At 33.9% G+C, this 288,358-nt stretch overlaps 1 non-coding gene across 1 annotated transcript; it reads right to left on the bottom strand.

The window, feature by feature from the left end:
* Positions 1-239,496: 239,496 nt before the first annotated feature.
* LOC139860807 (small nucleolar RNA R71) lies at positions 239,497-239,603 on the bottom strand. Its single transcript, XR_011763423.1, has one exon. It is a non-coding gene; the product is annotated as a small nucleolar RNA R71 (small nucleolar RNA).
* Between the last annotated feature and the right edge of the window lie 48,755 nt (positions 239,604-288,358).

The following is a 288,358-nucleotide window of genomic DNA, read 5'->3' on the forward strand; positions in this document are numbered from 1 at the left end:
CCTTAGCGATATCAAATAGCTCATCAAAAGTCTTCGCCGAATTTCTACTAATCCTTTCTTGATAGTTATCGTTCAAGGTTCGGTAGAAATCTTCTTTCAACATGTGATCGTTCCCGTCATACTTCGGGCAAAATTGGGTCTTTGATAAGAAAGTGGACTTGAGAGTGTTCAAATCCATTGACCCTTGCCTTAAAGTATGTAACTCGTCCTTAAGCTTTGAAAGATCGGCCGAAGTTCGGTACTCCTTGAAAAATTCCTCTTTAAACTCGTCCCACGTCAAACTCATACTTTGTTCTTCGCCATAAAGTCGGATTTTCGCATCCCACCACAACTTGGCATCACCCCTCATCATGCTACTACCAAACCTCGTCTTTTTATCGAGAGGGCACTCACTAGTACGGAAAGCCCCTTCCATATCAGAGATCCATCGATCACTCTTTAGTGGGTCTCGTTCACCTTCAAAGGTGGGAGGTTGAGCATCTTTGAAGTTTTTATAGTGGAAGTCTCGTCTTCCCGCGTTATCCTCTTTAAAAACAATCTTAACTTGTTCCTTGACTAGATTGACTACTTGCTCGTCAATAAAATCCAAGAACATCTTCTTAACATCCTCTAAGAAGGCCTCATGACACCTTTGCATAATGGCCTCAACCTTGGCCGTAAACTCAACATCCTCGCTCGAACCCCCTTCATTGATCTCGGGTCCGTTTCTCGTCTTCATACTATAAAACGAAAATGGTTAAGCAACGAATGAGAAAACCTAACACATATGAATGTACATATATACCACACTACCCCATCTTGATCAACAATCGTCGTACATCGCTTGTTTGACACGATTTGAACCCATAACAATGGTAGCTAATCATTGTTACGCGAGCAGGTCGCATTAACTTGCTAGTACAACGTCTATCTTGCTTGATGATTGCTAACACAACACAAAACAATTAGCGCAAGGTTAGTTCACATAAACCTAAGCACTAATCAACTCCCGGTCCGACCCGTCTCCTACAAGTCTCGCATAAAGCGCATACACAAATAAATCTAAGTCTAGGCACCTATCTCAAGTCGCCTAAATCCCTTAGACCATGCTCTGATACCACTTGTAACAACCCAACCCAATATACAATCGAACACGTGTAATAATTTTTTTTTATTTTACAGTAGAGTGAGCCACGCGCACACCTCAGGGTGCACGGCGCGCACAGGCCCACATTCAGTTCTGTCCGTTTTCGTCAATTTTCAATTAAAGATCTCCCACTTCCCGACATATTTAGACGAAACAATTTTCACAATATGTTATAATTGTTAAAACTCACACGATTCAATAATAAAATGAGTTTTACAAAACGGGGCCCACATCGGCCGTTTTACGAGTTTCATACAAAAGTTCGAGTTTCGACTGCACTAGTTTAAATTCCAAACGACACTATGAGCATTGTAGTGACCCGAACTTTTCCATGTTTATGTATATATTAAATGAAATTGTTATTTACATGATTAAGTGTTTCCAACATGTTAAGCAATCAAACTTGTTAAGACTTGATTAATTGAAATAGGTTTCATATAGACAATTGACCACCCAAGTTGACCGGTGATTCACGAACGTTAAAACTTGTAAAAACTATACGATGACATATATATGGTTATATATATAGTTAACATGATTTTATTATAAGTATGTATCTCATTAGATATTTCAACAATGAGTTATATACATAAAAATGAGACTATTAATTTAAGAAACTCGAAAACGATATATATAACGATTATCGTTATAACAACGTCTTACTAGGTACATATGAATAATATTAAGATATTGATACACCTGGTTAATTATGTTAAATGATAAGTAAATATATTATTAAGTGTATTAACAATGAAATACATATGTAAAAATAAGACTACTAACTTAATGATTTCGAAACGAGACATATATGTAATGATTATCATTGTAACGACATTTAACTGTATATATATCATACTAAGATATATTATATTATATATCATAATATCATGATAATATAACAATTTAACATCTCATTTGTTATAATAAACAATGGGTTAACAACATTCAACAAGATCGTTAACCTAAAGGTTTCAAAACAACATTTACATGTAACGACTAACGATGACTTAACGACTCAGTTAAAATGTATATACATGTAGTGTTTTAATATGTATTCATACACTTTTGAAAGACTTCAAGACACTTATCAAAATACTTCTACTTAACAAAAATGCTTACAATTACATCCTCGTTCAGTTTCATCAACAATTCTACTCGTATGCACCCGTATTCGTACTCGTACAATACACAGCTTTTAGATGTATGTATTATTGGTATATACACTCCAATGATCAGCTCTTAGCAGCCCATGTGAGTCACCTAACACATTTGGGAACCATCATTTGGCAACTAGCATGAAATATCTCATAAAATTACAAAAATATGAGTAATCATTCATGACTTATTTACATGAAAACAAAATTACATATCCTTTATATCTAATCCATACACCAACGACCAAAAACACCTACAAACACTTTCATTCTTCAATTTTCTTCATCTAATTGATCTCTCTCAAGTTCTATCTTCAAGTTCTAAGTGTTGTTCATAAATTCCAAAAGTTCTAGTTTCATAAAATCAAGAATACTTCCAAGATTGCAAGTTTACTTCCAAGTTTTCTAAATCCATTCCAAGTAATCATCGAAGATCAAGAAACCTTTGTTACTTACAGTAGGTTATCTTTCTAATACAAGGTAATAATCATATACAAACTTTAATTCAATTTCTATAACTATAACAATCTTATTTCGAGTGGAAATCTTACTTGAAATTGTTTTCGTGTCATGATTCTGCTTCAAGAACTTTCAAGCCATCCAAGGATCCTTTGAAGCTAGATCTATTTTTCTCATTTCCAGTAGGTTTATCCAAGGAACTTGAGGTAGTAATGATGTTCATAACATCATTCTATTTATACATATAAAGCTATCTTATTCGAAGGTTTAAACTTGTAATCACTAGAACATAGTTTAGTTAATTCTAAACTTGTTCGCAAATAAAAGTTAATCCTTCTAACTTGACTTTTAAAATCAACTAAACACATGTTCTATATCTATATGATATGCTAACTTAATAATTTAAAGCCTGGAAACACGAAAAACACCGTAAAATCGGATTTACGCCGTCGTAGTAACACCGCGGGCTGTTTTGGGTTAGTTAATTAAAAACTATGATAAACTTTGATTTAAAAGTTGTTATTCTGGGAAAATTATTTTTATTATGAACATGAAACTATATCCAAAAATTATGGTTAAACTCAAAGTGGAAGTATGTTTTCTAAAATGGTCATCTAGACGTCGTTCTTTCGACTGAAATGACTACCTTTACAAAAACGACTTGTAACTTATTTTTCCGACTACAAACCTATACTTTTTCTGTTTAGACTCATAAAATAGAGTTCAATATGAAACCATAGAAATTTGATTCACTCAAAACGCATTTAAAATGAAGAAGTTATGGGTAAAACAAGATTGGATAATTTTTCTCATTTTAGCTACGTGAAAATTGGTAACAAATCTATTCCAACCATAACTTAATCACCTTGTATTGTATATTATGTAATCTTGAGATACCATAGACATGTATAAAATGTTTTTGACCTATCATGCTGACACATCTATATATATTTCGGAACAACCATAGACACTATATATGTGAATGTCGGAGTTAGCTATACAGGGTTGAGGTTGATTCCAAAATATATATAGTTTGAGTTGTGATCAATACTGAGATACGTATACACTGGGTCGTGGATTGATTCAAGATAATATTTATCGATTTATTTCTGTACATCTAACTGTGGACAACTAGTTGTAGGTTACTAACGAGGACAGCTGACTTAATAAACTTAAAACATCAAAATATATTAAAAGTGTTGTAAATATATTTTGAACATACTTTGATATATATGTATATATTGTTATAGGTTCGTGAATCAACCAGTGGCCAAGTCTTACTTCCCGAAGAAGTAAAAATCTGTGAAAGTGAGTTATAGTCCCACTTTTAAAATCTAATATTTTTGGGATGAGAATACATGCAGGTTTTATAAATGATTTACAAAATAGACACAAGTATGTGAAACTACATTCTATGGTTGAATTATCGAAATCGAATATGCCCCTTTTTAATATCATATCCGAAGGGTGTCCCGGAATGATGGGGATATTCTTATATATGCATCTTGTTAATGTCGGTTACCAGGTGTTCACCATATGAATGATTTTTATCTCTATGTATGGGATGTGTATTGAAATATGAAATCTTGTGGTCTATTGTTACGATTTGATATATATAGGTTAAACCTATAACTCACCAACACTTTTGTTGACGTTTAAAGCATGTTTATTCTCAGGTGAATACTAAGAGCTTCCGCTGTTGCATACTAAAATAAGGACAAGATTTGGAGTCCATGTTTGTATGATATTGTGTAAAACCTGCATTCAAGAAACTAATTTCGATGTAACATATTTGTATTGTAAACCATTATGTAATGGTCGTGTGTAAACAGGATATTTTAGATTATCATTATTTGATAATCTACGTAAAGCTTTTTAAACCTTTATTTATGAAATAAAGGTTATGGTTTGTTTTAAAAATGAATGCAGTCTTTGAAAAACGTCTCATATAGAGGTCAAAACCTCGCAACGAAATCAATTAATATGGAACGTTTTTAATCAATAAGAACGGGACATTTCAGTTGATATCCGAGTGTTGGTCTTAGAGAACCAGAAAATTTGCATAAGTGTGTCTTATCGAGTTTGTTAGGATGCATTAGTGAGTCTGGACCTCGACCGTGTTTTCTTTAAAAATGATTGCTTAACATTTTTGTTGGAAACTATATATTATTAACATGTATATATTATGTGATATATTAATCTCTTAACATGTTTGATATTGTGTGATAGATGTCTACCTCTAGCACAAATCCCATTGACTCACCTAATAATAACGAAGAGTCGAATATATATTGGACTGATTCACAAGTTCCCAAAGAAGAACCGGAAGAAGAATCAGAACCGGAAGAAGAATCAGAACCGGAAGTGGAGGAACCGGAGGAGGAAATAGAACCGGTGGGGGAAATAATAAAATGGTTAAGTAAAAGAAAATCCTCAACCAACCGACCAAGGTTAATTATGGTCAATGGTGTTTCCGCCAAGGCAGCAAAATATTGGGAGGATTACCAATTCTCCGATGAATCGGATTCCGACGAGAATTCCGATGATGTTATAGAAATTACCCCAACTGAATTTAAAAAGGCAAAAGAAAATAATAAGGAAAAGGGCATAAAAATAGAGAAATCTAATTCCAACCCCGATGAACTTTATATGTATCGTCAACCCCAGAAGCCCTTAAGTTGTAACAATGACTCAGGAACCTCTAAACCACCAGGTTTTTCTAAATCGTTGTGGAAAACGATAGCTCGTATTAGGGGAACATCATATATCCCTAGAAACTTGGCAAAACGAACCAAAACCGAAGAAGAAGAAACGAGCGAGTCAGAATAAGATAGTTGTATTCGTGTGGTGTAATATATGTAATATAGTGTGCTTATGCTTTATGATATATGTAAAAATTGCTTGTATTAATAAGTATTTTTTTTATGAATCTAACTCTTGTCTATTTTACAGTATAAAAACACAAAATGGATAGACAACACAATATTTTAAGAGACCTACCCGGAGACATGATTGATGAAATCTTGTCCAGAGTCGGTCAGAATTTTTCGGCACAACTATTTACGGCGAAATCAGTTTGTAAGACATTCGAAGAACGTTCCAAGAATGTCTTGGTTTATAAGAGACTTTCGTTTGAAAGATGGGGGATATCACATTGGGAAACCCATAAGTTACGATGTGTTTACTTTGACGCATATATTGCGGGGAACCCAAATGATATTTTACGCAACGGGTTAAGAAATTATTTTGACTCAATGTATCCGAATATAGGACTTCATGATTTAGAAAAAGCGGCTAACATGCAACATAAAGAAGCATGCTATGCTTACGGGTTAGTAATGTTCGCTTCTCACCAAAGTGAAAAAAAGAACATCGGGCTACAACTATTAAACAAAACGTTCCCACAAGTGACGGAGTCGGTGATTGGGGTAAGAAATGAGGTTTTTAGGTTATTACGAAACTGTTGGTCATTACGTAACCCTCGTCCCTTTGACGACGTTACAACACGCTGTCTTATCAACGGCCATAACGGTTATGTTCCACAAGACCAAGGATGGGAAGTAGTCATAGTAAAACCAGAATGCATGACTTGTTTCTGGACGTATGAATTACGTGTCTTTATTGCCTTTGCTGAACGACTTGTGTACTAGCTAGAATTATCTTCACAACTATCTTGTATCAAAGTTATTATGTGTTATATTTCATGCTTTATGTAAAATAAGCGGTGTTGTAAGTTTGTAAAATATTGTATAAAAGTTTGAACGCGAAATATTATTATAATCAGTTTTTCATATAGAATTGTAGTAGTTGAATTGTATATTAGCTACTAAGTATGAACTTAACGGGTAGGTACTACCCGAATTTAAACTTATAAAATGCTAATATGAAGAAAAAGCTTTTATAAATGAGTTCATATTATGCTACAAAATACTATTAACTACTCTTAATATTCTGTATGATTAACTTGTTCCATTTGACTATTTTGAAGGAAATGGCACCGACTACTCGACACACCGTGAATATGAATGAAGAGGAATTCCGTACTTTTCTAGCTTCAAACATAGCTGCAGTACAGCCTGCGCTACATACCAACAATAACCTTGGATCTAGCAGTACAGGAAATCGTGTAGGATGCACCTACAAAGAATTCACTGCCTGCAAACCTTTGGAATTTGATGGAACCGAAGGACCGATCGGATTGAAATGGTGGACCGAGAAGGTCGAATCGGTGTTTGCCATAAGTAAGTGCACTGAAGAGGACAAGTGAAGTACGCTACACATACCTTCACAGGTTCTGCGTTAACATGGTGGAATACCTATCTAGAGCAAGTGGGACAAGATGATGCGTACGCACTACCGTGGTCAGCATTCAAGCACTTGATGAACGATAAGTACCATCCCAGAAACGAGGTTAATAATCTCAAGACAGAACTTAGAGGGTTACGAACCCAAGGATTTAATATTACCACGTACGAAAGACGATTCAAAGAATTGTGCCTATTGTGTCCGGGAGCGTACGAAGATGAGGAAGAGAAGATCGACGCGTTTCTGAAAGGATTACCGGAAAGAATCCAAGAAGATATAAGTTCACACGAGCCCGCCTCCATACAACAGGCATGTAGAATGGCTCACAAACTAGTGAACCAGATTGAGGAAATAATTAAAGAACAGACGGCTGAAGAGGCCAATGTGAAGCAAGTGAAAAGAAAGTGGGAGGAAAACAGTGATAAGAATCACCAATACAACAACAACAGCAATTACAATAATAATCGCAACAATTATCCCAACAATCGCAACATTAATCGCAACTACAACAAACGGCCCAACAATAACAACAACAACAACAACAACAACAGCAACTACAACAATCATCTCAACAACAATAACAACCGCAACAACAACAACAATCAGAAGCAGCTATGCCAAAGGTGTGAAAAATATCACTCGGGGTTCTGCACCAAATTTTGCAACAACTGTAAAAGAAATGGTCATAGCGCGGCGAAGTGTGAGGTCTACGGACCAGGGGTTAACAAAACGAAAGGAACAAATGGTGTCGGAACGAGTAATGGCGGAGCAAGTAGTGTCGGAGCAAGTTATGCCAATGTAGTTTGTTATAAATGTGGAAAAACGAGCCACATTATTAGAAATTGCCCGAACCAGGAGAACACGAATGGACAAGGCTGCGGAAGAATTTTCAATATTAATGCGGTAGAGGCACAGGAAGACCCGGAGCTTGTTACGGGTACGTTTCTTATTGACAATAAATTTGCTTACATTTTATTTGATTCGGCTGCGGATAGAAGCTATATGAGTAGAGATTTTTGTGCTAAATTAAGTTTTCCATTGACGCCATTGGATTGTAAATTTTTACTCGAATTAGCAAACGGTAAATTAATTTTAGCAGATAATATATGCCGGAATCGAGAAATTAAACTGGGTAGCGAAATATTTAAGATTGATTTGATACCAGTAGAGTTAGGGAGTTTTGATGTAATAGTTGGCATGGACTGGCTGAAGAAGGTGAAAGCAGAGATCGTATGTTATAAAAATACAATTCGCATTGTACGAGAAGAAGGAGAACCCTTAATGGTGTACGGAGAAAAGGGCAACATGAAGCTACATCTTATTAGTAATTTGAAGGCACAAAAACTAATAAGAAAAGGTTGCTATGCTGTTCTAGCACACGTCGAGAAAGTACAAACTGAAGAAAAGAGCATCAATGATGTTCCCGTCGCAAAAGAATTTCCCGATGTATTTCCGAAAGAATTACCAGGACTACCTCCACATCGATCTGTTGAATTTCAAATAGATCTTGTACCAGGAGCTGCACCAATAGCTCGTGCTCCTTATAGACTCGCACCCAGTGAGATGAAAGAACTACAAAGCCAACTGCAAGAACTATTAGAACGTGGTTTCATTTGACCAAGCACATCACCATGGGGAGCTCCTGTTTTGTTTGTCAAGAAGAAGGATGGTACATTTAGGTTGTGTATTGACTACAGAGAGTTAAACAAACTTACCATCAAAAACCGTTATCTACTGCCGAGAATTGACGACTTATTTGATCAACTACAAGGCTCATCGGTTTATTCGAAAATCGTTTACGTTCTGGATATCATCAAATGCGAGTAAAGGAGGATGATATTCCAAAAACTGCTTTTAAGACGCGTTATGGTCATTACGAGTTTATGGTTATGCCGTTTGGATTGACTAACGCACCAGCTGTGTTCATGGACCTTATGAACCGAGTGTGTGGGCCATATCTTGACAAGTTTGTCATGGTTTTCATCGATGACATACTTATTTACTAAAAGAATGATCAAGAGCACGAAGAATCTTTGAGAAAAGTGCTAGAAGTATTGAGGAAAGAAAAACTGTACGCTAAGTTTTCAAAGTGTGCATTTTGGTTGGAAGAAGTTCAATTCCTCGGTCACATAGTGAACAAAGAAGGTATCCAGGTGGACCCGGCAAAGATCGAAACCGTTGAAAAGTGGGAAACCCCAAAAACTCCGAAGCATATACGTCAATTTTTAGGATTGGCTAGTTACTACAGAAGATTCATCCAAGATTTCTCCAAAATATCAAAACTCTTGACTGCATTAACGCATAAAGGGAAGAAATTTGAATGGAAGGATGAACAAGAGAAGGCGTTTCAATTATTGAAGAAAAAGCTAACTACGGCACCTATATTGTCATTGCCTGAAGGGAATGATGATTTTGTGATTTATTGTGACGTATCAAAGCAAGGTCTCGGTTGTGTATTAATGCAACGGACGAAGGTGATTGCTTATGCGTCTAGACAATTGAAGATTCATGAGCAAAATCATACGACGCATGATTTGGAATTAAGAGCGGTTGTTTTTGCATTAAAGACTTGGAGGCACTACTTATATGGGGTCAAAAGTATTATATATACCGACCACAAAAGTCTTCAACACATATTTAATCAGAAACAACTGAATATGAGGCAGCGTAGGTGGATTGAATTGTTGAATGATTACGACTTTGAGATTCGTTACCACCCGAGGAAGGCAAATGTGGTAGCTGACGCCTTGAGCAGAAAGGACAGAGAACCCATTCGAGTAAAATCTATGAATATAATGATTCACACTAACCTTACTACTCAAATAAAGGAGGCGCAACAAGGAGTTTTAAAAGAGGGAAATTTAAAGGATGAAATACCCAAAGGATTGGAGAAGCATCTTAATATTCGGGAAGACGGAACCCGGTATAGGGCTGAAAGAATTTGGGTACCAAAATTTGGAGATATGAGAGAAATGGTACTTAGAGAAGCTCATAAAACCAGATACTCAATACATCCTGGAACGGGGAAGATGTACAAGGATCTTAAGAAACATTTTTGGTGGCCAGGTATGAAAGCCGATATTGCTAAATATGTAGGAGAATGTTTGACGTGTTCTAAGGTTAAAGCTGAACATCAGAAACCATCAGGTCTACTACAACGACCTGAAATCCCGGAATGGAAATGGGAAAACATTACCATGGATTTCATTACTAAATTGCCAAGGACTGCAAGTGGTTATGATACTATTTGGGTAATAGTTGATCGTCTCACCAAGTCAGCACACTTCCTGCCAATAAGAGAAGATGACAAGATGGAGAAGTTAGCACGAATGTATTTGAAGGAAGTCGTCTCCAGACATGGAATACCAATCTCTATTATCTCTGATAGGGATGGCAGATTTATTTCAAGATTCTGGCAGACATTACAAACGCTTGAAGGACGATACATCCACAAACTGAGTACTGCCTATCATCCACAAACTGATGGGCAGAGCGAAAGGACGATACAAACGCTTGAAGACATGCTACGAGCTTGTGTTATTGATTTCGGAAACAGTTGGGATCGACATCTACCGTTAGCAGAATTTTCCTACAACAACAGCTACCATTCAAGCATTGAGATGGCGCTGTTTGAAGCACTTTATGGTAGAAAGTGCAGGTCTCTGATTTGTTGGAGTGAAGTGGGGGATAGACAGATTACGGGTCCGGAGATAATACAAGAAACTACCGAGAAAATCATCCAAATTCAACAAAGATTGAAAACCGCACATAGTCGACAAAAGCGCTACGCGGACAGTAAAAGAAAAGATATAGAGTTTGAAATTGGAGAAATGGTCATGCTTAAGGTTTCACCTTGGAAAGGCGTTGTTCGATTTGGTAAACGGGGGAAACTAAATCCAAGGTACATTGGACAATTCAAGATTATAGATCGTGTCGGACCAGTAGCTTAACAACTGGAGCTACCTCAACAACTCACGACTGTACATAACACTTTCCACGTCTCAAATTTGAAGAAATGTTTTGCTAAAGAAGATCTCACTATTCCGTTGGACGAAATCCAAATCAATGAAAAACTTCAACTCATTGAAGAACCCGTCGAAATAATGGATCGTGAGGTTAAGAGACTTAAACAAAACAAGATACTGATTGTTAAGGTTCGATGGAATGCTCGTAGAGGACCCGAGTTCACCTGGGAGCATGAAGATCAATTGAAGAAGAAATACCCGCATTTATTTCCAGAAGATACGTCAACACCTCCAACTGCTTAAAATTTCGGGACGAAATTTATTTAACGGGTAGGTACTGTAGTGACCCGAACTTTTTCATGTTTATATATATATTAAATGAAATTGTTATTTATATGATTAAGTGTTTCCAACATGTTAAGTAATCAAACTTGTTAATACTTGATTAATTGAAATAGGTTTCATATAGACAATTGACCACCAAAGTTGACCGGTGATTCACGAACGTTAAAACTTGTAAAAACTATACGATGACATATATATGGTTATATATATAGTTAACATGATTTTATTATAAGTATGTATCTCATTAGGTATTTTAACAATGAGTTATATACATAAAAATGAGACTATTTATTTAAGAAACTCGAAAACGATATATATAACGATTATCGTTATAACAACGTCTTAATAGGTACATATGAATCATATTAAGATATTGATACACTTGGTTAATTATGTTAAATGATAAGTAAATATATTATTAAGTGTATTAACAATGAAATACATATGTAAAAATAAGACTACTAACTTAATGATTTCGAAACGAGACATATATGTTATGATTATCGTTGTAACGACATTTAACTGTATATATATCATACTAAGATATATTATATATCATAATATCATGATAATATAACAATTTAACATCTCATTTGTTATAATAAACAAATGGGTTAACAACATTCAACAAGATCGTTAACCTAAAGGTTTCAAAACAACATTTACATGTAACGACTGACGATGACTTAACGACTCAGTTAAAATGTATATACATGTAGTGTTTTAATATGTATTCATACACTTTTGAAAGACTTAAAGACACTTATCAAAATACTTCTACTTAACAAAAATGCTTACAATTACATCCTCGTTCAGTTTCATCAACAATTCTACTCGTATGCACCCGTATTCGTACTCGTACAATACACAGGTTTTAGATGTATGTACTATTGGTATATACACTCCAATGATCAGCTCTTAGCAGCCCATGTGAGTCACCTAACACATGTTGGAACCATCATTTGGCAACTAGCATGAAATATCTCATAAAATTACAAAAATATGAGTAATCATTCATGACTTATTTACATGAAAACAAAATTACATATCCTTTATATCTAATTCATACACCAACGACCAAAAAAACCTACAAACACTTTCATTCTTCAATTTTCTTCATCTAATTGATCTCTCTCAAGTTCTATCTTCAAGTTCTAAGTGTTCTTCATAAATTCCAAAAGTTCTAGTTTCATAAAATCAAGAATACTTCCAAGATTGCAAGTTTACTTCCAAGTTTTCTAAATCCATTCCAAGTAATCATCCAAGATCAAGAAACCTTTGTTACTTATAGTAGGTTATCTTTCTAATACAAGGTAATAATCATATTCAAACTTTAATTCAATTTCTATAACTATAACAATCTTATTTTGAGTGGAAATCTTACTTGAAATTGTTTTCGTGTCATGATTCTGCTTCAAGAACTTTCAAGCCATCCAAGGATCCTTTGAAGCTAGATCTATTTTTCTCATTTCCAGTAGGTTTATCCAAGGAACTTGAGGTAGTAATGATGTTCATAACATCATTCGATTCATACATATAAAGCTATCTTATTCGAATGTTTAAACTTGTAATCACTAGAACATAGTTTAGTTAATTCTAAACTTGTTCACAAATAAAAGTTAATCCTTCTAACTTGACTTTTAAAATCAACTAAACACATGTTCTATATCTATATGATATGCTAACTTAATAATTTAAAACCTGGAAACACGAAAAACCCCGTAAAATCGGATTTAGGCCGTCGTAGTAACATCGCGGGCTGTTTTGGGTTAGTTAATTAAAAACTATGATAAACTTTGATTTAAAAGTTTTTATTTTGGGAAAATGATTTTTATTATGAACATGAAACTATATCCAAAAATTATGGTTAAACTCAAAGTGGAAGTATGTTTTCTAAAATGGTCATCTAGACGTCGTTCTTTCGACTGAAATGACTACCTTTACAAAAATGACTTGTAACTTATTTTTCCGACTATAAACCTATACTTTTTCAGTTTAGATTCATAAAATAGAGTTCAATATGAAACCATAGCAATTTAATTCACTCAAAACGGATTTAAAATGAAGAAGTTATGGGTAAAACAAGATTGGATAATTTTTCTCATTTTAGCTACGTGAAAATTGGTAACAAATCTATTCCAACCATAACTTAATCAACTTGTATTGTATATTATGTAATCTTGAGATACCATAGACACGTATACAATGTTTCGACCTATCATGTCGACACATCTATATATATTTCGGAACAACCATAGACACTCTATATGTGAATGTCGGAGTTAGCTATACAGGGTTGAGGTTGATTCCAAAATATATATAGTTTGAGTTGTGATCAATACTGAGATACGTATACACTGGGTCGTGGATTGATTCAAGATAATATTTATCGATTTATTTCTGTACATCTAACTGTGGACAACTAGTTGTAGGTTACTAACGAGGACAGCTGACTTAATAAACTTAAAACATCAAAATATATTAAAAGTGTTGTAAATATATTTTGAACATACTTTGATATATATGTATATATTGTTATAGGTTCGTGAATCAACCAGTGGCCAAGTCTTACTTCCCGACGAAGTAAAAATCTGTGAAAGTGAGTTATAGTCCCACTTTTAAAATCTAATATTTTTGGGATGAGAATACATGCAGGTTTTATAAATGATTTACAAAATAGACACAAGTATGTGAAACTACATTCTATGGTTGAATTATCGAAATCGAATATGCCCCTTTTTAATATCATATCCGAAGGGTGTCCCGGAATGATGGGGATATTCTTATATATGCATCTTGTTAATGTCGGTTACCAGGTGTTCACCATATGAATGATTTTTATCTCTATGTATGGGATGTGTATTGAAATATGAAATCTTGTGGTCTATTGTTACGATTTGATATATATAGGTTAAACCTATAACTCACCAACATTTTTGTTGACATTTAAAGCATGTTTATTCTCAAACGCTGTTGCATACTAAAATAAGGACAAGATTTGGAGTCCATGCTTGTATGATATTATGTAAAACTGCATTCAAGAAACTTATTTTTGATGTAATATATTCTTATTGTAAACCATTATGTAATGGTCGTGTGTAAACGGTATATTTTAGATTATCATTATTTGATAATCTACGTAATGCTTTTTAAACCTTTATAGATAAAATAAAGGTTATGGTTGTTTTAAAAATGAATGCAGTCTTTGAAAAACGTCTCATATAGAGGTCAAAACCTCGCAACGAAATCAATTAATATAGAACGTTTATAATCAATATGAACGGGACATTTCAGTTACCAGTAAGGATTCAAGAAGATGTGAGTTCACACGAGCCTGCTTCCATACAAAAGGCAAGTCAAATGGCTCATAAACTCATAAATCAGATTGAGGGAAGAATTAAAGAACAGGCGGCCGAAGAAGCCAACACGAAACAACTCAAGAGGAAGTGGGAGGAAAACAGTGACAAGAATCACTAGTACAACAACAATAACAATCGCAACAACTATCCCAACAATCGCAACAACAATCGCAATAATATCCGTAATCCTAACAATAACTACAACAAATGTCCCAACAACAACAACAATTACAACAACCGTTCCAACAACAATAACAATCCAACAACAACCAAATCAATAACAACAATGGCAACAACAATCAGAACAACAAATGTCTAAGGTGTGGAGGGTTTCATCCAGATAAGTTCTGTGTAGTAGTGTGTACCAAGTGTAATAGAATCGGACATAGTGTAACAAAGTGTGATGTCTATGGACCAAAGGCATATAAAAATAACAGAACAAATAATTCCATTATTTGTTACGGATGTGGAAAGCCGGGCCATTTCAGCAAAGCATGCCCTAATCAAGGGAATACTAATGGGCAAGGCCGTGGATGATTCTTCAATATTAATTCGGCAGAAGCACAGGAAGACCAGGAGCTTGTTACGGGTACGTTTATTATTGACGATAAATCTGCTTATGTTTTATTTGATTCGGGTGTGGATAGAAGCTATATGAGTAGAGATTTTGGTGCTAAATTAAGTTGCCCATTGACGCCTTTAGATAGTAAATTTTTACTCGAATTAGCAAACGGTAAACTAATTACAGCAGATAAAGTATGTCGGGAAAGAGAAATTAAACTGGTTGATGAAACATATAAAATTGATTTAATACCAGTCGAGCTAGGGAGTTTTGATGTAATAATTGGCATAGACTGGTTGAAAAAGGTGAGAGCAGAAGTCGTTTGTTACAAAAATGCGATTCACATTGTGCGTGAAAAAGGAAAACCTTTAATGGTGTACGGAGAAAAGAATAACGCGAAATTAATATGAAGGCGCAAAAACTAATAAGAAAAGGTTGTTACTTCATTCTAGCACACATCGAGGAAGTTAAACCTGGAGAAAAGAACATCAGTGATGTTCCCGTCGCAAAGGAATTTCCCGATGTATTTCCGAAAGAATTACCGGGATTACCCCCACATCGATCCGTTGAATTTCAAATAGACCTTGTACCAGGAGCTGCACCAATAGCTCGTGATCCATAAAGACTCGCACCCAGCAAAATGAAAGAATTACAAAGTCAGTTACAGGAACTTTTAGAGTGTGGTTTCATTCGACCAAGCACATCACCGTGGGGAGCTCCTGTTTTGTTTGTCAAGAAGAAGGATGGTACATTTAGGTTGTGTATCGACTACCGAGAGTTGAACAAACTTACCATCAAGAACCGCTACCCAGTACCGAGAATCGACGATTTATTTGATCAACTACAAGGCTTGTCAGTTTTTTCAAAGATTGATTTACGTTCTGGGTATCATCAAATGCGGGTGAAGGAGGATGATATTCCAAAGACTGCTTTTAGGACGCGTTACGGTCATTACGAGTTTATGGTTATGCCGTTTGGGTTGACTAATGCACCAGATGTGTTCATGTACCTCATGAACCGAGTGTGTGGACCATACCTTGACAAGTTTGTCATTGTTTTCATTGATGACATACTTATTTTCTCAAAGAATGATCAAGAGCACGAAGAACATTTGAGAAAAGTGCTAGAGTTGTTGAGAAAAGAAAAACTGTACGCTAAAATTTCAAAGTGTTGTTTTGGTTGGAAGAAGTTCAATTCCTCGGTCACATAGTGAACAAAGAAGGTATTCAGGTGGATCAGGCAAAGATTAAAACCGTTGAAAAGTGGGAAACCCCGAAAACTACGAAGCATATACGTCAATTTTTAGGATTGGCTGGTTACTACAGAAGATTCATCCAAGATTTTTCTAAAATAGCAAAACCATTGACTGCATTAACGCATAAAGGGAAGAAATTTGAATGGAAGGATGAGCAGGAGAAAGCGTTTCAATTGTTGAAGAAAAAGTTAACTACGGCACCTATATTGTCATTACCTGAAGGGAATGATGATTTTATGATATATTGTGACGCCTCAAAACAAGGTCTCGGTTATGTATTAATGCAACGAACGAAGGTAATTGATTATGCGTCTAGACAATTGAAGATTCACGAGCAGAATTATACGACGCATGATTTGGAATTAGGCGCGGTTGTTTTTGCATTAAAGACTTGGAGGCACTACTTATATGGGGTCAAAAGTATTATATATACCGACCACAAAAGTCTTTAACACATATTTAATCAGAAACAACTGAACATGCGGCAGCGTAGGTGGATTGAATTGTTAAATGATTATGATTTTGAGATTCGTTACCACCTGAGGAAGGCAAATGTGGTAGCCGACGCCTTAAGCAGAAAGGACAGAGAACCCATTCGAGTAAAAGCTATGAATATAATGATTCACAATAACCTTACTACTCAAATAAAGGAGGCGCAATAAGGAGTTTTAAAAGAAGGAAATTTAAAGGATGAAATACTCAAAAGATCGGAGAAGCATCTTAATATTTAGGAAGACGGAACCCGGTATAAGGCTGAAAGAATTTGGGTACCAAAATTTGGAGATATGAGAGAAATGGTACTTAGAGAAGCTCATAAAACCAGATACTCAATACATCTTGGAACGGGGAAGATGTACAAGGATCTCAAGAAACATTTTTGGTGGCCGGCTATGAAAGCTGATGTTGCTAAATATGTAGGAGAATATTTGACGTGTTCCAAGGTCAAAGATGAGCATCAGAAACCATCAGGTCTACTTCAACAACCCAAGATCCCGAAATGGAAATGGAAAAACATTACCATGGATTTCATCACTAAATTGCCAAGGACTGCAAGTGGTTTTGATACTATTTGGGTAATAGTTGATCGTCTCACCAAATCAGCACACTTCCTGCCAATAAGAGAAGATGACAAGATGGAGAAGTTAGCACAACTGTATTTGAAGGAAGTCATCTCCAGACATGGAATACCAATCTCTATTATCTCTGATAGAGATGGCAGATTTATTTCAAGATTCTGGCAGACATTACAGAAGGCATTAGGAACTCGTCTAGACATGAGTACTGCTTATCATGCACAAACTGATGGGCAGAGTGAAAGGACGATACAAACGCTTGAAGACATGCTAAGAGCATGAGCATGTGTTATTTATTTCGAAAACAGTTGGGATCGACACCTTCCATTAGAAGAATTTCCATACAACAACAGCTACCATTCAAACATTGAGATGGCACCGTTTGAAACACTTTATGGTAGAAAGTGCAGGTCTCCGATTTGTTGGAGTGAAGTGGGGGATAGACAGATTACGGGTCCAGAGATAATACAAGGAACTACCGAGAAGATCATCCAAATTCAGCAACGGTTGAAAACCGCCCAAAGTCGACAAAAGAGCTACGCTGACATTAAAAGAAAAGATATAGAATTTGAAATTGGAGAGATGGTCATGCTTAAAGTTGCACCTTGGAAAGGTGTTGTTCGATTTGATAAACGAGGAAAATTAAATCCAAGGTATATTGGACCATTCAAGATTATTAATCGTGTTGGACCAGTAGCTTACCGACTTGAGTTACCTCAACAATTCGCGGCTGTACATAACACTTTGGAAATCTCGAATTTGAAGAAATGTTTTGCTAAAGAAGATCTCACTATTCCGTTAGACGAAACCCAAATCAACGAAAAACTTTAATTCATCGAAGAACCCGTCGAAATAATGGATCGTGAGGTTAAAAGACTTAAGCAAAACAAGATACCAATTGCTAAGGTTCGATGGAATGCTGGTAGAGGACCTGAGTTCACCTGGGAATGAGAAGATCAGATGAAGAAGAAATACCCGCACTTATTTCCATAAGATACGTCAGCACCTCCAACTGCTTAAAATTTCGGCACGAAATTTATTTAACGGGTAGGTACTGTAGTGACCCGAACTTTTCCATGTTTTTATATATTTAATGAATTTGATATTTACATGATTAAATGTTTTCGACATGTTAAGCAATCAAACTAGTTAAGACTTGATTAATTGAAATAGGTTTTATATAGACAATTGACCACCCAAGTTGACCGGTGATTCACGAACGTTAAAACCTGTAAAAACTAATTGATGGTATATATATGGTTATATATATAGTTAACATGATATTTTGATAAGTAAGTATCTCATTAGGTATTTTAACAATTAGTTATATACATAATAATGAGACTATTGAATTAAGAAATTCGAAAACGATATATATAATGATTATCGTTATAACAAAGTCTTACTAAATATATATGAATCATATTAAGATATTGATACACTATGTTTAATCATGATAAATGATAAGTAATCATGTTATTAAGTGTATTAACAATGAACTATATATGTAAAAACAAGACTACTTACTTAATGATTTCGAAACGAGACATATATGTAACGATTATCGTTGTAACGACATTTAATGTATATATATCATATTAAGATATATTAATACATCATGATATCATGATAATGTAATAATTTAACATCTCATTTGATATAATAAACAATGGGTTAACAACATTTAACAAGATCGTTAACCTAAAGGTTTCAAAACAACACTTACATGTAACGACTAACGATGACTTAACGACTCAGTTAAAATGTATTTACATGTAGTATTTTAATATGTATTCATACAATTTTGAAAGACTTCAAGACACTTATCAAAGTACTTCTACTTAACAAAAATGCTTGCAATTACATCCTCATTCATTTTCATCAACAATTCTACTCATATGCGCTCGTATTTGTACTCGTACAATACACAGCTTCTAAATGTATTTACAATTGGTATATACAATCCAATGATTAGATATTATTAGCCTATGTGAGTGACCTAACCATGTGGGAACCATCATTTAACATCTAGCATGAAATATCTCACAAAATTACAAACTAATGGAGCCTATATGGAGAGCCTTAGTTCACGTGAATGTTGGTACTCACAAACACATTCACTTTGCAATTTTCTTGAATCAAACTACTCTCTCTCAAGTGTTCTTCCTTTTTTCTAAGTGTTCTACATCATCTTCAACAAAATCTAGCTCAATCTAGTTCATAAATCCATACATAAACCAAGTTATAAAACAACTACTCAAGAACACACCAACAACACTTCCAAGTTTGCTAGCTTACTTTCAATCTTGCAAATCCACTTTGAGTGATCATCCAATCTCAAGAAATCTTTATTATTTATAGTAATATATTTTTCTAATATAAGGTAATACTCATATTCAAACTTTGATTCAATTTCTATAACTATAACAATCTTATTTCGAGTGGAAATCTTACTTGAACTTGTTTTCGTGTCATGATTTTGCTTCAAGAACTCTCAAGCCATCCAAGGATCCTTTGAAACTAGATCTATTTTTCTCATTTCTAGTAGGTTTATCCACAAAACTTGAGGTAGTAATGATGTTCATAACATCATTCGATTCATATATATAAAACTACCTTATTCGAAGGTTTAAACTTGTAATCACTAGAACATAGTTTAGTTAATTCTAAACTTGTTCGCAAACAAAAGTTAATACTTCTAACTTGACTTTTAAAATCAACTAGACACATGTTATATATCTATATGATATTCTAACTTAATGATTTAAAACCTGAAAACACGAAAAACACCGTAAAACCGGATATACGCCGTCGTAGTAACACCGCGGGCTGTTTTGGGTTAGTTAATTAAAAACTATGATAAACTTTGATTTAAAAGTTGTTCTTCTGGGAAAATGATTTTTCTTATGAACATGAAACTATATCCAAAAATCATGGTTAAACTCAAAGCGGAAGTATGTTTTCCAAAATGGTCATCTAGACATCGTTCTTTCGACTGAAATGACTACCTTTACAAAAATGACTTGTAACCTGTATTTCCGACTATAAAATTATACTTTTTTCTGTTTAGATTCATAAACTTAAGATCAATATTAAACCATAGCAACTTGAATCACTCAAAACAGATTTAAAACGAAGAAGTTATGGGTAAAACAAGATTGGATAATTTTTGTTATTGTAGCTACGTGAAAATTGGTAATAAATCTATATTAATCATATACTAGCTAACTCATATTGTATTATACATGTATTCTAATATATTATGTAATCTTAGGATACCATAGACACGAATACAATGTTTTGACATATCATATATGTAGTGACCCGAACTTTTCCATGTTTATATATATTAATTGAGATTGATATTTACATGATTAAATGTTTCCAACATCTTAAGCAATCAAACTTGTTAAGACTTGATTAATTGAAATATGTTTCATATAGACAATTGACCACCCAAGTTGACCGGTGATTCACGAACGTTAAAACTTGTAAAAACTATACGATGACATATATATGGTTATATATATAGTTAACATGTTTTTATTATAAGTATGTATTTCATTAGGTATTTTAACAATGAGTTATATAAATAAAAATGAGACTATTAATTTAAGAAACTCGAAAACGATATATATAACGATTATCGTTATAACAACGTCTTACTAGGTACATATGAATCATATTAAGATATTGATACACTTGGTTAATTATGTTAAATGATAAGTAAATATATTATTAAGTGTATTAACAATGAAATACATATGTAAAAATAAGACTACTAACTTAATGATTTCGAAACGAGACATATATGTAACGATTATCGTTGTAACGACATTTAACTGTATATACATCATACTGAGATATATTATATATCATAATATCATGATAATATAACAATTTAACATCTCATTTGTTATAATAAACAATGGGTTAACAACATTCAAAAAGATCATTAACCTAAATGTTTCAAAACAACATTTACATGTAACGACTAACGATGACTTAACGACTCAGTTAAAATGTATATACATGTAGTGTTTTAATATGTATTCATACACTTTTGAAAGACTTCAAGACACTTATCAAAATACTTCTACTTAACAAAAATGCTTACAATTACATCCTCGTTCAGTTTCATCAACAATTCTACTCGTATGCACCCGTATTCGTACTCGTACAATACACAGCTTTTAGATGTATGTACTATTGGTATATACACTCCAATGATCAGCTCTTAGCAGCCCATGTGAGTCACCTAACACATGTGGGAACCATCATTTGGCAACTAGCATGAAATATCTCATAAAATTACAAAAATATGAGTAATCATTCATGACTTATTTACATGAAAACAAAATTACATATCCTTTATATCTAATCCATACACCAACGACTAAAAACACCTACAAACACTTTCATTCTTCAATTTTCTTCATCTAATTGATCTCTCTCAAGTTCTATCTTCAAGTTCTAAGTGTTCTTCATATATTTTACAAGTTCTAGTTACATAAAATCAAGAATACTTTCAAGTTTGCTAGCTCACTTCCAATCTTGTAAGGTGATCATCCAACCTCAAGAAATCTTTGTTTCTTACAGTAGGTTATCATTCTAATACAAGGTAATAATCATATTCAAACTTTGGTTCAATTTCTATAACTATAACAATCTTATTTCAAGTGATGATCTTACTTGAACTTGTTTTCGTGTCATGATTCTGCTTCAAGAACTTCGAGCCATCCAAGGATCCGTTGAAGCTAGATCCATTTTTCTCTTTTCCAGTAGGTTTATCCAAGGAACTTAAGGTAGTAATGATGTTCATAACATCATTCGATTCATACATATAAAGCTTTCTTATTCGAAGGTTTAAACTCGTAATCACTAGAACATAGTTTAGTTAATTCTAAACTTGTTCGCAAACAAAAGTTAATCCTTCTAACTTGACTTTTAAAAATAACTACACACATGTTCTATATCTATATGATATGCTAACTTAATGATTTAAAACCTGGAAACACGAAAAACACCGTAAAACCGGATTTACGCCGTCGTAGTAACACCGCGGGCTGTTTTGGGTTAGTTAATTAAAAACTATGATAAACTTTGATTTTAAAGTTGTTATTCTGAGAAAATGATTTTTATTATGAACATGAAACTATATCCAAAAATTATGATTAAACTCAAAGTGGAAGTATTTTTTCTAAAATGGTCATCTAGACGTCGTTCTTTCGACTGAAATAACTACCTTTATAAAAACGACTTGTAACTTATTTTTCCGACTATAAACCTATACTTTTCTGTTTAGATTCATAAAATAGAGTTCAATATGAAACCATAGCAATTTTATTCACTCAAAACGGATTTAAAATGAAGAAGTTATGTGTAAAACAAGATTGGATAATTTTTCTCATTTTAGCTACGTGAAAATTGGTAACAAATCTATTCCAACCATAACTTAATCAACTTGTATTGTATATTATGTAATCTTGAGATACCATAGACGCGTAAACAATGTTTCGACCTATCATGTCGACACATCTATATATATTTCGGAACAACCATAGACACTCTATATGTGAATGTTGGAGTTAGCTATACAGGGTTGAGGTTGATTCCAAAATATATATAGTTTGAGTTGTGATCAATACTGAGATACGTATACACTGGGTCGTGGATTGATTCAAGATAATATTTATCGATTTATTTCTGTACATCTAACTGTGGACAACTAGTTGTAGGTTACTAACGAGGACAGCTGACTTAATAAACTTAAAACATTAAAATATATTAAAAGTGTTGTAAATATATTTTGAACATACTTTGATATATATGTATATATTGTTATAGGTTCGTGAATCAACCAGTGGCCAAGTCTTACTTCCCGACGAAGTAAAAATCTGTGAAAGTGAGTTATAGTCCCACTTTTAAAATCTAATATTTTTGGGATGAGAATACATGCAGGTTTTATAAATGATTTACAAAATAGACACAAGTACGTGAAACTACATTCTATGGTTGAATTATCGAAATCGAATATGCCCCTTTTTATTAAGTCTGGTAATCTAAGAATTAGGGAACAGACACCCTAATTGACGCGAAACCTAAAGATAGATCTATCGGGCCCAACAAGCCCCATCCAAAGTACCGGATGCTTTAGTACTTCGAAATTTATATCATATCCGAAGGGTGTCCCGGATATCTTGTGGTCTATTATTATGATTTGATATATATAGGTTAAACCTATAACTCACCAACATTTTTGTTGACGTTTTAAGCATGTTTATTCTCAGGTGATTATTAAGAGCTTCCGCTGTCGCATACTTAAATAAGGACGAGATTTGAGTTCATGTTTGTATGATATTGTGTAAAAACTGCATTCAAGAAACTTATTTTGTTGTAACATATTTGTATTGTAAACCATTATGTAATGGTCGTGTGTAAACAGGATATTTTAGATTATCATTATTTGATAATCTACGTAAAGCTTTTTAAACCTTTATTGATGAAATAAAGGTTATGGTTTGTTTTAAAATGAATGCAGTCTTTGAAAAACGTCTCATATAGAGGTAAAAACCTCGCAACGAAATCAATTAATATGGAACGTTTTTAATCAATAAGAACGGGACATTTCAGTTGGTATCCGAGCGTTGGTCTTAGAGAACTAGAAAATTTGCATTAGTGTGTCTTATCGAGTTTGTTAGGATGCATTAGTGATTCTGGACTTCGACCGTGTTTTCTTTAAAAATGATTGCTTAACATTTTTGTTGGAAACTATATATTTTTAACATATGAATATTATGTGATATATTAATCTCTTAACGCGTTTGATATTATGTGATAGATGTCTACCTCTAGAACAAGTCCCATTGACTCACCTAATAATAATGAAGAGTCAAATGTAAATTGGAATGATTCGTGGACTGATTCACAAGTTCCCGAAGAGGAACCGGAAGAAGAGTCAGAACCGGAAGAAGAATCGGAACCGGAAGAAGGAATAGAACCGGTGGGGGAAATAATAAAACGGTTAAGTAAAAGAAAATCCTCAACCAACCGACCAAGGTTAATTATGGTCAATGGTGTTTCCGCCAAGGAAGCAAAATATTGGGAGGATTACCAATTCTCCGATGAATCGGATTCCGACGAGAATTCCGATGATGTTATAGAAATTACCCCAACTGAATTTAAAAAGGCAAAAGAAAATAATAAGGGAAAGGGCATAAAAATAGAGAAATCTAATTCCAACCCCGATGAACTTTATATGTATCGTCAACCCCCGAATTCCTTAAGTTGTAACAATGACCCAGGAACCTCTAAACCACCAGGTTTTTCTAAACCGTTGTGGAAAATCACAGCTAGTATTAGGGGAACATCATATATCCCTAGAAACTTGGCAAAACGAACCAAAACCGAAGAAGAAGAAGAAACAAGCGAGTCGGAATAAGATAGTTGTATTCGTGTGGTGTAATATATGTAATATAGTGTGCTTATGCTTTATGATATATGTAATAATTGCTTGTATTAATAAGTATTTTTTTTTTATGAATCTAACTCTTGTCTATTTTACAGTATAAAAACACAAAATGGATAGACAACCCAATATTTTAAGAGACCTACCCGAAGACATGATTGATGAAATCTTGTCTAGAGTCGGTCAGAATTCTTCGGCACAACTATTTAAGGCGAGATCAGTTTGTAAGACATTCGAAGAACGTTTCAAGAATGCCTTGGTTTATAAAAGGCTTTCGTTCGAAAGATGGGGGATATCACATTGGGAAATCCATAAGTTACGATGTGTTTACTTTGACACATATATTGCGGGGAACCCAAATGCTATTTTACGCAATGGGTTAAGAAATTATTTTGACTCAATATATCCGAATATTGGACTTCGTGATTTAGAAAAAGCGGCTAACATGCAACATAAAGAAGCATGTTATGCTTACGGATTAGTAATGTTCGCTTCTCACCAAAGTGAGAACAAGAACATCGGGCTACAACTATTAAACAAAACGTTCCCACAAGTGACGGAGTCGGTAATTGGGGTAAGAAATGAGGTTTTTAGATTGTTACGGGACTGTTGGACATTACGTAACCCTCGTCCCTTTGACGACGTTACAACACACTGTCTTATCAACGGCCATAACGGTTATGTTCCACAAGACCAAGGATGGGAAGTAGTCCTAGTAAAACCAGAATGCATGACTTGTTTCTGGACGTATGAATTACGTGTCTTTATTGCCTTTGTTGAACGACTTGTGTACTAGCTAGAATTATCTTCACAACCATCTTGTATCAAATTTATTGTGTGCTATATTTCATGCTATATGTAAAATAAGCGGTATTGTAAGTTTGTAAAATATTGTGTAAAAGTTTGAACGCGAAATATTATTATAATCAGTTTTTCATATAGAATTGTAGTAGTTGAATTGTATATTAGCTACTAAGTATGAACTTAACGGGTAGGTACTACCCGAATTTAAACTTATAAAACGCTAATATGAAGAAAAAGCTTTTATAAATGAGTTCATATTATGCTACGAAATACTATTAACTACGCTTAATATTCTGTATGATTAACTTGTTCCATTTAACTATTTTGAAGGAAATGGCACCGACTACTCGACACACCGTGAATATGAATGAAGAGGAATTCCGTACTTTTCTAGCTTCAAACATAGCCGCAGTACAGGCTGCGCTACATACCAACAATAACCTTGGATCTAGCAGTACATGAAATCGTGTAGGATGCACCTACAAAGAATTCACTGCCTGCAAACCTTTAGAATTTGATGGAACCGAAGGACCGATCGGATTGAAACGGTGGACCGAGAAGGTCGAATCGGTGTTTGCCATAAGTAAGTGTACTGAAGAGGACAAAGTAAAGTACGCTACGCATACCTTCACAGGTTCTGCGTTAACATGGTGGAATACCTATCTAGAGCAAGTGGGACAAGGCGATGCGTACGCACTACCGTGGTCAGCATTCAAGCACTTGATGAACGAGAAGTACCGTCCCAGAACCAAGGTCAATAAGCTCAAGACAGAACTTAGAGGGTTACGAACCCAAGGATTTGATATTACCACGTACGAAAGACAATTCACAGAATTGTGCCTATTGTGTCCGGGAGCATTCGAAGATGAGGAAGAGAAGATCGACGCGTTTGTGAAAGGATTACCGGAAAGAATCCAAGAAGATATAAGTTCACACGAGCCCGCCTCCATACAACAGGCATGTAGAATGGCTCACAAACTCGTGAACCAGATTGAAGAAAGAATTAAAGAACAGACTGCTGAAGAGGCCAATGTGAAGCAAGTCAAAAGAAAGTGGGAGGAAAACGGTGATAAGAATCACCAATACAACAACAACACAACAACAACAACAACAACAACAACAACAACAACAACAGCAACTACAACAATCATCCCAACAACAATAATAACCGCAACAACAACAACAACAATCAGAAGCAGCTATGCCAAAGGTGTGAAAAGAATCACTCGGGGTTATGCACTAAATTTTGCAACAAGTGTAAAAGAAATGGTCATAGCACGGCGAAGTGTGAGGTCTACGGACCAGGGGTTAATAGAACGAAAGGAACAAATGGTGTCGGAACAAGTAATGGCGGAGCAAGTAGTGTCGGAGCAAGTTATGCCAATGTAGTTTGTTATAAATGTGGAAAACCGGGCTACATTATTAGAAATTGCCCGAACCAGGAGAACACGAATGGACAAGGCCGCGGAAGAGTTTTCAATATTAATGCGGCAGAGGCACAGGAAGACCCGGAGCTTGTTACGGGTACGTTTCTTATTGACAATAAATCTGCTTACGTTTTATTTGATTCGGGTGCGGATAGAAGCTATATGAGTAGAGATTTTTGTGCTAAATTAAGTTGTCCATTGACGCCTTTGGATAGTAAATTTTTACTCGAATTAGCAAATGGTAAATTAATTTCAGCAGATAATATATGTCGGAATCGAGAAATTAAACTGGTTAGCGAAACATTTAAGATTGATTTGATACCAGTAGAGTTAGGGAGTTTTGATGTGATAATCGGTATGGACTGGTTGAAAGAAGTGAAAGCAGAGATCGTCTGTTACAAAAATGCAATTCGCATTATACGAGAAAAAGGAAAACCCTTAATGGTGTACGGAGAAAAGGGCAACACGAAGCTACATCTTATTAGTAATTTGAAGGCACAAAAACTAATAAGAAAAGGTTGCTATGCTGTTCTAGCACACGTCGAGAAAGTACAAATTGAAGAAAAGAGCATCAATGATGTTCCCATTGCAAAAGAATTTCCCGATGTATTTCCGAAAGAATTACCGGGATTACCCCCACATCGATCTGTTGAATTTCAAATAGATCTTGTACCAGGAGCTGCACCAATAGCTCGTGCTCCTTACAGACTCGCACCCAGCGAGATGAAAGAACTGCAAAGCCAATTACAAGAACTTTTAGAGCGTGGTTTCATTCGACCAAGCACATCACCGTGGGGAGCTCCTGTTTTGTTTGTCAAGAAGAAAGATGGTACATTCAGGTTGTGTATCGACTACCGAGAGTTGAACAAACTTACCATCAAGAACTGCTACCCACTACCGAGAATCGACGACTTATTTGATCAACTACAAGGCTCGTCTGTTTATTCAAAGATTGACTTACGTTCCGGGTATCATCAAATGCGGGTGAAAGAAGATGATATTCCAAAGACTGCTTTCAGAACACGTTACGATCATTACGAGTTTATGGTCATGCCGTTTGGTTTAACTAATGCACCAGCTGTGTTCATGGACCTTATGAACCGAGTGTGTGGACCATCCCTTGACAAGTTTGTCATTGTTTTCATTGATGACATACTTATTTACTCAAAGAATGACCAAGAACACGGTGAACATTTGAGAAAGGTGTTAGAAGTATTGAGGAAGGAAGAATTGGACGCTAAGTTTTCAAAGTGTTCATTTTGGTTGGAAGAAGTTCAATTCCTCGGTCACATAGTGAACAAAGAAGGTATTAAGGTGGATCCGGCAAAGATAGAAACTGTTGAAAAGTGGGAAACCCCGAAAACTCCTAAACACATACGCCAGTTTTTAGGACTAGCTGGTTACTACAGAAGGTTCATCCAAGACTTTTCCAGAATAGCAAAACCCTTGACTGCATTAACGCATAAAGGGAAGAAATTTGAATGGAATGATGAACAAGAGAAAGCGTTTCAGTTATTGAAGAAAAAGCTAACTACGGCACCTATATTGTCATTGCCTGAAGGGAATGATGATTTTGTGATTTATTGTGACGCATCAAAGCAAGGTCTCGGTTGTGTATTAATGTAACGAACAAAGGTGATTGCTTATGCGTCTAGACAATTGAAGATTCACGAACAAAATTATACGACGCATGATTTAGAATTAGGCGCGGTTGTTTTTGCATTAAAGACTTGGAGGCACTACTTATATGGGGTCAAAAGTATTATATATACCGACCACAAAAGTCTTCAACACATATTTAATCAGAAACAACTGAATATGAGGTAGCGTAGGTGGATTGAATTATTGAATGATTACGACTTTGAGATTCGTTACCACCCGGGAAAGGCAAATGTGGTAGCCGATGCCTTGAGCAGGAAGGATAGAGAACCCATTCGAGTAAAATCTATGAATATAATGATTCATAATAACCTTACTACTCAAATAAAGGAGGCACAACAAGGAGTTTTAAAAAAGGGAAATTTAAAGGATGAAATACCCAAAGGATCGGAGAAGCATCTTAATATTCAGGAAGACGGAACCCGGTATAGGGCTGAAAGGATTTGGGTACCAAAATTTGGAGATATGAGAGAAATGGTACTTAGAGAAGCTCATAAAACTAGATACTCAATACATCCTGGAACGGGGAAGATGTACAAGGATCTCAAGAAACATTTTTGGTGGCCGGGTATGAAAGCCGATGTTGCTAAATACGTAGGAGAATGTTTGACATGTTCTAAGGTCAAAGCTGAGCATCAGAAACCATCAGGTCTACTTCAACAACCCGAAATTATGGAATGGAAATGGGAAAACATTACCATGGATTTCATCACTAAATTGCCAAGGACTGCGAGTGGTTTTGATACTATTTGGGTAATAGTTGATCGTCTCACCAAATTAGCACACTTCCTGCCAATAAGAGAAGATGACAAGATGGAGAAGTTAGCACGACTGTATTTGAAGGAAGTCGTCTCCAGACATGGAATACCAATCTCTATTATCTCTGATAGGGATGGCAGATTTATTTCAAGATTCTGGCAGACATTACAGCAAGCATTAGGAACTCGTCTAGACATGAGTACTGCCTATCATCCACAAACTGATGGGCAGAGTGAAAGGACGATACAAACGCTTGAAGACATGCTACGAGCATGTGTTATTGATTTCGGAAACAGTTGGGATCGACATCTACCGTTAGCAGAATTTTCCTACAACAACAGCTACCATTCAAGCATTGAGATGGCGCCGTTTGAAGCACTTTATGGTAGAAAGTGCAGGTCTCCGATTTGTTGGAGTGAAGTGGGGGATAGACAGATTACGGGTCCGGAGATTATACAAGAAACTACCGAGAAGATCATCCAAATTCAACAACGGTTGAAAACCGCCCAAAGTCGACAAAAGAGCTACGCTGACATTGAAAGAAAAGATATAGAATTTGAAATTGGAGAGATGGTCATGCTTAAAGTTGCACCTTGGAAAGGCGTTGTTCGATTTGGTAAACGAGGGAAATTAAATCCAAGGTATATTGGACCATTCAAGATTATTGATCGTGTCGGACCAGTAGCTTACCGACTTGAGTTACCTCAACAACTCGCGGCTGTACATAACACTTTCCACGTCTCGAATTTGAAGAAATGTTTTGCTAAAGAAGATCTCACTATTCCGTTAGATGAAATCCAAATCAACGAAAAACTTCAATTCATCGAAGAACCCGTCGAAATAATGGATCGTGAGGTTAAAAGACTTAAGCAAAACAAGATACCAATTGTTAAGGTTCGATGGAATGCTCGTAGAGGACCTGAGTTCACCTGGGAGTGTGAAGATCAGATGAAGAAGAAATACCCGCATCTATTTCCAGAAGATTCGTCAACACCTTCAACAGCTTAAAATTTCGGGACGAAATTTATTTAACGGGTAGGTACTGTAGTGACCCGAACTTTTCCATGTTTATATATATTAATTGAGATTGATATTTACATGATTAAATGTTTCCAACATCTTAAGCAATCAAACTTGTTAAGACTTGATTAATTGAAATATGTTTCATATAGACAATTGACCACCCAAGTTGACCGGTGATTCACGAACGTTAAAACTTGTAAAAACTATACGATGACATATATATGGTTATATATATAGTTAACATGTTTTTATTATAAGTATGTATTTCATTAGGTATTTTAACAATGAGTTATATAAATAAAAATGAGACTATTAATTTAAGAAACTCGAAAACGATATATATAACGATTATCGTTATAACAACGTCTTACTAGGTACATATGAATCATATTAAGATATTGATACACTTGGTTAATTATGTTAAATGATAAGTAAATATATTATTAAGTGTATTAACAATGAAATACATATGTAAAAATAAGACTACTAACTTAATGATTTCGAAACGAGACATATATGTAACGATTATCGTTGTAACGACATTTAACTGTATATACATCATACTGAGATATATTATATATCATAATATCATGATAATATAACAATTTAACATCTCATTTGTTATAATAAACAATGGGTTAACAACATTCAACAAGATCATTAACCTAAAGGTTTCAAAACAACATTTACATGTAACGACTAACGATGACTTAACGACTCAGTTAAAATGTATATACATGTAGTGTTTTAATATGTATTCATACACTTTTGAAAGACTTCAAGACACTTATCAAAATACTTCTACTTAACAAAAATGCTTACAATTACATCCTCGTTCAGTTTCATCAACAATTCTACTCGTATGCACCCGTATTCGTACTCGTACAATACATAGCTTTTAGATGTATGTACTATTGGTATATACACTCCAATGATCAGCTCTTAGCAGCCCATGTGAGTCACCTAACACATGTGGGAACCATCATTTGGCAACTAGCATGAAATATCTCATAAAATTACAAAAATATGAGTAATCATTCATGACTTATTTACATGAAAACAAAATTACATATCCTTTATATCTAATCCATACACCAACGACCAAAAACACCTACAAACACTTTCATTCTTCAATTTTCTTTATCTAATTGATCTCTCTCAAGTTCTATCTTCAAGTTCTAAGTGTTCTTCATATATTTTACAAGTTCTAGTTACATAAAATCAAGAATACTTTCAAGTTTGCTAGCTCACTTCCAATCTTGTTAGGTGATCATCCAACCTCAAGAAATCTTTGTTTCTTACAGTAGGTTATCATTCTAATACAAGGTAATAATCATATTCAAACTTTGGTTCAATTTCTATAACTATAACAATCTTATTTCAAGTGATGATCTTACTTGTACTTGTTTTCGTGTTATGATTCTGCTTCAAGAACTTCGAGCCATCCAAGGATCCGTTGAAGCTAGATCCATTTTTATCTTTTCCAGTAGGTTTATCCAAGGAACTTAAGGTAGTAATGATGTTCATAACATCATTCGATTCATACATATAAAGCTATCTTATTCGAAGGTTTAAACTCGTAATCACTAGAACATAGTTTAGTTAATTCTAAACTTGTTCGCAAACAAAAGTTAATCCTTCTAACTTGACTTTTAAAAATAACTACACACATGTTCTATATCTATATGATATGCTAACTTAATGATTTAAAACCTGGAAACACGAAAAACACCGTAAAACCGGATTTACGCCGTCGTAGTAACACCGCGGGCTGTTTTGGGTTAGTTAATTAAAAACTATGATAAACTTTGATTTTAAAGTTGTTATTCTGAGAAAATGATTTTTATTATGAACATGAAACTATATCCAAAAATTATGATTAAACTCAAAGTGGAAGTATGTTTTCTAAAATGGTCATCTAGACGTCGTTCTTTCGACTAAAATGACTACCTTTACAAAAACGACTTGTAACTTATTTTTCCGACTATAAACCTATACTTTTCTGTTTAGATTCATAAAATAGAGTTCAATATGAAACCATAGCAATTTGATTCACTCAAAACGGATTTAAAATGAAGAAGTTATGGGTAAAACAAGATTGGATAATTTTTCTCATTTTAGCTACGTGAAAATTGGTAACAAATCTATTCCAACCATAACTTAATCAACTTGTATTGTATATTATGTAATCTTGAGATACCCTAGACACGTATACAATGTTTTGACCTATCATGTCGACACATCTATATATATTTCGGAACAACCATAGACACTCTATATGTGAATGTTGGAGTTAGCTATACAGGGTTGAGGTTGATTCCAAAATATATATAGTTTGAGTTGTGATCAATACTGAGATACGTATACACTGGGTCGTGGATTGATTCAAGATAATATTTATCGATTTATTTCTGTACATCTAACTGTGGACAACTAGTTGTAGGTTACTAACGAGGACAGCTGACTTAATAAACTTAAAACATCAAAATATATTAAAAGTGTTGTAAATATATTTTGAACATACTTTGATATATATGTATATATTGTTATAGGTTCGTGAATCAACCAGTGGCCAAGTCTTACTTCCCGACGAAGTAAAAATATGTGAAAGTGAGTTATAGTCCCACTTTTAAAATCTAATATTTTTGGGATGAGAATACATGCAGGTTTTATAAATGATTTACAAAATAGACACAAGTACGTGAAACTACATTCTATGGTTGAATTATCGAAATCGAATATGCCCCTTTTTATTAAGTCTGGTAATCTAAGAATTAGGGAACAGACACCCTAATTGACGCGAAACCTAAAGATAGATCTATCGGACCCAACAAGCCCCATCCAAAGTACCGGATGCTTTAGTACTTCGAAATTTATATCATATCCGAAGGGTGTCCCGGAATGATGGGGATATTCTTATATATGCATCTTGTTAATGTCGGTTACCAGGTGTTCACCATATGAATGATTTTTATCTCTATGTATGGGATGTGTATTGAAATATGAAATCTTGTGGTCTATTATTATGATTTGATATATATAGGTTAAACCTATAACTCACCAACATTTTTGTTGACGTTTTAAGCATGTTTATTCTCAGGTGATTATTAAGAGCTTCCGCTGTCGCATACTTAAATAAGGACGAGATTTAGAGTCCATGTTTGTATGATATTGTGTAAAAACTGCATTCAAGAAACTTATTTTGTTGTAACATATTTGTATTGTAAACCATTATGTAATGGTCGTGTGTAAACATGATATTTTAGATTATCATTATTTGATAATCTACGTAAAGCTTTTTAAACCTTTATTGATGAAATAAAGGTTATGGTTTGTTTTAAAATGAATGCAGTCTTTGAAAAACGTCTCATATAGAGGTCAAAACCTCGCAACGAAATCAATTAATATGGAACGTTTTTAATCAATAAGAACGGGACATTTCAATATATATATATATATATATATATATATATATATATATATATATATATATATATATATATATATATTCGGAACAACCATAGACACTCTATATGCAGTAATGTTGGAGTTAGCTATACAGGGTTGAGGTTGATTCCAAAATATTATATATACTTTGAGTTGTGATCTAGCCTGAGGCTTGTATACACGAGGTCGTGGATTGATTCGAGATAATATATATTGCTTTATTTTTCTGTACATCTAACTGTAGACAACTAGTTGTAGGTTACTAATGAGGACAGCTGACTTAATAAACTTAAAACATCAAAATGTATTAAAAATGTTGTAAATATATTTTGAACATACTTTGATATATATGTACATATTTGTTATAGGTTCGTGAATCGACCAGTGGCCAAGTCTTACTTCCCGATGAAGTAAAAATATGTGAAAGTGAGTTATAGTCCCACTTTTAAAATCTAATATTTTGGGATGAGAATACACGCAGTTTTGAAAATGATTTACGAAATAGATACAAGTATTGAAACTACATTCTATGTTGAATCGTTATACCGGATATCGCCCTTGTTGAACTTGGTAACCTAAGAATTGGTGTCTATTATAATTGCCACCAATTGATGCGAATCCTAAAGATAGATCTATGGGCCATTGACAAGCCCTAGTCAGAGAATTTGAACTGCTTTAGTACTTCGATATTTATGTATGGGGATATTCTAGATGCATTTGTTAATGTCAGTTACCAAGTGTTCAACCATACAAATGATTTTTTTATGCAGATTGCATGTTATTGAAAGATGAAATCTTGTGGTCTATTATTAGGATTTGATAAATATATAGGTTAAACCTATAACTCACCAACATTTTTGTTGACGTTTAAAGCATGTTTATTCTCAGGTGATTATTAAGAGCTTTCGCTGTTGCATGATATTATATGGACAAGATTTGGTGTCAGCATGCTTGTATAATATTGTTTAAAACTGCATTCGAGATTTATTTTGTTGTAACATATTAATATTTGTAAACCAATATGTATTGGTAGTGTGTATGTGTGATATTTGTTAGATTACCACTTTTGGATAATCTAAATGGTGACTTTTTAACCTTGTCGATAAAATAAAGGTTATGGTTTGTTTTAAAAATGAATGCAGTCTTTGAAAAACGTCTCATATAGAGGTCAAAACCTCGCAACGAAATCAATTACTATGGAACGTTTATAATCAATATGAACGGGACATTTCAACAACCTTATTTGGGGCCTTCTGATCAGCGACCGCTATCGGAGGTGGACTTAATCACTTGGCCACCCCGCCGACATCATCATATCGGCCAGGGTTATTCACGGTAGCCAGACCGGAGAGCCTTGTTCTAAGATCCTTAAACCCCCTTTACGTATTGAACAGGCATATTAACCCTATGGTGAAAATATGCATGATCAAGTGGTGCTTTCATTGAGAGTCGAACTAGTTTAGGACTGTTTAATTGTTTTTTCTTTTAAAAGTTTTGAATTATATGGCTTATTATTCACAAAATTTTTTGAATTTTTTCTTTAACAGTATCATGACTTCCGGGGACTCATTGGAACGTACTCAAACAGATAATCAAAATACATCGTCTGGTAATCAGCAGACGCAAGCTATGACTACGGGGGCGGGATACACGCCATATCCTCCACCTGTATCCAGCGAGCCTTTGAGCATTTTCAGAGGTATAAGCCGATATATCCAGATGGGATTACACCGCCAAGGGCAAACTCACCAGTCACAACTACGCGGCTGGATTTTTCCTCGGTGGATCCGAGGGTTATCTTGGTAGTCACTAGCAGCGAAACAGTAGGCCCGTATGTGGTATGCTGCAGTCAGGTACCTATTTATAGTATCACGGTTTCAATCCCTTTGCAGACGCAAAGTGTTCAGCAGAATTCGTCGTTTACGCCATTACAACCTTGGCAACCACCGCGTCTAGTTTTGCAATTTCTGACAACTGCGGATGCGCAGACATTACTTAATAGTTGGGGGTTTGGTGTCATTCCAGACGCAAACTCTCATTGGACGCTGATAACTACGCAACAGCAAAGTACTGCGCATACGGTTGGGCTCTTAACAGCGTATCCTCAAGTTTCGCAGATATCTGCGCCACAGATTTTGGTCCCTTTACAACCACCTGTATACTCTGCACCTTTAAGTCTTCCTTCTTTTCCAACGCAGCAGCCTTGGTTATATCCACAGATGCAGGTTCAACCTTCACAAAATATTCAGGGGCAGGCATATCTTGCAGGTCAATTTATGCAGGGCGCACCTCCTGATATGGTTCACTTATTTTCGTTGCCTGACTTTCTTCAGGACATGATGAAGCGTTTCTTTGCTGGATTGAAAGGGGACCCTGTTAAACCACCATTTGAGCTACCAACCACTTTTGATAAGTTTCCTCCGCATATAACTGCATATCCGTTTCCATCAGCGCCAAAGATACCTCACACGTTGGGTACTTACAATGGCTTAACTGATCCAGATGACTTCTTACAGCGTTTCAAAGGCGCAATGCGAACTCAAGGTTGGGTGGATTTGGTTGCGTGTCAGATATTTCCTATGAAACTGCAGGGTATTGCTCGTGAATGGTTTAATAAACTTCCGGCGGGTAGTATAGCCGGGTTCATGGATCTGCGGACGAAGTTTTTGCTGCAGTATCAGAATCAGAGACCACGCAAACGCACTCATATTGAATGTCATGATATCGTGCAGAAGTCCAAAGAATCTTTGGGTGAATTTCTCACAAGATATACTAATGAGTGCCTGCGCATACCAGATCTTAAGCCAGAGCAGCAGATTTTCGGGCTCATACATGGTATAAATTCAGAGGGTCACTTGACACTGGTCAAGCGTTTGCGCCATACGGTGCCAACAACTTATGCTGAAGCACTTAAAGAATGCCATGATTATATGCGGAGTAGCGAAGATAACGATATTCCCACCGCCAGCTCGCTCAATGAAAGGAAAGACGATGATGATCGATCGCGTGATCAAAACCGCGAAAGTAACTCTCACAAAAGGTATCCTAGCGGTGGTCCTATCAAAAATGATAAAGGAAAATCAAGTGGCAATTATTGAAACAGTAACCAGCGCGGCATCAATAATCAGAACTATGCGCTGCTGAAAAGTTTGTCTAAAACACCAAAGGAAATTTTAGCAACCGAACCAGTGTGCGCGACCTTCGCGGTTCCAACTCTGCTTACAGAATTTGGTAAGTGGGATAAAAACAAATTATTGCGAATTCCATGACGATTACGGTCATGACACTAATCGATGCAAAAACTTGATGGAACGAGTACTTAAAGCACTGCGCGCAGGTAAATTGGATCACCTAAAACCACCTAAGAAGGATAAGGGAAAAGCTGCAGAGGAGGGGTCGAAGACTAAAACTTTCGCATGGAAAAAAGTTGACAAAACAAAAAAGGCCGATTTAACAATTAATATGGTCGACGCAGAGAAAGTTAGCCAGCGGAGAAAGTACAATGATCACCAGGAATGGGAACTTCTCCCAATCACTTTTCCTCCTGTAATGTCAATCGACATAGTTAACGAGCCCATTATCATCAAGTGTCGCATCCCTACTTGCGGAGAACAAATTAAACGCATGCATGTTGACACCGGGAGTAGTGTTGACATTATGTACGAGAATTGCTATCGTTTCCTCCCTGTAGAAGTTAAAACGTATTTACGCCAGTCTGATATTACGCTATCTGGGTTCTCCGGAGAAAGCTCATGGGTGCTAGGCCGGATAGAGCTACTAATAGAGCTCGCAGATGATAAGAATCCGCAGTTGGTCAGACATGAGTTAGTTGACTTTTATGTGGTTCGTTCAACTTCGCGCTACAATGCGCTGCTTGGGAGAAATTTCATGCAACGTTTTAACATTATACCATCGGTGGTGCATGGCTTGATTAAGTTTCCTACGAAGGGAGGGGTTGCCACAATTGCGTCACATCAAACAACCGAGTTATGTGGTTCAGTTGTGTCTGTAAACATTCCCAGCATGGGAGAACAATTTTCAAGCAGTGCAGTCATAGCTAATCGATTGCATCCGGACAAGCGTATCAAAATCGGCGCAGGCTTGTCAGCTGAAACCAAGGCTAAGTTACATGGAATATTATCTGCAAACTCAAATGTTTTCGCATGGCAAGAATCAGACATGACTGGGGTCCGTGCAATATTGCGGAACATAAGTTGAATGTTAATCCATCACTCACACCCGTTAGACAAAAGAAGCGACATATGGCTCTTGAGCGCAGTGATTAGTTATGCGAAGAAGTAGATAACCTTGTCAAAACGAACATTCTGTGGGAAGTGCGGTATCATACATGGGTTGCTAATCCTGTGTTGGTGAAAAAGGCCGACGGTAATTGGTGGATGAGTGTTGATGACATTAATAAAGGGTGTCCCAAGGACAACTACCCTGTCCCGGAGATAGACTGGAAGGTGGAATCGTTGTCAGGTTTCCGGTACAAGTGTTTTCTAGATGCATACAAGGGTTATCACCAAATCTTAATGGCTGCGGAAGATGAGGACAAAACTGCTTTTCATACGCCGCAAGGTATTTACTGTTATACGAAGATGCCCTTCGGATGAAAGAACGCAGGCGCAACCTATCAGCGCGTAATTGACGCAGCCTTCAAGCACCAAATTGGCAGAAATCTTGAAGCATACTTCGATGACTTGGTAATTAAAAGTAACACCAAAGAATAAATGCTCGCAGACGTCCTAGAAACGTTTGCGTCTCTGCGTAGGATTAACATGAAGCTCAACCCGCTCAAATGCAGTTTTGGGGAAGAGGAAGGCAAGTTTCTAGGTCATGTGGTGACGGCGCGGGGGATCAATGCGAATCCAAAAAATGATTGAGGCCATTGATAGTCTGCCATCTCCAAAGACAAAGAAGGACGTGCAGAGTCTAACCGGGGAGCTTGCGGCGATCACGCGGTTCTTGTCGAAAGCCGCAGAGCGACAGCTGCCATTCTTCAATACTTTGAAGAATTGCTTGAAGAAAAAGGACTTCGTATGGACTCAGGAAGCAGAAACGGCCTTCCAGGATATGAAGAAGGTGCTCGCTGAATTACCAACACTCACCATGCTAGTGACAGGAGAAACGCTTACGCTGTACCTTGCGGCATCGAAAGAGGCTATCAGCTCAGTTCTTATCGCTGATCGCGGAAAGGTAATCTACTTTTATTTACATACATCATTTATTTCGCAGAAATTTAATATTGAGGTTTTCTTAGATGCAAATGCCGATCTACTTCGTAAGCAAGACGCTGACATCAAGCGAAGTAAACTATTCACCAATAGAAAAGCTAGTATATGCGCTAGTCCACACAGCGAGGCGTTTGTGCCGATACTTTCAAGCACATCCAATTGTGGTTCTAACTGATCAACCGATCAAGCAGGTTGGTACATGCCTAATTTGCGGCAATGTCCGGGGTTACCGCATTGACTAACGCAATCATTTTTCTTTAAGGTGTTATACAAGCCTGAGATTTCTGGCCGACTAGCTAAATGGGCAGTTGAGTTAGGAGAACATGAAATAAATTTTTCCTCGCGAAGCGTGGTTAAGGGTCAAATACTTGAGGATTACCTTGCAGATTTAAATGCGGATATTGAAGCATCTGCAGATCATCAGGATACGCCCGTGCCACCTTTGTCACCATGGGAGTTATACACCGATGATGCTTGCAGTGCAGCCGGCGCGGGTGCAGGTGTAATTCTAACTGGCCCAGATGGCGAAGAGCATACATATGCGCTGCGATTTAATTTTTCTATTACGAACAACGAAGCAGAATATGAGGCTTTGTTAGCAGGTATGAGTATTGCGCATAAGTTAAATGTTAAAAGTCTGCACGCTTATGTGGATTCAAGGCTGGCATGCAGTCAAGTCAGCGAAGACTTTGAAGCGCATGACATAGCCATGCAGCAATATTTATCGCTTGTTAATAACCTCGCTGACCAGTTTGAGGATTTTCAAATCTCCCACGTCATGCAGGGGCAAAATAAAGAGGCAGATGCGCTTAGCAAATTGGCTGCTTTGGCCTTTGATCATCTGGGGAAGAAAGTTCTTATAGAAGAATTGCATGCGAAATCCATTATTATGATGCCTTTAGTAGCACCGGTTGAGGAATCCAGCTCAACGTGGATGACGCCTATTATTGCTTTTCTGCGGGACGGCACCTCTCCTGCGGACTCCTTGGATGCAAAGAAAGTCCGCACTAAGGCACCACTTTATGCCATTGAGGGTGACGTCCTATATCGAAAAAAATTATTTGGGGCCGCATTTAAGGTGCATCGGACCGAAAGAAGCAGAGGAAGTTACACGCGAGGTGCATGAGGGTGCATGCGCTCTTCATTCGGGGCACATGTCTATTGTGTCAAAGATTATGCGACCAGGTTATTATTAGCCCACCATGTACGCACATACAACGCGCATAGTTAAATAATGCGAATCTTGCTAAATACATGCACCTATCAGCAGAGCACCTGCGCATCCAATAATACCAGTCTCCTTACCTTGGCCATTCTGTAAATGGGCAATTGACATAGTCGAACCATTTCCAAAAGGCCGAGGAAACATCAAATTCTTGATTGTTGCAATTGACTATTTCACGAAGTAGGTTGAAGCACGACCGCTGGCAGCAATATCAGGAAAAAGGTTGCGTAATTTTGTATAGGAAGACATTGTCTGTCGATTCGGCATACCAAATGAAATCGTTAGTGATAACGGTACGCAGTTTGCGGGGGGATACTTTTCGTAGTCGGTGCGCGAAGCTTAAGATTAAGTAAACTTTTACTTCCGTTGTGCATCCGCAGGCGAATAGCCAGTGCGAAGTCACCAACCGGGATATAGTAGCTGGAATCAAAGCTAGATTGGGTCATGGTCGCATTGGTTGGGTGGACGAACTACCAAAAGTTTTGTGGGCGCATAGAACAACACCCAAAGCAAGCACTGGTGAGACTTCGTTCAGTTTGGTCTATGGATCAGAAGTTGTTGTACCCGCAGAAATTGGGGTGTCAAAGTTCCGCATACAGAATTTTGACGAGCAAAATAACTCAGAAGCTTTGCGGGAAAATCTTAATCTGCTTTTGAATGCAGACTCTCTGCGGCAGTAAATGAAGCCAATAATAAGCAGAAAATTGCAAAGTACTACAATCAGCACGTGCGCTCGCGCTCTTAAAAGTGAGGGGACTTAGTTTGGCGTCAGAACGACGCAAGTCATGCGGATTATACTGGGAAATTGGTCCCTCGTTGGGAAGGTCCATACAAGGTAGCAAAAGCAAGAAACACCGGGGCATACCATCTCGAGACATTAGATGGAAAACCTGTGAAATGCACTTGGCACGCGACGTTGTTGAAAAAGTGTTATATGTAGCTGGATGGACCTGATCACTCCATTTTATTTTAGCACATTATTTTTTCTATGTATTTTCCGTTCGTTTAGATGTGTTGCGGTTGTAATCATGATTAACGCCAATTAAAATATTTACTCGCGCATACTTTTGATGGGTATTTCTCTGTTTTTTGTATGTGTTTCCTGCCTACTTAAGGGGTGTCCTCTAGCCCCCGCTGCGGCAGAAGCCTGTTTGGTTACAAGGCTAGATATTAACGGCATGCGAAGGGAATTGGCTTTCCCCTAGCCAAGCGCCACGCAGACTAGATGGCTGCCAAGTCGACTTAAAAATACAAGCATTAGTTTGCTTGTGCGTAATTACTCTCACATTGGTTTGCTTGAGGAACTCTTAAGCATAAAAGCATTGGTTTGTTTTTAGTTGCGTTGCTTACCATACAGCTAAAGTGCACCTCTAGTACATGACAAAGCAATAACGCGGAAGCTTTTTAGTCTAAATTGTTAAAGGTAAAATTTCTAAAGTATTGGTTTATTTTACGCAGTACCTGCGCATACGCATGAGTTTTGGTTAACTATGCGCATGGGCGTACGGTTCATCCTTTGTTTTGATTCGCGATATATAAACAAACTAATACACTACGTATGCATAACATGATAATATATACGTAAAATTAAGTTATTATATATGACAATTGTTTCAAACGCCGGCCCGACACGGGACTTAGGGCCTAAAAAATTGTTTCTACAAATTGCCTGCCTGCACATAGGACTTACGGCGCAAACGGTTACAAGCTAACACTAATAATCCTCCTTGAGGAACCCATCAATCGACATGTTCGGGTCCGCAGCAAATGCATTGATTAGGGGGATAGGGATGGCTGTGATGGCTTCTTCCACCTCCATTAGCACCGCAGCCGTACCCTCATTTAACTTCTTTTATACGATGTCAGGGTACGGTGGTGTTAGACCGCAAGCTTGGATCACCTCCAGCACTGCCTTGTTGATTTCGTGGTCTTTAACTGCATCAACGTAGGCGTTGAACTTGTCGGATACGGGCCCGAAATCTATCACCTTCTGTGCAATGGTAGGAAGGGCGGTGCGAAGCTTTGTTAAGTCCGCCTCTGCCAGCTCGCGGCCGGTTACCGCGTCATCCTTCTCCCTAGTAACCCTTTCCAGCTCCATTCGCAGGCGCTCCGCCTCCCCCTTGGACTGGTCAACCGCCCCAACCAACTCGCAGTTTTTCTTTCCTCAATCAGTTCAGTTTTGGTTTCAGCCGCAGTCAACTCTACCACCTTGCGCGCTTCTTCCGCGGCATCCCTGTTTTTCTTAACCTGATCAACTCCCGCTTGCAGCAATCCTAGTTCTGTTTCTATGCGCAGGGCCACTTGGTATAAATTAGTGGAGTGGCGGGCATGATCCGCAAACATACCGAAGAACACAAGGCCGTTTTGGACGAAGGCGTTGTGCAATTGGTTGAAGGGCAATGCGGCTAGTTGCTCGCGGAACTCTGCAGGAAATATTTGTTGCAGAAAGGTAGACTGCTCCACGGCATTTTCGGTGGAGGATTGAGTGAGTTGATTGAGGTTGGAAAGGCGGAAACTACTGCGGGGAGGAGTTGGTGTAGAGTCAGAATCCAGATGTATCGTCTTATCTCTTGATGTGGCGGTGGCTTCGAGCTCCAGATTGACCTGCGGTGGAGTCTGATGCATCACCTCGACATGCTCTGCGTATTAGTAAATGGTTAAATACATGTAAACTTAAGTGTGCGGTATACACGCAGGGGAGGAACGCTTACCAGAAGGCGGGGGAGGTAGGTCCCCAGAACGTGGCTCGATGGAAACGAAGTTGTCATTCTGCATGTGCTCCCTCTGTTTGGGAGTGAGTTTCTTCTTCTTCTGCTAGGTTTGGGGGGCTTCGGCGGCCTTACGCTTGTTACCCGAGGTGGCAGGTGCTGGCTCCACGTTCTCGCCAGTCTTCTCCTGCTCCAACTGCTGGTTCACATCTTGCTTGGGAAATTAGATGCCCGCAATCTCCTCCACAGTCAGTACTCTCTTCATCATCATCTCTGCAAACATACACGCATGTGTTAGAACATATAAATATATAGCAAAATGTTATGTTAGTACGTGATTATACTATTCCTACCCTTTCCATTCGGTCCGATTATGGCTGGACGCACGTCCTCCCATGGCCAGTGTGCGGATATCTTTCCTAACCGCAGCATCATGTTCCCATATGACCGGTGCACCAGCTGTGCATTAGCGCACTCCGCTAATAGCTTTGTTTCCTCATCATCAAGGACCGGGGTTTTGTTCACGTCCTTCTCCACATTTTCACACCAGACAAGCGTTTGCGAAAAATTGGCACCAACTACAGATTGGTCAATGAAAAAGAAAGTTTCTTTCCAGTGACCCGCATTCGATTTTGGGGTTTTGGTGAAGTTTTGACGGGCGAAGAATGTGAACCAGGATTTGTGGTGGTTGGCTAAGCGGTATAGATGGCATAATACCTTAACCAAGGGTACCTTGTTGAGTGCAACGCACCACATCTCAAACAGTACTATCTTACCTATAACGTAAGGGTGTAGTTGCCCTAATCTTACTCTGAAATGATCTAAAACGCCTAGGAAGAAGTCAAAGGGAGGAACCCTAAAGTTACCATGCTTAAACGCATGTTCGTAAATGGCCACCTTCTTCTCCGGTGTTTCGTGGGTGCGTTGATTGGACAGGGGTGGCACCGGATTGTACTTTGCTAATGGTGGATATTGTTTAACTAAGGAATCAATATGTTTCTACTCTATGATCAATCTAACACTATCTACATAAGTCTCGTTAGCCTTAGTCATTTTCTATGAGTAATCGGAGGAGTACTAACCTTTAAATGTTGGCCGGAATGTTTGGATTTTTATCGAAATTCAAATTGGCAGCGTATCGGTGAAGCTAGTGGCAGAAAAACATAAATGTGTGTGAATTGGGTCTATTTATAGTGAAGATAGGGAGTCATGGGGTGGAATGGAGTGATCGTGGCTGTACATGTGTAACGCAATCAACGGGTGGCATTTTATGTACGCGCGTGGATGTTAGTTGGGTATGGTTAACTAGGAGCGCGTGGCTGACACACGCCTGGCAACTGCCACTTTACGTCTTGTCAGCCAAATGGGCTTCTGCGACAGTGACAGGCATTTAATGACCTCAAAACGCACGCGGAAAATTAAATGCTAGCCGTTTTCTTGTTTTTTCTTTTTCGCTTAATAGTTTGATGTCATATGTCTTGCGTCATATAACATCAAACTGGGGGGACATAATGATACCGCAACCTACGTGCGCATCCTATACGTATGCGGGAAACCCGCTAGCATGCGTATGCATGCATTGGTATGCGCAATGCGGTATGCGGATTTGTATTGAATGCCTTTGTTCCCGGTACAGCGATTACTTAGTTATCAAGTAAATATCTTTTCCATAATTACATCCGTGATTCGGGGGAGTTTGTTATGGAAAGGATTACCATTATCTCGAATGGTTCTAGAATTAGGGTTTTCCTATATATACAAACCCTAATTATCATTCTAAACACAATAACATTACGTAACAATCATCAACCACATATCTTATGTAACCAGCATCATCTCTCATCTTCTCAAGGTTAACAGGTTAGTTCTTTATTAAGCTAGCACCTACAACCTTATTTGGGGCCTTCTGATCAGCGACCGCTATCGGAGGTGGACTTAATCACTTGGCCACCCTCGCCGATATCATCATATCGGCCAGAGTTATTCACGGTAGCCAGACCGGAGAGCCTTGTTCTAAGATCCTTAAACCCCCCTTTACGTATTGAACAGACATATTAACCCTATGGCGAAAATATGCATGATCATGTGGCATTTGAACACTACATTGATTAGAATCATATTAGTTATATATGATTATGATATCAAGTTGCAAGATATGTGGGGGAAGCTTTAAAAGGATGAGCAGTAACCCTTGTTAGTTGTGTAAAATGAACACAATAACTTTAAAATGTGGGGGTGTCTTGTATTTGATATCAAGAACATGATACATGATAAGGCGTTCTAATGTATTTAATGAGTTTGTACTAGATCTGACTTAGCATATGTTGTAAGCAAGCTAAGTAGATACAAGAGTAGTCCAAGTACATCTCAATAGAGTTAAGTCAGTAACAGATATCCGGCAGTGATCAAGGGACGATGTGATGCAAACTAGATATCTGATACGAATGATTCCAGAGCGACAAGTGGGTATGTATTCACACTTGGGGGTGCGACTATATTGTGAAAATCGTTTAAACAAGCGGTTATTGCTAGATCCACGATGGAATCAGAATTCATCGCTTTAGATAAAGCTGGTGAAGAGGTAGAATGGCTACATCAATCCGTTAAAGATATACCAGATAGCCTGAGCTGGTGTTGGCTATATGTATACATTCTGATAGCCAATCTATGATTGGTAGAGCTCATATTACAATGTGTAATGGTATGAATAAATATATGAGACGTAGACATAATAAAGTAAGATCATAATTCAAAGAGATAAATGTTATTAGACTGGGTACTTTTCAAAATTCAGCTTTTTCAAAATTCAGTTGGGTACTTGATTCATAGAATGGGTACTTTTCAGAATTTCAGGATGGAAGATCATAATTCAAAGAGATAAATGTTATACATATAACTGTTGATGTAGAAACACTGCGAAATTTGAAATAGTGATTGCTGATTTATGGTAATTGGTTTGAAAATTCTTGTTACAAGATGCGAATGAGTATAAGATAGGGTTTTAAATGAACAAATATAACGATTTTTCGGAATGACTTAAGCCAATGAATAATGAAGTTGCTGGTAAGTTTACTGCTAACGTGGTGAAATATAAACGGTTTCCCGGTAATAATAACAATGGCAAACGTATATATCAAGGTTATAATAATGTTGATTCAAATGAAAAGTCGAAGTTGACTTGCTGGAGCTGTGACAAAATTGGCTAATTTGGAAAGAGATTGCAAAGTTATTTTCGGTAATAACAACGCCAAGGAATTATAAATTCATTTTAAACTTCTACTTAGGTTCCAAGAGTTTTCAGGTGCATAACTATATGCATAAATCTTTTCTTTCGTAGATGAAGTGCGGTTGGTTCATCCTCTTGATTGAGGCGTTTTCAAGAATCATGATAGGTTTGAATGCAGATTGGAATTGTCAAGATACAAAATGAGGTTTAAGATAAAATCAAGTGGCAAACTTAAAGAAATGTTTAGTTTCATATGTTATAATCAATATTTTAATTCATTTTAATTGTCTAATGTTAGTAGTCCACAGTTAGTAATTCAATAATTCATATATATAGTTTAATATATAATATTCGAATTAATAAATACGTGTCGTGACCCATTGTATACATGTCTCAGACTCGATCACAACTCAAGGTATATATATTATTTTAGAATCAACCTCAACCATGTATAGCTAACTCGAGCATTACCGCATATAGAGTGTCTATGGTTATTCCAAATAATATATATACATGACGTCGATATGATATGTCAAAACATTGTATACGTGTCCCGATTTATCCGACGATATTTAAAGTGCGTAAAGTAAATAACAGAAATTAAATGATGATAAATAAAATTGCTAGAATTAAAATTGCGATAATTAAATTGCGATAAATAAATGTAATAAGGAATTAACAGTTAGCTAGGAACAGTTAGCTAGGATTTTTTTAACGTGGATTCTTAACAAAATTTCTCATAGTTAATTTGTTTGTTTCTAACAAATTTTATTTTGTCAAATGTTTTCTTCATTATGCCATTTGTTGGATTCTAATAAGTCAAAATCCAAATATGATATTGAATGAAAATGGTTATTCTGCGGTGAACGGATACATATATCTGTGGATGTAAGTAGGATAGTAATTAACTGTCGAATCAGGTTTGAATAATGTTAAATATTCCTCGGGTATTACCTACCCATTAAAATATTTTCACCATTAACAGTTTGTACGAAAGAATTTTTAATTACAATTCTTATGAAAATATATATACATATATATTTTCTTCAAATGTAATCATGGATTTAATGAGTTAATATGATATTAATCTCATTTGCTTTCCGGTTTGAGCTAGAATAAATAATCTCTAAGACTTTAGAGATTACATAATCACCATATTCAGTGAAGATAAATGATAAAGAATGATTATGTAGAACAAAGATAATCGATGTAGAACATATATGTAGAATACATAATCTCTAAGACTTTAGAGATTACATAATTGCCTCCTAATAGTTCTCTAATGAAGTTATGAATCAATACTCCATCGGTTACTGTTTTTGGTATTCCTTGGTATCTATGGTGTGTATGACATTGATGTTCGAGGTACAGATTGTGATGTTGAGGTGTGGGATGCGGATGTTGCTGAAGCTGGTAATTTTTGCACCATATTCTCCAAATTGATTACTCGAGCGCTAAGTTCGTTGACTTCTTCTATTATTCCGGGATGATTGTCGGTCGGAACGAGCGAATGAATAAGGTTTAGAATGTGAGATAGTATATAATTGTGACGAGATACTTTGGAAATGATAGAGAAAATGGTATTACGAACAGGTTCGCCGGTAAGAGCTTCAGGTTCTTTGCCAAGAGAGGAATGTGGTGGATGGAAGGGATCGCCTTCTTCACATCTCCAATGATTAAGTCGACTATGAACCCATTCCCAATTCATACAGAATAAATGATGGCTTATTGGTTGATCCATTCCGGTCACACTGCTTTCGGAGCTCGAGTGAAACTCCATATCGGAATCCGAGGGAGTTGAACTAGTGGCGAGTTCCATTTCGTACGATTGAGTAAAGGGTTTTTCGGTATGAAATGATTTTCAGATATTGGATGGTATTCTATTTACATAGAATATCTATATATATAGAACAAAAGATTTCGTAGATTACGAAGGAATTTACGAAATATATCAGGCAAAGTTTATAGTAACAGATACGCTAAGATATGGATTAGCAGATACGCTAAGATATGAATTTTGTCTATACACTATTCATGCAATCAATGCAGTAAGACGTGTCTAGACTAAAGATGATAAGCAGGTAATTTTTGACAAGAAATGATAAGCAAAACTTTTGACATGCAGACACGGTCGAAGTCCAGACTTACTAATGCATCTTAACAACTATCTGTTAGACACACTAATGCAAGACCAGGTTCGCAAAGACCACCGCTCTGATACCAACTGAAAGGACCTGTTCATACCGATTATAAACGATTCATAATAGTTGATTACATCGCGTGATATTTGACCTCTATATGATACATTTTACACACATTACATTCATTTTTAAAAGACAAACTTTCATTTCATCGAAAGTTGACGGTATGCCTACCATTTTATAATATATCCAACTATAAATAACTTAATAATATTCTTGATGACCTCAACGACTCAAATGCAACGTCTTTTGAAATGTGCCATGAATGATTCCAAGTAATATCGTTAAAATGAGCAAATGCACAGCGGAAGATTTCTTTCATACCTGAGAATAAACATGCTTTAAAGTGTCAACCAAAAGGTTGGTGAGTTCATTAGCTTATCATAATTAATCATTTCGAATTATATAATAGACCACAAGATACTCATATTTCGAAAACAATCCGTGCAGGTCTACTCACTGCTGAAGAACACCAGAGTCTCACCAACGGTAGCTAATGCATCGTGCAATGCAAAAATTTCTCACAGAGGGTAACTAATGCTAAACAATCGGTAGCTAATGCATCGTGCAATGCAAAAATTTCTCACCGAGGGTAGCTAATACTAAACAATCTCATCAATGGTAGCTAATGCATCGTGCAATGCAAAAATTTCTCACCGACGGTAGCTAATACTACATAATTTCATCAACGGTAGCTAATGCATCGTGCAATGCAAAAATTTCTCACCGAGGGTAGCTAAAACGGTAGCTAATGCATCGTTCAATGCAAAAATTTCTCACCGATAGTATCTACTAAATCGAACCATTTTGGTAGCTAATACATCGTGCAATGCAAAAATTTCTCACCGATGGTCGATAATACAATCTTTATAGTAATCGAACCTCTGAATCCAAATAATTCTATCATAGAATGTAGTTTTGAATACTTGTGTCTATTTCGTCAAACATTTATAAAAGCAGTTCATGTATTCTCAGTTCAAAAATATATCTTAAAAGCATTTAATAAAACTGTTATAAAAACAGCGCATGTATTCTCAGTCCCAAAAATGTAAAGAGTAAAAGGGAGCAAATGAACTCACAATACTATATTTCATAGTAATTAAGCATATGACGGCATTGAACAAGTGCAAGGTTGGCCTCGGATTAACGAACCTTTGAAAAAAAGCTTAAAAAAAATATGCCACTGCCGGGACTCGAACCCGCGACCTCTCGGTTAAACATTTTCCTCCCAAACCACTGAAGCACTCATGAATTCTTGTTTTAATACGCATGTTTAAGTATTTAATATACACAAACAGTTATCATCATCCCCTTCATCATACACCCATGATCATCATCATCATTTCATTATCTCATCACCCTCACGATCATTATTTCATCATGTTATCATCACAGTTAGTTACCACCATGATCACGATCACGTCCACCACCATAACCAGCATATCATTATCGTTTGTTGTTTCACATCATTCTAAAAAAAATGAATACAGCAGCTACACGAGTGGTTATTGGGCTGATCTAGAGTTAATGAAGTGGCTCGTTAACTAGCTCCATCATTCACGGCCCAAATAACAAATACGGCCCAAAAGAGAATATAGGACATGAGGTTCCAACAACAAAAGGCCCAAGATTTGAGTCCATCGGAAATCTAATTGGCCCAAGGGAGTTTTGAGTTCGTAAATATAAAAAAAAACCGAAACAAAAGCTGGAAATGTAAAGACCCGTCCTATTCCATAGGAACGAATACAATAACATATGATTACATTGCACGGTATTTGACCTCTATATGATACATTTTACAAACATTACATTCTTTTTGAAAGACAAACTTTCATTACATCGAAAATTGACAAGCATGCATACCATTTCATATTATCCATCTATAAATGATTTAATCTGTCATTTACTTAATCATAATCTTTACTGAATTCAACGATTTGAATGCAACGTCTTTTGAAATATGCCATGAATGACTCCAAGTAATATCTTTAAATTGAGCAAATGTACAGTGGAAGATTTCTTTCAATCCTGAGAATAAACATGCTTTCAAGTGTCAACCAAAAGGTTGGTGAGTTCATTAGTTTATCATAATCATTCATTTCCATTAATAAACCACAAGATTTTTATTAAACACAATTCCAATAGCAGAATCCTCTCGTCTGCATAATGGTAAAATCATTTCCAATAATATAATAGACCACAAGATTTTCATTTTTTATAAACATAATCCTCAAGCAGAATCCTCTCGTCTGCATTAAGGTAAAATCATTCATATGGTGAACACCTGGTAACCGACATTAACAAAATGCATGTAGAATATCCCCAAAACAGAATCCTGTCGTCTGTATCACAGAATTCTCTCATCTGTATAAAAATTGAAGTACTAAGGCATCCGTACCTTGGATGGTGTTTGTTAGGCCCATAGATCTATCTTTAGGATTTGCGTCAATTAGGGGTACTGTTCCCTAATTCTTAGGTTACCAAGCTAAAGGGTGATATTCGTTTTAAATAATCTAGCCATAGAATGTAGTTTTAAGTACTTGTGTCTATTTCGTCAAACATTTATAAAATCAGCGCATGTATTCTCAGTCCCAAAAATATATATTGCAAAAGCATTTAAAAAGGGAGCAAATGAAACTCACAAAACTGTATTTCGTAGCAATAATGCATATGACTGCACTGAACAAGTGCTAGGTTGGCCTCGGATTCACGAACCAAAATTAAGTATATATATTTATATGTTGGTCAATATTTGTCTTAACAAATTAGGTTAAGTCATAGTGTACCACAATCCTAATGCTCGAGACTAATATGCGAAAGTCAACAAAAGTCAATTTGACTCAAAATAATTTCCAAAATTTACACATGATCATTATATAGTTTAAATATTATCTTTTTATATTTTTAAATGTTTTTAAAAGAATTATTAGAGTAGATAATATTATTCATTTATTAATAAATAAAACTTTATATAAAAATATAGTTTTATATATTTTAAGTAATAAAATTTATAAAGTTCATTTAATATCATAAAAATATTATGATAGGTTTTATTAAGGTAAATATATTATTTGTATTATATATTTATTTGATAAAAAAACATTGATAATAATAATAAGTAAAAGTTGTATTATTTTGTAATAATAATTATTATTATTCTATTAATAAAAATATCAACATTTATATTTACTAAAAATGATATTATGATAAAATGGTAATTCTTATTAATAAAAATAATGAAATTTTATATTAACAATGATATTCCTATTAAAATAATAATTTTGTAAAAATGATAGTTTTAATATTAATAATACTTTTTAATAATAATAGTGATAAAAATAATGAAAAGAGATAATTTTATCTAAATCAATATCTTACAATAATTTAAATTTCATAATGATACTCATACTCATTATTTCCTAATCGGTTTGTTTAATAGCTTTTAATCGTTTTTTATATCGCGTTCATATTACTGATAATAATAGTAATCATAATAATTAGGTGTTACTAATATTAGTTCTTAATTATAATAATACTAATGATAATAATTATTATAATAATATTAATGATAATACTAATTATAACTTTAACGATAATAACGATAGTAATAATAATAAAAATAACAAATTTTAATGATAATACCTTTTACTTGTAATGATGATGATGATAATAATAATAATAATAATAATAAAAATAATAATAATAATAATAATAATAATAATAATAATAATAATAATAACAACAATAATAATAATAATAATAATTAGATAAAAACTAGAATAACGATAATACCGACGATAATAATAATCATTTTTAATAATAATACAAAAATTCAATTGACTATAACTTCTAATCCGTTCATCGAAACCATTCGATATCTAAATGAAAAGTTCTTAATTTTTCGCTAGCTTTCCAACGACATGCATATCTTATACCTTATCTCAACCACATATATAACTAATTCAGGATTCAACATAACCTAACTAAAGGCAATATCAAAAGTACAAGCATGCATAATCCTATATTCTCGAGCACTAGTCAGGGATACACTATTAATATAAAAAACAATTTAAATTATGAGTGCTTACATATCAATATTGAGATTCAATATTGCAGGAAAGATACGTAGACGCAACAGAGATGATAAACACTAGACTGACCTCACGAGCATACCCATGAACATTACCCATCACCTCCATAGCTATAACCCATAATTTCCTTAGCCCTATCCCGCTCACAAAACGTGTTTTGAAATAACTAGCGCGTACCTCTTGTCGTAGTATTTTATGTATAATACTAATACTAATAATAATAATACTACTAATATTAATCTCATAATAATCTTTAATAATAAAATTAATAAATAAATAAAATAAATAAGTAAGTGATACGGAGTAATATAAGAGATAGATTGTTGAAATGAATTATGAAACGAAAAGTTCGAGCATTTAAAGAAGTCACCTATACTTTTCCCCCATGCGATCGCAAGGGGGCTCTTTGATAAAGTCATGCAACCACATGACCAATTATCCCAGCTGGTATCCATTTTGTGACTCTGCCGACACCTTTTTAATTTATTTAATATATTAATTATAAATTATTATTTCATCTATATAATTAATTATATATTATATTATATTTACGTGTATGGTAAAAATGTAATTTTTACCCAATTGACACGGACGTTGTCACTCGACTCATGTCCCGCTTTCGGTTTTTCGAACGACATTTCGTACGCTGAGAAAACTGGCCTTTTACGTTACGCGACGTGTACCCTTATTAATAATTTAACTTATTCATCAATAAATTACCTTATAAAAAATGTAACTTATAAAATTGAGCCTTGTGGTCATTTGATTTTATAAATCAGTGACTCGTTGTTTATCAAAATATATTATTTTAAATCGGGACGTTTTATGACTAAGTTAAAATATATATATATTTTTATTTAGAATTGTAAATTTGTACATAATAAATATGTTTGAAATATTTAACTAATGATATAATATTTAGTCTTTCAAAACCAATTACATTTCAGAGTTTGTTTTATATAATTTGACTCGCTTTGAATAATAGTAGTTATTTTACCAAATATTGTTTTTAATATGAAAACTAAATAGTTGATTTATCAAGGGACACAAGTTAATCAAAGTAAGGTACACTTTTGAAATTTAAACGAAAATGATCACTAACTTTTGACTAACTCTCTTTAATGACACTTTTGTAAATCACTTTTACTAAATATTCTGGATACCGTTAAAAAGGAAAGGTTTTCTAATTCAAAGTGGACCTCTTAACAGAGACTCGTAATCATAATTCAATGTATCTAATATTTCAATCTTTTTATATTGTCTTTTAATTCCATTGATAATTATTCTAAATATATTTTGAAACAAATACGTTTATGTAAAGTATTATTCGTCTAATACTTTGTTAATATTTTCAAATTATAATATATACACATATATATCTATAATCATATCTGTTCATCTAATGGTTCGTGAATCATTGGAATTTGGTCGAGGTTAAATGAATGTTTAAACACAGTTTAAAATTCTAGAGATTCAACTTAACAAACTTTGCTTATCGTATCGGAACATATAGATATTCAAGTTTAAATTTGGTCGTAAATTTCTGGGTCATCACAATACCTACCCGTTAAAGAAATTTCGTCCCCGAACTTTGATAGAGGTCGTCACGGCTAACAATGAGAATGTTATTATGACGATTATAGAGTTTTATCATGGTTAATAAGTATGGGTAAAATAATTCGATTACTCGAAGCGTATGAGTGAAGTTATTGTAAATGAATGAAATACAATAATAGTGATTCATCATATCTTTTGACGTAGATAGGTTTGATTTTCAATTTTAAGAGATTTGGAGAATATCTTCGTAATAAGATTTGATTCTCCGGTAACCAAGGGAATTAGGATCCGCTTTAAATGTGACCATCCTTTTTCATTGCTTTGTCAGATGTTTTGCTATAAATTCCACCCTCTTCATTTTCTTACAACTCACACCTTCTATTCTTTTTCCTTTAATTCATACTTTGAGTCATTTGTCAATATGCTCCATCCAGTTCTACTTCTTGATATATTCCTCACTTTCATATCTGTCATTCTTCTTTTTCACCTACTGCCGGAAGAATCTATTTACTTTTACTATACTCTGGGGTTTATAGTGTTTCTAGTTCTTCCTTGTCTTTACATTGCCATATGCATCGATATATACGGTTTATAGTTTCTGGGTTTTTGTTAGGTTTTATATTTTCCCTTATATTTCAATGTCCCTGCTTCTGTTTTCTATAATCATTATCATCCACAGTTAATAGTCTCTTTTATTTGCTGCGATTTATACTCCAATTTCTATTTCGGAGCTTTGTCCTTTCGTTTCTTCTTCTTGCGATTAAGCACCGCTTGTAATGGTCCAGAATTCGCAGATATAAATTTTGGAATGAACATTGTTAATGTTCTAAGAAGGAAATGGTAATGGTACGATCTTGATTTGTTACATTACCAGAATACCCTGGAAAAGACCGAATCATTAAGAAATATTTTTTTGATATTTTAGAGATTAAATAGAATACAAGAGTCGTGTAACATTATATGTTGACGTTATAATCTGTGAATCATCACGTTCAATTTTAGAAACTCAGCATGAATTACTGTAATATAATCACGTTGATCAAGTGTCATTATATTATGATAACTCATGCTTCAGCTCCCAACACTACTTCAAAAATATTCTTATTTTAAACTCGAAGGTTTCCGAATTTAGAAACTAAAATAGTTTCTTTTATGATGTAACACAGATAATGCGAGGAGATAAATGATTTCAGATAAGAATAGCTATGAAAATATTTTCAGAAATATAGATGATATTTATAATGAAAGATACGATGATATCTTATAATTTCTAATATCAGAGGATGATGAAAAATATTGTCCGCAGGGGTTTAGAGTCAGGAGCAAGGTATTCGTTAATGACTTCAGCAGATACAGATTCATTTAGATTTTTTTTAAAGGCAGGTTTAGTCTTTGTGATGTGTCCCCAGCCTCCTTCATACTTTGCTCAATCCGTTTTCTAGTTCTAAATCTTCTCTTTTTCTGAGCTTTACCAACACAATATTCTTTATCATCAAACTTTTTACTGTTAAGGTCGTTTATAGTTTTTGCTGCTTCATCAGCATTTCGAGAATTATTCCGCAGTTCGGGGTGTTTTTCAAAAACTTCACATTCGAAATATGTAAGTCCGTTATATGTACACATATAACTATTGGCGTAGACATGCAACGAGATTTCAAAATACTGATTACTAATTTCCGATGATTCGTATGGCAATTCTCGTTACAAGATGCAGATGAATAAATGAGTAAATATAATGACTTTTCGGAGAGGCTAAAGTCAAAGCAGTAATGGAGTTGTTGGTACATCTACTGATAATGTGGTGGAATATAAAAGGTTCAACGGTAACAAAAGGGTAATTGTATATGTCTGGGTTATAATAAGACTACTACTCCGGATAAAAATCGAAGTTGACTTGTTGGAGCTGTGACAAAACTGACTAATTTGAAAGGAATAGCAAAGTTATTTTTTTTGCTAAGAAATGCCAAAGGGTCTGACACGGATACGTGTTTAATTATGACTTTGGTTTCGAGGGTTTTTCAGGTACATAATTGTGGGTAGATCATCATCTCGATTGTTCATTATTTGAAGTGTCTTCAGAAATTTTGGAGGGTTTGAACACAGATTGTAATCGTTAATATACATATGATGTTCTAACACAGTCTTAAAGTCAAAGTATAGCTTTGAAAGATGTAAGGATCTAAGAGTGATGATTTTGGTTATATCTCGAATTGAATTCTGATATTTCAAGATCAGAATATGTAATTAGATTTGAACGAGTGTGGTTGTTTGATTCCTATAAAAGAATGTATATTGTTGAGAAAATATTGAGTATAGTTGATGATTGCTGAATCAGATTCGAAGAATGTAACATATTAATTGTGAATTTATATTCTCTCGGGTATTACCTACCCGTTAAAAAAATCACGATTAATATTTTGTACAACAGAATTTTATTACAGTCTTTATGAAAATATATATGTGCATATTTTCTTCAGATGTAACATAGATTTAATGAGTTAATATTAAATTAAACTCATTTGATTTACGGTTGAAACTATAATTGAATAATCCCTAAAACTTTAGAAATTACATAAGTATTTCTTCAATGATATTGAAATTATGAATTAATACTTTGTTATTTGTTGATGCATGATGTTGGTGTTTGTGGAATTCTTGTGAACTTCGCAAAGTACGAATGATGTTGTTTGAAAAGTTTCGAGTACATCGATGATGAAGATGTAAAATCAAACATATATTTGAATAATACACTTGATTTATTATGAAATGGAATTCATTGAATTGAAACAGAGATTGTAGTTAACGATGGTTAAGTTGCGGACGAAGGATGTACATCATAGCATATTAGTAATATGAATTAACCGAGTAGTATCTACCCTTATTCAATTCATACATAATAGCTTAGTACGAAAAGATACATTGAAGTTTTAAAAATTCATATATATAAAATATACATATAAATTCTTCAGAGGAAATGAGTTAATACTTCATAAGTTGTTGATACAATATATCCGTTGATGATTGTGGTGTCGATGTCTGAGGTGGTTATAGAGTTTATGGAATTTATGGTGTAGTAGGCGTTGCTGATGCCGGTAATGCTGTTAGTGATATCGACGGTACTGCTAATGCTGGTGGTGTTGACGGTACTGCTGATGTTGATGATGCCGACGGTACTACTATTAATGCTTGTGTAACTTGTGTCGTTTGTAAATCACACACTATTCCGGTCAGGGTTTCTACTCTATCTAATTTATGGTTAAGGCTTGAATAGATAATCTCTAAACTTTAGAAATTACATAATTGTCGTAGAATGTTTCTTCGATGAAGTTATGAATCATCACTTCATCATGTGTTGCTGTTGGTATTCCTTGGTATCTGACGTCGATGCTCGTGGGACAGATTGTAAAGTTGAGGTTTACGATGCGGTTGTAGTTGGGGTGGTATTGGTACTGTTGGCGTTGATGATGGTGGTACTGGTTATGCTGCTGGTGCTACTGCTGGTGTTTGTAACCTTTGCGTCATATTCTCCAAAGCCACTACCCGAGCGCGAAGCTCGTTGACTTCCTCTATTACACCGGGGTGATTGTCGGTTCGGACGAGCGGATAAATAAAATATAAAATTTTATGTAGTATATAATCGTGGCGAGATACTCTGGAAATGAGAGAGAAAATGGTGTTTTGGACAGGTTCGCCGGTAAGTGCTCCATGTTCATCGTCAAGAGGATAATGTGGTGGATGGAAGGGATCACCTTCTTCTTGTCTCCAATGATTGAGGAGGCTACGAACCCATCCCCAATTCATCCAGAATAGATGATGACCGATTGGTTGATCCATTCTGGTCACACTGCTTTCAGAGCTTGAGTGGGATTCTATATCGGAATTCGAGGGACTTGAACTAATGACGAATTCCATTTCGTTCGATTGAATAAAGGATTTTTCGATATGAAATAATTTTCCGGCTATCGGGTGGTATTTTAATTACATAGAATATCTATATATATAGAGCAAAAGATTTCCTAGATTACGGAGGAATTTACGGAATATATCAGGCAAAGTTTACAGTAATAGATACGATAAGATATGATTTAGCAAATACGCTAAGATATGAATTTTGTCTATACACTATTCATGCAATCAATGTAGCAAGACGTGTCGAGACTAAGAATGATAAGCGTGTAATTTTTCCTAAAGATGATAAGTAGATGATTTTCGACACAATAATGATAAGCCAAGCTTTTGACATGCAGACAAGGTCGAAGTCCAGACTCACTAATGCATCCTAATGACTTGTCAGTTAGACACACTAATGCAGACCTGGTTCGCTAATACCACCGCTCTGATACCACATGTAAAGACCCGTCCAAATCCATAAGAACGAATACAATAACATATGATTACATTGCGAGGTATTTTACCTCTATATGATACATTTTACAAACATTGCATTCTTTTTGAAAGACAAACTTTCATTACATCGAAAATTGACAAGCATGCATACCATTTCATATTATCCATCTATAAATGATTTAATCTGTCATTTACTTAATCATAATCTTTACTGAATTCAACGATTTGAATGCAACGTCTTTTGAAATATGCCATGAATGACTCCAAGTAATATCTTTAAATTGAGTAAATGCACAGTGGAAGATTTCTTTTAATCCTGAGAATAAACATGCTTTCAAGTGTCAACTAAAAGGTTGGTGAGTTCATTAGTTTATCATAATCATTCATTTCCATTAATAAACCACAAGATTTTTATTAAACATAATTCCAATAGCAGAATCCTCTCATCTGCATAAAGGTAAAATCATTTTTAATAATATAATAGACCACAAGATTTTCATTTTTTATAAACATAATCCTCAAGCAGAATCCTCTCGTATGCATTAAGGTAAAATCATTCATATGGTGAACACCTGGTAACCGACATTAACAAAATGCATATAGAATATCCCCAAAACAGAATCCTCTCGTCTGTATCACATAATTCTCTCGTCTGTATGAAAATCGAAGTACTAAAGCATCCGTACCTCGTATGGGGTTTGTTAGTCCATAGATTTATCTTTAGGATTCGCGTCAATTAGGGGTACTGTTCCCTAATTCTTAGGTTACCAAGCTAAAGGGGTGATATTCGGTTTAAATAATCCAGCCATAGAATGTAGTTTTAAGTACTTGTGTCTATTTCGTCAAACATTTATAAAATCAGCGCATGTATTCTAAGTCCCAAAAATATATATTGCAAAAGCATTTAAAAAGGGAGCAAATGAAACTCATAAAACTGTATTTCGTAGCAATAATGCATATGACGGCACTGGACAAGTGCTAGGTTGGCCTCGGATTCACGAACCAAAAGTAAGTATATATATTTATATGTTGGTCAATATTTGTCTTAATAAATTAGGTCAAGTCATAGTGTAGCACAATCCTAATGCTCGAGACTAATATGCGAAAGTCAACAAAAGTCAATTTGACTCAAAATAATTTCCAAAATTTATACATGATTATTATATAGTTTAAATATTGTCTTTTTATATTTTTAAATGTTTTTAAAAGATTTATTAGAGTAGATAATATTATTCATTTATTAATAAATAAAACTTTATATAAAAATATAGTTTTATATATTTTAAGTAATAAAATTTATAAAGTTCATTTAATATCATAAAAATATTATGATAGGTTTTATTAAGGTAAATATATTATTTGTATTATATATATTAATTTGATAAAATAACATTGATAATAATAATAAGTAAAAGTTGTATTATTTTGTAATAATAATTATTATTATTCTATTAATAAAAATATCAATATTTATATTTACTAGAAATGATATTATGATAAAATGGTAATTCTTATTAATAAAAATAATGAAATTTTATATTAACAATGATATTCCTATTAAAATAATAATTTTGTAAAAATGATAGTTTTAATATTAATAATACTTTTTAATAATAATAGTGATAAAAATAATGAAAAGCTTTTAATAATAATTTTATCTAAATCAATATCTTACAATAATTTAAATTTCATCATAATACTCATACTCATTATTTTCTAATCAGTTTGTTTAATAGCTTTTAATCATTTTTTATATCACGTTCATATTACTGATAATAATAGTAATCATAATAATTAGGTGTTACTAATATTAGTTCTTAATTATAATAATACTAATGATAATAATTATTATAATAATATTAATGATAATACTAATTATAACTTTAACGATAATAACGATAGTAACAATAATAAAAATAACAAATTTTAATGATAATACCTTTTACTTGTAATGATGATGATGATAATAATAATAATAATAATAATAATAATAATAATAATAATAATAATAATAATAATAATAACAACAATAATAATAATAATAATAATAATAATAATTAGATAAAAACTAGAATGACGATAATAACGACGATAATAATAATCATTTTTAATAATAATACAAAAATTCAATTGACTATATAACTTCTAATCCGTTTATCGAAACCATTCGATATCTAAATGAAAAGTTCTTAATTTTTCGCTAGCTTTCCAACGACATGCATATCTTATACCTTATCTAAACCGCATATATAACTAATTCAGGATTCAACATAACCTAACTAAAGGTAATATCAAAAGTACAAGCATGCATAATCCTATATTCTCGAGCACTAGTCAGGGATACACTATTAATATAAAAAAAAATTAATTATGAGTGCTTACGTATCAATATTGAGATTCAATATTGCAGGAAAGGTACGTAGATGCAACGGAGATGATAAACACTAGACTGACCTCACGAGCATACCCATGAACATTACCCATCACCTCCATAGCTATAACCCATAATTTCCTTAGCTCTATCCCGCTCACAAAACGTGTTTTGAAATAACTTGTGCGTACCTCTTGTCGTAGTATTTTATGTATAATGCTAATACTAATAATAATAATACTACTAATATTAATTTCATAATAATCTTTAATAATAAAATTAATAAATAAATAAAATAAATTAGTGAGTGATACGGAGTAATATAAGTGATAGATTGATGAAATGAATTATGAAACAAAAAGTTCGAGCATTTAAAGAAGTCACCCATACTTTCCCCCCATGCGATCGCATGGGGGGCTCTTTGATAAAGTCATGTGACCGCATGACCAATTATCCCAGCTGGTATCCATTTTGTGACTCTGCCGACACCTTTTTAATTTATTTAATATGTTAATTATAAATTATTATTTAATCTATATAATTAATTATATATTATATTATATTTACGTGTATGGTAAAAATGTAATTTTAACCCAATTTACACGGACATTGTCACTCGACTCATGTCCCGCTTTCAGTTTTTCGAACGATGTTTCGTACGCTGAGAAAACTAGCCTTTTACGTTACGCGACGTGTACCCTTATTAATAATTTGACTTATTCATCAATAAATTACCTTATAAAAAATGTAACTTATAAAATTGAGCGTTGTGGTCATTTGCTTCTATAAATCAGTGACTCATTGTTTATCAAAATATATTATTTTAAATCAGGACGTTTTATGACTAAGTTAATATATATATATATATATATATATATATATATATATATATATATATATATATATATATATATATATATATATATATATATATATATATATATATATATATTTATTTAGAATTGTAAATTTCTACATAATAAATATGTTTGCAATATTTAACTAATGATATAATATTTAGTCTTTCAAAACCAATTACATTTCAAAGTTCGTTTTATATAATTTAACTCGTTTTGAATAATAGTAGTTATTTTACCAAATATTGTTTTTAATATGAAAACTAAATATTTGATTTATCAAGGGACACGAGTTAATCAAAGTAAGGTACATTTTTGAAATTTAAACAGAAATGATCACTAACTTTTGACTAACTCTCGTTAATGACACTTTTGTAAATCACTTTTACCAAATATTCCGGATACCGTTAAAAAGGAAAGATTTTCTAATTCAAAGTGGACCTCTTAACAGAGACTCGTAATCATAATTCAATGTATCTAATATTTCAATATTTTTATATTATACTTTGTTAATATTTTCAAATTATAATATATACACATATATATCTATAATCATATATGTTCATCTAATGGTTCTTGAATCATTAGAATTTGGTCGAGGTTAAATGAATGTATAAACACAGTTTAAAATTCTAGAGATTCAACTTAACAAACTTTGCTTATTGTGTCGGAACATATATAGATTAAAGTTTAAATTTGGTCCGAAATTTCTGGGTCGTCACAGGAGACAGGAACAAAAGCAACCGTAATATTAAATTAACAAGTTGCACAAGTGGGGTTTAAAGAGGTTCGTTGAAAATAAAAAAATAACTTACAGCAATATCACAATGGTGTTTGGTTTGGTTTAAGCTGAAACAGAATTGAAAACAGCGTAGCAGCTGCATTAAGAAAGACCCTGGTTCACGAGGGTTTGCAGGTGTCGGTTTAGAGCAAAACAAAACACAACAGCAGCGGTAACAGAACTGTAGTAGTAGAGAGCATGTACCTCGAACAGGAAGAGAAGTAAAGAAGAGAAAAAGAAAATAAAAGATGGCAGTGGGTTGGTTTGGGTAGTGACCCGAACTTTTCCATGTTTATATATATTAAATGAAATTGTTATTTACATGATTAAGTGTTTCCAACATTTTAAGCAATCAAACTTGTTAAGACTTGATTAATTGAAATAGGTTTCATATAGACAATTGACCACCCAAGTTGACCGGTGATTCACGAACGTTAAAACTTGTAAAAACTATATGATGACATATATATGATTATATATATAGTTAACATGATATTATGATAAGTAAGTATCTCATTAGGTATTTTAACAATGAGTTATATACATAAAATTGAATTTATTGAATTAAGAAACTCGAAACGATATATATAACGATTATCGTTATAACAACGTCTTACTAAATACATATGAATCATATTAAGATATTTTTACACCATGTTTAATCATGATAAATGATAAGTAAACATGTCATTATGTATATTAACAATGAACTACATATGTAAAACAAGACTACTAACTTAAGAATTTCGAAACGAGACATATATGTAACGATTATCGTTGTAACAATATTTAACTGTATATATATCATACTAAGATATATTAATATATCATAATATCATGATAATGTAATAATTTAACATCTCTTTAGATATAATAAACATTGGGTTAACAACATTTAACATGATCGTTAACTTAAAGGTTTCAAATCAACATTTACATGTAACGACTAACGATGACTTAACGACTCAGTTAAAATCTATATACATGTAGTGTTTTAATATGTATTCATACACTTTTGAAAGACTTCAAGACACTTATCAAAATACTTCTACTTAACAAAAATGCTTACAATTACATCCTCGTTCAGTTTCATCAACAATTCTACTCGTATGCACCCGTATTCGTACTCGTACAATACACAGCTTCTAAATGTATGTACTATTGGTATATACACTCCAATGATCAGCTCTTAACAGCCCATGTGAGTTACCTAACACATATGGAAACCATCATTTGGCAACTAGCATGAAATATCTCATAAAATTACAACAATATTAGTAATCATTCATGACTTATTTACATGAAAACAAAATTACATATTCTTTATATCTAATCCATATACCAATGACCAAAAACACCTACAAACACTTTCATTCTTAAATTTTCTTCATCTAATTGATCTCTCTCAAGTTCCATCTTCAAGTTCTAAGTGTTCTTCATAAATTCTACAAGTTCTAGTTTCATAAAATCAAGAATACTTCCAAGTTTACTGGCTCACTTCCAATCTTGTAAAGTGATCATCCAACCTCAAGAAATTCTTGTTGTTTACAGTAAGATATCATTCTAAATCAAGGTAATACTTATATACAAACTTTGATTCAATTCCTATAACTATAACTATCTTAATTCGAGTGATAATCTTACTTGAACTTGTTTTCGTGCCATGATTCTACTTCAAGAACTTTCAAGCCATCCAAGATCCTTTGAAGCTAGATCATTTCTTGTCACTTCCAGTAGGTTTACCTACTAAACTTGAGGTAGTAATGATGTTCGTAACATCATTCGATTCATACATATAAAACTATCTTATTTGAAGATTTGAACATGTAATCACTAGAACATAGTTTAGTTAATTCTAAACTTGTTCGCAAACAAAAGTTAATCCTTCTAACTTGACTTTTAAAATAAAATAAACACATGTTCTATATCTTTATGATATGCTAACTTAATGATTTAAACACGAAAAACACGAAAAACACCGTAAAACCGGATACGCCGTCGTAGTAACCCCGCGGGCTGTTTTGGATTAGTTAATTAAAAACTATGATAAACTTTGATTTAAAAGTTTTTCTTCTGGGAAAATGATTTTTCTTATGAACATGAAACTATATCCAAAAATCATGGTTAAACTCAAAGTGGAAGTATGTTTTCCAAAATGGTCATCTAGACGTCGTTCTTTCGACTGAAATGACTACCTTTACAAAAATGCCTTGTAACTTATATCTATGACTATTAACGTACACTTTTTATGTTTAGATTCATAAAATAGAGTTCAATATGAAACCATAGCAATTTAATTCACTCAAATTGGATTTAAAACGAAGAAGTTATGGGTAAAACAAGATTGGATATTTTTTGATTATTGTAGCTACGGGAAATATTGTAACAATTCTATACAAATCATATCCTAGCTAACTTATATTGTATTATACATGTATTCTAATATATTATGTAATCTTGGGATACCATAGACATGTATGCAAATGTTTTGACATATCATATCGACCCCCGTATATATATTATTTGGAACAACCATAGACACTCTATATGCAGTAATGTTGGAGTTAGCTATACAGGGTTGAGGTTGATTCCAAAAATATACATACTTTTAGTTGTGATCTAGCCTGAGATGTGTATACACTGGGTCGTGGATTGATTCAAGATAATATATATCGATTTATTTCTGTACATCTAAATGTGGACAACTGGTTGTAGGTTACTAACGAGGACAGCTGACTTAATAAATTTAAAACATTAAAAAGTATTAAAAATGGTGTAAATATATTTTGAACATACTTTGATATATATGTACATATTTGTTATAGGTTCGTGAATCGACCAGTGGCCAAGTCTTACTTCCCGACGAAGTAAAAATCTGTGAAAGTGAGTTATAACCCCACTTTTAAAATCTAATATTTTGGGATGAGAATACATGTAGTTTTATAAATGTTTTACGAAATAGACACAAGTAATTGAAACTACATTATATGGGTGAATGATCGAAGCCGAATATGCCCCTTTTACTTGGTAACCTAAGAATTAGTAAACTGATCTACTAATTGACGCGAATCCTAAAGATAGATCTATTGGGCCTAACGAACCCCATCCAAAGTACCGGATGCTTTTGTACTTCGAATTCGATTATATCATGTCCGAAGGATTTCCCGAAATGATAGGAGATATTCTTATATGCATCTTGTTAATGTCGGTTACCAGGTGTTCACCATATGATTGAATTTTATCTCTATGTATGGGATGTATATTGAAATATGAAATCTTGTGGTCTATTATTATGATTTGATAATATATAGGTTAAACCTATAACTCTCCAACATTTTTGTTGACGTTTTAAGCATGTTTATTCTCAGGTGATTATTAAGAGCTTCCGCTATTGCATACTAAAATAAGGACAAGATTTGGAGTCCATGCTTGTATGATATTATGTAAAAACTGCATTTAAGAAACTTATTTTTGATATAATATATTCTTATTGTAAACTATTATGTAATGCTTTTTAAACCTTTATCGATAAAATAAAGGTTATGGTTGTTTTAAAAATGAATGCAGTCTTTGAAAAACGTCTCATATAGAGGTCAAAATCTCGCGACGAAATCAATTAATATGGAACGTTTATAATCAATATGAACGGGACATTTCAGTTGGTATCCGAGCGTTGGTCTTAGAGAACTAGAAATTTGCATTAGTGTGTCTTATCGAGTTTGTTAGGATACATTAGTAAATCTGGACTTTGACCGTGTTTTCTTTAAAAACTATTGCTTAACACTTTTGTTAGAAACTATATATTATTAACATGTAAATATTATGTGATATATTAACCTCTTAATGTGTTTGATATTGTGTGATAGATGTCTACCACTAGTACAAATCCCATCGATTCACCTAACAATAATGAAGAGTCGAATATATTTTGGGAAGATTCACAAATTCCCGAAGAAGAACCGGAAGAGGAGGAATCGGAAGAGGAGGAACCGGAAGAAGAAGAACCGGAAGAGGAGGAACCGGAAGATGAGGAACCGGAAGAAGAAGAGGTTTCGGAGGAAGAAATATCGATACCTACAGTAATTCGATTAAATAAAAGAAAATCCTCAACCAACAGATCAAAGTTAATAATGGTCAATGGTGTTTCCCCCGAGGAAGCAAAATATTGGGAAGATTACCAATTTTCCGATGAATCGGATCCCGATAAGGATTCCGATGATGTTATAGAAATTACCTCGACCCAATTTAATAAAGCGAAAGAAAATAATAAGGGAAAAGGTATAAAAATAGAGAAACCCGATTCTAACCCCGATGAACTTTATATGTATCGTCAACATCCGTATTTCCTAAAATGTAACAATGACCCGGGAACCTCTAAACCACCAGGTTTTTCTAAACCATTGTGGAAAACGACGGCTCGTATTAGCGGAACACCATATATTCCTAGAAAATTAGGAAACGAACCAAGTCCGAAGAAGAAGAAACCAGTGATTCAGATTAGAGGGTTGTAATCATGTTGTGTATTATATGTATTGTAGTATGCTTGTACTTTTATGTTCTATGTAAAAATTGCTTGTATTGTTTGTTAATTATCTTTTACGAATCTAATCCTTGTCTATTTTACAGTATAAAAACAAAATGGACGTTAAGGGTAGACAACCGAATATTTTAGAAGACCTACCAAAGGATATGATTGAGGAAATCTTGTCTAGATTCGGTCAGAATTCATCAGCACATTTAGTTATGGTGAAATTAACTTGTCAAACATTTGAAAGACTTTCCAGAAATGCCTTAGTTTATAAAAGGCTTTCCTTTGATAGGTGGGGTATATTACATTGGGGAGACCGTAAGTTACGCCGTGTTTTCTTTAAAGCATTAAATGCGGGGAACCCAAATGCAATTTTACGCTACGGGTTAAGAACCTATTTTGACTCAACATATCCCAACATAGGATTTCATGAATTAGAAAGAGCTTATAACATGCAACATAAAGAAGCATGTTATGCTTACGGGTTAGTGATGTTCGCTTCTTACCAAAGTGAGAAAAAGAACATCGGGTTACAACTTTTAAATAAAACCTTCCCACAAGTGACGGATTCAGTAGTTGGGGTGAGAAACAAGGTTTTTAGATTATTACGGGGCTGTTGGACATTACGAAACCCTCGTCCTTTTGATGACATTACAACATGCTGCCTAACCAATGGTCATAACGGTTACTTTCCACAAGACCAAGGATGGGAAGTCGTCTTAGTAAAACCGGAATGCATGACTTGTTTCTGGACTTATGAATTACGTGTTTTTATTTCCTTTGCTGAACAACTTGCGTATTAACTAGATTTATCTTCAAAACTGTCCTGTATCATAGTGTAATATATTTCATGTTATATGTAATATAGCGAAGTTGTAAGTTTGAAGAATATTTGTATGTGATATATTATTATAATCAGTTTTTCATATGGAATTGTAGTAGTTGAATTGTATATTAGCTACTAAGTATGAACTTAACGGGTAGGTAGTACCCGAATTTAAACTTATAAAACACTAATATGAAGAAAAAGCTTTTATAAATGAGTTCATATTATGCTACGAAATACTATTGACTACTCTTAATATTCTGTATGATTAACTCGATTCAGTTGGCTATTTTGAAGGAAATGGCACCGACTACTCGACACACCATGAATATGAGCGTAGAGAAATTTCGTACCTTTCTTGCTGCAAATATAGCCGCAGTACAGGCTGCGCTACATACCAACAATAACTCTGAATCTAGCAATACAGCTAACAGCGCAAGAAATCGTGTAGGATGCTCCTACAAAGAATTCACTGCCTGCAAACCTTTGGAATTTAATGGAACCGAAGGACCAATTGGATTGAAACGGTGGACCGAGAAAGTCGAATCGGTATTTGCCAAAATTAAGTGTACTGAAGAGGATAAAGTTAAGTACGTTACATATACCTTCACAGGTACTGCGTTAACGTGGTGGAATACCTATCTTGAACAGGTAGGACAAAATGCTGCTTACACATTACCGTGGTCGGCATTTAAGCAATTGATGAATGAGCAGTACCGTCCTAGAAACGAAGTCAATAAACTCAAGGCAGAACTTAGAGAGTTACGAACACAAGGGTTCGACGTTACCACATATGAACGACGATTCACAGAGTTGTGCCTATTGTGTCCGGGAGTATTCGAAGATGAAGAAGAGAAGATCGACGCGTTTGTAAAAGGGTTACCAGTAAGGATTCAAGAAGATGTGAGTTCACACGAGCCCGATTCTATACAGAAGTCAAGTCGAATGGCTCATAAACTCATAAATCAGATTAAGGGAAGAATTAAAGAGCAGGCGGCCGAAGAAGCCAACACGAAACAACTCAAGAGGAAGTGGGAGTGGGAGGAAAATGGTGACAAGAGTCACCAGTACAACAACAACAACAACAACAACAACAACAACAACAACAACAACAACAACAACAACAACTACAACCACAATCGCAACAACTATCCCAACAACCGCAACAACAATCGCAACGATAACCGCAATCCTAACAATAACTACAACAAACATCCCAACAACTACAACAACCGTTTCAACAACAATAACAATCCCAACAACAACCTCAATAACAACAACGGCAACAAAAATAAAAAATAGCCATGTCATAGGTGTGAAGAAAATCATCAGGGGTTTTGCACAACATTTTGCAACAGGTGTAAAAGAAATGGTCATAGCGCGACAAAGTTTGAGGTCTACGGACCAAAGTTTAATGGAACTAAAGGAACAAATAATGTTGGAACAAGTAATGCCAAAACTAATAGTGTCGGAGCAAGTAATACCAACGCTGTTTGTTATAAATGTGGAAAACCAGGCCACATTATTAGAAATTACCCGAATCAGGGGAATACTAATGGGCAGGGCCGTGGAAGAGATATCAATATTAATGTGGCAGAAGCACAGGAAGACCCGGAGCTTGTTACGGGTACGTTTCTTATTGATGATAAATCTGCTTATGTTTTATTTGATTCAGGTGCGAATAGAAGCTATATGAGTAGAGAATTTTGTGCTAAATTAAGTTACCCATTGACACCTTTGGATAGTAAATTTTTACTCTAATTAGCAAACGATAAATTAATTTCAGCAGATAATATATGTCGGGATAAAGAAATTAAACTAGGGGAAGAAACGTTTAAAATTGATTTAATACCAGTCGATTTAGGGAGTTTTGATGTAATAATTGGCATGGACTGGTTGAAAAAGGTAAGAGCATAGGTCGTTTGTTACAAAAATGCGATTCGCATTATGCATGAAAAAGGAAAACCTTTAATGGTGTACGTGAAGGTATTTCGTATGCCCGATAGACATATTAAATTAATGTGGCTAATATGTTTTGATCCAAGTCGGGTCATACCCAATAACAAGCTTACCGACACCTTATTCGTATTTGATCTTAACGACTGGATCATTGATTAAATACGCGACACTTGAATTTTAAGGAAAAGGTTTCTTAAATAATATTACTTGATATGTTTATATAAGTTATGGAACAACTTATATAACAAGGATTTAATTATTTATAGGTTAAATAATTAATTAAGTTATGACGCATTTTATAAAATTGGTTTTATAAAATATACATAACAAATAATATACAAGTTTATAAAATGTATTTTATGAAATCAAGTTTTATAAAAACTGATTTTGTAAAATCAGTTTTTTTTTATAAAAGTATATTATATCATAGCAATGTGAGTGGCATGGGAGTTAGAATAAGCATGCATTTGTTTAATACTTGCTACCCAAGCTTAACTAAGACCAAGAGACTTAGTATTCCACACACACATGCATTCAAACATATCAAAAGATAGCTAAAAAACTGCACAGAATCTGCTCAAAATTAAGCTGAATGTGAAATGTCCCGTTCTTATTGATTAAAAACGTTCCATATTAATTGATTTCGTTGCGAGGTTTTGACCTCTATATGAGACGTTTTTCAAAGACTGCATTCATTTTAAAACAAACCATAACCTTTATTTCATCAATAAAGGTTTAAAAAGCTTTACGTAGATTATCAAATAATGATAATCTAAAATATCATGTCTACACACGACCATTACATAATGGTTTACAATACAAATATGTTACAACAAAATAAGTTTCTTGAATGCAGTTTTTACACAATATCATACAAGCATGGACTCCAAATCTCATCCTTATTTAAGTATGCGACAGCGGAAGCTCTTAATAATCACCTGAGAATAAACATGCTTAAAACGTCAACAAAAATGTTGGTGAGTTATAGGTTTAGCCTATATATATCAAATCATAATAATAGACCACAAGATTTCATATTTCAATACACATCCCATACATAGAGATAAAAATCATTCATATGGTGAACACCTGGTAACCGACAATAACAAGATGCATATATAAGAATATCCCCATCATTCCGGGACACCCTTCGGATATGATATAAATTTCGAAGTACTAAAGCATCCGGTACTTTGGATGGGGTTTGTTAGGCCCAATAGATCTATCTTTAGGATTCGCGTCAATTAGGGTGTCTGTTCCCTAATTCTTAGATTACCAGACTTAATAAAAAGGGGCATATTCGATTTCGATAATTCAACCATAGAATGTAGTTTCACGTACTTGTGTCTATTTTGTAAATCATTTATAAAACCTGCATGTATTCTCATCCCAAAAATATTAGATTTTAAAAGTGGGACTATAACTCACATTCACAGATTTTTACTTCGTCGGGAAGTAAGACTTGGCCACTGGTTGATTCACGAACCTATAACAATATATACATATATATCAAAGTATGTTCAAAATATATTTACAACACTTTTAATATATTTTGATGTTTTAAGTTTATTAAGTCAGCTGTCCTCGTTAGTAACCTACAACTAGTTGTCCACAGTTAGATGTACAGAAATAAATCGATAAATATTATCTTGAATCAATCCACGACCCAGTGTATACGTATCTCAGTATTGATCACAACTCAAACTATATATATTTTGGAATCAACCTCAACCCTGTATAGCTAACTCCAACATTCACATATAGAGTGTCTATGGTTGTTCCGAAATATATATAGATGTGTCGACATGATAGGTCGAAACATTGTATACGTGTCTATGGTATCTCAAGATTACATAATATATAATACAAGTTGATTAAGTTATGGTTGGAATAGATTTGTTACCAATTTTCACGTAGCTAAAATGAGAAAAATTATCCAATCTTGTTTTACCCATAACTTCTTCATTTTAAATCCGTTTTGAGTGAATCAAATTGCTATGGTTTCATATTGAACTCTATTTTATGAATCTAAACAAAAAAAGTATAGGTTTCTAGTCGGAAAAATAAGTTACAAGTCGTTTTTGTAAAGGTAGTCATTTCAGTCGAAAGAACGACGTCTAGATGACCATTTTAGAAAACATACTTCCACTTTGAGTTTAACCATAATTTTTGGATATAGTTTCATGTTCATAATAAAAATCATTTTCTCAGAATAACAACTTTTAAATCAAAGTTTATCATAGTTTTTAATTAACTAACCCAAAACAGCCCGCGGTGTTACTACGACGGCGTAAATCCGGTTTTACGGTGTTTTTCGTGTTTCCAGGTTTTAAATCATTAAGTTAGCATATCATATAGATATAGAACATGTGTTTAGTTGATTTTAAAAGTCAAGTTAGAAGGATTAACTTTTGTTTGCGAACAAGTTTAGAATTAACTAAACTATGTTCTAGTGATTACAAGTTTAAACCTTCGAATAAGATAGCTTTATATGTATGAATCGAATGATGTTATGAACATCATTACTACCTTAAGTTCCTTGGATGAACCTACTGAAAAAGAGAAAAATGGATCTAGCTTCAATGGATCCTTGGATGGCTCAAAGTTCTTGAAGCAAAATCATGACACGAAAACAAGTTCAAGTAAGATCATCACTTGAAATAAGATTGTTATAGTTATAGAAATTGAACCAAAGTTTGAATATGATTATTACCTTGTATTAGAATGATAACCTACTGTAAGAAACAAAGATTTCTTGAGGTTGGATGATCACCTTACAAGATTGGAAGTGAGCTAGCAAACTTGAAAGTATTCTTGATTTTATGAAACTAGAACTTTTGGAATTTATGAAGAACACTTAGAACTTGAAGATAGAACTTGAGAGAGTTCAATTAGATGAAGAAAATTGAAGAATGAAAGTGTTTGTAGGTGTTTTTGGTCGTTGGTGTATGGATTGGATATAAAGGATATGTAATTTTGTTTTCATGTAAATAAGTCATGAATGATTACTCATATTTTTGTAATCTTATGAGATATTTCATGCTAGTTGCCAAATGATGGTTCCCACATGTGTTAGGTGACTCACATGGGCTGCTAAGAGCTGATCATTGGAGTGTATATACCAATAGTACATACATCTAAAAGCTGTGTATTGTACGAGTACGAATACGGGTGCATACGAGTAGAATTGTTGATGAAACTGAACGAGGATGTAATTGTAAGCATTTTTGTTAAGTAGAAGTATTTTGATAAGTGTATTGAAGTCTTTCAAAAGTGTATAAATACATATTAAAACACTACATGTATATACATTTTAACTGAGTCGTTAAGTCATCGTTAGTCGTTACATGTAAGTGTTGTTTTGAAACCTTTAGGTTAACGATCTTGTTAAATGTTGTTAACCCAATGTTTATAATATCAAAAGAGATTTTAAATTATTATATTATCATGATATTATGATGTACGAATATCTCTTAATATGATATATATACATTAAATGTCGTTACAACGATAAACGTTACATATATGTCTCGTTTCAAAATCATTAAGTTAGTAGTCTTGTTTTTACATATGTAGTTCATTGTTAATATAATTAATGATATGTTTACTTATCATAATATCATGTTAACTATATATATAACCATATATATGTCATCATATAGTTTTTTTACAAGTTTTAACGTTCGTGAATCACCGGTCAACTTGGGTGGTCAATTGTCTATATGAAACCTATTTCAATTAATCAAGTCTTAACAAGTTTGATTGCTTAACATGTTGGAAACATTTAATCATGTAAACATCAATCTCAATTAATATATATAAACATGGAAAAGTTCGGGTCACTACAGTACCTACCCGTTAAATAAATTTCGTCCCGAAATTTTAAGCTGTTGAAGGTGTTGACGAATCTTCTGGAAATAGATGCGGGTATTTCTTCTTCATCTGATCTTCACGCTCCCAGGTGAACTCGGGTCCTCTACGAGCATTCCATCGAACCTTAACAATTGGTATCTTGTTTTGCTTAAGTCTTTTAACCTCACGATCCATTATTTCGACGGGTTCTTCGATGAATTGGAGTTTTTCGTTGATTTGGATTTCATCTAACGGAATAGTGAGATCTTCTTTAGCAAAACATTTCTTCAAATTCGAGACGTGGAAAGTGTTATGTACAGCCGCGAGTTGTTGAGGTAACTCAAGTCGATAAGCTACTGGTCCGACACGATCAATAATCTTGAATGGTCCAATATACCTTGGATTTAATTTCCCTCGTTTACCAAATCGAACAACACCTTTCCAAGGTGAAACTTTAAGCATGACCATCTCTCCAATTTCAAATTCTATATCTTTTCTTTTAATGTCAGCGTAGCTCTTTTGTCGACTTTGGGCGGTTTTCAACCGTTGTTGAATTTGGATGATCTTCTCGGTAGTTTCTTGTATAATCTCCGGACCCGTAATCTGTCTATCCCCCACCTCACTCCAACAAATCGGAGACCTGCACTTTCTACCATAAAGTGCTTCAAACGGCGCCATCTCAATGCTTGAATGGTAGCTGTTGTTGTAGGAAAATTCTGCTAACGGTAGATGTCGATCCCAACTGTTTCCGAAATCAATAACACATGCTCGTAGCATGTCTTCAAGCGTTTGTATCGTCCTTTCGCTCTGCCCATCAGTTTGTGGATGATAGGCAGTACTCATGTCTAGACGAGTTCCTAATGCTTGCTGTAATGTCTGCCAGAATCTTGAAATAAATCTGCCATCCCTATCAGAGATAATAGAGATTGGTATTCCATGTCTGGAGACGACTTCCTTCAAATACAGTCGTGCTAACTTCTCCATCTTGTCATCTTCTCTTATTGGTAGGAAGTGTGCTGATTTGGTGAGACGATCAACTATTACCCAAATAGTATCAAAACCACTTGCAGTCCTTGGCAATTTAGTGATGAAATCCATGGTAATGTTTTCCCATTTCCATTCCGGGATTTCGGGTTGTTGAAGTAGACCTGATGGTTTCTGATGCTCAGCTTTGACCTTAGAACACGTCAAACATTCTCCTACGTATTTAGCAACATCGGCTTTCATACCCGGCCACCAAAAATGTTTCTTGAGATCCTTGTACATCTTCCCCGTTCCAGGATGTATTGAGTATCTGGTTTTATGAGCTTCTCTAAGTACCATTTCTCTCATATCTCCAAATTTTGGTACCCAAATCCTTTCAGCCCTATACCGGGTTCCGTCTTCCCGAATATTAAGATGCTTCTCCGATCCTTTGGGTATTTCATCCTTTAAATTTCCCTCTTTTAAAACTCCTTGTTGCGCCTCCTTTATTTGAGTAGTAATGTTATTATGAATCATTATATTCATAGATTTTACTCGAATGGGTTCTCTATCCTTCCTGCTCAAGGCATCGGCTACCACATTTGCCTTCCCCGGGTGGTAACGAATCTCAAAATCGTAATCATTCAATAATTCAATCCACCTACGCTGCCTCATATTCAGTTGTTTCTGATTAAATATGTGTTGAAGACTTTTGTGGTCGGTATATATAATACTTTTGACCCCATATAAGTAGTGCCTCCAAGTCTTTAATGCAAAAACAACCGCGCCTAATTCCAAATCATGCGTCGTATAATTTTGTTCGTGAATCTTCAATTGTCTAGACGCATAAGCAATCACCTTCGTTCGTTGCATTAATACACAACCGAGACCTTGCTTTGATGCGTCACAATAAATCACAAAATCATCATTCCCTTCAGGCAATGACAATATAGGTGCCGTAGTTAGCTTTTTCTTCAATAACTGAAACGCTTTCTCTTGTTCATCATTCCATTCAAATTTCTTCCCTTTATGCGTTAATGCAGTCAAGGGTTTTGCTATTCTGGAAAAGTCTTGGATGAACCTTCTGTAGTAACCAGCTAGTCCTAAAAACTGGCGTATGTGTTTCGGAGTTTTCGGGGTTTCCCACTTTTCAACAGTTTCTATCTTTGCCGGATCCACCTTAATACCTTCTTTGTTCACTATGTGACCGAGGAATTGAACTTCTTCCAACCAAAATGCACACTTTGAAAACTTAGCGTACAATTCTTCCTTCCTCAATACTTCTAACACCTTTCTCAAATGTTCACCGTGTTCTTGGTCATTCTTTGAGTAAATAAGTATGTCATCAATGAAAACAATGACAAACTTGTCAAGGTATGGTCTACACACTCGGTTCATAAGGTCCATGAACACAGCTGGTGCATTAGTTAAACCAAACGGCATGACCATAAACTCGTAATGACCGTAACGTGTTCTGAAAGCAGTCTTTGGAATATCATCTTCTTTCACCCGCATTTGATGATACCCGGAACGTAAGTCAATCTTTGAATAAACAGACGAGCCTTGTAGTTGATCAAATAAGTCGTCGATTCTCGGTAGTGGGTAGCGGTTCTTGATGGTAAGTTTGTTCAACTCTCGGTAGTCGATACACAACCTGAATGTACCATCTTTCTTCTTGACAAACAAAACAGGAGCTCCCCACGGTGACGTGCTTGGTCGAATGAAACCACGCTCTAAAAGTTCTTGTAATTGGCTTTGCAGTTCTTTCATCTCGCTGGGTGCGAGTCTGTAAGGAGCACGAGCTATTGGTGCAGCTCCTGGTACAAGATCTATTTGAAATTCAACGGATCGATGTGGGGGTAATCCCGGTAATTCTTTCGGAAATACATCGGGAAATTCTTTTGCAATGGGAACATCATTGATGCTCTTTTCTTCAGTTTGTACTTTCTCGACGTGTGCTAGAACAGCATAGCAACCTTTTCTTATTAGTTTTTGTGCCTTCAAATTACTAATAAGATGTAGCTTCGTGTTGCCCTTTTCTCCGTACACCATTAAGGGTTTTCCTTTTTCTCGTATAATGCGAATTGCATTTTTGTAACAAACGATCTCCGCTTTCACTTCTTTCAACCAGTCCATACCGATTATCACATCAAAACTCCCTAACTCTACTGGTATCAAATCAATCTTAAATGTTTCGCTAACCAGTTTAATTTCTCGATTCCGACATATATTATCTGCTGAAATTAATTTACCATTTGCTAATTCGAGTAAAAATTTACTACCCAAAGGCGTCAATGGACAACTTAATTTAGCACAAAAATCTCTACTCATATAGCTTCTATCCGCACCCGAATCAAATAAAACGTAAGCAGATTTATTGTCAATAAGAAACGTACCCGTAACAAGCTCCGGGTCTTCCTGTGCCTCTACCGCATTAATATTGAAAACTCTTCCACGGCCTTGTCCATTCGTGTTCTCCTGGTTCGGGCAATTTCTAATAATGTGGCCTGGTTTTCCACATTTATAACAAACTACATTGGCATAACTTGCTCCGACACTACTTGCTCCGCCATTACTCGTTCCGACACCATTTGTTCCTTTCGTTCTATTAACCCCTGGTCCGTAGACCTCACACTTCGCCGCGCTATGACCATTTCTTTTACACTTGTTGCAAAATTTGGTGCAGAACCCCGAGTGATTCTTTTCACACCTTTGGCATAGCTGCTTCTGATTGTTGTTGTTGTTGCGGTTATTATTGTTGTTGGGATGATTGTTGTAGTTGCTGTTGTTGTTGTTGTTGTTGTTGTTGTTGGGCCGTTTGTTGTAGTTGCGATTGATGTTGCGATTGTTGGGATAATTGTTGCGATTATTGTTGTAATTGCTGTTGTTGTTGTATTGGTGATTCTTATCACCGTTTTCCTCCCACTTTCTTTTAACTTGCTTCACATTGGCCTCTTCAGCAGTCTGTTCTTTAATTCTTTCTTCAATCTGGTTCACTAGTTTGTGAGCCATTCTACTTGCCTGTTGTATGGAGGCGGGCTCGTGTGAACTTATATCTTCTTGGATTCTTTCCGGTAATCCTTTCACAAACGCGTCGATCTTCTCTTCCTCATCTTCGAATGCTCCCGGACACAATAGGCACAATTCTGTGAATCGTCTTTCGTACGTGGTAATATCAAATCCTTGGGTTCGTAACCCTCTAAGTTCTGTCTTGAGCTTATTGACCTCGGTTCTGGGACGGTACTTCTCGTTCATCAAGTGCTTGAATGCTGACCACGGTAGTGCGTACGCATCATCTTGTCCCACTTGCTCTAGATAAGTATTCCACCATGTTAACGCAGAACCTGTGAAGGTATGCGTAGCGTACTTCACTTTGTCCTCTTCAGTACACTTACTTATGGCAAACACCGATTCAACCTTCTCGGTCCACCGTTTCAATCCGATCGGTCCTTCGGTTCCATCAAATTCTAAAGGTTTGCAGGCAGTGAATTCTTTGTAGGTGCATCCTACACGATTTCCTGTACTGCTAGATCCAAGGTTATTGTTGGTATGTAGCGCAGCCTGTACTGCGGCTATGTTTGAAGCTAGAAAAGTACGGAATTCCTCTTCATTCATATTCACGGTGTGTCGAGTAGTCGGTGCCATTTCCTTCAAAATAGTTAAATGGAACAAGTTAATCATACAGAATATTAAGAGTAGTTAATAGTATTTCGTAGCATAATATGAACTCATTTATAAAAGCTTTTTCTTCATATTAGCGTTTTATAAGTTTAAATTCGGGTAGTACCTACCCGTTAAGTTCATACTTAGTAGCTAATATACAATTCAACTACTACAATTCTATATGAAAAACTGATTATAATAATATTTCGCGTTCAAACTTTTATACAATATTTTACAAACTTACAATACCGCTTATTTTACATAAAGCATGAAATATAGCACACAATAACTTTGATACAAGATAGTTGTGAAGACAATTCTAGCTAGTACACAAGTCGTTCAGCAAAGGCAATAAAGACACGTAATTCATACGTCCAGAAACAAGTCATGCATTCTGGTTTTACTAGGACTACTTCCCATCCTTGGTCTTGTGCAACATAACCGTTATGGCCGTTGATAAGACAGCGTGTTGTAACGTCATCAAAGGGACGAGGGTTACGTAATGTCCAACAGTCCCGTAATAATCTAAAAACCTCATTTCTTACCCCAATTACCGACTCCGTCACTTGTGGAAACGTTTTGTTTAATAGTTGTAGCCCGATGTTCTTGTTCTCACTTTGGTGAGAAGCGAACATTACTAATCCGTAAGCATAACATGCTTCTTTATGTTGCATGTTAGCCGCTTTTTCTAAATCACGAAGTCCAATATTCGGATATATTGAGTCAAAATAATTTCTTAACCCGTTGCGTAAAATAGCATTTGGGTTCCCCGCAATATATGCGTCAAAGTAAACACATCGTAACTTATGGGTTTCCCAATGTGATATCCCCCATCTTTCAAACGAAAGTCTCTTATAAACCAAGACATTCTTGGAACGTTCTTCGAATGTCTTACAAACTGATCTCGCCTTAAATAGTTGTGCCGAAGAATTCTGGCCGACTCTAGACAAGATTTCATCAATCATGTCTCCGGGTAGGTCTCTTAAAATATTGGGTTGTCTATCCATTTTGTGTTTTTAAACTGTAAAATAGACAAGAGTTAGATTCATAAAAAAAATACTTATTAATACAAGCAATTTTTACATATATCATAAAGCATAAGAACACTATATTCCATATATTACACCACACGAATACAACTATCTTATTCCGACTCGCTCGTTTCTTCTTCTTCGGTTTTGGTTCGTTTTGCCAAGTTTCTAGGGATATATGATGTTCCCCTAATACGAGCCGTCGTTGTCCACATTGGTTTAGAAAAACCTGGTGGTTTAGAGGTTCCCGGGTCATTGTTACAACTTAAGGACTTCGGGGGTTGACGATACATATAAAGTTCATCGGGGTTGGAATTAGATTTCTCTATTTTTATGCCCTTTCCCTTATTATTTTCTTTTGCCTTTTTAAATTCAGTTGGGGTAATTTCTATAACATCATCGGAATTCTCGTCGGAATCCGATTCATCGGAGAATTGGTAATCCTCCCAATATTTTGCTTCCTTGGCGGAAACACCATTGACCATAATTAACTTTGGTCGGTTGGTTGAGGATTTGCTTTTACTTAACCGTTTTATTATTTCCCCCACCGGTTCTATTTCTTCATCCGGTTCCGATTCTTCTTCCGGTTCCGATTCTTCTTCCGGTTCCGACTCTTCTTCCGGTTCCTCTTCGGGAACTTGTGAATCAGTCCACAAATCATTCCAATTTACATTTGACTCTTCATTATTATTAGGTGAGTCAATGGGACTTGTTCTAGAGGTAGACATCTATCACATAATATCAAACACGTTAAGAGATTAATATATCACATAATATTCATATGTTAAAAATATATAGTTTCCAACAAAAATGTTAAGCAATCATTTTTAAAGAAAACACGGTCGAAGTCCAGACTCACTAATGCATCCTAACAAACTCGATAAGACACACTAATGCAAATTTTCTGGTTCTCTAAGACCAACGCTCGGATACCAACTGAAATGTCCCGTTCTTATTGATTAAAAACGTTCCATATTAATTGATTTCGTTGCGAGGTTTTGACCTCTATATGAGACGTTTTTCAAAGACTGCATTCATTTTAAAACAAACCATAACCTTTATTTCATCAATAAAGGTTTAAAAAGCTTTACGTAGATTATCAAATAATGATAATCTAAAATATCATGTCTACACACGACCATTACATAATGGTTTACAATACAAATATGTTACAACAAAATAAGTTTCTTGAATGCAGTTTTTACACAATATCATACAAGCATGGACTCCAAATCTCATCCTTATTTAAGTATGCGACAGCGGAAGCTCTTAATAATCACCTGAGAATAAACATGCTTAAAACGTCAACAAAAATGTTGGTGAGTTATAGGTTTAGCCTATATATATCAAATCATAATAATAGACCACAAGATTTCATATTTCAATACACATCCCATACATAGAGATAAAAATCATTCATATGGTGAACACCTGGTAACCGACAATAACAAGATGCATATATAAGAATATCCCCATCATTCCGGGACACCCTTCGGATATGATATAAATTTCGAAGTACTAAAGCATCCGGTACTTTGGATGGGGTTTGTTAGGCCCAATAGATCTATCTTTAGGATTCGCGTCAATTAGGGTGTCTGTTCCCTAATTCTTAGATTACCAGACTTAATAAAAAGGGGCATATTCGATTTCGATAATTCAACCATAGAATGTAGTTTCACGTACTTGTGTCTATTTTGTAAATCATTTATAAAACCTGCATGTATTCTCATCCCAAAAATATTAGATTTTAAAAGTGGGACTATAACTCACATTCACAGATTTTTACTTCGTCGGGAAGTAAGACTTGGCCACTGGTTGATTCACGAACCTATAACAATATATACATATATATCAAAGTATGTTCAAAATATATTTACAACACTTTTAATATATTTTGATGTTTTAAGTTTATTAAGTCAGCTGTCCTCGTTAGTAACCTACAACTAGTTGTCCACAGTTAGATGTACAGAAATAAATCGATAAATATTATCTTGAATCAATCCACGACCCAGTGTATACGTATCTCAGTATTGATCACAACTCAAACTATATATATTTTGGAATCAACCTCAACCCTGTATAGCTAACTCCAACATTCACATATAGAGTGTCTATGGTTGTTCCGAAATATATATAGATGTGTCGACATGATAGGTCGAAACATTGTATACGTGTCTATGGTATCTCAAGATTACATAATATATAATACAAGTTGATTAAGTTATGGTTGGAATAGATTTGTTACCAATTTTCACGTAGCTAAAATGAGAAAAATTATCCAATCTTGTTTTACCCATAACTTCTTCATTTTAAATCCGTTTTGAGTGAATCAAATTGCTATGGTTTCATATTGAACTCTATTTTATGAATCTAAACAAAAAAAGTATAGGTTTCTAGTCGGAAAAATAAGTTACAAGTCGTTTTTGTAAAGGTAGTCATTTCAGTCGAAAGAACGACGTCTAGATGACCATTTTAGAAAACATACTTCCACTTTGAGTTTAACCATAATTTTTGGATATAGTTTCATGTTCATAATAAAAATCATTTTCTCAGAATAACAACTTTTAAATCAAAGTTTATCATAGTTTTTAATTAACTAACCCAAAACAGCCCGCGGTGTTACTACGACGGCGTAAATCCGGTTTTACGGTGTTTTTCGTGTTTCCAGGTTTTAAATCATTAAGTTAGCATATCATATAGATATAGAACATGTGTTTAGTTGATTTTAAAAGTCAAGTTAGAAGGATTAACTTTTGTTTGCGAACAAGTTTAGAATTAACTAAACTATGTTCTAGTGATTACAAGTTTAAACCTTCGAATAAGATAGCTTTATATGTATGAATCGAATGATGTTATGAACATCATTACTACCTTAAGTTCCTTGGATGAACCTACTGAAAAAGAGAAAAATGGATCTAGCTTCAATGGATCCTTGGATGGCTCAAAGTTCTTGAAGCAAAATCATGACACGAAAACAAGTTCAAGTAAGATCATCACTTGAAATAAGATTGTTATAGTTATAGAAATTGAACCAAAGTTTGAATATGATTATTACCTTGTATTAGAATGATAACCTACTGTAAGAAACAAAGATTTCTTGAGGTTGGATGATCACCTTACAAGATTGGAAGTGAGCTAGCAAACTTGAAAGTATTCTTGATTTTATGAAACTAGAACTTTTGGAATTTATGAAGAACACTTAGAACTTGAAGATAGAACTTGAGAGAGTTCAATTAGATGAAGAAAATTGAAGAATGAAAGTGTTTGTAGGTGTTTTTGGTCGTTGGTGTATGGATTGGATATAAAGGATATGTAATTTTGTTTTCATGTAAATAAGTCATGAATGATTACTCATATTTTTGTAATCTTATGAGATATTTCATGCTAGTTGCCAAATGATGGTTCCCACATGTGTTAGGTGACTCACATGGGCTGCTAAGAGCTGATCATTGGAGTGTATATACCAATAGTACATACATCTAAAAGCTGTGTATTGTACGAGTACGAATACGGGTGCATACGAGTAGAATTGTTGATGAAACTGAACGAGGATGTAATTGTAAGCATTTTTGTTAAGTAGAAGTATTTTGATAAGTGTATTGAAGTCTTTCAAAAGTGTATAAATACATATTAAAACACTACATGTATATACATTTTAACTGAGTCGTTAAGTCATCGTTAGTCGTTACATGTAAGTGTTGTTTTGAAACCTTTAGGTTAACGATCTTGTTAAATGTTGTTAACCCAATGTTTATAATATCAAAAGAGATTTTAAATTATTATATTATCATGATATTATGATGTACGAATATCTCTTAATATGATATATATACATTAAATGTCGTTACAACGATAAACGTTACATATATGTCTCGTTTCAAAATCATTAAGTTAGTAGTCTTGTTTTTACATATGTAGTTCATTGTTAATATAATTAATGATATGTTTACTTATCATAATATCATGTTAACTATATATATAACCATATATATGTCATCATATAGTTTTTTTACAAGTTTTAACGTTCGTGAATCACCGGTCAACTTGGGTGGTCAATTGTCTATATGAAACCTATTTCAATTAATCAAGTCTTAACAAGTTTGATTGCTTAACATGTTGGAAACATTTAATCATGTAAACATCAATCTCAATTAATATATATAAACATGGAAAAGTTCGGGTCACTACAGAATGCCGTGGCCTTTTTTGGTCAAAAGGGTGTTCTAAATTTTGTTTTTACAAGCTCATATCTAGTTTCAATTAAATCCTAACTAATTACAAAGGTGTTGGGGTTATTGCTTGTGGGTATTACTTGCTTGAGGCTTCAAGTTAGAAGCTCTATAGTTCATCATCTTCATCATCATCTTGCAATTTGGAAACAACCCTCAACTAGCTTGAGGAGGTATATATATCTTCTCCTCTTGTTCTTATATGTAAGTATATATTCTAGACTTGATATTAACATGGAATTTAACTTAATGGCTAAACATATAACATGAACTTATCATTTTGCTTTCGCTTGCTTTAACACTACTACAAATTGGTTTTGAAATTATGTTAACTATAAGAACATGTTTTATGAACTTGTTAAATTCCATCAATGGTATCTAGAGCCGAAGTCTATGGATTATGCTTCTTATATTGTCTTTAAACCCATTAAATTTTCATTCCATACATATGCATGAATATGGAATACAAAAAGTTTCGGGTTTGGGAGGGTTTATTAGTTTGGCCGAATTCTTAAGAGGTTCCAAGAGGGTTTAGAACTTGAAAATTGGTCATATTTGTTGTATGTAGTTGTTCACAATCAATGCCTTGACCTTATGATTGAATGCATGTGTGTTTGAATGATTTGTTTTATTCATTTGGTATGTAATAATTAATTCATTCATTTTGTTGTAATATTCATTTATTTGGTTATGTAATTTATTTTATATTTGGTATGTAAAATAGATTAGGTTGTATTTTCATTTTCTAGAAAAATGTATTAGGATATATTTTTTGTAAAAATGAAGATACAAGATGAAGACTTGGAAGATGCATTTGGATGTAAGATTAAGTGGGAGATTTTTAAATCTCCTACTTAGTGTTATAACCCTTAACCGGTGACATTTGTTTTCGGCTAAACAAATGTCTACCAAATTGGCTTGATTGTGAACACATTTGTTTGCATGCGTGGTTGTTTTATTTCATGTATGATTGTGGATTGTGTATGTTACTACAACAAGTTATCACACAAGTTAACAACAAGCATAACTACAATTTAATTGGTTAAATTATTAACGACATGCAAAACGTCAATTTAAATGGCTAAATTAAAAACGGCTAAAATGACATTAATAAACGGTTATTAAGAACATGATAAGGATCATATATATAAAATGGTTTATATCAAGTAATTGGCTAAAATTACAAGACTTGAAAATGGATTTCAAATGAACCATACACTAAATGCATGTTGGTGTATGGCATAAAAGTTTTCTTAAACTAGAAATAATGAAAACTTAAAATCCCTTATTAACAAGGCAAACAAGTTAAACGTCATCCTTTTGTGCGACACTTGAAAATATTAGGGAACTCATAATGGGATAAAGGTCTCCTAACCGTTATGAGCAAACTAATATGATTGAGGTAAATTTCGCACACTTGTAGGATAAAGGTCACCTAACCACTTGGATGTTAAATTTACACGTTTACACAAGTAGGACGACTTGATTTGGGAATCATGAACTTAGGGTCACCGAAGCATGAGGAACAAATAGGCGTTAATGGGATGAATATGCCATGCAAAAGGATTGCATGATCCCATAACTTAGTAGTTGCAAAAGGATTGCAATTATCATGTAATGACTACCTAGCTAAATCAAATGAAGGGATAAAGGTCACCTATCCGAAATTTGATTTACCGTTGGATTCTAAAATTTAATAAATATCAATTGGATTTAAAGGGTATTGATTGTTAAATTAAAATTGATACTTAAACAACTTTGTTAAATTTTGTAGATGGCCGCCAATAACAACAACAACATTCCAAACTCACCTATCAACTTTAACAACCTATCGTTGAGGTCAATCCTCGAAAAAGAAAAACTCAACCATACGAACTTCATGGATTGGTTCCGCAATCTAAGAATTTTCCTCAAACTTGAGGATAGGGCGTATGTATTGGAAGACCCCATTCCCGATCAACCGGACGAGGATGATACGGAAGGCATGGCTTATTGGGAGAAATATTGCACCAGTTCGTTGCAAGTTTCTTGCCTCATGCTTGGGACTATGATACCCAAACTCCAAAAGGATCTTGAGCATCATAGTACATATGACATGATCACAAAGTTGAAGGAGATGTTCCTTCAACAAGCTCGTGTCGAGCACTTTGAAATGGTCCGAGCGCTTCATGCATGTCGAGCCTGATTGATCGAGCAAACCGTCTAAATTGCAATGCGTCTAATGAATTAGCCAGAGACCTTATCCTTAACTCATTATCAAAGAGGTTTGACACATTCGTGTTAAATTATAACATGAATGGTTGGGATAAAAGCATTGGCGAATTACATACCATGCTTAAGACGGCCGAAGCGAGCATGGGTAAAAGGGCTTCACCCATGTTTATGATCAATGAAGGCGGGTCCAAAAACAATAACACTTCTAAGCCGAAGGCGGCTAAGAGGAAAGGACCCGCCTACCAAGGCAAGGGCAAGGGAAAGGGGAAGATGGTTACCCCAACCAGCAACAACGAGAAGCAAAAGGTTGCCGGTAAAGCTAACCCCAAGGAAGATCCGTGCTTCGGTTGCAGTGAAATGGGTAACTTGAAAAGAAACTGCCCGGTCTACCTTAAGGAGTTGAAGGAAAAGTGGGATGCAGGGCAAACCTCAGGTAATTTATATATGGTATACATTGAGCTTAGTATTACTTCTTCTAATACATGGGTATTAGACACAGGATGTGGAACTCATATTTGCAATTCTTTGCAGGGGTTCAAAAGAAGTGATCAGGATACGGGAACAACAAGTCTCTTCATGGGAAATGGAGCAAGGGTGCAAGTGAAAGCTCAAGGAGACTTTGTTTTGAAGCTTCCAAGTGGTTTGGAGCTTATTTTGAAAAATGTTTTGTATGCACCCGATTTATCACGAAACATTATTTATGTATCCCGTTTGAAACAATATGGTTTTAATCTTAATTTCATTAATGATGATATCCATGTTTCTTTAGATAATGTGTTCTATTTCAAGGCTTCGCCTTCGAATGGTATTTATGAATTGGTTCATGATGACACATCATACAATAGCTCAATGTTCCATGCAAACACCAAGAAACTCAAAAGGGATTTGAGTGATTCCTACTTATGGCATTGCCGCCTTGGTCACATAAACAAGAATCGAATGCATACACTTCAAAAGAATGGACTTTTGAAATCAAATGAACTAGACTCGTTTAATGTATGTGAATCTTGTTTACAAGGCAAAATGACTAAAGCACCTTTCAAAGGGACCTATGAAAGGGCTAAAGACTTATTAGGATTAATACATTCGGATGTATGTGGACCTTTTAAGCCCATGACTAGGAAAGGTGAAAAATACTTCGTTATTTTCATTGATGACTTTAGTCGTTTCGGATATGTCTACTTGTTAAGACATAAGGACGAAACTTTTGAAGCATTCAAGGAATATTAAAACGAAGTACTAAATCAACTCAATAAAACAATCAAGGTATTTCATACCGATAGAGGAGGTGAATACCTAAGCGATGCTTTCCAAGATCATCTTAGAAGTTGTGGGATTATCTTGCAACTTACTCCACCCGGGACACCACAGCTTAATGGTGTGTCCAAAAGGAGGAACCCGACCCTAATGGATATGGTTCGATCTATGATGGCTAGAAGCTCGTTACCTCTATCATTCTGGGGTTATTGTCTATGCTCCGTGGCTCGTATTCTAAATATGGCCCCAACCAAGAATGTGGAATGAACTCCTCATGAGATGTGGTTTGGAAAACCTCCATCTCTATCATACTTACAGGTATGGGGATGTGAAGCTTATCCTAAGCATTACATCCCTAATAAGTTGATTGCTCGATCGACAAAGTGGATCTTCATAGGATATCCCAAGGAGGTTATGGGATACTATTTCTATGATCCAACTGAGCAAAATGTATTTATTGCTCGAAAGGCTGAATTCCTTGAAACTAAGTTCCTATTGGAAGGAAATAGTGAAAGGAAGATAGATCTTGAAGAGGTTCAAGGTCAAGTAGATGATACACAATTGGTTGACGCTAGCACTCAACATAAAAATGTTGAGAATGATCAAATAGATGATCGTAATACACAAGACGTTCGCAGATCTGGTAGGATTAGTAATCCTCCTGAAAAGCCATGAACGCTGAGATGCAATCCATGTATGACAACCAAGTTTGGGAACTTGTTGAACAACCTACTGGCTCAAGGCTAGTTGATTGTAAATGGCTTTTCAAAATGAAAAGCGACATACATGGAAACTTGGATACATATAAAGCTAGATTTGTAGCAAAAGGTTTCACTCAAACACAAGGGGTTGACTATGATGAAACTTTTTCGCCTGTGGCAATGCTAAAGTCTATTAGGATATTACTTGCCATTGCTGCTCATTATGATTATGAAATATGGCAAATGGATGTCAAGACTGCTTTCCTGAATGGGCATCTTGAGGAAGATGTCTATATGGTTCAGCCTGAAGGTTTTGTTGATCCGAAATATCCTAAAAAGGTATGCAAGTTAAAGAAGTCAATCTACGGATTGAAACAAGCATCGAGAATGTGGAATCATCATTTTAATGAGGAAGCCAAGAAATTTGGCTTCATTAAAAATGGTGATGAAGCTTGTGTATACAAGAAGGCTAGTAGGAGCACAATCATGTTCCTTGTACTATATGTGGATGATATATTGTTATTTGGAAATGATATTTCGGAAATGCAAAGTGTTAAAACTTGGCTAAGTAAATGCTTCTCCATTAAGGACCTTGGAGAAGCACAATACATTTTGGAGATTGGGATCTACAGGGATAGATCCAAGAAACTAATAGGTTTAAATCAAAGTGCATACATTGAAAAGATCTTGAAAAGGTTCAAGATGGAGAACTCTAAGAAAGGTTTGGTACCTATTCAAAAGGGAACACTTCTCAGTTCATCTCAGTGCCCCACCACGAAAGATGAACAGGAGAGAATGAAGAATGTCCCATATGCGTCTGCCATTGGGTCAATCATGTATGCAATGATATGCACTAGACCGGATGTGTCATGCGCTCTTAGCCTGACAAGTAGATACCAGAATAACCCAGGAAACAGTCATTGGATTGCTGTCAAAAGTATATTGAAATACCTTAGGAGGACTAAGGACATGTTTCTGATATATGGGTCTAGTGAGGAGGAACTCGCTGTAAAAGGTTACGTGGATGCGAGTTTCCAAACTGATTGAGATGATTCTCGATCACAATCTGGTTATGTCTTAACATTAAATGGAGGTGCGGTCTCTTGGAAGAGTTCAAAACAGGATGTTGTTGCTTTATCCACTACAGAGTCAGAGTACATCGCCGCATCATTGGCAGCTCAGGAAGCTGCATGGATTAAGAAATTCATCGACGACTTAGGAGTAGTCCCTTCCATTCAGGACCCTCTTGAGATCTTTTGTGACAACGAGGGTGCGATTGCTCAAATCAAGGAACCTCGTGCTCACCAAAAGATTCATCACATTGAGCGGAGATTCAACTACATAAGGGATGAAGTTGAAAAGGGAAAGATATGTATTCGCAAAGTTCCCATAGATCTTAATATAGCGGATCCTCTCACGAAGCTCTTACATGGAGCAAAACATGCCGGACATGTTTGTGCATTAGGGCTTCGATATTCTAGTGATTGGTCATGATCTGTTTTATGTATTATAACGGAACAAAATTTGTTCAAACTCATTAATATAAATTATGGTATTAATTTATTAATCTTGAGTCATGTTCCTATTTTGCATATTTTATCCATGAAGAAGTAATTATTCTAAAATTCCGTAGTCGATCACATTTGTGGGAACAAGTGTGAGGTTTAGACTATTATGAACTTGGATTGGTAAACGTTCACGGTATGAATGTGGGGCAAGGTTGCAACCAAGGTTCATAGATATTTGTGGGATACAAATATTGGAAGACTCGAACTCAAGATTTACTAAATGGAGCCTTTGTTGTCGATCACATATAGTCTTGAGTAAAGATGAATATCATTGTATCCTCTGACCTGAGATACATATTGGGTTCGGATATTTACCAAGTGTTGTGCCTTGATTCTTTTCTTTGCTATTCTGAAATATGGTAGTTCATAAGGAAGAGCTCAGGTATAATGCAAGGTATATATTTAGGATGTATGTAATCAAGATGGAATTTGTCCCTCTTATTCGTTGAGAGTCAGATGTCTAAGGCCTGATAAAGTTAAATCTAGAAGAGAGTGATCACTCTATGTCTCTTGGATTTAACATGACATCTAAGATGAAAGGATATAATTAAAAGATTCACCTATTCATATTCGAGATGGGAACTCGAAAGGGATGATGTTATTGAATGGCACAAAGTCATAACATATTGGGAGTGATGGACAGTCGTTAGGTGGTATCCATCACTTGCATTAATTTCTTATGTTTCTCGTGCAAGTGGGAGATTGAAGGTATTTCGTATGCCCGAGAGACATATTAAATTAATGTGGCTAATATGTTTTGATTCAAGTCGGGTCATACCCAATAACAAGCTTACCGACACCTTATTCGTATTTGATCATAACGATTGGATCATTGATTAAATACGCGACACTTGAATTTTAAGGAAAAGGTTTCTTAAATAATATTACTTGATATGTTTATATAAGTTATGGAACAACTTATATAACAAGGATTTAATTATTTATAGGTTAAATAATTAATTAAGTTATGATACATTTTATAAAATTGGTTTTATAAAATATACATAACAAATAATATACAAGTTTATAAAATGTATTTTATGAAATCAAGTTTTATAAAAACTGATTTTGTAAAATCAATTTTTTTTATAAAAGTATATTATATCATAGCAATGTGAGTGGCATGGGAGTTATAATAAGCATGCATTTGTTTAATACTTACTACCCATGCTTAACTAAGACCAAGAGACTTAGTATTCCACATACACATGCATTCAAACATATCAAAAGAGAGCTAAAAAACTTCACAGAATCTGCTCATAATTGAACTGAATGTCGTGGCCTTTTTTGGTCAAAAGGGTGTTCTAAATTTTGTTTTTACAAGCTCATACCTAGTGTCAATTAAATCCTAACTAATTACAAAAGTGTTGGGGTTATTGCTTGTGCGTATTACTTGCTTGAGGCTTCAAGTTAGAAGCTCTATAGTTCATCATCTTCATCATCATCTTGCAACTTGGAAACAATCCTCAACTAGCTTAAGGAGGTATATATATCTTCTCCTCTTGTTCTTATATGTAAGTATATATTCTAGACTTGATATTAACATGGAATTTAACTTAATGGCTAAACATATAACATGAACTTATCATTTTGCTTCTGCTTGCTTTAACACTACTACAAATTGGTTTTGTAATTATGTTAACTATAAGAACATGTTTTATGAACTTGTTAAATTCTATCAGTACGGAGAAAAGAACAACGCGAAATTAAATCTTATTATTAGTTTGAAGGCACAAAAACTAATAGACCTTTGATAATGCTAAAAACAAACATATATTTCATAGCATTATTCCTCAACAAAGACAAGCTTTAAGTTGCAATTGTCCTATTTACAAGTGATATTCGTTTAAATAATAAAAGGTAAAGACAAAAGACAGATTCGACGAATTGAAGACGCAAACGACCAAAAAGCTCAAAAGTACAAAATACAATCAAAGAGGTTCCAATTATTGATAAGAAACGTCTCAAAATTACAAGAGTACAAGATTCAAAACGCAAAGTACAAGATATTAAATTGTACGCAAGGACGTTCGAAAATCCGGAACCGGGACCAGAGTCAACTCTTAACGCTCGACGCGAAGGACTAAAAATTACAAGTCAACTATGCACATAAATATAATATAATATTTAAATAATTACTAAAATTATTTATATATTATATTTATTTATATAATCCGTCGACAAGCTAGGAGCCAAGGCTTGGTGAGCTGTAAAAACAAACTCCGCGACTCGCGGAGTTTGAAGAAGGAAAGGGCTACGAGTCGCGGAGATTCCCTGGACTCAAATCCCTATAAAAGGCAACACAGTTTGATCGTTTTTAATATCCATAATCTATCTCTCTCTCAATATATATGTAAATATATATATATATATATAATTTATATTTTAATTTTAATTTTAATTTTAAATCCTAATAATAAGGGTATGTTAGCGAATGTTGTAAGGGTGTAAGTCGAAATTCTGTCCGTGTAACGCTACGCTATTTTTAATCATTGTAAGTTATGTTCAACCTTTTTAATTTAATGTCTCGTAGCTAAGTTATTATTATGCTTATTTAAAACGAAGTAATCATGATGTTGGGCTAATTACTAAAATTGGGTAATTGGGCTTTGTACCATAATTGGGGTTTGGACAAAAGAACGACACTTGTGGAAATTAGACTATGGGCTATTAATGGGCTTTATATTTGTTTAACTAAGTGATAGTTGGTTAATTTTAATATAAAGATTTACAATTGGACGTCCCTATAAATAACCATATATACTCAATCGGACACGATGGGCGGGATATTTATATGTACGAATAATCATTCATTTAACCGGACACGGGAATGGATTAATAGCCACTAGAATTATTAAAACAGGGGTGAAATTATGTACAAGGACACTTGGCATAATTGTTAACAAAGTATTAAAACCTTGGGTTACACGCAGTCGATAACCTGGTGTAATTATTAAACAAAGTATTAAAATCTTGTTACAGTTTAAGTCCCCAATTAGTTGGAATATTTAACTTCGGGTATAAGGATAATTTGACGAGGACACTCGCACTTTATATTTATGACTGATGGACTGTTATGGACAAAAACCAGACGGCCATATTAAATAATCCAGGACAAAGGATAATTAACCCATGGGCATAAAACTAAAATCAACACGTCAAACATCATGATTACGGAAGTTTAAATAAGCATAATTCTTTTATTTCATATTTAATTTCCTTTATTTTATATTTAAATGCACTTCTAATTATCGCACTTTATTTTATTGTTATTGTATTTTATTGCACTTTTAATTATCGTACTTTTTAATTATTGCACTTTTATTTATCGAAATCTCATTATCGTTATTTATTTTACGCTTTAAATTAATTCTTTTATTTATTTAATATTTTACATTTTGTTTTAACTGCGACTAAAGTTTTAAAAATCGACAAACCGGTCATTAAACGGTAAAAACCCCCCTTTATAATAATAATATTACTTATATATATTTGTATTTTTATAAATTAAACTAATATAGCGTTAAGCTTTGTTTAAAGATTTTTTTTCCCTGTGGAACGAACCGGACTTACTAAAAACTACACTACTGTACGATTAGGTACACTGCCTATAAGTGTTGTAGCAAAGTTTAAGTATATCCATTTTATAAATAAATAAATATCTTGTGTAAAATTGTATCGCATTTAATAGTATTTCCTTGTAAAATTTAATAGTATTTTATACCCCTTAGCTTTGACTATCAAGTATTTTTGGTGCCGCTGCCGGGGAGCTTAAAATCTAGCTTAAAAGCCGGAAGCACAACGCTAATATAAAAAAAAAAGATTTTTATTTTTAGTTTACTTTTATAAAAATACGTTTTTGTAAAAATACGTTTTAAATATTCGAAAACATAGAAAAGAAAACAAAAATATAAATATTTTTAAGAGTTTGTTAAATATTTAAGTTTTATAAAGTTTCTTTATTTTTATTTTATAAAAATATAAGTCTTATTTAAATATTTTGTTTTTATTAAAAACATAAAAAAAACTGAAAGAAAAAAAAATATATATAATTACGTTGAACCTGTCAAACGAAACAACCTGATCTGAAATTTGAAATCCCGTTACTCGCAGAGTTTTCCAGCTTCGAGAACCGCGACTCGCGGAGCCACTCTGACACCGACAGAAACCCTAGTCAGTAATTAATTACGGGGTAATTATTATAATTATTATTATAAAACCCTAATTAGGTTTTAATTAATTAATTATTTTAGTTTTTATTATTATTTTGTTTAATTAGTTTAATTAAATTGTAAAATTAATAGTTTTAATAAATAAATAACATAAAAATAATATTTTTATAAAAATTGTACTTTTTACAACTTTTAGTATATTTTTATATTTTGTCCCTTTTTAATTGTTTTAGCGTAATATTTATGTTTTTCGCTCATATTTAGTTTTAAACTTAGTTTTTGCCATAGTTATTTTTATTTATAGATTTTAGGCCTTGCCGTAAAATCCCTTAAGTGCTTTTTCTTTAGACTAAGATTTAGGTGCTTTAGAATTTTGCGACGCCTTTTTAAGTTTTAGTTCCTTTTTAAGTTATTGCCATTCGGGATATAGTTTTACTTGTAAGCTTTAATATTTTTAGAAGCAACTTTTAATTTTTAGTTTTTAGTGCCCTTTTAAGTTTCAACACGCTACTTTCTTATTTTTATTTTTCGACGCCTTTTACCTATGTATCAATTATCACTCCAATTAGTAATCTCAATTTGCAATTTTAATTTTAAGTTAGTGATAGTAATAAGGTTGGGTTAGTCGAGTGTTTTTAAAATTTTATAAGTCGCTCTTTTTCTTTTCCCTTTTCTTTTTCGACGCGCTCTTTTTCTTTCTTATTTCTCGCTATTCTAGTTTTTAGGACATAGATTTTTATTCTACTTCTTATCTAAATTTCTTAAAATTACGAAAATTTATTTTAAGTGGTTAAATTGATAGACATCATAATTTTCTGGTTCGTAGTAATAGTTGGATTTGTACGTAGACCGGGTTATTAGAGCCAAACAGTCCTCAATTATATTGAGACCAAACGAATCATGCCCCTCTGCTGCATCTTTTGGCTATTCGAAACGTGGGCAAAATCAAAAAAGTCTATTAATTGGATAACTTATATAATTTTTCTTTCCTTTTTAAAAACTAATAGGATATTCAGTGAATGCACCGAGCAAGACGTTCACCACCTTTTGTACGTTCACTACCTGTAACTAGATCAAGACATTTAGCAAATATTACTGTCGTTGATTTTTCTTTAGAATCGTCATCCAGTCAACCAAGTACTCCAGTTCAAATTTCCGATAATCCATTTTTTGTACCCGACCTCACAATTGAGAATCCGGAGAATATTCAGGGACGATTCATAGATCCCGAACCATTATTTTTTCCTCCGGAACCACCAATCATTCAAACATAGATTGTTGAGGAACGAACCATTAAATCAGAATCCTCTAGTGATTCCGATTCAACAAATTCAATTATGGAGAATCTGGAACCTTTAAGTATGGAAGACCGAATGAGAGCTAAACGCACTGGCCAAGGTCATGCAATTACTCATCCTGACATTAATGCGCCAGATTATGAAATCAAAGGACAAATTCTACACATGGTGACTAATTAATGCCAATTTAGTGGTGCGCCGAAGGAAGATCCAAATGAACATCTTCGTACCTTTAATAGGATCTGCACACTATTTAAAATAAGAGAAGTTGAGGATGAACAGATATATCTCATGTTATTTCCCTGGACTTTAAAGGGAGAAGCCAAAGATTGGTTGGAATCGTTACCTGAAGGGGCGATTGATACATGGGATGTTTTAGTTGAAAATTTTCTTAAACAATTCTTTCCGGCATCTAAAGCCGTAAGACTTCAAGGAGAAATTGTTACGTTCACACAAAAACCGAATGAAACTCTATATGAGGCGTGGACTAGATTTGGAAAGTTATTAAGAGGATGTCCGCAACATGGTTTAGACACTTGTCAAATAGTACAAATATTCTACCAAGGATGCGACATCACTACAAGGAAAGACATAGATATAGCAGCTGGTGGTTCTATTATGAAGAAAACCGAAACTGATGCTTATAAAATTATTGATAACACTGCTTCCCACTCACATGAGTGGCACCAAGAAAAAGATATCGTTAGATCATCTAAAGCAGCTAGAGCCGATTCTAGCCATGACTTAGATTCCATTTCAGCAAAGATAGATGCTGTCGAGAGACGAATGGAAAAGATGACTAAAGATATACACTCAATACGAATTAGTTGTGAGCAGTGTGGAGGACCACATTTGACAAAAGATTGTCTCAGTATTGAATTAACAATGGAACAAAGAGAGAATATTTCATACATAATGTAGTGACCCGAACTTTTCCATGTTTATATATATTAATTGAGATTGATATTTACATGATTAAATGTTTCCAACATGTTAAGCAATCAAACTTGTTAAGACTTGATTAATTGAAATATGTTTCATATAGACAATTGACCACCCAAGTTGACCGGCGATTCACGAACGTTAAAACTTGTAAAAACGACTTGACGATATATATATGGATATACATATGGTTAACATGAGATTATGATAAGTAAGTATCTCCATAAGTATATTAACAATGAGTTATATACATATAAACAAGACTACTAACTTAAGGATTTCGAAACGAGACATATATGTAACGATTATCGTTGTAACGACATTTAAATGTATATATATCATATTAAGATATATTAATATATCATAATATCATGATAATATAATAATTTAACATCTCATTAGATATAATAAACAATGGGTTAACAACATTAATTGAGATCGTTAACTTAAAGGTTTCAAAACAACACTTACATGTAACGACTAACGATGACTTAACGACTCCATTAAAATGTATATACATGTAGTGTATTTAGATGTATTAAAATACTTTTGGAAGACTTCAAGACATATATCAAAACACTCATACTTAACGAAAATGGTTACAGTTACTTTCCCATTCTTTTCTTTCATCAAGAATTCTAGTCGTATTCTTACCCGTATTATACACAGCTTCAAAACGTACTTACTATGGGTATATACCAATAGGAACTAGCATGGGATTCCACTCTTGATTATGTCATGTATGACTAATCAATTTTAACTTCTACCATGAGCTAGTCAACTAACTAGAACTCCTTTTAACCCCACTCACCACTCACCAATTAACACTCATCATTCACTCCATTTCACTTCCAAATCTCTTTCTAATTCTCTCTCAACACACCCACACTATTATGAACGTATTTTTCCAGTAGTTAATCATCATCTTCATCAAAAATCACTTCAAGAATCAAGCTATAATCATCATAGGAAGAACACTTCAAGAATACTTCAAAAATCCCTTCAAGTTTACTAATTTACTTCCAAGCTTTCTAATCCATTCCAAGTAATCATCTAAGATCAAGAAACCTTTGTTATATACAGTAGGTTATCTTTCTTATTCAAGGTAATATTCATATTCAAACTTTGATTCAATTTCTATAACTATAAACTATCTTAATTCGAGCAAAAATCTTACTTGAACTTGTTTTTGTGTCATGATCCTACTTCAAGAACTTTCAAGCCATCCAAGATCCTTTGAAGCTAGATCATTTCTTGTCACTTCTAGTAGGTTTACCTACTAAACTTGAGGTAGTAATGATGTTCATAACATCATTCGATTCATATATATATAAAACTATCTTATTCGAAGGTTTAAACTCGTAATCACTAGAACATAGTTTAGTTAATTCTAAACTTGTTCGCAAACAAAAGTTAATCCTTCTAACTTGACTTTTAAAATTAACTAAACACATGTTCTATATCTATATGATATGCTAACTTAATGATTTAAAACCTGGAAACACGAAAAACACCGTAAAACCGGATTTACGCCGTCGTAGTAACACCGCGGGCTGTTTTGGGTTAGTTAATTAAAAACTATGATAAACTTTGATTTAAAAGTTGTTATTCTGAGAACATGATTTTTATTATGAACATGAAACTATATCCAAAAATTATGGTTAAACTCAAAGTGGAAGTATGTTTTCTAAAATGGTCATCTAGACGTCGTTCTTTCGACTGAAATGACTACCTTTACAAAAACGACTTGTAACTTATTTTTCCGACTATAAACCTATACTTTTTCTGTTTAGATTCATAAAATACAGTTCAATATGAAACCATAGCAATTTGATTCATTCAAAACGGATTTAAAATGAAGAAGTTATGGGTAAAACAAGATTGGATAATTTTTCTCATTTTAGCTACGTGAAAATTGGTAACAAATCTATTCCAACCATAACTTAATCAACTTGTATTGTATATTATGTAATCTTGAGATACCATAGACACGTATACAATGTTTCGACCTATCATGTCGATACATCTATATATATTTCGGAACAACCATAGACACTCTATATGTGAATGTTGGAGTTAGCTATACAGGGTTGAGGTTGATTCCAAAATATATATAGTTTGAGTTGTGATCAATACTGAGATACGTATACACTGGGTCGTGGATTGATTCAAGATAATATTTATTGATTTATTTCTGTACATCTAACTGTGGACAACTAGTTGTAGGTTACTAACGAGGACAGCTGACTTAATAAACTTAAAACATCAAAATATATTAAAAGTGTTGTAAATATATTTTGAACATACTTTAATATATATGTATATATTGTTATAGGTTCGTGAATCAACAGTGGCCAAGTCTTACTTCTCGACGAAGTAAAAATCTGTGAAAGTGAGTTATAGTCCCACTTTTAAAATCTAATATTTTTGGGATGAGAATACATGCAGGTTTTATAAATGATTTACAAAATAGACACAAGTACGTGAAACTACATTCTATGGTTGAATTATCGAAATCGAATATGCCCCTTTTTATTAAGTCTGGTAATCTAAGAATTAGGGAACAGACACCCTAATTGACGCGAATCCTAAAGATAGATCTATTGGGCTTAACAAACCCCATCCAAAGTACCGGATGCTTTAGTACTTCAAAATTTATATCATATCCGAAGGGTGTCCCGGAATGATGGGGATATTCTTATATATGCATCTTGTTAATGTCGGTTACCAGGTGTTCACCATATGAATGATTTTTATCTCTATGTATGGGATATGTATTGAAATATGAAATCTTGTGGTCTATTATTATGATTTGATATATATAGGTTAAACCTATAACTCACCAACATTTTTGTTGACGTTTTAAAGCATGTTTATTCTCAGGTGATTATTAAGAGCTTCCGCTGTCGCATACTTAAATAAGGACGAGATTTGGAGTCCATGCTTGTATGATATTGTGTAAAAACTGCATTCAAGAAACTTATTTTGTTGTAACATATTTGTATTGTAAACCATTATGTAATGGTCGTGTGTAAACAGGATATTTTAGATTATCATTATTTGATAATCTACGTAAAACTTTTAAACCTTTATTGATGAAATAAAGGTTATGGTTTGTTTTAAAATGAATGCAGTCTTTGAAAAACGTCTCATATAGAGGTCAAAACCTCGCAACGAAATCAATTAATATGGAACGTTTTTAATCAATAAGAACGGGACATTTCAGTTGGTATCAGAGCGTTGGTCTTAGAGAACCAGAATTTTGCATTAGTGTGTCTTATGTAGTTTGTTAGGATGCATTAGTGAGTCTGGACTTCGACCGTGTTTACTTGAAAAATGATTGCTTAACAAATTTTGTTGGAAACTATATATTTTTAACATGTGAATATTATGTGATATATTAATCTCTTAACGCGTTTGATATTATGTGATAGATGTCTACCTCTAGAACAAGTCCCATTGACTCACCTAATAATAATGAAGAGTCAAATGTAAATTGGAATGATTCGTGGACTGATTCACAAGTTCCCGAAGAGGAACCGGAAGAAGAGTCGGAACCAGAAGAAGAATCGGAATCGGAAGAAGAATCGGAACCGGATGAAGAAATAGAACCGGTGGGGGAAATAATAAAACGGTTAAGTAAAAGAAAATCCTCAACCAACCGACCAAGGTTAATTATGGTCAATGGTGTTTCCGCTAAGGAAGCAAAATATTGGGAGGATTACCAATTCTCCGATGAATCGGATTCCGACGAGAATTCCGATGATGTTATAGAAATTACCCCAACTGAATTTAAAAAGGCAAAAGAAAATAATAAGGGAAAGGGCATAAAAATAGAGAAATCTAATTCCAACCCCGATGAACTTTATATGTATCGTCAACCCCCGAAGTCCTTAAGTTGTAACAATGACCCGGGAACCTCTAAACCACCAGGTTTTTCTAAACCAATGTGGAAAATAACGGCTCGTATTAGGGGAACATCATATATCCCTAGAAACTTGGGAAAACGAACCAAAACCAAAGAAGAAGAAACAAGCGAGTCGGAATAAGATAGTTGTATTCGTGTGGTGTAATATATGTAATATAGTGTGCTTATGCTTTATGATATATGTAAAAATTGCTTGTATTAATAAGTATATTTTTTTATGAATCTAACTCTTGTCTATTTTACAGTATAAAAACACAAAATGGATAGACAACCCAATATTTTAAGAGACCTACCCGGAGACATGATTGATGAAATCTTGTCTAGAGTCGGTCAGAATTCCTTGGCACAACTATTTAAGGCGAGATCAGTTTGTAAGACATTCGAAGAACGTTCCAAGAATGATTTGGTTTATAAAAGGCTTTCGTTCGGAAGATGGGGGATATCACATTGGGAAATCCATAAGTTACGATGTGTTTACTTTGACGCATATATTGCGGGGAACCCAAATGCTATTTTACGCAACGGGTTAAGAAATTATTTTGACTCAGTATATCCAAATATAGGACTTCGTGATTTAGAAAAAGCGGCTAACATGCAACATAAAGAAGCATGTTATGCTTACGGGTTAGTAATGTTCGCTTCTCACCAAAGTGAGAACAAGAACATCGGGCTACAACTATTAAACAAAACATTCCCTCAAGTGACGGAGTCGGTAATTGGGGTAAGAAATGAGGTTTTTAGGTTATTACGAGACTGTTGGTCATTACGTAACCCTCGTCCCTTTGACGACGTTACAACACGCTGTCTTATCAACGGCCATAACGGTTATGTTCCACAAGACCAAGGATGGGAAGTAATCCTAGTAAAACCAGAATGCATGACTTGTTTCTGGACGTATGAATTACGTGTCTTTATTGCCTTTGCTGAACGACTTGTGTACTAGCTAGAATTATCTTCACAACCATCTTGTATCAAATTTATTGTGTGCTATATTTCATGCTGTATGTAAAATAAGTGGTATTGTAAGTTTGTAAAATATTGTGTAAAAGTTTGAACGCGAAATATTATTACAATCTGTTTTTCATATAGAATTGTAGTAGTTGAATTGTATATTAGCTACTAAGTATGAACTTAACGGGTAGGTACTACCCGAATTTAAACTTATAAAACGCTAATATGAAGAAAAAGCTTTTATAAATGAGTTCATATTATGCTACGAAATACTATTAACTACTCTTAATATTCTGTATGATTAACTTGTTCCATTTAACTATTTTGAAGGAAATGGCACCGACTACTCGACACACTGTGAATATGAATGAAGAGGAATTCCGTACTTTTCTAGCTTCAAACATAGCTGCAGTACAGGCTGCGCTATATACCAACAATAACCTTGGATCTGGCAGTACAGGAAATCGTGTAGGATGCACCTACAAAGAATTCACTGCCTGCAAACCTTTGGAATTTGATGGAACCGAAGGACCGATCGGATTGAAACGGTGGACCGAGAAGGTCGAATCGGTGTTTGCCATAAGTAAGTGTACTGAAGAGGACAAAGTGAAGTACGCTACGCATACCTTTACAGGTTCTGCGTTAACATGGTGGAATACCTATCTAGAGCAAGTGGGACAAGATGATGCGTACGCACTACCGTGGTCAGCATTCAAGCACTTGATGAACGAGAAGTACCGTCCCAGAACCGAGGTCAATAAGCTCAAGACAGAACTTAGAGGGTTACGAACCCAAGGATTTGATATTACCACGTATGAAAGACGATTCACAGAATTGTGCCTATTGTGTCCGGGAGCGTTCGAAGATGAGGAAGAGAAGATCGACGCGTTTGTGAAAGGATTACCGGAAAGAATCCAAGAAGATATAAGTTCACACGAGCCCGCCTCCATACAACAGGCATGTAGAATGGCTCACAAACTAGTGAACCAGATTGAAGAAAGAATTAAAGAACAGACTGCTGAAGAGGCCAATGTGAAGCAAGTCAAAAGAAAGTGGGAGGAAAACGGTGATAAGAATCGCCAATACAGCAACAACAACAATTACAACAATAATCGCAACAATTATCCCAACAATCGCAACTACAACAAACGGCCCAACAACAACAACAACAACAACAACAGCAACTACAACAATCATCCTAACAACAATAATAACCGCAACAACAACAACAATCAGAAGCAGCTATGCCAAAGGTGTGAAAAGAATCACTCGGGGTTCTGCACCAAATTTTGCAACAAGTGTAAAAGAAATGGTCATAGCGCGGCGAAGTGTGAGGTCTACGGACCAGGGGTTAATAGAACAAAAGGAACAAATGGTGTCGGAACGAGTAATGGCGGAGCAAGTAGTGTCGGAGCAAGTTATGCCAATGTAGTTTGTTATAAATGTGGAAAACCGGGCCACATTATTAGAAATTGCCCGAACCAGGAGAACACGAATGGACAAGGCCGCGGAAGAGTTTTCAATATTAATGCGGCAGAGGCACAGGAAGACCCGGAGCTTGTTACGGGTACGTTTCTTATTGACAATAAATCTGCTTACGTTTTATTTGATTCGGGTGCGGATAGAAGCTATATGAGTAGAGATTTTTGTGCTAAATTAAGTTGTCCATTGACGCCTTTGGATAGTAAATTTTTACTCGAATTAGCAAATGGTAAATTAATTTCAGCAGATAATATATGTCGGAATCGAGAAATTAAACTGGTTAGCGAAACATTTAAGATTGATTTGATACCAGTAGAGTTAGGGAGTTTTGATGTGATAATCGGTATGGACTGGTTGAAAGAAGTGAAAGCAGAGATCGTTTGTTACAAAAATGCAATTCGCATTATACGAGAAAAAGGAAAACCCTTAATGGTGTACGGAGAAAAGGGCAACACGAAGCTACATCTTATTAGTAATTTGAAGGCACAAAAACTAATAAGAAAAGGTTGCTATGCTGTTCTAGCACACGTCGAGAAAGTACAAACTGAAGAAAAGAGCATCAATGATGTTCCCGTCGCAAAAGAATTTCCCGATGTATTTCCGAAAGAATTACCGGGATTACCCCCACATCGATCCGTTGAATTTCAAATAGATCTTGTACCAGGAGCTGCACCAATAGCTCGTGCTCCTTACAGACTCGCACCCAGCGAGATGAAAGAATTGCAAAGCCAATTACAAGAACTTTTAGAGCATGGTTTCATTCGACCAAGCACATCACCGTGGGGAGCTCCTGTTTTGTTTGTCAAGAAGAAAGATGGTACATTCAGGTTGTGTATCGACTACCGAGAGTTGAACAAACTTACCATCAAGAACCGCTACCCACTACCGAGAATCGACGACTTATTTGATCAACTACAAGGCTCGTCTGTTTATTCAAAGATTGACTTACGTTCCGGGTATCATCAAATGCGGGTGAAAGAAGATGATATTCCAAAGACTGCTTTTAGAACACGTTACGGTCATTACGAGTTTATGGTCATGCCGTTTGGTTTAACTAATGCACCAGCTGTGTTCATGGACCTTATGAACCGAGTGTGTGGACCATACCTTGACAAGTTTGTCATTGTTTTCATTGATGACATACTTATTTACTCAAAGAATGACCAAGAACACGGTGAACATTTGAGAAAGGTGTTAGAAGTATTGAGGAAGGAAGAATTGTACGCTAAGTTTTCAAAGTGTGCATTTTGGTTGGAAGAAGTTCATTTCCTCGGTCACATAGTGAACAAAGAAGGTATTAAGGTGGATCCGGCAAAGATAGAAACTGTTGAAAAGTGGGAAACCCCGAAAACTCCGAAACACATACGCCAGTTTTTAGGACTAGCTGGTTACTACAGAAGGTTCATCCAAGACTTTTCCAGAATAGCAAAACCCTTGACTGCATTAACGCATAAAGGGAAGAAATTTGAATGGAATGATGAACAAGAGAAAGCGTTTCAATTATTGAAGAAAAAGCTAACTACGGCACCTATATTGTCATTGCCTGAAGGGAATGATGATTTTGTGATTTATTGTGACGCTTCAAAGCAAGGTCTCGGTTGTGTATTAATGCAACGAACGAAGGTGATTGCTTATGCGTCTAGACAATTGAAGATTCACGAACAAAATTATACGACGCATGATTTGGAATTAGGCGCGGTTGTTTTTGCATTAAAGACTTGGAGGCACTACTTATATGGGGTCAAAAGTATTATATATACTGACCACAAAAGTCTTCAACACATATTTAATCAGAAACAACTGAATATGAGGCAGCGTAGGTGGATTGAATTATTGAATGATTATGACTTTGAGATTCGTTACCACCCGGGAAAGGCAAATGTGGTAGCCGATGCCTTGAGCAGGAAGGACAGAGAACCCATTCGAGTAAAATCTATGAATATAATGATTCATAATAACCTTACTACTCAAATAAAGGAGGCGCAAGAAGGAGTTTTAAAAGAAGGAAATTTAAAGGATGAAATACCCAAAGGATCGGAGAAGCATCTTAATATTCGGGAAGACGGAACCCGGTATAGGGCTGAAAGGATTTGGGTACCAAAATTTGGAGATATGAGAGAAATGGTACTTAGAGAAGCTCATAAAACCAGATACTCAATACATCCTGGAACGGGGAAGATGTACAAGGATCTCAAGAAACATTTTTGGTGGCCGGGTATGAAAGCCGATGTTGCTAAATACGTAGGAGAATGTTTGACGTGTTCTAAGGTCAAAGCTGAGCATCAGAAACCATCAGGTCTACTTCAACAACCCGAAATCCCGGAATGGAAATGGGAAAACATTACCATGGATTTCATCACTAAATTGCCAAGGACTGCAAGTGGTTTTGATACTATTTGGGTAATAGTTGATCGTCTCACCAAATCAGCACACTTTCTGCCAATAAGAGAAGATGACAAGATGGAGAAGTTAGCACGACTGTATTTGAAGGAAGTCGTCTCCAGACATGGAATACCAATCTCTATTATCTCTGATAGGGATGGCAGATTTATTTCAAGATTCTGGCAGACATTACAGCAAGCATTAGGAACTCGTCTAGACATGAGTACTGCCTATCATCCACAAACTGATGGGCAGAGCGAAAGGACGATACAAACGCTTGAAGACATGCTACGAGCATGTGTTATTGATTTCGGAAACAGTTGGGATCGACATCTACCGTTAGCAGAATTTTCCTACAACAACAGCTACCATTCAAGCATTGAGATGGCGCCGTTTGAAGCACTTTATGGTAGAAAGTGCAGGTCTCCGATTTGTTGGAGTGAAGTGGGGGATAGACAGATTACAGGTCCGGAGATTATACAAGAAACTACCGAGAAGATCATCCAAATTCAACAACGGTTGAAAACCGCCCAAAGTCGACAAAAGAGCTACGCTGACATTAAAAGAAAAGATATAGAATTTGAAATCGGAGAGATGGTCATGCTTAAAGTTGCACCTTGGAAAGGCGTTGTTCGATTTGGTAAACGAGGGAAATTAAATCCAAGGTATATTGGACCATTCAAGATTATTGATCGTGTCGGACCAGTAGCTTACCGACTTGAGTTACCTCAACAACTCGCGGCTGTACATAACACTTTCCACGTCTCGAATTTGAAGAAATGTTTTGCTAAAGAAAATCTCACTATTCCGTTAGATGAAATCCAAATCAATGAAAAACTCCAATTCATCGAAGAACCCGTCGAAATAATGGATCGTGAGGTTAAAAGACTTAAGCAAAACAAGATACCAATTGTTAAGGTTCGATGGAATGCTCGTAGAGGACCCGAGTTCACCTGGGAGCGTGAAGATCAGATGAAGAAGAAATACCCGCATCTATTTCCAGAAGATTCGTCAACACCTTCAACAGCTTAAAATTTCGGGACGAAATTTATTTAACGGGTAGGTACTGTAGTGACCCGAACTTTTCCATGTTTATATATATTAATTGAGATTGATATTTACATGATTAAATGTTTCCAACATGTTAAGCAATCAAACTTGTTAAGACTTGATTAATTGAAATATGTTTCATATAGACAATTGACCACCCAAGTTGACCGGCGATTCACGAACGTTAAAACTTGTAAAAACGACTTGACGATATATATATGGATATACATATGGTTAACATGAGATTATGATAAGTAAGTATCTCCATAAGTATATTAACAATGAGTTATATACATATAAACAAGACTACTAACTTAAGGATTTCGAAACGAGACATATATGTAACGATTATCGTTGTAACGACATTTAAATGTATATATATCATATTAAGATATATTAATATATCATAATATCATGATAATATAATAATTTAACATCTCATTAGATATAATAAACAATGGGTTAACAACATTAATTGAGATCGTTAACTTAAAGGTTTCAAAACAACACTTACATGTAACGACTAACGATGACTTAACGACTCCATTAAAATGTATATACATGTAGTGTATTTAGATGTATTAAAATACTTTTGGAAGACTTCAAGACATATATCAAAACACTCATACTTAACGAAAATGGTTACAGTTACTTTCCCATTCTTTTCTTTCATCAAGAATTCTAGTCGTATTCTTACCCGTATTATACACAGCTTCAAAACGTACTTACTATGGGTATATACCAATAGGAACTAGCATGGGATTCCACTCTTGATTATGTCATGTATGACTAATCAATTTTAACTTCTACCATGAGCTAGTCAACTAACTAGAACTCCTTTTAACCCCACTCACCACTCACCAATTAACACTCATCATTCACTCCATTTCACTTCCAAATCTCTTTCTAATTCTCTCTCAACACACCCACACTATTATGAACGTATTTTTCCAGTAGTTAATCATCATCTTCATCAAAAATCACTTCAAGAATCAAGCTATAATCATCATAGGAAGAACACTTCAAGAATACTTCAAAAATCCCTTCAAGTTTACTAATTTACTTCCAAGCTTTCTAATCCATTCCAAGTAATCATCTAAGATCAAGAAACCTTTGTTATATACAGTAGGTTATCTTTCTTATTCAAGGTAATATTCATATTCAAACTTTGATTCAATTTCTATAACTATAAACTATCTTAATTCGAGCAAAAATCTTACTTGAACTTGTTTTTGTGTCATGATCCTACTTCAAGAACTTTCAAGCCATCCAAGATCCTTTGAAGCTAGATCATTTCTTGTCACTTCTAGTAGGTTTACCTACTAAACTTGAGGTAGTAATGATGTTCATAACATCATTCGATTCATATATATATAAAACTATCTTATTCGAAGGTTTAAACTCGTAATCACTAGAACATAGTTTAGTTAATTCTAAACTTGTTCGCAAACAAAAGTTAATCCTTCTAACTTGACTTTTAAAATTAACTAAACACATGTTCTATATCTATATGATATGCTAACTTAATGATTTAAAACCTGGAAACACGAAAAACACCGTAAAACCGGATTTACGCCGTCGTAGTAACACCGCGGGCTGTTTTGGGTTAGTTAATTAAAAACTATGATAAACTTTGATTTAAAAGTTGTTATTCTGAGAACATGATTTTTATTATGAACATGAAACTATATCCAAAAATTATGGTTAAACTCAAAGTGGAAGTATGTTTTCTAAAATGGTCATCTAGACGTCGTTCTTTCGACTGAAATGACTACCTTTACAAAAACGACTTGTAACTTATTTTTCCGACTATAAACCTATACTTTTTCTGTTTAGATTCATAAAATACAGTTCAATATGAAACCATAGCAATTTGATTCATTCAAAACGGATTTAAAATGAAGAAGTTATGGGTAAAACAAGATTGGATAATTTTTCTCATTTTAGCTACGTGAAAATTGGTAACAAATCTATTCCAACCATAACTTAATCAACTTGTATTGTATATTATGTAATCTTGAGATACCATAGACACGTATACAATGTTTCGACCTATCATGTCGATACATCTATATATATTTCGGAACAACCATAGACACTCTATATGTGAATGTTGGAGTTAGCTATACAGGGTTGAGGTTGATTCCAAAATATATATAGTTTGAGTTGTGATCAATACTGAGATACGTATACACTGGGTCGTGGATTGATTCAAGATAATATTTATTGATTTATTTCTGTACATCTAACTGTGGACAACTAGTTGTAGGTTACTAACGAGGACAGCTGACTTAATAAACTTAAAACATCAAAATATATTAAAAGTGTTGTAAATATATTTTGAACATACTTTAATATATATGTATATATTGTTATAGGTTCGTGAATCAACAGTGGCCAAGTCTTACTTCTCGACGAAGTAAAAATCTGTGAAAGTGAGTTATAGTCCCACTTTTAAAATCTAATATTTTTGGGATGAGAATACATGCAGGTTTTATAAATGATTTACAAAATAGACACAAGTACGTGAAACTACATTCTATGGTTGAATTATCGAAATCGAATATGCCCCTTTTTATTAAGTCTGGTAATCTAAGAATTAGGGAACAGACACCCTAATTGACGCGAATCCTAAAGATAGATCTATTGGGCTTAACAAACCCCATCCAAAGTACCGGATGCTTTAGTACTTCAAAATTTATATCATATCCGAAGGGTGTCCCGGAATGATGGGGATATTCTTATATATGCATCTTGTTAATGTCGGTTACCAGGTGTTCACCATATGAATGATTTTTATCTCTATGTATGGGATATGTATTGAAATATGAAATCTTGTGGTCTATTATTATGATTTGATATATATAGGTTAAACCTATAACTCACCAACATTTTTGTTGACGTTTTAAAGCATGTTTATTCTCAGGTGATTATTAAGAGCTTCCGCTGTCGCATACTTAAATAAGGACGAGATTTGGAGTCCATGCTTGTATGATATTGTGTAAAAACTGCATTCAAGAAACTTATTTTGTTGTAACATATTTGTATTGTAAACCATTATGTAATGGTCGTGTGTAAACAGGATATTTTAGATTATCATTATTTGATAATCTACGTAAAACTTTTAAACCTTTATTGATGAAATAAAGGTTATGGTTTGTTTTAAAATGAATGCAGTCTTTGAAAAACGTCTCATATAGAGGTCAAAACCTCGCAACGAAATCAATTAATATGGAACGTTTTTAATCAATAAGAACGGGACATTTCACATAAACCAAAGGCCTGGAAATAATTATCAGAATAATTATCAACCGCCAAGACCGATTTACAATCAAAACCAGAATTATAACAGGAATATTCCATACAACAACCAACAAGGTCCTAGCAATCAACAAGTATCCAATAATACTTACAATCAGCAAAGACCTAATTTTCAAAACAAACCACCACAAACCGATGATAAAAAGCCAAATTTAGAAGATATGATGACGAAGCTAGTTGAAACTCAAACGCAGTTTTTCACATCTCAAAAACAAATCAATGAACAAAATGCTCAAGCAATTAGAAATCAACAAGCTTCTATTCAAAATCTGAAACAAGAAGTAAGTAACCTAGCAAGGTTAATAGGTGAAAGAAAATCGAGAAGTTTACCTAGTGATACAAATGCTAACCCCCGGAATGAAACAGCTAAAGCCATTACCACAAGAAGTGGTACAACACTTAAACCACCTAAAATACCTGTAAATTCTGATGAAGCTAGTCCTACTCCACAAGAACCACAATCTGAACAAGATAAGAAAAAAGAACCGGTAGTAGAAAAGGTTAATGAAGATAACACAGTTAAGGCTAAACCTTATGTTAAACCATACCAACCCCCACTTCCTTACCCGAGTAAAATGAAAAAAGAGAAACTTGAAGCCGAGCAATCCAAATTCTTGGATATGTTTAAACAAATAAATGTCAATCTTCCTTTCATTGATGTGATTTCAGGAATGCCTAGATATGCTAAATTTCTAAAAGATCTAATCTCAAATAGAAAGAAAATGGAAGAACTCTCGGCTGTTACTATGAATGCTAATTGTTCAGCAGTGCTGTTGAATAAGATACCAGAAAAACTATCTGATCCAGGAAGTTTCACAATTTCATGTTTTCTGGGTAGTCTTAGTTCAATAGAAGCATTGGCAGACTTAGGTGCTAGTATAAATTTAATGCCGTATTCATTATACGCTAAACCAGACCTTGGAGAATTGAAACCAACAAGAATAAGCATACAACTAGCCGATAGATCAATAAAATATCCTAGAGGGATAATGGAGAACATGCTAGTTAAAGTTGGTACTTTAGTATTTCCAGTAGATTTTGTTGCTCTGGACATGGAAGAAGATTCTCAAGTTCCTCTCATATTAGGAAGACCATTCTTAAACACGGCTAAAGCAATGATAGACGTGTTTGGTAAGAAATTGACTCTAAGTATAGAGGATGAGAGTGTTACCTTTTTAGTTGATAGAGCAATGCAACAACCGCAATCTGCAGATGATACATGCTATTATATTCAAACTATAGATTCACATGCAGAATTGTTAGAAGAATTTTCAGAATTACAAGGAACGGGAGAATGTTCTTTAGGAGAAGGAACTGAACCAATTGATGAAGCTGAAATGTTAGCTACACTAATAGCTAATGGATATGAACCAACAACAGAAGAAATTCAAATACTAAAAGAAGAAGACAGATATCGATATAAATCATCGATAGAAGAACCTCCGAAATTAGAGTTAAAGCCACTTCCAAACCATTTGGAATACGCTTATTTACATGGTGAATCTGAATTACCTGTAATAATATCGTCTTCTCTTACTGAAAATGAGAAATCACAACTCATTTCTGTGTTGAAAGCTCATAAACCAGCTATTGCATGGAAGATTCATGATATCAAAGGAATAAGTCCTTCGTATTGCACACATAAAATCCTTATGGAAGAAGATCATAAAACGTATGTACAACGCCAAAGAAGACTAAATCCTAATATGCAAGATGTTGTTAAAAAAGAAATAATTAAACTGCTAGATGCAGGTTTAATTTATCCAATTTCTGATAGTCCATGGGTAAGCCCAGTTCAATGCGTGCCTAAGAAGGGTGGCATGACTGTTATTACAAATGAGAAAAATGAGCTTATTCCTACTAGAACTGTAACAGGATGGCGTGTATGTATTGATTATAGAAAATTAAATGACGCCACCAGAAAAGATCACTTTCCCTTACCTTTTATTGATCAAATGTTGGAAATATTAGCCGGAAATAGTTATTATTGTTTTCTTGATGGATTTTCCGGATATTTTCAAATTCCAATAGCACCCGAAGATCAAGAGAAAACCACGTTCACATGCCCTTATGGTACTTTTGCTTACAAACTCATGCCATTTGGACTTTACAACGCCCCTGCAACCTTTCAAAGGTGCATGATGGCGATTTTTCACGACATGATAGAAGAATGCATGGAAGTTTTCATGGATGACTTTTCAGTCTTCGGTGATACTTTTGAATCATTTAGTTAATCTGGAACGAATGCTTATTAGATGCGAACAATCAAATCTAGTACTTAATTGGGAGAAATGCCATTTCATGGTTAAAGAAGGCATCGTTCTTGGTCATAAAATTTCAAAGGAAGGAATTGAAGTGGATAGAGCTAAAGTAGATGTAATTGCTAAACTTCCACATCCCACCAATGTTAGAGGAGTTAGGAGTTTTCTAGGGCATGCCAGTTTTTACCGACGTTTCATTAAAGATTTTTTTAAAATTGCCACTCCTATGAATAAACTCCTAGAAAAGGATGCTCCATTCATCTTTTCAGATGAATGCATCAAATCTTTTAATATTCTTAAAGAGAAACTCACTAATGCGCCGATCATGATAACACCAAATTGGAATCTACCATTTGAACTAATGTGCGATGCAAGTGATTTTGCAATGGGAGCCGTTTTAGGACAAAGGATTGAAAAACGATTTCAACCTATATATTATGCTAGTAAGACGTTACAAGGAACACAAACAAATTACACAACTACTGAAAAAGAACTCCTTGCTATTTTCTTTGCTTTTGAAAAATTTCGTTTATATCTCGTTCTAGCAAAAACGGTGGTCTATACCGGCCATTCTGCTCTTAGATACCTATTTTCGAAACAAGATACCAAGCCAAGATTAATCCGTTGGATCTTACTCTTACAAGAGTTCGATATTGAAATCCGAGATAAAAGAGGAGCAGAAAATCTCGCCGCTGATCATCTTTCTCGTCTTGAAAATCCCGGATTAGAAGTTCTAAATGAATCGGCCATACAAGACAACTTTCCTGATGATTATCTATTAAAGATAGATTATAATGAAATTTCATGGTTTGCAGACTATGCAAACTACTTAGTATGTGGATTCCTTGAAAAAGGATTGTAGTACCAAAAACGAAAGAAATTCTTTAGTGATATAAAACACTATTTCTGGGAAGATCCACATCTGTTTAAAAGTTGTCCAGATGGAATAATACGCCGATGTGTATTCAGAGATGAAGCTAGTAAAATCTTAAACCATTGTCACACAGGACCAACAGGAGGGCATTATGGGCCTCAACTAACAGCAAGAAAAGTTTATGATGCTGGATTCTATTGGCCTACAATTTACAAAGACGCACACCTTCTTTGCAAATCCTGTGATGCTTGTCAAAGGGCTGGAAAAATAAGTCAACGTGATGAAATGCCACAAAATGTCATTCAAGTATGTGAAGTATTTGACATTTGGGGTATTGACTTTATGGGCCCATTTCCAAAATCTCATAATAATCTCTATATTCTCGTAGCCATTGATTATGTATCTAAATGGGCGGAAGCACAAGCTCTCCCAACTAACGATGCACGAGTTGTAGTCAATTTTTTAAAACGTCTTTTTGCAAGGTTTGGAACACCGAAAGCTTTAATAAGTGATCGAGGAACTCATTTCTGTAATAATCAACTTGAGAAAGTTCTTAAAAGATATGGAGTAACTCATAAAATCTCCACTGCTTATCATCCACAGACAAGTGGACAAGTTGAAAATACCAACCGAGCTTTAAAACGTATTCTAGAGAAAACCGTAGGATCAAATCCGAAGGAATGGTCCATAAAATTGGAGGATGCACTCTGGGCTTTTAGAACAGCCTACAAAACTCCAATTGGAACCACACCTTTTAGACTCGTTTATGGAAAAGCATGTCATCTTCCAGTAGAAATTGAACACAAAGCATTTTGGGCTTTGAAGACATGTAATCTTGATTTACATGAAGCTGGACGTCTACGGTTAAGTCAACTAAACGAATTAGAAGAATTAAGACATGAAGCATACGAAAATTCATTAATCTATAAAGAAAGAACGAAGAAATGGCATGATAAAAAAATCAAAAGTTCAAAAGAATTTAAAGAAGGAGACAGAGTTCTTCTTTTTAATTCACGATTCAAGTTATTTCCTGAAAAATTGAAATCAAGATGGTCTGGACCATTCATAGTCAAAAGAGTTTTCCCATACGGAACAGTAGAATTAATAAATTCAAATGGGATTGAATTTAAGGTTAATGGTCACAGAGTTAAACACTACATAGATAGTCCAATGGAAGTCGACAACGAAGTTAATCACAATTTCGATACCACAGCTAACTAAGTGTGGGGAGAATCAAGTCTTTTAAGGATTTTATGTATTTCTGTTAGAGTTAGATTGTCTGTTTTCATGTAGTTCTCGAAAATGGAACTCGAATGGTCTTTCCCTAGCAGACCCTAAAGAACTAGTCTTCTCCCCCCATTCTGAATATTTATTTTTTTAGGTTTTTACGAAATGAAGACTTCCTGTGAACTAAACCATGGTCTAATGCTACACGCTTTGATTACTAAACGTAATAATGACATACTTCCGAGTGAAATAGTATCAGTAATCAGAGAAAAATTGGACGGAGTAAGAAAAGAATCCAGATGCGAAGATAATAAGTTACAATTTGGTAAAGGAAAATCAAAATCCGCAGTGAAAAGAAGAGCACGACACCTTGAAAAATGTCACAAATGCGGAAAATGGTCACTTGGAGGTAAATGTTCAAATAATCAAACCTATTCAAACACCGAATTTGTTACTTTATGCAGAGACGGACCGTTCATATGTTTAGAAGAAAAAACACTGAATGCTCGAGGTTACGCCTATGTAGCTATGGAAAACCAATTAAACCGACTATCTTATGAGTGGGATAGATCGTATTACTAAGAATACTATCTCACAGGTAAGTCTGTATAGTTTTTATTTTTATTTTTATTTTTAACCTTTTGATAATAAACGCTAATTTGTTCGCTATAAAGTATTAAATTGGTATTGAATAAAATTAGATTTGGCGACCGAAATTATTGATATCATTCAAAAATTTATTACATCACTGCGAAATTTAACGTTTATTCTTAAGGTATAAATATCTTTAATCAATCAACACAAAATTTTTCAAAAATTCGTCATGAGTTAAATTAGGTCATGGAACCGAAATTACTTTACCGAAAAGAGGGGCTCATATTTTTGATAATATTTTATTGATTAAAGTGGGATAAAAAGCCAAAAAGATTTTTAATTTTATTTTTACCATGTTTTTAAAATTAATATATAAATCTTAAATTAATATTGTAAACTTTTTAAATTAATATATTTAAAATTGTAAATATTTGAACAATTGATATTTTTAAGTTTGTATGTATAAAAACAAAAATATAATATAAGTTTGGTGTGAATTTTTTAATTTTATGCATATTTAAATTTAAGTTTGGTGTGAATTTTTAATTTTATGCATTTTAAATTTAAGTTTGGTGTGAATTTAAAAACAAAAATTTACTTTATTTCGTTAAGTTAAAAATATGATTTTTAAAATTCGTCGTAAGTTGAAGACTAGGTTTTTGAACCGAAATTGCTTTACCCGAGGGAGGGACGAGAACTTTTATTATCATTATTTTTAATCTTATTGAATTAAAGTATGCCAAAAATATTAAAAAAAAACCCAAAAATCTATGCTTTTAAAACAATCGCTTGAAAAAGACAAATTTTAAAATTTTGTCGAGGGACGAACTAGGACATCGATCCGAAACGACCTCATCCTAAAACAAAGGAAAACAAAATTTTAAATTTATTTTATATTTGTTTTATAAGTTAAGGCTTATTAAAAAAAAAAAAAAAAAACAAACGCCGCGACTCGCGGAGTTTGAAGAACAAAAACACCGCAAGTCGCGGAGGACTAAAATTACAGAAAAAAATAAAAGGCCCGAACTGATCAGTCCACACCACCCACACCCACAAACATACTGCGAAAAATAGCAAAAAACACTCCTAAAAATCGAAATTTTTCAGAAAAATCATCACATTTTTTACTAAAATCATGTTGAGAAGGATGCTATCAAGGAATTACTCAAGAAAAACGACTGAAAGGGGTGAATCTTCATCCCAAGCTCGCAATGCTCCTCCTGAGAATGGGGAACAACAAGATGTTGATAGCTATTATAAACAAGATATACCTCATCCAGTTATGACATTTTCAGATATGTACTTGAAAGATTTGCACCCGAACTTGAGATTTGACAGACGTTGGATAGATTATCCAAAATACTAAAGGGGCTTGCATACTCTTCATTCTAAAGCTGTTGAAGTACCTAGGGTAATAGAATGGGCACCGTTAGAAGCTGTAGAATTAGCCGAGCCAATTAGGGAATTACTTGCACAGAGGTATGGTAATTCTACTTTTAACGATTGGGTACGTTTATTCAACATGCGTAGACCTGTATATAAAGTATGGTGTGAAGAATTATTGTGTAGTATAGAAATAAATGATCGGGTAGCTAGTTTAACCGATTGATCTTTTATTAGATTTTTGTTAGGAGGTTCGATGCACCACATGTCTTTACTAGACATGGCTCAGGCCTTACGTATATATACGCCTGAGGAGTTAGCATCTGCCGATTGTAGAGGGTTGATATTGAACGGTAGGAAAATTGATGACAATTTTGATACGCATGGTGTATGGAGTCAAATGACTAGCCATCACCGATTTAAAGGGGGAAATTACTCTTATTTGGATATAGATAGAGCTGAGTTAAGAGTAATTCATAGGTTTTTAGCCAATTCGATTACACAACGAGGTAAGAATAAGGAAAAGGTAAATGAACAGAATTTGTTTTACCACATGTGTATTCGAGACCCACAAAGCGCTGTAAGTATAACTTATTGTGTGGGTTATTATTTATCAGCTATGGTTAGGGGGATGAGACCGCATAGCATAATAGGAGGTGGTATATTTACTACATTAATTGCTGAGTATCTCAATGTGGATATAAGTCGGGGGGATTATTAATCGAAGAACCAGAACCCCACGATACAATTGGTTTAAATGTATACCATGGTGCTAAAGTTTTGAAGAGGCGAAATAACGCCACAGTACGATATAATGGTAGAAATCCACAGGTTGAGAGAAACTAACAGCCAGGTAATGTAGGAGGGGGAAATGAAATGACAGAAATGCAAAGGTTTATAGCTTCACAAGAGTATGAAAATGCTAGACATAGAGCATTTGAAGATTGGCAGGTTCATCAAAACCAAATCATAGCTTATTGCCAACATATAGGTAGAAACTATATTCCTACTCCAACACCCATATTTTCTCCCTGGTCTATAGAGATGCAACCACCATATCCTACTTATAACCCAGCTGAAGCATTTTATAACACATATGGTTATGCATGGAACCCCTTCTGGTATCAGTATCATCCCTAGTCTACTTAGTTTTATTTATTTTATTATTTGTAATGTTGATACATTTAATATTTATGTTGGAATTGTATTAGTTTATATAATTTACTAACTTTTATTATTAGATTTTAATAATTTTTGAATGTGGGGTAATATACAAAACTTTAAAAATATGTATATATGTTTGCAGTTTATCTTATGTACACAAAAGGGTAAAACAACGCATTTTCAAAGACTGGCATTAAGTTCAGCAAAAGCAACTAATTTTGACGACAAGATGCAAAATATATGTGAAATAACAACAAGACAGAATGAACAAATGATGTGCACCATTTATCATTCAACACAAACAACAATATGCTTGGAAACTTTGGTAAAATTTAATCATTTTTCTACGCTAATCACCCTCAATAATTTAAATTGTTACTGATTTCTTGCAAATGAGGGCATTGCAAGATCTTAAGTGTGGGAAGGGGTTAAATTCTTTCGGAATTTTAAATTTTTTTACTTTAAACACTTGGTTACCATTAAAAATACTAGTAACGTAGTAGTTGTATTAGAATCTAGTGCTCTCTGATAATAAAGAATAGCCCTAGTCTTTTATACTGACTACCCAATTCTAGTAAAATTTTTCAAAATTTTCAATTAAATGAACTCAAAATCATGTTTATACATATTTATGAACGATAAAATTAGGTATTAACACCGAAATTATTGTTACCTCGTAAAGGACATAAATTGAGAAACTAATCAAAATGTTAAAATTCATTTAAAATGGAATAGAGGACAATAAAAAGGAAATAAAAGCCAAGTGTGGGAAAATTTACCAAGTTATTTTAAACATATGTCACATATTTCTGTAACAGATAATTAAAGATACTTTTGCTTTGCACTAAACTAAACAGTTTTACCCGATTTACTGTAAGAAAAGATGGATCTACACGATGAATCAATTCCATCATTAAAAGGAAGTAAAGTCTTCCGAAAAAGAAACGTGCTTCTTGATTTAGGTCAGGAAGTTGTCGTCCAGACCAGCTGTAGGTTGACGAAAAATCTAGAAAAGTCATCTCTAAAATCAGCAGGAAATCCACGGACCTCAGCATAAAACAGGGTCGCCAAGTGATCAGATTTATCCTAACCATGAGAAGGATTTATCTCATACAATGGGGGGGCACCGTGCAAATTAGCTGGATAAGACTAATGAATCAGATCCCCAGAAAGGATAATCTCCTTAAAGATCAAAAATCAGCTTTTAAGACTGATATTACTCAATCCTAGAGATTGACCTTAAAGATTGAGAATTACAAACTCATGGAATTCGATGATATCTAAACTCGAGCTTGAACGAAAAAATATTTTGATCAAATTATAAACCGATTTTTTTCTTCTGAAAACCCATTTTCAATGCGTTCATTACCATTGAACGTAAAATCCTAGGAATTCACCTGGAATTCATTAGGTCATCTGAACCAAATCTGGTGTCAACCGTAAGAACGGTGGTTGCATAGCATGGTCAAAGACAGGACTTTGTGCCAGACCGAAAAATTATAAGGGTGAGCTTTACTATTGCTCCTACAAAGGATAGTAATTGCGTCCGACACGTTATAGACCATAATTAAAAGCATGTCAGGGGACATTGCCTTAACAGTTGCTTGTTCAACGCTTTCCTTTACAACCGGACGATAGTTTTTCGAAAGGTAATATACGGAGCAAGTATACTGGACGTGTTGCTTTCCTAATACAAGGTTAGCAAGTGGGTGACATAAAACCGCAAGTTTTGAGCTAAAATTTTCAAATATGAAACCCACCAAACCCACAAAAAGAATTTGCAAACACCGGTGAAGGGTTATTCCGGAAAACTTATCTAGGGTAAAAATTAGATTTAATTTTCAAAAGATCAAATGTTTTCATAAAGATCCAATTTCCTTAATGGATCTAAATTTTTATAGTCATGTAGGACTGTAAACCATATCGTTACTACCATTGTTTATACCGCCGTAAAGAAATCACTGATGTACAAAGTGTGAAGAATAAAGAAGTGATTATAGTATTTCAAGACTATATTGCTTGAGGACAAGCAACGCTCAAGTGTGGGAATATTTGATAATGATAAAAACGAACATATATTTCATAGCATTATTCCTCAAGAAAGACAAGATTTTAGTTGCAATTGTCCTATTTACAAGTGATATTCGTTTAAATAATAAAAGGTGAAGACAAAAGACAGATTCAACGAATTGAAGACGCAAACGACCAAAAAGCTCAAAAGTACAAAATACAATCAAAGAGGTTCCAATTATTGATAAGAAACGTCTCAAAATTACAAGAGTACAAGATTCAAAACGCAAAGTACAAGATATTAAATTGTACGCAAGGACGTTCGAAAATCCGGAACCGGGACCAGAGTCAACTCTCAACGCTCGACGCAACGAACTAAAAATTACAAGTCAACTATGCACATAAATATAATATAATATTTAAATAATTACTAAAATTATTTATATATTATAATTATTTATATAATCCGTCGACAAGCTAGGAGCCAAGGCTTGGTGAGCTGTAAAAACAAACTCCGCGACTCGTAGAGTTTGAAGAAGGAAAGGGCGGCGAGTCGCGGAGATTCCCTGGACTCAAATCCCTATAAAAGGCAACGCAGTTTGATCGTTTTTAATATCCATAATCTATCTCTCTCTCAATATATACGTAAATATATATATATATATAATTTATATTTTAATTTTAATTTTAATTTTAAATCCTAATAATAAGGGTATGTTAGCGAATGTTGTAAGGGTGTAAGTCGAAATTCTGTCCGTGTAACGCTACGCTATTTTTAATCATTGTAAGTTATGTTCAACCTTTTTAATTTAATGTCTCGTAGCTAAGTTATTATTATGCTTATTTAAAACGAAGTAATCATGATGTTGGGCTAATTACTAAAATTGGGTAATTGGGCTTTGTACCATAATTGGGGTTTGGACAAAAGAACGACACTTATGGAAATTAGACTATGGGCTATTAATGGGCTTTATATTTGTTTAACTAAATGATAGTTTGTTAATTTTAATATAAAGATTTACAATTGGACGTCCCTATAAATAACCATATACACTCAATCGGACACGATGGGTGGGATATTTATATGTACGAATAATCGTTCATTTAACCGGACACGGGAATGGATTAATAGCCACTAGAATTATTAAAACAGGGGTGAAATTATGTACAAGGACACTTAGCATAATTGTTAACAAAGTATTAAAACCTTGGGTTACACGCAGTCGATAACCTGGTGTAATTATTAAACAAAGTATTAAAATCTTGTTATAGTTTAAGTCCCCAATTAGTTGGAATATTTAACTTCGGGTATAAGGATAATTTGACGAGGACACTCGCACTTTATATTTATGACTGATGGACTATTATGGACAAAAACCAGACGGACATATTAAATAATCCAGAACAAAGGACAATTAACCCATGGGCATAAAACTAAAATCAACACGTCAAACATCATGATTACGGAAGTTTAAATAAGCATAATTCTTTTATTTCATATTTAATTTCCTTTATTTTATATTTAATTGCACTTCTACTTATCGCACTTTATTTTATTGTTATTGTATTTTATTGCACTTTTAATTATCGTACTTTTTAATTATCGCACTTTTATTTATCGAAATTTCATTATCGTTATTTATTTTCCGCTTTAAATTAAGTCTTTTATTTATTTAATATTTTACATTTTGTTTTAACTGCGACTAAAGTTTTAAAAATCGACAAACCGGTCATTAAACGGTAAAAACCCCCCTTTATAATAATAATATTACTTATATATATATTTATATTTTTATAAATTAAACTAATATATCATTAAGCTTTGTTTAAAGATTTTTTTTCCCTGTGGAACGAACCGGAATTACTAAAAACTACACTACTGTACGATTAGGTACACTGCCTATAAGTGTTGTAGCAAGGTTTAAGTATATCCATTCTATAAATAAATAAATATCTTGTGTAAAATTGTATCGCATTTAATAGTATTTCCTTGTAAAATTTAATAGTATTTTATACCCCTTAGCTTTGACATCAACCTTGTACCAGAAGCTGCACCAATAGCTCGTGCTCCATACAGACTCGCATCCAGCGAAATGAAAGAATTACAAAGTCAGTTACAGGAAATTTTAGAACATGGTTTCATTCGACCAAGCACATCACCATGGGGAGCTCCTGTTTTGTTTGTCAAGAAGAAAGATGGTACATTTAGGTTGTGTATCGACTATCGAGAGTTGAACAAACTTACCATCAAGAACCGCTACCCACTACCGAGAATTGACGACTTATTTGATCAACTACAAGGCTCGTCTATTTATTCGAAGATCAATTTACATTCTGGATATCATCAAATGCGAGTGAAGGAGGATGATATTCCAAAGACTGCTTTTAGGAACGCGTTACGGTCATTACGAGTTTATGGTTATGCTGTTTGGATTGACTAGCGCACCAGCTGTGCTCATGGACCTCATGAACCGAGTGTGTGGGCCATATCTTGACAAGTTTGTCATTGTTTTTATCGATGACATACTTATTTACTCGAAGAATGATCAAGAGCACGAAGAACATTTGAGAAAAGTGCTAGAGTTGCTGAGAAGAGGAAAACTGTACGCTAAGTATTCAAAGTGTGCATTTTGGTTGGAAGAAGTTTAATTCCTCGGTCACATAGTGAACAAAGAAGGTATTCAGGTGGATCCAGCAAAGATTGAAACCGTTAAAAAATGGGAAACCCCGAAAACTCCGAAACACATACGCCAGTTTTTAGGACTAGCTGGTTACTACAGAAGGTTCATCCAAGACTTTTCCAGAATAGCAAAACCCTTGACTGCATTAACGCATAAAGGGAAGAAATTTGAATGGAAGGATGAACAAGAGAAAGCGTTTCAATTATTAAAGAAAAAGTTAACTACGGCACCTATATTGTCATTACCTGAAGGGAATGATGATTTTGTGATATATTGTGATGCCTCAAAGCAAGGTCTCGATTGTGTATTAATGCAACGAACGAAGGTAATTGCTTATGCGTTTAGACAATTGAAGATTCACGAGCAGAATTATACGACGCATGATTTGGAATTAGGCACAGTTGTTTTTGCATTAAAGACTTGGAGGAACTACTTATATGGGGTCAAAAGTATGATATATACCGACCACAAAAGTCTTCAACACATATTTAATCAGAAACAACTGAACATGAGGCAGCGCAGGTGGATTGAATTGTTGAATTATTACGACTTTGAGATTCGTTACCACCCAGGGAAGGCAAATGTGGTAGTCGATGCCTTGAGCAGAAAGGACAGAGAATCCATTCGTGTAAAATCTATGAATATAATGATTCACACTAACCTTACTACTCAAATAAAGGAGGCGCAACAAGGAGTTTTAAAAGAGGGAAATTTAAAGGATGAAATACACAAAGGATCGAAGAAGCATCTTAATATTCGGGAAGACGGAACCCGGTATAGGGCTGAGAGAATTTGGGTACCAAAATTTGGAGATATGAGAGAAATGGTACTTAGAGAAGCTCATAAAACCAGATACTCAATACATCTTGGAACGGGAAAGATGTACAAGGATCTCAAGAAACATTTTTGGTGGCCAGGTATGAAAACCGATGTTGCTAAATATGTAGGAGAATGTTTGACGTGTTCTAAGGTCAAAGCTGAGCATCAGAAACCATCAGGTCTACTTCAACAACCCGAAATCTCGGAATGGAAATGGGAAAACATTACCATGAATTTCATCACTAAATTGCCAAGGACTGCAAGTGGTTTTGATACTATTTTGGTAAAAGTTGATCTTCTCACCAAATCAGCACACTTCCTGCCAATAAGAGAAGATGACAAAATGAAGAAGTTAGCACAACTGTATTTGAAGGAAGTCTTCTCCAGACATGGAATACCAATCTCTATTATCTCTGATAGGGATGGCAGATTTATTTCAAGATTCTGGCAGACATTACAGCAAGCATTAGGAACTCGTCTAGACATGAGTACTGCCTATCATCCACAAACTGATGAGCAGAGCAAAAGGATGCTATAAACACTTGAAGACATGCTACGAGCATGTGTTATTGATTTCGGAAACAGCTGGGATCGACATCTACCGTTAGCATAATTTTCCTACAACAACAGCTACCATTCAAGCATTGAGATGGCGCCGTTTGAAGCACTTTATGGTAGAAAGTGCAGTTCTCCAATTTGTTGGAGTGAAGTGGGGGATAGACAGATTACGGGTCGGGAGATAATACAAGAAACTACCGAGAAGATCATCCAAATTCAACAACGGTTGAAAACCGCCCAAAGTCGACAAAAGAGCTACGCCGACATTATAAGAAAAGATATAGAATTTGAAATTGGAGAGATGGTCATGCTTAAGGTTGCACCTTGGAAAGGCGTTGTTCGATTTGGTAAATGAGGGAAATTAAATCCAAGGTATATTGGACCATTCAAGATTATTGATCGTGTCGGACCAGTAGCGTACCGACTTGAGTTACCTCAACAACTCGCGGCTGTACATAACACTTTCCACGTATCAAATTTGAAGAAATGTTTTGCTAAAGAAGATCTCGCTATTCCGTTAGACGAAATCCAAATCAACGAAAAACTTCAATTCATCGAAGAACCCGTCGAAATAATGGATCCTGAGGTTAAAAGACTTAAACAAAACAAGATACCAATTGTTAAGGTTAGATGGAATGCTCGTAGAGGACCCGAGTTCAACTGGGAACAAGAAGATTAGATGAAGAAGAAATACCCACACTTATTTCCAGAAGATACGTCAACACCTCCAACTGCTTAAAATTTCGGGACGAAATTTATTTAACGGGTAGTTACTGTAGTGACCTGAACTTTTCCATGTTTATATATATTAAATGAAATTGTTATTTACATGATTAAGTGTTTCCAACATGTTAAGCAATCAAACTTGTTAAGGTATATAGACAATTGACCACCCAAGTTGACCGGTGATTCACGAACGTTAAAACTTGTAAAAACTATATGATGACATATAAATGATTATATATATAGTTAACATGATATTATGATAAGTAAGTATCTCATTAGGTATTTTAACAATGATTTATATACATAAAATTGAATTTATTGAATTAAGAAACTCGAAACGATATATATAACGATTATCGTTATAACAACGTCTTACTAAATACATATGAATCATATTAAGATATTGTTACAATATGTTTAATCATGATAAATGATAAGTAAACATGTCATTATGTATATTAACAATGAACTACATATGTAAAACAAGACTACTAACTTAAGAATTTCGAAACGAGACATATATGTAACGATTATCGTTGTAACAACATTTAACTGTATATATATCATACTAAGATATATTAATATATCATAATATCATGATAATATAATAATTTAACATCTCTTTAGATATAATAAACATTAGGTTAACAACATTTAACATGATCGTTAACTTAAAGGTTTTAAATCAACATTTACATGTAACGACTAACGATGACTTAACGACTCAGTTAAAATGTATGTAGTGTTTTAATATGTATTCATACACTTTTTAAAGACTTCAAGACACTTATCAAAATACTTCTACTTAACAAAAATGCTTACAATTACATCCTCGTTCAGTTTCATCAACAATTCTACTCGTATGCACCCGTATTCGTACTCGTACAATACACAGCTTCTAAATGTATGTACTATTGGTATATACACTCCAATGATCAGCTCTTAGTAGCCCATGTGAGTCACTTAACACATATGGGAACTATTATTTGGAAACTAGCATGAAATGTCTCATAAAATTACAAAAATATTAGTAATCATTCATGACTTATTTACATGAAAACAAAATTACATATCCTTTATATCTAATCCATATACCAACGACCAAAAACACCTAAAAACACTTTCATTCTTCAATTTTCTTCATCTAATTGATCTCTCTCATGTTCCATCTTCAAGTTCTAATTGTTCTTCATAAATTCTACAAGTTCTAGTTTCATAAAATCAAGAATACTTCCAAGTTTACTGGCTCACTTCCAATCTTGTAAAGTGATCATCCAACCTCAAGAAATCCTTGTTGTTTACAGTAAGATATCATTATAAATCAAGGTAATACTCATATACAAACTTTGATTCAATTCCTATAACTATAACTATCTTAATTCAAGTGATAATCTTACTTGAACTTGTTTTCGTGTCATGATTCTACTTCAAGAACTTTCAAGCCATCCAAGATCCTTTGAATCTAGATCATTTATTGTCACTTCCAGTAGGTTTACCTACTAAACTTGAGGTAGTAATGATGTTCATAACATCATTCAATTCATACATATAAAACTATCTTATTCGAAGATTTGAACATGTAATCACCAGAACATAGTTTAGTTAATTCTAAACTTGTTCGCAAATAAAAGTTAATCCTTCTAACTTGACTTTTAAAATCAACTAAACACATGTTCTATATCTTTATGATATGCTAACTTAATGATTTAAAATCAGAAAACACGAAAAACACCGTAAAACCGGATACGCCGTCGTAGTAACACCGCGGGCTGTTTTGGGTTAGTTAATTAAAAATTATGATAAACTTTGATTTAAAAGTTGTTCTTCTGGGAAAAATATTTTTCTTATGAACATGAATCTATATCTAAAAATCATGGTTAAACTCAAAGTGGAGGTATGTTTTCCAAAATGGTCATCTAGACGTCGTTCTTTCGACCGAAATGACTACCTTTACAAAAACAACTTGTAACTTATATTTCTGACTATAAACCTATACTTTTTATGTTTAGATTCATAAAATAGAGTTCAATATGAAACCATAGCAATTTTATTCACTCAAATCGGATTTAAAACGAAGAAGTTATGGGTAAAACAAGATTGGATATTTTTTTATTGTTGTAGCTACGGGAAATATTGTAACAATTCTATACAAATCATATCCTAGCTAACTCATATTGTATTATACATGTATTCTAATATATTATGTAATCTTAGGATACCATAGACACGTATGCAAATGTTTTGACATATCATATCGACCCATGTATATATATTATTTGGAACAACCATAGACACTCTATATGCAGTAATGTAGGAGTTAGCTATACAGGGTTGAGATTGATTCCAAAAATATATATACTCTGAGTTGGGATCTAGCCTGAGACGTGTATATACTGGGTCGTGGATTGATTCAAGATAATATATATCGATTTATTTCTGTACATCTAACTGTGGACAACTAGTTGTAGGTTACTAACGAGGACATCTGACTTAATAAATTTAAAACATTAAAACGTATTAAAAATGGTGTAAATATATTTTGAACATACTTTAATATATATGTACATATTTGTTATAGGTTCGTGAATCGACCAGTGGCCAAGTCTTACTTCCCGACGAAGTAAAAATCTGTGAAAGTGAGTTATAGTCCCACTTTTAAAATCTAATATTTTGGGATGAGAATACATGCACTTTTATAAATGTTTTACAAAATAGACACAAGTAATTGAAACTACATTATATGGGTGAATGATCGAAGCAGAATATGCCCCTTTTGCTTGGTAACCTAAGAATTAGTAAACCGATCTACTAATTGACGCGAATCCTAAAGATAGATCTATTGGGCCTAACGAACCCCATCCAAAGTACCAGATGCTTTAGTACTTCAAATTCATTTATATCATGTCCGAAGGATTTCCCGGAATGATAGGGGATATTCTTATATGTATCTTGTTAATGTCGGTTACCAGGTGTTCACCATATGAATGAATTTTATCTCTATGTATGGGATGTATATTGAAATATCAAATCTTGTGGTCTATTATTATGATTTGATAATATATAGGTTAAACCTATAACTCACCAACATTTTTGTTGATGTTTTAAGCATGTTTATTCTCAGGTGATTATTAAGAGCTTCCGCTATTGCATACTAAAATAAGGACAAGATTTGGAGTCCATGCTTGTATGATATTATGTAAAAACTGCATTCAAGAAACTTATTTTTGATGTAATATATTCTTATTGTAAACTATTATGTAATGGTCGTGTGTAAATGGTATATGTTAGATTATCATTATTTGATAATCTACGTAATGTTTTTTAAACCTTTATGGATAAAATAAAGGTTATGGTTGTTTTAAAAATGAATGCAGTCTTTGAAAAACGTCTCATATAGAGGTCAAAACCTCGCGACGAAATCAATTCATATGGAACGTTTATAATCAATATGAACGGGACATTTCAGTTTGAACGGAGATGATGATGGTTGGGGATCATGGGTCGTGAATGTGGTGGTTGTCGATAGTTGTTGAGTGGTGGGTGGTGGCGATATGGGTTAATGACTTCGAAGAGAAAAAGGAAAATAAGAAGAACAGGGTTGTCTTGTCGAGCAAGATTAACATGAACGATGGTGGTTATCTTGATCGTTGGATAGAAACAGTAACAAAAGTCATAGTATTGGTAATGAGCAGTGAAGTTGGTGGTTTTTGGGTTGCTTTGCTCGATAGAATAGCGAAGGGATAGAATAGCGAAGGTATACAGCTGCAACATGTAACCTGTGATGGTTGTTAGCGATGGTAATGTGATGATTAAAGAAAAGGGTGGTGGTTCACACGATAGGGAGGAACAAAATAAATGGGTGTTCGTTTATTATACAAGTGGGGAGATGATGACAGTTGTTCATGGTGATGTAAACGGAATAGAAAGATTTAAGATGGTTCGATGGGTGGCTTAGTAATGGTTTAGTTATAGGTTTTAGCCGATGGGTTAGAAGATGGTGGTGTCTTGGTTGGTAACCATGGTGATTATGGGTGTAGGCGGGTGTTGATCTCGACTGGAAACAGAAACATGTTTAAGATGGGAATGGTACACGGGTTCTATCTTTCTTGTATATGTATATATAATAGATGTGTAACAAACACAGTTAACTAAATAATAATATGATAATCACTATTATTTTCATTCCTTGAATCAATCAGAAAGGAAAAGAAACGTGCCAACAATAAAGTAATGAAAAGAATTATTAGCAGCCACTTAATTGTAATCTTCCTACCGACAGTTTAATAGGGATATTATTTCGTACCCCGTTGATAAATAGTGGCGAATAAAAGTCTTTCAGAAAAATCCCAAATTTTTAAATTAAATTCCTTTATTTAATTCAGTCATTATGGTATAAAATTTGATCATTAATTTATTAAATAAAAATTACATCAACTATCCCTGTCAATTCTGGGTAAAATATAAAAAGTGTTAAAATTTAATAACTAGATCCTAAATACATTTTTAGTAAGCCTAAAATTTATAGAACTCATTTTCGAATCACCGTTTATTTTAAAATCATATAAGTTGAATTTAACTTACTTAATATCAATCGGGACATCAAATGAATATTACAAACATTTAATATTTATTTTTAATATACTTAATTTATATATATATATATATATATATATATATATATATATATATATATATATATATATATATATATATATATATATATATATATATATATATATATATATATATATATATATTTTAAATAATAATTATTATAATATCCTATTTTATTTTATTTTACATAATTAAATTTTAATAGCAATAACATATAATATTTCAAATTATATTTTCAATTACTATTATATATATATATATATATATATATATATATATATATATATATATATATATATATATATATATATCTATATACACACACACACACATATATATATTTACAATTAATTGTTCGTGAATCGTCGAAACTGGTCGAAGGTAATTGAATACATGAACATAGTTCTAAAATTTTCGAGACTCAACATTATAGACTTTGTTTATCGTGTCGGAAACATATAAAGATCAAGTTTAAATTTGGTCGAAAATTTTCGGGTCGTCACACACTACGACTTGACCTAAATTGTTAGCCAGATATTGACCAACATATAAATATATATACTAATATAGGTTCATTAATCCGAGGCCAACCTTGCACTTGTTCAATGCCGTCGTACGTATTTTTCCTACGAAATAGAGTATTGTGAGTTTCATTTGCTCCCTTTTTAAATGCTTTTGAAATATATATTTTTGGGACTGAGAATACATGCGATGTTTTATAAGTGTTTTAAGAAATAGACACAAGTAATCAAAACTACATTCTATGGTTGGATTATCAAAATCGAATATGCCCCTTTTTAGCTTGGTAGCCTAATAATTAGGGAAATGGCCCCTAATTGACGTGAATCCTAAAGATAGATCTATGAACATTGACAAGTCCCATTCGGGTTACGAATGCTTTAGTACTTCGATTTATCATATCCGATGAGAGTCCCGGAATGATGGGGATATTCTATATGCATCCTGTTAGTTCGGTTATCAAGCGTTCACCATACGAATGATTTTTATCTCTATGCAGTGCGAAATACCTAATATGAGATGATGTTTATGAGAAATAGAAATGAAAATCTTGTGGTCTATTAAATTAATGGAAATGATTGTTTATGATAAACTAATGAACTCACCAACCTTTGGTTGACACTTGAAAGCATGTTTATTCTCAGATATTAAAGAAATCTTCCGCTGTGCATTTGCTCATTTTAAAGATATTACTTGGAGTCATTCATGACATATTTCAAAAGACGTTGCATTCGAGTCATTGAAGTCAATAAGATTATTATTAAGTCATTTATAGTTTGGATATATTATGAAATGGTATGCATGCCTGTCAACTTTCGATGAAATGAAAGTTGTCTTTTAAAAGTGAATGCAATGTTTGTAAAACTTATCATATAGAGGTCAAATACCTCGCAATGTAACCATATGTTATTGTATTCGTCCTTATGGAGTAGGACGGGTCGTCACATGTGGTATCAGAGCGGTGGTCTTAACGAACCAGGTCTTGCATTAGTGTGTCTAACGGATAGTTATTAAGATGCATTAGTGAGTCTGGACTTCGACCGTGTCTGCATGTCAAAAGTTTTGCTTATCATTTCTATTCGGAAATCATCTGCTTATCATCCATAGAAAATTATTTGCTTATCATTCTTAGTCTAGACACATCTTACTGCATGGATTGCATGAATAGTGTATAGACAAAAAAAAATTCATATCTTAGCCTACCTGCTAATTCATATCTTAGCGTATCTGTTACTATAAACTTTGCCTGACATATTCCGTAAATTCCTTCATATTCTACGAAATCTTTTGTTCTATATATATATATATATATATATATATATATATATATATAGATATTCTATGTTATTAGATACCATCCGATAACCGGAAATCATTTCATATCGAAAAATCCTTTATTCAATCGTACAAAATAGAATTCACCACTAGTTCAAGTCCCTCGAATTCCGATATAGAGTTTCACTCAAGCTCCGAAAGCAGTGTGATCGAAATGGATCAACCAATTAGCCATCATCTATTCTGGATGAATTGGGGATGGGTTCGTAGTCTACTTAATCATTGGAGGCAAGAAGAAGGTGATCCCTTTCATCCACCACATTTCCCTCTTGGCTAAGAACCTGAAGCACTTACCGGCGAACCTGTCCGAGACACCATCTTCTCTCTCATTTCCAGAGTATCTCGTCATGATTATATATTATCTCAAATTCTAGACCTTATTCACCCGCTCGTCCGAACCACCGATCGTTCCGGTGTAATAGAAGAAGTTAACGAGCTTCGTGCTAGAGTGGTGGCTTTAGAGAATATGATGCACAACTTGTAAGCATCACAAGCACCACCAACATCAGCACCATCACCATCATCAGCACCACCAACAACATCCACATCGCAAGCCTCAATACCACAAACATCAGCAGCATCACCGGCATCAACAGTACCACCATCAGCAACATCAACAGTACCATTACCACCACCAACAACAACATCCGCATCCCACACCTCAACATCACAATTTGCACCTTGAGCATCAACGTCAAACACCCTATAGATACCAAGGAATACCAACAATAACAAACGATGAAGTATTGATTCATAACTTCATTGGAGAAACATTCTGCAATGATTATGTAATCTCTAAAATCTTAAAGATTATTTATTCAAACCACAAATCAGATCAATGGATAGAAATAACAGAGAATGGAAACTCTGACAAGAAAGAAGCGTGAATTAAAAACTAGACTTATTTTACCAGCAGCATCAGCAGTACCGTCAGCATCACCAGCACTAGCAACACCTGCAGCATCATAATCTCCGCCAGTTCCATAATCACCACGGACATCATCACGAATCAACAACGAGCATGTTGTATTAACGAGTTATGAAGTATTAACTCATTCCCTCCAAAGAATTTATATGTATATCTTATATATAAAATTTGAAACCATAATAAATCTTTTTGTACTAAGCTATTACGCGTGATTTTTAAAGAGTAGATACTCGGATAATTCATGTTACTAATCTGCTATGATGTACATCCTTCGTTAATAATTTAACCATCGTTAGCTACAATATCCGTTTCAACTCAATGAATCCGAGTTCATAATAAACCAAGTGTATTACTCAATTATATGTTTGATTTTACACTTTCATTTTCGATATACTTGAAAATTTCTAGAAATCATCATCTGTGTCTTGCAAAGTTCACCAGAATTCCATGAACACCAACATCATTCATCAAAGAAATATCAATAGATGAAAAACGAAGTAGTAATTCATAATTTCATTCAAGTGGAAGAAATATTCGACGAAGGTTACGAAATTTCAAAAGTTTAGGGATTTCTCAATAATAATTCTAACTGTAAATTAAATGAGTTCAATATTATATTAACTCATTAAATCTGTATTACACCTGAAGAAAATATACATAAATATATTTTCATAAAGACTGTAATAAAAATTCTCTGGTACAAAATATTACTTGTGAAACTTTTAACGGGTAGGTAATGCCCGAGAGATATTTAAGTTCACAATTAATATGTTACATTCTTCGTTTCTGATTCAACAAATCATCAACTATACTTATTACTTTCACAACAATATACATTCTTTTATAGAAATCAAAACAACCATACTCATTTAAATCCAATTACATATTCTTATTTTAACAGATCAGAATCCAAGTCGAGATATAACCAATATCATCACTCTTAGATCCCTACAGCTTTTAAAGCTATACTCTAACTTCAAAACTGTGATAGAACATCATTTCTATTCATAAAACTAGGAAAATATTCATGAAGTTCAAAATTCTAGAACATCATATGTATATGACGATTACAATTTGCGTTCAAACCCTTCATGATTCTTAAAACCGCTCAATTAGGAAAAAATCGAGATGATGATCCAATGACATGTTATCCACAGTGGTACACCTAGAAACTCTCGAAACTAAAGTCATAAACTAACACATATCTTTGTTAGCTCCTTTGGCATTTATTACCAAAAATAACTTTGCAATCCCTTTTTAAAGTAGACAGTTTTGTCACAGCTCCAACAAATCAACTTCAATGGTTCATTTGAATAAGCCTTATTATAACAAATACCCCTTCATCATTGTTACCGGGAAACCATTTATATCCCACCACATTATCAGTAAACTTACTAACAACTTCATTAATGTAGCGACCCGATGAAATCGTCATTGACGGTGCCGTTTACTTAGGTCCCGTTACGTGGTCATAAGTCTTTAAAATGACGTTTGACCAAAAAAAAATATGTCGCATTCATTTCAAATATAAAGATGTTTCAAGTTTACAAAAGTAGTTCAACAACTAGTGACGTTACAACGTTTGGGTACAAATGAAACCGATGCGACACAGTTAAATGCAAAGTCAAAAGATGCTCCATGTATGCATGTATACTCGACATCCAAGCAAGTATCAAAATAGTGAGCGGAAGCATGTAACACATATCTTTCAAGGACCTGAGAAAAACATAGAAAATCTGTCAACAAAAAACGTTGGTGAAATCATAGGTGTATTAGTAATCGTATGTATTTGAACCACAAGATTTAGTATAAGTTGATTATCCAAATCGTTTGCATTCCAAAGATGTTGTTTGTATCACGAGCACCACATTATCAAGGCTTATGTAGTGACCCGTCCTAATGCACCTGGACGAAGTCTTCAGCAGATGGTCCCATTGTGAGGTACTGACCTCTATATGCCATGAACGACTCCATGTAATATCTTTAAAATAAGCAAATGCACAGCGGAAAATTTCTTTCATACCTGAGAATAAACATGTTTTAAAGTGTCAACCAAAAGGTAGGTGAGTTCATAGGTTTATCATAAAACAATAAAATTCATCATTTTGATAGACCACATGATTTAAATGCTGCATGGTAAAAATGGGCCAGAATCCTATACCCACCTTTAATGTACATGCGATATTTTTTAAATATAGTACACCTTTCTCGTGTACGAAATCATTTTTATAAATCTTAGTAACCATACACATATCTCGTGTACAAAATCTCATACACATAACCTGTGTATAAAAATCATTCTCTCGATACATAACATTCACTTTGCTTTCATAGCTTGGCTTGGTAACCGATCTTAACATATAATGCGCATAATAATATCCCCAAAACAGAACATCTCGTCTGTATAATAATCATATAAACTTCGAAGTACTAAAAACCACGCCCACTAGCCCTTCCGTCTAGTGAACATTCTGGGTAGGGGTGTTAAACCCGGTAGCTACCTTTAGGATTCGCGTCAATTAGGCGTGCACTAATTCTCAAAATTAGTGATGTTCCCTAATTCTTAGGTTACCAAGCAATAATAATCAGGGGAAAAATATTCATATCAATTGTGGCAATTATCACGTCCACATAATTCAATGGTGGCAATTATCACGTCCACATAATTCATTCGAGGAATGTTTTGCTTGTGTCTATCTCGTCAAACATTTATAAAAGCATTTCATGTATTCACAGTTCAAAATGTATTTCAAAAGCATTTAATAAAGCAGTTGTAAAATTAGCGCATGTATTCTCAGTCCCAAAAATATAAAGAGTAAAAGGGAATCAAATGAACTCATCATACTGTATTTTGTAGTAAAAATACACATGACGTCATTTAACAAGTGTAGGGTTGATCTCGGATTCACGAACCTATATTCATTCATGTATATTAATACATGTAAGGGTAATCGAACAAATATATATATTAGTAGTGATTTTATTTGTTATTTTATATCATGTGTTTTATTAATAACTTAATTAGATATATTTATTTTTTATATAGATAATTACATTTATAAAAAAAATTAATATGGTTAGGTTTTATGTCCTAGATATATTTTTATATAAAAAAAATCCTCATTTGATATTAATAATGCTAATAATAATAATGGAAAAAAATAATACTATTTATGATAAAATTTATGATAATTCTAATAATAATACTAATGATAGTTTTAAAAATAATAATTTTAATAATAACTTAAATAAAAATGATAACTTTACTAAAAATGATTCTCTTAATAATAGTATAATTGTAATAATAATAATAATAATGATACTAGTAGTAAAAATGATAATAATATTAATAATGATAGTATAGTTATAAAAATAATAATTTTTAATAATCAATACTAATAATGATAATAATAATGTAATTAATAATAATAATACTTATAATGATAATATTAATGATAATAATAATAATACTAATAAGGATAATAATAATACTACCTCAATGAATTGGCTTTTTATAAAAAATAATGCTCATGGCCAGACTCGAACCCGCGACCTCCCGCTACCCCAAAACACTCCTAAACCATCTCACTACTTCTGTTTTTCTGGAATTAAGATCGCACCAACTGTATATAAGCCGTTTGTATCTGTTTTCTTAAAACCCACTTTCACATCTATGGCCCAATATCACAAAATGATTTACGGCCCAAATAGAGATTAGTAGTATAGTGGCCCAAGTAGGAATCGAACATGGTAACCCAATTGGTAATTGAAGTTTATCGATCCATTAGCAGTAAACTTGCGTAACCGGTTAATAATTTGATAGGGTTTTGATAGTTATAGTTTTATTCGAATGTTAAACATAAACCACACCAGGTAGCAAAAAAATCACGACCCAAAATATATCAATTTCAAACCCAGTTCGTTCACAGTTTTTAAAAAAAGAACATCGTTGTTTTAGCGCATAGAAGAGAAACAGATTGTAACGTGATGGAAAAAAAAATTGTCTACTTGTCTCCTTAAATCCCGTACCCCTTTTTCCTAGTTGATCCCACATGATGGAAAGGTTTTGGCACTTGCTTTTGTATGAACTCACCTTGGTCCCTCACAAAAAAAATATTCTCCACCAATTTAAAAAAAAATGTCGGCCATACCTCAATTTAATAAATATATGTAGGTTACAATTAGGATAACTGCAAAAGGGAATAGCATGTGGGGTTCGTATGGGGATAAAACAACACCGCATCATCATCATGCTCTAATCATTCTAACATAATCATTTTCGTTGTATCATGTATTATCATCATCAAGATCATCTTTATTACTTATCAACCTAATTACCTTTACGGTCATAAAACAAAAGCAAGGAATACGCAGCAGTTTGTATGTGTGTGGCTTAATTTACGGGTTCAAAATAGAAACAAGTGGCAGGTGTGTTTTTTGAACAACTTAAGAGAGAGAGAGAGAGAGAGAGAGAGAGAGAGAGAGAGAGAGAGATGGGTTAAGGATGGTGGTTTAAAGGTGTTCATCAAGAAGAAAGGAACACAAAGAAAGAAAAAAATTCAATAGTTACATCACTATAGATATTATTCGAACAAAGTGGAAACAACAACAATTATTGTGCTGCAGCAGGAACAAGGTTTAGTGATAGTGGTGCAGTTTGGGTCGAAGATTGTAACATAAATAGAAGGTAGAAGTGGCATGGTGGTTCATAGAAGCTATCAGGTAAGTGATTCGTGTTGGTGTTCAAATAAGGGTTCAATCAAATGTAGCAGTGGTGTATAAGTGGTTGTTCTTCGTTGAAGTTATGTTTGTGTGGTTATTTATGATCAAAGTGGTGGTGATGTTCTTTGAAAGTTTTAATTTAATTTTTCTGTTTTCCATCGATTTGTATTAGTAGAAGTTTATATGGATACTAAGATATAATTACAGCTAATGTAGTTAAATTAAGTTTGTTTGATAGCTTGATTTACTCGACATTTTCTTTATCTTGTCAGAAGAAAATTCATATAATTACAATCGATTGAAAATGAATTTATTTGATATCATGACTAATTGATAAAGATTCGTACGATCTGATGTAAGGTGTAACAAACTTGAGACAGGATTCAATCAGTAGCAGGGAATGAAGGAAGAGCTAAAATAGACAAGGACAAAAACAGATTGTACGAATTTATTGATTTTAATTATCTTTAATTAATATTAATAATTAATTTATAATAATAATATTGATATTGTTATTAATAATAATAAATATACTAATAATAATGATAATAATAATAATTTTAAATATAAATTCAATAACAATAAGTCTAATGATAAAAGTAATAATGATAATAATAAAAGTTTACAATTTTTAGTAATAATAATATTATAACAATTTAAATGTATAAATTTTCATATTTATATATCATATGTAGTAATACTAATAATACTGATATTAATATTACCCTTAATAATCATGAAGTAATAATAACAGTAGTATAACAACTATATTTATTATTTAATTTAAATTGAATATATCAATATTGCATATTATTAATTATGTAATATAATATATATTAAATAGTAGCAAATATTTAATATTTAATATCTTTACATTTTATATATATATTATAATAAACATACAATTAATAATTATGTATATTAATCATATATATATACATATATGTATATATATTTATACATTTATATATTTCACTACTTCATATATAATCATGTTTTAAACATAAATTTTAAGTTTTCTATCTAAATCACACACTAGTTTATTAATATATTTAATTTATAATATATAATTACTTACATATATATTTATTTATGTATATATATTTCTATTTATTATTTATTGGTTCGTAAATCGTCGAAAACAGTCGAAGGGTAAATGATTACATGAAAATAGTTCACAGTTTTTGAGACTTCAATATTACAGACTTTGTTTATCGTGTCAGAATAATATAAATATAAAGTTTAAATTTGGTCGGAAATTTGCGGATCGTCACAGTACCTACCCGTTAAAGAAATTTCGTCCCGAAATTTGAGTGTGGTCGTCATGGCTAACACTAAAAATATTTTCATGACAAATATGAGTTGATAAATAGAGTTTTATCATCATTGAGTAATATGAATAAGACAATTCGATTACTCGAAGAGTACGAATGAAGCTATCACTAAATAGTGAAATGAGAAATGCAAGTTTCATCATAACTTTTGACTAGTCATGGTTGAATTTCGGAATTCAAGGGATTTAAAGGAAAATCTTGGAAATCTAAATAAGATATGATTCTTCGATAAATGAGGAATTTAGGATCTCTTTAATTAAATGCGATGATCTGCCTCGATTGCTTTATCAAGTACTTTCATTATAAATTTACCTCTTCCGTTTTATTATTTTCACCATACCTATACTTTCTTCCCTAATCCATACATCTAAAAATTGTAACAATGCTTAATCCAGTTCTGATCCTTGTTCTTATTCTGACTATCGTATCTGTCTTTATTCTTTTCCAACTCCCACCGGAGGATTCTATTCACTTCTACTATTACCTTGGGGTTGTAGTATTTCTAATTCTCCCGTGTCTTTATCTTGCTATACGTATTGATATACACAGTTTGTAATTTCTGTGTTTGTGATCGGCTTTGTGTTTTCATTTATATTTTGGAGTTCCATGCTCTTGTTTTCTCTTCCCGACTTCAAGTCAAGTGAATAATGGTCCAGAATTCGTAGGTATGAAGTTTCAATCAATCATAATGTTCTAAGCAGGAAGGAACGTGAAAGGACCCGTCTTAATCCATCCGGACGAAGTCCATATCGATTATAAATGATTCACAACAGTTGATTACATCGCGAGGTATTTGACCTCTATATGATACATTTTACAAACATTGCATTCAATTTTAAAAGACAATTTTTCTTTACAACGAAAATTGGCGGCATGCATACCATTTCAGAATATATCCAACTATAATTGACTTAATAATAATCTTGATGAACTCGACGACTCGAATGCAACGTCTTTTGAAATACGCCATGAATGACTCCAAGTAATGTTTCTAAAATGAGCAAATGCACAGCGGAAGATTTCTTTCGTACCTGAGAATAAACATGCTTTAAAGTGTCAACCAAAAGGTTGGTGAGTTCATTAGTTTAACATAAATAATCATTTCATAATTTTAATAGACCACAAGATTTCATATTTCCATTTCTCATAAACATATGTCCCATGCATAGAGACAAAAATATCATTCATATGGATTGAACACCTGGTAACCGACATTCACAATATGCATATAAGAATATCCCCATCATTCTGGGATCCTCCTTCGGACATGATATAAATTTCAAAGTACTAAAGCATCCGGTACATTGGATGGGGCTTGTTGGGCCCGATAGGTCTATCTTTAGAGTTCGCGTCAATTAGGGTGTCTGTTCCCTAATTCTTAGATTACCAGACTAAATAGGGGCATATTCGATTTCGATCATTCAACCATATAATGTAGTTTCGATTATTTGTGTCTATTTCGTAAAACATTTATAAAAAAATTGCGCATGTATTCTCAGCCCAAAAATATAAAGGGTAAAAAAAGGTAAATGAAACTCACCTAATGTATTTTGTAGTAAAAATACATATGACGACATTTAACAATGCAGGGTTGGCCTCGGATTCACGAACCTATAACATTTGTGTATATATTAAAAGGTATATCATAATCGAACAAATATATATATTATTATTAGTGATAAAATTTTTTTATATTAGTAACTTTTATATTTCATTATTAGTATATATTAATTTTATGTATATATAAAAATATAGATTTTGTTATGTCATATATATTAAATATTATATATATATATATATATATATATATATATATATATATATATATATATATATATATATATATATATATATATATTTCATTTGTTTGTTAAATAGTAATTATAACAATACTATAATAATATTAGTAGTGATTTAAAATAATGATAATAATAATAGTAATACTGATAAAATAATGATAATTCTAACTTTAATGATAATAATGATAATAATAATAACACTACTTAATGATATTACTAGTAATAATAATATTAGTAATAATAATAATAATAATAATAATAATAATAATAATAATAATAATAATAATAATAATAATAATAATAATAATAATAATAACTAAGTAATAAATGACTACCTTTAAAGAAAAGAGATAAAAAAAATGCCATTGTCCGGACTTGAACCCGCAACCTCCTGCTCGCCCAAACACTCCTCTAACCATTCCTCTATTCCGTTTTTTCTTAAATTAGTTTCCAATTTAATTATAATAAGCCCGTATACTCTTATTCTTAGCCAAATTTTCTTTCGGTCCATACTAGTTTATTAAACCCAATTTATTTGTAAACCCAATTATGGATCAGTGGCTCAACACTCAAAATAGGCCCAACAGAATATGAGTCATAAAATGTAAAAGATCCGGTTTATAAAATATAAAGGTTCGGTTTAAAAAAAAAACGAGATATGGTTTGAGAAGGGGGCAGCCATCGAAGATTATACCATCACACAGTATCATCATCATTATCGCAACATAAAATCACATCACCATCATCCTCCAATTCGTAACAGCAATCATCAATATGAAAATCACAAAATCATCATCGATCTTGCTATCACTTTTATCATCATTCTAATCCCTTCTGTTTTTAACATCGACTCCATCATCATCATTATATACGTGAGTCATCACCATCATCAAACAAATCATATCATTATCTCATTCATTCCATCGTCTTTTACATAATATTTGTGTGTTGACATCGATTAAGAACCATAACTAGCAAACGATGGGTTTTCAAGTCATGGCCCATATAGCCATTAATATGGGTTTGGGTCTGGTATCTAATGGGCAGCAGGAGTAGCGAAGCAAGTTTGATGGGTTATGGTGGTTGTTGAAAGTAGTGACGGTTTAGGTTTGCTTCTTGGACAGAAAAGCAAAATAGCAGAAGATGTAATCGAGTGGTGAAGATTGTAACAGAAAATTAGGATGTGAATATGGCAGTGGTAGCATCGGACAAACAATAGCAGTGATGGTAGTGATTGGTGTGGTTCTAAGGTGGTTTATGTTAGAAGAAAAAAGGAGAGAGAGGGAGAAGATGAGAGAGATTGAAATGGTGATTACCGGTTGTCTTTGTTAAGTTCCTAACAGCCGGCCAAAACAAAAACATGAATCAATCAGTAGCTAATCATCATGATCATTGTATCATCGATGTTGGTTTGTAGTTGAAACATAATATAGTAGCAACATCCATAATCAAACAGTAGGTTGTGGGGTTTTAGTGGGTTTTGCTCCGGTGGTGTCTATTGGTGATTGATGGTAGCGGTTGTTTATGGTAGTGGTGTCACGGTTATGATAGTGGTAATGGGTGGGTTTGGCTTCGGTTAAATCTGAAGAACAAGTAACAATTCATAGTGTTTGGTTTGATGTTCGAATGAACCAGAAAACAATCACAGTATAACGGTGTATTAAGGTGACGTTTCTTGATGGTGGTTTGTTTGGTTTGTTTGTGAAGTGGGTCACAATGGTACACGATGGTGGTCCGAGGAAGTTTATCTTCAAGGTGATGAGATAGTAGTTGGTTAAAGTTGTGATGGGTGATGATAAGGTGAACCGATTTGAAGATGATCCATGATGGTTGCTCGATGGATGAAAGTGCTGGATGAATTGAGTAAGAATGTGAAGAGAGGGGAGGTGGTGGCAGTTGCTGTGTGTGGTGATGGATTCTCAACATGTATATTTTATATATGGATTTAGATACATAATGTGACTAAATTAATTGGTGAAAGAACGTGCAAGTGGCACAATTTAGCCATCACAATTTTTAATTCTAGTGCCGACACTTTTAGCTCGAATACATATCGTGTCTATTGCTAAACAGTTAACGTATAAAAGTGTTCCTAAAACTCCCAAACTTTTAGATTAAGTGTATTTAATTATTTCACTCATTAACTGTTTGAAACCTGATCAAAAAGGTCTTATAATTATTTATTTTCTGTTCCAATTAATATGTACGGAGTACTAATATTTAAACTAAAAAATATAAAAATATTTTTAACAAATCTAAAATCTTCGTAATCAAATTACAGTCCAACTTTTATCTTAATCTTTCATGTACATGTAATATATAAATCTTAAAACTAACGAAACGTCAACCGAGTGTCACTGACGTTTACTAATTAAGCTCTAATCAATTATTTTCAATATACTATATGTATATCAGGATACATTTTAATATCAAGTTTTATTATATAACTATATATATATATATATATATATATATATATATATATATATATATATATATATATATATATATATATATATATATATATATATATATATATATATATATATATATATATATATTTTCAAATAAATATACTTATTATTTAATCTTATATATTTATATTCATGTACATATACATATACATATATATATATATATATATATTTATATATAATAATATTTCTCATTACATCATATATTATTTTATTTTACCTATTTATTTCTAGCATTTAAATCATATTTCATTTCAAATTATATTTCAAATAAAAATATATATAAATATATATACATATTTAAATACGTATATATCTATTTACAAATAGTTTTTCATGAATCGTCGGGAATGGTCGAAAGTCAAACGAATATATGAAACAGTTCAAAATTTTTGTGACTCAACATTACAGACTTTGCTTATCGTGTCGAAACTATATTAAGAATTAAGTTTAAATTTGGTGGGAATTTCCCGGGTCATCACTGTACCTACCCGTTAAAGAAATTTCGTCCCGAAATTTGAGTGAGGTGGTCATGGCTAACAATAAAAATGTTTTCATGACGAATATGTGTTGATAAATTGAGTTTTATCATCACTGGGTAATATGGATGAAAATAATTCGACTATTCGAAGAGTACGAATGAAGCTATCACCAAAGAGTGAAATAGGAAAGTAAAGATTCATCTTAACTTTTGACAGAGTCAGGGTTGAATTCCGGAATTCAAGGGATTTATAGAAAATCTTCGAAATCTAAAAGATTTGATTCTTCAGCGAGTAAGGAAATTAAGATCTCTATAATTAAATACGGTGATCTGCCTCGATTACTCTGTCTGATGCTTCCATTATAAATTAAGCTCTTATGTTCCATTATTCTCACCATTCCCATACTTTCTTTCTTAGTTCATACATTCAAAAGATTGTGAAAATGCTTAATCCAGTTTTAATCCTTGATATTTTTTTTTTCTAATTATCATTTCTGTCATCCTTCTTTTCAATCTTCCTCCAGAAGAATCTGTTTACTTCTACTATTACCTTGGGATGATACTATTTTTAATTCTACCGTGTCTTTATATTGCTATTCGTATTAATATCCAAGGTTTGTAATCTCCGTGTTGTTATTAAACTTTATATTTTTTTTTATATTTTGAAATCCCTGCTTTCGTCTTCTATAATCATTGTCATTCACAGTTAATGCTCCCACTTATTTGCTGCGATTTATACCCCCTTTGTATTTCGGAGCTTCATGCTTTTATTTTCTTTTCGCAAGTAATGGTCCAGAATTCGTAATTATGGAGTTTCGAAAGAACTTAATGTTCTAAACAAGAAAGAACGTAATCGCACGATTTGATTTGTCAAATTACCCGAATCGCTGAGAATATAACTATCAAGAATATACTTTCTTGATATGTTCAGAAGTTAAACAGAATGAAAGAGTTATGTAACATGGCACATGATGATGTTATGATCTGTGAATCATCATGTCCCATTAGAACTCAGCATGACTTACTGTAATATAATCACGTTGATCAAGTGTCATTATATTATACTAACTCATGCATCAGTTCCCAACATTACTTCAATAACATTCATTTTTTTTAGCTCGAAAGTTTACAGAATATAGAAACTAACAGTTTCTATATGATGTAACACTGATAGCACGAAGAGATTAATGATTTCAGATAAGAATAGTTATGAAAATATCATCAGAAATATGGAGGATATTTATAATGAAAGATACGATGATATCTTGGAATTTCTAATATTGAAGGATGGTGAAGAAAATTTGGCCTCAAGAGTTTGGAGTCAGAAGCAAGTTATTCGCTAAAGATTTCATAAGAAACAGAATCATCAGGATTCTTAATGCGCAAGTTTAGTCCTTGTGATTTGTTCAGCGACTCCTTCGTAGTTTTGCTCAATCCGTTTTCCAGTTCCAACATTTCCGAGCTTTTCCAACATTTTATTCTTTAAAATCAACTTTTGGTCGTTGAGGTCGTTTACAGTTTTTTTTTTGGTTGCTTCATTCAACTTTTCAAAATTCAGAGTATTAATTCGCAGACTGGATGCTTTTCAGAATTTCAGAATGGAAGATCATAGTTCTAATAGATAAATGTTATATGGATACATATAATTGTTGATGTGGAAACGTTGCGAGACTCAAAATACAGATTTGCTGATTCCCGGTAATTGGTATGGCAATTCTTGTTACAAGATGCGGATGTGTACATGATGAGACTTCAATAGATAAATATAGTGATTTATCGGAGGGATTTAAACCAAGGAGCGACGAGGTTGCTGGTACATCTGTTAGTAATATGGTGGGATATAAAAGGTTCCCCAGTAACGAAGGCAAAAAGACAACGTATGTATCAAGGTTATAATAAAGTTGTTTCGAACGAAAAGTCGAAGTTGACTTGCTGGAGTTGTGACAAAATTGGCTATTTTGAAGAAGAACTGCAAAGTTATTTTTGGTAATAATAACACTAAAGAAATTAGCACAGTTATGTGTTAAACGTTTACTCAGTTTTCGAGAGTTTTTCAAGTGTATTACTATATGCATCAATCTTTTCTTCCGTAGATGAAGTGCGGTTGGTTCATCCTATCGATTGAGGCATTTTCAAGAATTGTGAAAGATTTGAACGCAGATTGTAATCGTCAAGATACAAATGAGGTTTAAGATGAGATCAAGTGGCAAGCTTGAAGAATTGTTTAGTTTCATACGTTATAATCAATATTTTAATTCATTTTAATTGTTCAATGTTGGTAGTCCACAGTTAGCAGTGTACAAATAATAATTCATATATAGTTTACTATATAATATTCGAATTAATTAATACGTGTCGTGACCCGTGTACATGTCTCAGACTCGATCACAACTCAAAGTATATATATTATTGTAGAATCAACCTCAACCCTGTATAGAGAACTCGATCATTACTACATATAGAGTGTCCATGGTGATTCCAAACAATATATATAGATGCGTCGATATGATATGTCAAAACCTTGTATACGTGTCCCGATATTTAAAGTGCGTAAAATAAATAACAAAAATTAAATAATGATAAATAAAGTGCGTAAAGTAAATAACAGAAATTAAATGACGATAAATAAATTTGCGAGAATGTAAATTGCGATAAAATAAATTGCGATAATTAAATTGCGATAATTAAATTGCGATAAATAAATTGCGATAAAATAAAAAGTAATCAGTTAGCTAGGAATAGTTAGCTAGGATTTTGTTAGTGTGGATTCTTAACAAAATTTCTCATAGTTAGTTTATTTGTTTCTAAGAAATTTTATTTTGTCCAATGTTTTCTTCATTATGCCACTTGTTGGATTCTGATAAATCAAAATCCAATTATGAAATTGTATGAAAATGGTTATTCTGTGGTGAACGGATTCGCATATCTGTGGATGTGAGTAGGATAGTAAACGATAATTGAATCAGCTTCGAAGAATATGCAGTGTAACTTATTAATGTGAAATTTAAATATTCCTCGGATATTACCTACCCGTTAAAATATTTTCACCATTAACAGTTTGTACAGAAGAATTTTTAATTACAATCTTTATGAAAATATATTTACATATATATTTTCTTCATATATAATCATGAATTTAATGAGTTACTATAATATTAATCTCATTTTGCTTTTCGGTTTGAGCTAGAACACATAATCTCTAAAACATTAGAAATTACATAATTTCCATGAAGAACGAGGATAAATAATATAGAATGATTCGTAGAACAATGATTATGCTTGAGGTACAGAATGAGATGTTGAGGCATGGATTGTTGATGATATTGATGCTGTTATTGATGGTACTATTGGTGCCAGTGATGTTGCTGAAGCTGGTACGTTTTACACCATATTTTCCAAATTGATTACTCGAGTGTGAAGTTCGTTGACTTATTCTATTTATTTCGGGATGATTGGCGATTGGAACGAGCGGATGAATAAGATTCAAAAATTGAGATAGTATATAATCATGGAGAGATATCCGGGAAATGAGGGTGAATTTGGTGTTTCGAATTGGTTCAATCGGTACCTGCTTCAGGTTCTTTACCAAGAGGTGAATTTGGTTGATGGAAAGGATCGCCTTCTTCTCGTCTCCATTGATTAAGTCGACTACGAACCCATCTCCAATTCATCCTGAATAGATGATGGCTAATTGATTGATTCATTCCGGTTACACTGCTTTCGGAGCTCGAGTGGAAATCCATATCGAAATAGCTGTCGGAATAACTATCGAAATAGCTATCGGAATCTGAGGGACTCGAACTGATTGAGGGATTCATCTCGTACGATCAGATGAAGGATTTTTTGATAAGAAATAGATTATAGGATATAGATTAGTACCCTGCAATACATAATTTACATATGCATATATAATACTAAAATCTCATAAGTTACGAAAGAATCTACGGAATCTGTCAAACAAAGGTAACAATAATAGATACGCTAAGATATGAATTTATCTATACACTGTCTATGCATTAGAGGCAGTAAGACGTGTCTAGACTTTAAGGATGATAAGCAAATAATTTTTGACACTAATGATAAGCAAAACTTTTGACATGCAGACACGGTCGAAGTCCAGACTCACTAGTGCATCTTAACGACTTATCAGTTATACACACTAATGCAGACCTGGTTCGCTAAGACCACCGCTCTGATACCAACTGAAAGGACCCGTCCTAATCCATCCGGACGAAGTCTATATCGATTATAAACGATTCACAACAGTTGATTACATCGCGAGGTATTTGACCTCTATATGATACATTTTACAAACATTGCATTCAATTTTAAAAGACAATTTTTCTTTACAACGAAAATTGGCGGCATGCATACCATTTCAGAATATATCCAACTATAATTGACTTAATAATAATCTTGATGAACTCGACAACTCGAATGCAACGTCTTTTGAAATATGCCATGAATGACTTCAAGTAATGTTTCTAAAATGAGCAAATGCACAGCGGAAGATTTCTTTCGTACCTGAGAATAAACATACTTTAAAGTGTCAACCAAAAGGTTGGGAGTTCATTAGTTTAACATAAATAATCATTTCATAATTTTAATAGACCACAAGATTTCATATTTCTATTTCTCATAAACATACGTCCCATGCATAGAGATAAAAATATCATTCATATGTATTGAACACCTGGTAACCGACATTCACAATATGCATATAAGAATATCCCCATCATTCCGGGATCCTCCTTCGGACATGATATAAATTTCGAAGTACTAAAGCATCCGGTACTTTGAATGGGGCTTGTTGGGCCTGATAGATCTATCTTTAGAGTTCGCGTCAATTAGGGTGTTTGTTCCCTAATTCTTAGATTACCAGACTAAATAGGGGCATATCCGATTTCGATCATTCAACCATATAATGTAGTTTCGATTACTTATGTCTATTTCGTAAAACATTTATAAAAAAATTGCGCATGTATTCTCAGCCCAAAAATATAAAGGGTAAAAAAAGGTAAATGAAACTCACCTAATGTATTTTGTAGTAAAAATACATATGATGACATTTAACAATGCAGGGTTGGCCTCGGATTCACGAACCTATAACATTTGTGTATATATTAAAACGTATATCATAATCGAACAAATATATATATTATTATTAGTGATATAATTTTTTTATATTAGTAACTTTTATATTTCATTATTAGTATATATTAATTTTATGTATATATAAAAATATAGATTTTGTTATGTCATATGTATTAAATATTTTATTTATATATATATATATATATATATATATATATATATATATATATATATATATATATATATATATATATATATATATATATATATATATATATATTTCATTTGTTTGTTAAATTGTAATTATAACAATACTATAATAATATTAGTAGTGATTTAAAATAATGATAGTAATAATAGTAATACTGTTAAAATAATGATAATTCTAACTTTAATGATAATAATAATAATAACACTACTTAATGATATTACTAGTAATAATAATATTAGTAATAATAATAATAATAATAATAATAATAATAATAATAATAATAATAATAATAATAATAATAATAATAATAATAATAATAATAATAACTAAGTAATAAATGACTACCTTTAAAGAAAAGAGATAAAAAAAATGCCATTGTCCGGACTTGAACCCGTAACCTCCTGCTCGCCCAAACACTCCTCTAAACATTCCTCTATTTCGTTTTTTCTTAAACTAGTTTCCAATTTAATTATAATAAGCCCGTATACTCTTATTCTTAGCCAAATTTTCTTTCGGTCCATACTAGTTTATTAAACCCAATTTCATTGTAAACCCAATTATGGATCACTGGCTCAACACTGAAAATAGGCCCAACAGAATATGAGTCATAAAATGTAAAAGGTCCGGTTTATAAAATATAAAGGTTCGGTTTATAAAAAAAAATAAACGAGATATGGTTTGAGAAGGGGGCAGCCATCGAAGATTATACCATCACACAGTATCATCATCATTCTCGCAACATAAAATCACATCACCATCATCCTCCAATTCGTAACAGCAATCATCAATATGAAAATCACAAAATCATCATCGATCTTGCACTTTTATCATCATTCTAATCCCTTATGTTTTTAACATCGACTCCATCATCATCATTATATACGTGAGTCATCACCATCATCAAACGAATCATATCATTATCTCATTCAATCCATCGTCTTTTACATAATATTTGTGTGTTGACATCGATTAAGAACCATAACTAGCAAACGATGGGTTTTCAAGCCATGGCCCATATAGCCATTAATGTGGGTTTGGGTCTGGTTTCTAATGGGCAGCAGGAGTAGCGAAGCAATTTTGTTGGGTTATGGTGTTTGTTGAAAGTGGTGACGATTTAGGTTTGTTTCTTGGACAGAAAAGCAAAATAGCAGAAGATGTAATCGAGTGGCGAAGATTGTAACAGAAAATTAGGACGTGAATATGGCAGTGGCAGAAGCGGACAAACAATAGCAGTGACGGTGGTGATTGGTGTGGTTCTAAGGTGGTTTATGGTAGAAGAAAATATGAGAGAGAGGGAGAAGATGAGAGAGATTGAAATGGTGATTACCGGTTGTCTTTGTTAAGTTCCTAACAGCCGGCCAAAATAAAAACATGAATCAAACAGTAGCTAATCATCATGATCATTGTATCATCGATGTTGGTTTGTAGTTGAAACAGAATATAGTAGCAACATCCATAATCAAACAGTAGGTTGTGGGGTTTTAGTGGGTTTGCTCCGGTGGTGTCTATTGGTGATTGATGGTAGCAGTTGTTTATGGTAGTGGTGTCACAGTTATGATAGTGGTAACGGGTAGGTTTGGCTTCGGTTAAATCTGAAGAACAAGTAACAATTCATAGCGTTTGGTTTGATGTTCGAATGAACCAGAAAACAATCACAGTATAACGGTGTATTAAGGTGATGTTTCTTGATGGTGGTTTGTTTGGTTGGTTTGTGAAGTGGGTCACAATGGTACACGATGGTGGTCCGAGGAAGTTTATTTTCAAGGTGATGAGATAGTAGTTGGTTAAAGTTGTGATGGGTGATGATAAGGTGAACCGATTTGAAGATGATCCATGATGGTTGCTCGATGGATGAAAGTGCTGGATGAATTGAGTAAGAATGTGAACAGAGGGGAGGTGGTGGCAGTTGCTGTGTGTGGTGATGGATTCTCAACATGTATATTTTATATATGGATTTAGATACATAATGTGACTAAATTAATAAAGGAAAAATAATAATATATAAATAATAATTGGTGAAAGAACGTGCAAGTGGCACAATTTAGCCATCGCAATTTTTAATTCTAGTGCCGACACTTTTAGCTCGAATACATATCGTGTCTATTGCTAAACAGTTAACGTATAAAAGTGTTCCTAAAACTCCCAAACTTTTAGATTAAGTGTATTTAATTATTTCACTCATTAACTGTTTGAAACCTGATCAAAAAGGTCTTATAATTATTTATTTTCTGTTCCAATTAATATGTACGGAGTACTAATATTTAAACTAAAAAATATAAAAATATTTTTAACAAATTTAAAATCTTCGTAATCAAATTACAGTCCAACTTTTATCTTAATCATTCATGTACATGTAATATATAAATCTTAAAACTAACGAAACGTCAACCGAGTGTCACTGACGTTTACTAATTAAGCTCTAATCAATTATTTTCAATATACTATATGTATATCAGGATACATTTTAATATCAAGTTTTATTATATAACTAAATATATATATATATATTTTCAAATAAATATATATACTTATTATTTAATCTTATATATTTATATTCATGTACATATACATATACATATATATATACATATATATTTATATATAATAATATTTTTCATTACATCGTATATTATTTTATTTTACCTATTTATTTCTAGCATTTAAATCGTATTTCATTTCAAATTATATTTCAAATAAAAATATATATAAATATATATACATATTTAAATACGTATATATCTATTTACAAATAGTTTTTCGTGAATCGTCGAGAATGGTCGAAAGTCAAACGAATATATGAAACAGTTCAAAATTTTTGTGACTCAACATTACAGACTTTGCTTATCGTGTCGAAACTATATTAAGAATTAAGTTTAAATTTGGTGGGAATTTCCCGGGTCATCACAGAACGTAATAGCACGATTTTTTTTGTTAACTTACCAGAATCACTGAGAATAAAACTATCAAGAATATATATTTTCTTGATATGTTTGGAGGTTAAGTAGAATGAAAGAGTTATGTAACATGGTTCATGATAAAGGTATGATCTGTGATCCTTTATCACATTCCATTAGAAACTCAGCATGACTTACTGCAATATAATCACGTTGGCCGGCATCATTCTATTATACTAACTTGTGTTTCAATTCCCAACACTTCTCCAAAAATCATTCATAATTTAAACTAAAATTTTATAGAAGGATAGAAACTAAAACAGTTTATTTTACGATGTGACATAGATAACACGAAGAGATAGATAATTTTAGACAAGAATATTCATGAAAATATCCTCAGAAATATCGAAGATATTTATGATGATATTTTGGAATTTCTAAGTTCGGAGGTTGATGAAGAAAGATTTTCCGCAAAATTCTAACATGACTTCGGAGCAAGGTATTCGTTGAAGATTTCATCGGATCCGAAATTACCTGGATTCTTTGTATATATAGTATGGTCCTTGTATTTTACCTTGGTCTCCTTCAAAGTTAGCTCAATCCGCTTTTCAGTGCCAAATTTTCTATCGAGCGTTCCTAACACTCCATTCTTTATCATCAAACTCTTGGCCATTTAGACCATCTATAATTTTGTTGTTTCCCCTATATTTAATGCTACCATATCTGAATCATCGGTTATCAATCCGAGGTGGTTTCAAGAGAATTTTGTTTTTAGATGATTAAACGCTGATGGTAATCATCAAGATAGGAATGATTGTTTAGGATGAAATCAAGTGGCAAACTTATATATCAAAGTTATAATAAGGCTAATCCGAATGAAAGTCGAAGTTGATTTTCTGGAGCTGTGACAAAATTGGCTAATTTTGGAAAGGTATTGTAAAGTTATTTTCGGTAATAACACGCCAATGGATCTGGCACAGTTTTGAATTCAAAGTATGGCTTTGAAAGATGTAGGAATCAAAAAGTGATGTCTTCTGTTAAATCTTGACTTGGATTTTGATCAATCAAAATTCGAATATGAAATTAAATTTGAATGAAAATGGTTATTCTTTGGTGAACAGATACGTATATCTGTGGTTGTAAGTAGGATAGTAAATGATTGTTGAATCAGATTTTAAAGAACGTACGATGTAACATGTTAATGTGAAATCTAAATATTCCTCGGGTATTACCTACCCGTTAAAATATTTTCATCATTAACAGTTTGTACAAAAGAATTTTTAATCACAATCTTTATGAAAACATATATACATATATATTTTCTTCAGATGTAATCATGGATTTAATGAGTTAATATGATATTAAACTCATATGATTTTCAGTTTGAGCTAGAATAAGCAATCTCTAAAACTATTAGGAATCACATATTCTCCGCAGAGTATTTCTTCAATGAAGTTATGGATCAATACTTCATCGTTAACTATTAGGAATCACATATTCTTCACAGGATATTTCTTCAATGAAGTTATGGATCAATACTTCATCGTTCATTGTTGTTGGTACTCCTTGGTATCTATGGTGCGCATGATGTTGATATTCGAGGTATAGATTGTGATGTCGAGACGTGTGATGCGGATGTTGTTGTTGGTGGAAATGGTACTGTTAATGCTGGTGACGTTGCTGAAGCTGGTACGTTTTGCACCATATTTTCCAAAGCTACAACTCGGGCGCGAAGCTCGTTGGCTTATTACTCAGGGATGATTGTCGGTAGGAATGAGCGAGTGAATAAGGTTTTGAGATAGTATATAATCATGGCGAGATATTTGGGAAATGAGAGAAAAAATGGTATTACGAACAGGTTCGACGGTAAGTGCTTCAAGTTCATTGCCAATAGGGCAATATGGTTGGTGGGAGGGATTACTTCTTCTCACCTCCATTGATTAAGTCGACTACGAACCCATCCTCAATTCATCCAGAATTGATGATGGCTAATTGGTTGATCTATTTCGGTTACACTGCATTCGGAGCTCGAGTGGAAATCCATTTCGGAATGGTTGTCGGAATCCGAGGAACTTGAACTGGTTGTGGAAATCATCTTACACGGTTAGATAAAGGGTTTCGATATGAAATGATTTTTCGGATATCGGATGATATTCTAATTACATAGAATACCTGTATATAATACAGAAGATCCCGTAGTTTACGGAGGAATTTTCGAAATATGCCAGGCAAGTTTATAGTAACAGATACGCTAAGATATGAATTAGCAGATACGTTAAGATATGAATTTTGTCTAAACACTATTCATGCAATCAATGCAGTATGATGTGTCTAGACTTAAGGATGATAAGAAAGTAATTTTCGACACGAAGTGATAAGCAAAACTTTTGACATGCAGACATGGTCAAAGTCCAGACCCACTAATGCATCTAAACAACTATCAGTTAGACACACTAATGCAAGACCTGGTTCGCTAAGACCACCGCTCTGATACCACCTGTAGTGACCCATCCTAATCCACCTGGACGAAGTCTTCAGCAGATGGTCCCATTGCAAGGTACTGACCTCTATATTGAAATGTCCCGTTCTTATTGATTAAAAACGTTCCATATTAATTGATTTCGTTGCGAGGTTTTGATCTCTATATGAGACGTTTTTCAAAGACTGCATTCATTTTAAAACAAACCATAACCTTTATTTCATCAATAAAGGTTTAAAAAGCTTTACGTAGATTATCAAATAATGATAATCTAAAATATCCTGTTTACACACGACCATTACATAATGGTTTACAATACAAATATGTTACAACAAAATAAGTTTCTTGAATGCAGTTTTTACACAATATCATACAAGCATGGACTCCAAATCTCGTCCTTATTTAAGTATGCGACAGCGGAAGCTCTTAATAATCACCTGAGAATAAACATGCTTAAAACGTCAACAAAAATGTTGGTGAGTTATAGGTTTAACCTATATATATCAAATCGTAACAATAGACCACAAGATTTCATATTTCAATACACATCCCATACATAGAGATAAAATCATTCATATGGTGAACACCTGGTAACCGACATTAACAAGATGCATATATAAGAATATCCCCATCATTCCGGGACACCCTTCGGATATGATATAAATTTCGAAGTACTAAAGCATCCGGTACTTTGGATGGGGTTTGTTAGGCCCAATAGATCTATCTTTAGAATTCGCGTCAATTAGGGTGTCTGTTCCCTAATTCTTAGATTACCAGACTTAATATAAAGGGGCATATTCAATTTCGATAATTCAACCATAGAATGTAGTTTCACGTACTTGTGTCTATTTTGTAAATCATTTATAAAACCTGCATGTATTCTCATCCCAAAAATATTAGATTTTAAAAGTGGGACTATAACTCACTTTCACAGATTTTTACTTCGTCGGGAAGTAAGACTTGGCCACTGGTTGATTCACGAACCTATAACAATATATACATATATATCAAAGTATGTTTAAAATATATTTACAACACTTTTAATATATTTTGATGTTTTAAGTTTATTAAGTCAGCTGTCCTCGTTAGTAACCTACAACTAGTTGTCCACAGTTAGATGTACAGAAATAAATCGATAAATATTATCTTGAATCAATCCACGACCCAGTGTATACGTATCTCAGTATTGATCACAACTCAAACTATATATATTTTGGAATCAACCTCAACCCTGTATAGCTAACTCCAACATTCACATATAGAGTGTCTATGGTTGTTCCGAAATATATATAGATGTGTCGACATGATAGGTCGAAACATTGTATACGTGTCTATGGTATCTCAAGCTTACATAATATAGAATACAAGTTGATTAAGTTATGGTTGGAATAGATTTGTTACCAATTTTCACGTAGCTAAAATGAGAAAAATTATCCAATCTTGTTTTACCCATAACTTCTTCATTTTAAATCCGTTTTGAGTGAATCAAATTGCTATGGTTTCATATTGAACTCAATTTTATGAATCTAAACAGAAAAAGTATAGGTTTATAGTCGGAAAAATAAGTTACAAGTCATTTTTATAAAGGTAGTCATTTCAGTCGAAAGAACGACGTCTAGATGACCATTTTAGAAAACATACTTCCACTTTGAGTTTAACCATAATTTTTGGATATAGTTTCATGTTCATAATAAAAATCATTTTCTCAGAATAACAACTTTTAAATCAAAGTTTATCATAGTTTTTAATTAACTAACCCAAAACAGCCCGCGGTGTTACTACGACGGCGTAAATACGGTTTTACGGTGTTTTTCGTGTTTCCAGATTTTAAATCATTAAGTTAGCATATCATATAGATATACAACATGTGTGTAGTTAATTTTAAAAGTCAAGTTAGAAGGATTAACTTTTGTTTGCGAACAAGTTTAGAATTAACTAAACTATGTTCTAGTGATTACGAGTTTAAACCTTCGAATAAGATAGTTTTATATATATGAATCGAATGATGTTATGAACATCATTACTACCTCAAGTTTAGTAGGTAAACCTACTGTAAGTGACAAGAAATGATCTAGCTTCAAAGGATCTAGGATGGCTTGAAAGTTCTTGAAGTAGGATCATGACACAAAAACAAGTTCAAGTAAGATTTTTACTCGAATTAAGATAGTTTATAGTTATAGAAATTGAATCAAAGTTTGAATATGAATATTACCTTGAATAAGAAAGATAACCTACTGTATATAACAAAGGTTTCTTGATCTTAGATGATTACTTGGAATGGATTAGAAAGCTTGGAAGTAAATTAGTACACTTGAAGGGATTTTTGAAGTGTTCTTGAAGTGTTCTTCCTATGATGATTATAGCTTGATTCTTGAAGTGATTTTTGATGAACATGATGATTAACTACTTGAAAAATACGTTCATAATAGTGTGTGTGTGTTGAGAGAGAATTAGAAAGAGAATTGGAAGTGAAATGGAGTGAATGATGAGTGGTAATTGGTGAGTGGTGAGTGGTGTTAAAAGGAGTTCTAGCTAGTTGACTAGCTCATGGTAGAAGTTAAAATTGATTAGTCATACATGACATAATCAAGAGTGGAATCCCATGCTAGTTCCTATTGGTATATACTCATAGTAAGTACGTTTTGAAGCTGTGTATAATACGGGTAAGAATACGACTAGAATTCTTGATGAAAGAAAAGAATGGAAAAGTAACTGTAACCATTTTTGTTAAGTATGAGTGTTTTGATATATGTCTTGAAGTCTTCCAAAAGTATTTTAATACATCTAAATACACTACATGTATATACATTTTAACTGAGTCGTTAAGTCATCGTTAGTCGTTACATGTAAGTGTTGTTTTGAAACCTTTAAGTTAACGATCTCAATTAATGTTGTTAACCCATTGTTTATTATATCTAATGAGATGTTAAATTATTATATTATCATGATATTATGATATATTAATATATCTTAATATGATATATATACATTTAAATGTCGTTACAACGATAATCGTTACATATATGTCTCGTTTCGAAATCCTTAAGTTAGTAGTCTTGTTTATATGTATATAACTCATTGTTAATATACTTATGGAGATACTTACTTATCATAATCTCATTTTAACCATATGTATATCCATATATATATATCGTCATGTCGTTTTTACAAGTTTTAACGTTCGTGAATCGCCGGTCAACTTGGGTGGTCAATTGTCTATATGAAACATATTTCAATTAATCAAGTCTTAACAAGTTTGATTGCTTAACATGTTGGAAACATTTAATCATGTAAATATCAATCTCAATTAATATATATAAACATGGAAAAGTTCGGGTCACTACAGTACCTACCCGTTAAATAAATTTCGGGTCACTACAGTACCTACCCGTTAAATAAATTTCGTCCCGAAATTTTAAGCTGTTGAAGGTGTTGACGAATCTTCTGGAAATAGATGCGGGTATTTCTTCTTCATCTGATCTTCACACTCCCAGGTGAACTCGGGTCCTCTACGAGCATTCTATCGAACCTTAACAATTGGTATCTTGTTTTGCTTAAGTCTTTTAACCTCACGATCCATTATTTCGACGGGTTCTTCGATGAATTGAAGTTTTTCGTTGATTTGGATTTCATCTAACGGAATAGTGAGATCTTCTTTAGAAAAACATTTCTTCAAATTCGAGACGTGAAAAGTGTTATGTACAGCCGCGAGTTGTTGAGGTAACTCAAGTCGGTAAGCTACTGGTCCGACACGATCAATAATCTTGAATGGTCCAATATACCTTGGATTTAATTTCCCTCGTTTACCAAATCGAACAACGCCTTTCCAAGGTGCAACTTTAAGCATGACCATCTCTCCAATTTCAAATTCTATATCTTTTCTTTTAATGTCAGCGTAGCTCTTTTTTCGACTTTGGGCGGTTTTCAACCGTTGTTGAATTTGGATGATCTTCTCAGTAGTTTCTTGTATAATCTCCGGACCCGTAATCTGTCTATCCCCCACTTCACTCCAACAAATCGGAGACCTGCACTTTCTACCATAAAGTGTTTCAAACGGCGCCATCTCAATGCTTGAATGGTAGCTGTTGTTGTAGGAAAATTCTGCTAACGGTAGATGTCGATCCCAACTGTTTCCGAAATCAATAACACATGCTCGTAGCATGTCTTCAAGAGTTTGTATCGTCCTTTCGCTCTGCCCATCAGTTTGTGGATGATAGGCAGTACTCATGTCTAGACGAGTTCCTAATGCTTGCTGTAATGTCTGCCAGAATCTTGAAATAAATCTGCCATCCCTATCAGAGATAATAGAGATTGGTATTCCATGTCTGGAGACAACTTCCTTCAAATACAGTCGTGCTAACTTCTCCATCTTGTCATCTTCTCTTATTGGTAGGAAATGTGCTGATTTGGTGAGACGATCAACTATTACCCAAATAGTATCAAAACCACTTGCAGTCCTTGGCAATTTAGTGATAAAATCCATGGTATTGTTTTCCCATTTCCATTCCGGGATTTTGGGTTGTTGAAGTAGACCTGATGGTTTCTGATGCTCAGCTTTGACCTTAGAACACGTCAAACATTCTCCTACGTATTTAGCAACATCAGCTTTCATACCCGGCCACCAAAAATATTTCCTGAGATCCTTGTACATCTTCCCCGTTCCAGGATGTATTGAGTATCTGGTTTTATGAGCTTCTCTAAGTACCATTTCTCTCATATCTCCAAATTTTGGTACCCAAATCCTTTCAGCCCTATACCGGGTTCCGTCTTCCCGAATATTAAGATGTTTCTCCGATCCTTTGGGTATTTCATCCTTTAAATTTCCCTCTTTTAAAACTCCTTGTTGCGCCTCCTTTATTTGAGTAGTAAGGTTATTATGAATCATTATATTCATAGATTTTACTCGAATGGGTTCCCTGTCCTTCCTGCTCAAGGCATCGGCTACCACATTTGCCTTCCCCGGGTGGTAACGAATCTCAAAGTCGTAATCATTCAATAATTCAATCCACCTACGCTGCCTCATATTCAGTTGTTTCTGATTAAATATGTGTTGAAGACTTTTGTGGTCGGTATATATAATACTTTTGACCCCATATAAGTAGTGCCTCCAAGTCTTTAATGCAAAAACAACCGCGCCTAATTCCAAATCATGCGTCGTATAATTTTGTTCGTGAATCTTCAATTGTCTAGACGCATAAGCAATCACCTTCGTTCGTTGCATTAATACACAACCGAGACCTTGCTTTGATGCGTCACAATAAATCACAAAATCATCATTCCCTTCAGGCAATGACAATATAGGTGCCGTAGTTAGCTTTTTCTTCAATAACTGAAACGCTTTCTCTTGTTCATCATTCCATTCAAATTTCTTCCCTTTATGCGTTAATGCAGTCAAGGGTTTTTCTATTCTGGAAAAGTCTTGGATGAACCTTCTGTAGTAACCAGCTAGTCCTAAAAACTGGCGTATGTGTTTCGGAGTTTTCGGGGTTTCCCACTTTTCAACAGTTTCTATCTTTGCCGGATCCACCTTAATACCTTTTTTGTTCACTATGTGACCGAAGAATTGAACTTCTTCCAACCAAAATGCACACTTTGAAAACTTAGCGTATAATTCTTCCTTCCTCAATACTTCTAACACTTTCTCAAATGTTCACCGTGTTCTTGGTCATTCTTTGAGTAAATAAGTATGTCATCAATGAAAACAATGACAAACTTGTCAAGGTATGGTCCACACACTCGGTTCATAAGGTCCATGAACACAGTTGGTGCATTAGTTAAACCAAACGGCATGACCATAAACTCGTAATGACCGTAACGTGTTCTGAAAGCAGTCTTTGGAATATCATCTTCTTTCACCCGCATTTGATGATACCCGGAACGTAAGTCAATCTTTGAATAAACAGACGAGCCTTGTAGTTGATCAAATAAGTCGTCGATTCTCGGTAGTGGGTAGCGGTTCTTGATGGTAAGTTTGTTCAACTCTCGGTAGTCGATACACAACCTGAATGTACCATCTTTCTTCTTGACAAACAAAACAGGAGCTCCCCACGGTGATGTGCTTGGTCGAATGAAACCACGCTCTAAAAGTTCTTGTAATTGGCTTTGCAGTTCTTTCATCTCGCTGGGTGCGAGTCTGTAAGGAGCACGAGCTATTGGTTCAGCTCCTGGTACAAGATCTATTTGAAATTCAACGGATCGATGTGGGGGTAATCCCGGTAATTCTTTCGGAAATACATCGGGAAATTCTTTTGCAATGGGAACATCATTGATGCTCTTTTCTTCAGTTTGTACTTTCTCGACGTGTGCTAGAACAGCATAGCAACCTTTTCTTATTAGTTTTTGTGCCTTCAAATTACTAATAAGATGTAGCTTCGTGTTGCCCTTTTCTCCGTACACCATTAAGGGTTTTCCTTTTTCTCGTATAATGCGAATTGCATTTTTGTAACAAACGATCTCTGCTTTCACTTCTTTCAACCAGTCCATACCGATTATCACATCAAAACTCCCTAACTCTACTGGTATCAAATAAATCTTAAATGTTTCGCTAACCAGTTTAATTTCTCGATTCCGACATATATTATCTGCTGAAATTAATTTACCATTTGAAAATTCGAGTAAAAATTTACTATCCAAAGGCGTCAATGGACAACTTAATTTAGCACAAAAATCTCTACTCATATAGCTTCTATCCGTACCCGAATCAAATAAAACGTAAGCAGATTTATTGTCAATAAGAAACGTACCCGTAACAAGCTCCGGGTCTTCCTGTGCCTCTGCCGCATTAATATTGAAAACTCTTCCGCGGCCTTGTCCATTCATGTTCTCCTGGTTCGGGCAATTTCTAATAATGTGGCCCGGTTTTCCACATTTATAACAAACTACATTGGCATAACTTGCTCCGACACTACTTGCTCCGCCATTACTCGTTCCGACACCATTTGTTCCTTTCGTTCTATTAACCCCAGGTCCGTAGACCTCACACTTCGCCGCGCTATGACCATTTCTTTCACACTTGTTGCAAAATTTGGTGCAGAACCCCGAATGATACTTTTCACACCTTTGGCATAGCTGCTTCTGATTGTTGTTGTTGTTGCGGTTATTATTGTTGTTGGGATGATTGTTGTAGTTGTTGTTGTTGTTGTTGTTGTTGTTGTTGTTGTTGTTGTTGTTGTTGTTGGGCCGTTTGTTGTAGTTGCGATTGATGTTGCGATTGTTGGGATAATTGTTGCGATTATTGTTGTAATTGCTGTTGTTGTTGTATTGGTGATTCTTATCACCGTTTTCCTCCCACTTTCTTTTGACTTGCTTCACATTGGCCTCTTCAGCAGTCTGTTCTTTAATTCTTTCTTCAATCTGGTTCACTAGTTTGTGAGCCATTCTACATGCCTGTTGTATGGAGGCGGGCTCGTGTGAACTTATATCTTCTTGGATTCTTTCCGGTAATCCTTTCACAAACGCGTCGATCTTCTCTTCCTCATCTTCGAATGCTCCCGGACACAATAGGCACAATTCTGTGAATCGTCTTTCGTACGTGGTAATATCAAATCCTTGGGTTCGTAACCCTCTAAGTTCTGTCTTGAGCTTATTGACCTCGGTTCTGGGACGGTACTTCTCGTTCATCAAGTGCTTGAATGCTGACCACGGTAGTGCGTACGCATCGTCTTGTCCCACTTGCTCTAGATAGGTATTCCACCATGTTAACGCAGAACCTGTGAAGGTATGTGTAGCGTACTTTACTTTGTCCTCTTCAGTACACTTACTTATGGCAAACACCGATTCGACCTTCTCGGTCCACCGTTTCAATCCGATCGGTCCTTCGGTTCCATCAAATTCCAAAGGTTTGCAGGCAGTGAATTCTTTGTAGGTGCAACCTACACGATTTCCTGTACTGCTAGATCCAAGGTTATTGTTGGTATGTAGCGCAGCCTGTACTGCGGCTATGTTTGAAGCTAGAAAAGTACGGAATTCCTCTTCATTCATATTCACGGTGTGTCTTGTAGTCGGTGCCATTTCCTTCAAAATAGTCAAATGGAACAAGTTAATCATACAGAATATTAAGAGTAGTTAATAGTATTTCGTAGCATAATATGAACTCATTTATAAAAGCTTTTTCTTCATATTAGCGTTTTATAAGTTTAAATTCGGGTACTACCTACCCGTTAAGTTCATACTTAGTAGCTAATATACAATTCAACTACTACAATTCTATATGAAAAACTGATTATAATAATATTTCGCGTTCAAACTTTTATACAATATTTTACAAACTTACAATACCGCTTATTTTACATAAAGCATGAAATATAGCACACAATAACTTTGATACAAGATAGTTGTGAAGATAATTCTAGCTAGTACACAAGTCGTTCAGCAAAGGCAATAAAGACACGTAATTCATACGTCCAGAAACAAGTCATGCATTCTGGTTTTACTAGGACTACTTCCCATCCTTGGTCTTGTGGAACATAACCGTTATGGTCGTTGATAAGACAGCGTGTTGTAACGTCGTCAAAGGGACGAGGGTTACGTAATGTCCAACAGTCCCGTAACAATCTAAAAACCTCATTTCTTACCCCAATTACCGACTCCGTCACTAGTGGGAACGTTTTGTTTAATAGTTGTAGGCCGATGTTCTTGTTCTCACTTTGGTGAGAAGCGAACATTAATAATCCGTAAGCATAACATGCTTCTTTATGTTGCATGTTAGCCGCTTTTTCTAAATCACGAAGTCCAATATTCGGATATATTGAGTCAAAATAATTTCTTAACCCATTGCGTAAAATAGCATTTGGGTTCCCCGCAATATATGCGTCAAAGTAAACACATCGTAACTTATGGATTTCCCAATGTGATATCCCCCATCTTTCGAACGAAAGCCTTTTATAAACCAAGGCATTCTTGGAACGTTCTTCGAATGTCTTACAAACTGATCTCGCCTTAAATAGTTGTGCCGAAGAATTCTGACCGACTCTAGACAAGATTTCATCAATTATGTCTCCGGGTAGGTCTCTTAAAATATTGGGTTGTCTATCCATTTTGTGTTTTTATACTGTAAAATAGATAAGAGTTAGATTCATAAAAAAAATACTTATTAATACAAGTAATTTTTACATATATCATAAAGCATAAGCACACTATATTACATATATTACACCACACGAATACAACTATCTTATTCCGACTCGCTTGTTTCTTCTTCTTTGGTTTTGGTTCGTTTTGCCAAGTTTCTAGGGATATATGATGTTCCCCTAATACGAGCCGTCGTTATCCACATTGGTTTAGAAAAACCTGGTGGTTTAGAGGTTCCCGGGTCATTATTACAACTTAAGGACTTCGGGGGTTGACGATACATATAAAGTTCATCGGGGTTGGAATTAGATTTCTCTATTTTTATGCCCTTTCCCTTATTATTTTCTTTTGCCTTTTTAAATTCAGTTGGGGTAATTTCTATAACATCATCGGAATTCTTGTCGGAATCCGATTCATCGGAGAATTGGTAATCCTCCCAATATTTTGCTTCCTTGGCGAAAACACCATTGACCATAATTAACCTTGGTCGGTTGGTTGAGGATTTTCTTTTACTTAACCGTTTTATTATTTCCCCCACCGGTTCTATTTCTTCATCCGGTTCCAATTCTTCTTCCGGTTTCGATTCTTCTTCCGGTTCCGACTCTTCTTCCGGTTCCTCTTCGGGAACTTGTGAATCAGTCCACGAATCATTCCAATTTACATTTGACTCTTCATTATTATTAGGTGTGTCAATGGGACTTGTTCTAGAGGTAGACATCTATCACATAATATCAAACGCGTTAAGAGATTAATATATCACATAATATTCACATGTTAAAAATATATAGTTTCCAACAAAATTTGTTAAGCAATCATTTTTCAAGTAAACACGGTCGAAGTCCAGACTCACTAATGCATCCTAACAAACTCGATAAGACACACTAATGCAAAATTCTAGTTCTCTAAGACCAACGCTCTGATACTAAATGAAATGTCCCGTTCTTATTGATTAAAAACGTTCCATATTAATTGATTTCGTTGCGAGGTTTTGACCTCTATATGAGACGTTTTTCAAAGACTGCATTCATTTTAAAACAAACCATAACCTTTATTTCATCAATAAAGGTTTAAAAATCTTTACGTAGATTATCAAATAATGATAATCTAAAATATCCTGTTTACACACGACCATTACATAATGGTTTACAATACAAATATGTTACAACAAAATAAGTTTCTTGAATGCAGTTTTTACACAATATCATACAAGCATGGACTCCAAATCTCGTCCTTATTTAAGTATGCGATAGCGAAAGCTCTTAATAATCACCTGAGAATAAACATGCTTAAAACGTCAACAAAAATGTTGGTGAGTTATAGGTTTAACCTATATATATCAAATCGTAACAATAGACCACAAGATTTCATATTTCAATACACATCCCATACATAGAGATAAAAATCATTCATATGGTGAACACCTGGTAACCGACATTAACAAGATGCATATATAAGAATATCCCCATCATTCCGGGACACCCTTCGGATATGATATAAATTTCGAAGTACTAAAGCATCCGGTACTTTGGATGGGGTTTGTTAGGCCCAATAGATCTATCTTTAGGATTCGCGTCAATTAGGGTGTCTGTTCCCTAATTCTTAGATTACCAGACTTAATAAAAAGGGGCATATTCGATTTCAATAATTCAACCATAGAATGTAGTTTCACGTACTTGTGTCTATTTTGTAAATCATTTATAAAACCTGCATGTATTCTCATCCCAAAAATATTAGATTTTAAAAGTGGGACTATAACTCACTTTCACAGATTTTTACTTCGTCGGGAAGTAAGACTTGGCCACTGGTTGATTCACGAACCTATAACAATATATACATATATATCAAAGTATGTTTAAAATATATTTACAACACTTTTAATATATTTTGATGTTTTAAGTTTATTAAGTCAGCTGTCCTCGTTAGTAACCTACAACTAGTTGTCCACAGTTAGATGTACAGAAATAAATCGATAAATATTATCTTGAATCAATCCACGACCCAGTGTATACGTATCTTAGTATTGATCACAACTCAAACTATATATATTTTGGAATCAACCTCAACCCTGTATAGCTAACTCCAACATTTACATATAGAGTGTCTATGGTTGTTCCGAAATATATATAGATGTGTCGACATGATAGGTCGAAACATTGTATACGTGTCTATGGTATCTCAAGCTTACATAATATACAATACAAGTTGATTAAGTTATGGTTGGGATAGATTTGTTACCAATTTTCACGTAGCTAAAATGAGAAAAATTATCCAATCTTGTTTTACCCATAACTTCTTCATTTTAAATCCGTTTTGAGTGAATCAAATTGCTATGGTTTCATATTGAACTCAATTTTATGAATGTAAACAGAAAAAGTATAGGTTTATAGTCGGAAAAATAAGTTACAAGTCGTTTTTGTAAAGGTAGTCATTTCATTCGAAAGAACGACGTCTAGATGACCATTTTAGAAAACATACTTCCACTTTGAGTTTAACCATAATTTTTGGATATAGTTTCATGTTCATAATAAAAATCATTTTCTCAGAATAACAACTTTTAAATCAAAGTTTATCATAGTTTTTAATTAACTAACCCAAAACAGCCCGCGGTGTTACTACAACGGCGTAAATCCAGTTTTACGGTGTTTTTCGTGTTTCTAGGTTTTAAATCATTAAGTTAGCATATCATATAGATATATAACATGTGTTTAGTTAATTTTAAGAGTCAAGTTAGAAGGATTAACTTTTGTTTGCGAACAAGTTTAGAATTAACTAAACTATGTTCTAGTGATTACGAGTTTAAACCTTCGAATAAGATAGTTTTATATATATGAATCGAATGATGTTATGAACATCATTACTACCTCAAGTTTAGTAGGTAAACCTACTGGAAGTGACAAGAAATGATCTAGCTTCAAAGGATCTTGGATGGCTTGAAAGTTCTTGAAGTAGGATCATGACACAAAAACAAGTTCAAGTAAGATTTTTACTCGAATTAAGATAGTTTATAGTTATAGAAATTGAATCAAAGTTTGAATATGAATATTACCTTGAATAAGAAAGATAACCTACTGTATATAACAAAGGTTTCTTGATCTTAGATGATTACTTGGAATGGATTAGAAATCTTGGAAGTAAATTAGTAAACTTGAAGGGATTTTTGAAGTGTTCTTGAAGTGTTCTTCCTATGATGATTATAGCTTGATTATTGAAGTGATTTTTGATGAAGATGATGATTAACTACTGGAAAAATACGTTCATAATAGTGTGTGTGTGTTGAGAGAGAATTAGAAAGAGAATTGGAAGTGAAATGGAGTGAATGATGAGTGGTAATTGGTGAGTGGTGAGTGGGGTTAAAAGGAGTTCTAGTTAGTTGACTAGCTCATGGTAGAAGTTAAAATTGATTAGTCATACATGACATAATCAAGAGTGGAATCCCATGCTAGTTCCTATTGGTATATACTCATAGTAAGTACGTTTTGAAGCTGTGTATAATACGGGTAAGAATACGACTAGAATTCTTGATGAAAGAAAAGAATGGAAAAGTAACTGTAACCATTTTCGTTAAGTATGAGTGTTTTGATATATGTCTTGAAGTCTTCCAAAAGTATTTTAATACATCTAAATAAACTACATGTATATACATTTTAACTGAGTCGTTAAGTCATCGTTAGTCGTTACATGTAAGTGTTGTTTTGAAACCTTTAAGTTAACGATCTCAATTAATGTTGTTAACCCATTGTTTATTATATCTAATGAGATGTTAAATTATTATATTATCATGATATTATGATATATTAATATATCTTAATATGATATATATACATTTAAATGTCGTTACAACGATAATCGTTACATATATGTCTCGTTTCGAAATCCTTAAGTTAGTAGTCTTGTTTATATGTATATAACTCATTGTTAATATACTTATGAAGATACTTACTTATCATAATCTCATGTTAACCATATGTATATCCATATATATATATATCGTCATGTCATTTTTACAAGTTTTAACGTTCGTGAATCGCCGGTCAACTTGGGTGGTCAATTGTCTATATGAAACATATTTCAATTAATCAAGTCTTAACAAGTTTGATTGCTTAACATGTTGGAAACATTTAATCATGTAAATATCAATCTCAATTAATATATATAAACATGGAAAAGTTCGGGTCACTACATATATGCCATGAATGACTCCATGTAATATCTTTAAAATGAGCAAATGTACAGCGGAAGATTTCTTTCATACCTGAGAATAAACATGCTTTAAAGTGTCAACCAAAAGGTTGGTGAGTTCATAGGTTTATCATAAAACAATAAAATTTATCATTTTGATAGACCACAAGATTTAAATGTTGCATGGTACAAATGGGCCCGAATCCTATACCCACATGTAATGTACATGCTATATCTTTTAAATACAGTACACCTTACTCGTGTACGAAATCATTTTTCATAAATCTTAGTAACCATACACATATCTCGTGTACAAAATCTCATATACATAACCTGTGTATAAAAATCATTCTCTCCATACATAACATTCACTTTGCTTTCATAGCTTGGCTCGGTAACCGACCTTAACATATAATGCGCATAATAATATCCCCAAAATAGAACATCTCGTCTGTATAATAATCATATAAACTTCGAAGTACTAAACACCATGCCCACTAGCCCTTCCGTCTAGTGAACATTTAGGGTGAGGGTGTTAAACCCGGTAGCTACCTTTAGGATTCGCGTCAATTAGGCGTGCACTATTTCTCAAAATTAGTGATGTTCCCTAATTCTTAGTTCACCAAGCAATAATAATCAGGGAAAAATATTCATATCAATTGTGGTAATTATCACGTCCACATAATTCAATGGTGGTAATTATCACGTCCACATAATTCATTCGAGGAATGTTTTGTTTGTGTCTATCTCGTCAAACATTTATAAAAGCATTTTATGTATTCGCAGTTCAAAATGTATTTCAAAAGCATTTAATAAAGCAGTTGTAAAAGTAACGCATGTATTCTCAGTCCTAAAAATGTAAAGAGTAAAAGGGAATCAAATGAACTCACCATACTGTATTTTGTAGTAAAAATACATATGATGTTATTTAACAAGTATAGGGTTGACCTCGGATTCACGAACCAATATTCAATCATGTATATTAATACATGTAAGGTGTAACGACCCCGGATTTTCCAACGTTTACTTATTAATATTTATTATTAATGCTTATGATTAGATGAATGTATTGTTATACATTTACTTGTTACCATGATTGACTTTTAATTGCCCGAAACGTCTTTGTGACACACGTACATTTCACGAATAATATTTTCAGATATTATTTACATTCATGATTAAGTTTTATTAATTATTTTAATTAACTAAGGTTATTAGTTAATTACTCGGGCTTTAATTGGATTTACTTGTTAATTAATGCATACTTGGGCTTTATGATTGTACATGGGCTTAGAAGCCCACCCTACACACTTAAATAGACTTGTTAGCCCATTCTAATTATGTAAGTATTACTTATGGCTTAACTAGTTGATTATTACATATGGAATCTAGTTGCATGCTTAGTTACACATCATTCCCATAAAAACACATCTTATATCCAACTTTTAAGCCTTAAACATGCAAGTGACTAGTGAGTAATCTCCTTCCCCCCTTTCCCCTTCAAACCGTCAGCCTAGGGAAGCATTGAGGGAGTTTATATTTTTTTTTTGATTACTTAATCACTTATACTTCATTCACTCTTCACACACTTCATCTCACTTCACACTTATCTCTCATTTTCTCTCCTTTCTTGTAGGTAACTTGAAGCTTTCTCTTCTCTTTTTTCCTTGCAAAAACCGAAACAAACACACACATAATCATCATCATCACTTGTTTTATGTTGTTGTACAATTACTTGTTCATTGTTGTTATTTTGTTACATGTCTTTGTTAGATATTACTTACTAGTTACAAGAATCAAACTCTTTAGTTTGTTCTTCATATTATCTTGATTATCCAAGAACATACAAGAACTAAACTCTCTAGTTTATATTCAACATTTAATGTTTTAAAGATTGTAAGTTCATATGTTGTAAAATCATACTTGTAATTCATGTTTGTAAACTTAAAGTTTACTTTCTTAAAGATCAAGACTTTAGCTTGAATCTTTAAAGTATGAACAACAATGAACTAGTTACTTGGTTATTTAGTTTATTACTTCATTCTTGCACTTTTTAAATTCATGATTCATGTTGTAGTTGGTCAAGTGTTACTAGTTAACTTTGATCTCATTTTTCTTGAACTAAAGTTTACTTTATAACTTCAAGAACATGGAAGTATAACTTCTTAGTTATAACTTCATATACTTGTGATGGATCTAAGTTCTATAGCTTATGGTCTACTTATTTTGTCATTAACAAGAGCTTGTAAGCTTACATACACTTCACAAGATGAAAATCTAAGTTTTGTAACTTATGGTTTCATTAAAGTAAAGATTCAAGTGTTAATACTTAGGATTTAACTTAATAACTTTAGATCTAGACCTTTGGGTCTTGGATCTTCAAGATCTAACTAAGAACAATGTTCAACATCTTAAGATCTTGATTAGTTAGTTTACTTGCAAGTTTGTAGTTCAATATTACTTTTATATTTCATGTATGTGTTAAATCTAAGACTTTGACGTAACTTTGGTTCATCAAAATACTTGCAACACTTAATTGAGTTGTGCTACTTATCTTTGACTTACACTTGGGTTATGATGGTCAAAACTTGGTAAATATGATGTAAACACATCAACGAGTTGTACACTTGAAGCTATATGCATCAAGGATGAGAACCGTGATAAGCATCGAGTACCAAGAAACCACCGGAACCTACTGTTTACTGTTTCTGGGTCTGATCAGTACGACCTGGGCTGATGTAAAGATGATTTTCAGTTATCTATGTTCGAGTAGATAACTTTTCATTTAGGACTCATCTTAATCCGAGTTACGGTTTAGGATTTATGGCCCTCCGATCGTCACTATGTCCTTTTAACGTTGTGCTGAAAATTCTGACCTACTCGCACTTAGACCGTCGCCACGGTCAAACGAAGACGAGTTTACTTCTGGAATTTTTACCACAGCTAGAGGACTCATATACGGAGCTATGGCCACTAGTCTCACCTTATTTCAGTAGATATTGAGGCCGTGGTGACTGATCCAAGTCAGCCTTTGTTTTAAACTTCTTTCATGAACGAAACTTACGCTACACCTTTTGTTTAATGATGAATGATGATGACCCTTAAGACCTAATTTACATACATTTAAACCTATTGGGACGATTTACTGACTTAGTACTATTTTACTTAGGTTGAGGACTTTCCGGACCTACGTACTTGCTTACTTCCCGACTCGACTTTACCACTACTTTACCACTGTGAGTTATAGCATCCCTTTTTTACTTTAACTATTTTGAGAACTGAGAATACATGCGCATTTTACATTTTACATACTAGGCACGAGTACTTAAACTTTACATATGTGTGGGTTATACAATGGCATAAACATTCCCTTTATTTCGGTAACGTTTAGTCATTGGTTTTTAAATCGGTGAACGCGAATCTTAGATATGGATCCATAGGGTTTGACATCCCCACTCGGGCTAGTAGCGCTAGCATTTAATGAGTGTTTAATACTTCGTATACATACGCACTTACCAAGTGTACTTTCAGGGGGTATAAACATTAAGTTAGTTACCAAGTGCCCACGGTTAAACATATACTTTATCATACTATTTTGAAACGCTCTTTGTAGCACTGAAATCTTGTGGCCTACCTTGCATACTGTTATACTTAAACTATAGCTCACCAACCTTTGTGTTGACGTTTTTAAGCATGTTTTTCTCAGGTGTTTAAGGTTTCTTCCGCTGTGTACTAGTCTTGCTGTAGACACCCTCTGCTCTAGAGTTATCACCGCATGAACTGTTTATCTTGCATTCATAACTTTAATACTTTTGAACTATGATTTGTAACGACCTAAGGGTCACGTACTATTATCTTTGCTTCCGTTCATAGAAGCATACTTTCGATGTAAAACATTTGACGTTAGTTATGACGTCACCTTTTATCTTGAATGCAAACTTGTTTTAAAAACGCATATAGTGTTTGACCTTGTAATGATCCTGTTGTTGATGATTCGTACACGATGGTTTTGTACGGGGCATCACATTTGGTATCAGAGCATTGGTTGTAGGGAATTAGGTTGTAGGGCATCACATTCATACTATTTATGATAAAATTTATGATAATTCTAATAATAATACTAATGATAGTTTTAAAAATAATAATTTTAATAATAACTTTAATAAAATGATAACTTTACTAAAAATGATTCTCTTAATAATAGTATAATTGTAATAATAATAATAATAATGATGATACTAGTAATAAAAATGATAATAATATTAATAATAATAGTATAGTTATAAAAATAATAATTTTTAATAATCAATACTAATAATGATAATAATAATGTTATTAATAATAATAATACATATAATGATAATATTAATGATAATATTAATAATAATACTAATAAGGATAATAATAATAATACTACCTCAGTGAATTGGCTTTTTTAAAAAAAATAATGCTCATGGCCAGACTCGAACCCGCGACATCCCGCTACCCCAAAACACTCCTAAACCATCTCACTACTTCTGTTTTTCTGGAATTAAGATCGCCCCAACTGTATATAACCCGTTTGTAACTGTTTTCTTAAAACCCACTTTCAAATCTATGGCCCAATATCACAAAATGATTTACGGCCCAAATAGAGATTAGTAGTATAGTGGCCCAAGTAGGAATCGAACATGGCAACCCAATTGGTAATTGAAGTTTATCGATCCATTAGTAGCAAACTTGCGTAACCGGTTAATAATTTGATAGGGTTTTGATAGTTATAGTTTTATTCGAATGTTAAACATAAACCACACCAGGTAGCAAAAAAATCACGACCCAAAATATATCGATTTCAAACCCAGTTCGTTCACAGTTTATAAAAAAAGAACATCGTTGTTTTAGTGCATAGAAGAGAAACAGATTGTAACGTGATGGCAAAAAAAAATTTTGTCTACTTGTCTCCTTAAATCCCGTACCCCTTTTTCCTAGTTGATCCCACATGATGGCAAGGTTTTGGCACTTGCTTTTGTATGAACTCACCTTGGTCCCTCACAAAAAAAATATTCTCCACCAATTTAAAAAAAATGTCGGCCATACCTCAATTTAATAAATATATGTAGGTTGCAATTAGGATAACTGCAAAAGGGAATAGCACGTGGGGTTCGTCTAGGGATAAAACAACACCGCATCATCATCATGCTCTAATGATTCTAACATAATCATTTTCGTTGTATCATTTATAATCATCATCAAGATCATCTTTATTACTTATCAACTTAATTACCTTTACGGTTATAAAACAAAAGCAAGGCATACGCAGCAGTTTGTATGTGTGTGGCTTAATTTACGGGTTCAAAACAGAAACAAGTGGTAGGTGTGTTTTTCGAACAACTTAATAGAGAGAGATGGGTTGAGGATGGTGGTTTAAAGGTGTTCATCAAGTAGAAAGGAACACAAAGAAAGAAAAAAAAAATTCAATAGTTACATCACTATAGATATTATTCGAATAAAGTGGAAACAGCAACAATTATTGTGCTGCAGCAGGAACAAGAATTAGTGATAGTGGTGCAGTTTGGGTCAAAGATTGTAACATAAATAGAAGGTAGAAGTGGCATGGTGGTTCATAGAAGCTATCAGGTAAGTGATTCGTGTTGGTGTTCAAATAAGAGTTCAATCAAATGTAGCAGTGGTGTATAAGTGGTTGTTCTTCGTTGAAGTTATGTTTGTATGGTTGTTTATGATCAAAGTAGTGGTGATGTTCTTTGAAAGTTTTAATTTAATTTTTCTGTTTTCCATCGATTTGTATTAGTAGAAGTTTATATGGATACTGAGATATAATTACAGCTAATGTAGTTAAATTAAGTTTGTTTGATAGCTTGATTTACTCGACACTTTCTTTATCTTGTAAGAAGAAAATTCATATAATTACAATCGATTAAAACTGAATTTGTTTGATATCATGACTAATTGATAAAGATTCGTAGGATCTGATGTAAGGTGTAACAAACTTGAGACAAGATTCAATCAGTAGCCAGGAATGAAGGAAGAGCTAAAACAGACAAGGACAAAAACAGATTGTACGAATTTTTGATTTTAATTATCTTTAATTAATATTAATAATTAATTTATAATAATAATATTGATATTGTTATTAATAATAATAAATATACTAATAATAATGATAATAATAATAATATTAAAATAAATTCAATAACAATAAGTCTAATGATAAAAGTAATAATGATAATAATAAAAGTTTACAATTTTTAGTAATAATAATATTATAACAATTTAAATGTATAAATTTTCATATTTATATATCATATGTAGTAATACTAATAATACTGATATTAATATTACTCTTAATAATCATGAAGTAATAATAACATTAGTATAACAACTATCTTTATTATTTAATTTAAATTAAATATATCAATATTGCATATTATTAATTATGTAATATAATATATATTAAATAGTAGCAAATATTTAATATTTAATATCTTTATATTTTATATATATTATAATATACATACAATTAATAATTATGTATATTAATCATATATATATATACATATATGTATATATATTTATACATTTATATATTTCACTACTTCATATATAATCATGTTTTAAATATAAATTTTAAGTTTTCTATCTAAATCACATACTAGTTTATTAATATATTTAATTTATAATATATAATTATTTACATATATATTTATTTATGTATATATATATTTCTATTTATTATTTATTGGTTCGTGAATCGTCGGAAACAGTCGAAGGGTAAATGATTACATGAAAATAGTTCACAGTTTTTGAGACTTCAATATTACATACTTTGCTTATCGTGTCAAAATAATATAAAGATAAAGTTTAAATTTGGTCGGAAATTTGCTGGTCGTCACAGCTTACCTGAATGTTATCTCTGAATCCATAGTGTTAGAACATACACTATACCGATAAAATTATATTTCATTCGCTAACGGTAGCGAACCGTCCGAATGAGGGTTCGTCAAACCCGTATGGCCACACAACATAATTACTCGCTTACACCCTACAATTGTAACTAATGATAATTGAATTGAGGATTTTTGTTCTAACTCGTACGTGGAATGTTTGTTTTCGTACTTGTGTTCAATGTATATAAGTATAAATCGTTTATGTTTTCTCATCCCAAGTATAAGTATAAAAGAGTAAAAGTGGGACTATGATCTCACCTTAAGTGCACGAATGTAAAAGTACTTCGCAAAGTAAACGTGTGCAAGAATGAATGCTAGTCTCGACCTAAACAATAGGTTGTATCAATATCGGTAAATTGTGAAGTCGGTCAAAGTGTTCAATTAGTCCTATGGTTCATTACGACTCGATTATATAGCATGTGAATCAAGTTGTCAAGTTTCATGCAAGAATCAAGTATACAAGAAGACTAGAATGGTTTAAACAAAGCATCGGTTATGTTTGAGTAAAAGTCAACTTTGATCAAGTCAAAGTCAACAAAAAATTCAACACGTTCGGGTCAGGTCTCGAATTATTTTTCTGAGCTAATTATTCATATATAAGCATGTTAGAACAAGTTACATGTTTATCGGAGGTGCGTAGCATAGTTAAAATTTTTCGTAAAATTTTACAGTTGATCAGTCCCTGAACACGGCCATTGCCGCGCCGCAACAAATGAGGGCCGCGCCGCGACATTAAGCGTGAGCTGGTGCCTGGGCTGTTTCAAATGTCTAAGTCTCAAAACCAAATTTCATTCAAACACAAATTACGAACCGTAAACATTCAAAACACGTATCTTATATTGTTGGAACGGTAATTTGACGAGGAATACAACTAAACACGTTTCATCAATCAAATTCATCATTTTCAATAATCAAATTTCCAAATTGAATGATCAATTAATGCTCATCATAAATGCTTCAAGTTCATAAATGCATATTGATGATTCGGGAATTAAATGCACACATATGATACGCCGTTTCGTAGGTAATTACGCACACAATACAACTAGACACTTACAAATAATATTGCAAAGCATTCAATGCATCAAAAGTTCATTTTACTTCTATCAAACCCTAACTCAAAATCATAAACTTAACAATTATGTTTATGAAGCTTTTCCATGACAACCTACACACCAAATTGAAGCTAGTGATGCTAGTAACACATTTAATACATGCACTTTTAACATCTAACAACATTTAAGCAACCAAATCACAAGATCAAACACACCAAATTTCAAGTTCATGCTAGTTACTTAAAATAACAAGGTCGAGCATATAAATCACATATTCATGTTAGACTTGAGCCATAGACACTAATTAACACTTTTATAAGTTAAAAACATCAAGAACAAAGAATCTAGTGTTTTTAGAAAGTTACCCAAATGAGATGAAGTTGGTATGGAATCGAAGAGGAAGTTGCAAGGATTCCAAATATGTAATTTGTTTTGAAGAACGCTTGCTATATCGGATATAGATAATGAATTTATGTTGAGTGAGTTGAGAGAAAATGGAAGTATCAAAGATGAAAAAGGGAGGTGAATGAGTGAGTGGAGGAGAAAGGTTTGACTAGTTGACCTAGTCAAATCTTTGGCCTCTTGGCAAGTTTAGTCCCTCAAGTATAAAAGCGGGTGCGCGAATTACCTAAATGAATTTTTTTTAAACGCGTATTAACGGAAGATGTTATAACTATATAACGGACTTTAAAATAAATAGACGGAAAGTAAACGGAAAAAGGCGGGATGTTACATTACCTAGTCCTTAAAAGAAATTTCGTCCCGAAATTTAAGTAAGCGTAGTAGTCGTTGTTTCTTCCTCAGGATCTTGCGTTTCCAAATCCACGAATAAATGAGGGTACTTCTTTTTCATTTGATCTTGTCTTTCTCAAGTAAACTCAGGTCCTCTATTGACGTTCCAACGGACCTTGACAATCAGAATTCGGCTTTGTTTTAGCGTTTTGACGGAGTGGTCCACAATCTCAACTGGTTCTTCCACAAAATGAAGCTTGTCATCAATAGTAAGCTCCTAGAGAGGGATAACGAGTTCGGGTTCGGCAAGACACTTCTTCAAATTTGATACGTGGAAAGTAGGATGAACGGAGCTCAGTTGAGGTGAAAGATCTAAATGATAAGCAACGGGTCCAACACGTTCCAATATTTCGAAAGGACCAATATATCTCGAATTTAGTTTCCCGCGTTTCCCGAAGCGGATTACACCTTTCCAAGGTGCGACTTTTAACATTACGCGGTCACCGACTTGGAATTCGAGGTCATTGTGTCTGATGTCGATATAGCGCTTTTGACGACTACTGGTCGTCCTAAGCCTATCTCGTATTTGAACGATCTTCTCGGTTGTTTCATGAATGAGTTCGGATCCGGTGATTTGTGTGTCGCCTACTTCGGCCCAACAAAGAGGTGAACAACATTTGCGACCATATAAGGCTTCAAAAGGTGTGGCGTTGATACTCACATGATAACTATTGTTGTAAGAGAATTCGGCGAGAGGCAAGTGCTTATCCCAAGCTTTTCCAAAATCGATAACGCAAGCTCGTAACATATCTTCCAAGGTTTGAATTGTGCGTTCGCTTTGTCCATCGGTTTGTGGATGATATGTGGTGCTCATGTGATACAACCCAACTCGTATTTAAATCGGTCCGTAATATTTTTTTCTTTAATACATTAATATTTAGGTCCCAATTATGTTTCCAAAACATCTTTAACACAAATAAGTTCAATAAACTTTTAAAACATTTAATACATAGTTTAATATCCGAACGGGTAACACGGCCCGACTATTTTAATTTCCAAAAAAACCGAGCATGGTCATTGGGGATACGCTACCCAATCCTAATCAATACAAAAGCACGTCTTCTAAAGCAACCTACGCAAATCCACTAGTTCCCACGCTTACCCGTGCCACTGCCTCCATGCAAATCTATAAAAATGTAAACAACGAGAGGTAAGCTAACGCTTAGTGAGTAAGAATATACTACATACATATATATGCATAAAATGAACATGCCACACAAATAATCAAATAACACATACCGGAGCATCCAAGCATAAAGGCAAGCTAAGCTAAGCATACCGTATGATCACTAAGCAACAAGCTAAAAATAACAACAATAAAGTAAGTTCACCCACGACGATATGAACAATGCCAAAATAAGCTACACTCGGAGGGTTAGGTACATTACAACAATACAACAATACCACAATATATAACAAAGTGTAAACCGCCCAAGGTTAACCCCTTAACCCGAATATCGAAAACCAAATACCAAAATGAAGATTGGCCGAACTACACGAGCCTTAGTAAATCCGCATCCACACGAGACTACTATCTTCAATACCACAACAACATCGAGGTTGGCCGAACTACACGAGCCCTAGTGAATCTGAAACCACACGAGATCACTACCTCAACAAGATGACCGAACTACACGCGTCATCGTGAATCCGAACTACATAAGACTCACTTTCGATAAGATGATCGAACTACACGCGTCATCGTGAATCCGCATCCACACGTGACTCACTTCTCCCATCAACCCTTCGCCATTGGGGTTATCCAATTCACAACACGATTCAATATCAACCCTTCGCCATTGGGGTTAAATAGTCCACATCACAATCACATGTGATAACGTACACACAAAGTGTGCACCTCGTCAAAGGTGGTCAACCAAAACGCACAACTGTGCCAATTGGACCTATACACAAGTCCACCAAAATCCACCTATATGTGAAGTGAGCTCTATAACCGAGAACCACTTCACCCGACCCGCACCCATCCTACACATACATATCCACATAGGATATTAACACTCACCTTGTCGTCTTGATGAATGCAACCGAACAATCTGCAACTCGGCAATGGAAAGTACCTATTCCATTATCACAATGTAAACAACACAATTAGGGTGGATTTACAAACCAACCCAATTGATAACTTAGTGAAATTTTGACCCAAATGCACTTCCAAGTACAACACATGCCACCTCGCCAATAATCACTAACTAGAGTGATAATGGTTCCAATAACGCCAATCAAACCCAAACATAGGTGTTAAACACCAATCTCACCCAAATTGACATTCAAACCCTAATTTTGACCCATTTCAAAATTAGTAAAGCACATGAACACAAATGGTTCCCAATACTTCAATAATCACTAAATACTAGTGATTACACCCATTTGCAAGTCTTACAAACACAAACTTGCACACCAAACCCAAAACCCGCCAATAACCACAATAAACCCGAATCTTGGTGTTAATCTTCAATTAACACTAAATGGGTTCCATCTATGAACATACAAGCCAAAAGCCCCAAATTTAGATGATGAACACGACAACGAAATTCAGAGTTAGGGCTTACTGTTAGTATCACCTTGTAGCTAAGAACGAGGAGAACAAAGTTGCCTGTTACGCCTTCGATCAAAACCCTAATCTTCCCTTCCAAAATTCCTCTTGAAAGATTTGGAGTATTTAAGTTTTGAGAGGAAATGAAGAAGAAAAGGAAAAAGAAATAAAGAAAATGAGATGAGTGGATGGAATTTAAGATCCCAAATCTGGCACATACACAAAATGACCAAAATGCCCTCGAATATCCTTTAAAATTGCAAACTGGTACCAGCTCGCCCAGAATGCCGCACCGCGGTCTTATTTGTCGTGCCGCGACCTATAACGTATTCTGGTGGTTGCCTTAACATGCCTCCTAGAATTGAAATTAGCTAAATGCCGTGCCGCGGCCCTTTCTGTCGCGCCGCAACCCAAGGCGTGGTCTGGTGCCGTCCTTACCGTGCCTCTTGATCCTGATTTGTTTGTAATGTCGCGCCATGACCCATACCTTTACGCTGCGACCTTTAACATGGTCTGATCCATTTTCTCGCACACATGAACTTCACACACGAACATATCTCAATCATTCATACTCTAGTCGTACCTACACAATACTCTTATATATCATGTACGGGGAAAAACGAGGTGTTACATCATGTCTAATCATGTTCCCAATGCTTCTTGTAAAGTACGCCAAAATCTAGAAACAAAACGGCCATCGCAGTCGGAAATAATCGATAATGGTACACCGTGACGGGCGACGATCTCTTTAATGTAAAGTTGTGCAAGTTTCTCCATTTTGTCGGTTTCCTTCATGGCTAGGAAGTGGGCGGATTTGGTGAGACGATCTACAATAACCCAAATAGTATCATAACCGCTCGCCGTTCTTGGTAGTTTTGTGATAAAATCCATCGTTATTTTTTCCCACTTTCATTGTGGGATTTCGGGTTATTGAAGTAGTCCGGACGGTCTTTGATGTTCGGCTTTGACTTTGGAGCAAGTTAGGCACTTTCTAACATAGGTAGCAACGTCCCTTTTAATGTTCGACCACCAATATGGTTCTTTGAGGTCGTGGTACATCTTATTGGTACCGGGGTGAATTGAATATCTTGACTTATGGGCTTCGTCTAGAATAAGGCTTCGTAAGTCCCCATAACTAGGTACCCAAATTCTTCCGGTGAAATATCGGAGTTCGGTCTCCTAAACTTCAAATCGGGAGGAGAGGACGTTCAAGCATTCGAGAGAGATGTTTTCATCCTTGAGAGCCTCGTCTTGGGCTACATGAATTTGATTATTGAGATTGGTGTGGATGGTGATATTTAAAGCTCGGACACGAAGAGGCACCGCTTTTTCTTTTCGACTCAAGGCATCGGCTACTAGATTTGCCTTCCCGGGATGGTAACGAAGCTCACAATCGTAATAGTTCAAAGTTTCAATCCACCGTCGTTGTCTCATGTTTAGTTGTTTTTGATCGAAGATGTGTTAAAGGCTTTTGTGATCGGTGAAGATAGTACTCTTGGTTCCATAAAGATAGTGTCACCACATTTTGAGTGCAAAGACAACGGCTCCGAGTTCGAGATCATGTGTCGTGTAGTTCCGTTCATGAATTCTTAGTTGTCGAGAGGCATAAGCAATGACTTTATTTTGTTACATCAATACACACCCAAAACCATATTTCGAGGCATCGCAATATACAACAAAATCATCATTGCCTTCGGAAAGTGACAAGATAGGAGCGGTGGTTAGCTTTGTCTTCAAGATTTGAAACGCGGACTCTTGTTCGGTTGCCCAAATGAATTTCTTTCCCTTGTGGGTTAATGCGGTTAGAGGACGAGCAACCAAAGAGAAGTCCTTGATGAATCTACGATAGTATCTGGCGAGACCCAAGAATTGATGAATGTGAGTGGGAGTAGTAGGGGTTTCCCATTTGCTAATGGCTTCGATTTTTGCGGGATCGATCTTAATGCCTTGGTCGCTTACGACATGACCGAGAAATTGAACTTCCTTCAACCAAAATTCACACTTGGAGAATTTGGCATAGAGTCGTTCTTATCTCAAGTGTTCGAGCACAAGTCGAAGGTGTTGTTCGTGCTCTTCTTCGCTTTTAGAATAGACCAAGATATCATCGATGAATATAATAACGAACTAATCGAGATACGATTTGCACACGCGGTTCATAAGATCCATGAACACTGCCGGTGCGTTAGTTAGACTAAATGGAATTACAAGAAATTCGTAACTACCATAGCGAGTTCGGAAAGCAGTTTTGGAGAAATCTTCCCCCTTAACCCTTAGTTGATGATAACCCGAGCGGAGATCGATTTTTGAATATACATGAGATCCTTGTAGTTGATCAAAGAGGTTGTCGATGCGTGGAAGAGGATACCGGTTCTTAACCGTCAATTTGTTTAGTTCACAATAGTCGATGCACATTCGTAAGGACCCATCTTTCTTCTTAACGAATAAAATCGGAGCACCCCATGGTGAATGGCTATGTTGGATAAAACCACGGTCAAGTAGTTCTTGAATTTGACTTTGCAATTCTTGTATTTCGGATGGAGCAAGTCTATATGGTGCACGTGCTACGGGTGCGGCTCTCGGAATAAGATCAATTTGAAATTCAACCGGTCGATGAGGTGGAAGACCCGGCAATTCGTCGGGAAAAACATCGGAAAAGTCACTAACAATTGGCACATCATCGATATGCTTCTCATCGGTCGCGACTTTCTTAACGTGGGCTAGGATCACGAAACAACCTTTACGAAGGTATTTTTCAACTTTAAGGCACGAGACGAGGTTGAGTCCGGTGCAACTCTTATCGCCATAGACAATCAAGGGTTCACCATTCTCGATAGGAATTTGAATTGTTTGAGATCACAAAGGATGTGAGATTTCATTTTGGCTAACCAATCCATACCAATGATTACATCAAAGCTCCCTAGTTCTATAGGTATCAAGTCAATTTCAAACTCATTACCCATTAAGTTTAACGTACACCCCCCGATAAAATTTTTCCGCACTCAATAGTTTCCCGTTGGCCACTTCAATGGTATAAGTAGTATCTAGTGGAAGTGGTAGAGTGCAAAAAGAATGAGTCAAGGTCTTAGATACAAAACTCTTATCGGCACCCGAATCGAATAAGCAAGAGACATAAGAATTGTTGAGAAGAAGCGTACCCGTGACTAGTTCATTGTCATCTCGGGCATCCTCTGTGTTAATGTTGAAAGCTCGGCCGTGTGCATTTGGGTTAGCTTTCTTCCTTGGGCATGCATTTCTAAAATGACCCAGTTGACCACATTCGAAACAAACACCCGCTTTCGGTGCGTTGGGCCCCTTTTGAGCGACAGGGGCGGCACTTCTACAATCGTTGGCCACATGACCACTTCTTCGACACTTGTGGCAAAATGGCTTGCCACATTCACCAAAATGATGTTTGTAGCACTTGTTATAATAAGGTAGATATTCGACATAACCCTTCTTGCCATCAGAGGTGAAAGGATTTTTGGTGAAGTTGTTGTTGTTGTAGTTGCTTGATTGAGTGGCTTCCCATTTTCTTTTGTTGCCACCCAATTTATCCTCGACCTTAGGTGCCGGTACTACGTTTTCATCCACCGTTTCTATCAATTAGCGGACCATCTTTAAAGCATCTTGTAGGTTAGCGGGTTTGGATGACATCACCCTGTGTTTGATGCTCTTAGGAAGGCCATCCATGTAAAGTTCAACTCGTAGAGGCTAGGGATTTACAAGGTTTGGACACATTAGAGCTAGCTCGGTAAACCGTTGATTATAAGCGTTGAGGTCATTTCCGACTGCTTTCAAACCACTTAGCTCACTTTCGAGCCTTCAAGTCTCTTCGCGGGGAAAGTATTTGGTGATCATCTTTTCTTTTAAATCGGGCCAAGAGAGAGCGTGGGCTTCATCGGTACCCACCGATTGTCCATACGTGTTCCACCACGTGAGAGCGATACCGGCAAAAGTGTGGGTGGAGGATTTGACCTTGTCTTGGTCCCGGCAACTGCTTATGCTCAAACTAGCTTTCGATTGCTCAAACCATCGAGTGAGAGCAACCGATCCTCCGGTCCCATCGAAAGTGTGAAGTTTTCACCCCATGAAAGCTTTGTAGGAGCATCCCTCGTTTGAGTTACCGACTCCATTGTTGTTGTTGTTGTTGTTGTGGTTGTTGTTATTGTTGTTGTTGTTGGATGAGTGACCGGCCATGGCCGCATCTACGGCGGTGGCTGTCATTCATTGAAGAGCTTGTTCGGGAGTTTCATTGCGTGGGACTCGGCGAGGAGGCATTGTTCCTTCAAGACACAAGAATATCGTTGATTAGTATTCTCAATAATACTAATCGTGATATGAAATAAAGATAGAAAATTTTCCATGACTCGCCCTAAATTCTTTATGTTGTAATGTCGGAACATCCATATGAGTCACCGTAATATAATCCCGGAAATTATATTACCCTAATTCATATGTGCATTCGACATTACCTCATAAAGTCAAGGTGGCATGTCAATCAAATTAAACAACGTGAGATTAAGATGGAATAAGAGTTAGATATGAATAGAAGAGTTCGAGTATAAATGCACAAGTAGTCAAGCAATTCCTACTTCAAGTCTATATGCCGGTTGTAGTCTAGACTCACTAATGTACCTTATGACTTGGGGTTGATACCAATGAACTCTAAATCCCTACAACCAATGCTCTGATACCATCTGTAGCGACCCGACAAAATCGTCATTGACGGCGCCATCTACTTAGGTCCCGTTACATGGTCATAAGTCTTTAAAATAACGTTTAACCAAATAAAAAATATGTCGCATTCATTTCAAATGTAAAGATGCTTCAAGTTTACAAAAGTAGTTCAACAACAAGTGACGTTACAACATTTGAGTACAAATGAAACCGATGCGACACAGTTAAATGTAAAGTCAAAAGATGCTCCATGTATGCATGTATACTCGACATCCAAGCAAGTATCAAAATAGTGAGCGGAAGCATGTAACACATATCGTTCAATGACCTGAGAAAAACATAGAAAATCTGTCAACGAAAAAAGTTGGTGAAATCATAGGTGTAGTAGTAATCGTATGTATCTGAACCACAAGATTTAATATAAGTTGATTATCCAAATCGTTTGCATTCCAAAGATGTTGTTTGTATCACGAGTACCCAATTATGAAGGCTTAACTGAATGTTACCTCTGAATCCATAGTGTTAGAACATACACTATACCGATAAAATTATATTTCATTCGCTAACGGTAGCGAACCGTCCGAATGAGGGTTCGTCAAATCCGTATGGCCACACAACATAATTACTCGCTTACACCCTACAAGTGTAACTAATGATAATTGAATTGAGGGTTTTTGTTCTAACTCGTACGTGGAATGTTTGTTTTCGTACTTGTGTTCAATGTATAGAAGTATAAATCGTTTATGTTTTCTCATCCCATGTATAAGTATAAAAGAGTAAAAGTGGGACTATGATCTCACCTTGAGTGCACGAATGTAAAAGTACTTCGCAAAGTAAACGTGTGCAAAAATGAATGCTAGTCTCGACCTAAACAATAGGTTGTATCAATATCGGTAAAGTATGAAGTCCGTCAAGGTGTTCAATTAGTCCTTTGGCTCATTGCGACTCGATTATATAGCATGTGAATCAAGTTGTCAAGTTTCATGCAAGAATCAAGTATACAAGAAGACTAGAATGGTTTAAACAAAGCATCAGTTACGTTTGAATAAAAATCAACTTTGGTTAAGTCAAAGTCAATGAAAAAGTCAACTCGTTCGGGTCGGGTCTCGAATTATTTTTCTGAGCTAATTATTCATATATAAGTATGTTAGAACAAGTTACATATTTATTGGAGGTGCGTAGCATAGTTAGAATTTTTCGTAAAATTGTAAAGTTGATCAGTCCCTGAACACGATCATTGTCGCGCCACAACAAATGAGGGCCTCGTCGAGACATTAAGCATGAGCTGGTGCCTGGGCTGTTTCAAATGTCTAAGTCTGAAAACCAAATTTCATTCAAACACAAATTACGAACCGTAAACATTCAAAACACGTATCTTATATCGTTGGAAAGGTAACTTGACGAGGAATACAACTAAATACATTTCATCAATCAAATTCATCATTTTCAATAATCAAATTTACAAATTGAATGATCAATTAATACTCATCATAAATGCTTCAAGTTCATAAATGCATATTAATGATTCGGGAATTAAATGCACACATATGATAAGCCGTTTCGTAGGTAATTACACATACAATACAACTAGACACTTACAAATAACATTGCAAAGCATTCAATGCATCAAAAGTTCATTTTACTTCTATCAAACCTAACTCAAAATCATAAACTTAACAATTATGTTTATGAAGCTTTTCCATGTCAACCTACACACCAAATTGAAGCTAGTGATGCTAGTAACACATTTAATACATGCACTTTTAACATCTAACAATATTTGAGCAACCAAATCCCAAGATCAAACACACCAAATTTCAAGTTCATGCTAGTTACTTAAAATAACAAGGTCGAGCATATAAATCACATATTCATGTTAGACTTGAGCCATAGACACTAATTAACACTTTTATAAGTTAAAAACATCAAGAACAAAGAATCTAGTATTTTTAGAAAGTTACCCAAATGAGATGAAGTTGGTATGGAATCGAAGAGGAAGTTGCAAGGATTCTAAATATGTAATTTGTTTTGAAGAATGCTTGCTATATCGGATTTAGATGATGAATTTATGTTGAGTGAGTTGAGAGAAAATGGAAGTATCAAAGATGAAAAAGGGAGGTGAATGAGTGAGTGGAGGAGAAAGGTTTGACTAGTTGACCTAGTCAAATCTTTGGTCTCTTAGCAAGTTTAGTCCCTCAAGTTTAAAAGCGGGTGCGCGAATTACCTAAACAAAATATTTTAAAACGCGTATTAACGGAAGATGTTATAACTATATAACGGACTTTAAAATAAATAGACGGAAAGTAAACGGAAAAAGGCGGGATGTTACAATTAATCTTTGACTTTCAGAAAAATCATTATATTCATTGAAACCCTATCATATACTCATTCGCACCTTGTAACGATCATTGCCATACCAATTATCGAGAATCAACAATCAGTATTTTGAAATCTCGCAGCATGTCTACATCAATAGTTATATATATATATATATATATATATATATATATATATATATATATATATATATATATACATATATATATATATATATATATATATATATACACATATAACGTCCATCTCTTAGATTTACATACTTCGAATGTGAAGTTTCTGAAAAACACCCTAAACTGCGAACTAGTTCTCCGTATTTTGGAAAAATGCTGATGAAGCAGCAAAAAAAAAACTGTAAACGACCTTAATAGTCGAGAGTTTGATGATAAAGAATAAGGTGTTGGAAAAGCTCAGAAAAAGAGAAGGTTTGGAACTAGAAAACGGATTGAGCAAACTATGAAGGAGGTTGTGGACAAATCATAAAGACTAAACCTGCCTTCAAAGAATCCAAATGATTCAGTATCTGCTGATGTCATTAACGAATACCTTGCTCCTGTCCCTAAACCCTTGCGGATAATATTCTTCATCATCCTCTGATATTATAAATTCTAAGATATCATCGTATCTTTCATTATAAATATCCTATATATTCCTGAAGATATCTTCATAACTATTGTTATCCGAAATCATTTACCTCTTCGCGCTATCTATGTTACATCATAAAAAGAAACTATTTTAGTTTCTAAATTCTGAAACCTTCGAGTTTAAAATATGAATGTTATTGAAGTAGTGTTGGGAACTGAAGCATGAGTTAGCATAATATAATGACACTTGATCAACGTGATTATATTATAGTAAGTCATGCTGAGTTTCTAAATGGAATGTGATGATTCACAGATCATAATGTCATCATGTGCCATGTTACACGACTCTTGTATTCTACTTAACCTCTAAAAAAATATCAAGAAAATATTTTCTTGATGATTCGGTCTTTTTCGGATATTCTGGTAATTTGACAAATCAAGAACGTGTCATCACAATTTCCTTCTTAGAACATTAACTATGTTCATTTCGAAATTCATACCTACAAATTCTGGACCATTACTTGCGGTACTTAATGGGAAAGAGAGAAAATGAAAGAATAAAGCTTCGAAATATAATTGGGAGTATAAATCGCAGCAAATAGAAGAGAGCATTAACCGTAGGTGTCAATGATTATAGAAAGACAGAAGCAGAGACATCGAAACATAAGGGAAGATATAAAATCCAACAACAACCCAGAAATTACAAACCTTGTATATCGATGCGTATAGCAATATAAAGACACGGGAGAACTAAAAACACTATAAAACCAAGAGTATAGTAGAAGTGAATATATTCTTCTGGCGGTACATGAAAAAGAAGAATGACATATATGAAAGTTAGGAGTATATCAAGAATCAGAACTGGATGGAGCATATTGACAAATGCTTTAAAGTATGAATTGAGGAGGAAAGAATAGAAAGTATGAGCTGTTGAAATAAGGAAACGAAGAGGGTGGATTTATAGTGAAATATCAGACAGAGCAATCAGGACAGATCATCGCATTTAACCGAAAAGGATTCTAATTTCCTTAATTACCGAAGAACCAAATCTTATTACGTATATTCTTTCTAAATCCCTTGAATTCCGGAAATCAACCGTGACTACGTCACCGGTTAAAACGAACCTGCATTTATTCATTTCACTCTTTTGTGATAGCTTCACTAGTACTCTTCACAAAAAAAAAAATTAAAAAAAATTCAAATTGTTTTATCCATAGTACTCACTGAGGATAAAACTCTAATTTTCAGCTCGTATGCGTCATGAAAACATACTTATTGTCAGCCATGACCATCCCAATCAAGTTTCGGGACGAAATTTCTTTAACGGGTAGGTACTGTGACAACCCAAAAATTTTCGACCAAATTTAAACTTAATCTTTATATGTTTCCGACACGATAAGCAAAGTATGTAATATTGAGTCTCAAAAATTTTGGAATTATATTCATGTAATCAATTACCCTTTGACTGTGCTCGACGATTCACGAACATTTATGTGTGTATATATATATATATATATATATATATATATATATATATATATATATATATATATATATATATATATATAATATAAGGTTATATTAATTGAAAACATTAACAAAGTATTAGATGTATAATACTTTACTTGAACATATTTGTTTCAATATATGTTTATTGATGAAAATTAAAAGATAATATCAAATGATTGAATTATCAGATACATTGTGATTATGATTACGGGTCTCTGTTATGAGGTCCACTTTGATTTAAGAAATCTGTTCTTTTTGACAACATTCAGAAAATGGTAAAGTGATTTTCAAGTAAGAACAAAAGTGTCAATCAACGAGAACAAGACAAGGATTAGTGGAGATTTCTGTTTGATTTCCAATTCTTACTTTACGATATTTTCCTCGTGACTTTGATAAGATAATTATTATAACTTCCATTTTGTTTAATGTGAAAGTAGAACGTGTAGTGTAAATAACTTAGATGTTGGATTTTGACAAGTTAAGAAAATCAACGTTGTACATTAAATGATTTCATACATTTAATTAACCATTGGATTTATCTTATGCTTCACCAACAAATGATGATTTTGGAAACTTGAAACCTGTTATGTGTCATATATGATTTTACTATTCTAAAACGTTATGATATAATGATTTTTCTTATTCTAAACTTTTAACAAAATGATTCTTAAATATATTTAGTTTTGAAAAACAAAATTATCATATTTATTTGATTGCGTTTCAAACGTACAAAAACGTTTTCAGTTTAAAAGGAACTTTATTAATAAAATATTTTAAGATAATTTGTTTATGAATTTTGAAGAATTTAATTAAAGTTTATATTATAAATTACAAGTATATAGATAGCATTTCAAAAACGTAGACGTGATACGACATAATATTTTCTATTATTTAAATGATCATAAACGAAGTTTAAATATAATTACTTTTGAAAAACTAAAATATAATATTATTAAATAAATATTTCAATCCTATATAATATGTACAATTTTATATTGAGAATATATATATATATATATATACACACACACACACACACACACACACACACATATATATATATATATATATATATATATATATATATATATATATATATTACAAAGTGAGTAAATATAATGTTAAATAAATAAAGATCGTTTTGATTTAAATTAATATTGTCATAAATATAAATAGCGAAACGATGATTTAAAGAGGCAAATGATCAAAACACTCGAATGAATAAGTTACACTTTTGAGTGGGATTGTTTTTCATTGATTTAAGTCATGTTATGTATAATGGTACATTACACGAAACATAAAGTACTAGTTTTCTAAGCGTACGAAAATGCGTTCGAAAAACTGAAACCGAGACATAAGTCGAGTGACAACGTACGAGTCATGGAAACTAAATTTACAAATTAACAATACGCGTGAATTTAATATAATATATAATTAATTATATAAATTAAATATAATATATATATAATAATAATATAAACAGTCGGTCGCCCCCAATAATTCATATATGAGATGTAATTCATGGCCATGCGATCGCATGGCCATGAAGTGTAAACCCCATGCGATCGCATGGGGTGCAATTTCAAAAATTGTCTATAAAGCTCGCGAGTTCTGGTTCCAGGCACACACACATCTCTTAATCTCTATCTCTCTGCTTTATATATATATATATATATATATATATATATATATATATATATATATATATATATATATATATATATATATATATATATATATTATTAAGATTAATATTATTATTAATCTTATAGTTAGGAGTATTATTATTATTATTATATAAAATACTACGACGAGGTCATGCGTGAGTTATTTCAAAACGGGTTTTACGAGCGGGATAGAGCTAAGGAAAATATGGGTTATATCTATGGAGGTTATGGGTATGATTCGGGGGTATGCTCGTGAGGTCAATCTAGTGTTTATCATCTCCGTCGCGTCTACGTAATTTCCTGCAATATTGAATCACAATATTGATACGTGAGCGTTCATAACTAATCTTTTATATATTAATAGTGTATCCCTGATTAGTGCTCGAGAATATTTGATTATGCATGCTTGTATATTTAGTTTCGTCGTTAAATAGTGTATGATGAATCACGAATTTAGTACATACATTACTGATATAAGGTATATGTTATGCATGTCGTTGGAAAGCTGTCGAAAAATTAATAACTTTTCATTTAGAAGTCATGTGGTTTCGATGAATGGATTAAAAGATATGACCAACTGAATTATCATTAATTTTTGTATTATTATTAAAAATGATTATTATTATTATTATCGTCGTTATTACCGTCATTATTATTATTATTATTATTATTATTATTATTAATATTATTATTATTATTATTATTATTATTATTATTATTATTATTATTATTATTATTATTATCATTTTAGTATGATTATTATTATTATCGTTATTATTAAAAATTATCATTTTTATTAAAAACTATTATTTTATTATTTTTATCATTATTATTATCTTAAATATTAAAATTATCATTTTTATTAAATTTATCATTTTTAATAGAAATATCATTATTATTATAAAATATCATTATTATTATCATTTTAGTAAAATTATTATTAAAAATTATCATAGAAGTATTATTTTAAAATATTATTATTATTGTTATCGTTAATATTAAAAATCGTTCTTAAAATTATCATGTTTGTTAGAAAATATTACTTTAATTCTTAAAACTTATATTTTCATTGTCATTTTTATTAGTATTATTGATAACAACTATATTATTATCATTATTATTATCATTAACATGACTATAATATTTTTTATCATTATCTGTAATGATATTATTATTATATTAGTATTATTATAAAATATTATTATTTATTATCAAAATTAATATTATCATTAGTAAATATAAATATTTTTATTATTTTTATTATTTAAATAATTAATATTATAAATACAAAATAATACAACTTTTACTCATTATTATTATTACCAATATTATTTTATAAATATGTGTTGCAAATATATTCTTTTTACCACACGTAATATAATTATATTAATAATACATACCATTATATTTTGAGTGAACTATATAAATTTTATTACTCGAGATATAAAAAAGTATATTTCTATCATATATAAATTTTAATATAAATGATTCGTATTATTTACTCTAATAAAATTTGATAAATATATTTAAATATATAAAATGACGATATTTAAAGTATATATTAAACATGTATAGATTTTGGAGGTTATTTTGGGTCAAAGTGACTTTTATGACTTTTGCATTATAATCTCGAGCATTAGGATTGTGATACACTATGACTTGACCTAAATTGTTAGCCAGATATTGACCAACATATAAATATATATACTAATATAGGTTCGTGAATCCGAGGCCAACCTTGCACTTGTTCAATGCCGTCATACGTATTTTTACCATGAAATACAGTATTGTGAGTTTCATTTGCTCCCTTTTTAAATGCTTTTGCAATATATATTTTTAGGACTGAGAATACATGCGATGTTTTATATATGTTTTACGAAATAGACATAAGTAATCGAAACTACATTCTATGGTTGGATTATCAAAATTGAATATGCCCTTTTGTAGCTTGGTAGCCTAAGAATTAGGAAAATGGCCCCTAATTGACGCGAATCTTAAAGATGGATCTATGGACCTTGACAAGTCTCATTCAGGTTACGAATGCTTTAGTACTTCGATTTATCATATTCGATGAGAGACTCGAATGATGGGGATATTCTATATGCATCCTGTTAGTTCGGTTATCAAGCGTTCACCATACGAATGATTTTTATCTCTATGCAGTGCGAAATGCCTGATATGAGATGATGTTTATGAGAAATGGAAATGAAAATATTGTGGTATATTAAATTAATGGAAATGATTGTTTATGATAAACTAATGAACTCACCAACCTTTGGTTGACACTTGAAAGCATGTTTATTCTCAGGTATTAAAGAAATCTTCCGCTGTGCATTTGCTCATTTTAAAGATATTACTTGGAGTCATTGATGGCATATTTCAAAAGACGTTGCATTCGAGTCATTGAAGTCAACAAGATTATTATTAAGTCATTTATAGTTTGGATATATTATGAAATGGTATGCATGCCTGTCAACTTTCGATGAAATAAAAGTTGTCTTTTAAAAGCGAATGCAATGTTTGTAAAACTTATCATATAGAGGTAAAATACCTCGCAATGTAACCATATGTTATTGTATTCGTCCTTATAGATTAGGACGGGTCGTCAAAGCTTCGAAGGGTATTGTTAGGGCACAATACTTGATAAGCACTCACAGCACCAGGCTAATGTGTATGACCATAACGAACATAACTATGAGGACTTGACGTTGTCCGGGAGAGTCTTATGTGAAGTGTATTGTCGCCTACACAAACGGCAGACGAGTTCAAAGACATCGACGTCTACTCAGAGCCAGTAGACTAAGTGCGTTTTCACAAGAGAAAGTTCAAAGGGTAACACCTACTTATCGTATGCAAGATTTAACCGCTGAAACTTAATCGGAATATTGTTGTTTCTGAGATCGATCTCCATTCATCTGGGGGATTGTTGGAAAAATTGGTCAAAAACAAGTGTGTTTTCACCAACTTTGGACAATAATTAATTTATGATAAATTGATATGTATTAATATACATTAAGTGGGTTTTGAAGTCCTTGACGAGGGCTTTACAATGAACTAAAGTGTGTCTAAAACGGATTAAAGGTGAATGAGATATCGAATCTCAAAGTAGCTTGTTTGATGCGAGATCTAGAAGGTTTGTGTCACACCCCCAAATAGGACTGGGAGTATTTGTACTAATTATATCAAATCAAGTAATCGTATAATGAGAACGACTCTATATGAGGCATTTTATTACATTTATTGAGTTTTTGTAGCGGAAGATAAATAGTCATTAGCTTGTATTTAATGAACAACGCATTAAATGTCTTTAAATGATATGATATGTAATGAAGACTCCAAGCATAGCAAGCAATCATCATCAAAGCAGCAAATATACAGCGGAAGTAATATTTAAGTACCTGAGAATAAACATGCTAAAAATTGTCAACCAAAAAGGTTGGTGAGTTCATAGGTTTGTCATAAATAATGTTTTTCAGTAATAGACCACAAGATTTAATAAAACACGATATATCATGTATATCAAAAGTATGCCATAAGCGTATAATATCAAAACTAAACGATTTTACCCCGAGACAATACATAAGTAATTGTCGAGATCATTATTATACCAACAATTGACCTGAGGTCAACAGTTCGGGACGTTACTCCCAATAGCGCTATTTATAATAATTCCGTTTGCCACTTTATCATTTAGCAATTAATGATATTACAAAGCAGGGATTTGTATGTTTCAAAGGAACACAATAAAAGTACTCATGTTGGTCGCATAATAAGTTTGTACTTGTGTCTATCAGTTATAAAAATAGTGCATGTATTCTCAGCCCAAAAATATAGATTGCAAAAGTAATTAAAAAGGGAGCTAGGAAAACTCACGATACTGTATTTCGTAGTAATTACGCATATGATGGCACTAAACAAGTGCAGAGTTGACCTCGGATTCACGAACCTATATCAAGTATATATATTAACACATATACTAGTAATCGAATAAGTTTATAAATAAAATTTCAATTGTTATATATTTCTATATATATACTTTTATATATATTCTATATATAAGTATTTATTTGATAAAATAATATTAAAAATGATAAAGAATAAAGAGTTGTATTATTTGTAGTAATAATAATAATAATAATAATAATAATAATAATAATAATAATAATAATAATAATAATAATAATAATAATAATAATAATATTCATAATGATAATGGTAATATTCATAAAAATAATAATAATGATACTACTAATATTATTCTTAATGATAATACTAAATAAATTGATAGATTTAAAAATAATGATACTTTTAGTAATACTGATAATAATAATAACTATAAAAATAACAATTTTCTATTAATGATAAAAATGATAATAAGTTTAATAATAATATACTAATAATCATATTAATATTAATAATGTTAATATTAATAATAATACTTATGTTAATAATAATAATAATAATAATAATAATAATAATAATAATAATAATAATAATAATAATAATAATAATAATAATAATAATAATAATAATAATAATAATAATAATGGAATCTACCTTTAAAAAGCTTCTAAAAAAAATGCCCCGAACCTGGCTCGAACCCGAGACCTCTCGTTCCCCGACATCACCCTCTAACCATTACACCGTTTCTGTTTTTCGGTTATGATTCGATATCCATATATATTTAACCTATTAACCCGTTAGTTCTACTTTTTCTTCTTCATCTTCTTCGACTGGAAATCTAATCAACACCTTACAGGTTCGAATGGGACATGGATTGGAAACAGAAATAAACATAATGGTGATTGAAATTAATCAAAGGAAGAAAGCATAGAAGAAAAGAAGAAAAAAAATTAAAAGCTGCTGTGCAGCGAAACAAAAAAATATAACTTAAATCGCATTTTTGAATTTAGGACTATTTTTGAAGCGACCCTGTGACGATCCGGGAATTTTCGACCAAATTTAAACATTAATCCTTATATGTTTCTGACACGATAAGCAAAGTCTGTAATGTTAAGTCACAAAAATTTTGAACTGTTTCATATATTCGTTTGACTTTCGACCATTTCCGATGATTCACGAACAACTATTTTAAATAGATAACAAATATATTTAAATAGGTATTTATAATTTGAAATATAATTTAGAATATTATATAATATGATTATTAGGATTTATATTGTAAAATAAATAAAATAAAATGCTATTAATGGAAACTATAGAATATATAGATATATATAAATATGTATATAAATATTATTTGTAAATATATAAAGTTATATTAAATCTATTTGTTTAAAAATATATAATATATTTGTTTTAGTAATTAACTTTGCTATTTTAAATCTGTTTATATATAGAAAGGGAATATAAATGATTTCGAGCTTAATTAGTAAACGTCAGTAATACTCGGTTGACATTTCGTTAACGTTCATATAGATTTAACATAAATCTATGATGGATTAAAATAAAAGTTGAACTGTAAATCGTTTACGAAGACTTTAGATTTGTTAAAAGTATTTTTACCTTTTTAAGTTTAAATATTAGTACTCCGTACATATAAATCGGAACAGAAAATAAATAATTTTCGAACCCTTTTTATCAGATTTCAAACAGGTAATGAGTGAAATAATTAAATATATTTAATCTAAAAATTTGGGATTTTTAGGGACACTTTTATACGTTAACTGTTTAGCAATGGACACGATATAGCTATCCGGATAAACTGTCGGCACAATCAAACAATTAATGAGGCTGCTAAACTATTCGTTTACTATTTGGCACTGTTTGAATTTAATTATTAATTATTATTCATTCTGTGTTAGTTAACTTTTAGATTATATATATTACATTAGTGTTATTAACTTTACAGCATAACATATGTCTTGTGTATATGCTTTGTTCCCTATCAACTTACAAATCCCCACCATTCTCATTCTTGTTACTAGATCAAATGACTCAAAGCTCAACCCAATTATCATCTTCATCACCCTTTTACTCCATCACAACGATCATCAAACTAAACAACCTTTCTCTTCTTTTTCTACTATTAGTTGAATCTTTTAGTGCTTGATCTCCACCCTCACCATCTACACTACAACCACCATTAAACCCACCACCTTCGCGACACCCTAACCACCATCGACGCCATCTTCATTCACCAACCGTAAACACCATGAAACCTACTGCTACTACCATGTTCATGTTTACCTTCTTCATCCCTTCCTTCTCTCTCTCTCTCTCTCTACCTCTCACCTTCGTGAAACTTAGAAACAAAAGGCACCTACTGTTACTGATAGACTTCTGTTTCTGTTTCTGTTCGCAAACCACGAACCAAAACCACATTAAAAACCGCCACCAACGTCATATTATTATTACTGCTGCAGCACTTATGCCTGTTTCTGTCGAGAATCAACCAAACAACGATCTCCAGCCACTAACTGTTGCTGTTACTTGTGATTCTTTCTGTTGCAAGTAATCCAGCCCAAAAACAACCCCACTTCGATTAATTGTGCAGCTAAAACATAAATCTTAAATCTCTAATAGTTGTTGTATGCTTCATTTTTTTTTAATCAAGCCGATGACCACCACCAAGGCCATCGTCCCAAAACCAACCCCAACCATCTAAAACAACCACCGGTTACCACCATGGCCCACTACTATGAACAACTGCTACCATCTCCGTTTTCCCTACTACTACTTCGCGTTTGTTTTCACAGTCACCACAATCGAGTACTGCTATATCACGATTTTTCTGTTTCTGTGAGAAGGACGACGAACACCATAATAACCCACCTCCATATTCGTGGTTAAACTGTTACAACCGCTGCGAACAACAGAAACCCAGAACCACCTAGTTGTTACTATCTCATTCTTGTTTCGATCTATTTCCTTTCTGTTTTTATTTCAAATTAGCAAACCACCACAAATCCTTTTAAACTTTTATTGCTGTTTTCCTATTGCTTTACAAAACCAACCAACGATGAACCTGTGATTGTGATGATGAGGCCGAATGATGTTACAAGTGACGATAATGATGATGCTTATGATAAGATAATGAAGATGAGGGTGAACGAACAATAGTGATGGCGACCGTATGATGATAATGATCGTGAGTTAATGATGGCGTATGATATTATGATGATGATTATCATGATTGAGATGATAACGTGTTGTGTCCCTATCACCAGACGAACCCTACAATCCATCGTGCAAATTAAATTAAAACGTTATTGGATTTGTGTATCCTGGACTTAGATAACTTAATTGTTGGGCCGAATTTATTGTGGGCCATGTATTGTTTCTAATTGGGCCGGGATGTTTGAACATGAGGATGATAAATCGGGTTGTTAGTTAATGAAGAAGGAAAACGATTAAAAATGCTTCATACATAATTATATTGTGTATTAAAACAAGAAAGCTGAGATGGAGGAATGGTTTGAGGAGTTTTCTGGTTAGCGAGAGGTCGGGGGTTCGAGTTTGGGCTTGGGCAAATTGTTGTCTTTTTTGATCCTTTAAGGTAGTAAATCATTTTTATTAGTATTATTATTATTATTATTATTATTATTATTATTATTATTATTATTATTATTATTATTATTATTATTATTATTATTTTTCTTATGATTATTATTATTGTTATTGTATTATTATTATTACTATTATAATCATTATTATTATTATCATTATTAATATCATAATTTTCATTAACATTATTATTATCACTTTTATCATTATATAGTATCAATATTTTTTTTACTAATACTAGTATTATTATACTTATTAATTTCATAAACAATTGATCTTCAAATAAAAGATAAATTTAATATACATAACTTAATTATATTAATATTATTACTATATATAAAAATAAAGATATAAAGATAAATAATGAAACATATAAATTATTAAAAATAACAACTACATCACTAATAATAATATATAATTTGTTCGATTACAAATATACGTTTTAATATATATACAAATGATATAGGTTCGTGAATCCGAGGCCAACCCTACACCTATTAAATGATGTCATATGTATTTTTACTACAAAATACAGTATGTGAGTTTCATTTTCCCTTTTTACTCTTTACGTTTTTGGGCTGAGAATACATGCAAATGCTTTATTAACTGTTTTACAATATTTATATGCGTGAGTTTCATTTGCCCTTTTTACTCTTTACGTTTTTGGGCTGAGAATACATGCAAATGCTTTATTAACTGTTTTACAATATTTATATGCGTGAGTTTCATTTGATCCCTTTTACTCTTTACGTTTTTAGGCTGAGAATACATGCAAATGCTTTATTAACTGTTTTACAATATTTATATGTGTGAGTTTCATTACTCCCTTTTTAAATGCTTTTGCAATATATATTTTTGGGACTGAGAATACATGCGCTTTTATAAATGTTTTACGAAATAGACACAAGTAATCGAAACTACATTATATGGTTGAATGATTGAAATCGAATATGCCCCTTTTTATTAAGTCTGTTAATCTAAGAATTAAGGAACAGACACCCTAATTGACGCGAATTCTAAAGATAGATCTATCGGGCCCAACAAGCCCCATCCAAAGTACCGGATGCTTTAGTACTTCAAAATTTATATCATGTCCGAAGGAGGATCCCGGAATGATGGGGATATTCTTATATACATATTGTGAATGTCGGTTACCAGGTGTTCAATCCATATGAATGATATTTTTGTCTCTATGCATGGGACGTATGTTTATGAGAAATGGAAATATGAAATCTTATGGTCTATTAAAATTATGAAATGATTATTTATGTTAAACTAATGAACTCACCAAACTTTTGGTTGACACTTTAAAGCATGTTTATTCTCAGGTTTGAAAGAAATCTTCCGCTGTGCATTAGCTCATATTAGAGACATTACTTGGAGTCATTCATGGCATATTTCAAAAGACGTTGCATTTGAGTCGTTGAGTTCATCAAGATTATTATTAAGTCAATTATAGTTAGATGTATTATGAAATGGTATGCATGCCGTCAACTTTCGATGTAATGAAAGATTGTCTTTTCAAAAACGAATGCAAAGTTTGTAAATGTATCATATAGAGGTCAAGTACCTCGCGATGTAATCAACTGTTGTGAATCGTTTATAATCGATATGGACTTCGTCCGGATGGATTAGGACGGGTCATTTCAGTTGGTATCAGAGCGGTGGTCTTAGTGAACCAGGTCTTGCATTAGTGTGCCTAACTGATAGTTGTTAGGATGCATTGGTAAGTCTGGACTTCGACCGTGTCTGCATGTCAAAAGTTTTGCTTATCATTTTGTGTCGAAAATTATCTACTTATCATCCTTAGGAAATTACCTGCTTATCATTCTTAATCTAGAAATATCTTACTGCCTGGATTGCATGATTAGTGTATAGACAAAAATTCATATCTTAGCGTATCTGCTAATTCATATCTTAGCGTATCTGTTACTGTAAACTTTACCTTACATATTCCGTAGGTTCCTCCGTAACTTATGGGATTTTAGTATTATATATGCATATGTAAATTATGTATTGCAGGGTACTAATCTACATCCTATAATCTATTTCTTATCAAAAATACTTCATATGATCATACGAGATGAATCCCTCAACCAGTTCGAGTCCCTCAGATTTCGGTAGCTATTCCGACTACTATTCCGACAACTATTCTGACATGGATATTCACCTAAGCTCCAAAACGGTGTCACCGGAATGAATCAATCAATCAGCCATCCCCAATTCATCTAATGGGTTCATAGTCGACTTAATCAAGGGAGACACGAAGACGGCGATCCTTTCCACCAACTAAATTGCCCTCTTGGCAAAGAACCTGAAGCACTTACCGGTGAACCTGTTCGAAACACCATCTTTTCTCTTATTTACAGAGTATCTCGCCACGATTATATACTATACCAAATTCTATATTATATTTATCCGCTAGTCCGAACCAAAAATCACCCCGGTGTAATAGTAGAAGTCAACGAGCTTCGCGCTCGGGTAGTGGCTTTAGAGAATATGGTGAGAAGGTTACAAACACCAGCAGCAGCACCAGCAGCATAACCAGTACCACCACCAATGTCAACAGTACCATCACCACCACCAACATCAACATCCGCATCCCACACCTCAACATCTTAATCTATACCTCGAACATCAACGTCATACGCACCATGGATACCAAGGAGTATCAACAACAACAACATCATCACACGTCTCAACCTCGCAATCTATACCTCAAGCATAATCATCGTTCTACGAATTGTTTTACGAATCGTTCTACATAAACTATCTTCGTCCTTCATGGTGATTATGTAATCTCTAATATTTTAGAGATTATGTACTCTAGTTCTAGCCGTAAATCTGATGAGTTTAATACCACATTGACTCATTAAATCCATAATTACGTCTGAAGAAAATAAATATGTATATATGATTTCATAAAGATTGTAATTAAAATTTTTATTGTACAAACTGTTAATGGTGAAAATATTTTAACGGGTAGGTAATACCCGAGGAATATTTAGATTTCGCATTAATAAGTTACACTGTACATGCTTCGAATCTGATTCAACAGTCATTAACTATCCTACTTGCAACCACAGCTATACGAATCCGTTCATCACAGAATAACCATTTTCATTCAATTTCATATTTGGATTTTGACCTATCAGAATCCGACAAGTGGCATAATGAAGAAAACATTGGACAAAATAAAATTTGTTAGAAACAAACAAATCAACTATGAGAAATTTTGTTAAGAATCCACGCTAACAAAATCCTAGCTAACTGTTCCTAGCTAACAGATTACATTTTGTTTATCGCAATTTATTTTATCGCAATTTACATTCTCGCAATTTTATTTATCGTCATTAAATTTCTGTTATTTACTTTACGCACTTTATTTATCGTTATTTAATTTTCTGTTATTTATTTTACGCACTTTAAATATCTGGACACGTATACAAGGTTTTGACATATCATATCGACGCATCTATATATATTATTTGGAATCACCCTAGACACTATATATGCAGTAATGATCGAGTTCTCTATACAGGGTTGAGGTTGATTCTACAATAATATATATAGTTTGAGTTGTGATCAAGTCTGAGACATATACGGGTCACGACACGTATTAATTAATTCGAATATTATATATTATACTATATATGAATTATTGGACTGTCAATTGTGGACTATCGACTATGGACTAATAACATTGGACAATTAAAATGAATAAAAATTTTGATTATAACATATGAAACTAAACAATTTTTCAAGTTGCCGCTTGATTTCGTCTTAAACATCATTTGTATCTTCACGATTACATTCTGTGTTCAAACCTTTCATGATTCTTGAAAACATCTCAATCGAGAGGATGAACTAACCGCACTTCATCTACGAAAGAAAAGATTGATACATATTGTTATGCACCTGAAAAACTCTCGGAAACTAAGTAAACGATTAACACGTATCTATGCTAGCTCCTTTGGCTTTGTTATTACTGAAAATAACTTTGCAATCCCTTTCCAAAGTAGCCAATTTTGTCACAGCTCCAACAAATCAACTTCGACTTTTCGTTCGAAGCAACCTTATTATCACCTTGATTTATATGTATGCTATTTTATTGTTACCAGGGAACCTTTTATATTCCACCATATTACCGTCAGCGTTTAATCATCTAAAAACACAATTCTCTTGAAATCACCTCGGATCGATAACCAATGATTCAGATATGGTAGCAGTAAATGTAGAGGAATCGGCAATCAGTACTTTAAAAGCTCACAGCATATCTACATCAACAGTTATATGTATAACATTTATCTCTTAGAATAATAATCTTCCATTTTGAAATTTTGAAAAGCACCCAGCCTACGAATTAATACATTGAACTTTGAAAAAAAAAAAAAAAACTGAATGAAGCAGCAGAAACTGTAGATAACCGTAAACGACCTTAATCGTCGGAAGTTTGATGATAGAGAATTGTACGTTGGAAAAGCTCAGAAAAATTTGAACTGGAAAACGGATAGAGATAACCATGAAGGAGACCAAGGACAAATACTAGGACCATACCCTATATTCAAAGAATCCAGATAATTCTGGATCCATTGAAATCTTTAGAGAATATCTTACCCCGAAGTCATGTTAAAATCTTGCGAAAAATCTTTCTCCATCAACCATCGTACTTAGAAATCCCTAAAATATCATCATCAATATCTTCGATATTTCTGAGGATATTTTTATAAATATTCTTGTCCGAAATTATATACCTCTTCGTGCTTCCTGTGTACCATTATATTGGAAACATTCAATAGAAAATTTAGTACCGAAAATCAGATTATGCGAAACTATGAAGAGAGTCGTGGACAAATCACAAAGAATAAGTTTGACTTCAAAGAATCCAAATGATTCAATGTCTACTAAAGTCTTTAGTGAATATCTTGCTCCTTACTCTGAACCCTTGCAGGCAATAGTTTATATCATCCTCTGATCTTAGATATTCCGAGATATTATCGTATCTTTCATTATAAATATCCTCCATATTTCTGGATATATTTTTATAACTATTCTTATCTGAAATCATTAATCTCTTCGTGCTATCTGTGTTACACAATATAGAAACTGTTAGTTTCTACATTCTGTAAACTTTCGAGCTTAAAATATGAATGTTATTGAAGTAATGTTGGGAACTGAAGCATGAGTTAGTATAATATAATGACACTTGATCAACGTGATTATATTACAGTAAGTCATGCTGAGTTTCTAATGGAACGTGATGATTCACAGATCATATCGTCATCACGTGCCAGGTTACATAACTCTTTCATTTAAATTAACTTCTGAACATATCAAGAAAATATATTCTTGATAGTTCTATTCTCAGTGATTCTGGTAATTTGACAAATCAAATCGTGCTATTACGTTCTTTCTTGATTATAACATTAAATTCATTCGAAACTCCATACTTATAAATTCTGGACCATTACTCGTTTTACTAAAGATCGAGAGTAGATTAAAAAGACAAAGAACTCCGAAACATAAGAGAAGATATAAAACTCGACAACAACACTGAAATTAAAATAATTAAAAATTAAAACATCACGACAATTAAAAATTAAAAAGATCACGACAATCAAACTAAAAATACTAGATAGTTCTTTTCTCTGAAGACATTGGTATTTCACTTGCTGCTTCAGCTGCTGCTTCAGCTGATTCATCGAGGTAACGATAACCCAACGTCTCTTTATCTTCAAGAAACACATACAGAGAAATGCGTTTACCACGATTTTCAATGGTATCTTTTATAAAGTACCATTGATCATCGGTACACACAAAAACTTGCCCTACAATTTACATCATAATCGTCTTTATAGAAGAACACAGACGTGAATTCACACGGAACTTTTTCCTTTAGAAAGGATAGCAAGTCTTGTAAACCAACATCACGAATGTCGATATCTTCAAATGAAATACTGTCACCCCACTTGTATTCCTTCATTTGATTACGAAAATCAACTCCGTAATGAACATCGAATGAAACAATCATTGGGGAAAGTGTTAGCATTTTGCAGTTTGGGAGTGTTTGATTTTGATTTTTGAGAAAGGTGGAAATGTAAAAGAAATATATGTTTGGGTGTATAAAATAAAGTATATGGTTGGTATTTATATAGTATAAAAGTGACCGTTGGGATAGCCATTGAGATTTTTTTTAGTTTTATTTTACCAACGGCTACAAATTTAGCCGTTGGGACCTCTCTTACGATATTTTCATTCGTACTCTTCGAATAATCGAATTGTTTTATCCATATTACTCAATAATGATAAAACTCTATTTTGTCAACTCATATTCGTCATGAAAACATATTTATTGTTAACCATGACAACCACACTCAAATTTCGGGACGAAATTTCTTTAACGGGTAGGTACTGTGACGATCCGGGAATTTTCGACCAAATTTAAACATTAATCCTTATATGTTTCTGACACGATAAGCAAAGTCTGTAATGTTAAGTCACAAAAATTTTGAACTGTTTCATATATTCGTTTGACTTTCGACCATTTCCGACGATTCACGAACAACTATTTTAAATAGATAACATTATAATTTGAAATATAATTTAGAATATTATATAATATGATTATTAGGATTTATATTGTAAAATAAATAAATAAAATGCTATTAATGGAAACTATAGAATATATAGATATATATAAATATTATTTGTAAATATATAAAGTTATATTAAATCTATTTGTTTAAAAATATATAATATATTTGTTTTAGTAATTAACTTTGCTATTTTAAATCTGTTTATATATAGAAAGGGAATATAAATGATTTCGAGCTTAATTAGTAAACGTCAGTAATACTCGGTTGACATTTCGTTAACGTTCATATAGATTTAACATAAGTCTATGATGGATTAAAATAAAAGTTGAACTGTAAATCGATTACGAAGATTTTAGATTTGTTAAAAGTATTTTTACCTTTTTAAGTTTAAATATTAGTACTCCGTACATATAAATCGGAACAGAAAATAAATAATTTTCGAACCCTTTTTATCAGATTTCAAACAGGTAATGAGTGAAATAATTAAATATATTTAATCTAAAAATTTGGGATTTTTAGGGACACTTTTATACGTTAACTGTTTAGCAATGGACACGATATAGCTATCCGGATAAATTGTCGGCACAATCAAACAATTAATGAGGCTGCTAAACTATTCGTTTACTATTTGGCACTGTTTGAATTGAATTATTAATTATTATTCATTCTGTGTTAGTTAACTTTTAGATTATATATATTACATTAGTGTTATTAACTTTACAGCATAACATATGTCTTGTGTATATGCTTTGTTCCCTATCAACTTACAAATCCCCACCATTCTCATTCTTGTTACTAGATCAAACGACTCAAAGCTCAACCCAATTATCATCTTCATCACCCTTTTACTCCATCACAACGATCATCAAACTAAACAACCTTTCTCTTCTTTTTCTACTATTAGTTGAATCTTTTAGTGCTTGATCTCCACCCTCACCATCTACACTACAACCACCATTAAACCCACCACCTTCACGACACCCTAACCACCATCGATGCCATCTTCATTCACCAACCGTAAACACCATGAAACCTACTGCTACTACCATGTTCATGTTTACCTTCTTCATCCCTTCCTTCTCTCTCTCTCTCTACCTCTCACCTTCATGAAACTTAGAAACAAAAGGCACCTACTGTTACTGATAGACTTCTGTTTCTATTTCTGTTCGCAAACCACGAACCAAAACCACATTAAAAACCGCCACCAACGTCATATTATTATTACTGCTGCAGCACTTATGCCTGTTTCTGTCGAGAATCAACCAAACAACGATCTCCAGCCACTAACTGTTGCAGTTACTTGTGATTGTTTTTGTTGCAAGTAATCCAGCCCAAAAACAACCCCACTTCGATTAATTGTGCAGCTAAAACATAAATCTTAAATCTCTAATAGTTGTTGTATGCTTCATTTTTTTTTTTTTCAATCAAGCCGATGACCACCACCAAGGCCATCGTCCCAAAACCAACCCCAACCATCTTAAACAACCACTGGTTACCACCATGGCCCACTACTATGAACAACTGCTACCATCTCCGTTTTTCCTACTACTACTTCGCGTTTTTTTTTCACAGTTACCACAATCGAGTACTGCTATATCACAATTTTTCTGTTTCTGTGAGAAGGACAACGAACACCATAATAACCCACCTCCATATTCGTGGTTAAACTGTTACAACCGCTGCGAACAACAGAAACCCAGAACCACCTAGTTGTTACTATCTCATTCTTGTTTCGATCTATTTCCTTTCTGTTTTTATTTCAAATTAGCAAACCACCACAAATCCTTTTAAACTTTTATTGCTATTTTCCTATTGCTTTACAAAACCAACCAACGATGAACCTGTGATTGTGATGATGAGGCCGAATGATGTTACAAGTGACGATAATGATGATGCTTATGATAAGATAATGAAGATGAGGGTGAACGAACAATAGTGATGGCTACCGTATGATGATAATGATCGTGAGTTAATGATGGCGTATGATATTATGATGATGATTATCATGATTGAGATGATAACGTGTTGTGTCCCTATCACCAGACGAACCCTACAATCCATCATGCAAATTAAATTAAAACGTTATTGGATTTGTGTATCCTGGACTTAGATAACTTAATTGTTGGGCCGAATTTATTGTGGGCCATGTATTGTTTCTAATTGGGCCGAGATGGTTGAACATGAGGATGATAAATCGGGTTGTTAGTTAATGAAGAAGGAAAACGATTAAAAACGCTTCATACATAATTATATTGTGTATTAAAACAAGAAAGCTGAGATGGAGGAATGGTTTGAGGAGTTTTCTGGTTAGCGAGAGGTCGGGGGTTCGAGTCTGGGCTTGGGCAAATTGTTGTCTTTTTTGACCCTTTAAGGTAGTAAATCATTTTTATTAGTATTATTATTATTATTATTATTATTATTATTATTATTATTATTATTATTATTATTATTATTATTATTATTATTATTATTATTATTATTATTATTATTATTATTATTATTATTATTATTATTATTTTTCTTATGATTATTATTATTGTTATTGTATTATTATTATTACTATTATAATCATTATTATTATTATCATTATTAATATCATAATTTTCATTAACATTATTATTATCACTTTTATCATTATATAGTATCAATATTTTTTTTACTAATACTAGTATTATTATACTTATTAATTTCATAAACAATTGATCTTCAAATAAAAGATAAATTTAATATACATAACTTAATTATATTAATATTATTGCTATATATAAAAATAAAGATATAAAGATAAATAATGAAACATATAAATTATTAAAAATAACAACTACATCACTAATAAAAATATATAATTTGTTCGATTACAAATATACGTTTTAATATATATACAAATGATATAGGTTCGTGAATCCGAGGCCAACCCTACACCTATTAAATGATGTCATATGTATTTTTACTACAAAATACAGTATGTGAGTTTCATTTTCCCTTTTTACTCTTTACGTTTTTGGGCTGAGAATACATGCAAATGCTTTATTAACTGTTTTACAATATTTATATGCGTGAGTTTCATTTGCCCTTTTTACTCTTTACGTTTTTGGGCTGAGAATACATGCAAATGCTTTATTAACTGTTTTACAATATTTATATGCGTGAGTTTCATTTGATCCCTTTTACTCTTTACGTTTTTGGGCTGAGAATACATGCAAATGCTTTATTAACTGTTTTACAATATTTATATGTGTGAGTTTCATTACTCCCTTTTTAAATGATTTTGCAATATATATTTTTGGGACTGAGAATACATGCGCTTTTATAAATGTTTTACGAAATAGACACAAGTAATCGAAACTACATTATATGGTTGAATGATTGAAATCGAATATGCCCCTTTTTATTAAGTCTGGTAATCTAAGAATTAAGGAACAGACACCCTAATTGACGCGAATTCTAAAGATAGATCTATCGGGCCCAATAAGCCCCATCCAAAGTACCGGATGCTTTAGTACTTCGAAATTTATATCATGTCCGAAGGAGGATCCCGGAATGATGGGGATATTCTTATATACATATTGTGAATGTCGGTTACCAGGTGTTCAATCCATATGAATGATATTTTTGTCTCTATGCATGGGACGTATGTTTATGAGAAATGGAAATATGAAATCTTGTGGTCTATTAAAATTATGAAATGATTATTTATGTTAAACTAATGAACTCACCAACCTTTTGGTTGACACTTTAAAGCATGTTTATTCTCAGGTTTGAAAGAAATCTTCCGCTGTGCATTAGCTCATATTAGAGACATTACTTGGAGTCATTCATGGCATATTTCAAAAGACGTTGCATTCGAGTCGTTGAGTTCATCAAGATTATTATTAAGTCAATTATAGTTAGATGTATTATGAAATGGTATGCATACCGTCAACTTTTGATGTAATGAAAGATTGTCTTTTCAAAAACGAATGCAAAGTTTGTAAATGTATCATATAGAGGTCAAGTACCTCGCGATGTAATCAACTGTTGTGAATCGTTTATAATCGATATGGACTTCATCCGGATGGATTAGGACGGGTCCTTTCAGACCCATCCTAATCCATAAGGACGAATACTATAACATATGGTTACATTGCGAGGTATTTGACCTCTATATTTTACAAACATTGCATTCGTTTTTAAAAGACAAACTTTCATTACATCGAAAGTTGACAGGCATGCAAACCATTTCATAATATCCAACTATAAATGACTTAATCTGTCATTTACTAAATAATAATCTTTATTAAACTCAACGACTTGAATGCAACGTCTTTTGAAATATGTCATGAATGACTCCAAGTAATATCTTTAAAATGAGAAAATGCACAGCGGAATATGTCTTTAATACCTGAGAATAAACATGCTTTCAAGTGTCAAATAAAAGGTTGGTGAGTTTATTAGTTTATCATAAAAAATCATTTCCATTAATTTAATAGACCACAAGATTTTCATTTCCATTTCTCATAAACATCAACTCATATCAGGCATTTCGCACTGCATAGAGATAAAAATCATTCATATGGTGAACACCGGGTAACCGACCTTAACAAGATGCATATAGAATACCCCATCATTCCGGGACTCCCTTCGGACATGATAAATTCGAAGTACTAAAGCATCCGGTACTTTGGATGGGGCTTGTTGGGCCCAATAGATCTATCTTTAGGATTCGAGTCAATTAGGGGTGTCTGTTCCCTAATTCTTAGATTACCAGACTAAAAAGGGGCATATTCGGTTTAATAATCCAGCCCTAAATGTAGTTTTAAGTACTTGTGTCTATTTCGTCAAAAATATATATTGCAAAAGCATTTAAAAATGGAGTAATGAAACTCACTATACTATATTTTGTAGTAAAAATACATATGACGGCATTGAACAAGTGCAGGGTTGGCCTCGATTTACGAACCTATATTAGTATATGTTGGTCAAATAAATATGTAACAAGCTAGGTCAGGTCATAGTGTATCACAATCCTAATGCTCGAGACCGATATGCAAAAGTCAACAAAAGTCAACTTGACCCAAAATGACTTCCAAAATCTATACATGTTTATTATATAACTTAAATATAGTCGTTTTATATATTTAAATATATTTATCAAATTTTATTAAAGTAAATAATACAAGTCATTTATTAATAACTAAAAATTTATATTAAATTTTATATATGATAAAAATATACTTTTATATATCTCAAATAATAAAATTTATAAAGTTCACTTAATATCATAAAAATATAGTGGTATGTATTATTAATGTAATTATATTACGTGTGGTAAAAATATCTTTGTATCACATATTTATTTGAATAAAATAATATTGATAATAATAATAATGAGTAAAAGTTGTATTATTTTGCAATAATAATAATAATAATTATTATTCTACTAATAATAATAATAACAATATTTATTTACAAATGATAATATTAATTATAATAAAATGATAATTCTAATCATGATAATTTTAATAATAACGATACTTTTTAATATTAAGGATAATAATAATAAAATAATAATTCTATTAAAAATGATTATTTTTAATAATAATAATACTAAAATGATAACAATAATGATATTTTATAATAACAATGATATTTTTATTAAAAATGATAATTCTAATAAAAATGATAGTTTTAATATTAATGATACTTTTATTAATAATAATAATAATAATAATAATAATAATAATAATAATAATAATAATAATAATAATAATAATAAAAACGATATTTTTTATCTAATTCAATATATTACAATATTTCATCATGATACATATACTCTTTATTTCCTAATCGATTTATTTAATAGCTTTTAGTCCTCTTTTATAACGCATTCGTAATAATGATAATAATAGTAATCATATTAATTAGATGATACTAATATTAGTTTTAATGATAATAATACTACTAATAAATATGATAATAATATTAATGATAATAATTAACAATAATTATAATAATAATAATGATAATATTAATAATATCTTTAATGATAATATCGATAGTAATAATAACAACAATAACGATTTTTAATGATAATACTTATATTAATAACGATAATGATAATAATAATAATAATAATAATAATAATAATAATAATAATAATAATAATAATAATAATAATAATAATAATAATAATAATAATAATAATAATAATAACGATAATAACGATGATAGTAATAATAATAATCATTGTAATAATAATACTAAAATTCAGCTGGCGATATCTTTTAATCCGTTCATCGAAATCACACGAGTTCTAAATGAAAAGTTCTTAATTTTTCGCCAGCTTTCCAACGACATGCATATCATATACCTTATCTCAGTAGCATATGTATTAAATTCATGATTCATCAAAACTATCTAATGACGTAATTAAGCATACAAGCATGCATAAACATATATATTCTAGCACTAGTCAGGGATACACTATTAATATATAAAAGATAAGATATGAATGCTCACGTATCAATATTGAGATTCAATATTGCAGGAAAGTACGTAGAAGCAACGGAGATGATAAACACTAGATTTATCTCACGAGCATACCCCCGAGTAATACCCATAATTTCCTTAGTTTTATCCTGCTTGAAAAACTCGTTTGAAATAACTTGCCTTTAACCTCGTCGTAGTATTTTATGTATAATACTAATAATAGGAATACTAATACTACTAATAATAATCTTTAATAATAATAATAATAATATTAATAATAATAATAAATTTAAATAAATGAAACGGAGTATAATCAGAGAGATGGATGGAATGTGAATTGCATCGAACAGAAAATCGATCGAGCTTTATAGTCCAGTTCTGTGGACCCTAGCTCCTGAGACGACCCGTCTTAATCTATAAGAACAAATACCAATACATATGGATACATTGCAAGGTATTTGACCTCTATATGATACATTTTACAAACATTGCATTCGTTTTTAAAGACAAACTTTCATTACATCGAAAGTTGATAGGCATGCATACCATTTCATAATATCCAACCTATAAATGACATAATCTGTTATATACTTAATAATAATCTCTACTAAACTCAACGACTTGAATGCAACATCTTTTGAAATATGCCATGAATGACTCCAAGTAATATCTTTAAAATGAGCAAATGCACATCGAAAGATTTCTTTAATACCTGAGAATAAACATGCTTAAAAGTGTCAACCAAAAGGTTGGTGAGTTCATTAGTTTATCGTAGTCATTCATTTCCATCATTTTAATAGACCACAAGATTTTCATTGGAGATAAAAATCATTTATATGGGTTGAACACCTGATAATCGACATTAACAAGATGCATATAGAATATCTCCATCATTCCGGGACTCCCTTCGGACATGATAAATATCAAAGTACTAAAGCATCCGCAACCATGGATGGGGCTTGTTGGGCCCAATAGATCTATCTTTAGGATTCGCGTCAATTAGGGGCCAGTTCCCTAACTCTTAGATTACCAGGCTAAAAGGGGCATATTCCGCTTCGATCTATTCAACCATATAATGTAGTTTCGATTACTTGTGTCTATTTCGTCAATCATTTATAAAAACGCATGTATTCTCAGTTTCAAAAATATATATTGCAAAAGCATTTAAAAAGGGAGTAATGAAACTCACAATACTGTATTTCGTAGTAAAAATACATATGTCATCATTGAACAAGTGCGAGGTTGGCCTCGGATTCACGAACCTATATTAATTATATATATTTATATGTTGGTCAATATCTGTCTAACAATTTAGGTCAAGTTGTAGTGTATCACAATCCTAATGCTCGAGACTAATATGCAAAAGTCAACAAAAGTCAATCTGGCTAAAAATGATTTCCAAAATTTATACGTGTTTATTATAACTAAAATACAGTCGTTTTATATATATTTAAAATATTTTTAACAAATTTTATTAGAGTAAATAATATAATTCATTTATTCATAAATGAAATTTTATATTAAAATTTATATAATAAAAATATACTTTTATATATCTTAAGTAGTAAAATTTATAAAGTTCATTTAATATCATAAAAATAATATGATAGGTATTATTAATGTAGTTATATTACACGTAGTAAAATATCTTTGTATCACATATTTATTTGATAAAATAATATTGATAATAAGAATAGTAAGTAAAAGTTGTATTATTTTGTAATAACATTTATTATCATTCTACTAATAAAAATAACATTATTTATATTTACTAAAAATAATATTATGATAAAATGATAATAATAATGATATTTTATAATAACAATGAAATTTCTATTACAAATAATAATTTTAGTAAAAAATGATAGTTTTAATATTTATAATACTTTTAATAATAATAATAATAGTGATAAAAATAATGAAAGTGATATTTTTATCTAAATTAGTATCTTACAATAATTTTATTTCATCATGCTACTTATACTCATTATTTCCTAATCAATTTGTTAATAGCTTTTAGTCGTCTTTTACATTGCGTTCATAATAATGATAATAATAGTAATCATAATAATTAGATGTTACTAATATTAGTTTTAATTATAATAATACTAATAATATATTTTATGATGATAATAGTAATAACTATTTTAATGATAATAATAATAATAATATTAATAATACTAATTACAATCTTAACGATAATAACGATAGTAATAATAATAAAAATAACAATTTTTAATGATATACCTTTTATTAATAACGATAATGATAATAATAATAATAATTAAATAATTATAACGCTGATAATAACGATGATAGTAATAATAATCATTTTAACAACAAATATACTAAAAGTAATAATAATTCAGTTGACTATATCTTTTAATCCGTTCATCGAAATCACACGAGTTCTAAATGAAAAGTTATTAATTTTTTGTCAGCTTTCCAACGACATGCATATCATATATCTTATCCTAGTAGTATATGTATCTAATTCAGGATTCAACATAACCTATCTAACGACAATATCAAACGTACAAGCATGTATAATCCTATATACTCGAGCACTAGTCAGGGATACACTAATAATATATAAAAGTTAAGTTATGAGTGCTCACGTATCAATATTAAGATTCAATATTGCAGGAAAGTACGTAGACGCAACGGAGATGATAAACACAAGTTTGACCTTACGAGCTATACCCCCTAACCATACCCATAACTTCCATAGCTATAACCCATAATTTCCTTAGCTCTATCCCTCTCACAAAACCCGTTTTGAAATAGCTCGCTCATAACCTTGTCGTAATATTTTATGTATATACTACTAAAAATAATGCGATTAATAATATTAATAATAATAATAATAATAATAATAATAATAATAATAATAATAATAATAATAATAATAATAATAATAATAATAATAATAATAATAATATTATTATTATTATTATTATTATTATTATTATTATTATTATTAATATTAATAATAATAATAATAAAATAATTTTTACGGAGTATATATAGAGAAGAGAGATTGAATTTGAATGATTCGAGCAGAAAAATGATCGGGCTTTATAGCCCCTTTTTGGTCCCTTGAGCTCCGTGACTGCGGTATTATGCTCACACTAACCTCCGCGATTTTGGAGCTGTGCAATCCAGCTCATTCCTCAAATGATTAAGGCTGCCGACGGTTTTTAATTATATTTAATATATAATATATTTAATTTATATAATTAGTTATATATAATATAATATTTACGTGCATAATGGACTTGTAATTTTTGTTCCAACGATTTGTACGATGATGCTCGAGTCGTGTCCTGCTTCCGGTTTTTCGAACGACCTTTCGTACACTAAGAAAACTAGCATTTTGTGTTTCGTGACTCGTACATTTGTCAAAATATAGACTTAGATTATCAATAAACTATATCACTTGAAATGTAACTTTACCTTTTGAGTGTTATGATCATTTGCTTCTTTAAATCAATGTCTCGTTGTTTTATCAAAATATATTATTTTAAATCAAACGTTTTATGACAGGGTTAATAATATTTTTTATCACTTTGTAAAATATATATATAAACTTTATACTTATTGTATGTAATAGAAATATTTATGTAATAATATCATATTTAGTTTTTCAAAACTAGTTATATTTCAAGGTTTGTTTTAAATTTGTTTACGTAACGTGTACTCTTTAAAACTAATTTGATATAATCCATTTATGCGCCATCATTTATTTTTAATATCTTACTAGTTTTAAAACATTTTTTTTATTTCTCGTTATATCTATCTATATCTTATTGAATCACGGACCATTGTTATAGATAATTTGTCAAAAGATTTCTAGAAATATTCTGAAATTCAGGATAACGTTAAAAACTTTATCTTTATTATAATGGCTTAGTAAAGAATTGTCAAAAGTGGTTCTAGATATTTATAAAGTTATATTTGTTTTTAAAGAAGACGTGACACTCTATTAGTTATATATAAATCCTAAGATTTATAACAATAAAAGATAATGATAATAACTTTAATTATATACTTCCTGACAAATTGTAAAATGTGGTAACCTTTCAAAATATATCGTGGTACGTTTTATATCTTTGAAACTATATATATGTAAATTTAATAATATAAATCTTTATTTAAGTTTTCTAACTTTATATATTCAAAATGTTTTATATTTTTGAAACAGTAATTATATGTACATGTAATTTATAAAACTTTAATTTAGGGTTTACATACATATTCAAATTATAAAACATTTTAGTAATAGAATTCTTTTAGACTGAAAATGTTTTCGTACGTTTGACACTAAATCAAATATTATCATAAAGTTTATTCTCCTAAAACTAATTATATACAGATCACCTAAGCTATTACTAGAACTTATGTTTATTTTAAATCCTTATAAGTTTGTATTAACTTGGTTAACAAATCAAGTGTAACTATATCTATTAATTGTATTCGAAACCACGTATATATAAGCTCAATATACTTTGTCTACCTATATACATATATACACATTTTATTACGTAGATGTTTATTTATAATGAATAAGCATAAGGTTATACGTTTGCTAACGTTTACAAGTCATAAAATAGCTTTCCTAATATATTTACATATCAATCAAACCGTTTAATGTTTTGTTAATATTTCTTAATTTAACAATCACATATATATTCATACATATCTATTTACAGATAATTGTTCGTGAATCGTTAAGAGCAATCAAAGGGTAAATGAATACATGAACACAGTTCAAAGTTTTTGAGATTTCAACATTACAGACTTTGCTTATCGTGTCGGAAACATATAAAGATTAAGTTAAAATTTGTTCAGAAATTTTCGGGTTGTCACAGCTCCGCGATTGCGAAGCATGTGAGGGTAAAAGTACCGCGATTATGGAGGTCCCATTTCCAGCTTGATCACAAACAAAATGTGGGCTGCCGACGGTTTTAATATATTTTAATATATAATATATTTAATTTATATAATTAATTAAATATTATATTATATTTACATGCATAGTTAACCTGTAAATTTAGTTCCGATGGTTTGTACGTTGACACTCGACTAATAACCCGGTTCTGGTTTCTCAAACGCATTTTCGTACACTTAGAAAACTGGTACTTTATGTTTCGTGTAATGTACCTTTATACATAACAAGACTTAAATCAATGAAAAACTATTCTACTCAAAGTGTAACTTATTTCTTTGAATGTTTTGGTCATTTGCTTCCATAAATTGACATCTCATTATATATATATATATATATATATATATATATATATATATATATATATATATATATATATATATATATATATATATATATATATTATAGTATTATTTTAAATAAAATGTTTTATAAATAAAATTAATATTAAATCTTATTACGATGTAATATATATATATATATATATATATATATATATATATATATATATATTTATACTTTCATTTCGAAATATAAATTTGAAATATTTATTTAATAATATAATATATAATTTTTCAAAACTAAATGTACTTCAAAGACCATTATATACTTTAAAACCATTTAAATATTTAACAATGGTTATGTCACATAACGTTTACATAATAGAAATTATTATATCATATAACGTTTTCATTTTAAAACTTAACTAAGTATAGTTCATTTATGTACTAGCGTTTATTTTAACTTCTTAAACGTACTAGTTATCATATCTACATATTAATCGAATCACTTAAGTGAGTGTTACTATCATTTACTAACTAATTTAATATACATAAACACGTTTTAAATACACGATGCAAGTTATGTATATATATAGTTCTAACAATTAACATTCCGACTTATTGTATATATTCAAATTCATTCTTTAAAAGGTTTCACCTATATCATAAACATTTTCAATAATATGAAAACTGAATAATTATCTTATCAAAGACACGAGACAATCATTGTAAAGCATGCATTGAAAGTTAAGCAGGAATCTCCACTAACTTTTGTCTATTTCTCGTTAATTGACACATTTGTTCTTTCATGTAAATCACTTTACCATTTTCTGAATATTATTAAAAGAACAGATTTCTTAAATCATAGTAGACCTCCTAACAGAGACCCGTAATCATGATTACAATGTATCTGATAATTCAATCATTTGATATTATCTTTTAATTCCGTCGATAAATATATTATGTATATATCGAAACAAACACATTCATGTAAAGTATTATACATCTAATACTTTCTTAACGTCTTTAATTAATATTTATATATAATTATATATGTACATCAAGTTAAATACAATTGTTCGTGAATCATTGGGAATAGTCGAAGGGTAAATGAATATATGAACACAGTTTAAAGTTTTTGAGATTTCAACTTTATTGACTTTGCTTATCATGTCAAAAACATTACATCATATAAAGATTAAGTTTAAATTTGGTCAAAAATTTCCGGGTTGTCACAGTACCTACCCGTTAAAGAAATTTTGTCCCGAAATTTGATTGGGATGGTCATGGCTGACAATAAGTATGTTTTCATGACGCATATGAGCTAGAAATTAGAGTTTTATCATCATTGAGTAATATAGTTAAAACAATTTGATTTTTGTGAAGAGTAGGAGTGAAGCTATCACAAAAGAGTTAAATGAGTAAATGCAGGTTCGACTTAATCGGTGACGTAGCCACGGTTGATTTCCAGAATTCAAGGGATTTAGGGGAAATCTTCGTAATGAAATTTGATTCTTCGGTAATTACGGAAATTAGGATCTTCTTTGATTAAATGCGATAACCTGTCACGATTGCTCTGTCGGATTTTTCGTTATAAATCCACTCCATTCGTTTGCTTATTTCCACAACTCACACCTTTTATTCTTTCTTTCTCAATTCATTCTTTAAAACATTCGTCAATATGCTCCATCCAGTTCTGATTCTTGATATACTCCTAACCTTCATATTTGTCATTCTTCTCTTTCATCTGCCACCAAAAGAATCTATTTACTTCTACTATACTCTTGGTTTTATAGTGTTTTTAGTTCTCCCGTGTCTTTATATTTCTATATGCATCGATATATATGGTTTATAATTTCTAAGTTATCGTTGGGCTTTTGATATTGCTCCAAACGAACATATATTTAGTCGTAATATCGTTCCAAAATTTAATGTTTTTAATTGTAATTTCCTTATTTTTAGTTGTAATCGTTTAAATAAATAAGTGCAAAGACGAAAGACGAAGATAGCTCGAAAATGAAGATTTAAAGACGAAAATGAAGATTTGAAAGATGAAAACGTTTAAAATGCTCAAACGTACAAGTTACACTCCAAGTGGTTTAATTTATCGAATAATAACGTCTAAAAATTGACAAGAGTACAAGTCGCGGAAAGCAAAGTACATGATATTAAATTATACGAAAATGCGTTCGAGAAACCGGGACTGAGACATAAACCGGGCGTAAACGTACGAGACAATGGAACGAAAATTACAAGTCAACTTTGCACAAGAATATAATATAATATTTATATAATTATATAAAATTATATATATTATATATATTTAATAATATGTCGACAAGTAAAATGCCAAAAATTTGGTGAGCTGGAATTCGAAGCTCCGCACTCGCGGAGCTGTAAGGCACAAAAGTGCCGCACTCGCGGAGCCGTAAAATTCAAAACTGGCCGAATCCAACCACCATATTTCATATTTCATTTCTAAATCTATTTTTTTATATATTATTTATATTTATAATTTTAATTTAAGTTAAGTTAATTTTAATAATAAGGGTATTATAACGATTAATTTACGGGTTTTAAGTCGGAGTTCTGTCCGTATACTGCTACGCTAATAATATCGCTTTTTACCGTTCCAACTCGTTGTAAGTCTCCACGTCTCAACTTTATTTTCACGTATCGTTATTATCATTATTATCATTGTTATTACTATCGTTATTATTATTATTATTATTATTGTTGTTATTTTTATTGTTATCATAATATTATTATCGTCGTTATTATCGTTATTTATTATTTATTATTGTTAACGTTTATTATTATTAGTATTGTTACCATGTCCACTTTATATAATTTATATTTTTATGATGTTATAATGTCCAACTAAATACCCATAGTGGTGACTAAAAAGTAGAACCTCTGGACGAATGGATTGAACTATATTATAATATTATGATGTAACTTTGACTATTTTTAACATTAAGTTTAATCACTGACCCATTGTTATATAATTTAATATTTTCACCCCTATCACATAATTTATAAAATTAATAAGCGAAAGTGCATTAAATTTACATAAATTATGCTTCAACACTGTAGTGACCCGAACTTTTCCATGTTTTTATATATTAAATGAAATTGATATTTACATGATTAAATGTTTCCAACATGTTAAGCAATCAAACTTGTTAAGACTTGATTAATTGAAATAGGTTTCATATAGACAATTGACCACCCAAGTTGACCGGCGATTCACGAACGTTAAAACTTGTAAAAACTATATGATGATATATATATATGGATATATATATATATATATATATATATATATATATATATATATATATATATATATATATATATATAGTTAACATGATATTATGATAAGTAAACATATCATTAAGTATATTAACAATGAACTACATATGTAAAAATAAGACTACTAACTTAATGATTTTGAAACGAGACATATATGTAACGATTATCGTTGTAATGACATTTAATGTATATATATCATATTAAGATATATTAATACATCATGATATCATGATAATCTAATAATTTAACATCTCATTTGATATAATAAACAATGGGTTAACAACATTTAACAAGATCGTTAACCTAAAGGTTTCAAAACAACACTTACATGTAACGACTAACGATAACTTAAAGACTCAGTTAAAATGTATATACATGTAGTGTTTTAGTATGTATTCATATACTTTTGAAAGACTTCAAGACACTTATCAAAATACTTCTACTTAACAAAAATGCTTACAATTACATCCTCGTTCAGTTTCATCAACAATTCTACTCGTATGCACCTGTATTCGTACTCGTACAATACACAGCTTTTAGATGTATGTACTATTGGTATATACACTCTAATGATCAGCTCTTAGCAGCCCTTGTGAGTCACCTAACACATGTGGGAACCATCATTTGGCAACTAGCATGAAATATCTCATAAAATTACAAAAATATAAGTAATCATTCATGACTTATTTACATGTAAACAAAATTACACATCCTTTATATCTAATCCATATACCAACGACCAAAAACACCTACAAAAACTATCATTCTTCAATTTTCTTCATCTAATTAATCTCTCTCAAGTTCTATCTTCATGTTCTAAGTGTTCTTCATAAATTCTACAAGTTCTAGTTTCATAAAATCAAGAATACTTTCAAGTTTGCTAGCTTACTTCCAAACTTGTAGAGTGATCATCCAACCTCAAGAAATCTTTATTAATTACAGTAAGATATCTTTCTAATACAAGGTAATACTCATATTCAAACTTTTATTCAATTTCTATAACTATAACAATCTTATTTCGAGTGGAAATCTTAGTTGAACTTGTTTTCGTGTCATGATTCTGCTTCAAGAACTTTCAAGCCATCCAAGGATCCTTTGAAGCTAGATCCATTTTTCTCATTTCCAGTAGCTTTATCCAGAAAACTTGAGGTAGTAATGATGTTCATAACATCATTCGATTCATACATATAAAGCTATCTTATTCGAAGGTTTAAACTTGTAATCACTAGAACATAGTTTAGTTAATTCTAAACTTGTTCGCAAACAAAAGTTAATCGTTCTAACTTGACTTTTAAAATTAACTAAACACACGTTCTATATCTATATGATATGCTAACTTAATGATTTAAAACCAGGAAACACGAAGAACACTGTAAAACCGGACATACGCCGTCGTAGTAACACCGCGGACTGTTTTGGGTTAGTTAATTAAAAACTATGATAAACTTTGATTTAAAAGTTTTTCTTTTGGAAAAATGATTTTTATTATGAACATGAAACTATATCCAAAAATCATGGTTAAACTCAAAGTGGAAGTATGTTTTCTAAAATGGTCATCTAGACGTCGTTCTTTCGACTGAAATGACTACCTTTACAAAAACGACTTGTAACTTATATTTCTGACAATAAACCTATACTTTTTCTGTTTATATTCATAAAATAGAGTTCAATATGAAACCATAGCAATTTGATTCACTCAAAACGGATTTAAAATGAAGAAGTTATGGGTAAAACAAGATTGGATAATTTTTCTTGTTGTAGCAACGTGAAAATTGGTAACAAGTATATATTAATCATATCCTAGCTAACTTATATTGTGTATTCTAATATATTATGTAATCTTGGGATACCATAGACACGTATGCAAATTTTTTGACATATCATATCGACTCATGTGTATATATTATTTGGAACAACCATAGACACTCTATATGCAGTAATGTGGGAGTTAGCTATATAGGGTTGAGGTTGATTCCAAAAATATATATACTTTAAGTTGTGATCTAGCCTGAGACGTGTATACACTGGGTCGTGGATTGATTCAAGATAATATATATTAATTTTTTTCTGTACATCTAACGTTGGACAACTAGTTGTAGGTTACTAACGAGGACCGCTGACTTAATAAACTTAAAACATCAAAATGTATTAAAAGTGTTGTAAATATATTTTGAATATACTTTGATATATATGTACATATTTGTTATAGGTTCGTGAATCGACCAGTGGCCAAGTCTTACTTCCCGACGAAGTAAAAATCTGTGAAAGTGAGTTATAGTCCCACTTTTAAAATCTAATATTTTTGGGATGAGAATACATGCAGGTTTTATAAATGATTTACAAAATAGACACAAGTACGTGAAACTACATTCTATGGTTGAATTATCAAAATCGAATATGCCTCTTTTATGTAAGTCTGGTAATCTAAGAATTAGGGAACAGACACCCTAATTTACGCGAATCCTAAAGATAGATCTATTGGGCCTAACAAACCCCATCCAAAGTACCGGATGCTTTAGTACTTCAAAATTTATATCATATCCGAAGGGTGTCCCGGAATGATGGGGATATTCTTATATATGCATCTTGTTAATGTCGGTTACCAGGTGTTCACCATATGAATGATTTTTATCTCTATGTATGGGATGTATATTGAAATATGAAATCTTGTGGTCTATTGTTACGATTTGATATATATAGGTTAAACCTATAACTCACCAACATTTTTGTTGATGTTTAAAGCATGTTTATTCTCAGGTGAATATTAAGAGCTTCCGCTGTTGCATACTAAAATAAGGACAAGATTTGGAGTCCATGTTTGTATGATATTATGTAAAAACTACATTCAAGAAATATATGTCGATGTAAAATATTTCTATTGTAAACCAGTATATAATGGTCGTGTGTAAACAGTATATTTTAGATTATCATTATTTGATAATCTACGTAATGCTTTTGAAACCTTTATTGAAAATAAAGGTTATGGTTGTTTTAAAAATGAATGTAGTCTTTGAAAAACGTCTCATATAGAGGTCAAAACCTCGCAACGAAATCAATTAATATGGAACGTTTATAATCAATATGAACGGGACATTTCAGTTGGTATCCGAGCGTTGGTCTTAGAGAACCAGAAAATTTGCATTAGTGTGTCTTATCGAGTTTGTTAGGATGCATTAGTGAGTCTGGACTTCGACCGTGTTTTCTTTAAAAATGATTGTTTAACATTTTTGTTGGAAACTATATATTTTTAACATGTGAATATTATGTGATATATTAATCTCTTAGCGTGTTTCATATTATGTGATAGATGTCTACCTCTAGAATAAGTCCCATTGACTCACCTAATAATAATGAATATTCAACTATAAATTGGAATGATTCGTGGACTGATTCACAAGTTCCCGAAGAGGAACCGGAAGAAGAGTCGGAACTGGAAGAAGAATCGGAACCGGAAGAAGAATCGAAACCGGAAGAAGAAATAGAATCAGTGGGGGAAATAATAAAACGGTTAAGTAGAAGAAAATCCTCAACCAACCGACCAAAGTTAATTATGGTCAATGGTGTTTCCGCCAAGGAAGCAAAGTATTGGGAGAATTACCAATTCTCCGATGAATCGGATCCCGACAAGGATTCCGATGATGTTATTGAAATTACCCCAACAAAATTTAATAAGGCAAAAGAGAACAATAAGGGAAAGGGCATAAAAATAGAGAAATTTGATTCCAAACACGATGAACTTTATATGTATCATCAACACCCGTATTTCTTAAGTTGTGACAATAACCCGGGAACCTCTAAACCACCAGGTTTTTCTAAACCAATGTGGAAAACGACGGCTCGTATTAGGGGAACATCATATATCCCTAGAAACTTGGCAAAACGAACCAAAACCGAAGAAGAAGAAACGAGCGAGTCAGAATAAGATAGTTGTATTCGTGTGGTGTAATATATGTAATATAGTGTGCTTATGCTTTATGATATATGTAAAAATTGCTTGTATTAATAAGTATTTTTTTATGAATCTAACTCTTGTCTATTTTACAGTATAAAAACACAAAATGGATAGACAATCTAATATTTTAAGAGACCTACCCAGAGACATGATTGATGAAATCTTGTCTAGAGTCGGTCACAATTCCTCGGCACAACTATTTAAGGCGAGATCAGTTTGTAAGACATTCGAAGAACGTTCCAAGAATGCCTTGATTTATAAAAGGCTTTCGTTCGAAAGATGGGGGATATCACATTGGGAAATCCATAAGTTACGATGTGTTTACTTTGATGCATATATTGCGGGGAACCCAAATGCTATTTTACGCAACGGGTTAAGAAATTATTTTGACTCAATATATCCGAATATAGGACTTCGTGATTTAGAAAAAGCGGCTAACATGCAACATAAAGAAGCATGTTATGCTTACGGGTTAGTAATGTTCACTTCTCACCAAAGTGAGAACAAGAACATCGGGCTACAACTATTAAACAAAACGTTCCCACAAGTGACGGAGTCAGTAATTGGGGTAAGAAATGAGGTTTTTAGGTTATTACGAGACTGTTGGTCATTACGTAACCTTCATCCTTTTGACGACATTACAACACATTGTCTTACTATCGGTCACAAAGGTTATGTTCCACAAAACCAAGGATGGGAAGTGGTATTAGTAAAACCAGAATGCATGACTTGTTTCTGGACGTATGAATTACGTGTCTTTATTGCCTTTGCTGAACGCCTTATTTATTAACTAGAATTATCTTCGCAACTACTTTGTATCAAAGTTTTATGTGCTATATTTCATGCTATATGTAAAAAAAAAAGCGGTATTGTAAGTTTGCAAGTTATTGTATAAAGGTTTGAATATGATATTTTTTTTTTGTGATTAGTTTTTCATATAGAATTGTAGTAGTTTAAATGGTATGTTAGCTACTAAGTATGAACTTAACGGGTAGGTACTACCCGAATTAAAGATTATAAAACGCTAATATGGAGAAAGAGCTTTTATAAATAAGTTCATATTATGCTACGAAATACTATTGACTACTCTTGATATTCTATATGATTAACTCGTTTCATTTGACTATTTTGAAGGAAATGGCACCGACTACTCGACACACCTTGAATATGAGCGAAGAGGAATTTCGTGCCTTTCTTGCTTCAAACATAGCCGCAGTACAGGCTGCGCTACATACCAACAATAACTCTGAATCTAGCAATGCAGCTAACGGCGCAAGAAATCATGTAGGATGCACCTACAAAGAATTCACTGCCTGCAAACCTTTGGAATTTGATGGAATCGAAGGACCGATTGGATTGAAACGGTGGATCGAGAAGGTCGAATCGGTGTTTGCCATAAGTAAGTGTACTGAAGAGGACAAAGTGAAGTACGCTACGCATACCTTCACAGGTACTGCGTTAACATGGTGGAATACCTATCTAGAGCAAGTGGGACAAGATGATGCTTACGCACTACCGTGGTCAGCATTCAAGCACTTGATGAACGAGAAGTACCGTCCCAGAACCGAGGTCAATAAGCTCAAAACAGAACTTAGAGGGTTACGAACTTAAGGATTTGATATTACCATGTACGAAAGACGATTCACAAAATTGTGCCTATTGTGTCCGAGAGCGTTCGAAGATGAGGAAGAGAAGATCGACGCGTTTGTGAAAGGATTACCGGAAAGAATCCAAGAAGATATAAGTTCACACGAGCCCGCCTCCATACAACAGGCATGTAGAATGGCTCACAAACTAGTGAACCAGATTGAGGAAAGAATTAAAGAACAGGCGGCTGAAGAGGCCAATGTGAAGCAAGTTAAAAGAAAGTGGGAGGAAAACGGTGATAAGAATCACCAATACAACAACAACAGCAATTACAACAATAATCGCAACAACTATCCCAACAATCGCAACATCAATCGCAACTACAACAAACGGCCCAACAACAAGAACAACAACAACAACAACAAGAACAACAACAACAACAGCAACTACAACAATCATCCCAACAACAATAACAACCGCAACAACAACAATAATCAGAAGCAGCTATGCCAAAGGTGTGAAAAGTATCACTCGGGGTTCTGCACCAAATTTTGCAACAAGTGTAAAAGAAATGGTCATAGCACGGCGAAGTGTGAGGTCTACGGACCAGGGGTTAACAGAACGAAAGGAACAAATGGTGTCGGAATGAGTAATGGCGGAGCAAGTAGTGTCGGAGCAAGTTATGCCAATGTAGTTTGTTATAAATGTGGAAAACCGGGCCACATTATTAGAAATTGCCCGAATCAGGAGAACACGAATGGACAAGGCTGTGGAAGAGTTTTCAATATTAATGCGGCAGAGGCACAGGAAGACCCGGAGCTTGTGACGGGTACGTTTCTTATTGATAATAAATCTGCTTACGTTTTATTTGATTCGGGTACGGATAGAAGCTATATGAGTAGAGATTTTTGTGCTAAATTAAGTTGTCCATTGACGCTGTTGGATAGTAACTTTTTACTCGAATTAGCAAATGGTAAATTAATTTCAGCATATTATATATGCCGGAATCGAGAAATTAAACTGGGTAGCGAAATATTTAAGATTGATTTGATACCCGTAGAGTTAGGGAGTATTGATGTAATAGTTGGCATGGACTAGCTGAAGAAGGTGAAAGCAGAGATCGTATGTTATAAAAATGCAATTCGCATTGTACGAGAAGAAGGAGAACCCTTAATGGTGTACGGAGAAAAGGGCAACATGAAGCTACATCTTATTAGTAATTTGAAGGCATAAAAACTAATAAGAAAAGGTTGCTATGCTGTTCTAGCACACGTCGAGAAAGTACAAACTGAAGAAAAGAGCATCAATGATGTTCCCGTCGCAAAAGAATTTCCCGATGTATTTCCAAAAGAATTACCGGGACTACCTCCACATCGATCTGTTGAATTTCAAATAGATCTTGTACCAGGAGCTGCACCAATAGCTCGTGCTCCTTATAGACTCGCACCCAGCGAGATGAAAGAACTGCAAAGCCAACTGCAAGAACTATTAGAACGTGGTTTCATTCGACCAAGCACATCACCATGGGGAGCTCCTATTTTGTTTGTCAAGAAGAAGGATGGTACATTTAGGTTGTGTATTGACTACAGAGAGTTGAACAAACTTACCATCAAAAACCGTTATCCACTGCCGAGAATTGACGACTTATTTGATCAACTACAAGGCTCGTCGGTTTATTCGAAGATCGATTTATGTTCTGGATATCATCAAATGCGAGTAAAGGAGGATGATATTCCAAAAACTGCTTTTAGGACGCGTTATGGTCATTACGAGTTTATGGTTATGCCGTTTGGATTGACTAACGCACCAGCTATCTTCATGGACCTTATGAACCGAGTGTGTGGGCCATATCTTGACAAGTTTGTCATTGTTTTCATAGATGACATACTTATTTACTCAAAGAATGATCAAGAGCATGAAGAACATTTGAGAAAAGTGCTAGAAGTATTGAGGAAAGAAAAACTGTACGCTAAGTTTTCAAAGTGTGCATTTTGATTGGAAGAAGTTCAATTCCTCGGTCACATAGTGAACAAAGAAGGTATCCAGGTAGACCCAGCAAAGATCGAACCCGTTGAAAAGTGGAAAACCCCAAAAACTCTGAAGCATATATGTCAATTTTTAGGATTGGCTGGTTACTACAGAAGATTCATCCAAGATTTCTCCAAAATAGCAAAACCCTTAACTGCATTAACGCATAAAGGGAAGAAATTTGAATGGAAGGATGAACAAGAAAAGGCGTTTCAATTATTAAAGAAAAAGCTAACTACGGCACCTATATTGTCATTGCCTGAAGGGAATGATGAATTTGTGATTTATTGTGACGCATCAAAGCAAGGTCTCGGTTTTGTATTAATGCAATGGATGAAGGTGATTTCTTATGCGTCTAGACAATTGAAGATTCAAGAGCAAAATTATACGACGCATGATTTGGAATCAGGCGCGGTTGTTTTTGCATTAAAGACTTGGAGGCACTACTTATATGGGGTCAATATTATTATATATACCGACCACAAAAGTCTTCAACACATATTTAATCAGAAACAACTGAATATGAGGCAGCGTAGGTGGATTGAATTGTTGAATGATTACGACTTTGAAATTTGTTACCACCCGAGGAAGGCAAATGTGGTAGCCGACACCTTGAGCAGAAAGGACAGAGAACTCATTCGAGTAAAATCTATGAATATAATGATTCACACTAACCTTACTACTCAAATAAAGGAGGCGCAACAAGGAGTTTTAAAAGAGGGAAATTTAAAGGATGAATTACCCAAAGGATCGGAGAAGCATCTTAATATTCGGGAAGACAGAACCCGGTATAGGGCTGAAAGAATTTGGGTACCAAAATTTGGAGATATGAGAGAAATGGTACTTAGAGAATCTCATAAAACCAGATACTCAATACATCCTGGAACGGGGAAAATGTACAAGGATCTTAAGAAACATTTTTGGTGGCCAGGTATGAAAGCCGATATTGCTAAATATGTAGGAGAATGTTAGACGTGTTCTAAGGTCAAAGCTGAACATCAGAAACCATCAGGTCTACTACAACAGCCTGAAATCCCGGAATGGAAATGGGAAAACATTGCCATGAATTTCATTACTAAATTGCCAAGGACTGCAAGTGGTTATGATACTATTTCGGTAATAGTTGATCGTCTCACCAAGTCAGCACACTTTCTGCCAATAAGAGAAGATGACAAGATGGAGAAGTTAGCACGACTGTATTTGAAGGAAGTCATCTCCAGACATGGAATACCAATCTCTATTATCTCTGATAGGGATGGCAGATTTATTTCAAGATTCTGGCAGGCATTACAGCAAGCATTAGGAACTCGTCTAGACATGAGTACTGCCTATCATTCACATACTGATGGACAGAGTGAAAGGATGATACAAACGCTTGAAGACATGCTACAAGCATGTGTTATTGATTTCGGAAACAGTTGGGATCGACATCTACCGTTAGCAGAATTTTCCTACAACAACAACTATCATTCAAGCATTGAGATGGCGCCGTTTGAAGCACTTTATGATAGAAAGTGCAGGTATCCGATTTATTGGAGTGAAGTGGGGGATAGACAGATTACGGGTCTGGAGATAATACAAGAAACTACCGAGAAGATCATTCAAATTCGACAACGGTTGAAAACCGCCCAAAGTCGACAAAAGAGCTACGCCGACATTAAAAGAAAAGACATAGAATTTGAAATTGGAGAAATGGTCATGCTTAAGGTTGCACCTTGGAAAGGTGTTGTTCGATTTGGTAAACGGGGGAAATTAAATCCAAGGTATATTGGACCATTCAAGATTATTGATCGTGTCGGACCAGTAGCTTACCGACTTGAGTTACCTCAACAACTTGCGAATGTACATAACACTTTCCACGTCTCGAATTTGAAGAAATGTTTTGCTAAAGAAGATCTCACTATTCTGTTGGACGAAATCCAAATCAATGAAAAACTTCAATTCATTGAAGAATCCGTCGAAATAATGGATCGTGAGGTTAAGAGACTTAAACAAAACAAGATACCAATTGTTAAGGTTCGATGGAATGCTCGTAGAGGACCCGAGTTCACCTGGGAGCATGAAGATTAGATGAAAAAGAAATACCCGCATCTATTTCCAGAAGATTCGTCAACACTTTCAACAGCTTAAAATTTCGGGACGAAATTTATTTAACGGGTAGGTACTGTAGTGACCCGAACTTTTCCATGTTTTTATATATTAAATGAAATTGATATTTACATGATTAAATATTTCCAACATGTTAAGCAATCAAACTTTTTAAGACTTGATTAATTGAAATAGGTTTCATATAGACAATTGACCACCCAAGTTGACCGGCGATTCACGAACGTTAAAACTTGTAAAAAATATATGATGACATATATATGGATATATATATATATATAGTTAACATGATATTATGATAAGTAAACATATCATTAAGTATATTAACAATGAACTACATATGTAAAAACAAGACTAGTAACTTAATGATTTTGAAACGAGACATATATGTAACGATTATCGTTGTAACGACATTTAATGTATATATATCATATTAAGATATATTAATACATCATGATATCATGATAATATAATAATTTAACATCTCATTTGATTTAATAAAAAATGGGTTAACAACATTTAACAAGATCGTTAACCTAAAGGTTTCAAAACAACACTTACATGTAACGACTAACGATGACTTAACGACTCAGTTAAAATGTATATACATGTAGTGTTTTAATATGTATTCATACACTTTTGAAAGACTTCAAGACACTTATCAAAATACTTCTACTTAACAAAAATGCTTACAATTACATCCTCGTTCAGTTTCATCAACAATTCTACTCGTATGCACCCGTATTCGTACTCGTACAATACACAGCTTTTAGATGTATGTACTATTGGTATATACACTCTAATGATCAGCTTTTAGTAGCACATGTGAGTTACCTAACACATGTGGGAACCATCATTTGGCAACTAGCATGAAATATCTCATAAAATTACAAAAATATGAGTAATCATTCATGACTTATTTACATGTAAACAAAATTACACATCCTTTATATCTAATCCATATACCAATGACTAAAAACACCTACAAACACTTTCATTCTTCAATTTTCTTCATCTAATTAATCTCTCTCAAGTTCTATCTTCAAGTTCTAAGTGTTCTTCATAAATTCTACAAGTTCTAGTTTCATAAAATCAAGAATACTTCCAAGTTTGCTAGCTTACTTCCAAACTTGTAGAGTGAACATCCAACCTCAAGAAATCTTTATTATTTACAGTAAGATATCTTTCTAATACAAGTAATACTCATATTCAAACTTTAATTCAATTTCTATAACTATAACAATTTTATTTCGAGTGGAAATCTTACTTGAACTTGTTTTCGTGTCATGATTCTGCTTCAAGAACTTTCAAGCCATCCAAGGATCCTTTGAAGCTAGATCCATTTTTCTCATTTCCATTAGCTTTATCCAGAAAACTTGAGGTAGTAATGATGTTCATAACATCATTCGATTCATACATATAAAGCTATCTTATTCGAAGGTTTAAACTTGTAATCACTAGAACATAGTTTAGTTAATTCTAAACTTGTTCGCAAACAAAAGTTAATCCTTCTAACTTGACTTTTAAAATCAACTAAGCACACGTTATATATCTATATGATATGCTAACTTAATGATTTAAAACCTGGAAACACGAAGAACACTGTAAAACCGGACATACGCCGTCGTAGTAACATCGCGGGCTGTTTTGGGTTAGTTAATTAAAAACTACTATAAACTTTGATTTAAAAGTTGTTCTTCTTGGAAAATGATTTTTCTTATGAACATGAAACTATATCCAAAAATCATGGTTAAACTCAAAGTGGAAGTATGTTTTCTAAAATGGTCATCTAGACGTCGTTCTTTCGACTGAAATGACTACCTTTACAAAAACGACTTGTAACTTATATTTCTGACTATAAACCTATACTTTTTCTGTTTAGATTCATAAAATAGAGTTCAATTTGAAACCATAGCAATTTGATTCACTCAAAATGGATTTAAAATGAAGAAGTTATGGGTAAAACAAGATTGGATAATTTTTCTTGTTGTAGCAACGTGAAAATTGGTAACAAATCTATATATAATCATATCCTAGCTAACTTATATTGTATTATACATATATTCTAATATATTATGTAATCTTGGGATACCATAGACACGTATGCAAATTTTTTGACATATCATATCGACCCATGTGTATATATTATTTGGAACAACCATAGACACTCTATATGCAGTAATGTGGGAGTTAGCTATACAGGGTTGAGGTTGATTCCAAAAATATATATACTTTGAGTTGTGATCTAGCCTGAGACGTGTATACACTGGGTCGTGGATTGATTCAAGATAATATATATCAATTTTTTTTCTGTACATCTAACGTTGGACAACTAGTTGTAGGTTACTAACGAGGACAGCTGACTTAATAAACTTAAAACATCAAAATATATTAAAAGTGTTGTAAATATTGTAGGGATTTAACAAGTTACATAATGCTTAAAACCTTTTAAGAATCAAATATAAGCGGAAGCATGAAATCATTACCAATTGAACTTGTTAATCTTTAACCAATTAAAGTTAAATCCCAATTAGGATCAAGTTGTGAAACATACTTACAAACTACAAGTAAGAAAAGTGTATATACCTTCTCCTAGCTTGTTGGTAGATGATGATGAAGATGATGATGAATGGAGCTCCAAAACTATGAAACCTCAAGTAGTTATACCCCAAACTTGTGCACCAACACCCTAGCTTTGGTTAGGATTTAATTACACTTGAATGTTGCTTGCAAAAATCAAACTTTGAATCCCTTTTAGCTACCAAAAGGCCACGGCACAGCAGCTGAGTTTTTAGAGGATTATGCAGTTTTTTTTGTAAGTTTAAATGTGTATTGCAAGCTCACTTTGAGTCAAGGTCCTTGGTAAACTAATAGGCATGTCCCTTGGCACTTGTGTTGTCTTAAAATCAACAAAAAACAAGCATGGGTGTGGTATCTTGGAGACCAAAATTCTGCACACCACATGTGTATTTTATAACAAGTTTTATTTTATAAAACTTATATTTATTTTATAAAACTTGTATAAAATAAGCATGTATTTGTTATTTGTAATTATTTCATAAACCATTTTATGAAATACAACATAATTATTTAAACCTATAAATAATTAAATCCACAACACATATAAATTATCCAAATAATTTTTCTCAAGTGATCATAATTTAGAAAACCGATTTTTCTAAAGTTCAAGTGTCGTGTATTCATTTAACAATCCAACCGTTAAAATGAATACATATAAGGTGTCGGTAAGTTTGTTATTGGGTATGACCCGACTTGGATCATAACATGTTAGCCACATTAATTTAATATGTCTCTCGGGCATACGAAATACTTTCAATCTCCCACTTGCACGAGAAACATAAGAAATTAATGCAAGTGATGGATACAGCCTAACACACCGTCCATCACCCCTAATATGTTATGACTTTGTGCCATTCAATAACATCATCCCTTTCGAGTTCCCATCTCGAATATGATTAGGTGAATCTTTCATTATTTCCTTTCGTCCTAGATGTCATGTTAAATCCAAGAGATACAGAGTGATCACTCTCTTATAGATTTAACTTTTCAGGCCTTAGACATCTGACTCTCAACGAATAAGAGGGACAAATTCCATCTTGACTACATACGTCCTAGATATAGACTTTGTAATATACCTGAGTTCTTCCTTATGTACTACCATGTTTCAGAATAGCGAAGGAAGGAATCAAGGCACAGTACTTGGTGAATATCCGAACCCAATATGTATCTCAGGTCAGAGGATACAATGATATTCGCCTTTACTCAAGATTACATGTGATCAACCACAAAGGCCCTATACAGTAATTCTTGAGAGCGGGTCTTCCAATATTTGTTCCCCACAAATATCTATGAACCTTGGTTGCAACCTTGCCCCACATTCAACCCACGAATGTATACCAATCCAAGTTCATAATAGTCTAAACCTCACACTTGTTCCCACAAATGTGATCGACTACGGAAATTTAGAATAATTGCTTATTCATGGATGAAATATGCAAAATAGGAACATAACTCAAATAAATTAACACCATAGTTATATTAATGAGTTTGAATAATTTCATTCCGGTACAATACATAAAATAGATCATATCCAATCACTAGAATATCGAAGCCCTAATGCACAAACATGTCCCTCATGTTTTGGCCCATGTAAAAGCTTCGTGATTGGATCCGCAACATTATGATCTGTATGAACTTTGCGAATACATATCTTTCCTTTTTCAACTTCATCCCTTATGTAGTTGAATCTCCGCTCAATGTGACGAGTCTTTTGATGGGCACGAGGTTCCCTGATTTGAGCAATCGCACCCTCGTTGTCACAAAAGATCTCAAGAGGGTCCTGAATGGAAGGGACCACTCCTAAGTCGTCGATGAATTTCTTCATCCATGCAGCTTCCTGTGCTGCCAATGAGGCGGCAATGTACTCCGACTCTGTAGTGGATAACGCAATAACCTCCTGTTTCGAACTCTTCCAAGAGACCGCACCTCCATTTAATGTAAATACATAACCGGATTGTGATCGAGAATCATCTCGATCAGTTTGGAAGCTCGCGTCCACGTAACCTTTTACAGCGAGTTCCTCCTCACCAGACCCATATATTAGAAACATATCCTTAGTCCTCCTAAGGTATTTCAATATGCTTTTAACAGCAATCCAATGACTATTTCCTGGGTTGTTCTGGTATCTACTTGTCAAGCTTAGAGCGCATGACACATCCGGTCTAGTACATATCATTGCATACATGATAGACCCAATAGCAGATGCGTATGGGACTTTCTTCATTCTCTCTTGTTCATCTTTCGTGGTAGGACACTGAGATGAACTGAGAACGGTTCCCTTTTGAATAGGTACCAAACCTCTCTTAGAGTTTTCCATCTTGAACCTTTTCAAGATTTTATCAATGTATGTACTTTGACTTAAACCTATCAATCTCTTGGATCTATTCCTATAGATCCCTATCCCCAATATGTATTGTGCATCTCCAAGATCCTTAATGGAGAAGCAACTCTTTAGCCAAGTTTTGACTCCTTGCATTGTGGTAATATCATTCCCAAATAATAATATATCATCCACATATAGTACAAGGAACATGATAGTGCTCCCACTAGCTTTCTTATATACACAAGCTTCATCACCATTTTTAATCAAGCCAAATTTCTCGGCTTCCTCATTAAAACGATGATTCCACATTCTAGATGCTTGTTTCAATCCGTAGATTGACTTCTTTAACTTGCATACCCTTTTGGGATATTTTGGATCAACAAAACCTTCAGGCTGGACCATATAGACATCTTCCATAAGATATCCATTTAGGAAAGCGGTTTTGACATCCATTTGCCATATTTCATAGTCGTAGTGAGCAGCAATGGCAAATAATATCCTAATAGACTTTAGCATTGCCACTGGCGAGAAAGTTTCATCATAATCAACCCCTTGAGTTTGAGTGAAACCTTTTGCTACAAGTCTAGCTTTATATGTATCCAAGTTTCCATGTATGTCGGTTTTCTTCTTGAAAAGCCATTTGCAATCAACTAGCTTAGAGCTAGGAGGTTGCTCAACAAGTTCCCACACTTGGTTTTCATACATGGATTGCATCTCAGCGTTCATGGCATCCTGCCATTTATCTTTATCAATCCTTGATAAAGCATCTTCGTAGTTTATCGGTTCATCCAAATCAACCGTATAGCAACCATCCACGAGAAACCCATATCTCTCAGGAGGATTACTAATCCTACTAGATCTTCGAACATCTTGTGCATTTTGATCATCCACTTGATCATTTTCAACATCCTCATGTTGAGTACTAGTGCCAACCAATTGTGTATCATCGGCTTGATCTTGTACCTCTACAGGATCTATCTTCCTCTCACCATCACCTTCCATAAGGAACTTGGTTTCAAGGAATTCCGCCTTTCGAGCAACAAATACCGTTTGCTCGGATGGATCATAGAAATAATATCCCATGTCATCTTTGGGATATCCTATGAAGATACACTTTGTGGATCGAGCATGTAGCTTATTTGCTACATAACGCTTAGGATAAGCTTCACATCCCCATACTTTCAAGTATGAAAAAGAAGGAGGTTTTCCAAACCACATCTCATGAGGAGTTCGTTCCACTTTCTTGGTTGGGGCCATATTTAAAATACGAGCCGCGGAGCTTAGACAATAACCCCAAAATGATAGAGGCAACGAGCTTCTTGCCATCATAGATCGAACCATATCCATTAGGGTTCGGTTCCTCCTTTCGGAAACTCCATTAAGTTGGGGTGTTCCGGGTGGAGTAAGTTGTGAGATAATCCCACAACTCCTAAGATGATCTTGGACGGCATCGCTTAGGTATTCACCTCCTCTATCGGTACGAAGTACCTTAATTGTCCTATTGAGTTGATTTTGTACTTCGTTTTGATATTCTTTGAATGCTTCAAACGTTTCGCCCTTGTGTCTTAATAAGTAGAAATATCCGAAACGACTAAAGTCATCAATGAAAGTAACAAAGTATCTTTCACCATTCCTAGTCATGGGTTTAAAGGGTCCACATACATCCGAATGTATTAATCCCAATAAATCTTTAGCCCTTTCATAAGTCCCTTTGAAAGGTGCTTTAGTCATCTTGCCTTGTAAACAAGATTCACATACATCAAACGAATCCATTTCATTTGATTTCAAAAGTCCATTCTTTTGAAGTGTATGCATTCGGTTCTTGTTTATGTGACCAAGGCGACAATGCCATAAGTAGGAATCACTCAAATCCCTTTTGAGTTTCTTGGTGCTTGTATGGTACATTGAGCTACTAGATAATGTGTTATCGTGAACCAATTCATAAATTCCATTTGAAGGTGAAGCCTTGAAATAGAATACATTATCTAAATAAAAGTGGATATCATCATTAACAAAATTAGGATTAAAACCACATTGTTTCAAACGGGAAACAGAAATAATGTTTCGACATAAGTCAGGTGCATACAAAACATCATTCAAAATAAGTTCCAAGCCACTTGGAAGTTTTAACACAAAGTCTCCTTGAGCTTTCACTTGCACTTTAGCTCCATTCCCCATGAAGAGATTTGATGTTCCCGTTTGCTTGTTACTTCTTTTGAACCCCTGCAAAGAATTGCAAATATGAGTTCCACATCCCGTGTCTAATACCCATGTATTAGAAGAAGTAATACTAAGCTCTATATATACCATATATATATTACCTGAGGTTTGCCCCGCATCCCTCTTCTCCTTCAACTCCTTAAGGTAGACCGGACAGTTTCGTTTCCAATGACCCATCTCACCGCAACCGAAACATGGGTCTTCCTTGGGGTTTGCCTTCTCGGCTACCTTTTGCTTCTTAGCCTTGTTCTTGGTTGGGGTAACCATCTTCCCCTTCCCTTTGCCTTGATGGGTGGGTCCTTTCCTCTTAGCCACCTTTGGCTTAGAGGCGTTACCTTTGGATCCACCTTGATCGATTGCTAACACGGGTAAAGCCCTTTTGCCCATGCTAGTTTCGGCCGTTCTAAGCATACCGTGAAGCTCACCTATGCTCTTATCCATCCCATTCATATTGTAATTAATTACAAATTGATCAAACCTTTTTGATAGGGAGTTAAGGATAAGATCGGTGGCTAACTCATTAGATATGTTTAGGTTAAGACGGTTAGCACGATCGATAAGGCTTTTCATCTTAAGTACATAAGATGAAACCGATTGGGTATCGTCCATACGACAAGCATGTAGCGCCCGAACCGTTTCGAAGCGCTCGACACATGCTTGTTGAAGGAACATCTCCTTCAATTGCGTTATCATGTCGTATGCACTATGATGCTCGAAATCCTTTTGGAGTTCGGGAATCATAGTCCCAAGCATTAAGCATGAGACTTGAAGGGAGTCGTGGCAATACTTATCGTAAGAGGCCATTGCCTCCACATCATTCTCATCCGGTTGATCGGGAATGGGGTCCTCAAGCACATACATTTTATCCTCTTGTTTGAGGACAATCCGAAGATTGCGGAACCAATCCATAAAGTTTGTATGGTTGAGTTTGTCTTTCTCTAAGAGAGACCTTAATGATAGGTGGTTCAGGTTAAGTGGTGAGTTTGGAATGTTGTTGTTGTTATTGGCGGCCATCTACAAAATTAACAAATTTCGTTTAAGTATTGATTTTAATTTAACATTCAATACCCTTTTAAATATTAAATATTAGAATCCAACGGTAAATCAAATTTCGGTTAGGTGACCTTTATCCCGTTATTTGGTTTAGCTAGGTAGTCATTATATGACAATTGCAATCCTTTTGCAACTTCTAAGTTATGGGATCATGCAATCCTTTTGCATGGCATATTTATCCCATCAACGCCTATTTGTTCATCATGCTTCGGTGACCCTAAGTTCATGATTCCCAAATCAAGTCGTCCTACTTGTGTAAATATGTAGACTTAACATACAAGTGGTTAGGTGACCTTTATCCCACATGTATGCGAAGTGTACCTTATTCATATTAGTTCGCTCATGACGGTTAGGTGACCTTTATCCCACCAAGAGTTTCCTAATACGTCTATGTGTTTCCACAAAAGGATGGCGTTTAACTTGTTTGCCTTGTTAATAAGGGATTTTAAGTTTTCATTAATTCTAGTTTGAGAAAACTTTTGCACCATACACCAACATGCATTTAGTGTATGGTTTATTTGAAATCCATTTTCATGTTGTGTAATAAAGCCAATTTTATTACTTTGATATAAACCATTTTATATGTATGATCCTTATCATGTTCTTAATAACCGATTATTAATGTCCTTTTAGCCGTTTTTAATTTAACCATTTAGATTGACGTTTTGCATGTCGTTAATAATGTCAAATTTAACCAATTTAAATTGCCATTTTAGTTTGTTGTTAACTTGTGCGATTAACTTGTAGCATACAAACATACAATCCACATAATCATACAAAACAACCACGCATGCAAAATCATATGTTCACAATCAAGCCATTTTTGGTAGACATTTGTTTAGCCGAAAACAAATGCCACCGGTTAAGGGTAATAACACAAAGTAGGAGATTTTAAATCTCCCACTTAATCTTGCATCCAAATGCTTCTTCTTGTGTTCTTCAAGTCTTCATCATCTTCATCATTTTACAAAATATATCCTAATACATTTTGTCTAGAAAATGAAATACAACCTAATCTATTTTACATGCCAAATATAAAATAAATTACATAACCAAAATAATATTATTACAAACCAATTGAATAAATAATAAATCAACCAAACAAACATCCATTCAAACACAAGGTCTTGGCTATGATTGTGAACAACAACATACAACTAAAATTGACCAAATGGCAAGTTCCAAACCTATATGGAACCTCCAAAATTCGGCCAACATATGAACCCACCCAAAAATCAAGGTTTTTGCATTTTACTTGCATGCATGTTCATAAAATGCAAAAATATAGTGGATTTTATAAATCATCTCGAAGCATATTTCAACAACTTCGGCTCTAGATACCATTGTAGGGATTTAACAAGTTACATAATGCTTAAAACCTTTTAAGAATCAAATATAAGCGGAAGCATGAAATCATTACCAATTGAACTTGTTAATCTTTAACCAATTAAAGTTAAATCCCAATTAGGATCAAGTTGTGAAACATACTTACAAACTACAAGTAAGAAAAGTGTATATACCTTCTCCTAGCTTGTTGGTAGATGATGATGAAGATGATGATGAATGGAGCTCCAAAACTATGAAACCTCAAGTAGTTATACCCCAAACTTGTGCACCAACACCCTAGCTTTGGTTAGGATTTAATTACACTTGAATGTTTCTTGCAAAAATCAAACTTTGAATCCCTTTTAGCTACCAAAAGGCCACGGCACAGCAGCTGAGTTTTTAGAGGATTATGCAGTTTTTTTTGTAAGTTTAAATGTGTATTGCAAGCTCACTTTGAGTCAAGGTCCTTGGTAAACTAATAGGCATGTCCCTTGGCACTTGTGTTGTCTTAAAATCAACAAAAAACAAGCATGGGTGTGGTATCTTGGAGACCAAAATTCTGCACACCACATGTGTATTTTATAACAAGTTTTATTTTATAAAACTTATATTTATTTTATAAAACTTGTATAAAATAAGCATGTATTTGTTATTTGTAATTATTTCATAAACCATTTTATGAAATACAACATAATTATTTAAACCTATAAATAATTAAATCCACAACACATATAAATTATCCAAATAATTTTTCTCAAGTGATCATAATTTAGAAAACCGATTTTTCTAAAGTTCAAGTGTCGTGTATTCATTTAACAATCCAACCGTTAAAATGAATACATATAAGGTGTCGGTAAGTTTGTTATTGGGTATGACCCGACTTGGATCATAACATGTTAGCCACATTAATTTAATATGTCTCTCGGGCATACGAAATACTTTCAAATATATTTTGAATATACTTTGATATATATGTACATATTTGTTATAGGTTCGTGAATCGACCAGTGGCCAAGCCTTACTTCTCGACGAAGTAAAAATAAGTGAAAGTGAGTTATAGTCCCACTTTTAAAATCTAATATTTTTGGGATGAGAATACATGCATGTTTTATAAATGATTTACAAAATAGACACAAGTACGTGAAACTACATTCTATGGTTAAATTATCGAAATCGAATATGCCCCTTTTATGTAAGTCTGGTAATCTAAGAATTAGGGAACAGACACCCTAATTGACGCGAATCCTAAAGATAGATCTATTGGGCCTAACAAACCCCATCCAAAGTACCGGATGCTTTAGTACTTCGAAATTTATATCATATCCGAAGGGTGTCCCGGAATGATGGGGATATTCTTATATATGCATCTTGTTAATGTCGGTTACCAGGTGTTCACCATATGAATGATTTTTATCTCTATGTATGGGATGTATATTGAAATATGAAATCTTGTGGTCTATTGTTACGATTTGATATATATAAGTTAAACCTATAACTCACCAACATTTTTGTTGACGTTTAAAGCATGTTTATTCTCAGGTGAATATTAAGAGCTTCCGCTGTTGCATACTAAAATAAGGACAAGATTTGGAGTCCATGTTTGTATGATATTATGTAAAAACTGCATTCAAGAAACATATGTCGATGTAATATATTTCTATTGTAAACCATTATGTAATGGTCGTGTGTAAACAGTATATTTTAGATTATCATTATTTGATAATCTACGTAATGCTTTTGACACATTTATTGATAAAATAAAGGTTATGGTTGTTTTAAAAATGAATGCAGTCTTTGAAAAACGTCTCATATAGAGGTCAAAACCTCGCAACGAAATCAATTAATATGGAACGTTTATAATCAATATGAACGGGACATTTCAAACACCTCGGTGATCTAGACGGACATATGGACAAATTATTGACAACAATTTAGAAGTGTGATTCGGTGGTTTGGGTAATATTATAGTTTATATAATCGTGTAATTATAAAAAAAGGAAGACCGTTATAATTTTGGTTTTAACGAAAGTTAAAACTTGATTAAATCTCAATTTGAATAGTCGGGGTATAATTTAATTCGCTAAAACGAGATCTAACGAAAGTTAGATTTAATTTTAGTTAGTTAAATCTTTATAAATCGAAAGATAAAATATAAGGATATATATTAAAACATCGTAACCGGACTTAAAAACAATCCATAATCCAGAGGGGACATATTTTAGTAGCCACTACTTTACCTTATTTTAAAATCTCATCAATTTCACTTTTTACCATATAGTAAATTTTAATTACTTTTTACTATTTTGCTATATTGCCATGAAAAACCTTATTTCTTCTATTTTGTCAAATTAGTAAACCCTAATCCAAAATCCCCCTTTTAAATAAGTTTAACTTTTAGCGATTAAAGCCTTGAAAACTCCATCTCCCTGTGGAATGAACCGGATTTACCAACGAACTATTACTACACGGATAGGACAAAGTTTCCTATATGTGTGAAATCAATCCTAAATCATAAAAACGCCATATAATCACAACCAATTCGTGTAATAATTTCAATCCAAATCCGATCAAAATAAAAGGACACGATCACGAACATCAACTTTTTGGCGCCGCTGCCGGGGAAGTTGGCAGTTAAATAAATAGATAATTTTTCTGATTCGTAGTAATAGTTGGTTTTATACGTGGACTGGGTTATTGGAGCCAAACAGTACTCAATTATATTGGGGACCAAACGAATCCTGCCCCTTTGCTGCATCTTTTGGCTATTCGAAACGTGGGCAAAATCAGAAGCAAAATCTGTTTGTTTAAAGTTTTTTTTCATTGTTTTTATGTTATTCGATCCTTTCGTGAATATTCATTTTCAAGAAAGTTCAATGTTTATACACTTAGTGAATAAATCCTTCAAGACTACATACAATTTTGTAATTGTATGACCCGTTCAGGAAATCCTAAACTCGTTGCACTTAATCCAGAGCCTGAAAAAAACTTGAACAAAAGATTAAAACAAGAAAAACAAAAAAAATTAGGTATTACTAGTAAACCGAAAACACCGAAAAATATCAAAAAACAAGTAGGAAATACTAGTGGTCAACCAGAAATCAAAACTGAACCAGAAACCATCGTCATTAAAGAAGAAATGGCTGAAGTAACACCTGATCCAAATGATCTACTGATGTAGAATACCAGACAAACTGTTCCCCCCTCTCGCACTTGCACCTATAAGAAGATCTGAAATTGAGGCTGAAAACTGGGAAGTTAAGGGGCAGTTTATGCACATGGTACGTGAAAACCAATTCGATAGAAGACTTAATAATAATCCGATAGAACATTTAGAAGCTTTTGAAGATTTATGTGAACTGTACAAAAACAAAGATGTTTCTTCAGATGTATTTAAGTTAAGAACTTTTCCATACTCGTTAATCGGAGACGCAAAAGCATGGTTGAAAGCATCAAAACATGATTCTATCACAACTTTTAATGAATTAAGAGAAAAATTCATTACCCAATTTTTTCCACCGGCAAAAGCTGAAAGACTTAGAACTGAAATCACCACTTTTAAACAAAAGGCGGATGAAACTCTTTATGATGCATGGGAAAGATTAAAAAGAATGTTACAAAATTGTTCGCAACACGGATTGCAAAAAGGGCAAATAGTACAAACTTTTTATCGTGGTATAGATGAACATACTCGTGGTATATTAGATTCCTCCATTGGAGGAGTATTTATGTACAAATCACCAAATCAAGCGTATGACATGTTAGAAGACATGTCAGTTCAAACTTTTGAATGGACACCGTCTAGAGATCAACTACCTAGAAGGATGGTGGCATGCCTTGAAGAAAATGAAGACAACAACACAACCATAGCTTCACTGTCAAATCAATTCAAAAAGTTTGGAAGAGAAATAGAGAAACTAAATTCAACAGTTTTAGCATTGCAAATAGGCTTTGAAATCTGTGGACAGCCACATTTCACGAAAGATTGTGATATCAATGATCAGCCAATGAACTCAGTAGCACAAGTTAATTTTATGGCCAATCAAAGACAAGGTAATTTTCAAGGAGGGAATTCTAATTATCAACCTGCAAACCCAGGATATCAAAACCCGAAGAATTTTGCTTTTCAAAGAAATGGACCACCTGGTTTTTTAAATAGAAACCAACCTCCATTTCCACCTCAACAAAATTTCCAACAACAACCGTTACCTCAATTACCATATGAACAACAAAATCATAACACGCAACTAGTAGAGAAGAAATCTAACTTTGAAGAAGTTATGATGAATTTTGTCTAAAGTCAATCAGAAACGAATGAGCAAGTGAAGAGACAACTTCATCAATCCCAAACGGAAAACGAGCAAGTACAAAGGAATCATCAAGCGTCAATTCAAAACCTTGAAAGAGATATGGGAATAATATCCCAATTGCTTGCTGAAAGGAAATCGGGAACTTTACCATCAAACACGCAACCAAACCCTAAGGGTAAGGAAACTCAAAATTCAAGTAATATTTCACAAGTTAATTCAATCACTATGTGAACTGGGTTAACCATTAACCCAGAGATTTCAAAGCCTCTGACTCCTATTCATGTTTCACAAGAAAACGAACATGTGGTGGAAGAAAATACGATGCCAACCACAAGTGCACCAAAGACTCAAAATCAACCACCATTGAAGGTATACAAACCTCTAATTCCATATCCGCAACGTTTGAAGAAAGATAAATTACAAGCACAATACAACAAGTTTGCTGAAATGATTAAGAAAATTTGTATAAATGTACCGCTTGTAGATGTTCTTGCGGGTATGCCGAATTATGGAAGGTTTATCAAAGATCTTATAGCAGTCAAAGGAAAATATGCAGAAGTGTCAACCACATTCCTTAATGAGGAATGCTCGGCAATTTTGCAAAAGCAAAATTTGCCACCAAAACTTTGAGATCCTGGAAGTTTCATCATTCCTTGTCTTATGGGAGATTCAGTAATGTACGATGCATTAGCTGATTTAGGAGCAAGCATTAACCTTATGCCTCACTCCTTGTACTTAAAATTGAACTTAGGTAATTTAAAACAAACTAGGATGTGTATACGATTACCTGATAGAACTTACAACTATCCTATTGGCATTGCTAAAAACCTACTGGTTAAAGTAAATCACTTAATCTTTCCTGCTGATTTCGTTGTTCTTGAAATGGAAGAAGATAGTAAGGTTCCCGTAATTCTAGGGCGTCCCTTTCTAAATACTGCAGACGCAATTGTGCGCGTAAAAGAGAAAAATCTCAACTTAGGTGTGGGGGAGGATAGAATTATATTGAACATAGATAAGGCTATGAAACACCATATGTCTCCAGATGACGAATGTTTCCAAATAGACATTATTGATTGTTGTATTATGGAAGAACTACAAGAATTATTAAATTTTGACACCTCAGATTTCACCCAGATAGGTGAAGGTGAAGATTTTGATGTCGATATAGAGTTAGACAAGCTGTTGAAGGTAGTCACTGATGAAGAATACATAGAAGAAGAAATTCCCGGGAAAGATGAACCTTTTGAAGAAATTACCGATGGTAATAGGTTCCGGATAAAATCTGAAATGTCCCGTTCTTATTGATTAAAAACGTTCCATATTAATTGATTTCGTTGCGAGGTTTTGACCTCTATATGAGACGTTTTTCAAAGACTGCATTCATTTTAAAACAAACCATAACATTTATTTCATCAATAAAGGTTTAAAAAGCTTTACGTAGATTATCAAATAATGATAATCTAAAATATCCTGTTTACACACGACCATTACATAATGGTTTACAATACAAATATGTTACAACAAAATAAGTTTCTTGAATGCAGTTTTTACACAATATCATACAAGCATGGACTCCAAATCTCGTCCTTATTTAAGTATGCGACAGCGGAAGCTCTTAATAATCACCTGAGAATAAACATGCTTAAAACGTCGACAAAAATGTTGGTGAGTTATAGGTTTAACCTATATATATCAAATCATAATAATAGACCACAAGATTTCATATTTCAATACACATCCCATACATAGAGATAAAAGTCATTCATATGGTGAACACCTGGTAACCGACATTAACAAGATGCATATATAAGAATATCCCCATCATTCCGGGACACCCTTCGGATATGATATAAATTTCGAAGTACTAAAGCATCCGGTACTTTGGATAGGGTTTGTTAGGCCCAATAGATCTATCTTTAGAATTCGTGTCAATTAGGGTGTCTGTTCCCTAATTCTTAGATTACCAGACTTAATAAAAAGGGGCATATTCGATTTTGATAATTCAACCATAGAATGTAGTTTCACGTACTTGTGTCTATTTTGTAAATCATTTATAAAACCTGCATGTATTCTCATCCCAAAAATATTAGATTTTAAAAGTGGGACTATAACTCACTTTCACAGATTTTTACTTCGTCGGGAAGTAAGACTTGGCCACTGGTTGATTCACGAACCTATAACAATATATACATATATATCAAAGTATGTTCAAAATATATTTACAACACTTTTAATATATTTTGATGTTTTAAGTTTATTAAGTCAGCTGTCCTCGTTAGTAACCTACAACTAGTTGTCCACAGTTAGATGTACAGAAATAAATCGATAAATATTATCTTGAATCAATCCACGACCCAGTGTATACGTATCTCAGTATTGATCACAACTCAAACTATATATATTTTGGAATCAACCTCAACCCTGTATAGCTAACTCCAACATTCACATATAGAGTGTCTATGGTTGTTCCGAAATATATATAGATGTGTCGAAATGATAGGTCGAAACATTGTATACGTGTCTATGGTATCTCAAGATTACATAATATACAATACAAGTTGATTAAGTTATGGTTGGAATAGATTTGTTACCAATTTTCACGTAGCTAAAATGAGAAAAATTATCCAATCTTGTTTTACCCATAACTTCTTCATTTTAAATCCGTTTTGAGTGAATCAAATTGCTATGGTTTCATATTGAACTCTATTTTATGAATCTAAATAGAAAAAGTATAGGTTTATAGTCGGAAAAATAAGTTACAAGTCATTTTTGTAAAGGTAGTCATTTCAGTCGAAAGAACGACGTCTAGATGACCATTTTAGAAAACATACTTCCACTTTGAGTTTAACCATAATTTTTGGTATAGTTTCATGTTCATAATAAAAATCATTTTCTCAGAATAACAACTTTTAAATCAAAGTTTATCATAGTTTTTAATTAACTAACCCAAAACAGCCCGCGGTGTTACTACGACGGCGTAAATCTGGTTTTACGGTGTTTTTCGTGTTTCCAGGTTTTAAATCATTAAGTTAGCATATCATATAGATATAGAACATGTGTTTAGTTGATTTTAAAAGTCAAGTTAGAAGGATTAACTTTTGTTTGCGAACAAGTTTAGAATTAACTAAAGTATGTTCTAGTGATTACAAGTTTAAACCTTCGAATAAGATAGGTTTATATGTATGAATCAAATGATGTTATGAACATCATTACTACCTTAAGTTCCTTGTATAAACCTACTGGAAAAGAGAAAAATGGATATAGCTTCAACGGATCCTTGGATGGCTCGAAGTTCTTGAAGCAGAATCATGCCACGAAAACAAGTTCAAGTAAGATCATCACTTGAAATAAGATTGTTATAGTTATAGAAATTGAACCAAAGTTTGAATATGATTATTACCTTGTATTAAAATGATAAACTACTGTAAGAAACAAAGATTTCTTGAGGTTGGATGATCACCTTACAAGATTGGAAGTGAGCTAGCAAACTTGAAAGTATTCTTGATTTTATGTAACTAGAACTTGTAGAATTTATGAAGAACACTTAGAACTTGAAGATAGAACTTGAGAGAGATCAATTAGATGAAGAAAATTGAAGAATGAAAGTGTTTGTAGGTGTTTTTGGTCGTTGGTGTATGGATTAGATATAAAGGATATGTAATTTTGTTTTCATGTAAATAAGTCATGAATGATTACTCATATTTTTGTAATTTTATGAGATATTTCATGCTAGTTGCCAAATGATGGTTCCCATATGTGTTAGGTGTCTCACATGGGCTGCTAAGAGCTGATCATTGGAGTGTATATACCAATAGTACAAACATCTAAAAGCTGTGTATTGTACGAGTACGAATACGGGTGCATACGAGTAGAATTGTTGATGAAACTGAACGAGGATGTAATTGTAAGCATTTTTGTTAAGTAGAAGTATTTTTATAAGTGTATTAAAGTCTTTCAAAAGTGTATAAATACATATTAAAACACTACATGTATATACATTTTAACTGAGTCGTTAAGTCATCGTTAGTCGTTACATGTAAGTGTTGTTTTGAAACCTTTAGGTTAACGATCTTTTTAAATGTTGTTAACCCAATGTTTATAATATCAAATGAGATTTTAAATTATTATATTATCATGATATTATCATGTATGAATATCTCTTAATATGATATATATACATTAAATGTCTTTACAACGATAATCGTTACATATATGTCTCGTTTAAAAATCATTAAGTTAGTAGTCTTGCTTTTACATATGTAGTTCATTGTTAATATACTTAATGATTTGTTTACTTATCATAGTATCATGTTACCTATATATATATATATATCCATATATATGTCATCATATAGTTTTTACAAGTTTTAACGTTCGTGAATCACCGGTCAACTTGGGTGGTCAATTGTCTATATGAAACATATTTCAATTAATCAAGTCTTGACAAGTTTGATTGCTTAACATGTTGGAAATATTTAATCATGTAAATATCAATCTCAATTAATATATATAAACATGGAAAAGTTCGGGTCACTACAGTACCTACCCGTTAAATAAATTTTGTCCCGAAATTTTAAGCTGTTGAAGGTGTTGACGAATCTTCTGGAAATAGATGCGGGTATTTCTTCTTCTTCTGATCTTCACACTCCCAGGTGAACTCGAGTCCTCTACGAGTATTCCATCGAACCTTAACAATTGGTATCTTGTTTTGCTTAAGTCTTTTAACCTCACGATCCATTATTTCGACGGGTTCTTCGATGAATTGAAGTTTTTCGTTGATTTGGATTTCATCTAACGGAATAGTGAGATCTTCTTTAGCAAAACATTTCTTCAAATTCGAGACGTGGAAAGTGTTATGTACAGCCACGAATTGTTGAGGTAACTCAAGTCGGTAAGCTACTGGTCCGATACGATCAATAATCTTGAATGGTCCAATATACCTTGGATTTAATTTCCATCGTTTACCAAATCGAACAACGCCTTTCCAAGGTGCAACTTTAAGCATGACCATCTCTCCAATTTCAAATTCTATATCTTTTCTTTTAATGTCAGTGTAGCTCTTTTTTCGACTTTGGACGGTTTTCAACCGTTGTTGAATTTGGATGATCTTCTCGGTAGTTTCTTGTATAATCTCCGGACCCATAATATGACTATCCCCCACTTCACTCTAACAAATCGGAGACCTGCACTTTCTACCATAAAGTGCTTCAAACGGCGCCATCTCAATGCTTGAATGGTAGCTGTTGTTGTAGGAAAATTCTGCTAACGGTAGATGTCGATCCCAACTGTTTCCGAAATCAATAACACATGCTCGTAGCTTGTCTTCAAGCGTTTGTATCGTCCTTTCGCTCTGCCCATCAGTTTGTTGATGATAGGCAGTACTCATGTCTAGACGAGTTCCTAATGCTTGCTGTAATGTCTGCCAGAATCTTGAAATAAATCTGCCATCCCTATCAGAGATAATAGAGATTGGTATTCCATGTCTGGAGATGACTTCCTTCAAATACAGTCGTGCTAACTTCTCCATCTTGTCATCTTCTCTTATTGGCAGGAAGTGTGCTGATTTGGTGAGACGATCAACTATTACCCAAATAGTATCAAAACTACTTGCAGTCCTTGGCAATTTAGTGATGAAATCCATGGTAATGTTTTCCCATTTCCATTCAGGGATTTCGAGTTGTTGAAGTAGACCTAATGGTTTCTGATGCTCAGCTTTGACCTTAGAACACGTCAAACATTCTCCTACGTATTTAGCAACATCGGCTTTCATACCCGGCCACCAAAAATGTTTCTTGAGATCCTTGTACATCTTCCCCGTTCCAGGATGTATTGAGTATCTGGTTTTATGAGCTTCTCTAAGTACCATTTCTCTCATACCTCCAAATTTTGGTACCCAAATCCTTTCAGCCCTATACCGGGTTCCATCTTCCCGAATATTAAGATGCTTCTCCGATCCTTTGGGTATTTCATCCTTTAAATTTCCCTCTTTTAAAACTCCTTGTTGCGCCTCCTTTATTTGAGTAGTAAGGTTATTATGAATCATTATATTCATAGATTTTACTCGAATGAGTTCTCTGTCCTTCCTGCTCAAGGCATCGGCTACCACATTTGCCTTCCCCGGGTGGTAACGAATCTCAAAGTCGTAATCATTCAATAATTCAATCCACCTACGCTGCCTCATATTCAGTTGTTTCTGATTAAATATGTGTTGAAGACTTTTGTGGTCGGTATATATAATACTTTTGACCCCATATAAGTAGTGCCTCCAAGTCTTTAATGCAAAAACAACCGTTCCTAATTCCAAATCATGCGTCGTATAATTTTGTTCATGAATCTTCAATTGTCTAGACGCATAAGCAATCACCTTCGTTCGTTGCATTAATACACAACCGAGACCTTGCTTTGATGTGTCACAATAAATCACAAAATCATCATTCCCTTCAGGCAATGACAATATAGGTGCCGTAGTTAGCTTTTTCTTCTATAACTGAAACGCTTTCTCTTGTTCATCATTCCATTCAAATTTCTTCCCTTTATGCGTTAATGCAGTCAAGGGTTTTGCTATTCTGGAAAAGTCTTGGATGAACCTTCTGTAGTAACCAGCTAGTCCTAAAAACTGGCGTATGTGTTTCGGAGTTTTCGGAGTTTCCCACTTTTCAACAGTTTCTATCTTTGCCGGATCCACCTTAACACCTTCTTTGTTCACTATGTGACCGAGGAATTGAACTTCTTCCAACCAAAATGCACACTTTGAAAACTTAGCGTACAATTCTTCCTTCCTCAATACTTCTAACACCTTTCTCAAATGTGCACCGTGTTCTTGGTCATTCTTTGAGTCAATAAGTATGTCATCAATGAAAACAATGACAAACTTGTCAAGGTATGGTCCACACACTCGGTTCATAAGGTCCATGAACACAGCTGGTGCATTAGTTAAACCAAACGGCATGACCATAAACTCGTAATGACCGTAATGTGTTCTGAAAGCAGTCTTTGGAATATCATCTTCTTTCACCCGCATTTGATGATACCCGGAACGTAAGTCAATCTTTGAATAAATAGACGAGCCTTGTAGTTGATCAAATAAGTCGTCGATTCTCGGTAGTGGGTAGCGGTTCTTGATGGTAAGTTTGTTCAACTCTCGGTAGTCGATACACAACCTGAATGTACCATCTTTCTTCTTGAAAAACAAAACAGGAGCTCCCCACGGTGATGTGCTTGGTCGAATGAAACCACGCTCTAAAAGTTCTTGTAATTGGCTTTGCAGTTCTTTTATCTCGCTGGGTGCGAGTCTGTAAGGAGCACGAGCTATTGGTGCAGCTCCTGGTACAAGATCTATTTGAAATTCAACGGATCGATGTGGGGGTAATCCCGGTAATTCTTTCGGAAATACATCGGGAAATTCTTTTGCAATGGGAACATCATTGATGCTCTCTTCTTCAGTTTGTACTTTCTCGACGTGTGCTAGAACAGCATAGCAACCTTTTCTTATTAGTTTTTGTGCCTTCAAATTACTAGTAAGATGTAGCTTCGTGTTGCCTTTTTCTCCGTACACCATTAAGGGTTTTCCTTTTTCTCGTATAATGCGAATTGCATTTTTGTAACAAATGATCTCTGCTTTCACTTCTTTCAACCAGTCCATACCGATTATCACATCAAAACTCCCTAACTCTACTCGTATCAAATCAATCTTAAATGTTTCGCTAACCAGTTTAATTTCTCGATTCCGACATATATTATCTGCTGAAATTAATTTACCATTTGCTAATTCGAGTAAAAATTTACTATCCAAAGGCGTCAATGGACAAATTAATTTAGCACAAAAATCTCTACTCATATAGCTTCTATCCGCACCCGAATCAAATAAAACGTAAGCAGATTTATTGTCAATAAGAAACGTACCCGTAACAAGCTCCGGGTCTTCCTGTGCCTCTGCCGCATTAATATTGAAAACTCTTCCGCGGCCGTGTCCATTCGTGTTCTCCTGGTTCGGGCAATTTCTAATAATGTGGCCCGATTTTCCACATTTATAACAAACTACATTGGCATAACTTGCTCTGACACTACTTGCTCCGCCATTACTCGTTTCGACACCATTTGTTCCTTTCGTTCTATTAACCCCTGGTCCGTAGACCTCACACTTCGCCGTGCTATGACCATTTCTTTTACACTTATTGCAAAATTTGGTGCAGAACCCCAAGTGATACTTTTCACACCTTTGGCATAGCTGCTTCTAATTGTTGTTGTTGTTGTGGTTATTATTGTTGTTGGGATGATTGTTGTAGTTGCTGTTGTTGTTGTTGTTGTTGTTGTTGTTGTTGTTGTTGTTGTTGGGCCGTTTGTTGTAGTTGCGATTGATGTTGTGATTGTTGGGATAATTGTTTCGATTATTGTTGTAATTGCTGTTGTTGTTGTATTGGTGATTCTTATCACCGTTTTCCTCCCACTTTCTTTTGACTTGCTTCACATTGGCCTCTTCAGCAGTCTGTTCTTTAATTCTTTCTTCAATCTGGTTCACTAGTTTGTGAGCCATTCTACATGCCTGTTGTATGGAGGCGGGCTCGTGTGAACTTGTAACGACCCTGGATTTTCCAACATTTATTTATTAATAATTATTATTATTAATACGTGTGATTAAACGAATGTATATAATTACATTTACATGTTTCCATGATTGCCCGTACTTGACTTTTAAGGGCCCGAAACGTCTCTGCGACACACGAAACTTCGCGAATAATATTTTTAGAATATTATTTACATTCATGATTATTTATTATTAATCATTTTAATTAATCAAGGTCAGTGATTAATTACTTGGGCTTTAATTATTTAAATTGCATCTTTAATTAAACTTGGGCCTTTAATTAATGGACTTGGACTAGTAAGCCCACCCTACACTTAAATGGACTTGTAAGCCCGTTCTAGTAAGCTAGTTTATGTTAAGTATAATCAAGGTTTAATTAGGCTAATTTAGAGACAAAGTTGTCTCAAGCATGCAAGACTTCTTTTAACTTGTTACCCATTTTAGCTCTCACCATTATCCCACACAAGAAAGCAATTTTTGACCCTCCCCTTTGAACAACAAAACCGTCCACCACCTAGGGACTAAAGGAGTTCATTTTTTCTCTTTTATTTGATACTTGTATTACTTGCATTTCATTTCTTTCTCTCACACATTCAAACTACTCTCAAACTCTCTCAACTTTCTCTCTTCCTCTTGTAAGTATTAAACTTATTTTCCTTTGTTTCTTGCTCCCCAAAACCGTAACCCTTACCTTCATCATCATCAATTCATGTTTAAATTACTTGGTTGTTTGTTGTATTGTTACTTGTTTGTTGTAAAGATCAAGTTACTTAACTTGAATCTTCTTAGATCTTTAGTTCTTCTTTTGTTTATGAAAAACCAAGAACAAAGAACTCAAACTCTCTAGTTTGTAGTTCCATAAGTATGTAATTTCATGTTTCAAGTTCATAAACCTTAAGATCTTTCTTTGTTTTCATGATTTGTAGACTTGAACTCTTAAGATTCAAAACTTAGTTGAATCTTCTCAAGCATGATACAAACATGAAAAAATACTTAAAGATCTAGTTACTTACTTTATTTATGTTCACTTTAATTTCATGTTTTCAAGTTCATAAGTTTCAAAACTTTCTTATTGTTTATATTGTTGACTTGAACTATTAAGATCTACACTTTGGTATGATCTTCTCAAGTATGAAACAAATGTAAACATAAAACTTGTAGATCTAGTTATTTGTTTCACTTTTACCTAATTAAATTTGTGATTTATGTTCATGGTCAAGTATTTACTAGTTAAGACTTGATTATTCTTCTTGAAACTTTGTAAGTTCAAGACATAGAAGTGTAACTTGCTAGTTACAACTTCACATACTTGTGTTGATTTAACTTAAGTACTAGATCTAGACTTTTGATACAAGGATCTTCAAGATCTACTAAGAACTAAGTTCTACAACCTAAGATCTTGTGTACTTAATTTTATTTTTAAGTTTGTAGCTTATGACTAGTTTTAAAGTTGATGTATGTGTTAGATCTAAGACCTTGATGAAACTTTGGTTCATCAAACATCATACAACTCTTAAGTGAGTTGTGCTTCATGTCTTAGACTTGCACATGGGTTATGATGGTCAAGACTTGGTTAAGATGATGTAGATACATCAATGAGTTGTACACTTGAAGCTATATGCATCAAGGATGAGAGCCATGATGAACATCAAGCACCAAGACCACCGGAACCCTTAAAAACTCACTGTTCTGTCCAAAACCTACTGACCTGATGCTTCTGGAACAGACCAGTAGACCTGGGCTGTTCTAACCTTGATTTTTAGATAGAACTTTTCGAGTAGATAACTTTTCATATAAGACTCGTCTTAATCCGAGTTACGGTTTAGAGTCTACGGCCCTCCGAGCGTCACTATGTCCATTTACTTTTCTGTTTTCTGTGTACAGTTTCTGTTTTTCTGGTTTATGTAACAGACCAGTACACCTGGGCTACTGTAACCTTGATTTTCAGATAGCTCAGTTCGTGTATATAACTTTTCATATAAGACTCGTCTTAATCCGAATTACGGTTTAGGATTTATGGCCCTCCGATCGTCACTATGTCCTTTAACGTTGTGCAGAAATTTCTGACCTACTCGCACTTAGACCGTCGCCACGGTCAAACCAAGACGATTTTGCTTCTGTAAATTTTACCACACTTAAGAGACTCATATACGGAGCCATAGCCACTGGTCTCACCTCTGTTCGGTTTGTGTAGAGGCCGTGGTGACTGATCCAAGTCAGCCCTTGGTTTAAACGACTTTCATAGACGAACCTTACTTGTTACCTTTTGTTTAAAGATGATTGATGATGACCCTTATGACCTTAATTACATACTTATAAACCTTTTGAGACGACTGACTGACTTAGTATTATTTGACTTAGGTTGAGGACTTCGGACCGTTACTTGCACACCTTTCCCGACTACTACTTTACAGCTACTACTATCATTGTGAGTTATAGCATTCCCCTTTTACTTTAACTTATTTTGGGAACTGAGAATGCATGCGGATTTTATGTTTTACATACTAGGCACGAGTACTTAAACTTTATATATGTGTGGGTTATATAACGGCAGAAACATTCCCTTTAGCTCGGTAACGTTTAATCATCGGTTTTTGAGCCGTGAACGCGAATCTTAGATATGGATCCATAGGGTTTGACATCCCCACTCGGGCTAGTAGCGCTAGCATTTAACGGGTGTTTAATACTTCGAGGTTATACGCACTTGCCAAGTGCACTTTAAGGGGGTACATTAAACGTTAAGTTAGTTATCGAGTGCCCACCGTTAAGCATATACTTTTAAATACTTTTGAACGCTCGTTGTAGCACTGAAATCTCGTGGCCTACTTACATTACTGTTATACTTAAACTATAGCTCACCAACCTTTGTGTTGACCTTTTTAAGCGTGTATTTCTCAGGTGCTTGAAGTCGCTTCCGCTATCTTACTAGTCGTGCTGTAGAACCCGCTGCCTAGAGTTGTTATCGCATGACTACTTATCTTGCATTCAAACTTATTTACTTTTGAAACTATGTTATGTAATGACCATTGGGGTCACGTACACTTATGTAATGCTTCTACTTAGTGAAGTATACTTTTGGATTGTAAAACATTCGACGTTTGTTATGACGTCACTTTTATTAATGAATGCAAACTCTGTTTTGAAAACGCATATAGTACTTAACCTTGTAATGATCCTGTTGATGATGGTCCGTACATGATGATTTAGTACGGGGCGTCACATTTGGTATCAGAGTGTTGGTTGTAGGGAATTAGGTTGCATTCGTGAGTCTAAGACCGACCCGAGTAGGATTCACTAATAGGACTAATCTACAACTTGCTAGTTTACTTGTTTCCGCTGTGTTTACTGCATGCTGCTGCTTACTTTTACTGCTATATGCCGTATGCTACTATATGATATCACTACTGCATGATGCTACGTGCTTCCGATTGCATGCTACTTTCATACGATTTGCCGATATTGCCATGCTACTTACTGTTATACATGATTTAAACTGTTGGCCTATTATTTGCGTGCTTACTGACAGGGAAAATTTACTTTTCCTTGTTCAGATGTCGGACGTTCCACCTGTTGACATTCCGGGCAGTACAGGCTCAGACCCCGTTGTTCCACCTACTGCTGCACCTGCTGCTGCTGCTGCTGCTGCCGATATTCTGGCCCCGACACCCACTGGCGATCCCGGCGCTTCTACTTCTGGAGCTAGCTCTAGCGCACCTGCCCCAGCGTCTGCTTCCAGACCCCCGAGGCAACTAGCTCGCATTGGTGGTATGGAGATCCCCGCGGAGTTCGGGGAAGGTCCCTTCCGTAATCACTGGCGCACACCTTGCCGACGCACTCCCGACGGACGCCTAGCCGTGATTACGCCAGGCCGACACCGACAGATGTTGGCCGCTTTCGGACATTTCGGATTACCACCTCCGCCACCCGCGTCACCACCACATGATTCAGACGACGGGTCTTCCACCGATGCTCCTTCAGACGACACCTCATCTGACGACTCCAGCGATGATGAGGATCCTGCCGATAGACCTATTCAGGCACCCTCCACCCCGCCGAAGAAGCGGTACCGTTTCGATGGCACCGTCATTCCAGGGGTGAATGGAGGTCGTGTTTTTACTGATGCTTTTGGCCATCGACGTAGGGTTACTGCTCGTAAACGAGTTGTGCCATACCCTTCCGACCCACAGATATGTAAGGTTCCCCGTTACGTATTGACTATTCCTGAAACCGTACCACCTAGATTCGGATACGCACCACTTACATCTAGGGACGTACCGTCTACATCCGGAGCCGGACCATCTACATCAGCACCACCCGCACCACCCGCCCCACCTGCACCGCCTGCCCCACCAGCTCCCTCTAACGAGGAACTGATGAGGGAGGTTGAGACTCTCCGAGCTCGAGTCACTGAGCTCGAGGAGCAGTTGGCTCGAGGAGCAGTTCACCCACCTTCACCGTAGGACTTTGTATTTAGATTTCATGATGTAATCTAGTTATAGTTTCATGTATTTCATATGTATTGTACGAACTTATTCAGATGTATGAAACTTATTATTATTAATGAATGGAACTTTGCGTTATTTAATTCTTGCACGATGTTCTATTTACATTGCTGTACGATGATTCTGTGGTATTTGTACCTAGATGCATTATTTAATAACATGTGATGTTTTGATTCCATGTTAGTCACTATATACTGTATTACTACTACTTGCATGCTGGATTTTGACTTGGGTCAAAATTTTTGTTTAGAATACCATGGCTAATGGAAGAACCACACCTACCGCCGCCCAGATTCAGGACATGATCAACGAACGGGTCGCTGCAGCCCTAGCAGAAAGAAATCTCGAAGCTTCACCGCCACCACCACCGGTTATTCCACCCGTTCGAAATGGGTGTACATAAAAGGAATTCCAGAGCTGCAAACCGCATAACTTCAGCGGCACCGAGGGACCAGTTGGTCTCACCAGATGGTTCGAAAAGTTGGAATCGGTATTCAGGGTTAGCAATTGTTCGGAAGCTAACAAAATGAAATTTGCATCTTGCACGCTTTCTGATGGCGCGCTTACATGGTGGAATACCATGGCCCAAGCGCAAGGAATTGATGAGGCGTATGCTACGCCTTGGGAAGAATTTAAATGTGCTATGATCGAGGAATACTGTCCGAGAACCGAAATTCAGAAGATGGAAATCGAATTTATGCAGTTAAAGGCCGTAGGGAACGACCTTAACAGTTACAACCGTAGGTTTTTGGAGTTGGCTCTTATGTGTCCGACCATGGTCACCCTCGAATTTAAGCGTTTGGAGAAATACTTCTCGGGACTTCCTAAGTCCATCAAGGGTAATGTTACCTCATCCAAGCCACCAAGCGTTCCCGAAGCAATGCGCATGGCGCATACTCTCTTGAATCAAATCATCCTTGACGAGCCGGAGAAGGCTAAGTTTGAAACTGGTAGTGGCGAGAAGAGGAAATGGGACAACAACCACAACAACAACAGGGGTAAGAACTATGATCAAAACCCGGCGAAGCGACATGAAGGGTTCAGGCAAAACAACAACAACACCAACCCCAACAACAACAGCTCCAACCCGAACTACAAAGGAACTTTACCACAATGCAAGAGGTGTTATAAGCACCACACCGGGTATTGCAATGTTGTCTGTGAGAAATGCCAACGGACTGGGCATGTTGGTAAGGATTGTAAGGTTACTACTTTGAACGTGAAGCCAAACCACAACAACAATGGGCCTAGGAAATGTTATGAGTGTGGAAAGACGGGCCATTTCAGAAACGAGTGCCCAAACAAGCGTAAGGATGGCGGACTACCACGTGCTAGAGCCTTCAATGTTAATGCGAGGGACGCACGCGACAACCCCGACTTGGTGACAGGTATATTCAAAATCAACAATCTTTTAGCCTCTGTCCTATTTGATACTGGTGCCGATAGGAGCTATGTGTGTAGACATTTTTGTGATAAGTTAGATTGGTTGTTAGTTCCTTTGATGGAAAGTATGCTTGTCGAGGTCGCCAATGGAAAACTTGAAAAGGTTGACCATATTAGTCGTGGAGCTATTATCAACATAGCTGGTGCAGATTTCGAAATTGATTTGATACCTATCAAACTGGGAAGTTTTGACGTGATCGTCGGTATGGATTGGTTGAGCAAGATAAAGGCCGATGTTATCTGTGGAGATAAAGCACTTCGCATACCACAAGGAGATGGCGAACCACTGGTTATCTATGGAGAGAGATGTACCTCGAAGTTGAACCTCATTAGTTGCGTGAAAGTGCAAAAGATTATGAAGAAGGGACGCTTTGCTGTCCTAGCACATGTGAAAGCGGTAGAAACTGAGGTGAAGAATGTGAACGACGTTCGAATTGTGAACGAATTTTCTGATGTCTTCCCAGAGGAATTGCCTGGATTACCGCCGCAGAGAGCAGTAGAGTTTCAGATTGACTTAGTGCCAGGAGCTGCACCTGTAGCTCGCGCACCTTATAGACTCGCACCTTCCGAGATGCAAGAATTACAGAGTCAACTACAAGAGCTATTAGATCGAGGGTTTATCCAACTAAGCTTCTCGCCTTGGGGCGCACCGGTGTTGTTTGTGAAGAAGAAGGATGGATCCTTCCGTATGTGTATCGACTGAACTCAACAAATTGACTATCAAGAATCGATATCCTCTTCCACGAATTGACGATCTTTTTAATCAACTACAAGGATCGAGCGTTTATTCAAAGATCGATTTGCGATCCGGATATCACCAGCTGAGGGTGAAGGAAAGTGACGTGATGAAAACTGCATTCAGGACCCGTTATGGTCATTATGAGTTCCTCGTGATGCCATTCGGTTTAACAAATGCACCTGCCGTGTTCATGGACCTCATGAATCGTGTCTGCAAGCCTTACTTGGACAAGTTTGTTATCGTCTTCATAGATGATATCCTCATCTACTCTAAGAGCGAAGAAGAACATGAGCAACACCTCCGATTAGTGCTTGAACTCTTAAGACAAGAGCAACTTTACGCCAAATTCTCCAAGTGTGAATTTTGGTTGAAGGAGGTACAATTTTTGGGTCATGTTGTGAGCGACCAGGGTATCAAAGTTGATCCCGCCAAGATTGAAGCCATCAGCAAGTGGGAGACCCCCACTACTCCAACGCATATTCGCCAATTTCTAGGTCTCGCCGGTTATTATCGAAGGTTTATCGAAGGATTTTCTCTGATTGCGCGTCCTTTGACCGCACTGACTCACAAGGGCAAGAAGTTCATTTGAGAACCCGCACACGAATCAGCATTTCAAACTTTGAAGAAGAAGTTAACCTCCGCACCTATCCTATCACTTCCTGAAGGCAGTGACGACTTTGTTGTTTATTGCGATGCTTCGAAGAGTGGTTTTGGTTGTGTACTGATGCAACGATCAAAGGTTATTGCCTATGCCTCCCGCCAATTGAAGATTCACGAGCGGAACTACACTACACATGATCTTGAACTTGGAGCCGTTGTCTTTGCGCTCAAATTGTGGAGACACTATTTGTATGGAACTAAGAGCACTATCTTCACCGATCACAAGAGTCTCCAGCACATATTTGATCAGAAGCAATTGAATATGAGACAGCGTCGATGGATCGAGACGCTCAACGACTACGATTGTGAACTCCGTTATCACCCTGGCAAGGCCAATGTTGTAGCTGACGCTTTAAGCCGAAAGGAGAGGACGGCACCTCTCCGTGTTAGGGCTCTGAACATCCCCATCCATTCGAACCTCAACAGCCAGATCAGAGTAGCCCAAGTTGAGGCTCTCAAGGAGGAGAACATATCTCACGAGCATTTGAACATACTTGTCTCTCGATTCGAGGTTAGAGAGTCTGGACTCCGATGTTATGCCGGAAGAATTTGGGTACCTTATTATGGAGATCTACGAAACCTGATACTTGATGAAGCACACAAATCGAGATATTCGATTCACCCCAGTGTGGGTAAGATGTACCACGACCTTAAAGAACAGTATTGGTGGCCGAATCTTAAGAAGGACGTTGCGACTTATGTTGGTAAGTGTTTGACTTGCTCGAAGGTTAAAGCCGAGCATCAGAGACCTTCTGGGTTACTTCAACAGCCGGAAATCCCACAATGGAAGTGGGAAAGGATCACAATGGATTTCATTACTAAGCTGCCGAAGACGGTGGGCGGATGCGATACTATTTGGGTTATTGTTGACCACCTCACCAAATCTGCACACTTCCTAGCGATGAAGGAAACTGATACAATGGAAAGACTTGCTCAGCTGTACATCAAAGAGGTTGTATCTCGTCATGGTGTACCTTTATCAATCATCTCCGATCGCGATCCCCGTTTTGCTTCCAGATTTTGGCGTTCTTTGCAAGAAGCCATGGGAACTCGTCTTGACATGAGTACTACTTATCATCCTCAGACTGACGGGCAAAGTGAACGAACGATTCAGACCTTGGAGGACATGCTGCGTGCATGTGTCATTGATTTTGGAAGGGCCTTGGAAAGGCATTTGCCACTCGCCGAATTCTCGTACAACAACAGTTATCACTCAAGCATTAATGCTGCACCTTTTGAAGCATTGTATGGTCGTAAGTGCCGATCTCCTATTTGTTGGGCCGAAGTAGGCGAAAAGCAAATCACCGGACCCGAGGTAGTCCACGAAACCACGGAGAAGATTGCTCAGATCCAAGCTAGACTTAAGACTGCCCGTGATCGCCAAAAGAGTTATGCCGATCTTAAATGGAAAGACTTTGAATTTAATGTTGGTGATCGTGTAATGTTGAAGGTTGCACCTTGGAAAGGTGTGATCCGTTTTGGAAAACGTGGAAAGTTGAACCCACGATACATTGGTCCTTTCGAGATCTTGGAACGTGTTGGACCAGTTGCATACCGTTTGGATCTACCATCACAATTGAGCTCAGTTCATCCTACCTTCCATGTGTCAAACTTGAAGAAGTGTCTTGCTGCACCCGAACTCATCATACCATTGGAAGAACTTACTATTGATGACAAACTCCACTTTGTGGAGGAACCTGTTGAGATTATGGATCGTGAGATCAAAACTTTGAAATGCAACAAGATTCCGATTGTACGAGTACGATGGAATGCCAAACGAGGACCTGAGTTTACTTGGGAACGAGAGGATCAAATGATGCGGAAATATCCTCATCTTTTCCCGACTTCTCCATCTACTTCAGCTTAAATTTCGGGACGAAATTTTCTTTAACAGGTGGGTAATGTAACGACCCTGGATTTTCCAACATTTATTTATTAATAATTATTATTATTAATACGTGTGATTAAACGAATGTATGTAATTACATTTACATGTTTCCATGATTGCCCGTACTTGACTTTTAAGGGCCCGAAACGTCTCTGCGACACACGAAACTTCGCGAATAATATTTTTAGAATATTATTTACATTCATGATTATTTATTATTAATCATTTTAATTAATCAAGGTCAGTGATTAATTACTTGGGCTTTAATTATTTAAATTGCATCTTTAATTAAACTTGGGCCTTTAATTAATGGACTTGGACTAGTAAGCCCACCCTACACTTAAATGGACTTGTAAGCCCATTCTAGTAAGCTAGTTTATGTTAAGTATAATCAAGGTTTAATTAGGCTAATTTAGAGACAAAGTTGTCTCAAGCATGCAAGACTTCTTTTAACTTGTTACCCATTTTAGCTCTCACCAGTATCCCACACAAGAAAGCAATTTTTGACCCTCCCCTTTGAACCACAAAACCGTCCACCACCTAGGGACTAAAGGAGTTCATTTTTTCTCTTTTATTTGATACTTGTATTACTTGCATTTCATTTCTTTCTCTCACACATTCAAACTACTCTCAAACTCTCTCAACTTTCTCTCTTCCTCTTGTAAGTATTAAACTTATTTTCCTTTGTTTCTTGCTCCCCAAAACCGTAACCCTTACCTTCATCATCATCAATTCTTGTTTAGATTACTTGGTTGTTTGTTGTATTGTTACTTGTTTGTTGTAAAGATCAAGTTACTTAACTTGAATCTTCTTAGATCTTGAGTTCTTCTTTTGTTTATGAAAAACCAAGAACAAAGAACTCAAACTCTCTAGTTTGTAGTTCCATAAGTATGTAATTTCATGTTTCAAGTTCATAAACCTTAAGATCTTTCTTTGTTTTCATGATTTGTAGACTTGAACTCTTAAGATTCAAAACTTAGTTGAATCTTCTCAAGCATGATACAAACATGAACAAATACTTAAAGATCTAGTTACTTACTTTATTTATGTCCACTTTAATTTCATGTTTTCAAGTTCATAAGTTTCAAAACTTTCTTATTGTTTATATTGTTGACTTGAACTATTAAGATCTACACTTTGGTATGATCTTCTCAAGTATGAAACAAATGTAAACATAAAACTTGTAGATCTAGTTATTTGTTTCACTTTTACCTAATTAAATTTGTGATTTATGTTCATGGTCAAGTATTTACTAGTTAAGACTTGATTATTCTTCTTGAAACTTTGTAAGTTCAAGACATAGAAGTGTAACTTGCTAGTTACAACTTCACATACTTGTGTTGATTTAACTTAAGTACTAGATCTAGACTTTTGATACAAGGATCTTCAAGATCTACTAAGAACTAAGTTCTACAACCTAAGATCTTGTGTACTTAAGTTTATTTTCAAGTTTGTAGCTTATGACTAGTTTTAAAGTTGATGTATGTGTTAGATCTAAGACCTTGATGAAACTTTGGTTCATCAAACATCATACAACTCTTAAGTGAGTTGTGCTTCATGTCTTAGACTTGCACATGGGTTATGATGGTCAAGACTTGGTTAAGATGATGTAGATACATCAATGAGTTGTACACTTGAAGCTATATGCATCAAGGATGAGAGCCATGATGAACATCAAGCACCAAGACCACCGGAACCCTTAAAAACTCACTGTTCTGTCCAAAACCTACTGACCTGATGCTTCTGGAACAGACCAGTAGACCTGGGCTGCTCTAACCTTGATTTTTAGATAGAACTTTTCAAGTAGATAACTTTTCATATAAGACTCGTCTTAATCCGAGTTACGGTTTAGAGTCTACGGCCCTCCGAGCGTCACTATGTCCATTTACTTTTCTGTTTTCTGTGTACAGTTTCTGTTTTTCTGGTTTCTGTAACAGACCAATACACCTGGGCTACTGTAACCTTGATTTTCAGATAGCTCAGTTCGTGTAGATAACTTTTCATATAAGACTCGTCTTAATCCGAATTACGGTTTAGGATTTATGGCCCTCCGATCGTCACTATGTCCTTTAACGTTGTGCAGAAATTTCTGACCTACTCGCACTTAGACCGTCGCCACGGTCAAACCAAGACGAGTTTGCTTCTGTAAATTTTACCACACTTAAGGGACTCATATACAGAGCCATAGCCACTGGTCTCACCTCTGTTCGGTTTGTGTAGAGGCCGTGGTGACTGATCCAAGTCAGCCCTTGGTTTAAACGACTTTCATAGACGAACCTTACTTGTTACCTTTTGTTTAAAGATGATTGATGATGACCCTTATGACCTTAATTACATACTTATAAACCTTTTGAGACGACTTACTGACTTAGTATTATTTGACTTAGGTTGAGGACTTCGGACCGTTACTTGCACACCTTTCCCGACTACTACTTTACAGCTACTACTATCATTGTGAGTTATAGCATTCCCCTTTTACTTTAACTTATTTTGGGAACTGAGAATGCATGCGGATTTTATGTTTTTACATACTAGGCACGAGTACTTAAACTTTATATATGTGTGGGTTATATAACGGCAGAAACATTCCCTTTAGCTCGGTAACGTTTAATCATCGGTTTTTGAGCCGTGAACGCGAATCTTAGATATGGATCCATAGGGTTTGACATCCCCACTCGGGCTAGTAGCGCTAGCATTTAACGGGTGTTTAATACTTCGAGGTTATATGCACTTGCCAAGTGCACTTTAAGGGGGTACATTAAACATTAAGTTAGTTATCGAGTGCCCACGGTTAAGCATATACTTTTACATACTTTTGAACGCTCGTTGTAGCACTGAAATCTCGTGGCCTACTTACATTACTGTTATACTTAAACTATAGCTCACCAACCTTTGTGTTGACCTTTTTAAGCGTGTATTTCTCAGGTGCTTGAAGTCGCTTCCGCTATCTTACTAGTCGTGCTGTAGAACCCGCTGCCTAGAGTTGTTATCGCATGACTACTTATCTTGCATTCAAACTTATTTACTTTTGAAACTATGTTATGTAATGACCATTGGGGTCACGTACACTTATGTAATGCTTCTACTTAGTGAAGTACACTTTTGGATTGTAAAACATTCGACGTTTGTTATGACGTCACTTTTATTAATGAATGCAAACTCTGTTTTGAAAACGCATATAGTACTTAACCTTGTAATGATCCTGTTGATGATGGTCCGTACATGATGATTTAGTACGGGGCGTCACATTTGGTATCAGAGCATTGGTTGTAGGGAATTAGGTTGCATTAGTGAGTCTAAGACCGACCCGAGTAGGATTCACTAATTGGACTAATCTACAACTTGCTAGTTTACTTGTTTCCGTTGTGTTTACTGCATGCTGCTGCTTACTTTTACTGCTATATGCCGTATGCTACTATATGATATCACTACTGCATGATGCTACTTGCTTTCGATTGCATGCTACTTTCATACGATTTGCCGATATTGCCATGCTACTTACTGTTATACATGATTTAAACTGTTGGCCTATTATTTGCGTGCTTACTGACAGGGAAAATTTACTTTTCCTTGTTCAGATGTCGGACGTTCCACCTGTTGACATTCCGGGCAGTACAGGCTCAGACCCCGTTGTTCCACCTACTGCTGCACCTGCTGCTGCTGCTGCTGCCGATATTCCGGCCCCGACACCCACTGGCAATCCCGGCGCTTCTACTTCTGGAGCTAGCTCTAGCGCACCTGCCCCAGCGTCTACTTCCAGACCCCCGAGGCAACTGGCTCGCATTGGTGGTATGGAGATCCCCGCGGAGTTCGGGGAAGGTCCCTTCCGTCATCACTGGTGCACACCTTGCCGACGCACTCCCGACGGACGCCTAGCCGTGATTACGCCAGGCCGACACCGACAGATGTTGGCCGCTTTCGAACATTTCGGATTACCACCTCCGCCACCCGCGTCACCACCACATGATTCAGACGACGGGTCTTCCACCGATGCTCCTTCAGACGACACCTCATCTGACGACTCCAGCGATGATGAGGATCCTACCGATAGACCTATTCAGGCACCCTCCACCCCGCCGAAGAAGCGGTACCGTTTCGATGGCACCGTCATTCCAGGGGTGAATGGAGGTCGTGTTTTTACTGATGCTTTTGGCCATCGACGTAGGGTTACTGCTCGTAAACGAGTTGTGCCATACCCTGCCGACCCACAGATACGTAAGGTTCCCCGTTACGTATTGACTATTCCTGGAACCGTACCACCTAGATTCGGATACGCACCACTTACATCTAGGGACGTACCGTCTACATCCGGAGCCGGACCATCTACATCAGCACCACCGGCACCACCCGCCCCACCTGCACCGCCTGCCCCACCAGCTCCCTCTAATGAGGAACTGATGAGGGAGGTTGAGACTCTCCGAGCTCGAGTCACTGAGCTCGAGGAGCAGTTGGCTCGAGGAGCAGTTCACCCACCTTCACCGTAGGACTTTGTATTTAGATTTCATGATGTAATCTAGTTATAGTTTCATGTATTTCATATGTATTGTACGAACTTATTCAGATGTATGAAACTTATTATTATTAATGAATGGAACTTTGCGTTATTTAATTCTTGCACGATGTTCTATTTACATTGCTGTACGATGATTCTGTGGTATTTGTACCTAGATGCATTATTTAATAACATGTGATGTTTTGATTCCATGTTAGTCACTATATACTGTATTACTACTACTTGCATGCTGGATTTTGACTTGGGTCAAAATTTTTGTTTAGAATACCATGGCTAATGGAAGAACCACACCTACCGCCGCCCAGATTGAGGACATGATCAACGAACGGGTCGCTGCAGCCCTAGCAGAAAGAAATCTCGAAGCTCCACCGCCACCACCACCAGTTATTCCACCCGTTCGAAATGGGTGTACATACAAGGAATTCCAGAGCTGCAAACCGCATAACTTCAGCGGCACCGAGGGACCAGTTGGTCTCACCAGAACCTGTGAAGGTATGCGTAGCGTACTTCACTTTGTCCTTTTCAGTACACTTACTTATGGCAAACACCGATTCGACCTTCTCGGTCCACCGTTTCAATCCGATCGATCCTTCGGTTCCATCAAATTCCAAAGGTTTGCAGGCAGTGAATTCTTTGTAGGTGCATCCTACACAATTTTCTGTACTGCTAGATCCAAGGTTATTGTTGGTATGTAGCGCAGCCTGTACTTGAAATGTCACGTTCTTATTGATTAAAAACGTTCCATATTAATTGATTTCGTTGCGAGGTTTTGACCTCTATATGAGACGTTTTTCAAAGACTGCATTCATTTTTAAAACAAACCATAACCTTTATTTCATAGATAAAGGTTTTAAAAAGCTTTATGTAGATTATCAAATAATGATAATCTAAAATATCCTGTTTACACACGACCATTACATAATGGTTTACAATACAAATATGTTACAACAAAATAAGTTTCTTGAATGCAGTTTTTACACAATATCATACAAGCATGGACTCCAAATCTCGTCCTTATTTAAGTATGCGACAGCGGAAGCTCTTAATAATCACCTGAGAATAAACATGCTTAAAACGTCAACAAAAATGTTGGTGAGTTATAGGTTTAACCTATATATATCAAATCATAATAATAGACCACAAGATTTCATATTTCAATACACATCCCATACATAGAGATAAAAATCATTCATATGGTGAACACCTGGTAACCGACATTAACAAGATGCATATATAAGAATATCCCCATCATTCCGGGACACCCTTCGGATATGATATAAATTTCGAAGTACTAAAGCATCCGGTACTTTGGATGGGGTTTGTTAGGCCCAATAGATCTATCTTTAGGATTCGCGTCAATTAGGGTGTCTGTTCCCTAATTCTTAGATTACCAGACTTAATAAAAAGGGGCATATTCGATTTCGATAATTCAACCATAGAATGTAGTTTCATGTACTTGTGTCTATTTTGTAAATCATTTATAAAACCTGCATGTATTCTCATCCCAAAAATATTAGATTTTAAAAGTGGGACTATAACTCACTTTCACAGATTTTTACTTCGTCGGGAAGTAAGACTTGGCCACTGGTTGATTCACGAACCTATAACAATATATACATATATATCAAAGTATGTTCAAAATATATTTACAACACTTTTAATATATTTTGATGTTTTAAGTTTATTAAGTCAGCTGTCCTCGTTAGTAACCTACAACTAGTTGTCCACAGTTAGATGTACAGAAATAAATCGATAAATATTATCTTGAATCAATCCACGACCCAGTGTATACGTATCTCAGTATTGATCACAACTCAAACTATATATATTTTGGAATCAACCTCAACCCTGTATAGCTAACTCCAACATTCACATATAGAGTGTCTATGGTTGTTCAGAAATATATATAGATGTGTCGACATGATAGGTCGAAACATTGTATACGTGTCTATGGTATCTCAAGATTACATAATATACAATACAAGTTGATTAAGTTATGGTTGGAATAGATTTGTTACCAATTTTCACGTAGCTAAAATGAGAAAAATTATCCAATCTTGTTTTACCCATAACTTCTTCATTTTAAATCCGTTTTGAGTGAATCAAATTGCTATGGTTTCATATTGAACTCTATTTTATGAATCTAAACAGAAAAAGTATAGGTTTATAGTCGGAAAAATAAGTTACAAGTCGTTTTTTGTAAAGGTAGTCTTTTCAGTCGAAAGAACGACGTCTAGATGACCATTTTAGAAAAACATACTTCCACTTTGAGTTTAACCATAATTTTTGGATATAGTTTCATGTTCATAATAAAAATCATTTTCTCAGAATAACAACTTTTAAATCAAAGTTTATCATAGTTTTTAATTAACTAACCCAAAACAGCCCGCGGTGTTACTACAACGGCGTAAATCCGGTTTTACGGTGTTTTTCGTGTTTCCAGGTTTTAAATCATTAAGTTAGCATATCATATAGATATAGAACATGTGTTTAGTTGATTTTAAAAGTCAAATTAGAAGGATTAACTTTTGTTTGCGAACAAGTTTAGAATTAACTAAACTATGTTCTAGTGATTACAAGTTTAAACCTTCGAATAAGATAGCTTTATATGTATGAATCGAATGATGTTATGAACATCATTACTACCTTAAGTTCCTTGGATAAACCTATTGGAAAAGAGAAAAATGAATCTAGCTTCAACAGATCCTTGGATGGCTCGAAGTTCTTGAAGCAGAATCATGACACGAAAACAAGTTCAAGTAAGATCCTCACTTGAAATAAGATTGTTATAGTTATAGAAATTGAATCAAAGTTTGAATATGATTATTACCTTGTATTAGAATGATTACCTACTGTAAGAAACAAAGATTTCTTGAGGTTGGATGATCACCTTACAAGATTGGAAGTGAGCTAGCAAACTTGAAAGTATTCTTGATTTTATGTAACTAGAACTTGTAGAATTTATGAAGGACACTTAGAAATTGAAGATAGAACTTGAGAGAGATCAATTAGATGAAGAAAATTGAATAATGAAAGTGTTTGTAGGTGTTTTTGGTCGTTGGTGTATGGATTAGATATAAAGGATATGTAATTTTGTTTTCATGTAAATAAGTCATGAATGATTACTCATATTTTTGTAATTTTATGAGATATTTCATGCTAGTTGCCAAATGATGGTTCCCACATGTGTTAGGTGACTCACATGGGCTGCTAAGATCTGATCATTGGAGTGTATATACCAATAGTACATACATCTAAAAGCTGTGTATTGTACGAGTACGAATACGGGTGCATACGAGTAGAATTGTTGATGAAACTGAACGAGGATGTAATTGTAAGCATTTTTGTTAAGTAGAAGTATTTTGATAAGTGTATTGAAGTCTTCCAAAAGTGTATAAATACATATTAAAACACTACATGTATATACATTTTAACTGAGTCGTTAAGTCATCGTTAGTCGTTACATGTAAGTGTTGTTTTGAAACCTTTAGGTTAACGATCTTGTTAAATGTTGTTAACCCAATGTTTATAATATCAAATGAGATTTTAAATTATTATATTATCATGATATTATCATGTATGAATATCTCTTAATATGATATATATATACATTAAATGTCTTTACAACGATAATCGTTACATATATGTCTCGTTTAAAAATCATTAAGTTAGTAGTCTTGTTTTTACATATGTAGTTCATTGTTAATATACTTAATGAAATGTTTACTTATCATAGTATCATGTTAACTATATATATATCCATATATATGTCATCATATAGTTTTTACAAGTTTTAATGTTCGTGAATCACCGGTCAACTTGGGTGGTCAATTGTCTATATGAAACATATTTCAATTAATCAAGTCTTAACAAGTTTGATTGCTTAACATGTTGGAAACATTTAATCATGTAAATATCAATCTCAATTAATATATATAAACATGGAAAAGTTCGGGTCACTACAGTACCTACCCGTTAAATAAATTTCGTCCCGAAATTTTAAGCTGTTGAAGGTGTTGACGAATCTTCTGGAAATAGATGCGGGTATTTCTTCTTCATCTAATCTTCACGCTCCTAGGTGAACTCGGGTCCTCTACGAGCATTCCATCGAACCTTAACAATTGGAATCTTGTTTTGCTTAAGTCTTTTAACCTCACGATCCATTATTTCGACGGGTTCTTCGATGAATTGAAGTTTTTCGTTGATTTGGATTTCATCTAACGGAATAGTGAGATCTTCTTTAGCAAAACATTTCTTCAAATTCGAGACGTGGAAAGTGTTATGTACAGCCGCGAGTTGTTGAGGTAACTCAAGTCGGTAAGCTACTGGTCCGACACGATCAATAATCTTGAATGGTCCAATATACCTTGGATTTAATTTCCCTCGTTTACCAAATCGAACAACGCCTTTCCAAGGTGAAACTTTAAGCATGACCATCTCTCCAATTTCAAATTCTATATCTTTTCTTTTAATGTCAGCGTAGCTCTTTTGTCGACTTTGGGCGGTTTTCAACCGTTGTTGAATTTGGATGATCTTCTCGGTAGTTTCTTGTATAATCTCCGGACCCGTAATCTGTCTATCCCCCACTTCACTCCAATAAATCGGAGACCTGCACTTTCTACCATAAAGTGCTTCAAACGGCGCCATCTCAATGCTTGAATGGTAGCTGTTGTTGTAGGAAAATTCTGCTAACGGTAGATGTCGATCCCAACTGTTTCCGAAATCAATAACACATGCTCGTAGCATGTCTTCAAGCGTTTGTATCGTCCTTTCACTCTGCCCATCAGTTTGTGGATGATAGGCAGTACTCATGTCTAGACGAGTTCCTAATGCTTGCTGTAATGTCTGCCAGAATCTTGAAATAAATCTGCCATCCCTATCAGAGATAATAGAGATTGGTATTCCATGTCTGGAGATGACTTCCTTCAAATACATTCGTGCTAACTTCTCCATCTTGTCATCTTCTCTTATTGGCAAGAAGTGTGCTGATTTGGTGAGACGGTCAACTATTACCCAAATAGTATCAAAACCACTTGCAGTCCTTGGCAATTTAGTGATGAAATCCATGGTAATGTTTTCCCATTTCCATTCCGGGATTTCGGGTTGTTGAAGTAGACCTGATGGTTTCTGATGCTCAGCTTTGACCTTAGAACACGTCAAACATTCTCCTACGTATTTAGCAACATCGGCTTTCATACCCGGCCACCAAAAATGTTTCTTGAGATCCTTGTACATCTTTCCCGTTCCAGGATGTATTGAGTATCTGGTTTTATGAGCTTCTCTAAGTACCATTTCTCTCATATCTCCAAATTTTGGTACCCAAATCCTTTCAGCCCTATACCGGGTTCCGTCTTCCCGAATATTAAGATGCTTCTCCGATCCTTTGGGTATTTCATCCTTTAAATTTCCCTCTTTTAAAACTCCTTGTTGCGCCTCCTTTATTTGAGTAGTAAGGTTATTATGAATCATTATATTCATAGATTTTACTCGAATGGGTTCTCTGTCCTTCCTGCTCAAGGCATCGGCTACCACATTTGCCTTCCCCGGGTGGTAACGAATCTCAAAGTCGTAATCATTCAATAATTCAATCCACCTACGCTGCCTCATATTCAGTTGTTTCTGATTAAATATGTGTTGAAGACTTTTGTGGTCGGTATATATAATACTATTGACCCCATATAAGTAGTGCCTCCAAGTCTTTAATGCAAAAACAACCGCGCCTAATTCCAAATCATGCGTCGTATAATTTTGTTCGTGAATCTTCAATTGTCTAGACGCATAAGCAATCACCTTCGTTCGTTGCATTAATACACAACCGAGACCTTGCTTTGATGCATCACAATAAATCACAAAATCATCATTCCCTTCAGGCAATGACAATATAGGTGCCGTAGTTAGCTTTTTCTTCAATAACTGAAACGCTTTCTCTTGTTCATCATTCCATTCAAATTTCTTCCCTTTATACATTAATGCAGTCAAGGGTTTTGCTATTCTGGAAAAGTCTTGGATGAACCTTCTGTAGTAACCAGCTAGTCCTAAAAACTGGTGTATGTGTTTCGGAATTTTCGGGGTTTCCCACTTTTCAACAGTTTCTATCTTTGCCGGATCCACCTTAATACCTTCTTTGTTCACTATGTGACCGAGGAATTGAACTTCTTCCAACCAAAATGCACACTTTGAAAACTTAGCGTACAATTCTTCCTTCCTCAATACTTCTAACACCTTTCTCAAATGTTCACCGTGTTCTTGGTCATTCTTTGAGTAAATAAGTATGTCATCAATGAAAACAATGACAAACTTGTCAAGGTATGGTCCACACACTCGGTTCATAAGGTCCATGAACACAGCTGGTGCATTAGTTAAACCAAACGGCATGACCATAAACTCGTAATGACCATAACGTGTTCTGAAAGCCGTCTTTGGAATATCATCTTCTTTCACCCGCATTTGATGATACCCGGAACGTAAGTCAATCTTTGAATAAACAGACGAGCCTTGTAGTTGATCAAATAAGTCATCGATTCTCGGTAGTGGGTAGCGGTTCTTGATGGTAAGTTTGTTCAACTCTCGGTAGTCGATACACAACCTGAATGTACCATCTTTCTTCTTGACAAACAAAACAGGAACTCCCGACGGTGATGTGCTTGGTCGAATGAAACCACGCTCTAAAAGTTTTTGTAATTGGCTTTGCAGTTCTTTCATCTCGCTGGGTGCGAGTCTGTAAGGAGCACGAGCTATTGGTGCAGCTCCTGGTACAAGATCTATTTGAAATTCAACGGATCGCTGTGGGGGTAATCCCGGTAATTCTTTCGGAAATACATCGGGAAATTCTTTTGCAATGGGAACATCATTGATGCTCTTTTCTTCAGTTTGTACTTTCTCGACGTGTGCTAGAACAGCATAGCAACCTTTTCTTATTAGTTTTTGTGCCTTCAAATTACTAATAATATGTAGCTTCGTGTTGCCCTTTTCTCCGTACACCATTAAGGGTTTTCCTTTTTCTCGTATAATGCGAATTGCATTTTTGTAACAGACGATCTCTACTTTCACTTCTTTCAACCAGTCCATACCGATTATCACATCAAAACTCCCTAACTCTACTGGTATCAAATCAATCTTAAATGTTTCGCTAACCAGTTTAATTTCTCGATTCCGACATATATTATCTGCTGAAATTAATTTACCATTTGCTAATTCGAGTAAAAATTTACTATCCAAAGGCGTCAATGGACAACTTAATTTAGCACAAAAATCTCTACTCATATTGCTTCTATCCGCACCCGAATCAAATAAAACGTAAGCAGATTTATTGTCAATAAGAAACGTACCCGTAACAAGCTCCGGGTCTTCCTGTGCCTCTGCCGCATTAATATTGAAAACTCTTCCGCGGCCTTGTCCATTCGTGTTCTCCTGGTTCGGGCAAATTCTAATAATGTGGCCCGGTTTTCCACATTTATAACAAACTACATTGGCATAACTTGCTCCGACACTACTTGCTCCGCCATTACTCGTTCCGACACCATTTGTTCCTTTCGTTCTATTAACCCCTGGTCCGTAGACCTCACACTTCGCCGCGCTATGACCATTTCTTTTACACTTGTTGCAAAATTTGGTGCAGAACCCCGAGTGATACTTTTCACACCTTTAGCATAGCTGCTTCTGATTGTTGTTGTTGTTGCGGTTATTATTGTTGTTGGGATGATTGTTGTAGTTGCTGTTGTTGTTGTTGTTGTTGTTGTTGTTGGGCCGTTTGTTGTAGTTGCGATTGATGTTGCGATTGTTGGGATAATTGTTGCGATTATTGTTGTAATTGCTGTTGTTGTTGTATTGGTGATTCTTATCACCGTTTTCCTCCCACTTTCTTTTGACTTGCTTCACATTGGCCTCTTCAGCAGTCTGTTCTTTAATTCTTTCTTCAATCTGGTTCACTAGTTTGTGAGCCATTCTACATGCCTGTTGTATAGAGGCGGGTTCGTGTGAACTTATATCTTCTTGGATTCTTTCCGGTAATCCTTTCACAAACGCGTCGATCTTCTCTTCCTCATCTTCGAATGCTCCCGGACACAATAGGCACAATTCTGTGAATCGTCTTTCGTACGTGGTAATATCAAATCCTTAGGTTCGTAACCCTCTAAGTTCTGTCTTGAGCTTATTGACCTCGGTTCTGGGACGGTACTTCTCGTTCATCAAGTGCTTGAATGCTGACCACGGTAGTGCGTACGCATCGTCTTGTCCCACTTGCTCTAGATAGGTATTCCACCATGTTAATGCAGAACCTGTGAAGGTATGCGTAGCGTACTTCACTTTGTCCTCTTCAGTACACTTACTTATGGCAAACACCGATTCGACCTTCTCGGTCCACCGTTTCAATCCGATCGGTCCTTCGGTTCCATCAAATTCCAAAGGTTTGCAGGCAGTGAATTCTTTGTAGGTGCATCCTACACGATTTCCTGTACTGCCAGATCCAAGGTTATTGTTGGTATGTAGTGCAGCCTGTACTGCGGCTATGTTTGAAGCTAGAAAAGTACGGAATTCCTCTTCATTCATATTCACGGTGTGTCGAGTAGTCGGTGCCATTTCCTTCAAAATAGTCAAATGGAACAAGTTAATCATACAGAATATTAAGAGTAGTTAATAGTATTTCGTAGCATAATATGAACTCGTTTATAAAAGCTTTTTCTTCATATTAGCATTTTATAAGTTTAAATTCGGGTAGTACCTACCCGTTAAGTTCATACTTAGTAGCTAATATACAATTCAACTACTACAATTCTATATGAAAAACTGATTGTAATAATATTTCGCGTTCAAACTTTTATACAATATTTTACAAACTTACAATACCGCTTATTTTACATAAAGCATGAAATATAGCACACAATAACTTTGATACAATATAGTTGTGAAGATAATTCTAGCTAGTACACAAGTCGTTCAGCAAAGGCAATAAAGACACGTAATTCATACGTCCAGAAACAAGTCATGCATTCTGGTTTTACTAGGACTACTTCCCATCCTTGGTCTTGTGGAACATAACCGTTATGGCCGTTGATAAGACAGCGTGTTGTAACGTCATCAAAGGGACGAGGGTTACGTAATTTCCAACAGTCCCGTAATAATCTAAAAACCTCATTTCTTACCCCAATTACCGACTCCGTCACTTGTGGAAATGTTTTGTTTAATAGTTGTAGCCCGATGTTCTTGTTCTCACTTTGGTGAGAAGCGAACATTACTAATCCATAAGCATAACATGCTTCTTTATGTTGCATGTTAGCCACTTTTTCTAAATCACGAAGTCCAATATTCGGATATATTGAGTCAAAATAATTTCTTAACCCGTTGCGTAAAATAGCATTTGGGTTCCCCGCAATATATGCGTCAAAGTAAATACATCGTAACTTATGGATTTCCCAATGTGATATTCCCCATCTTCCGAACGAAAGCCTTTTATAAACCAAGGCATTCTTGGAACGTTCTTCGAATGTCTTACAAACTGATCTCGCCTTAAATAGTTGTGCCGAGGAATTCTGACCGACTCTAGACAAGATTTCATCAATCATGTCTCCGGGTAGGTCTCTTAAAATATTAGGTTGTCTATCCATTTTGTGTTTTTATACTGTAAAATAGACAAGAGTTAGATTCATAAAAAAATACTTATTAATAGAAGCAATTTTTACATATATCATAAAGCATAAGCACACTATATTACATATATTACACCACACGAATATAACTATCTTATTCCGACTCGCTCGTTTCTTCTTGTTCGGTTTTGGTTCGTTTTGCCAAGTTTCTAGGGATATATGATGTTCCCCTAATACGAGCCGTCGTTATCCACATTGGTTTAGAAAAACCTGGTGGTTTAGAGGTTCCCGGGTCATTGTTACAACTTAAGGACTTCGGGGGTTGACGATACATATAAAGTTCATCGGGGTTGGAATTAGATTTCTCTATTTTTATGCCCTTTCCCTTATTATTTTCTTTTGCCTTTTTAAATTCAGTTGGGGTAATTTCTATAACATCATCGGAATTCTCGTCGGAATCCGATTCATCGGAGAATTGGTAATCCTCCCAATATTTTGCTTCCTTGGCGGAAACACCATTGACCATAATTAACCTTGGTCGGTTGGTTGAGGATTCTCATTTACTTAACCATTTTATTATCTCCCCCACCGGTTCTATTTCTTCTTCCGGTTCCGATTCTTCTTCCGGTTCCGACTCTTCTTCCGGTTCCTCTTCGGGAACTTGTGAATCAGTCCATGAATCATTCCAATTTACATTTGACTCTTCATTATTATTAGGTGATTCAATGGAACTTGTTCTAGAGGTAGACATCTATCACATAATATCCAACACGATAAGAGATTAATATATCACATAATATTCATATGTTAAAAATATATAGTTTCTAACAAAAATGTTAAGCAATCATTTTTAAAGAAAACACGGTCGAAGTCCAGACTCACTAATGCATCCTAACAAACTCGATAAGACACACTAATACAAATTTTCTGGTTCTCTAAGACCAACGCTCGGATACCAACTGAAATGTCCCGTTCTTATTGATTAAAAACGTTCCATATTAATTGATTTCGTTGCGAGGTTTTGACCTCTATATGAGACGTTTTTCAAAGACTGCATTCATTTTTAAAACAAACCATAACCTTTATTTCATAGATAAAGGTTTTAAAAAGCTTTATGTAGATTATCAAATAATGATAATCTAAAATATCCTGTTTACACACGACCATTACATAATGGTTTACAATACAAATATGTTACAACAAAATAAGTTTCTTGAATGCAGTTTTTACACAATATCATACAAGCATGGACTCCAAATCTCGTCCTTATTTAAGTATGCGACAGCGAAAGCTCTTAATAATCACCTGAGAATAAACATGCTTAAAACGTCAACAAAAATGTTGATGAGTTATAGGTTTAACCTATATATATCAAATCATAATAATAGACCACAAGATTTCATATTTCAATACACATCCCATACATAGAGATAAAAATCATTCATATGGTGAACACCTGGTAACCGACATTAACAAGATGCATATATAAGAATATCCCCATCATTCCGGGACACCCTTCGGATATGATATAAATTTCGAAGTACTAAAGCATCCGGTACTTTGGATGGGGTTTGTTAGGCCCAATAGATCTATCTTTAGGATTCGCGTCAATTAGGGTGTCTGTTCCCTAATTCTTAGATTACCAGACTTAATAAAAAGGGGCATATTCGATTTCGATAATTCAACCATAGAATGTAGTTTCATGTACTTGTGTCTATTTTGTAAATCATTTATAAAACCTGCATGTATTCTCATCCCAAAAATATTAGATTTTAAAAGTGGGACTATAACTCACTTTCACAGATTTTTACTTCGTCGGGAAGTAAGACTTGGCCACTGGTTGATTCACGAACCTATAACAATATATACATATATATCAAAGTATGTTCAAAATATATTTACAACACTTTTAATATATTTTGATGTTTTAAGTTTATTAAGTCAGCTGTCCTCGTTAGTAACCTACAACTAGTTGTCCACAGTTAGATGTACAGAAATAAATCGATAAATATTATCTTGAATCAATCCACGACCCAGTGTATACGTATCTCAGTATTGATCACAACTCAAACTATATATATTTTGGAATCAACCTCAACCCTGTATAGCTAACTCCAACATTCACATATAGAGTGTCTATGGTTGTTCCGAAATATATATAGATGTGTCGACATGATAGGTCGAAACATTGTATACGTGTCTATGGTATCTCAAGATTACATAATATACAATACAAGTTGATTAAGTTATGGTTGGAATAGATTTGTTACCAATTTTCACGTAGCTAAAATGAGAAAAATTATCCAATCTTGTTTTACCCATAACTTCTTCATTTTAAATCCGTTTTGAGTGAATCAAATTGCTATGGTTTCATATTGAACTCTATTTTATGAATCTAAACAGAAAAAGTATAGGTTTATAGTCGGAAAAATAAGTTACAAGTCGTTTTTTGTAAAGGTAGTCATTTCAGTCGAAAGAACGACGTCTAGCTAACCATTTTAGAAAACATACTTCCACTTTGAGTTTAACCATAATTTTTTGGATATAGTTTCATGTTCATAATAAAAATCATTTTCTCAGAAGAGTTGTAATCACTTACATCCATTAATTTGCTTGAAAACCAAGGGACCAATGAGAGCGCAACATGTGGCCCGAAAATCACATGTGATTGGAAAAAAATAAAAAATTTCCCAAAAAAAAAAATTTCGAAAATTTTTTTTCAAAATTTTTTTTTTCGAAAATTTTTTTTCCCAAAGTTTTTTTTTTAAATTTTTTCTACAATCACATGTGATTCTGCATGTCAATCACATGTGATTGTAAACCCAATCACATGTGATTGTGCATGTCAAATTCAATCACATGTGATTGTATAATTCAATCACATGCGATTGTGCATGTCAAATTCAATCACATGTGATTGTATAATTCAATCACATGCGATTGTGCAGGTAAATCACATGTGATTGTAAAGAAAAATTCGAAAAAAAATTCTTAAAAAAAAAATTTAGAAATTAAAAAAAAAAAAATTTAGAAAAAAAAATTTTTGAATTTTTTTTTAATCACGTGTGATTTTCGTATCACATATCACGCTCTCATTGGTTCCTTGAATCTCAACTTAATTTATGGATTCAAATGAATATTTCTCTTTCTCAGAATAACAACTTTTAAATCAAAGTTTATCATAGTTTTTAATTAACTAACCCAAAACAGCCCGCGGTGTTACTACAACGGCGTAAATCCGGTTTTACGGTGTTTTTCGTGTTTCCAGGTTTTAAATCATTAAGTTAGCATATCATATAGATATAGAACATGTGTTTAGTTGATTTTAAAAGTCAAATTAGAAGGATTAACTTTTGTTTGCGAACAAGTTTAGAATTAACTAAACTATGTTCTAGTGATTACAAGTTTAAACCTTCGAATAAGATAGCTTTATATGTATGAATCGAATGATGTTATGAACATCATTACTACCTTAAGTTCCTTGGATAAACCTACTGGAAAAGAGAAAAATGGATCTAGCTTCAACGGATCCTTGGATGGCTCGAAGTTCTTGAAGCAGAATCATGACACGAAAACAAGTTCAAGTAAGATCATCACTTGAAATAAGATTGTTATAGTTATAGAAATTGAATCAAAGTTTGAATATGATTATTACCTTGTATTAGAATGATAACCTACTGTAAGAAACAAAGATTTCTTGAGGTTGGATGATCACCTTACAAGATTGGAAGTGAGCTAGCAAACTTGAAAGTATTCTTGATTTTATGTAACTAGAACTTGTAGAATTTATGAATAACACTTAGAAATTGAAGATAGAACTTGAGAGAGATCAATTAGATGAAGAAAATTGAAGAATGAAAGTGTTTGTAGGTGTTTTTGGTCGTTGGTGTATGGATTAGATATAAAGGATATGTAATTTTGTTTTCATGTAAATAAGTCATGAATGATTACTCATATTTTTGTAATTTTATGAGATATTTCATGCTAGTTGCCAAATGATGGTTCCCACATGTGTTAGGTGACTCACATGGGCTGCTAATATCTGATCATTGGAGTGTATATACCAATAGTACATACATCTAAAAGCTGTGTATTGTACGAGTACGAATACGGGTGCATACGAGTAGAATTGTTGATGAAACTGAACGAGGATGTAATTGTAAGCATTTTTGTTAAGTAGAAGTATTTTGATAAGTGTATTGAAGTCTTCCAAAAGTGTATAAATACATATTAAAACACTACATGTATATACATTTTAACTGAGTCGTTAAGTCATCGTTAGTCGTTACATGTAAGTGTTGTTTTGAAACCTTTAGGTTAACGATCTTGTTAAATGTTGTTAACCCAATGTTTATAATATCAAATGAGATTTTAAATTATTATATTATCATGATATTATCATGTATGAATATCTCTTAATATGATATATATACATTAAATGTCTTTACAACGATAATCGTTACATATATGTCTCGTTTAAAAATCATTAAGTTAGTAGTCTTGTTTTTACATATGTAGTTCATTGTTAATATACTTAATGATATGTTTACTTATCATAGTATCATGTTAACTATATATATATCCATATATATGTCATCATATAGTTTTTGCAAGTTTTAATGTTCGTGAATCACCGGTCAACTTGGGTGGTCAATTGTCTATATGAAACATATTTCAATTAATCAAGTCTTAACAAGTTTGATTGCTTAACATGTTGGAAACATTTAATCATGTAAATATCAATCTCAATTAATATATATAAACATGGAAAAGTTCGGGTCACTACAGTACTGCGGCTATGTTTGAAGCTAGAAAAGTACGGAATTCCTCTTCATTCATATTCACGGTGTGTCGAGTAGTCGGTGCCATTTCCTTCAAAATAATCAAATGGAACAAGTTAATCATACAGAATATTAAGAGTAGTTAATAATATTTCGTAGCATAATATGAACTCATTTATAAAAGCTTTTTCTTCATATTAGCGTTTTATAAGTTTAAATTCGGGTGGTACCTACCCGTTAAGTTCATACTTAGTAGCTAATATACAATTTAACTACTACAATTCTATATGAAAAACTGATTATACTAATATTTCGCGTTCAAACTTTTACACAATATTTTACAAACTTACAATACCGCTTATTTTACATATAGCATGAAATATAGCACACAATAAATTTGATACAAGATGGTTGTGAAGATAATTCTAGCTAGTACACAAGTCGTTCAGCAAAGGCAATAAAGACACGTAATTCATACGTCCAGAAACAAGTCATGCATTCTGGTTTTACTAGGATTACTTCCCATCCTTGGTCTTGTGGAACATAACCGTTATGGTCATTGATAAGACAGCGTGTTGTAACGTCGTCAAAGGTACGAGGGTTACGTAATGTCCAACAGTCCCGTAACAATCTAAAAACCTCATTTCTTACCCCAATTACCGACTCCGTCACTTGTGGGAACGTTTTGTTTAATAGTTGTAGCCCGATGTTCTTGTTCTCACTTTGGTGAGAAGCGAACATTACTAATCCGTAAGCATAACATGCTTCTTTATGTTGCATGTTAGTCGCTTTTTCTAAATCACGAAGTCCAATATTCGGATATATTGAGTCAAAATAATTTCTTAACCCATTGCGTAAAATAGCATTTGGGTTCCCAGCAATATATGCGTCAAAGTAAACACATCGTAACTTATGGATTTCCCAATGTGATATCCCCCATCTTTCGAACGAAAGCCTTTTATAAACCAAGGCATTCTTAGAACGTTCTTCGAATGTCTTACAAACTAATCTCGCCTTAAATAGTTGTGCCGAAGAATTCTGACCGACTCTAGACAAGATTTCATCAATCATGTCTCCGGGTAGGTCTCTTAAAATATTGGGTTGTCTATCCATTTTGTGTTTTTATACTGTAAAATAGACAAGAGTTAGATTCATAAAAAAAATACTTATTAATACAAGCAATTTTTACATATATCATAAAGCATAAGCACACTATATTACATATATTACTCCACACGAATACAACTATCTTATTCTGACTCGCTTGTTTATTCTTCTTCGGTTTTGGTTCGTTTTGCCAAGTTTCTAGGGATATATGATGTTCCCCTAATACGAGCCTTCGTTTTCCACATTGGTTTAGAAAAACCTGGTGGTTTAGAGGTTCCCGGGTCATTGTTACAACTTAAGGACTTCGGGGGTTGACGATACATATAAAGTTCATCGGGGTTGGAAGTAGATTTCTCTATTTTTATGCCCTTTCCCTTATTATTTTATTTTGCCTTTTTAAATTCAGTTGGGGTAATTTCTATAACATCATCGGAATTCTCGTCGGAATCCGATTCATCGGAGAATTGGTAATCCTCCCAATATTTTGCTTCCTTGGCGGAAACACCATTGACCATAATTAACCTTGGTCGGTTGGTTGAGGATTTTCTTTTACTTAACTGTTTTATTATTTCCCCCACCGGTTCTATTTCTTCATCCGGTTCTGATTCTTCTTTCGGTTCTGATTCTTCTTCCGGTTCCGACTCTTCTTCCGGTTCCTCTTCGGGAACTTGTGAATCAGTCCACGAATCATTCCAATTTACATTTGACTCTTCATTATTATTAGGTGAGTCAATGGGACTTGTTCTAGAGGTAGACATCTATCACATAATATCAAACGCGTTAAGAGATTAATATATCACATAATATTCACATGTTAAAAATATATAGTTTCCAACAAAATTTGTTAAGCAATCATTTTTCAAGTAAACACGGTCGAAGTCCAGACTCACTAATTCATCCTAACAAACTCGATAAGACACACTAATGCAAAATTCTGGTTCTCTAAGACCAACGCTCGGATACCAACTGAAATGTCCCGTTCATATTGATTATAAACGTTCCATATTAATTGATTTCGTCGCGAGGTTTTGACCTCTATATGAGACGTTTTTCAAAGACTGCATTCATTTTAAAACAAACCATAACCTTTATTTCATCAATAAAGGTTTAAAAAGCTTTACGTAGATTATCATATAATGATAATCTAAAATATCCTGTTTACACACGACCATTACATAATGGTTTACAATACAAATATGTTACAACAAAATAAGTTTCTTGAATGCAGTTTTTACACAATATCATACAAGCATGGACTCCAAATCTCGTCCTTATTTAAGTATGCGATAGCGGAAGCTCTTAATAATCACCTGAGAATAAACATGCTTAAAACGTCAACAAAAATGTTGGTGAGTTATAGGTTAACCTATATATATCAAATCATAATAATAGACCACAAGATTTCATATTTCAATACACATCCCATGCATAGAGATAAAAGTCATTCATATGGTGAACACCTGGTAACCGACATTAACAAGATGCATATATAAGAATATCCCCAACATTCCGGGACACCCTTCGGATATGATATAAATTTTGAAGTACTAAAGCATCCGGTACTTTGGATGGGGTTTGTTAGGCCCAATAGATCTATCTTTAGGATTCGCGTCAATTAGGGTGTCTATTCCCTAATTCTTAGATTACCTGACTTAATAAAAAGGGGCATATTCAATTTCGATAATTCAACCATAGAATGTAGTTTCACGTACTTGTGTCTATTTTGTAAATCATTTATAAAACCTGCATGTATTCTCATCCCAAAAATATTAGATTTTAAAAGTGGGACTATAACTCACTTTCACAGATTTTTACTTCGTCGGGAAGTAAGACTTGGCCACTGGTTGATTCACGAACCTATAACACTATATACATATATATCAAAGTATGTTCAAAATATATTTACAACACTTTTAATATATTTTGATGTTTTAAGTTTATTAAGTCAGCTGTCCTCGTTAGTAACCTACAACTAGTTGTCCACAGTTAGATGTACAGAAATAAATCGATAAATATTATCTTGAATCAATCCACGACCCAATGTATACGTATCTCAGTATTGATCACAACCCAAACTATATATATTTTGGAATCAACCTCAACCCTGTATAGCTAACTCCAACATTCACATATAGAGTGTCTATGGTTGTTCCGAAATATATATAGATGTGTCGACATGATAGGTCGAAACATTGTATACGTGTCTATGGTATCTCAAGATTACATAATATACAATACAAGTTGATTAAGTTATGGTTGGAATAGATTTGTTACCAATTTTCACGTAGCTAAAATGAGAAAAATTATCCAATCTTGTTTTACCCATAACTTCTTCATTTTAAATCCGTTTTGAGTGAATCAAATTGCTATGGTTTCATATTGAACTCTATTTTATGAATCTAAACAGAAAAATTATAGGTTTATAGTCGGAAAAATAAGTTACAAGTCGTTTTTGTAAAGGTAGTCATTTCAGTCGAAAGAACGACGTCTAGATGACCATTTTAGAAAACATACTTCCACTTTGAGTTTAACCATAATTTTTGGATATAGTTTCATGTTCATAATAAAAATCATTTTCTCAGAATAACAACTTTTAAATCAAAGTTTATCATAGTTTTTAATTAACTAACCCAAAACAGCCGCGGTGTTACTACGACGGCGTAAATCCGGTTTTACGGTGTTTTTCGTGTTTCCAGGTTTTAAATCATTAAGTTAGCATATCATATAGATATAGAACATGTGTTTAGTTGATTTTAAAAGTCAAGTTAGAAGGATTAACTTTTGTTTGCGAACAAGTTTAGAATTAACTAAACTATGTTCTAGTGATTACAAGTTTAAACCTTCGAATAAGATAGGTTTATATGTATGAATTGAATGATGTTATGAACATCATTACTATCTTAAGTTCCTTGGATAAACTTACTGTAAAAGAGAAAAATGGATCTAGCTTCAACGGATCCTTGGATGGCTCGAAGTTCTTGAAGCAGAATCATGCCACGAAAATAAGTTCAAGTAAGATCATCACTTGAAATAAGATTGTTATAGTTATAGAAATTGAACCAAAGTTTGAATATGATTATTACCTTGTATTAGAATAATTACCTACTGTAAGAAACAAAGATTTCTTGAGGTTGGATGATCACCTTACAAGATTGGAAGTGAGCTAGCAAACTTGAAAGTATTCTTGATTTTATGTAACTAGAACTTGTAGAATTTATGAAGAACACTTAGAACTTGAAGATAGAACTTGAGAGAGATCAATTAGATGAAGAATATTGAAGAATGAAAGTGTTTGTAGGTGTTTTTGGTCGTTGGTGTATGGATTAGATATAAAGGATATGTAATTTTGTTTTCATGTAAATAAGTCATGAATGATTACTCATATTTTTGTAATTTTATGAGATATTTCATGCTAGTTGCTAAATTATGGTTCCCACATGTGTTAGGTGACTCACATGGACTACTAAGAGCTGATCATTGGAGTGTATATACCAATAGTACATACATCTAAAAGCTGTGTATTGTACGAGTACGAATACGGGTGCATACGATTAGAATTGTTGATGAAACTGAACGAGGATGTAATTGTAAGCATTTTTGTTAAGTAGAAGTATTTTGATAAGTGTATTGAAGTCTTTCAAAAGTCTATAAATACATATTAAAACACTACATGTATATACATTTTAACTGAGTCGTTAAGTCATCGTTAGTCGTTACATGTAAGTGTTGTTTTGAAACCTTTAGGTTAACGATCTTTTTAAATGTTGTTAACCCAATGTTTATAATATTAAATGAGATTTTAAATTATTATATTATCATGATATTATCATGTATGAATATCTCTTAATATGATATATATACATTAAATGTCTTTACAACGATAATCGTTACATATATGTCTCGTTTAAAAATCATTAAGTTAGTAGTCTTGTTTTTACATATGTAGTTCATTGTTAATATACTTAATGATATGTTTACTTATCATAGTATCATGTTAACTATATATATATCCATATATATGTCATCATATAGTTTTTACAAGTTTTAACGTTCGTGAATCACCGGTCAACTTGGGTGGTCAATTGTCTATATGAAACATATTTCAATTAATCAAGTCTTAACAAGTTTGATTGCTTAACATGTTGGAAACATTTAATCATGTAAATATCAATCTCAATTAATATATATATAAACATGGAAAAGTTCGGGTCACTACAAAATCTTCCTTGGAAGAACCACCCACCTTGGAACTTAAAGAACTCCCGAAACATTTGGAGTATGCTTATCTCCAAGGAACGTCATAATTACCTGTCATAATTTCATCAAAACATTTCGATGACGAAAAGGGTAGGTTAATGTCTATTTTAAAAACCCACAAAAAGGCAATTGCCTGGAAAACAACTGATATTTCAGGGATTAACCCTGCTTATTGTACCCACAAAATTCTAATGGAAGAAGATTTTAAACCCGTGGTACAAAGGCAACAGAGGTTAAACCCTAACATGAAAGAAGTTGTCAAAAAAGAGGTTATCAAATTACTTGATGCTAGGTTAATTTACCCTATATCTGATAGCCCGTCGGTAATTCCTGTACGAGTAGTACCCAAAAAAGGAGGTACGACTGTTATTCTAAATGATAAGAACAAACTCGTTCCTACATGAACAGTCACTGGGTAGAGAGTCTGTATAGACTATCGTCGTCTAAACGACGCTACAAGGAAAGATCATTTCCCGCTACCATTTATCGACCAAATGCTAGAACGTTTGGCGGGAATAGATTACTACTGTTTCCTTGATGGATTCTCCGGTTATTTTCAAATTCCAATTGATCCAAAAGACCAAGACAAGACCACATTTACTTGTCCATTTGGTACTTTTTCCTACCGACGAATGCCATTCGGATTATGCAATGCACCAGGCACCTTCCAAAAGTGTATGATGACAATTTTTCATGACATGATTGAAGAAAGTATAGAAGTCTTTATGGACGATTTCTCTGTTTTTGGAGACTCCTTCAACTCATGTCTCTCAAACCTTTAACGAATGCTAATTCGTTGTGAAGAATCAAATCTTGTTTTAAACTGGGAGAAATGCCACTTCATGGTGAAGGAAGGCATTGTTTTAGGACAAAAGATTTCTCGAGCTGGAATGGAAGTAGACAAAGCTAAGATAGACGTTATTTCAAAAGTTCCTCCTCCAACCAATGTTAAAGGAATTCGTAGTTTCCTTGGTTATGCGGGATTCTATCGGCGATTCATAAAGGACTTTTCCAAAATCGCTCGACCCATGACTAAACTTCTTGAGAAAGACAGTACATTCGATTTCAACGAAGAGTGTCTAAATGCTTTCTCCATTCTGAAAGAGAAACTTACGAATGCACCTATTATGGTATCACCCGACTGGTCCAAACCTTTCGAGCTAATGTGTGATGCTAGTGATTTTGCGCTAGGAGCTGTTTTAGGTCAACGTCAAGATAACAAATTTCAACCAATATACTATGCAAGTAAAACACTTACAAGAGCTCAGTTGAATTACACAACTACTGAGAAGGAGCTTCTTGCAGTAGTTTTTGCTTTCGATAAGTTTAGATCTTACCTGGTGTTATCTAAAACAATTGTTTATACCGATCATTCACCCCTAAAGTACTTATTCAAAAAGCAAGATGCTAAGCCTAGAATAATTCGTTGGATTCTTCTCCTACAAGAATTCGACATTGAAATCAAGGATAAAAAGGGAGCTGAAAATCTCGCTGCAGATCACTTGTTACGTCTTGAAAATCCTAACTTAGAATCACTCAACGAATCTATTATTCACGATACTTTTCTAGACGAGTTCCTAATGAAAATTAAAATGGAAGAAGAAATTCCATGGTTTGCGGACTTTGCCAATTATCTAGCCGCATGAATTGTTGTTAAAAATCAAACTTATCAGCAAAAGAAGAAATTTTTTGCTGATCTGAAATTTTACTTCTGGGAAAGCCCTAATCTCTTTCGTATAGGAGCAGATCAAGTTATTCATCGATGTGTATACGGTAAAGAAGCCCAACAAATTCTGGAGCACTGTCATCAAGGATCAGCTGGCGGACAGTTCGGACCAAGCTATACATCTAAGAAGGTCTTTAACTCAGGTTTTTACTAGCCAACTATTTTCAAAGATTCTTACAACATGGTGAAAACCTGTGACGCTTGTCAAAGATCTGGAAATATCTCCAAGAGAGACGAAATGCCACAACAAAGCATCCTAGTATGCGAAGTATTTGACATTTGGGGTATTGACTTCATGGGTCCATTCTCCGCCTCTAACAAATGCAAATACATTCTCATAGCAGTCAATTACATTTCTAAATGGGCTGAAGCAAAAGCTCTACCCACTAACGATGCTTGAGTTGTTGTCAGATTTCTGAAAAACCTTTTCTCACGATTCGGGCTTCCAAAAGCATTAATCAGTGATCGAGGAACTCATTTTACAAATAAATTACTCAAGAAAGTGCTTAAAAAGTACGGAGTTAATCATCGTTTCCCAACCTCTTACCACCCTCAAACGAGTGGCCAAGTTGAAAACACAAATCGAAGTCTTAAACGAATTTTAGAAAGAACGGTTAAGAATAATCCAAAAATCTGGCATCGAAAGCTAGATGATGCGCTATGGGCATTTACAACCGCATTCAAATTGCCCATTGGTACCACTTCTTTTCGATTAATATATGGTAAGGCATGTCATCTACCTGTCGAGGTTGAACACAAGGCGTATTGGGCACTAAAAGAATGTAATACACACCTTGTGGAAGCCGGAGAAAATCGATTCTTACAATTGCATGAATTAGACGAGCTAAGACTTCAAGCATATGAAAACTTGAGATCTTACAAAGAGAGAACTAAGGAATGGTACGATGCTCGCTTAAAAGAGAAGAAAGCATTTGAACCGGGAGACAAAGTTCTAGTTTTTCACACGTTTTAAGTTTTCACCTGGGAAACTTAAGTCCCGATGGAGGGGACTGTATGAAATAAAACAAGCATTTCCATCCGGATACGTAGAGTTATATGACAAGAATGGTGGTATTTTCAATGTGAATGGTCACAGACTTCAATTCTATTATGAAGGGTTCAACAACACTGAAAGATATGACATCACATTCTACCCTAAGGACAAATTAATTCAGGGTAATTTTAGCTAACCACTCGCCTTCTTAAAACGTTTCAAATTATTTTGAGAGTGGAGCCTGATTGGTCTTTTCCGCTAGCAGACACTAAAGAACTAGTCTTCTCCCTCCATTCTGAATTTTTTTTTTGTTCTGTATAAAATTAATATGCTTTTTAATTATAAGTTTTGCGTGATTTTAAAAACAAAATTTACTTTATTTCATTAAGTTTAAAAAATTATTTCTAAAATTCGTCATGAGTTGAACACTAGGTCGTAGAACCGAAATTGCTTTACCCAAGGACGGGACGAAAAATTTTGTTTTCATTATTTTAATATTTTTGATCTAAAGTATGCCAAAAATATTATATTTATGTGGGGTAATATACCAAACTTCAAAAATATGTATATATGTTTGTAGTTTATTTTATGTACTAATAAGGGTAAAAGACGCATTTTCAAAGACTGGTATTAAGTTCAGCAAAAGCAACCAATTTTTGACGAAACATGTGAAAAAGATGACGGAAAATTTTGGGATAACGGACAAATCAACAACAACAGATTAAACAAAAATCCCGCAAGTTACGGCTTTTTAGCTAAAGAGGTTTTAACTCCCTTTCTATACTAATTGCCCTCGTTAATTTTATCTTGTCTGATTTCATTGCAAATGAGGGCATTGCATGATCTCAAGTGTGGGGAGGGGTTATAAATTCTCTCGAGTTTATACACTAGGCTTATTTTCTAAATTTTATGAAAATTTGAAAAATTTTTAACTAAATGAAATCAAAATCATGTTTATACATATTTATGAACGATAAAACTAGTTGTTAATGCCGAAATTGTTGTTACCCTAAAAAGAGGACATAAATTGAGAAACAACTAAAGCGCTTGAATTTATTTATTAAGATAAAAAAGAGGCAAGAAAAAAGCCAAGTGTGGGGAGATTTGTCAATATATATGAACTGTTATCACATGTTTGTACGAAGTTTATTGCAGGTACTTTTGCTTTGGGCTGTATAAATTTGTTTTACCCGATAAATTGTAATATAAATGAAAGAAAAGATGGATCTACACGATGAATCAATTCCATCATTAAAATGAAGTAAAGTCTTCAGAAAAATAAACGCGCTTCTTGATTTAGTTCAGGAAGTTGTCGTCCAGACCAGTTGTAGAGTCTAGGAAAAACCTTGAAAAGTTTTCTCGAAAATCAGCTGAAAATCCACGGACCTCAGCATCAAACAGGGTCGTCATGTGGTCAGACTTATCCTAACCATGAGAGGATATGTCTCGTAAAATGGGGAGGGCGCCGTGCAAATTAGCTTGATAAGACTAATGAATCAGACCCCCCAGAAAGGATAATCTCCTTAAAGATTAAAAATCAACATTTAAGCCTGATATAACTCAATCCTTGAGATTGACCTTAAAGATTGAGAATTACAAACTCATGGAATTCAATGATATCTAAACTCGAGCTTGAACGAGAAAATATTTTGATCAAATTAAAATCGATTTGTTTTCTGAAAACCTATATTCAATGCGTTCATTACCATTGAACGTAAAATCCTGAGAATTCATCAGAATTCATTAGGTCACCTGAACCAAATCGGGTGTCAACCTTAAGAACGGTGGTTGCATAGCATGGTCAAAGACAGGACCTTGTGCCAGACCGAAAAATTATAGGGTGAACTTTGCTATTTCTCCTACAAAGGATAGTAATTGCATCCGACACGTTGTGGACCATAATCAAATGCATGTCATTAGACATTGCCTTAACAGTTGCTTGTTCATCACTTTCCTTTGCAACAAGACGGTAGTTTACTGAAACGTAATATACGGGACAAGTAAACTAGATGTGTGCTTTCCAAATACAAGGTTAGCAAGTGGGTGACACAAAACCACAAGTTTTGAGCTAAAATTTTAAAATCTGATACCCACAACACCCGCAAAACATTTTGCAACACCGATAAAGGGTTACATCGGAAAACTTATCTAGGGTAAAAGGTAGATTGAATTTTCAAAAGATCAAATATTTTCATAAAGATCCAATTTCCTTAAAGGATCTAAATTTTCATAAGTCATGTGGGACTGTAAACCACAAACGTACTATCATTGTTCATACCGCTGTACCAAAATCACTGATGTATAAAGTGTGAAGAATAAAGAAGTGATTTGTGTGAAGTTTGTTTTATTTCAAGTTCTATATTGCTTGAGGACAAGCAACGTTCAAGTGTAGGGATATTTGATATTGCTCCAAACGAACATATATTTAGTCGTAATATCGTTCCAAAATTTAATGTTTTTAATTGTAATTTCCTTATTTTTAGTTGTAATCGTTTAAATAAATAAGTGCGAAGACGAAAGACGAAGATAGCTCGAAAATGAAGATTTAAAGACGAAAACGAAGATTTGAAAGATGAAAACGTTCAAAATGCTCAAACGTACAAGTTACACTCCAAGTGGTTTAATTTATCGAAGAATAACGTCTAAAACTTGACAAGAGTACAAGTCGCGGAACGCAAAGTACATGATATTATATTATACGAAAATGCGTTCGAGAAACCGGGACAGAGACATAAACCGGGCATAAACGTACGAGACAATGGAGCGAAAATTACAAGTCAACTATGGACAAAAATATAATATAATATTCATATAATTATATAAAATTATATATATATATATATATATATATATATATATATATATATATATATATATATATATATATATATATATATATATATATATATATATATATATATATATATATTATATATATTTAATAATATGTCGAGAAGTAAAATGCCAAAAATTAGGTGAGCTAGAATCCGAAGCTCCGCACTCACAGAGCTGTAAGGCACAAAAGTGCCGCACTCTCGGAGCCGTAAAATTGAAAACTGGCCTATAAATACTCGAAGCATTCTGCCGAATCCAACCACCATATTTCATATTTCATTTCTAAATCTCTTTTTTTTATATATTATTTATATTTATAATTTTAATTTAAGTTAATTTTAATAATAAGGGTATTGTAACGTTTAATTTACGGGTTTTAAGTTGGAGTTCTGTCCGTATACCGCTACGCTAATAATATCGCTTTTTACCGTTCCAACTCGCTGTAAGTCTCCACGTCCCAACTTTATTTTCA

Source organism: Rutidosis leptorrhynchoides, chromosome 7, assembly GCF_046630445.1.
Source record: "Rutidosis leptorrhynchoides isolate AG116_Rl617_1_P2 chromosome 7, CSIRO_AGI_Rlap_v1, whole genome shotgun sequence".
NCBI classification, from domain to species: Eukaryota; Viridiplantae; Streptophyta; class Magnoliopsida; order Asterales; family Asteraceae; genus Rutidosis; species Rutidosis leptorrhynchoides.